Raw genomic sequence first — 210940 nt, 5'->3', positions numbered from 1 at the left:
TAGACATTTATTTCTGCTCAACGCTTATAATTGCAACATGATGAGTATTCACAACACAACAAGGCCTAACTACGGGGCTCGAGCCCATGACACTTGGCACTAGCACTAGCACCAATACCATCCGACCGCCAACATAAATTCAACTTTAACTTTCAGTAAATAGGGTATATTTTACACCAACTTCTCAATTATTTACACTTTTGCCTTACACTTTTAAGAGGGATTTTGAAATAATTTAGTGCACAATTGAGCTATATAAACGTTTAATTTGTTAACATTTTTTGGCGGTCGGTAAGCACCATAATACAATGTTATATTTAGCAATAGTTTTTTCGAGAGTCCACAAAATATTTAAAGGCTATCGATAATAACCATCTCTTTTTCATAAGGATAATTTAAGTGCAAAATACAGCCACACAAGTTTTTATGAACATCACCTTTTTTTATTGACTCTCGATAAAATAAAGGCACAGATAACACCTAGATTATTGTGCGTATCAAATATTTTACTATTTTCCATTTTGTAACATCACATTTTCTAATTAAAAAAAGGAGTAGATATTTACAAAATAATATAAGATGAGCAGCTGTGTACACAGATTTCATTGCACAACGATTTATTTAAAAAAAATCTTTAACAGTCACACAATGGGACAGTGTCCTTATAAATACAAGTATTTAATTTTGTGACCTTATTTTTAATTTAATTTTCTCCTTTAGGCTTCAGCAGTTCAGGCCCGCCATTTTATCTTTATTCCACCAACAATGTTTTTTTTTTTTATAACCACATGCCGGCCTGGGCGAATTAGACATAGTTTCCCATTATGTGACATAATATAAACAACTATATTTAGTAGGAAAGCTTAAAGCGGTGGTAAAAAACACCAAATAGCAGCCAAATCGATATGGGAACACCAGTTTAGGTCGGATAGTGGGTTAATTTTACTTTGATAATTATCATTTTACTTATTTGCCACACTGATAAGTATATTTTTTTTCAGTCACAGAAAATATGTTAAAACACAAGTGACACGTACAATTTGATAAAGTAACTGACACAATAGTTCTTTTCTCGACAATATAAAAACATATGAAATATAGCCGTGATATTTTATAATTACTACTTTTAAAGTTTATAATTACTATCATAACTTTTAAAGTAATTTGGATGAGAGGCGCAGTAATTTTCAAAGTACAATCAACCTAGCTACATTCACTACATGCAGATCATAATTGTACCATGTTAGAGACCGATGGTGGTCCCTTATCGCTCGGCCCTCCACTTACTTAAATGTCAACAGCGGCAAATGTACACGTTATTATCCAAAAGCGACGCAACTCATTTCACCGTTTTCGATCTTATTCGCATTGTATTTAGGTGTTTTATACTTTTTAGAAACAGTGAAAGGTTTAAATGGTAGTTCTATTTCAAGCTTATGAGAGTTATGAAACGGAAATTGAAGTTTATACAAAGTGTTTTATCTAACTTTAGCCATATTCTGCGAGGTGAATGTTTAAGTTTTGATGAACAACTTTTATTATGGGGCGTAACCCGACATCACGAAAAAAATGGTTTTCTATATAAAACATCGATAACAAGATTTCAGCAGTCGAAGTGTTACATACAACAGACAATTTTTTCAAGATTTCGCAATGTAAAGTATGGCTAATCTTGTATAATAGACTAAAGCAGCGGTCGGCAACCTTTTAGCAGCCAAGGGCCACATAGTAGTTAACGAAGATGACGCGGGTCGCACTTTGGTAATATTTGTGACTTTAGCAGACATTGTCGATCGTCAGTACTACATACAAAATAGCCAGGGAGGCTCGCGGGCCGCAAGCGAGAGGTTGGCGTGCCGCATGCGGCCCACGGGCCGCTGGTTGCCGACCGCTGGACTAAAGAATAGACAATATTCGTACAAATTAGTATTATTCGTACTTAAAGATAATCCAATAGTTTCCAATCCAGAGTTGCGTCTCAATTACAGTTAACATCAGTTAATAATCGAAATAAAATTCAATAAATACAAAGCTCCTTACAAAGATGAAATAATTTACACAAATCATCAAATTAAAAAAAAACAAGCATCATACAAATTAAAAAACACATACATTGCCTTGTCATGATCTTCTAAATCCTAAAATATACGCCATCTTAAATTAATAGAAAAAAAGAAAATCATAATACTATTTCGCTATAATACTTTCTGCCGAGTGACAGAATCTGTCAGATGACAGTTGCTTATGACATGACTAGCTGTCAATAAGAACTGTCAGATAGGTATCATTGGAGTGGATCGTGATTGTCCTGGATTGGTCAGTTTGTCTGAAAGAGATCTCTAGGATACATTTTTTAGAAATGTTTACCCTAGTCTGAATAAATACGACAATAATTGTAATGTTGTTATAACGATAACTATTAAAATAGGAAGACATTCGGATAATAAAGAGAGGAATTCGCATATTATTAATATTTTAGATGGAATTTTGACAGCTGATGTAAATGGCTGTACGGCCGCTTCCAGCATGAAGTAACTAGTGCTATCGTTTGACAGTCCAGTCACCACAAAACATATCCTTCGAAGGCCCAAGGTCCTACCTATAGTACTTCTTCAGGTCGATGAAATATAAAACATATTCAATTGGACCAGACTTGCATTTCGTGTGTTTCGCAAAATTTTCAAACAAATCAAAATCAACTCTATTCCCTGCGCTATAGGTTTAGACTTCAGTGGCATATTTTGTGTTTTTTTTTATGGCTGGGCCATAGGAGGACATCTCCGTAAAGCGATCTATTTCAGATCTCAAAATATTTTGGTATACTATGGGTACAGTTGTACCGTTCTTGAGATTTCTCTCTTTTGTATGGGAAATGTTCTATCTCGAGAATATTTCCCATAGTAAGTCGAGAACGTTCTCGAGATCAGCACAACTTATAACTATGGGCGTTTAGTATTCCTTTCCTTAAAAGCGTTTTAGTTTTCCTTTATTCTACGTTTCACTTATTTTTAATTGACTTATTTAGTAATTGAGAATCTTAGTCTATCAGAACCAATCCAGTACATATCAACAAGTAATATGTATCATTGTTAAATCATAATACACCTTATGTTAACAAGAGCGGTTCAGTACTGTCAAAATCACAATATAAATGACTGATTAATTGATTATAACTGTCAAACTAGTAAAAACGGCGGACGCCAGAAGAGTGTTATTAAAACAAACAGCAAACTTAGAATATCTATAAGAATAATAGTATTATAATAGAATAACAAATTAATAATACTCCTAGAAAATGTTATTGTTCAAAGTTAACTTTTTTTAAATATTTAAACTGTCAATCTAATGTAATTTTTTATTCATATCGTTTTTTTTATGGCCTGGTTACGAGAGCTTTAAGCCAAGTCTTTTCGTTTGACTCTTTGAGTGTTGCGACATTTGTGCACAGTTTAAATTTCTAAGAGTATTATTAACATAAAGTAATTAATAATGCATTGAGCCAGCAAATTAGAAGCGTAACGCCTTAGCAATAGGGTTTAGAATACAAGCACCGAGTTACTGGACTCTTAACACTAAATACCGACAAGCGCGGGGTATGACGACTGATAAATTAATGAAATATACAAAAAAAGTTACATCCAAAACGTTTAGTCAATAAAATAAGAAACAACACATAAGTACAGTCGTCGTCAAAGATATGTTTACACTTTGGCACCTTACTCCTTTGTAATAAGGCGGAAAATGTAAACATATCTTTGACTTCGACTGCACATTAAATATGGTCGAAAAAAACAAAAAGTTTAGTATCTGTTTAACTTTACTCCAACGCAGTTCAAATTTAAATAAGACCAGTTATTCCTTGCATAAATAAATTTACATAATAGCCTCTAGCCGCCCAGAGTCCTATAAAAAGGTCTCCTGTTCCATTCTAATTTGAATCTTAGTTTTGACAATTCAAGATTGCATTTTTCTTGGCAAGTTTTGGCGTCTGGGCGGCTATAGTATAATATATTGTAGGTGTTATCGGTAATTAATTACATATACATTTCAAATTATAAGTCATCATACCATACGTCACGACTAATCATAGTAAACGCAATTGCATACAAATCGAATAAATAAACTAATTATTTCAAATACATACTTTGACAATCTCTGATATTGACGACATTGCAATATGAACGTAAATTTTCTTATACTTATCAAAATAAGACAATTGTAACAAAGGTAATTTATAAGCTCATAAGTTTTTTAATAGTATTAATCATTAAGATATTGCAGACTTTTGTCCAAAATACAATAACAAAAATATATAAGAACATATCATAAGATTTATAAGACTTCGTCAAGGCATAAGTTAAGCAAAAACAGCCTTAAACCTAGTCTTTAAAGTCCATAATGCAATGCCGACTTTATTATAAAACTAAATACATGTGAATGATACTGAATTGAATAAAAATATCATAATAACCTTAGATGTGAAACATTTGAAAAGTTAAACTTTTGGGAAATAGAGATTTTTTTAAGAAGTGCCTTAGCGCCAAAAGTGGCGAAATGTAAAACCTACGGAACACTAAATGCAAAAAAATCATCACCAATTTGTTCTTTTTTAAATTTTTGTGACGTCATCAAAATGGCTACTTTGTATAGTGTAAAATAAGGCACATTATTGCGTATCACTCGCTAACCTTAATATTTACAATGTTATTAATAAATAAAATACATACTCGATTCGGTTCAGTATACAAATAATTTTAAAAGGACAAATGGGACCGATAAAAATAAACTCTAAAGCGTTATTATTTGAGGGCAAAACAATGTATTTATGACAGAAATTTGCTATATTATTTATCAAAATAAATCATTGCAAATGATGTGTAACATTTTGGATTGATAATTATCAAAGTAAAATCAACTTATCATAGTAATGGTACCGATTTTTTAATTGTAAAATTATTTAAATACCTAACCGAATTTAGTATCTCTATTGCATATTGGATATTACATCACACATCACACACCTGTCGCCCAATGAGAAAATACATTATTTACTTAAACTTTACTGAATAAAAATGTATATGTAACATTTTTTGCACAGTGAATTTATCAGAGACTGTTTTTTTTAATAAAAAAATACAGAGATACTTATCAATCATATTTCATTGCTATAAATTAAAAACGTTTATTTTAGCACAATAACATTGTGTTTTCTTCAGGACGACAGTCAGGTATGAGATGTTTCCACCAACGCTTAGCATTGCTTCCAAACTAACACCAAAAATACCGTCCTCGTATTTTTTTAGTTATCGAAACAATGTCAAATATAATTTTAGTACAAAAAAACGAACGTTACTTCAAAAAATCAGATATCATACTTACTACCGAAATCCGCGAGATGTCACTAGCATTTGGTAATTATAAAAGAAAGCGAAGCCTGTACCGGACAGGACATCACTTTTTGATACAGCTTTAAATCGTCATAAAAATCTGAACGAATTCGTCAAAAAAATTAATATAAAATTACACATAAAAGTCTCCAGTTAACTTAACTCCCTGTTGTATAGCAATTAAATAGGTTTAGCCAGCGACATCTTTTCTATATTACCACCGCAATACCAATTGGCGACTGAGGTCTTCATGCTATCTTCTTTACCCTCGTTAATATTAAGACAAGAGTGAAAGAAATGTCATTATAATCTCACCCGCCAGTTGGTATTGGTTTATAGCAGACCTCGTTCGTCTCGGCCGCCAAGCCGCGCTCACACCTCGTCGGGCGCCATGTTGTCGGTGTGGTTGGGCTGCGGGGAGGGCTGCGGGGACGGCTGCGGGGAGAGGGGCGGCTTCACGGCGGCCTCCTTCACGGTGGCCTCGAGCGCTCGGATGCGGTTCTCCTGTTTCACTATCACGGATTTCAGTTTCCGGATCTCGTCCATTAGGTCGGAGAGCTGTTTCTCCTGTGGAAACGAGTAGGTTTTTACGTTTGAATAGAATAACTGTTACTAAAAGAAAGGGGTTAAAGCATGGGCGTACGCACCATTTTTAAGGGGTGGGGCAGAAGTAGGGGAGGAGTCTTGGGTACGTTGTAACAGGGTACGGTTGAAACAGAAATTCTTAGCTTATGGTCAGAGACCAGGGTGGGGCAACTGCCCTACCTTGCCCCACCACACTTGTTTCTTAATGAAAGTGATTAATCACGAAGGTATTCAAGCGTGACTTCTTCTTCTTCAGTCGGTCCCTCAATTCTGAGGATCGTGACATCATATCCTTCTGTTGAAGACCAGGTTCCTCCATAGGGTTCTTAATTTTTGTTTACGATTCTATTTCTAAAACCTTTTTAGTTTTGTTCGTATTCACATGCGAAACCGTTTCGTTTCGTTTATTGCTTGATTTACTTTTCTTTGGATTTATGTCACGTCTAAATGTCTTTACACTTTTTTTTATCTCAAATTCCATTTGTGAGAGGACATGGAATCTATCCTTTTCAGTTATTTTCACCTTACAATATTCTAAAATAAACTTACAATGAGTCAGTCAACCGGCAGTCACAGCCAGCGGAGGCGTCGCGCTGGTCTGGCTGGCATTGACTGTCGTCCTTTTTCTACGCAGGTGTCGGCAACCTGTCCTTGTCTCGCTCCTTCTTCGCACCCGCGAGCGCGTCAGCCTTGTGTTTCATACCCAAGTTAATACTTACAATAACAGCAGTGACAGCCGGCGGCGGCGTCGCGCTGGCCGGAGTGACGCACTGACTGTCGTCCCTCTTCTGCGCGGGCGTCGGCGACCTGTCCTTGTCTCGCTCCTTCTTCGCACCCGCGAGCGCGTCAGCCTTGTGTTTCACACCCTAGTTAATACTTACAATAACAGCAGTGACAGCCGGCGGCGGCGTCGCGCTGGCCGGAGTGACGCACTGACTGTCGTCCCTCTTCTGCGCGGGCGTCGGCGACCTGTCCTTGTCTCGCTCCTTCTCCTTCGCACCCGCGAGCGCGTCAGCCTTGTGTTTCATACCCATATACTCACAATAACAGCAGTGACAGCTGGCGGCGGCGTCGCGCTGGCCGGAGTGACGCACTGACTGTCGTCCCTCTTCTGCGCGGGCGTCGGCGACCTGTCCTAGTCTCGCTCCTTCTCCTTCGCACCCGCGAGCGCGTCAGCCTTGTGTTTCATACCCATATACTCACAATAACAGCAGTGACAGCTGGCGGCGGCGTCGCGCTGGCCGGAGTGACGCACTGACTGTCGTCCCTCTTCTGCGCGGGCGTGGGCGACCTGTCCTTGTCTCGCTCCTTCTTCGCACCCGCGAGCGCGTCAGCCTTGTGTTTCACACCCTAGTTAATACTTACAATAACAGCAGTGACAGCCGGCGGCGGCGTCGCGCTGGCCGGAGTGACGCACTGACTGTCGTCCCTCTTCTGCGCGGGCGTCGGCGACCTGTCCTTGTCTCGCTCCTTCTCCTTGGCGCCGGCGAGCGCGTTGGCCTTCTTGGTGACGTGGAGCTGCGTGGCGGCGCGGCCCGACACGTAGCCGCCCTGCACGACAAGCGCACGCTCCTGTAGTTGGTTAGGGGACCCCCTAGCGTTAGCATCTGTCTGGGTTCCGGTTTGTTGGCGGCGGGGGTAATCGTGTGTGTGAGGTACTCAATTTTATTATTTAACTAGGTGACCCGGCGAACATCGTCTTCACCTACCAATTTTTCTACCTATCTATCTATTTTTTATGCATTTATTTTCTTTCATTATGACCTCCTGAGAATAACAAACACAACACGAAAAGTATCAGCGAAATTGGTATAGCCGTGACCAAGGGAAATAGGGATTCATTTTTATATACATAATACACCGGTTCGAATTCGGTCATAAACTCTGGAGGCCTTAGTTGGCTTTAAAAGCAATAAATATGTCGCTTCGGAAATAATGACATCACGAATTTGTATAAACTATTGAACATTTCTACAGAAGATAAAATATCCCGTGTATAAATAAGCATATTATATCACATATTATAACCGTGGTTTAAAAATAACACAAATTGGGAATATCATAAAAAACCAAAGCTTCACAACATACTTTGCATATTTCTCCAAATATTTGTGTCGGGTCTCTTTCCTTTATATACTCAAAAGAAAGAGAGACCGAACCATTTTTGCGCAAAACACCAAAGTCAGTCGCTGGTCTAATGATCTCTCAATATAATTGTTAGTTCAAAGTATTATTATAGTCCATAATTATCACATAAACAGTAAACACACACACACACACACGGGAAAATTAAAAATGTTAGAGGAAGCCAACAGGTTGAAGCCAGACAAATGCTATTATAACAACAACTGTCTCTTTCTTCACGGTTATTGTGTTGAACCAAAGAAAGAGATGGAATCAGTAATGCATTGTTACATAGAGAAGGTCGATAGCTTATGGTCTTATTCCATATGAGTATCAGTTCAGATATAGTGCATAATAATTTTCCTTCGTATTTTCTCGGAAACGTTCGTATTGGTCGTGCTACGTCAGTCAACCTCAGTACTTTTGTACCGAGACCACAGAATAAATAATAGTACTAGGTACAGAAGACTCACTCTCTAACAAAACGCGTCTGTTACGATCAGGACAGATATGGCCGCTAGGTGGCGGCAGCGCCACGCGCGGCTTATGGCAAACCCCAAAATTGGGGTCGAACCGATGTACTTTTAGCTACCTGTAGCAAAGCGACGAAATCGCGGAGTGAGACACGCCTGCCGACTGACTGAAATAGCAAGACACGTTCGTACGTTTCCGTGAAAATACGATGGAAAACAATTATTCACTACATATGTAGCTTGGTTGTATGACAGTTAAAATAAAATAGAACCATTTCTATCAACCTTTTCTATGTAACAATGGAGTAGACAACTAAACACACGTTCGATTAGGTTTAAAAAAAGTCCTATAATCTTCTGAGACCTGGTCTTATTTGAACTAGTGACCCGCCCCGTCTTCGCACGGGTAAACTTGAACAAATTATACACCTAAACCTTCCTCAAGAATCACTTTATTGATAGGAAAACCGTTCAGTAGTTTTTAAGTTTATCGTGAATGTAAAATCTGATAATTATCGAAATCAAATCAGAAGCTGCAAATTTAGATACTTATACTTAACTGACTTGTATTTGATAATTATGAATACTGTGATAATTATTGAGGTAATATTTCAAACGGGGAAAATTTAAATGACTACTATGGGTACTATTCTATTCCACTGAACGATTGTTAATTGTTTAGGGTTCCGTACCCAAAGGGTAAAACGGGACCCTATTACTAAGACTTCGCTGTCCGTCCGTCCGTCCGTCCGTCCGTCCGTCTGTCACCAGGCTGTATCTCACGAACCGTGATAGCTAGACAGTTGAAATTTTCACAGATGATGTATTTCTGTTGCCGCTATAACAACAAATACTAAAAACAGAATAAAATAAAGATTTAAATGGGGCTCCCATACAACAAACGTGATTTTTGACCAATGTTAAGCAACGTCGGGAGTGGTCAGTACTTGGATGGGTGACCGTTTTTTTTTGCTTTTTTTTTGTTTTTTTTTTGCATTATGGTACGGAACCCTTCGTGCGCGAGTCCGACTCGCACTTGCCCGGTTTTTTTCAAAAAGAAAACATTTGCCTTAACCAAATTTAATAAAGTTTGCAAATTATAGTTTTGTTTTTGACTGTTTTTGTCTATAGTAATAGTTATTTAAAAACATAGTTAAATAATATCATATCATACATTAATTAACTGTATTAGAGAATACCCAAATACAAAACTTACCTTCATTAAATGTTAGTTAAAAACCATGCCTACATAGACATACCTTTGGCGATGTTTTGTATTGTAATAATAACAATATACTTAAAACTACAATCTTAAAACAAAAAATAAATGTGTGGTATGACATCGTAGGTCCATAAGCCAATTGATTCCTTAAGGCAGCGGTCGGCAACCTGCGGCCCGCGGGCTGCAGACTGCTCGTGAAACTGTCACTTGCGGCCCGAGTGCCGCCTTGGCTATTTTGTATGTAATAGTGACAAACGACAATGTCTCATAAAGTCATAAATATTAACCAAGTACGGCCCGCGTCACCTCCGTTAACTACTATGTGGCCCGTGGCTGCTAAAAGGTTGCCGACCGCTGCCTTAAGGGAAAGGTAACAAGTAGGATTCGTCTCTTTCTCGACTTCGAGACTTGTATCATGAAGCCCCGTGCACGTCAGCTGCGGTTGCCTCGCTTGCTAGTGGCTCGCGGTTTATGTCGCGTTAATGATAATATTTGTAAGTTTATTTAGGTAGCACCACCCCCACACAGGATGGTTTCCTCAGTTCCTCACGAGTACCCTGAGCGACATGGTATATATGTACAGGGTGGTTTCCCTGGGTACCTTGAGCGACATGGTGTATACAGGGTGGTATCCCTGGGTACCTTGAGCGACATGGTATATACAGGGTGGTTTCCTTGGGTACCCTGAGCGACATAGTGTATATAGGCGGGGTTCTCTACGGTACCCTGAGCCACTTGGTATATACAGGGTGGTATCCCTGGGTACCTTGAGCGACATGGTGCAGGGCTCGGCGTCCTCGCCGCCGGCCCACTCGTCGGCCGTGAGAGAGGCCTCGTCGCTGAGCGTGTCGGGGTATAAGTCCTCCTGGAACAGCTCCGACTTGCGCGGCACCGTCATCGATACCACCTGGAAATTAGGGTTAAAACTAAAATAACTTCTTATCGTTTTGACCGCAATAATAAACCTTATTGGCATGCAAGAAGGTTAATTTTGATGTGACCAACTGAGGCGGTCAAGAGGTTAAAATAAAAACTATGTCCTTTACTGTGAAAAAAAAATGGATACTTCTCGTTTTCAAATAAATGTACGAATTTACCCTTATAATTAAAATAAATTAGTTAGAAAGGGAATGAAAACTGATTTCTCCCCGTCTAGGCAAAAGGCGGTTTTTAAGCATTATAAATAATAAAATTACGACAACTATGTATAACAAAAGATTTTTAATTTGATATTCTTACTTGACACAGGCCAGAGTTGTTCAGCCTGTAGAATTTGGCAATTTCACACGTGGCAACATCGCAACCTCGCTTAGGCATCATGCCGATACCTAAAACAATAATAAACATCATCAGTACTCAGTCCATCGCTTTCACCCAATAATCTAATATTCAAGATTCCATCAACTCTCAATAGTCCTTACACCCTGGCGGGTCCTCTGCGAGCGTCCCATGACCGGGCAATGGCAGCATCCGCTCGGTGTACCCCTTACATTTCATATAAGTGTCAAAATGGACTCTACGTGTTGGCTTCGGCTCCGCGCACGCCTCCCAAAGGTCCGTGTTCCGTGATGGGAAAAACATATCACCTTGCACACTCATTTTTGAATACAATTTACGATCACTATACAGCAGCGGTCGGCAACCTTTTATAGCAGCCAAGGGCCACATAGTAGTTAACGGAGTGACGCGGGCCGTACTTTGTTAATATTTATGACTTTATGAGACATTGTCGTTTGTCACTATTACATACAAAATAGCCAAGGCGGCACTCGGGACGCAAGTGACAGGTTCACGAGCCGCAGGTTGCCGACCGCTGCTATACAGGATGAAAGCACCAGTGATAGACAGAATTTATAAACATTTTATTATTTTAAATAATTTAAGTCAAACTTATGCATTTGTTTGCAACACTAAATTTACATAAGTATCCAATATTCTTTCAAAATACTAGGCATAATCATTGATCCTCTATTTGCATTTTTTAATATTAACAATAACAATGTAGTGTCCATTACTGGTACCTGCCAGTTTAAGGTGTCCAACACTGGTTCCGTTATTTTATTACATATATTTGTAGGACATGAAGAGAAGCGCTGGTGGCCTAGCGGTAAGAGCGTGCGACTTGCAATCCGAAGGTCGCGGGTTCAAACCCCGGTTCGTTGAATGAGTTTTTCGGAACTTATGTACGAATATTTACTAGTCGCTTTTCGGTGAAGGAAAACATCGTGAGGTAACCGGACTAGTTTCCCCTCTGGGATGGAAGGTCAGATGGCAGTCGCTTGCGTAAAAACTAGTGCCTACGTCAAATCATGGAATTAGTTGTCAAGCGGACCCCAGGCTCCTATGTGAGCCGTTGCAAAAATGCCGGGATAACGCGAGGAAGAAGAAGATATTTGTAGGACATATCAAAGTGTCATAAATTTATAATTGACTTTAGCTGTCTAAGGGCCAGTTGCACCAACCACATTTGACAGACTGATCATCGTCAGCCGGCGCGCCCCGGCGCTTTACTATGAAACTATCCATACATGAAAATTTAGCGAACTCTTTAACGATACGAACAGTTTGGTGCAACCGACCCTAAGATTTATAGTTTGTTGATTACGAACCTCTTTGCGGGTCTGGCGTTTGGAAGGTGTTGATGTAGTGCACGAACGGCGGTTCTGGCGTTACCTGTTAAAATAAAGACATGTAAATTAAAATTGCAAGCAGGTACATTTTAATGGAAATGGTTGAATGTGTATGTGAATGTTGAATGTGTCCCGATATTTAAAACACTCCATTGATAACTAAGATTTTTGTAAAGTGGAACTTATGATTATTTTAATAAGCACTGATTTAAACTTTCACTATTATTTAACATTATGAAACTACACAACGGGACTTAATCGCGTATTTAAGTTTTAAGATTTACCTCCGACGTTTCGAGGACGGCGTTGTCCCCTGTTTATTTCCCCTGTTATTTTATTATTTGTTCCCCTGTTTGTTTGTTTGTTGTTGTGTTGTTTGTGTTGTTGTTGTTGTTGTTGACGGTGTTGTTTGTGTGGACGGTGTTGTTGTTGTGTGTTGTGTTGTTGTTGTTGTAAATACGCGATTAAGTCCCGTTGTGTAGTTTCATAATATTTTAATAAGGTCGAAATACATATCGGTTGTCATTTTTGTATTCAAACTTTTTATTACAATTTCTTTGTCCGGATAATCCAGGGTGGTTTCCCTGGGTTCCCTGAGCGACATGGTATATACAGGGTGGTTTCCGTGGGTACCTTGATAATTAATAAGGAGCTGGACCTGATATTTGAGGAAAAAAAACAATTTAGATATCCTTTCAAGTTTCACGGCTCCTTTTCCCTCAGACACTAAACCGTCACCTATTAGGGCTTGAGCACAAATCACGCGACTTTCGAGGGGTTTGGGGGGGGGGGGGGGGATGGCGGCACGACAAAAATCATGACAGATCACGTTGGGGGAGGGGGGTATAAGGAGACCTCACGTGTATTTTTCTACAGTGAATGAAAACTAAGAAAAAATACCTACCACATGCAAAAATACACGTGAGGTTATGTCAGGGAGGTAATTAGTGTAATTACAGTCACCATCAGATATATCGGAGCGGCCAAGGTGCTCACAAATATCTGAGCACGCCTCTATTGTCAAGGCGTTAGAGTGCGTGTTCAGATATTGTGAACACCTTGGACGCTCCGATATATCTGATGGCGACTGTACATGTCCGAATTTGACATCAAGTATGGCGTCAATCGAAGATTGATATATGTAAGGTTATCGTACCTCAAAGTACCGGATGACCGAGTCTCCCTTGCCGCAGAGGTAGATGAGGTTAGTGTCGGAGTCATACAGCGGGAACATGACACCGTTGCTGGTGTCAATCTCCACCGTCACGATGGGCTCGAGCGCGTGCACAGTGGCCCACGGTCTCACAGTGAATCGACGCCATTTTTGTAGTCATGACTTTCTATTGTGTTAACAAGGAGTTCTGAAATGGACAATTCTAGCCAAAATCTCCAAATCCTTTCCAATTTTCACAACTCCTTAACACAATAAAACGTTATAGTCAAAACACAAAACTTGTCTCTTCTGACTTCTGACTACAAGATGGCGTTCATCTAAGTCTAGTATAATGTAAGGTCGTCGTACCTCAAAGTACCGGATGACCGAGTCTCCCTTGCCGCAGAGGTAGATGAGGTTAGTGTCGGGGTCGTACAGCGGGAACATGACACCGTTGCTGGTGTCAATCTCCACCGTCACGATGGGCTCGAGCGCGGGAACAGTGGCCCGCGGTCTCACAGTGGACCGACGTTAGTCTTGTCTAGTATAATGTAAGGTCGTCGTACCTCAAAGTACCGGATGACCGAGTCTCCCTTGCCGCAGAGGTAGATGAGGTTGGTGTCGGGGTCATACAGCGGGAACATGACACCGTTGCTGGTGTCAATCTCCACCGTCACGATGTGCTCGAGCGCGTGAACAGTGGCCCACGGTCTCACAGTGGACCGACGCTAGTCTTGTCTAGTATAATGTAAGGTGATCGTACCTCAAAGTACCGGATGACCGAGTCTCCCTTGCCGCAGAGGTAGATGAGGTTGGTGTCGGGGTCATACAGCGGGAACATGACACCGTTGCTGGTGTCAATCTCCACCGTCACGATGGGCTCGCCGAGCGCGTCCGGGGTGCGCAGCGAGTATTGCCGCTCCGACATGCGACTGAAACTGTTAAAGAAAATAATAATAAAATAATAATAATTTAGCCTATACAGGGTGTCTCAGAATTCGACGTCAAGCCGTAAACGGATGATAGACCAAGTCATAATAACAGTTATCATAAAAGTACAAAAAAAAATCCACACCCTGTAATGGTTCTTTAACTCTTGTTACTACAAATTCCATAATTTATTCTAATTTTTTTATTATTGTGTAATCTTGAATAATTACAGGGTGTGGATTTTTTAGTGAATTTTTAAAGTGACCATAATTTTTAAAGAACATGAGTTGGATTTTTTTTTGTATTTTTATGATAACTGTTATGACTTGGTCTATCATCCGTTTACGGCTTGACGTCGAATTCTGGGACACCCTGTATACGTCCCACTGCTGGGCACAGGCCTCCTCTCAAGCACGAGAGGGTTTGGGCTATAGCCCCCACGCCAGCCCAATGCGGATTGGGGACTTCACATACATCTTTGAATTTCTTCGCAGATGTATGCAGGATTCCTCACGATGTTTGCCTTCACCGAAAAGCTAGTAGTAACTATCAAATGATATTTCGTACATAAGTTCCGAAAAACTCATTGGTACATCATCATTGGTGGTCATTGGTATTGGTGGTATTGGTAAAGAAAATAAAACATGTATAATGGTTTTATTCCACCTGTCCAATGTCATTGCGTCTAGCTCTCTCATTAAGCAAAGTGTGAGACGCAATACATATTGGACAAAGAAATTGGATATGTGGAATAACATCCTAAGGGCCCAGTATTGGACACATCAAGCTGACAAGTGCCAATGATGGACATGCCGTTCTTGATTCAACAAACACTTATAAAAATATACTCAGATAACACTTGCACTGCGCTGCGTATGCTATCAAAATCTTGTGGACTTTTCTTGGTCTAACTTTATTTAGTAGTCCGCTGTAAATTTCAATATTTTCTATCTATAATAGAATTGCAATTTTACAATAGTACATTACGATACAAGTGCGAAAAGTAGGATACTCGCAACGAGTGGCGATAAATTGAAACACGACCGAAGGGAGTGTTTTAAATCGACACGAGTTGCGAATTACCCTTTCGCACGTGTATGTTATATTTACAGTACATATGGCTCTTTAAATATTCGACGTAGGCAGGCGTGGCTACAAGTCCATCCGTTCGACCCCAATTTTGGGGTTTGCCATAAGCCGCGCGTGGCGCTGTCGCCACCTAGCGGCCACATCTGTGCTGATCATGACAGACGCGTTTTGTTAGAGTCAGTCTTCTGTACCTAGTACTATTATTTATTCTGTGACGTAGGCACGTATTTTGCTAGTTACCGCACTAGGACGGTAATAATAAATAAGCACCATATGTACTGTAAAGTGATGTAATGTTACCCGGTTGTAAAGACGAGGCCGTGCTTGAGGAAGATGGCGCGCGAGGCCTTGCTGCCCTCGTGCGCGATCGCCTCCGCCTCCACCTCGCCCTTGCGGGGGTCGATGATGCTGCAACAAACAATACAATACATTTTATACCCCCCATTTTAGGGCACGTACTATAGACTAGGAATCCTCTAGAACGAGTTTAGAGCAATTATTTCATGCAACCGATGATGCCAAAACTGCGGGGGTGCGCGGGATGAGGTGAGCGAAGTCCCGTGCCGTGATTGACGACTAAGACACGGACGTCACACAAAGACACTTTCGACTCGAACATGGAGTAAAATTACCGTATGCGTGGCAGAGGGGGTAACGCGACTATGCTCAGTCTGGAGGATGTTTTGTCTGTGTGTCGACTAAACATCCAACAGGATGCGTCCAAAGTTATTTTTATTTCACTTTTTTTTTTCTAGCCTACTTGGTGTCCCACTGCAGGGCAAAGGCCTCCCCTCGTTTTTTCCACTCGACCCTGTCATCGGAATTTTCCCACCATTTGGGGTAGAATGTGTCCAAGTCGTCCCGCCATCTCCTTTTCGGTCTGCCTAAACTCCGGCCTGCACCGTCTACTGTATTCCGTGGGTCCCACTCAGTAACCATTTTGGCCCACCTTTCTGGGTGCATGCGGCAGACATGTCCGGCCCAGTCCCACTTAAGCTTAGCGGTCTTGACGCCTACATCTACAACTCTAGTTCTGGAGCGTAGTTCCGTGTTTCTGATCCGATCAGTTCTGCGAACACCTAGTATACTACGCTCCATCGCACGCTGGCAAACCTTTTTTTTTAGATTTTAGATTTTATTTCACATTACGTTAACAAAATAGTATACCGTATTTTCTTGTCGCGACACGTGGTGAGCAGTTTGCTGCCTGTCCAGTTCCAACACGCCGAGTAAATGAGGTCGGGGTGGCAATCCAGCGTGATCAGGACCTCGCCGGTACCAACGTTCCATATCGCGATCTGCAAAACATGCCGACAAGTCAGATACGTAATACAGGGTGTCATCGTTAAGTGTAGCCATGCCATAATTCCGTAAATATACAGATATCAGAAAACTACAAATTGATATCGAAAGTGCGTTATCCAATGAGTAAAATTACATTAATAACTTTTTTTTTTATAAAAGCAGAAATATCCCAAACATTAACTTCAATCCCTCCCATACATTTAGTACGACGACTCACCCCTCAAAGAACGTCGGTGTCGTAAAAGATAAAACTGCATGAGATTCATTATTTGCGATCTCTTTGCGATAATAAACTGTAATAAAATAATAAAACTACCGTTTATGTAATAATAAATCTAACATTTCGTGCCATTTCGTGACACTTTATTATTCACTATGTTTTTTCTATGTATGTCTATTGTCAATGTGTTTGCGAATAAAAAACTATTCTATTCCATGTTTTCCTTCCATCAGATCCACAAAGTCAGCTGTTATTCGACAATATTATACCTGATTGTCAGAGCCAGCAGTTAGCAGAACGTTCTGCGCTGTCGGGTGCCACAGAACGAGACCGACTCGCCGCTGGTGGAACACCAGGTCCACCACTGGCTCCGTCAGCGTCCGCGATAGACCGCCATCGGGTATTTGCCAGACCTGAAAACATGAATTAACAACTGTACAAAATTACATTACCATTTAAGAGCCAACAGGAGTGGTCATTTCTCCATACAAACGTACTCGACTGTTTCCTCCGTGGGTTTTGATGCTAGAGCAATGATTTTTTGAACACAGATTAAAATTGACAATATCTGTGTCGGACCGTTTTGCATTTTTTGATATTTTTGTTTTTTAAGGCGCTAGAGCCCTTCAAAAATGGCCAAAATGGCCTCATTAACTATGCCGCAATGAGAGGCGTAGTATTCAATACTAATATCAATAAGGCAAAAAAGCAAAACGGTCCGACACAGATAATTTCATAATCATTTAGATTTCCAAATTTGGTTACGATTGGTTAAGTTTTGGAGGAGGAAACAGTCGAGTACGAAACCTCGATTTTTGAGATTTTTACGCAGGATTTTTAGCCTTGTCCTAATCGCACTGGTTTTAGGAGCCGCTTCCGTTAGCGAGACGGGTATATTTACCTAAAATATTTAAAATTCAGCTCCTGTTTCGTCTTAATGTAAGCAGGATAAGTACGGTAAGTACGATAGGACGCCGCCCGGTCGGCCGACCTAGGTATCGATGGGCGGATGTGGTGGACGCTGATCTGCGCGAGCTCCGGGTTGAGAACTGGCGGGAAACGGCACAGGACCGGGATCAGTGGCGAGCAGTCGTGTTGGAGGCCAAGACACACTTTGGGTCGCTGCGCCAGAGTAGTAGTATTTAATGTAAGCAAACAGCATACACTGAGAGAAAAATCATCACCAGGAATTAAAAAACAGTTCTGTACTGGGGGAAAAAATTAAGTTTTAGTAATAATTATGGACGTTTCACTATTTCTGTAAAGTTTATTTATTTCTACAAACAGCTCAGTAATCCCAAATATAATTTCAACAAACAGATAATAGAAATTGCAAGAACTAATAGACATTACAAAAGTCAATTTGTTCCTATTAGTTAACTCTCCTTGTCCCCGGATTAAGTTTATTTTTGTAATTCTAAGTGTGTTTTTGTTGTACTTTTCTCTCAGTGTACGCATCTGATCCACATAGCTACGTGCAAAACTCTAAAAAAATAATAATATGACATTGCAAATGATGTGATGAGAAATTCAATTCAACGATGATTGAACTAAGCCTTTCTGTCCAGCAGTGGATCTGCTGAGTTGAGATGTGCCCACCACTGGGTCTGCTAAGTGCCCACTACTGGAAGATTGGAACTGTTAGGTTTACCTTGACGACGCAGTCTTCAGAGCCACTGGCGATGACATTGTCGTTGTGGGGGCACCAGGCGATGTCCAATACTGGGCCTTTGTGACCTCCAACCAGTGGGTGGTCTGCTGGGATACGGCCGACCTGAAACAAGTTGATAAACACTTTTATATCACTCTAAATTAATATTAAAGTATTTCTTTCTACGCTAGGACTTAAAAATGATGTTAAAGTAGCAAAAAAAGAATACCTCAATTGACTAGTTTTGTATTCATTTTCATAAAAAATAATAGAATGTTTTATTAAAATCATCACAACAAGTTTGACGTTTAAAATAACACTTGCACTGCGTGTGCTATCAAAATCGTTGCAGACTTTTCTTGGTCTAACTCTATTACGCTGGAAACCAGAATATATGTGCTGGGTTTAGCGTTGGGGGTCTAGAAAAGGAGCATCCGAGTGTCCCTTAAAGCACGTGTGGGTAGACTAACAAGTCAAGTGCTAGACCGGCGCGCGCACATAATTAGCGGCCCGCTAATGAACTTTCGCTGTTTAGCCGAGAAAGTTAATAAACTGGGATCCTGTTTCTGAGATCTGCTGTTTTGAATGATCTTCATCTCATCACCTCTCAGCCATAAGACGTCCACTGCTAAACATAGTCCTCCCCCTTGCATGATGGGGGGTGAATGCCATAATCGCCACGCTTGGCAGGCGGGTTGGCGATCGCAGTCGAGTACACCGAATTTGAGGGACGCTGCTGCCCGTCCACCGGTGGTCTTGGACGTAGTTTAAGGACATACCCGGGTCCATGATCTTATCTTGATCTTTCTGACGCCCACGGATTATTGGCGATATGTTTGTGTTTGTGTGTTTACCCCTTTCTAACCCTAAGCGCCGTAAAATAGAAATAATTGACTAGGCAAGCACGAAGAGTGAGCGATACGTCTACGTCGGGTAAATAAAAATGATTTCGCCTGCCCGTCTCCTTAACAGATCGCAGTTCTCAACCACACACTCGTTTTTTATAATAGCAATAGCGTATAAGCAGGTTCAGCGATGATTTTTCTACACATCCACATTCAAAGAGACGTATAAAAAAATTTAAAAAATGCATTCAAAATTGCAAGTTTTCATACAAACACTTTCTCCCCTGTCCTGGCGATTTTCGCAAAAACTATAGCTATTAGGCAGCTGAACAGACAATAACCAACATAAACGAGCATGGAGATGTCGAGAAAATAATCAGGATAACATTATTACCTTTACTAGTTTTTTGACTACAGAACCGTATATCCATTCCAAGATTCTAAGTGTAGATGTAGACCATTCGTTGGTAATCAGTAATCACACTCTCCAATGTGTCCTAGGTTTTAATAACGAGATGATTTAGGAGACCTAGTTTTGCGTAGGAAATGAAGCAGCGAATTTAAGACATGCCGAGTCATTTAGGTCTTTGTGATATTAGCAGGAACGAGTATAGAAAGTTGGCAGCCGCGTTTTGGGGTCAAACCCAGAATAAGCACAGGTACACTAAATACAAGGATATTTTTAAACTAGGCAAAATATTCACAAGTGGTAGCATTGGTAACCGAGCGGTGAGGCGCGCGGCTTCCAAACCGGACGTTTAGGTTCAAATCGAACCCTCCCTGTACCACAGAAGAAATAATAGTACTACCGTACAGAAAGGACACTTCCTACAAACCCGAAGTTTGACAGCGATTCAGGGTCGAATCATGCTATCCCTTTCTAATATATGGCAGTATCCCTTTCGGCTATTTAGGAGTGTCAAAATTCAAGTGATTATCTTATCTGTGGCCGTGCACGCACAAGGAAGTCAAATGGTGCCAACCCTAATAATTGCTCGGAGCAATGCTGAGCCGACCGGAGCCGAGTTCGACCGAAGTCAGGAGTGTCTCCCCACTGCCTGTACTTCACAAAAATCTGGCCTAGTGCCTATGAAGCCGATGGTCCTGGGTTCGAATCCCGTTATGGGCTTTTATTTGTGTGTTGAACACAGATACTTGTTCCTGAGTCATTGGGTGTTTCACATGAAGGTATATAAATATACTTATGGGTTCCGTACCCACAGGGTAAAAATAGGACTCTATTACTAACTTACTGTCTGACACCAGGCTGTATCTCATGAACCGTGATAGCTAGACAGTTGAAATTTTCAAAGATGATGTATTTCTGTTGCCACTAAAACAACAAACACTAAAAACAGCTTATAATAAATATCTAAGTGGGGCTTCCATACAATAAAGGTGATTTTTTGCCGCTTTTTCCGTAATGGTACGGAGCCCTTCGTGCGCGAGGCCGACTCGCACTTGGCCGGTTTTTTTTATTTGACCGTTTACTAGTGAATACATCGCTAGGAGACCCTTACGTTACGTACATGTCGTACAGTCAGCAGCAGAAGTTGCTAAGCGGGCTACGTGTTCAAAATTATCTTGACGCGACTTCATTGTAGAGAATAAGAGCGTGTCAAGGTAATTTTGAACACCTCGCCAGCCTAGCAACTTCTGCAGCTGACTGTACACATCATAGGCCACAAATATATAGTCGTGTTGTGAAACAGCGCCCACGCGCGCCGAGAAATGTTATGGAAACCTCAGCGCGCGAGTCCGACTCGCACTTTACCGTTTACTAGTGTATACGCCGTGTGGAGACCCTTACGTTATCATATCATAAGCTACAAATAGTCGTGTTGTGAAACGCCACCCACGCGCGCCGAGAAAAGCGGGAAACTGCGCGCTGCACGGTTTCGCGTTACATTCCGATTACACGAGTACACACTTCAATATATAATATAATAATTCAGCCTATATACGTCCCACTGCTGGGCACAGGCCTCCTCTCGAGCGCGAGAGGGCTTGGGCTATAGTCCCCACGCTAGCCCAATGCGGATTGGGGACTTCACATACACCTTTGAATTTCTTCGCAGATGTATGCAGGTTTCCTCACGATGTTTTCCTTCACCGAAAAGCGACTGGTAAATATCAAATGATATTTCGTACATATGTTCCGAAAACCTCATTGTAGTAGTAGTAGTAAACTCTTTATTGTACAAAAAGACATATTAAAAATAACATACAATTAGCAAGAAGTACAAAGGCGAACTTATCCCTTTGAGGGATCTCTTCCAGTTAACCTTTGAGTAGATGAGAGGAGAGAGTGAAAAGAGGGTGACAAATGCAGCAAAATGTACAACAAGGTACCAGAAAGATAAAGGATATAAATACATACAAAATTTATAGGATAAACATACATAAAGCCCGTCCACGAAAAAAAGTGGTCGGTGTTACAACGACAAATTAGAAAAAAAACTAAGAAAAACAATTTCATGGGCTATTTAAATTAAAGTTTTATTAGTGTTCTTTAAAATTAATAAACCTCCTGTTTAACAAATTAACACTGGTAAAATGCCCTGACTTTGCTTCGGACTCCTTCCATCAATCTCTGTACATCACTTTCGGTCACCTTTTTACATGTCGTATCCCACATTCTTTTGAACTGTTGCTCATTTGTAGCAATTTTACCACTATTTTTCAATTTTCTTTTCATTATTGCCCAATAATGCTCTACCGGCCGGAGTTCTGGGCAGTTTGGTGGATTTGCTAATTTCGGTACAAAGGAGATATTATTTTCAGTGTACCATTCTAAAACAGATTTGGCATAATGTGAGGACGCTAAATCAGGCCAGAATATGACAGGCTCGGTGTGGTTTCTTATAAACGGCAATAAACGTTTTTTCAAACACTCTTTCGTGTAAATGGATTGGTTAATCGTACCCGTAGTAACAAACGATTTGCTTTTTTGACCACATGTACAGATGGCTTGCCAGACAAGGAATTTTTTTGCAAATTTATCAAGTTTTTTTGTTGTAAATTTTTTATCGGCATTCCCTCTTTGATTTGCCACATAGAACTGCAAACCTGGTAATTGCTTAAAATCTGCTTTCACGTATGTTTCGTCGTCCATCAAAATACAACCAAACTTCGTCAAATATTTTGTATACAACTTTCGAGCCCGGGGTTTACATAATTTATCCTTTGTAGCATCGCGATTAGGAACTGTAGTTGCCTTGTACGATCGTAAACCTGCACGCTGCTTGATTTTTTGGACATACGATTTCGATACCTTACATTTTCTGGCGACGTCACGGACAGAGAGAGTTGGATTCTTCTTAAAATGCTCGATTACTTTTTTTGCCTTAGTTTTATCAGCAGGACCGCGTTTTCTACCCGAACCACCTTTTCTTGAAACAGACAATCTGGACTGATAATTAGCCAATACCTTTTGCACGGTTGACTTGTCCAGTTGGCTAGACGACATTTTATAAATGTTACGAATTTATAAACTCCAAATAGCCCTAAACGATAGTTTATTCTTCCCGCTATTTAACAATCAAAGTGACAGATGTCAGTTGTCTTTTATTTTATATATTTTTTTTATTAAATGCTGACCACTTTTTATCGGGGACAGACCTTATATTACACAAAAAGGAAAGGGGAAAATACACTAAAAATTGGAAAGAATTAGAACGATATAAAGCAACTATACAATAGAAATATAGACAAATTAATCAGTCAAATCAGATAACCATAGCTTCTTTAACCTCTCCTTGAACGACGCAACCGATTGTGCCTGCCTGAGCGACACAGGCAGCTCATTCCACAGCTTCACTGGACGCACTGCGAAGGACTTGTTGTATCCTCGAGATTTGTGAGGAGGGATGGCAAGTGATAAATTCGCGCTCGAACGCAGACGGTGGCCACTGCCTTCAGCCAGAAATTGAAATTTTTGAGAGAGGTATACCGGAGAAGAAGGTGTAAAAAGAACATTAAAGAGAAGAGAAAGAGTGTGGAGATCTCTACGGCGGCGGATTGGAAGAAAATTGAGTTTTTGACGGTAGTAAGACACATGATCGTACTTCCGTAGTCCGAAAATGAATCTTATACAGACATTCTGTAAGCGCTCTAACTTGTCTAGGAGTTCTTCTGTCATGTCAAGATTTACGACGTCACCGTAGTCTAGTAAAGGCAGTAACAGAGACCGGGCCAGCATGGCTTTGGTATCAAGTGGAAGAAAGTTCTGAAGGCGCCTTAAAGAATGGAGAGAACCAAACAACTTTTTGCTTACTTCAGTGACATGAGGAGCCCAGGAAAGTGTCTGATCCATGGTGACCCCTAGATTTTCCCGGCCGGATTTTTTTTTAGACCCGGCTCGTACATTGGTAGGTACGAGCCGGGGTTTGAACCCGCGACCTCCGGATTGCAAGTGGCACGCTCTTACCGCTAGGCCACCAGCGCTTTTTTACACACACACATCGGTGAAGTGCGCCCTAAGATCGTATAAGTGGTTTCACACATTTGTATACAGTTTTTTTTTCCTTAAAACCGACTCGCGCCTGACCGGTTTCATATTTTCTTGTTACGAATCAAAATGTTCCATGAAAGTTTCTAATGTTTCTATACTGTCTATCTATTATGGACCATAATTTATGGTCCACTATTGTTAGACTTTAACAATAGTATAAGTGGTAAAAAAATGCTGTTTTATAGGTACAGTCACCTGCAATTATATGTTACACAACAAAGGCCGCAAAAATATCTGACACGATCTTATTTGTAGACTCATAACTCATAAGAGCGTGTCACATATTTTTGCTGCCTTTAAAGAGTAACATATTATTGCTGGTGACTGTACCTCTTGCGGTTGATCGGATTTAAATGTTTTCTATGGATCAGCCAACAATTTTCGCGATCAGGTAATATAGCGATTACAGGATTACTTATATTATAATTACGCAGAGAATGACTAGAGTTTCTAATCCATTCATTACTTATAAATAATTAGAATATCCATGCAGTGCTTAGCCAAGGTGCCAATCGTAACCGTACGGAGCAACGTAGCGAACGAAACACAACTGTCACTGTCGCACTAAGCCCCCCCCCCACATCTAGCGTCTTTCGAGCGTCGGCGTCTGTCGGCGTCTGGTCAGCGCTATGGAAAATGACGTCGCTGCGCAGTTGCGTCGACGTTGCGTCGAGCGCGGCCATACAGTTGTAGACGCCGACGCTCGAAAGACGCTAGATGTGGGGGGGGGGGGGGGGGGGGCTAATATGGAAGACTCATAGAGATTAGAGAGACCACCGTATCGTTCGCCACGGAGCGAACAATTGTCATCATGGCTATGCACCCAGATGAACTCACTTCATACAACATATAAGAAAGAAATGCTTATTACATTTATTATTTTGACTCATTCACCACTCACGCCGGCACATGCTTGCATTATTTGTATGTTATATTTTTAAGACAATGATATGCCATATGCCATTGTCATTCTGCCAAGCTACTAATCGATTGGGCATTCTGCATAATAAATATAATGATTCATGCTCGGACGTCGTAGTAGACGAATTTTTACCGACGCAAACGTTTTGCGTTTGTTTGGCTGCTAAGATTAATCTTAACAACTGAAATAAATGTCATATATGTACTAAGAAAACGTGATCAAGGCCTCCAGTGCCAAATTCGACCTATGCCGCTGTGGCCCGGTGGCCGAATGGCACAGGCACCTGTCGCGATAGCAGAGAACGCCGGCAGACGTGGCTCACTCCGCGATTTCGTCGCTTTGCTACAGGTAGCTAAAAGTACATCCGTTCCACCCCAATTTTGGGGAAAGCCATAAGCCGTGCGTGGCGCTGTCGCCACCTAGCGGCCATATCTGTGCTGATCGTAACAGACGCGTTTTGTTAGAGAGTGAGTCTTCTGTACGTAATACTATTATTTACCTAGTATTATTATTTATTCTGTGACGCCGTACATATTTAAAAAAACCCGACAAGCGAGTCAGATTCTAGGCGAATCCGAGGGTTCCGTACTTTTTAGTATTTGTTGTAATAGCGGCATCAGAAATACATAATTTGTGAAAATTTCAACTGTAGCCATCACGGTTTATGAGATACAGCCTGGTGACCGACAGACAGACGGACAGTGGAGTCTTAGTAATAGGGTCCCGTGTTTACCCTTGGGGTACGGAACCCTAATAAATGCCTCCTAAAGAAAATATTGTCTAAAATGAAACCTTGCATCAGAACTGCCGTTCTTGTATTAAACTCTTTCCTTATTTGGTTAAGTGTAAAAACCCGGACCTATAACGTGGTACGCACTATCACTATTATCTAATGTTCCAAATAATCCAAATACTAGTTATCTTACGAGCAAACATGACATCAACAAATACTGTCTTCGTATGACCAACTCTTATTATTAGACTATATGATCACGAGAATATCGTATATTTTTAGATCATAATGCACGCCAACTTAGTAATAGAACTCGATAAAATATATCGTAAATACGCGATAAAAGTAATTGCAACGATTTTATATTGCCCTGAAAGCAATGTACAATAACCTTCAATAATATGTTACTCTTCGATGGCCGCAAAAATATGTAACACGCTCTTCTTCTTCTCCGTCGAATTACTCTTGGCAGAGCAGTCGTGGTAACGTTGAACGACGAAAGATTCTACGCCAGTTCTCCCTGGCAGATGCTTCTCTGGCACATGTGTTAAGTGGGGTGTTGGTAAGGGCTTTTATCTGGTCCGTCCAACGCATTGGGGAACGTCCTCTTGACCTACAGCCATTGACCCGTCCCTGGACAACAAGTCTCTCCATGGCCTGCTCACGACACGCTCTTATGAGCCAACAGGAGTGGTCATTTCTCCATACAAACGTACTCGACTGTTTCCTCTGTGGGTTTTGAAGCTAGAGCAATGATTTTATCAACACAGATTAATATTGTCAATATCTGTATGGGACCGTTTAGATTTTTTTGATATTTTTGTTTTTTATGACGCTAGAGCCCTTCAAAAATGGCCAAAATGGCCTAATTGACTATGCCGCAATGAGAGGCGTGATATTCAAAACTGATATCAATTAGCCAAAAATGCAAAACGGTCCGATACAGATAATTTCATAATCATTTAGATTTCCAAATTTGGTTACGATTGGTTAAGTTTTGGAGGAGGAAACAGTCGAGTACGAAACCTCGATTTTTGAGTTTTTGACGCAGGATTTTTTACCTTGTCCTTATCGCACTAGTTTTAGGAGCCGCTTCCGTTAGCGAGACGGGTATATTTACCTAAAATATTTAAATCTCAGCTCCTGTTTCGTCTTATGGCTCTACAAATAAGATCGTGCCTGATATTTTCTGCCTTCGTTGTGTAACATATTATTGCAGGTAACTGTACATACGGGTTTGTGCCAATCGCAGTGGTGAGTGCGGGATCAACAACGGAAAGAAATATACAGAAGATGAAGTTATACTATAGCAGGCGTGTCTCACTCCGTGATTTCGTCGTTTTGCTACAGGTAGCTAAAAGTACATCCGTTCGACCCCAATTTTGGGGTTTGCCATAAGCCGCGCGTGGCGCTGTCGCCGCCTGGCGGCCATATCTGTGCTGATCGTGACAGACGCGTTTTGTTAGAGAGTGAGTCTTCTGTACCTAGTACTATTAAATTATTTATTCTGTGACAAGAGTAACATATTATTGCAGGTGACTGTACAATTATACATATTATATTATTGTTTAAGTGCAGGTATAGTTGGTCAAGCAGATGTTTTCAGTAGAAAAAGGCGGCAAATTTGAAAAATATAGAGGCGCGAAGGGATATATGTCGTCTCAAAGAAAATTTGAATTACCATCTATATTTTCTACATACATAATACTGAAATTCTAATTAAAAACATTTCTAGCGCATATGACTATTGATTCATTTATTAAAATGATTGCAGCCAAATTTTTTCTTCATACAAAACAATATAATAGATATAATGTCAATAATTAATGGTACAACCGAGCGGTCATCATCATCAATGAACGATAAAATACGTGACTCATAACACCTGCACTTTTGGCATTCTACTCCACTGCAATCAAATCTCAACTTATACGTATTACTATTACAATGTACACACGGTTGGAACTTAGAGAAGTTTGAATTGATCAGCATATTACATACACACAGTCGGCGTTTAGTTTCAATCTGTTCGATATGATACGAAGTACAGTCGCCATCAGATATATCAGAGCGGCTAAAGCGGTCACAAATATCTGAGCACGCATCTATTGTCGATGCGTTAGAGTGCGTGTTCAGATATTGTGAACACCTTGGCCGCTCCGATATATTCTGATGGCGACTGTACTAGGGTGGTATTCCATCTGTCTGTCTCACATTTTGCTTAGTGAGAGAGTGACACGCAATGCACATTGGATAAAGAAATATTGCGGGCATCTTTCTCCTCCATATCACTCTAATTACGCATTAAATAAAAATACAAATTGGCACAGGATAGGCAGTGTTAGGATAGTTCGTTTTTTTTTAGCATTAAAAAATAAGGTAAACAATCTTGATGTGTCTTTTAATTGAAAAGCACATTTTAAAAATAAGTTACGGCAAATACGTAACAATTATGAATCTCATACGATCTTTTATATTCTTCTGCTTGCATAAGTAATAGCTTTTGATTTTTAAAAAGCGTTTTTCAATTAAAAGACATGTCAAGATCGCTTACCTTCTTGCAAGTTCTTGCTAATGCTAAAACTATAGTTTTGTTATGATATATTATATAGGAGTAAGAGGCAAACGAGTAGACGAATTGCCTGATGGTAAGCAATTACCGTCGCCCATGGACACCTGCAATACCAAGGGGAAGCAAGTGCGTTACCGGCCCTTTAAGATGTTTTTGGCACTGGTATTGTCGGTATTACGAACATATAATAGCGTTATTTCATCTGTCCAATATCGAATTGGACAGGTGGAATACCACGCTCACCGGCTTTGGCAATACAAGGTATGGGTTGCTACTAAAGTCTGTATCTTTAGGTATTTAAATAAAAGTTTTTGGCAAAAATTTAATTTTTAGTACAAGCTTTTATCGCTGACTGTACTTTTCTTACGACAGACAACTAATACTCATCGAGACAATTCTAAAAACCCCTAACACAATTAAGTTGCGTTGTTTCATGACAGAGTTCCTATGGCCACCTACTGTCTCCATCATCAGATCAGCTCGATGGTAACATAATTGCATTGTCATCCGATTTATACATGCATGCAAAATTTCAGCTCAATCGGAAACCGGGAAGTGGATCAAATTTAACTTGCAAGATTTGATTACAGACAGACAGACAACGGACAGGTGAAAGTAAATAAAAGCTTGTAAAAAGTAAACAAAATCTACCCTGAAATGGCCCCTTAAGCCAGTTGAGGGTAGACGAAAACATTACATGATCATGACATGACATGATCAAATAATGTAGGATGTAGGTTAAAGTCAGGTCGTTCAGTGACTGATCCAGGCGGGTAACCAATAAATGTTATAACTACCCGAAAATGTACAAATTATTTGTTTTCTTTTATTAAAATACCTATAAAGATACAGAGTATAGTATTTGGTACGTAGGTAAACATCGTACTACGCAGGTATGTATGTACATAATACGAGTCAGAAATAGCCCAAGGCGAGCGCTACCTTAAATGCTTTATATATCCTGTCCAGAAATACGACTTGACGAAATATAAGGGCAGTGTCAAAGGGCCTACGTACGTATATTACGCTTTATTTATTCTTAGAAACAACTACACATTCATATAGGAAAGTGCGAAGGTTTTTATTAGACACGTTATGCGGTTTTCATTATTATTATACGGATATAATTAGGGCCCCATTCGGATTTTGAAATAGACATCTATTAGATATCTTTTAGACATCACCAAGATACGATAGCGATATGTTTAAGATCGAACCTGTCAAATTTGACATTTGCGCGATTCTGGCGATACTCTTGAACGATTTCCACAGGATATGACTTAGAGATCCAATTCACATCTAATAGATATCTTACTCTATGTAACGTAAAAGTGACATTGGTTGCCCGAATTGCGCTGTAAAAGAGAACTAGTTGATATCTAAACTATAACGTATCTATTATCTAGAATGGATCTAGTACGTGTCGTCTCTTGTGAATATCTTGAAGTTCGACTACGGCAGTTAGTTTCATAATAAAAAGGAACCGACATACTTAAGTGTTGACAAACATTGTATACCATCATTTCTTATTATTTTTATGATATGTATATATGAGTCGCTTAACTTCAAACTCGGGTAAATCCATCTGTCATATTATGCGATTTTGGTACTAAGAAAAGGCAATAGAGTAGATTTTTGCTGAGAGGGTCGAATGGATTTACCCGATTTTGAAGTTAAGCGACACATATGTAGGAGGCAAACGAGCAGACAAGACGCCTATTACCGTTTCCCATGGACACCCGCAACACCTGAGGGGTTGTAAGTGCGTTGCCGGCATTTAAGATGGGAGTACACTCTTTATCACGACGATTCTAACGATAAAAAGCCTAAACTGATGATTTTATTGTGTTAAGAAGAATGTAGGGGTAAGAGTAACAATATCAAGAAGCAAACTAACAGACATGCCTAGTCAGTTAAACAAAAACTAAAGCTACTAGGTACTTAATAAGTTTTTGGCAAGAATTTAATTTTTGGTACAAGCTTTTATCGCTGACTGTACTTTTCTTACGACAGACAACTAATACTCATCAAGACAATTCTAAAAACCCCTAACACAATTTGGTTGTGTTGTTTCATCACAGAGTTCATATGGCCACCTCCTGTCTCCATCATTAGATCAGCTCGATGGTACCATAATATTGCATAATATTACAAATTTCAGCTCAATCTGAAACCGGGAAGTGGATCAAATTTAACTTGCAAGATTCCATTACATAGTTACATACAGGTGGACCTAATAAAAGCTTGTTAAAAACAACACTATGTCTGATTTTACTGTATATCCCATAGACACTATCGAAAGCCCAAGTGTAATGTAATGACACTAATGACACAAACAGTGTGTATTACGACACCCCATTGTCAGCCATAATGGTTGCACAATGTTATCACTTTCCCAGTATTGTGCTTTTCTTTAACGGGATTATATGCTTGCCACTATCTAGGTTTAAATCTAGTTAATCTAAGTTTTTCTATCCTATGTACAGTCGCCATCAGATATATCGGAGCGGTCAAGGCGCTCACAAATATCTGAACACGCCTCTTTTGTCAAGGCGTTAAGAGTGCGTGTTCAGATATTGTGAACACCTTGGCCGCTCCGATATATCTGATGGCGACTGTACACCGCAATCCACTACCAATACAGCTCTTACCGAAACAAAGAGCAAACGCCCGCGCGTATCTCTAGCGAGGACCGTTTGACTCAAATCAATTACTCAAATTATACAAAAAAAAAATCCTATGTACAGTGGCATAGCGAGAACTAATCTAGCTGTGGGCGAAATCGCATCTACGAGGCGAGGCCCTTTTGTTTTACTGTGCCCGAGGGCCTATGTTAAAACATATCACTAGTTTTTCAAGTTGATTACCTACCTATTGATCAAGATATTTCACTTTAATTATAAGTCAAGATCTAGAGGCTCACAACTCAAACGATGGGAGGATGAAATAATAGCTACTGTAGGACCATTCTGGACAACACTGGCCAGGCAGAGGAAATACTGGAAAGAGTTGGAGGAGGCCTTTGCCAACAGGCACACTGAACTTCGAGACTTCATATAAAAATCAATCCAAGCAAACAGTAGTTCAGAAGAAGAGGCTATACAAATACAAATAAGTTAAGAATCAAAACATACCTCCCATTATTAAGAAAAACTTGTTATAAAATAAGTGCCTCAATCGAATATAAATAAATAAATAATAATAAATGTATTTCTTCTTGTTCTTAATGTCTAATACTTATCTCAGAGTTTTTTTTTTTTTATTTAAAATAGATATTATCATTTAGCTATGTTTCTTAAACCAAGTTTTACCTTACAACTAATAGAACCGTTATTAAAATAGTTTTGATAGCTCGTATAAAGATATAGTTCTTATCAATATAGAATGCTCAGCGTGGCATTCACCTTCACTGATTACATATTAATGAGCCAAATAAACAGTAGTCACCGTTTCAAGATAACAAATTAGTTTGCCGCACCAAAATATACCTTATAATGTTCAACAGTGGTATCCATGGTGATAGCTGTGCGACCAAATGTTAAGGTTCAAATTTGATTAACAAGTAGGACTGTTGCTTTTCTGGTGACACAAACCGTAAGTAAGTTGACTTGAGGTCCTTTAAAGAATTATATTTTACTTTTTATAACAATGACTGTACATTATTATGTGGATAAACGATTGGGATAAAACAAATGAGCATTTGGTAATACATCACAATTAAGAACTTAGAAGTTATTATTAAATAACTACATAGGGTCATCGCGCTAATTTTGGTCCAGCTTTACTTTTCGTCCACTTGACGAAATTGGAATAGAAACCTTCATTGCTGCACAAATTTGAACTTATTGTAATCCTTAATATCTAAACAATTTATCTATATACATAAAAATTATATTTCGCGTTAGCAAATTATAAATGAAATGTATTATTTGCTAATCCGTCAAGTGGACGGAAACTGACACTGGACAGTAAACTGAAGCAATTACCCTATTTGAAAAAGTTTTAAATAATCCTTGCTTCCAGCTGAGAATGATGTAAGTGAGCATTTGTACTGTAATATGGGAGGATAGATTCAGTACAGTTTTCAGGTGTTACTTTTGTTTGTAAATCATTCACCAGTGCAGACTACATATTTAACTAAATTTGGACTGTGAAGTGATTTATTTAATCTCATAATAAATGTAAATAGCGTCTTAACACCATGTACTGCCCACAACATTAGATTTATTGCTAGATGCATCACAGATTACTATGTTATTTTTAGATTTAAAAATACAGTGAGTGATAAATGAAAGTGTGGACTCACCTTGTTGTGGGGCAGCACGATGAAGGCACCGCCTCCCGCGGACTCCACGATGATCGCCAGGAACTTGGGGTTCACGGCGCAGAACGTAGAGTCCCAAGAACTCTTCGACACCCTAATATTATCGTAACACTGTTCACGCTTAAGGGGTTGCCCGTACACATGGCGAAATTTAGAACTACGCACCACTCTAAACGACATCTGGAAAAGAAACACAGTCCGACTACAGCCAACGAATTTGTTTAAGTAATTTCATCTGTAACATAACCTATATGTATGACCTATATTTTGACACTGTTAACTTGTTAATATATCCAACTCACTTTTATTTGTATATATCTATTATAGTATTTACACTAGAAAATGCAATGAAATCATTTGAATTTAACTCAATATTTAACAGAAAATAAAATTGAGAGCTACTAAGGAACGAAGGGAGGACGGTTGGGAGAACGAGCGAACTCCATATTTGGTAATGCCTACTGCCACAACATTTACTAACTTTATTTTTGCTTTTCTAATATGTTACCAATCTTGAAGGAGGGTTTTTATGGTTGAGTGAGTAGTTTGAAATATACTAATTAAATTTATTTAATATTTTCGACCATATTAGAATAGAAAATCAAGTTTCCTTTTGGGTAAACTTTTCTTTATTTATGAACGCGCCTACTGAATGTCAAATTCAACAAATTAGTGGATGCGTTCATAACTAAACTTTCAAGATACAATCTTTGATCGAAATAAAAATCGAATCAACTCGATATATAATAAAAAAAATTGTGACAGCTTACTTTAGGCACAATTCTCATAGGTGCACTTTTTCGAACTAGATTTTTTTCAGCCTCAGGTGTTTGCGCGTGATAACTTCGACATCGTTCTCTCCCTAATCTCTTTGCAACCGGTGCACGAGAGATATTTGGGCTCGTAAAGCTATTGTGCCTTCGCACTTCCTGAAAATTGTTTGAAAATAAACAAATGTTAAAAATAGTATATTTAGAATTATTAATTTCACTAGAGTCTGTGCAGAAAGAGAAGAGTCGTGGAATGTAAGGAAGCCCATACATTCTGCGACTCTTCTCTTTCCACACAGACTATAAATTAGTAAGACTATAAAAAAAGTAAAAGCATTGCATTGTTAAACAGGCCGTAAACAGGCAATTAAAGAAAATAAAGTACCTAATTATAGTAGGTACTTCAAAGGTATCAATTACACTTTGGGTTAACGTTCGTTTTAAGAAAGCAAAGATCAATCCAATACTCACCCCATCTACTTCCATGTTCATGTTCATTTTAAAAGCTTCAACTTCTCTTACAGTTAATTATATGTAAGCTTAATCCAAATTGAAACACTAAGTATTATAGAAAAGGAATGATATAGCAGAAAATCTTTTATGATCAATCACAGTTACATGAGAATCATAATAAAATGAAACTGTGGGTAGATAGCAAAAATTGACTGAAGTCATTTAAACTGTGTTCAAATCAAAACCAGTGTTATTTTATTTCGTATATAATACATTTTTTAAATAAAACCTTAGTCCCACAAATATACAAAATATTGTTTTACACTTATATTTAGCAATCGAATCTAATTACATGAATGAATCGATTGAATGCGATTCATACATTTACTCATGAACGCATCCTTTACTTTGCAGTTCGCACTTGACACTTGACCAATTGTCAGATTTGACAGCAGCCAGCGACGAAAAAACGCACATTCGGTGAAAAAAATTGAGAAAACATTTTATTAATTTAAACGATTAATCTTAGTGAATTTCTGTGTTTGTGTAAAATGTTATAACTAGATGGTAATCGGATTTGGCATTGATTGAGCTTACGGGATATGGAGGCTACAGTTTCGAAGGTAATTTTATTATTCTCTTGTTTTTACTTTAGTAGGTATATTATGCCTCGCTATTATATTTCATGTTTTGGATGATAAAATAAATATTTAAATAATAACATACTGTGACGTTCAAATGAATTATCAATGGAACGTGTAGGTGATGTTTATTTACAAGCTTTCTTAAAGGTATTCAGCAATATTTATCAAGTTTATATTCCAATAAGTTTATATTTCACATCTAATCCTGCTTAGTTAAAATTGTGGCGTTTAATATAACATTATACTTATCTAATTACGCAAATTTTTAATGGTATGCATGAAAATACATTAATTTTAAAATTTATACCTAACTGGCTACCTACCTACTCAAAGTTAAAAAAACTTCATGAATATTAGTTTCAGTTATTATTTTCAAGGTTGATGTTGATTTGAACATGATATACCTAATGACCTTATTTGTGGCTGACTGTTTAGAAACATTTCATGGCTGCCATTACATGGCATTTAGAATTTTAATGTATCTATGAAACAACATGAGAAGTTTTGTATTATTTATTCACACTAAACGGAAACGGATACCACCAATAGCATGATGATTGAAAAAAAGCAATTACATGTGATGTACTGTTCAAGTTCTTAAATTGATTGTATCAATACTGCTCAGTGCTCTGTAGACTTATAAACCCCCAATTCCAATTGTGTGTAAAAATAGAAACAGACTTAGGGGCTATTCATAAATTACGTCATTTCAAATTAGGGGGGGGGGGTCTGGACATCGGATGACGGTAGCATGCAGTAGGAGGAAACGGGGTCATTTGAAGCATGATTTTTGGATGATTATAGGGGGGGGGGGGGTCAAAAATCGTCAAAAAACGATGACGTAATTTATGGACAGCCCCTTACACATCACACACTTGATATTTTTTGTTGAACATGACATAATATATTATAATGTTATGACTCACACATGTTAATGATATTATGAGGCATATTTTTTACAGTCACGCCAAGTTTGGTGTTTTTTCCCGTTATTTTACAATCTAGAGTTCAAGCCAAACAAGAATTGATCCATAAATACAAAACAACTGTTGAAAAAAATTGTTACCCCCGCCCCACCACAGAGACAAATCTAACAAACACATAAAAAAATCGAAAAACTGTATGGGCTGCAAGGTGTAACACAAAAACTACATACAGACATACACTATAGTCTATATCTACAGTAAACAAACAATTTGTACATTTTCTGGTAGCTACCTATAACATTTATTGGTTAACCAACCAAATACAAAACCGTCTCGATCAGTCACTGAACGACCTGACTTTAACCTACTTTAATTGATCACTGGCATAAGGAGCCATTTGAGGGTAGATTTTGTTTACTTTTATTTAAATACCTAAAGATACAGAGTTATAGAGAAAATAGAACATCAAATTTTATCTGTGATCGAAAGAGCTTCTTACAAACAAACTGCTTGTTGCATTGAGTCATTAGTCTGTCTGATGACGTCATTTACCTTACCGTACGTTTACGTTATCTCATGTTATTAATGTCCATGCTTACTCGACACGTTTTAATGTCCATTCAGGTTGTAATTGTATGAGATTTGTAATTAAACCATACCATCTTAGATAACTAATAAATTAAATGATAATGATCGACTCCATGGTTTACTAAACAAATTAGTGCTGCACTCTGGCGGCAGAACATTGCAGTAATACCCCCTATTATGTGCAGGGGCGGGGAGGCGGGCTGGCGGCGGTCCTCGGCGTGGCCAACGTCGGGTCCCTGCTCGCTGCTCTCAACCTGGTCGCCGACCTGCACCCTTCAGATAAGTAAGTCACTCACGGCATTCTCTACCAGTCAACCATATATGCTATCGCAACGTGCGGGTGCAGCATGGTTCCATTTTTATCGCCTGTCACTATGCCCGTCACTTTCGCACTTACATATTAGAAAAATCACGAAAACATGTCTAATAGTTTTAGTATAAAACAGCTAGTGATATACATAGGGCAATTCGTCATTTACTAGCCACTCTTTAATAAATGGCAATATTTTAATCAGAATTATACTTTCAGAGTTATTAAGGTAAAACGATAGAAGCCACGCAATCTTCCGTCGCAACTTACGAGCGGCGCGCAGTACCTTTTGTTCCTTTCTAATTTTCTCGTTTTACGCCCCCTCTTAACACTAATTAGATCGAATTTTAGGGTTCCGTACGCAAAGGGTAAAAACGGGGCCCTATTACTAATAGTCCGGTGGACGGCTGCATGAAACAAACCCGATAAAAAACCGGGCAAGTGCGAGTCGGACTCGCGCACGAAGGGTTCCGTACCATAAAGCAAAAAAAAAACGGAAAAATGCAAAAAGAAAACGGTCACCCATCCAAGTACTGACCACGCCCGACGTTGCTTAACTTTGGTCAAAAATCACGTTTGCTGTATGGGAGTCCCACTTAAATCTTTATTTTATTCTGTTTTTAGTATTTGTTGTTATAGCGGCAACAGAAATACATCATCTGTGAAAATTTCAACTGTCTAGTTATCACGGTTCGTGAGATACAGCCTGGTGACAGACGGTCGGACGGAAGACGGACGGACGGACGGACAGCGAAGTCTTAGTAATAGGGTCCCGTTTTACCCTTTGGGTACGGAATCCTAAAAAATAGAATATACCTACTCCGTTGTCCGTCTGTCCGTCCATCTGTCTGTCACTAGGCTGTAACTCATGAACCGTGATAGCTAGGCAGTTGAAATTTTCACAGATGATGTATTTCTGTTGTCCCTATAACAACAAATACTAAAAATAAATAAAATAAATATTTTAGTAGGGTTCCCATATAGCAAACGTGATTTTTTTGCCGTTTTTTGCGCAACGGTACGTAACTAACCCTTCGTGCGCGAGTCCTCCGCACTTGGCCGGTTTTTTAAAACCTTCTTTTGCACAATGAGGCATAGATCATTAGTGGAGTTGGTTAGCAAACATTCACATACCTGATATCAACGGCAATCATTGCCCGGGCCACTGAACAATTATCGCGCCGCGCCGCGAGGCCGCTCGAGCGGGTTGGAGATTTGGAAAATTATTCGTAACTAGCTTTTTCCTGTGACATCGTCTGCGTGGAATGTTATTAATGAATTAATGATCAATAATAACTATCTTATGCGCAGAATAAATAATAGTACCAGGTATAGAAGGTTCACTCTAACAAAACGCGTCTATTACGACAGATATGACCGCGAGGTGGCGCAAGCACGAGCACGCGTCCGTTTCGTGCGAGTGCGGCAATTACTACGGCTAGACACCAACATTGGTGTGGGCCGCATGTACTTGTAGCGACGCGACGAAATCGCGGAGTGAGCCACGCCTGTCTTATGTCCTTCCTCGGGCCCCAAACTATCTCCATACCAAATTTCACCTAAATCGGTGCGGCGCGTCATCGCGAACCTTGTCAAAGTGCTCGAATCGATATTTGGCTTAGCCGCGCAATTGAGTTGACATCTTTGGAGGTCAAAGGGATAACAGAGTAGATGAGACAGCAACACTTAACTGTACCTTGGACCTTATGGCTTTTGTAATAAGGTCCACCGATTGACAGTTAAATGTAGGCGATGGTACCTACACTTGGTACTCAATAATAAGAGGCTTGTCTTGTCCACAAGTGTTTGATAACGACCTATTTCTGGATATAAAATGCCTATTGAATGTCATAACATTACAAATTTACTGTTAAAATGCCATTTGATTTTGAACTTTTTTATATGCGCACTAGAGTCTTGTTTCAGTTGTGCGTCTATTCTATATAATTGTTTAGGAATTTCAATTCTAAAACAATAATAGTCTTTTAATATAACAAATGCTATCTATCTTAAGCGCCTCCGTTATCTTACTATCCAATTCTAAAAGAGCGTAATTTACAGAAACTTCAATCGAACATAAATCTTTTCTCAAATAAAGCAATTCACGCGTGTAAACGTTTTTTAAACGCTTCAGTTTTACGAGGCAGAGATAAAGTTTGTTTACATTTCACCTCTTAAATTTTACTTTGATCTACGTATAGAAGTATAAGACGCGTTTTTTTTCTCCATTACAACTTGAGGAACGGAATACGTAATAACTTCATCCTCACGTTATCCCGGCATTTTTCCACGGCTCATGGGAGCCTGGGGTCCGCTTGACAACTAATCCCATGATTTGACGTAGGCACTCGTTTTTACGAAAGCGACTGCCATCTGATGGACCAAACCAGAGAGGAAAGGGGAAACTAGGCCTTATTGGGATTAGTGCGGTTGCCTCACGATGTTTTCCTTCACCGAAAAGCAACTGGTAAATATCAAATGATATTTCGTACATAAGTTCCGAAAAACTCATTGGTACGAGCCGGAGTTTGAACCCGCGACCTCCGGATTGAAAGTCGCACGCTCTTACCGCTAGGCCACCAGCACTTAAACCTATGTAATTGTAATATTATATAGCGCCATATGTAGTGCCCAATTGATAGATGTCCTTTATGTCCCCGTTGACGACCAACTGAAAACAAAAGAGGGGAAATTTCACCTTTACTTCTTAGGTCATAAAATTTTACGGCGACGGCCGAAGGTCGCAGACGACATGTTGAAGATTTACGTTCTGTGGTTTAATTATCTATTACCGTTATTAGCACGCGGCTACGAGTAAGTTGAGAATAATTAATAGATTCCTAGCATATTATCCTGCAATTCCTATACAATAGGTACTTATATTATAAATCTAAATGTTTGTATGAATGTTGTTACACTTTCAAGCAATGAAGAACATCTAAACTGATTTGGATTTGAAATGCAATTTTTAGATATAATTATGTACCAGTCGCTTTTCGATCAAAACATAGAAAAATCCCAATCCCACTAGGCCATACTTTTTCCTCTGATAAGTTTTTTTTATGATATACCTAGGCCGGTTGTAAACGTCCGGTGTTTTCGTCGGTAACCGGACCGTGTTTGTGTATGTGGCTACCTCAGAGCATTTAGTAACTGGCGACGCCAGGGCTGTAATTTTCTGTACAAAACAGGCTGCCGATTTTTGCGGAGGAGGGGCACGTCAAATCTATGGCTATTTCTACATGATTTGTACGTAACGTACAGTCAAGGAATTTAAATTCCGACCCATTTCGTACTTTGTCACAATGACAATCAAAATCAATATGAAAGCCGCTAGAGACCTCATACGGTTGTCACTGTGACAAAGTACGAAATGGGTCGGAATTTAAATTCCTTGACTGTACAAATAGTCATGTCAGATAAACATAAATAACAAACATATACATATGGGGCTAATTTGGCTTACATATTTCCTTTACAATTCTGCTTAAACGTCCAAAAACAGGCAAGCCGGTGGGAATTGGCTTTTATGGACGCGCCGCCACTGTTCTACAGTGAAACATTTAAGAAAAACACTTGTTTACAACTTCGCATATTCATTCAGTTATCTTTTTGAAGATTACGCAATGTATGTTTACTGTTATCCAACATAAGCTATGTGGATGGCGGATTTTAGGTGATAGCGGGTTACGTAACGCGCATATTGTTGCTTAATTTCATCGTTGAATTATGTACATTCTGAGTCAATTAGATGCATGTATGTAATACATGGTAAATTTGCATTAAGTGCCATTAACTACAATATCTGGGTGACCGAGCTTTGCTCGGAAAATCTGTAAAAACTCAAAAATGCGCGTTTTGTTAGAGATAAAACCTAGCTAGATCAATTTTTCGCCCCCGAAAACCCCCATATAGCAAATTTCCGAGCCCTTTCCGAGATCAACGAAATATATTTTGAGCTAAATTTATTTTTTTATACTGTGTACAGCTACAGACTTTAATTGTTGAGCCCTTATTATTCGACGATGTTAGAGTTTCTGCCGTTTTACTGAGTATGATAGATATACATATGACTTAAAATGTATGTTTATTTATTGATATAAGCTCACGCAACAGCGATGTATACATATTAATGTGCCTAAATGAAACATTTTAGGCGGCAAAAGTAGTCAAACATAGGCCCTTAACATCATAAGGTTAAAGAGGTTCATTGCGTAACGACACGGTTTTTTTAATTCTCTCTTTACCATGCTTGTCTGTGTTACTAGGTATTAATTAAATTAATCGAATTAGGAAACTTGCCTCGAACCGTCAGAGTCCTTGTGTCATGGTCAGGTAAAGTTTATAAGTAGGCGTAAGCGTGTAAGTCTAAAAGCGACCCATATTATTATATATCGCTGTATATAGAGCCAATCCACTAGAAGGCCATTTAGGCCATTCTTCTAGTTTTTTTTTTTACATTTCACTCAACTAAAAATAGAAATCTTTGACTTATGTATGTTTATATTTCAGGATCACACCAAGACGAGGCTGCGTGCTGACACTCTTGGGCTTCGTGTATTTCACGACGCTGTTCGAGCTACTAAACACACTTGCACTGTCCACCAGTCTACGACAAAAATACCGGCTTAGTTGTGGAGATGTCCTCGACGTTACCAACAAGTGAGTCATTGGACAGGCGAGGCCTACCTCTGTAGCTTTAGGTATTTAAATAAAAGTAAACAAATAATTTGTAAATTTTCGGGTAGTTATAACATTTATTGGTAAACCAACCAAATACAAAACCGCCTGGATCCGTCACTGAACGACCGGACTTTAAACTACTTTACTTGATCATGTAATGTTTTAATCTACCCTCAACTGGTTTAAGGAGCCATTTGAGGGTAGATTTTGTTAACTCTTATTTAAATATCTAAAGATACAGCATATATAGCTTTCGGCCTCATGTATTTCACGAGGCTGTTCGACCAACTAAACACACTAGCACTATCTACTAGAGAGTGCCGAACGCGCACGGCACTGGAGCGCGCGCAGCGGGTGTGTAATGTTTTTAATAACAACTATTTTCGAATTTTGATTTTGCATAATTCGAATTGCATAATTTTGAATGCAGAAATGATTATTAAGTATAAAAACAAAATGAATAAGAACAAATTACATAATTTCAGAAATAATAAGAATGCAGTTGCATAGTAATGTATTTGCATAACAGGCAATCAGTATAATGATCACTTTGTATACTATTTAATGCTCATAACGTTCTTTTTCCATAAAAACCACGCACGCCTTTCAAAAGTCCGGGACCCCGTGGTCTCGAGAATTTGTAAGAGACAGACAAAATAATAATAACAATACACGTCTATACACGCCCCACTGCTGGGCACAGGCACCCTCTCATGATCGAGAGGGTAATAAAATGTGTACTATGTATTATATAATAAGTCGGTTCTGGCGTTTCGCCGGCCGCTGCCGAGGCACGCTCGCTTCGTTCGCTCGGCTCGCGCGCTGTAGGGTCACAGTTCTACCTAACACTCCTCCTCGCTTCGCTCGTCGTCGTACCTAACGGCGACCTGCCTTAAGGTTAAATATGTAAGTAAGTTGTATTATGTCACCCGATCATTCTTTAAAATATAATTCTACATTTTAATCTTAATACTAATAAACTGTATGTTATAACAAGTAAAATTATTCCTGATGATCGTTATAATTTATAAACAACGTTTTTATGATTATAGAACATTCTGTAATTTAATTATTATAACGAATAATATTATGGATTTTGTTTCTATACATTATGTTTATTATGAGTTTTAAAAGTAGTTAAATGTAATTATGCAAAATGTTTGTATTAAAATGGAACGTCACCCCGCGCAGCACCCCCCGTATTCAATATCGATGCAGACTTATCTTAGAGTGTGTCCACAGACAACAAGAGACATATTAACTCACATTTATAGACGGGGCTAACGTAAATTTTATTCAATTACCTTTATTTACCGACGTTTCGACACAGGTTTCACTGGTCGTGGTCGCGGCTGACCCGTCTATATATGTGTGTGTTCAAAACGCGAAAGTTTAAAATATTATATGTATAACAACAGACTAACTTGGAAATTTCCCACAGACTAGTGTCAGCGGTCCAAGCCGCGTTCTGCTGCATCACGGGCGCCATCGTGTGCCTGTGGTCGTGCACGCGCGACTTCGCGCGCACCTCGCACTTCGTCTCGGAGGCCTACGCGTGGTTCGGGGCCGCTTACTTCTTCTACGACATCTGGTCCATGTACTCGGTGAGTGTAGTGTTGCAGCGACACGGCCCATCGTGTGCCTGTGGTCGTTCACGCGCGACTTCGCGCGCACCTCGCACTTCGTGTCGGAGGCCTACGCGTGGTTCGAGGCCGCTTACTTCTTCTACGACATCTGGTCCATGTACTCGGTGAGTGTAGTGTTGCAGCGACACGGCCCATCCTGTGCCTGTGGTCGTTCACGCGCGACTTCGCGCGCACCTCGCACTTCGTGTCGGAGGCCTACGCGTGGTTCGGGGCCGCTTACTTCTTCTACGACATCTGGTCCATGTACTCGGTGAGTACATCATCTATCTTCCCCTAGCCGTTTTCGGCCACAGTGACTGCTTTTTACCACTAAGAGTGTCGCTGGTGCGCTCTCAGGTGACTGACGTAGCCAATCTTTGCAGCAAATGTGCGGCCACACTCGCTGCAGGTCAGCACCCCTACGATGTAATTATATGTGATAACCACAGGTGGTCTAGCCTTTAGCTCGTCACGTTTAAGAGTCTAGTTCTGTTCTGTCGGTGAGTGCCGTGGTGTTGTAGCGACACAGACTATACCCCGTTCCAGATATTAAACTTTAGATCACAGAATCTAGGAGCAATCACTTACCCCCTTATTCATAAAACTTTACGGGATTGATTTAGTTAAATTTAATTTTGACTCCTTACAACTACAGTCAAAATGACAGATAAGGACAAACGATTATTAGCTAACTGAGGTTTATAGCGCGTTTACGAATAAGGGGGTTAGTATGTATATGAGAAAAACATCGATAATTGAGTTTATCGATGTAGGAACTCCCTTTCGTTTGATTTCGTCCCCAAAAATCGTGTCTGCAAATAACTAATTATTCCCATAGCGGCAAAATCCACTGTCGCGTACAGAGCCAATTCCCTCAAAATGAGCAAAAACGTCAAATTGAATTTAATTCACGTTGTTTTTAGTGTTCCGTGTGGTTCCGTACAAAACTTTGTTCACGGAACACTTATGGGATCACTTCGGTCTTACAAATCAGTTAAATGCGTTTTTCTCAGAGACCGTTTGACTTAGATACCTACCTAAAATTTGGAACAGTTATAGCAATTACCACCACTCATATTGTAAATAAGTCAAAACTGCTTATTTTTTAAAGGTACACGTCCAAATGACGATTGGTGACGCCAAAGGCAAGCGGAAGACCAAGAACGGTTCACTGACCTCTGCGCCTGTCAAACAGGCGCCATCTTTCTTCGCATACTGCAAGTAAGCATATACACGGTGGCCAAAATATAACTAAAGTGTCATTTATGGAACTTGCTAACTATGTAAACAAACCGCCATATTGAATTGTCTCTGAATAATGAATGTACTAGCGACTTTTGTTTACATAGTCACAGAATAAATAATAGTACTTGGTACAGAAGACTCACTCTCTAACAAAACGCGTCTGTTACTATCAGGACAGATATGGCCGCTAGGTGGCAGGAGCGCCACGCGCGGCTTATGGCTAGCCACGTGTTGCAAAGCGACGAAATCGCGGAGTGAACCACGCCTGAAATAGTTAGCAAGTTCCATAGAATAACACTTTACATTCCCCTTGCCAGGGAGGTGTTAGAATTATAGTGAGCAACTTTTACTATGGGACCAACCCCGAAATCGCGAAAATATAATTACCCTCCCATAAAAAATGGAGCCAATATGTATGAAACAGCTAATATTTTTTTCGCGATTTTGTGGTAGGTCCCATAGTAAAAGTTGCTCAGTATAATTCCAACACCTCCCTGGCAACGGGAATGCAGTAATTTTTTAGACGAAAAATCATTTGGTGCGTATAGTTTTAATAGTGTATAATACAATTATATTTTTATTTCAGACATGAGCCCGTGATACTGATGCATCATCTATTCATTGGTGGCTTTGGTTTCCTGACTATTGTGGTGAGTCTTCTTTTCTTACAAATAATCGAAATTGTAATTATAAAATAATATAGGCAAAAGTGTATGGAACCAGATCGCTCATCAAGTAAAATCCGCAGTTGGAAATCGCGATCTGATTGTGCCAGACAGTCTGCCAACAGGGAGAGATGGCGGGAGATCGTGCAAAAAGCTGTGTCCGCCTCTTCTACCGACGCGGACGCCTCAACGTGACCACGACCGCTCTGTCACAGAATAAGTAATAGTATTATCATATAGAACGGCCACGCACCGCCCCACCCCGCCCCGACTCGCATTACCTCACCCCGCGACAGAAATCTAGCGGACTTCTGGCGTACTCTCAGTTCGGTTAACGACGCGATGACGGAACGTTTAAAATGATAAACGACAGAGAAGGATTTTATTATAAAATATCCACATTTTGTGATATGTTTTCACTTTAGCTTATTTATTAGATTAGATTATTCAGCGTGAGCAAAATTAAATTTTGCCTACTAATCGTTGCTTATCATGAACAGTGGTACAACTAAAAATGAAATGCTATTGCATTTAATATTCTATCTTTTACTGGTAAGATTTAAAGTCGAATGGCATTTCATTTTGTTTTGTGTCACTATTCATGATAAGAGTCGTACTGTCTTCGCGCGGCAAAGTAACTTTTTGCACATGTTGTTTTCCACCCGCAGTACTTCCGCGGCGGCCTCGGCGACTGCGTGTTCGGGTTCGTGTACCTCATGGAGCTCTCCACGCCCTTCGTGTCCCTCCGCGGCATCCTCTCAAGGTACACTCGTTCAATATCATCACACTGGCTCTTGAAGGATTCATGGAAAATAACTTAAATTGTTATATTATATGGTGTATGGAAAAAAATATTAATCCTCTCATAAAAAAAAAAATGCATATACTGATTTAAAAAATAGCACACTACATAAGCCATATCAAAACTGTAGGGTTAGAAACGTTAGTGGGCCCATAACAAAAGCCTTATTGAGCTTATTGTGGGGCTAGTTCAATCTATCTGTGTAAGATTGTCCCATAACATTTAATTATTTAAATATTCTCTGTAGGCTCAAAATGAAGTCCACCCGGGTCTACCTGCTGAACGGCATATTGATGTTACTCACGTTCCTGTTCTGCCGAGTGCTCAGTCTGCCGTACGTCTGCCACATGTACAGCAAGGCCGTGGGGATGTCTTACTTACAGGTAACTTATAAGATGAAGTCCGCCCGGGTCTACCTGCTGAACGGCATATTGATGTTACTCACGTTCCTGTTCTGCCGAGTGCTCAGTCTGCCGTACGTCTGCCACATGTACAGCAAGGCCGTGGGGATGTCTTACTTACAGGTAACTAATAAGAGGAAGTCCGCCCGGGTCTACCTGCTGAACGGCATATTGATGTTACTCACGTTCCTGTTCTGCTGAGTGCTCAGTCTGCCGTACGTCTGCCACATGTTCTTTCAGGTAACTTATAAATATGTCAAATATCTCATTTTGAATTATCATCATCTTCCTCGCGTTATCCCGACTTTTTGCCACGGCTCATAGCAGCCTGGGGTCCGCCTGGCAACTGATCCCGAGAATTGACGTAGGCACTAGTTTCATAAAAGCGACTGCCATCTGACCTTCCAACCCAGAGGGGAAACTATAGTCCGAAGAAGAAGAAAAACTTCGCAGAAGTAAGCTTGTGGTTCCAAATCCGGCACTTTTAGCGGTAATAATTTGAAGGAAATTATATGTATTGACCATGCTACATTAGATAATTCAATAATTATTAATAATTAAAGAGCCTGATAAAAACTGCACGCTTGCTTCTGTGGAGTTCTTTCTAATGCTAAAAAAATGAACTATAGGCCTTGTTAGGATTAGTCCGGTTTCCTCACGATGTTTTCCTTCACCGAAGCGACAGGTAAATATCAAATCATACCTCAATACTATTTATAATACATTTGTTTTTCCATCCCCAGGCCGTGCAATCGCTACCAACCGGCTGCAAGGTCTCCATACTGATCCTGCTGCTGCCCCAGCTGTACTGGTTCTACCTGATGTCGGCCGGCGCGCTCAAGGTGTTCCTCGCCAAGCCCGAGGAGAAGCGCAGTTGACCCAAGCGCAAGAGGAGGCGGTAGACACACCAAGAGGAGGCGGTAGACACGACGAGGAGGCGGTAGACACACCACTCACCGGTGCCCGGCCCGTTACTCAGGTGAAGAGTATCGTTCACCCAATGTTTTTAAATCCCCATCTTTGCAGATTTATAATTAAACAATTTACATTAAAGTTAAAAGGACTGCGTCATAATAGTCCATAAACCAACAGAGTTGAGAATTAGGTCATCAAATAGGTATTTCTGTGAACTTAATTTCGTTCTATGGGCGCCAAGCGGAATTCCATTGCAGAACTGAGATATTGGTATTTTAGTCAAAATTTCGCCTCCCTTATTACCTAGCAATAATACCTAACTCTCATTTCTGTTGGTTTTTTGGAACAGGCACTATACAAAGTTCGCATGGTCCTTTCATGTGGCAGACCCATGTTAAAAATATCTAATGATTTTAAAACTTAGTTTATTAAATATCAGTCATTTTTAAGTTGAATATTGGGTGGACTGTATTCAAGTATGGATGCTAAGTAGGAATAATTGCGTACATTGACCATGTTCCTATCTCTGTCACACGCGCATTTATTTTACTGTCGCTTTTACACAGTGGCATTGTGGCACAGTGGCAGCGCCATCATGAGCGGGACAGAAATATAATTACGCGAGTGTGATAGAGATAGGACCAGGCGGGTGAATGTACGAAAATTTTCGTGCTAAGCGTCCTTACTTTATCTTGTTTCTTATAAAAAGTAAGGATTTACTATTGACGCGGAATAGTAAAGTTGGCGTCACACATTTCCTTTCATATGGGTCTGCATATGCTACTCTACATATGCGACTCTACATATGGCTCTACATATTTGACACTACTAGAAACTTTTCACATAGCTGTATGTTACGAATCCGGGCTACCACGTGACAGGCATAGCCTAGTGTGGGGCCACAGGACATTGATAAGTACTTATAAGGTTTTTTTTTATAAATATTCTTTTCTAGCTCTATTTTTACGCGTAATTGTAGTTTACGTTTCAACTCTACATTACTGCTAGAGGCAGAGCCTTCCTTCTATTGTCCTAAACTTATCATTTAATTTTATTTCGTAATTATGTAATTGGAAAGGGAGAGGGGAGGCCTTTGCCCAGCAGTGGGACACACACATAGATAAAAAAACACATTTGTGACGCCAGTTTTACTATCCGGGGTGGAAGTGGAATGAAAATACCGCGATGTACCAAAGATCAACCATTTATTACTCAAGTTCTTCCCGCCCTCTTCCAAATCACCCCTTTACTGTTTCAATTTGGACGGAATTTATGTGACTCTAAAGGGGCCCACAGATTACCAGTTCGCCGGACGATATCAGCCTGTCAGATATTCGGAACTGTCACTTGTTTTGCGATTAACGGACAGGCTGATATCGTTGTGCGAACTGTTAATCTGTGGGCCCCTTAATAGCAATACCGGGTGTGGCTTGTACGAGCCAATAATTAAAAACTTAGATTGTACTCCTCAAACGGTGACACTTTTGTTCAATAAGTTTTAAAAATTATGAAGTCTGACTTCCTTTTTTCATATACATAAATTTAATATTATCTTCAATGTACGCCATTATCATTGTGATTGACGTTGCTTGTCACGCCTTAAAACGTAACAAAATTCGCAATATATTGCGTCTTAGAATAAACTTTAAAGTGTATTAAAAATCAAAATAGTATTTTATGCAACAGTTTTATAAGAGGGGTCAAAAAATGTGAGTGGCGTGGGTAACAATGTGAGCCGAAGGCGAACATTGTTAATAAATACGCCATGAGCATTTTTTGACTACTTATACAACGTTGCATACAATGCTTTTTCTATGAGTAGGCAATATTAAATAAAATACAAAAAAATATAAACAAAATTTTATTTATGAAAATGTCAATGTAAATTTTGGATAGTAGGTATTACTATATGTATGTAGCTCTTGTCTGCGACAAGCACCCATAATACCAAATATTACTGCAACCTGTAACAAGAAAAAGGAGAATTAAATAATATTCAGTTTCAATGCAAAAATATAAAATGTACATAAATATAGCTCGTTGTACTGTGTACCCTAAAAATGTGTATCAAAAATTTTTATAACATATACCAACCTTGCTTAAAAGATAGATCTGATCCGGTGCTTCCAATTAGTCTTTGAAAATACACCAAAGACGTTTTCAGAGAATGACGAAGTTTTGTGCTCCAATCTCCACGCCATGCACTTCTCATAAGATTTGTCGTATAGGTGCTGAGATTTAGTACTTAGGCAACAAATTTTCGGTCGTTGCTTGTGCTGCAGCGGATATTTCTTCAGGTGTAGAAACAATGTAGTCCTCTTTGTCCATTTTCAACACTTTTTATGAACGCAAAACAAATAGTAACGCAAAGTACTCAAAGAACAAGAAATTACCGGGAAAGGCGGGAAACGAGAAACAAACGAGTAATGTCTATGGTTATGTTTTTTTTTAAAGCCGTTACACACTACCGCACCGCACAAGGGTCGTGGTGCTGTAGGGTATAAAAGTATTTTTTATTATGTTGGTAGCAATGAACTCAGTACAAATTTGTTTCTTTTTTAATAAAAACCGTATGCATTCAATCGTTTGTCACGTTGGTAGCAATGTACCGGTATGTGCCACCTGCTACCCTGCACTAGCTTACCGTATCGTAATGTCTCTAAAACGATACAAGTGCTTTTTTGGGCAATAGACTATAGACTTTTAAGGAGTATTAATAATGTACGCCCTTATATGTTCGTTCGTGACTATGTAAATGACAGATAAAAGTACCCGAGTAGAAAAAACAATTTATTTTAAATGTCGCTGTACAAATGTTGGTCAGGAGTATAGCCTACAGTTACATTTTTTGCTCGTGTCACAAGCCACACCCGGTATAATAACCGGTTTTATAAAAAGCGGTCTTGTAACATGTATGTATATCATTGATTTCTAGTTTTAGAAATATACCATATTTGTAATGGTTGTTAACGATTTAAAACACTTTTAGAGTTTTTAGGCATTCTAGTTCAATCTTGTATTAAACATATATTTGTGTAAATGAAATATTAATTATTTACATGTAATTACGATGCACTATACTCCACTCCTATACCATAAGATAGGAAAATTGTAACTTTGTATTTTTTTGTTGATTATTAATATTACAATACAAATAAATAATTCAATCAATAATAGTTGGACTTGGTTGTATCTTAATTTATTTTAATTTTTGTCATTTCTTATTATTAATTGTGATTGTACATATTTACTGAACGCACTAATTTATGATTTCCGCACAAAATGTGCACTTGTGTTATACATAATATATAGAGATTATATATATATGTCTAAATAAATAGATTTATTTGGTCTTTCGTAATTGTAGACATAATTTATAGAAATGTGCTTAAAAGGCAGCTCTATAAGACAAAATATAACTAAAATTTAGCAAAAAACCGAAACATCAGTCTACCAGTTGACGAAATCTTAAACGTGCTTCTACAATAGTAATAAATTAAGTACGTCATATACTTACTAATTTAGATACAGTATACTCAGATACATTAAAGAAATAGTATTTCGTGTAACATTTTAAGATGGCAATAATAATGGGCGAGTCTAAGACACATGACCTAATTGAAAAAAATTCTTTTACATTTTTTATAAATATGGAAAACTAAATTGTTAGAGTTAGATCAATATTGCACACGATTGGAAGTGTTATTTATACGTCATAATTTCATAGAAGTTTGACGTTTAAAATAACACTTGCACCGCATGTGCTCTCAAAATCGTTGCAGACTTATCTTGGTCTAACTCTACCTCTCATTTTTCGGCCTAATATTGGTCATTAAACCTCAACTCTAAGATTTCAAACTAAAACTCCACTTTAGGCTTCCAAAAGAACTGTTTTGTTTATTTTGTAAAGAATTTTAATAATATTGTCCATATAAATCAAGAATAAAGTTACCGTTATTATAGTATAGATAATTAGATAGGCAACAAAGCATGCAATATGTAAAAGTTATATAGCATACTATTGATACTATCCTCCTAAGGGCCAGTCATACAAATGAAAAATCCAAAATTTGCCACTGAAATTTGAACCTATAATGCAGGGAATAGAATTGATTATTTTTTGTTTGAAAATTGAACGAAACAAAACAATTTCAACTCTATTCCAATTTTAATATGGTTTAAATTTCATCGAAATGATTAATGGGATAAGGTAGGACCTTGGGACTTAGGAGGCTATACCTAAAGAGCTAAACACTTTTTGATGGTGCTTATCCAACTGTATATGTAGCTACATAATGTAGCATAGGATAAGCTAGATATAAAGTTTTAAAATAATTACACACATCATGTACTCTCTAGATGCGTTCAAAAACCGCTAAGCACGCCCAGCGAAAAGATAAACTGTTTTTTAGGACGAAATATATATGCTATCTGTAAAAATATTATCATATTACATTCAAATTTCGAACATCTCTGGAAAACAAAGGAATTTGATTTGATCTCATTTTAGTATCAGTCCTGATGATGTTTTATTGAGTGTGTGGTTGAATGTTGCAATGGCGGTCGTAACAACTGTAACAAGCGGTTCCCGAATACATCTAAAAGAGCTTATAATATGTGTGTCGATAAATCAGTTTATATAACTCTAGGCATTAAAACACTCGTGTGATGTTTTCACAAAAACCCACACACGTATTTTAATGCCTCTAATTATGTATCAGTCACATATACTGCTATTAAAATACCTCTTACCCATTAAAATAGGTTATTTGCAGGTATTATATCACGTTAGATTCATGTTATCTTAGGCCCTACCGCGAAAAACGAAAATCGCAATCTCTTTATCTGCCTCTCTATTGCTCGAATATGCAAGGGCGACAGAAAGCAGATAACGAAATTTTGACTTTTTTTCCATTTTCACTTTCGAACTATTTCACTGCGCCCTCTTTGAGATTTGTTTAGAATCAGAACGAGATCTCGTCACTAATTTGAAAAAATCTGGTATCTCGCACTGCTACTCAAAGTTAACCGCAGTAACTGTAGGCATACCATACATAGTTACCACATTTTTATTTTTATTGACAGAACAAGTTATGAGTTTTTTTTAAAGCAGTCATGATCTGTCATCACAGTATTTCCGATTTGCATTTAACTTCGTAAAGTAGGGCATTTTTATGAATTTACGTCTAGAATGCATATTAAGGCACTGCATACTCTGTATAGTCCGACAAGAAATTGTAGAAATTAAATGAAGGCGCCACTTCCTAAGGAACTGTCAAATTTTTCACGTAAAATGCTTAAACATGGCAACAATTTAGTATGGATTAATTTTTAGTTCCGTTTTATTTGATTTCTACTATTTTATGTCGCACTATATATGTATTTAGGTATGCATTTTTTAAACTATGCTGACTATATTAAAATCGCATTGTAATACAAAAAAAAGTCATAGAATAATTTCTGTACCCCCTAGTGTACATTTTATTCGATAGCGTGTCGTGACGTACGCGTTTGCGTTAAGTGGCATTTTCTCATTTTGTATAGGAATTTGAGTTTCCAAAACGTCCCGCTTGGCGCGCTGTTCAAAATCCCATACAAAAATATAGAATTAACGCAAACGCGATCGCACGTGACGCTATCGAATGAAATTTTCACTAGGGTTTATGAAGTATTTGATTTTTTGTATTCAACTAAGGTATTACAAAGACATACAACTGTTACCCAAATGTTCTGGCAACTAAACTGTTTGTGTGTTGTGATTTTTGACAGCTGTCAGAATAAGTTCTGGGTGTATTTACTATTTTGTTGATTTTCTTTTTATTGGTGTTAAAATTCGAATAATATATGGTAATGGATAATCTTTAGAGGATCTGAGTTGAAACTGTTATAAATTTATTATGTTTAGGCGTTTGAAATTTTACTTTAAAAGTTTTAGTTTATAAAACTAAGATTGGTGTTCTAAATTCTAAATTAAATACTTATATAAAAACGGGTCACTCATGTATTACACCACCGCCAATTCGACTCAAGCCTCGACTCGCCGGTCCGCTAACGCGAGCTCCTGATGATACTACTCGGTACGCAGTGAAACTTGTCGACCGATTTTCGACTAGAAATACGTGAGTGACTTATTATGTCGGTGTCACGGAAGTTTTAGTGTTAAATTTTATAAAAAACATGGCGTTGTCAGGCAAAAGGTGCATAAATTTTTTCTGTCATTATTTAAGACAAAAATTTGAGAAAATCTTGTAATGACAGGATCCAAAATTTTTGGTACAAGATACAAAACACAAAACACAAACAACAGTGCACAAAAATGTATCTATTTTACTAAAGTGAAGAAAAGTATACGTACGACTCTGCTTTCATTCAAAATTACAGGGTCAAAAACACTACTTAAAACATCCGTATTTTACCCGACTACGGTGAGGCCTAAAGAAGGGTTATAATTTATGTTACATGTATATTGTATTTTGCCTCTAGACTCTCTAGAGGCTAATACGAGCATCGTGTATTCATTTTATCTCTATTATACACGGTGTAACATGAGTAAACCGAATAATTTGAACAGCGTATTCCTGATGATATTTAGAGACAAAAATGTCCTATAAACTTTTTTTAATAAACGCCTAGTTTCAGAGATAATATTAATTTAAAAATAAACAAGTTTTTGTTGTTACATAATGTAAAATGCCTTTTTGATGGTAATGTTGCTGCTATGGGACGTAGTCTAAATATCCTTATTGATAGATGTCAAAAAGTGACAAGTAACACTTTGCAAAAAGAAGGTTTTACGAAAAAATAATGTAAAATCAATTTTAAGTAACAAGTTTACCAATAACATTTATTTTTTATGTAAAAATACATTCAAAAAATTGAAAAAACAAAACAAAAAAAAAAATTTTTTTTGGCGAATTTGACCTAAACTCATATTACATTTTTTCCTTCTTTTGACCCCAGAAATGCGTGGTTAAAATTATTCGGTTTCCTCATGTTACACCGTGTATTAAAATGTAACTTGAAACTTTCTTCACTATTATTATTCGATTTTCTGCTAATCGATTATTCCGTTTCGATTAATCGATTATTACGAATTCTTCAATTAAAAGTTTTTTTTCAATTCGCTTAATCGATCGAATCGATATAGGACATACCTTCACATGCTATACTTCCATTGAGCCAACTTAGATACTATACTACATATGTAATCAACTAATCACTGTAAGAAACTGAGCTTATGATTTCCATCGTTCCATAGTTTAACGTTTACTATGTAAGTCAAGGTCGATGATACAACGGATCGTGGTATGACCATTACCAAAAGTAGTTTTCAAAACTACAGATAATTTATTTCTTTAAATATTTGTAATAGAGATTTTCATAGCTAACGTTTGAGACGGTTCTAAAGCTCAAAGTAACGTCCTACTCAATCTATAGCAGGGATGACCAATTAGGTCTTCAGGGGTCCGGTTTTTAAAATAAAATAACCATTGGGGTCCGTTTCTACTTGAGTTTATTAAATAAACAAATGTAATATAGACTCGGAAGCCGGTGTTGCTCGAAGTAGTATATTTCTACAAATATTATTTGGTGATTACACTATTAAAATGCATTATGGTTAAAATAGTATTACAAGTTGTTTCCACGATTTGTTGTTCATAGACCACATATAATATATATCTAGCTTTTAATATTTAAAATTTAGGCCTAATGTGTCTGAATCTCTGTATGTGCAAACTGAAGTTATCAAAATAACTTTTCGTGATGACTGTACAATGTACTAACGGTGTTACCAGTGTTATAATAGATGTATAAATTATTCATAGTGTGATTTTCATATGGCAACACAGATTTGTCTATGGATATTTTATGGAGAACTTAAAAAAGTTCGTTTTTTGTTTGTTTTTCAACTGTCAAAACTCGGTTTTTTTTTTCACACACAATAAGTTTATTATATAATAAATAGGCTAAGCATTTCTAATACATACATATACAAACCCCCTTTGTAAAAATATTTTACTAGTCAGCTGCAGAAGTATCTAAGCGGTACAGATGTTCAAAATGATCTAAGCACACTTATTATCACAGCACAGATCATTTTGCACAGTTTCGCTTAGCAACTAATCTAACTTTATTAATAAAAAAGTTACCTAACAGATTTTCCTCGAATAAAGACTCTATTGCATAGGTATACAAGTCATTTTCCCTTAATTTTACCTACTCGTTTAAAATCTGTGTTGCTATGTGAAAAAATAACATTCGTCTCATAATCAAGTTACTACGAATTGGTCCTACATTTGTATTTTTTCTTATGTTTAGGGATATTTTAAACTGTACCACAGAATAAGTAATAGTACTAGGTACAGAAGTTTTACTCTCTAACAAAACGTGTCTATTACTACAGTATGACCGCAAGGTGGCGTAAGCGCGCGCAGGCAGGCGTGGCTCACTCCGCGTTTTCGTTGCTTTGCTACAGGTAGCTATAACTACATCCGTTCCAATTTTGGGGTTTGCCATAAGCTGCGCGTGGCGCTGTCTCCACCTAGCGGCCATATCTGTCCTGATCGTAACAGACGCGTTTTGTTAGAAAGTGAGTCTTCTGTACCTAGTACTATTATTTATTCTGTGGCGCAGGCGACCGTTCCGTAGCGCGGCAAATACTACTGCTAGACACCAAAACTGGTGTGGGCTGCATGTATAACTTATACATATTTATACTTGTCAGAGATGTGACTTATTTGAAATACTTGTGTTTAAAATGCAAATACAAAATGCAAAATACCTATTTTGTATTTAAATACCTTTTGAAGAAAACAATTTTGTATTTTATTTGAAATAGTTTTTGGGACCTATTTACTATTTTCAAAATACAAAATACTTTATACATAGTAGGTAGGTAATGTAGGTAGGAGTTACAATCTCTTCTGATGTTACAATCCTAACAACTCTCTCATTCTTTTAACATAGAACTGTTGAATCTGTTTAGTAACGTCGCACATGACCACAAGCGTAGTGAGTGGTTTAAAAAGTGGAATCTTGAGTGTTGCGAGGGTTTCAAGGCACGAGAGGAGAACAAACTTTTCTGCCCTGGTGAAACACAAACGAGACGTTTTCATCACACTAACGAGAGGCATTATACTAGCTGTAAAACATTACAAATTAATGCTTTAAAAGTTGGCCGTTAAAAACCATCATCCATACCTACATCCTACTATGAGCAAACAACTGGAAATTTGCACTTTAGATAGGAGGATTGATTTCAAAGAATAAAGAGACTCTTTTCAACTGGGAAATTCCGAGTAATACTTTTTAATTCAGACTAGGTTCACTACTTAGAGTACCTTTTATCGCAAAGTATTTGTATTTTTAAAAAGTATTTTGAAAATACCTATTTCGTATTTTGTATTTAAATACAAATTCAAAAACTATTTTGTATTTTGCATTTGAAATAGTATTATCAAGGAACTATTTGTATTTTGTATTTAAATACTTTTTATAAAGTATTTTTCACATCTCTGATACTTGTAGCGACGCATCTAAATGCCACGCCTGACTGTACTACTCATAAAGATTTGTCCAGAAAAGAGTTGAAACTTAAAAAACCAAAGTCTAAGGAACTTACTAACTTAACTTACGAACTTACTTACTAACGGTCCCGGGTTCAAGTCCTGGTTCTTTGCCTTTACCAGTGTATTTCAACTGCTTAGTAAAAAATTGCGTTGTATAAGTGCGAGTTCTACGCACTTTTTGGTTCTTTGCATTTACCAGTACCTACCTATACAGATGTAGTGCATAATTATTTTCCATCGTATTTTCACGGAAATTTACAAACGTGTCCTGTCTATTTCAGTCAGTCTCGGTACCTACAAAAAGTACTGAGGTTGACTGAAGTAAATAGCATGACAAATAAGAACGTTTCCGAGAAAATACGATGGAAACCAATTATGCACTACATCAGGGGCCCATTTCTCGAACGATATTAGTCTAATATTATTAGTGCGTTGTCATGACAACCCATACGGTTTGACAGTTCGTGGACTAATAATCTTCTTCCTTGTCGTATCCTCATGGCTGAGGGACGTGACGAATGTGGACACTTATCACCAGCGCTCTCCAAGGCGCTCTGTCTTGGGCCCAGTGCATGCTAGCCTGCAATGTGGCATTTGTCTCTAATGTAATGTTGTGTTCGTGTGTGTGGACTAATAATATTAGTCTAATATCGTTCGAGAAATGGGCCCCTGTACTTGAACTAGACCAGTAAAATTCGTAGTGGCTTGACGGACGAATGTTACCTAGCTATTGTAACAAATAGATGTGATATGTCATCTGATAGTGATGGCGGGAGTCCGCAATTGTTGCACTGAGTGTTTTATAAATGTATAGACTATTTACACGTGTTTTATTTGTGCTCAACTATCCCTAAATACAGGGTCATTATTGGACCGTTAGCCATATTGTGCGAGGTGATTAGGAAGGTCGTACTGAACAACTTTTTCTATGACGCCAACCCCGAAATCCCAAAAAATAAATTGGCCTTCCCATAGAAAACGTCGACATCCACTCGACCAAAATCTATGAAAGGGCCATACAATTTTTTGTGATATCGGAGTAGGTCCCATAGGAAAAGTTGTTTAGTATGGCCTACCTAATCACCTCGCACAATATGGCTAACGGTCCAAAAATGACCCTGTATACATATTTTTATGGCTTCAAGGAAAAATAGAAAAAAAATATTGATTCGGATAAAATCGAACTCGCGACACCTAAGTAGATACCAGGCCGTCGCTCTATCAACTGACTGAGACTTAGATATTACTTATTAGTTAGGTGCGAAGTGATAGCGCTACGCTTTCTGTATAATGTTTTATACGTAATTTATTATCATAGAAACTATATTATTACCTGTTATTACGTTCATAACAGAAATTTTGCTAATTGATAGCATGCAGGGTGTTGATTTTGTCTATATCAAGTCTGCATTATTGCACTGCACTCGCCTTGACAATTACCTGTCTGGCCCTTAAGTTACTGGTAGAGAATGCCATAAGCCATTAAGTCCGCCCATTGTACTTTTTTAATGTTAATGAAGTTTACATTAGTAATATTAAAATTGAAATAATCAGCCAAGTGCGAATTAGACCCCCGAGATAAATAATTCAACGTCATGCCACCCTGTATTGATCGTCATTAAAAATAGAAAACAAAAGTAAATCAGAATAATCACAGCTATCGTTCATTATCAGGGATTACCCCTGATTTCTGTTATTAGCAGATACTCTTATCATTAATTGATTATTAAACAGATTTAATGGAATTAGCATTTTGGTGATTAGTGGTATCCAAGATGTTCTTCAAAACGGTCTTCTTAATCGTGGGCGTAAGCCAGGTAAGATATTGAAAAGTCAAGTTTATTAATACCTACAAATATTATAAAGAGTGAAAGTAACTGTCTGCTACCTATTCACGCCGAGCGACCCCACACTAGCGTCTCCCGAGCGTCGGCGTCGAGTAACTCTAGTTATGGCTGCTGCTCGACGCTACGTTAACGCAACTGCGCAGCTCAAAATTACCTTAGGGGTCATCCATTAATTACGTCACACGAATTTCTGGGTTTTTTGACCCCTCCCCCCTCCTTGTCACACTTGGTCACATTTGGCAAACCCCTCCCCCCTAGTGTGACGTCACATTTTTTCTACGAAATCGCCAAATCGAATTAAGTAAGTACCTAAGTATTATTAATATTTTATCAAAATATTTTTGACGATATAAATGTTAGTAATTTTATAACCCATACCTGCTTAGGAAAGAAAATTAAACGAATAAAAACGATTATCGTTTTAAAAACTTGTTATTTAAATGTACATTGAATAAAATAATTTAAATAAATTTTCGGTTACTGATGAAGTTAAAGTGACGTCACAAAGTTTGTGTCTCCCCCCTCCCATATAACCATTCCAGTCGCAGAATCATCAAAGTGGTAACTAAATGTCAGATGTGTCGTAACAGAGTCCACACAATGTGTCTAGAATTGTTTCGAAACAAAGTGTCGTCGCCGTGTGTACACTTTTCCGTAACAAGGTGTCGACACATTTGTGTGCACTTTGCGTGCGGTTTGCGACTAAATCTGACAGCAAATTTGTGACAGCAAATGTCAATATAAAATACCTCTTGAAAACCAAGGTTTGTCAAACTACTATTAGTGTCTCGTGTGCTCGTAAGTAATTCTAGTAAGTCATCATGGGCGATGCAAATGATAATAATCGACCAAAACCATATAAACACCCAACACCCGTCAACCTTTTACAGAAAAGTTTTTAAAGAAATGCAATAAGCTACTTAGGTCAGCCAACGAATGCTCAAAAAAGTTGTAGAGGGAAATGCTCGGAACACAATTTTTGACTCTGTAACTTGGTTTGGACAAGTTAGGAGGTGAACATATCAAAAGTCCCCGGCCGTAGCCCTTGAGCGGGGGGAAGAGAGGGGGCTTTGAATGTCCCATTTTCCGGTTTTTCGATTATATCTCGGAAACTATGCATCTTAGCGACATGGCCACTTATACAAAATGAAAGTTAATTTAATTTGTTACAAGTTTATTCAGTCAATTTTTTCGATATGTTGAATAGTTTTTGAGATATCCGCTCTTGAAAGTTTAGTTAGGGCTCTCAATTTTATCTTGATATATCTACATCAGTGAAGGTGCTAGGCCGTGTATGGTATCGTTTTCGTATAAATCTGGGTTGCTGAATCCATTTAACATGGAAACCATTCCACAAAATTAAAAAAATCTTTTTAGGGTTCCGTACCTCAAAAGCATAAAACGGAATCCTTATAGGATCACTCGTGCGTCTGTATGTATGTCTGTCTGAATACACAAAATAGTTCTTTACCTATAGATGACAGGAAAACCTATTAGAAATGTGCAGTCAAGCGCGAGTCGGACTTAATGTACGGAACCCTTAATACGCGAGTCCGACTCGCACTTGGTCGGTTTTTTTAAACTCCTCTTGACGCTTAACCGCTGAACCGATTTCGTTGAAATTTGGTATAGAAATAGTTTGCATCCCGGAACAGGACATAGGATAGATCTTATAACCAAAATCATCTTTTGAAGGTGTGAAAAGTGGCGTGGAAATTTGTACGGGAAATCAATAACCGCTGAACCGATTTATATTAAATTTGGGAAGGTCTACATCTTTGATTTAGTTAAAAATGATAAAAAAAAACATGACTTCAAACCTAAACTTAAACAGTATTAACTTCAAGAAGTCAATTCTGAATTCCCCCCTACACCTCATTTCACACCTTTGAAGGATGATTTTTGAGATAACTTATTATGTCCTGTCTCGGGACTCAAAATATATGTGTACTAAATTTAAATTAAAACTGTTCAGCAGTTTAAGCGTGAAGAGGAGTTTAAGAGAAAGTAAGTTTATATGTTTTTACTTTGGAATGGTGTCAATGTGATACCATAACTAAATTTGGTACTGCGAATTTATACGAAAACGATACCAAACATGGCCTCGTAGCTTTACTGTTGTAGAAGTCAAAATAAAATTGAGAGCCCTAAATTCTTATTACTTGACCAAACTTGTGTAGAAGGAAAAGGAAAAATAAAAGTCTTCGGTAGGATTATAAGACACAAATATAATTTTTTTTTGCGTTACTATTTCAATTATCAAATATAAACATACCTTGATTATATTATTCTAGTGAGATCCTCACAGATAAACAAAACCATTTACTTAAAAAATTACAAGGTCGAAATGTCACGGAACTTGTGAGAGTAATACGTGAAAAATAAAAACTTTTATGACAAATAAATCTGGACACAATTTAAGAAGCATCCAATTGCGTCGAGGAATCATCTGTATGTTTGCTTGTTTCATTACCTCCTCGCTTCTTTTTTTGTCCTTTGTATTCTGTAGCAATTTGTTAGATCTGAAAATAAAGATAACTTGCGTCGTCACGGATGTCGATTTATAGGTTTTAGGGAGTGCAGAATTCGAAAACGATGATCATTTTATAATCCAAGATGGCCGCTACGTATTTTGTCAGAAAAGTCGTCATGAATATCGTTTTATAGGTTTTAGGAAGTGCCGATTTCGAAAATGATGACCAGTTTGGAATCCAAGATGTGTGCCGTGCACTTTGTCATAAAAGTCGTCATGGATATCGTTTTATAGGTTTTAGGGAGTGCAGAATTCGAAAATGATGACCATTTTGGATTCCAAGATGTCTGCCGTGCACTTTGTCATATAAGCCGTCATAGATGTTGATTTATAGGTGTTAGGAAGAGCAGATTTCGATAATGATGACCATGACCAACAAAACGACATCCATGTCGACTTTTAACATAGTGCATGGCCGCCATCTTCGATTCCCAAATAGTTATTATTTTCGAAATCTGCGCTCCCTAAAACCTATAAAACGACAGCCATGACGACTTTAATGACATACTGCATGGCCGCCATTTTGGATTCCAAAATGGTCATCATTTTCGAAATAAGGGCCCCCTAAAACCTATAAAACGACACCCATGACAACTTTTATGACATAGTGCGTGGCCGCAATTTTGGATTCCAAAATGGCCATCATTTTCGAAATCTGCGTCCCCTAAAACCTACAAAACGACATCCATGACGACTTTTATGACATAGTGCATGGCCGCCATCTTGGAATCCAAAATGGTCATCGTTTTCGAAATCTGCGCCCCCTAATACCTATAAAACGACACCCATGACGACTTTTATGACATAGTGCATGGCCGCCATTCTGGATTCCAAAATGGTCATCATTTTCGAAAGCGGGGCCCCCTAAAACCAATAAAACGACATCCATGACGACTTTTATGACATAGTGCATGGCCACCATCTTGGAATCCAAATTGGTCATCGTTTTCGAAATCTGCGCCCCTTAAAACCTATAAAACGACACCCATGACGACTTTTATGACATAGTGCATGGCCGCCATTTTGGATTTCAAAATGGTCATCATTTTCTAAATCGGGGCCCCGTAAAACCTATAAAACGACATCCATGACGACTTTTATGACATAGTGCATGGCCGCCATCTTGGAATCCAAAATGGTCATCATTTTTGAAATCTGCGCCTCCTAAAACCTATAAAACGACACCCCTGACGACTTTTATGGCATAGTGCATGGCCGCCATTTTGGATTCCAAAATGGTCATCATTTTCAAAATTGGGGCCCCCTAAAACGTATAAAACGACATCCATGACGACTTTTATGACACAGTGCATGGCCGCCATTTTGGATTCCAAAATGGTCATCATTTTCGAAATCGGCACTCCCTAAAACCTATAAATAGACACCCATCTCGACTTTTATGACAAAGTGTTTGGCTACCATCTGCATGCAAGACATTTCTATTATTTTTACGTACAAAAATGGCCCCCTCCTGTCAACTTCCAACCGAGATTTAATCGATAATTTATTCGATTAATGTTCAGATTAATTCAATTTCAATCTATGTTAGGTCGACTAAACTAATCGTGATTAAAATTTGAGGATTAACTTTTTTATTCCATTAATTAGTCGAATAAACAGTTAATCTATTAAGTCCCATCTCTGACCACGTCATTTTTACACTTTGAGAATATCTGAAAACAAATGAACACAAGGAGCCATTTTGCACATCCAGTAACTTTGTTATTACTTTTGACAGCGCGTGTCATGTGTCTACACAGAGTCGACACAAAGTCGAAACATTTGCGACTACTTTGTGACTGCAATATTTCTCAGCCTTAAACCATATTTATACATCATAATTAACAAGTTTCGTAATATGTAAAGCGTTATTTCTGTTATTTAAGTATAGTATACGCATCGAAGTACTAAAAATGCATCAAATAATATATTTATGAACACAAGCACTGAGAAGTAAACAATTTCCTTTCCGGCTAAACTAAAACAATGTGGTGGCGCGTTGATTATATTACACTTAGTTTATCAAATCACTCGAGCAGTTTAATTCCCCATAATAATTTAAGTCCTATTGTAATATAAATGCAAACAATATATAATTACGTCTTGTAATCCGTTTTAGAGATGGCGTATTAATGTCACTTATTTTTATTTAACTATTTTTCCATCTGACAGTTTCCATTTGACAGGAACAAAATGAACGAATGAACGAATGATTTTGGCATAAAGTAGTCGCAAACCCGAAACAATGTGTGCACACGGCGACCACACTTTATGTCACTTTGTGTCATGTGTCGACCCTTCCCCATTTCTGGTAACTGTGTCGACACGGCGACGACTCTGCGACTGGAATTGTGACCGAAACAGACGGTGTCGACACAAGATGTGTCTACACCGTGTCGTAACGGCGACTGGAAATGGTTGTATGGGCTCCCCCATGTCACAATATGTCACATTTTCTTGACCCCCTCCCTCCCCCTAAACTTGTGATGTAATTAATGGATGACCCCTTACGTAATATTATCACGGAATATTTTGTTATAGATTCATTTTAAAAACTATAAGAATATTTGGCACTTTCAATCCGGAGGTCCTGCTGTGAACCCGTGTTCACATCCTGACTGTAAAGATGCACGCGAAGAAATTCAAAGGTGTATGTCAAGTCCCAAAACCGCACTATAGTCCAAGCCTTCTGGCACTCGGACGTATTATTGAAACAAGGAATGGTTATTGTTATTAGACAGAAGTACCTACCTATAAAATACTTGTTTATTAGATTCATTCAATTTCGTGTATAGGGAAGGTATCCTACTTGTTTATATTTTGACCACTTTGCTGATGGCAGGTTCTGGCGCTGCCCACGGAGCCGGAGTACACCGAGGTGGACTTCATCGAAAATGTCCTCAAGGTCGAAGCCGGCTCCGAACTTGACGGTGGTAGGTACCAATGCCAACTTCAAAATAGTCCATATTACCTCTGCTGGCTCTGCTTGACCAAGCCAAGCGATGGAAGGTCTCCATTTCAGCTTCGAGAAAAAGCGTTATTATTTCAAACTTTTGTCATTCTAGTGAGTATTTCGATTGTTTTCAAAATGGAGGAGCCATGGAGGTTTGCAAGGTCACAGAGCCACTTAATACCTCGCACTATTTCTGCTTGCTAATGTCAGGGAAATAACTTTTACCTTACCTTTCTCTGACTTATGTAATATCTACACGTAACTTTTAGAGAAGTGATGGCAGGATCGCCATGTCAAGGGTATAGCTTCATTCAGTAGATATATCTGTATAATTTTGATCTGTTTCTAGAAACGTCAATGTCTCGCATCGTATCAGGCTGGCAAGCGTACCCTGGCCAGCATCCTCACCAGATCTACCTCCGTATGGTCAACGCAGCCGGTACCTTGAGCGCCTGTGGAGGCTCCGTGGTGCACAAGAACTGGTTCATTACCGCTGCTCATTGCACGGCACAGTAAGTACACAACATCGATAATCCACCTTATGTTACTTGTGTTAGACTCTGATTTCTCGGAAACATGCATGGAAATTTTGAAGGTGTTTCTTATGTTAGACTCTGAAGCATCGCACTTTAGATTTACCTCCGCATATATTTACCATACGGCACTGATTATAAATAATAAGTATACTACTTTGAATTTGAAATACCTATGCGAGAAAATCAGCCTTACTTATGTTTCTTATGTTACACACCGAAGCAAGTACGAATTTTCGGATGTGTCGCGTTGATGAGCCTGTAAATATGAAATTTCGTATACCTAGTTACATGTTTTTTAGATAATTATTACACTCTGGTCGGAATAACCATTGTTATGTCGACCTCACTTTACGGACGGATGCACTTATAGTAACAGCACCAGTCATGGGACATTTAAGAGGGAATTTGGAGTATTTGTGATATTTCCCTAATACATGTGAATGGTCTACCGCTTAGCGTATTGAAAGATGAAAGTCCTACCCGTCTTTCATGTTTCAGGCGTGTTGTATCAAAGATACTGCAATGAGTTTCCACATACTTAACAAATTAAAACTATGCTATTTTTCTCCAGTCATGGACACCAAAGCTCCAGTAATGGGCCCCCCAGTAATGGACACTGCTCTATCAGTATAAAATATTGAAATAGTTCATCAGATCTGGTCCATGTTATCATAATATTGCATTATCATCCGATTTGCATATTTCATTACGAATACAAAATTTCAACTCAATCGGAAAACGGGAAAGTGGCTCAAACTCGGCTATCAAGATTTGACCCACACTAAAAAACGATATTAATTTATCCGAAGTCCGAGCATACCTCCTGGTTGACATATTTCGTAACTACATTTTACTTCTGTATTGTTTAAACATGAAATGATGGCATGGCAAGCATCATTATGTAAATTTCCCATTATAGGAGGTATGCAGTTTTACAGCTCCTATAATGGGATTGGGCCAAATACCACTATTTTTTTACATGTGTGGACTCACAACATAGTATGTTGTATACCTTATCTCATGGTAAATGCAATTAACAAAACACATTTTAGTTTTCATCAAGTATTAATTAATTAAAATTTAATAAATTAACTCACCTCTCTTAGCGAAGTTGTTAAGAATTCGTAGTGGTATTTTTTTTCAGTGACACGACAACTTTTGGATTGACGCCAATTTCTTAAAAAACAACCAAATTTAATAAAAATTCAAACTGAAACAGCTCTAGGACTCTTATTTATGATAATATACAGGCAGTGTTTATAAACTACTTTTAGACACTTATTTTACAGGATTTGTGGTTTTTTGTCCCATTACTGGTTCCACGCCCATCATAGGGTACACTACTATATTGGACCAACGTAGGCCATCTATAACCTAACGTATTAAGTGTCCCTAGTTGATAGGTCTACGATGGCCTGACATGTGTATCGTGTGCACCGGGATTTTATTTGATCTCTCGCGATAGGTAACTCATTTCGTCCCTATCTCCCCAGACGAGTGCAACTCCTCGTCCGCGCCGGTCTCGTCCACATCTTGCAGCCCCAATACGACTCGGAGACGACAGAGTGGTACAACTTTCCCTCCTTCGTGGACGAGCTAGCGCACATCGTCCAGCCTAATGACATTGCCATCGCACACGTCGACCAGCCCTTCACTTTCAGCCGTAAGTTATCCCTTCGTTCTAACGTCAACCCGGTTGCGGATTACAGTCGTTGCCGCCCTAGGCTCCAGCCCTTTTCTCAGCACCCTTCTGTGCAACATATTGACTACATTTTGAGTTATTTCTTGTCAATGATTTTTATGTCACAATTTTGCCGCTCCTAATATTTCGCCGCTTTAGGCCCGGGCCTAAGTACTAGGCCTTAGGGCTAATCCGCCACTGCGTCAACCTTATCGAAATCAAAATAAACTTTTACTATATTATTCTTTATATAGTTAGTCAATTATCCTTCTCTGCAACTGTTTCGTAATGAGGTGTGCAATTAAGAGTATTATATCTTCCAACTCTATCTCATCATCACGTCTAATTCCCCTCAACTTCGCTGCAAGTTTTTTGTAAAGAGCGCTAATGAGCTCTGGTGTGGCTGAAATTGTATGATAATATTTAGTAAGTAAGTAATCAATTAAAAACAGTGTAACAGGCTATATTGGTGTTTTGGTTTTTTAAGAGCTATGGACTATCAGTGGTACTCAGGGTTCGTGGGTCTGACGCTCTATTGTCACACTACACGTCTGTGATATTCCTAAAAATCTATTTATTAACTAGAATTAATTTTAAACAGGGAGAATGAGAAGTAATGGGCGCCAGCACGCTGTAGAGCGTACAAAATAGGTAAAAATAAGATGAGGAAAAGAAAACTATTGTTTAAGCTCGAGACAATTAAATATAATATCAATGTTTCACACAAAAACAGTTGTACAGTAAGGCAGTACAGAAAATAACCTTATGCTATTATTATACAAAGAACACTATGCTATCGGACTGGTTACGCAGTCTCAGTTAAAGCTTATTATGTCTATACACTAATTATGCACTGAGCACTTGAAGTTTATTAAGAGGCCACTATTGCGTGAAGCTAATTAAAGTCTATTGATTAGTAGCACAGCTAAATCATGTGTCACGCCAGAGGCGCATAGGTGGCAGCCAAAAGCCGCGGTGACACGTGCTGAAACCGTCAGCCACGTGTCCAAGTGACCGCCTATCTACCACGCCAACGTCGTGATGCGCAACAGGAGTCACGAGCTCGAGAGAGCCAATAACAAATTAGATCTGACCACACCTGAGTCACGTGTCCGTAGCAGAAGCCGGTGAAGCCCAGGCTACGCACTGCCCCAGAGGCGCGCAGGGGAACAGCCAAGAGTCGCGGTGACACGCGGTGATACCGTCAGCCACGTGTCCAGGTGGCTGCCTGCCCGCTTCGCCAACGTCGCGCTGAGCAGCACGAAGCTCCAGCCCAAGGCCCTCAGCAACGCCCAGCGCCGACACGTGCCCGAAGAAAAAAAGCCCAGGGTAGGGACCGGCATAAAGGCTAAAGGAAAAAAAAAACACATATTGAAACCCAATATAAAAAAAAGGATTGATTCTCCACTGAAATTAACTGGACAATTACTAAACTAACACACCGATCTGGCATTTACAGGAAAACCTACAAATTGGCCATGCGGTCATCCGACACACATGGGCAAGGACAAAAAAAAGGTTACATTTCCTACAATAAAATCGCAAATGCTTACCCGGATCTCAAGTGAAGCGATTGATGCTACACTGCTGACATTTATAAAAAATATTTCTTTAGGAATTATCCTCCAGGAATTCAATTTAGGACGCCATATTGCTCTGTTTGCTGTAACAAGGAAATGTAAAATCAGTAAAGACGAACGTTATAAAAAACCGGGCTATATTTCTATAAAGATTTGCGCTGTGGCTTACCTCGCTACAAAAAGTGAAGATGTATTTCCATATTTTACAGGGATGGCTCCCGTACAAAGCGACCAGAGAATATCTGCACCAGCTTCTTCACATGGCTGCGGAAATCTCAGTGACTTGATCTCGTTCGACAATCAATTTCCTCTCCTGTCACTTTTTTCAAACAAAAACCCCGCTCAGAGCCAAGGAATTTTGCCAGGCATTGCAAACGATGTCCCAAACAATATTTGAAAATTATAATATTAAAAGACCAACGATACCGAGTACTAATATTTTTGAGGAACTAAACCTAAATATTTCAACCATTAAAGGAAATATTTAATACTAAATAAGAACCATAATGTTTTCTAGACCGACAGCTCGCGACTAAGGGTTCAAGTGTCTCCTTGTGCGGATAGATGGCGCTGAAAACAATCTCGTTCGGCCTGTTTTATTACAATGTCGCTGTGAGTATGGAACTAAAAAAAAAAAATTGCTTTAGTTACGTTTGAAGCGTAACAACAGCAACGGTACAACTGTTATAAAACTTTTAGTATCTATACATACATAGGTACCGAATCTTTCAACATTATAAAATTCTCGGACAATTCAGTAGGTACCGAAAGTTCCCGTAAGTATAGCTTGTCCAATATATCGAAACATGTTTTTTTTTTTTATTAGCCTGTTATAGTGTCCTACTGCTGAGCAAAAGCCTCTCCCCTTGATTTCCACAACTCCCGTTGTAGTGCTTTTTCCGGCAGTTACTGATGAAGGCGTCTAAGTCGTCCCGCCATCTCCGTCTGGGCCTGCCACGTCCGCGCTTCTTTTGCGGCATCCACTTGGTGGCTTATGCTAGTACACCTATGAAAACTGTTATAGTCAAATATTCTGTGTGCAGATCTGCTGCAGCCTATCAAGTTGCAGTCATCAGCTGACGCGTACAGGGACTACTCTAATCAGCAAGTCATCGCTAGCGGCTTTGGACGTGTCTGGACAGGAGGTAAGTAACATTCTTTTAGTCGTACTTACAACTTACTTTTCTCTTAAACAGTACACAATATGGCATAGTATGGCATAACTTTAGAGTAGTCAGTAGAGTAGCGATCAGAAGGCTCTTAGACATTTTAGACACGTGGGTCCTATCAACCACACAAAAAAGCGATATTTTTTGTGGTTAATAGGACCCATCTGTCAAAAAAAAAATTTTTTTTTCAGTTTTTCTGGTTTTCTTAATAAATTCATACTTTACCACCAAGATTGCAGACCTAGCTGCCCCAAACCTCAGTATTAAAAGATAATTATTTTGTTAATATTGGTCATTACTCGCAGGTGTCACCTCCGAGACCCTGAACTGGGTGTACCTGACCGGGGTATCGAACGCGCTCTGCTTCGCCACCTTCGGCACCATCATCACCGACACCACCATCTGCGCGAGGTTCTTCAATGTCACCTCACAATCTACTTGCTCGGTGAGATCTTTGTTGACTCCAGATGTCACTAGGACTTGAACTGGGTGTACCTGACCGGGGTATCGAACGCGCTCTGCTTCGCCACCTTCGGCACCATCATCACCGACACCACCATCTGCGCGAGGTTCTTCAATGTCACCTCACAATCTACTTGCTCGGTGAGATCTTTGTTGACTCCAGATGTCACTAGGACTTGAACTGGGTGTACCTGACGGGGGTATCGAACGCTCTATGCTTCGCCACCTTCGGCACCATCATCACCGACACCACCATCTGCGCGAGGTTCTTCAATGTCACCTCACAGTCTACTTGCTCGGTGAGATCTTTGTTGACCCCACATGTCACTAGGACTTGAACTGGGTGTACCTGACCGGGGTATCGAACGCGCTCTGCTTCGCCACCTTCCGCGCCATCATCACCGACACAACCATCTGCGCGAGGTTGACAATGTCACCTCACTTTCTACTTGCTCGGTGAGATCTTTGTGAAAGCTACTCATGCACTGTTAGGGCTTGAAAATTACCTAAGCTCTCCCAACACATGTCGCCCGAGTGACTAAAAATAAGTTTAACCCCTACTTACTCCTCTGGGCGCAGCGACGAAAGTGTGCCATGGCCTCCAACACGACTATGCTCGCCAGCGCCACTGATCCCGGTCTTGTGCCATTTCTCGCCAGTTTTCAACTCTCGACACCAATACTCATATTAATTATTTCACCGAAGGGTGGTGTTTCGAGGATTCCCGGGAAAGGTGCCTTCTCTTGTTGTCTGATCCAAATTTTTGATTAAAAAAAAAAACCTTTATGATGTCATATATAGTATTTCCGGTACCGTATGATATCATATCGTGTATCTTAATCAACACGTCACGGACTTTAGGTGACCGACTGATAGTCATTATCAGATATCAATGTGTTGTTTAATGAATGTAGGCAGCGAATGTAGGTACAGTCTGTAAAAATATGGGTGTAGCCAACTTATTCAAAAATATGTCTTATAGTTCTTAATTCGCTGACATTAAGAGCTATGGGACATATTTTTGAGATGTGCACCTATATTTTTACAGTTGAGTATACTTATCAACTAATAATTATCATCATAATATCATCATCTCAACCGAAAGACGTCTACTGTTGGACAAAGGCCTCCCCCAAGGATCTGCACAATGAACGGTCATTCACTACTACTAATGACGTACTGTAATTCTATGTATATTTGAGTACCTAACATAGTGTTAATTGTTAGTCAAATATCTGGGAGACCGAGCGAGCGTTGCTCGGAAAACATGTAAAAACCCAAAAATGCGCGTTTACCGAGAGATAAGACCTATATACGTAGCAAATTTCATCGATATCGTTAGAGCCGTTTCCGAGATCCCCGAAATATAAATAAATAAATTGCTCGTTTAAAGGTATTAGATACATTTTAGGTATAGGTACATATCGATTTAGGCCTCCCTTCAACGCCGCCCGTCCCTATAGCACTTCAATAACAATATTTTCTATAATATTTATCGTCCAGGGCGACAGCGGCGGCCCCCTAGTCCATGTGAACGACGACGGAGTCCCAATCCTTATCGGAGTAGCGGCGTTCGTGGCTGGCGGAGACTCGGGCTGCCACGCCGGGCATCCTGCAGGTAAACCTCACGAAACTCACACCTGGTTAATTAATGACTTCACAGACTCAGTATCAAAAGGATCTTGGCCTCCGCCACAAAACCCTACCCTCTCTCCCCTACTCGCCCTACTCTACGCCACTTCACGCCAGTTGGGTATTCCAAAGGCGGACAGGTCTTTTAGGGCTTCGTCATTCCAGCGGTATCTGGGACGCCCAGACGGACGTTTTCCGCCCGGGTGCCCCACATACACTCTTCTCAAAGCACGATCCTCTCCCATCCTCTCTAGGCGACCAAGTCAGCGGAGTCGTGTGGCTTTGATCTCGCCAATTATATTGGGCACCGCAACCATCTGAGGAGCTGGTAATTTTTTTAGAGATGAAGATGGAACTTGGAGTCGTAGGAAGAATAGGGACGTACCTCTAATTATACCTGGTTAATAATGCTCTTTGCCTAGTAGAACCAGCTGTTCTTTTAAGTAATTAAGTAGCAACTGCCAACCGGCTGGCCTCCTTAGATGCCGCTGAAGCGATGCTGCCCTCGACCTGAGGCCTTAGATATATCATCTAACAAAATGGCGCAAAATAGGGGAAAAAGAAGCGTACGGGTTTTTAAAAGACCATGAACACGCCTGCCAGAGTCCAAGGCAATGGCAATGTCCTGGTGATGCCTTACCATCAGAATGAATAATTGTTCGATGTTCCCTAATATTTATTTAAATATATCCAGTAGGTAGTCTTTTTACCTAAAAACATCTCAAATCCCTCTTGTATCTTCACTTTAAAGTGATCATTTCGCAGGTTTCACTCGCGTCGGACCCTTCCACAGCTGGTTAACGGAGAAAACTGGCATTGACTTCGATAACCTAGAAGAAGATACCGAAGCACCGACTGAGCCACCAACTGAAGCACCAACTGAGCCACCAACTGAGGCCCCAACTGAGCCACCAACTGAGGCCCCAACTGAGCCACCAACTGAGGCCCCAACTGAGCCACCAACTGAGGCCCCAACTGAGCCACCAGTGACTGAATCCCCAGATTCCAACGAGTCTGGAGAAGATGAGTCAACGGAAGCACCAGAACCGGAAGAGGACAGTTCAGAGGAGAAGGATTCAGATGAATCTGATGATGATGACTGCGAGTTGTCTGAGTTATTGAAGAAGTTGGAAGTCAAGGTCAACGTTAAAGTCAAGTTGAACAAGTATGGCAGGAAAAACAAAGTTCACGGTAAAAAAATAAAATAATGTAACATTTATTAATACAATTTTTATATTTCCACCATGTACTGTTTGAGTAATGGAGTGTACCATTTTGTACAAAGTCTGCAATTTGTATATTGTACATTTAAATAAATAATTCAGCAAATTAAATCTATATTTTTATTACAATTATATTTTCCTGGTCATGTCCTAAGCATAAAATCTAGTAGAAGAACAGTCATTTTTGTATTTTAGTAGTTAGAATTAGAACCTTGTAATTTTAATAAATGTTAATAATTACACACCTTTTTTATTATTTTAATTTGGTGCATTATAAAATTTATAAAAGCATGTGGTATATAGGAGTTTATACCCGTAAACAACTACTAAATTTTTTATAATAAATTATACAAATAATTTGCCCATATGCTTGTAGCCAAGTATAAAAGCATAATGTACAAGCACACAGAAGTAACTGGTGTATGTGCATGACAAAGGGCTTGTACATGGTTTTTGACCATGTATAACAGTCTACACTGTCCTAGAGTTAAACCAAGAAAAGTCTGCAGCGATTTTGATAGCCTAAGCAATGCAAGTGTTTTTTAATACTTCATAATTTCAGAGAAGTTTGACGTTTAAAATAACACATGCACTGTGTGGGCTATACGTAGAAATCGCTGCAGACTTTTCTAGGTCTAACCTATTTGCTTAATTTACTCTTTGGCATTTTGCCCACTATGCGCCGCATGCAAGTAACATCTTAATAAAAGATCATTGGATTCCAATCGCTGGTCACCCTAACTTGACGTTTGCGTCATTGAAAGTATTCATGGGTGCAGGCAAAGTTACTACAATTTTAAGTTTTTACAATAAATGCTTGTTTTTGAAATGAAATGGAGGGATCGAGTACTAAAGGCAAGTTTTATTAAACAACATTATCATTAAAAAGTTTTCAAAGTATCAAGTTTTGTTAAGTTTTTATGTATATTCACTTAGATGTTTTTGTGTGGGCGAAATTCGTTTGAAGTCGTAAATTATCTTTTGTTTGCTACCTGCCTCACCTTTAAGACGCTATTCTTTGAATATCTTACTAAGTTAATACTCTCGAAGCAGTAACTTAAGTCTAATACTAAGCATGAAAGTACTAAGTACCTTAGTATGTGCGTCGTACTTCCGCGTACTACTGTTTCCAAATGTTGTTGTGAAGGTTCAATGTTTTTGACTCATACCAAGCTTTAGACCTTCATTTGATCGCTGAATTTTCCGTTAGAAGAACTTAAATTCTAAAGATCATATAGAAACTGCCACTATCATGAATATTGTCGCATAAATTAGATATATTATGATGATAACATTTGATTGAATTGCATACTGAATAGTTTCTGTTGTATTGCTCCCAAGTAATCTCAATAAAATATTATTTATGACAATCTAATTAATGTAGTAATAATTTATAATGTTGATAGTATATTCAATATATTCCTACATCAAGTTGTTCAAAACATAATGGCTTTTGTTATCAAATAACAATAAAACACATTCATCAAAACAATCTGACTCAAATTTGAATGCATAAATTGTGCAATAATTTTTGAAAGGTTGGGATTGTTAGCCAGGTTTGTCTGTCTGTTCACAATAGCCTTAGAATTTTTATTTAATAGATTCAGACCAAGGTAATTCTGCATGGAATTTGTTAATGAAATATTTTGTATGCATTTCTCGGCACATTGGTATTTTTACTATAATGCTGTGTAAACATAATTGTATAAAAAAAATATGCGTCAAAATATTGGGAGCTCAAATACTAAGGTAATCACGGTCCATATCCGTCAATATAAGTCTAGTGAACATATTCTTCATAGATCTATGTAAGATTATGGCATTTTTCTTTATTTGGTGCTCTAGAGTCCCTCAACTGTGCCGGGTGCTTGAACAACATCGGAGAAAATGACTATGTGTCCGCACTGGAACAAGAGTGGCATACAGATTGCTTCAGGTAAATTGTTTGCTTATGTATTCGAGCCATAGACTAGGAATCCTCTAGACCGAGATAGAGCAATTATTTCATGTAACCGATGATGCCAAAAATGCGAGGGTGCGCGGAACAAGGTGAGCGAAACCCCTGGCCGTGATTGGTCCGTTCAAAGACACGGACATCACACAAAGACACTTTCGACTCGAACATGGGCTAAAATGACCGTATGCATGGCAGAGGGGGTAGCGCAACTATGCTCAGTCTGGAGGATGTTTTGTCTGTTTTGTTAATAATTGAGATTCTTTGAAATGATATTTTTGGCAGTTAGTGAAATTATGATTAAGTAAAGTACTGGGGATAGAAGAAGAAGCCTTCACTCAACAGTAAGAAGTAAATGGGTTTAGCCGGTCGAAGTATTTAGCAGATGGCGCCAGTGTAGCTTGCCCCGTCAATCCCCAAAATTGTGTCAAAATTTTGTTTTTTTAATGGAATTTTATGCCCTGGATGCCAGCAGCCCTTTAAGCCAAATCTCATAGAAAAAGGGGCAAGCTATGATGGTGCCATCTATGCAACCCTTTGATAGTTGCCAACCCCTTTAACTGATGATGGTGATGGACATTACAAGCAGATTCTGTTACAGGTGCTCAGTATGCGACTGCATGCTATCAACATGGTACCACGAGAAGGGTGGCCTGCTGTTCTGTCAACAGGACTACTGGGCGCGCTTCGGCGAGCCATGTCACCACTGTCAAAAGGTTAACTTACTGTTTCAAGGACTATTCATTTCTGACAAAAAAACGGGTCAAATGCGAGTCGGACTCGCGTTTCAAGGGTTCCGTACATTACCCAATTGTTAACAATGTTTTTTTTATGTGCAACGAGAATGAAATATCTTTAAAAAACCCGTAGGGGTCGGATCAACAGCTAAGTAATTAAGTATATATAAATGTTCCGTTTTTTCCTTTTTAGGTATGGAACCCTAAAAATCAAACCTTTTTATTAGGTAGTGTAAAAATGAAGGGAGTGTCGACGGACGAAGGAGTAGAGGGCGTGCACCCAGTAGATGGTCAGATGTGGTACAAAATATTACCCAGACTTCGCTCCAGGCAACAATGCAGATGGCCGAAGATCGAGAGGCCTGGAGAGCAGTGGTAGGAAGAATAACCCATAGGAGTCACGTCCCTCAGACATGAGGTCACGACCACGAAGAAGAAAAAATGAAGTAAATATCGTGTCCCCGAGGTTGACAGCCGATCTAGATGGCGCTGTATAGTGTCACATGTGACTTTACATCAGAGAAGGGTTCTTATGCTTCATGTACATAAGGACCTTTCTTTCAGTATTTCTGTTGAAATTTCAGATAAAAAGGACCTTATTGCATTTGAAACGTAAGAAGTACTGAATATTGTTTCTTGTTTTGCAGGTGATGACGGGTCCAGTGATGGCGGCCGGTACTCGCCACTACCACCCAGAGTGCTTTGCGTGCAACACGTGCGGAGTCCCCATAGACGACAAGGAGCCCTATGCTGTGCAGCAAGAACGGTTGTATTGGTTAGTATGAAAAAAAAATATGAAAAATATCTTTATTATCTATTACAGACATTATGATACATATTTCCTGGGGCCTCTCTTTAGGCTTACAGGGCCTGTGTTGAGACGTCCCGCCCTTCCACAACCGTAATTACACCATATATACACCATATTCTTAATAACATAAAAAATATAATTTATTTATGGACGATTTGTTTAACGCACGTAATTGCACTGAATATTTAATTTTATTCCTAATTAAACTAGAATTCTTCTTACAAAGCAACACAAACCACGACCAGACCGAACCACATTGAAATCTTTCTAGACCTAGTTGAGGCCTTTGACACAGTATCCAAACCAATTCTTCTTTACGAAGTTGAAATATTAGGATTTCGAAGCATGTCGTTGGACTGGTTTAATAAATGAATAATTTATTCAGAAAAGGAAAATATTTTTTCAAAGTAAATGTAGGCTACATTTAGATTCTGGTCTTTTAAATTTGGAGTACCACAAGGAAGTGTCCTAGGACCAACACTCTTTAAATCTAAAATGATTTTTACGTGCAAGTTATGTCTGGCTTTATAAAACCAATAGTCTGGCAAACCACGAATATAAACTGGTGGTGGTCTGGTGGAGTCACGGGACAGGCTTAGCGTAGTGTGATCCACAAAATTTATATATTATGTAATTGCCAGATTTCAAATATAAAATTTTACTTTACTTTTTTAACCAATTGTCAGTAGATAATAGAGCGAAATTCAAAATTTGTTTGGGAGGTCGATATTTGGCGCCTACATTTTTCAAGCCGTATTATTCTACTAACAGAGTTGGTTTCTCAGACTACACATATGTGTTAAGTACATGTTTTGTGTGTAGCTCGCCGTGCTACGCGCGCTCGGAGGGTGCGCGCGCGCTGCGCGTGGTGCGGGCGCCGGCGCCGGCCGCCAAGCTCAAAGACACCGAGTAAGTTTACTCATATTTTGACTGACTTTAACTCATTAGTAATAATATATATTTACGATACAAGTGCGGAAAAGAGGAAATTCGAAACGAGTAGCGTTAAATTAAAACGCGACCGAAGGGAGTGTTTTAAATCGACACGAGTTGCGAATTACCTATTCGCACACGTGTCGTACAACGTTTTACAGTACATATGGCCCTTTAAACTTTTGACATTCGCACGAAAAGTGCTTGTTTATCGCCACTCGTTTCGAATTTCCTTTTTTCCGCACTTATATCGTAAATAACTTCGTACAAAAGTATTCCTTTAAGGAATTTCTTTTATTGATATTTCTATTCGATTAAAGTGAATCGTTGGATTAGTGACATTACTATTATTTTAGATATGTAACATTACTATTATTTTATTACTAACATTCATTTAAATAGTGTAAGAGTGCGACTGCTAATTTCAGTTGCGATTAGGTTACTTTTATGACTTGAGAATGACCTCTAGTCAGGTAAATAGCAAAAAACATAAAAATAGTACGCTCTCAGTAGCGTAGCAGTCCAGAACGTTTGAACGTCACATATTTACTAACCAATAGTTCACGCTCGAAGTGTAAGGAATTTCAAGCAATAGAAGGGAATAAGGAGAATGAAGGACTCCCTTACGATTCCTTGGACTCCGTGTGTGAACTGTACTACTAACTAACCAAATAAACCACTAACCCCCTTATGGAGCATTCCACGGGCTGTCCCGTAAAAACATTTGACATTCAGATTTTATTCTAGAAATTCTAGACTAGTATTTTTTAATACAATTTTTTTATGTTTGACGATTTTCTGAAATTCTTAGTGTTAAATTTGATCTGTATAATAATCCAATTTTTGCTCTGATAATTAGATTAAGATTAATTACGATTCATAAGAGCTTGTTGCTAGGCCTACACGAATAAAGTATATTTTGAGATTTTTGAGTTTTGAGAAACGCATTTTATTTCCTGTGCTTCGACTTTTATTTCGGCATTTAAAGCGGGCGATTATTTTTCTGTGCATATTTTTGACCACTTGTCATAGAAAAGGAAACTCTTATACCTGCAAATCTTCAGAAAATTCGCGTCTGTACAGGAGAAACGGTAGACGATGCATGGAATGCTCCTTATTCATAAAACTTTACGGGCCCGATTTAGTTAAATTATGTTTTATCCCTTTCTTACAAGTACATAAATCAAAATGACAGATAAAGAAACGATTCATAGCTAATTCGGGCCAGTAACGCGTGGGTCGGTTGCAGCAAACTGTTGGTATCATCGTTAAAGAGTTTGCTAAATTTTTATGTATGGAAAGTTTTATAGTGGCGCGCCGGACGTTGATCAGTCTGTCAAATGTGGTTGGTGCAACTGGCGCTAATAGTAACGATATAACTGTATAGAGGGCGCTGCGCGCACTACGTGTCGGCGGCGGCGCGCGCCGTGCTGCGCGCCGCTCTCGCCGCCTGCATCCAGCTCACCTGCCATAGGTACTAACACAACTAACACACTAACATAACAACCTAATTAAAAATTAAACATATTGCTTAGGATGGTATCCCCTCTGTCCATGTGGGTGGTCTACTGTGTATTTGCGTGCTTAATGTGAGAGTGAGACGCAAGAAATTTTACAGATGGAATACCCTTACATACGTCAGCTGACTAAAGTAGGGCCAAAGAAACAAGATAAAAACGTACCCCTTTGACATATAAAACAGATGGCGCTGTACTGCGCCATATGTTTAGCGGTCACTGAATTTGAATTGTCAAACGTCAACTTTTGACAATCATCGCATAATATATGAAGCTGTACAACGCCATCTCGTTTGTTACCTGTCAAATTCGAAGCACCAAGGTGTCTTAGATTTTACGCATCTTACTCAATCAACGTATCTTTGGCTGAAGCTACAAAACAAGACGATGTCGAGTTTTGTAAAAATAGGTCCGAGAACACCTTTTTGACCGGAGCGTAGCGAAGGTCTACGTTTCGACTGGAGCATTTTGCTTTTGTATGTCCGGGTCCTCTACAGATCGCAATTCTTAACCGAATCTCGTCTACAATTTTTAACTCTTTGCTAAGTTTATTTAGTGTTTCAACATCTACATTAAGGAAATATGAGTCACTTGAAATATTCCTACTCCAAACACTAATTTCCTGGCCGATGTTATCTTAACTGGCCTACGTGACTAAAAGGCCAGAAATATTAGCAATTCGTTATATATGACATCATTCCTATGGGTTATTATTAATATCTAACAGGATAATTTGCTTTTTGTTACGTGATTAATATTTCTAATAGTTTTATGTTTATAAATAATAAATAAATAATTAGTTTCCATTAATAGGTACAGTAGAATCCGTTTATTATGACTCCGCTTACACTGACCAACCGCTTACTATGACGTAATTACTGTGCGAAGTTTGGTTTTCATATAAAATTCTTAGTGACAAATTCGGATAAGATGACTTCGCTTATAGTGACAAATCGCTTACTATGACCGAAAAATCCCATTTTCATGAAATTATGTCCGGTTATACTGACACTTATGCTGGTTTTCGTGGCCGTCACCACGTCTTTCCCTGCGATGACGTTTGGTACGTTCGTGGGGTGTAAGGTATGTTAGTTTTGATCATCAGTGACAAGTTGATATTTGTTACAAGTTTAATAAAACTTATTTCTCACAAAGGAATATGAGATTAATTTGGAAAACATAACAAAAATATTAAGTTGTACAACTATGTTTTATATGACATCCGCTTAGTATGACGTGTTTGTCACTTCCCTTCGATGTCATTATAAGCGGAATCTACTGTACTACTTTTAAAAAAAAATTCGAAATTAAACTTTCGTAAGATATATTTTAAACTGTTTAGACGACAGCGGTTTCACTGACTTGAATTTTTAGTCTCTATTGGCGACCTGTTTCGGACCCGTCGGGGGTCCTTTTTAGGGTTCCGTACCCAAAGGACGGGACCCTATTACTAAGACTCTGCTGTCCGTCCGTCTGTCACCAGGCTGCATCTCACGAACCGTGATACTAGCTATCACAGTTGAAATTTTTACAGATGATGTATTTCTGTTGCCGCTATAACAACAAATACTAAAAACAGAATAAAATATAGATTTAAGTGGGATGGGAGCCATACAACAAACGTGATTTTTGACCGAAGTTAAGCAACGTCGTACTTGGATGGGTGACCGTTATTTTTTGTCTTTTTTTGCATTATGGTACGGAATCCTTCGTGCGCGAAGCCGACTCGCACTTGCCCGGTTTTTTTTAGGCTGTAGTGCTCGCGGCGGCTGCACATTGCATGACGAAGTGCGAGCGCGAGCACTCGAGCCTGAAGAAGGGCCCCCGATGGGCCCAAAGTGAGATATACCGTTGTCGTCTAAACCACTTTTTTGTTTATAAATCTTTTTAGAGTAGTTGCCTTTGCCCCATAGTTGTAATTGTCCCGGCTGACCTGAACCGTATTACGGGGTTATTATAATTAGAGATGCCCCGAATAGTGAATTTGGCCGAATACCGAATATTCGGCCCCCCTCTCGGCCGAATACCGAATATTCGGCATGACATGCGTACATTTTGAGTCACAATTATGAAAACTGTTCGCCAACAAAGCACAACATTTGCTAAAATATATTTTTATGTTGAACAGAATTAACCTCGTGCCGCCCAATGTGCAATACATTGTACAAAGTGACACTCAGCATAACTGCCCAGACTTTAGAAATTAAATTCAGAGCTAAACGCCCAGTGTGCAATACGCTGTACATAAAAGTTTATCAGATGTAAGTTTAAAATTTTCGCGCATAATTGGAATTTACCTAGAGGTCGTGAATGGTCGGTTCAATGGCGACCATTTTGACAGCTGACGTTTGACAGATATTCATAGACAAGTGTTGTACTTCCGCAATTATTCAAAGACGCGCGACACATGGGTATATAATCTTGATTTATTAAATGAATCATGGCTTTTATCGTTTAGAGAGTGACATAAAAATTATCCTAAATGTTTGTTTTATTGAAATATACTGTTATTTTTTTACAAAGGCACAAATAAACATTTTTTTTTCTTAATCGTGAGATTATGTTCATCATATTGCACACTGGGCGCTACTGTTATAAAAATACATAATATAACCTACAACTGAAGGTTCTTTTTTGATAGTTTATTTTAGGTCTGCATGATGATTTACTTGTTGAATACGAGCTGGAAGAGTTTTTGCAATCACACAATAAAATTTGTGATCCTGAACCAACTTTCTGGTGATGAACCAAATATTTACAGTCTTAGTGAAAAATAAAGTTTCGAAGGATGTGATACTGAAACACAGCAAACATACAATAACTTATATATAATTAAAAAGGATATTAAGTTGTATGTTAAGGAAGTTTATGAACTATTTTTCAGACCTTGTTATAAAGCATTTCAGTGTCAAATATGAATGTTAACATACATAAAAAAGTAGCTCAACACTAAAAAAATGTTTTCTAATTATTTTTGACTTACGTGGCTTATTATGTAACTATTTAAGCAGAATAATAGTAGTCAGAGGCTACGATATCGCGATTACGTGCCTTAAAGTTGATTTAAAAAAATATATTTTATTACTTTATAACATCAGTCAAAAACCCAATGTGCATTTAAATGAACAAAAGATACGAAGGTGGAATTCAGTTTACTGTATTCATTTTTATTCACATATACCCAGAAAAAAATAAAAAAAATCCTGCTCGAGTTTTGTGTAAAAAAAAATGTTTGATGTGCGTGGGCAGTTACGACTTCAAAATATTATGGCTCATATATTGCACACTGGGCGTTTAGCTGATCTTGCGTTTTTTTTCTTGGGCGGCACGAGGTTAATGAATGTAGTTAGAGTCAATCAAATCAGACCCATGATAAAAATAAAATATTTTGGAATCAACAAATGCTCAAAAACGTGCCTTCGGATTTAACCATTTTCCGAGACATTTTTTTACATTTTAAATATGAAATATACCTTGGTTTTGGTTATATTTTTGTGAAATTTTTCTTTTTAGGTAGGTGCAACAGATATTCGGTATTCGGCCGAATAGTAGGCAACATTCGGCCGAATACCGAATATTCGGCAAAGAGGCCGAATAGGCCGAATACCGAATAGTTGCCGAATATTCGTGGCATCTCTAGTTATAATGTCATCATTGTTTTAGATAAAGCTGATCTCGCATCTCATTTAAGAATGGTTTTTAGGGTTCCGTGATGACGATGCTCTCCTGACCGATTTCGGCCACAGCGACTGTATACTCTGGAGTAGGCGGGACCCTATTACTAAGACTCGCTATCCGTCTGTCTGTCGGTCTGTCACTAGGCTGAATCTCATGAACCGTGATAGCTAGGCAGTTAGAATTTTCATAGATGATATTTCTGTTGCCGCAACAACAACAAATATTAAAACCAGAATATAATAAATATTAAATTGGGGCCAGGCGTCGCTCACTCCGCGATTTCGTCGGTTTGCTACAGGTAGCTAAAAGTACATCCGTTCGACCCCAATTTTGGGGTTTGCCATGAGCCGCGCGTGGCGCTGTCGCCATATCTGTGCTGATCGTGACAGACGCGTTTTGTTAGAGAATGAGTCTTCTGTACCTAGTACTATTATTTATTCTGTGTTGGGGCTCCCATACAACGAACGTGATTTTTTGCCGTTTTTAGCGTAATGTTACGGAACCCTTAGTGCGCGAGTCCGACTCGCACTTGGCCGATTTTTATTAATTGTCTAATTCAATAAATCCTAATAATACGATGAGCACTAGCAAGCCAGTAGGTATATATTTAACTATACCATTCATTATAGTATTTCATTCATTCATTAATCTATGACTCGCACTGTTACACACTGTATTCTGCACCTTATCTCATTTCAATAAGATTCAAAATGAAATACAGTACCGGTCAAAAGTTTAAGTTCACTCTGTAAATTCGGTTAAATGAAGCTATAACACAATGTACTAATAAAAGTATTTAATAATCTTTTATTACATAATAAATTAAAGGTAATTCTCTAATTTAAAACCACAATTAAATAAAAAAGATCAGTTTTTGCCAACTTTAGACTCTTCAAAATATCCGCCTTTTGCTTTCAATGCTGCCATACACACTTTCGGCATTCGCGTAATTAGTTTTTGCAGTGTTGATGTCGAAATTTTATTCCAACAAATGTATAGGTATTCCCATAGCTGTTCTTTATTAGTTGGCCGCATTTTTCTCACACTCCTGTCCAATTCATCCCATAACAACTCAATCGGATTGAGGTCGGGCGATTGAGGAGGCCAATCCATATATTTTAATTCTTTTTGGTTCTCTTTGGATGAAATGTAGTTTTTGCACAACTTCGACGTATGCTTGGGATCGTTGTCTTGTTGGAAAACAAAACCTCTGCCTACAATCCGTTTTCCAGATGGAAAAGCGTGACGTTGCAAAATGTTATGATACATTTTCTTATCCATTATGCCATTGACTCTCACGAGATCACCAACTTTATCACCCGCAAAGCATCCCCAGACCATAACTGATCCTCCACCGTGCTTCACTGTTGGCATCACGCATTGCTTTATCATTCGTTCGCCTACTTGTCGTCGAACATATTGACGACGTCTCCCTCCAAAAATTTCAAACTTCGATTCGTCAGAAAATAAAACTTTAGACCACTGTTCAGACGTCCAGTTTTTGTGTTTCTGGGCCCATTTCAACCTCTTAACTTTATTCTGACTACGTAACAAGGGTTTTTTGGCAGCAATACGACCTTTTAGACCATAGTTTCGCAGACGCCGTTGCACTGTCGAAACCGATACTCGCTGTTCTCGGGTGGCGTTGAGTTCTTCGCAAATTTCTGGAGCAGTTAGAGTACGTTGGCGTTTGCTCTGCACGCAAATAAATTGGTCTTCGCTTTTAGACGTGACTTTTGGCCTACCTGATCGAGATCGACTGCAATTAAGACCGGTTTTTTGTTTTCGTTTCAAAGTACTCACGACAGCGGTTTGAGAAACCTTCATTTTTTCAGCGATTTTCCGCGTCGTGTAGCCCTCATTTGACAGAGTTACAATAACAGCACGAGTTTCGACACTAAAATCGGCTTTGCGACCCATTTTAAATGATTTCTAACTTCACGAAATCTCATAGGAAATACGGAACAAAAATATTAAATGGATCAAATTTTCCGAATAACATAAAACGATTCCTCCAAGAGGTATTTTTATTGTTATTTGGTAGTCGTGGAAACAATTAAACGTTTGAAATTCAAAACATATTCTATATTTGAACATAATTAAATATGATAACCTTATTTCGCAGAGTGAACTTAAACTTTTGACCGGTACTGTATATTATTTAATCGTGAGACTGTGAGGTGAGGCCTTTTAGGCAGTGTCATTCGGGACTTTCTATAGAACGTACGTGTACTAAAAAGTTATAGTACCTATTATTTTATCCTGTTTATGGAAAAAAAAATCAAATATAATGTGCGAATTTATGATAGTGATGTGTTTCTAAAATACTGTGATTATGGAATGGTGTAAATATAGTGCAAATAATAATAAGTTAGTCATGTTAGGTAAATAAATGTGAGTATTGTTCTTATTGCACATAAGAAACTTTTTGCGAATCAATCTATTTGAGTGAACTGATGCCACAATTTAGTACAGTCGACGTCAAAGATATGTTTACACTCTTTGCCTTATTACAAAGAAGTAAGGTGCAAAAGTGTAAACATATTTTTGACGTCGACTGTACCTTGCGATGTTTTACAATTTTTTTTTAATGTTTTTTTCTAAAAAAAAGATACATTCACAGATTGTTTTATAAGTGTAGGTAAGTATATGCCAAACGCTTGTTAAATCTAGAACTAATAATTGTAATAAGCATCTACCCGCCTTCGTCTGCGTAAGATGATGATGATTGATTATCCTTTGTTCTTCCTGAAAACTATCCTGGCTTCAAATCTCGAAATTTGATCTAAATCGGTGCAGGAGTTTAAGTGTGAAAACGTTGTAAGACATTCTGTACTTACAGACCCGATTTCGGCTCTCTTAAGTGTATCAAAAGTTTAGGCTATTTAATCCATACGTATCAAGCCTTCTGAAATGCACACGTAGAAGGAAAATGGTCAATAAATTCATAGACGCTTACGTTTCCTCAGTAGCTAGGGACATCACCTGACTGTGTGCGACCACAGAATAAATAATAGTACTAGGTATATATACAGAAGACTCACTCTCTAACAAAACGCGTCTGTCACGATCAGCACAGATATGGCCGCCTGGCGGCGACAGCGCCACGCGCGGCTTATGGCAAACCCCAAAATTGGGGTCGAACGGATGTACTTTTAGCTACCTGTAGCAAAACGACGAAATCGCGGAGTGAACCGCGTTTGCTCTTGTATACTATATGTTCATATGGCTCTACAAATAAGATCGTGTCAGATATTTTTGCGGCCTTCGTTGTGCAACATATTAGGTGACTGTATATTATGACATTACAGGGCTATGATTTTATGTCTATAGTATAACTTCATTTTATGGCCGCTAGGTGGCGACAGCGCCACGCGCGGCTGTGGCTAGCCACCAAAATTGGTGTGGAACGGATGTACTTTTAGCTACCTGTAGCAAAGCGACGAAATCGCGGAGTGAGCCACGCCTGGTGCAACTGCAATGAGATTTCACAAGCAAAATCAACCCTATGAACATTAACTTTAGACTCCAATTTCTTTAGCTGTTTTATTATCATAAGGAATTACACGTATAACGTCACATCGGAATTTCGATATGATTTTACAAGTAATAGTTTGTTAATTCGTAATTTAGTAATGTAATGTAGTGTATGTGGTGGTATTGTCCCGACTCGTACCGTGGTATTCCATCTGTTCAATTTATTTGTCCAATGTCAGTGCGTCTCACTCTCTCAGCAAAATATGAGACGCAATACACACTGGACAAAAAAATTGGATAGGTGGAATACCACCCTTAGTTAATTAAAGCATGATTGCTTTTAAAAATCTGAATTTTGCAATGATCGTTGTTACGAGTAATTAATATCTATATTTTTATTAAATTGCACAACGGGACTTAATCGCGTATTTAAGTTTTAAGATTTACCTCCGACGTTTCGTAGACGGCGTTGTCCACGTGGTCTCGGAGTCCCGTTGTGCAATTTAGTAATGTTTAAAAAGCGTGAAAGTTTAAATCAATTACCTATATTATTGCAGGGCTCGGAACCGATATTTTTTAAAAACCCCGAAATAGTCCAATATTTTGAATTATTTTATGCTCTTTACGTAGGACTGAATCATGTATTTGGGTAACAACTTTCTATTATTAGATTGTCCCGTTAAAAATGAAATAATAAACCAAAGAACGAAAGCGAACGTAATAATACCGGTATTTTTGTATGGATCAAATACCGGTTTCCGACCCCTGTATTATTGTGTTTTATCTAAGTTTTCTTAGGACGTGATATCGGGCCAGCAAAAAAATCATATCTTTCTTGTCCCACAGGACAGACTCGTCTTGCGGCCTGTTGACCCTGCACATCGGAGACCGCATACTAGAGATTAACCCGCCTAAGCCCAAGGACGAGCCAGATAAAATACCAGACACTGTTATACAGGTAATGGATAAAACCACCTTTCATAACCTTGTAAGGCCCTATGTGTAGGGTTGCCATACGTCCGCGTCCCGTATATACGGGACTGTCACCGTATTTAAGTATCACGTCCCGTTTTTGTCCCGTATTTTGTCGACCGGTCTGGCCTAGTGGGTAGTAATTAGTGACTTTTGCTGTCACCTGACGAAATTTACCATGCACTTTTACGGCGGATGGTACACACCCTTTCAATTAAATTAGATCCTTTCATAAATAAAGTAGCATTTCTTTTGTTTCATTGCTTTCTTAAACATACTAATTTCAATCCAAATTACTTGAACAACAAAGTTCAACTTAAAAGTACCAAAATTTTGTATGGTCGGCCTTAGGTTAATAAGTAAGTAATTAAAAAACAGGACATGTGCGAGTCGAACTCGCCCACCGAGGGTTCCGTACTTTTTAGTATTTGTTGTTATAGCGGCAACAGAAATACATCTGTGAAAATTTCAACCGTCTAGCTATCACGGTTCGTGAGATACAGCCTGGTGACAGTGGTCCTGGTGACCTCGGACAGTGGAGTCTTAGTAATAGGGTCCCGTTTTTACCCTTTGGGTACGGAACCCTAAAAATTGGTTAGTAAAGTATTTTTTTTTCTAAAATTTATATCAAAATTGTTATATTTCTTTCACAGCTCACCATAGAACCCCCAGAAACCCCTATGTGCAACATACAGACTGAGACGGAGCCCTCGTTAGAGGGGGACGGCAAGAAGGAGCGGCTGTTCAAGAGGAAGGGAGACGGCGCTAACAAGAGAGTCATTAAAAGGAGACAGCCGAGCTCGCCGCTGCTGTGCGACAAGGAGAAGAGTAGTAGCATGTCGAAGCTGCTGGATGCGTGAGTCTATACAATACAATACAATATTTTTCACCACACCAGCTCGGAAAGGCTTACTTTGCACTTCAAAAACTAATAGCAAAGTTGCATTTTATTCACATGTGAGGCAAAGCAATCAAATGCAAATTTTGAGTTGTTGTCTTATATTTGCTGGTAGAATCGACTTTAAAATGATGATTTTGGATGATAAATATTTCATAACATTCATTTGAATTTGATTTTGTTTGATATTTTACATTTAATATTTGCTTTAACCCTCGTGCTTTGAAACCCTCGCAACGCTCAAGATTCCATTTTTCGAACCACTCGCTACGCTCGTCGTTAAATTTTGGAGTCTTTCGGTTGCTCGGGTCAATATTAGCACGAGCGGTTAAACAACAACTTTCTTCTTCCTCGCGTTATCCCGGCATTTCGCCACGGCTCATGAGAGCCTGGGGTCCGCTTGACAACTAATCCCATGATTTGACGTAGGCACAAGTTTTTACGAAAGCGACTGCCATCTGACCTTCCAATCCAGAGGGTAAACTAGGCCTTATTGGGATTAGTCCGGTTTCCTCACGATGTTTTCCTTCACCGAAAAGCGACTGGTAAATATCAAATGATATTTCGTACATAAGTTCCGAAAAACTCATTCGTACGAGCCGGGGTTTGAACCCGCGACCTCTAGATTGCAAGTCGCACGCACTCACCGCTAGGCCACCAGCGCTTCAACAACAACAACTAAACAAACAACAACTTTGCCCCCTTGTAAAACAAATAACTATTATTGCACACCTCACATACACGTAGTTTACAATATATGCACAATAACATAAACAAAGACAATAGAGGTAATAACAGGAGGTTTATCGAGTCTAGTTTGTTAATAGCAAAGAGAATTTTAAATACAGAGTTACTGTCATGGTAAATTATGTAACTAACTACAGTACATTTACTGCCATATTTCGACAGACGATTAAACCCGAGCGCCATTTGACTTTGATCATTATTCTTTCACTTATATGTGTTAATTTGTTAATTATTAATATGAACGCCTTATACTCTTATCAGGGTTCCGTATCTCAAAAGGGAAAACGGAACCCTTATAGGATCACTCGTGCTTCTGTCTGTCTGTCTATCCGTCTGTCACAGCCTATTTTATCGGAAACTTGGTACACATATGTAAATTAGTGACTCAAAGACGGACATGTAAAGTAAATAAATGAATTTTAAACATGGGGGCCACTTTTGGTGGGGTAAATGAGAAAATTAAAAAATAAAGTTTTTCAAACTATATCGTGTTATATGAAAGAGCTCATTTTGAGAATTTCAAATATTTTTTTTTTTGTTATAGTGTTGACGGTGATCCAGAACCGACGGGCGTACTATGCGACCTATCAAGGGCTCGGTCCTTTCGGGCGGAGCCGCGGGATGTGACGCAGCGAGTTTTCCGCGCCTGCGACTTGTTACAGGTTAGTATATAAATATAAATGTACGTATGTCCAGGAGTGGATATCTTTTTAGTAGACGGAAAGAAGACGAATGAAGAGGTCTTGAGAATAATAGGAGAAAAGCGATGCTTGTTAAATGCAATAAGAAATAGGAGAGGCATGATGTTAGGACACCTTATACGGCATGATAACTTTTTCCTAAACATCCTGGAAGGCAGGATTGGAAAGACAAGAGAAGAAGGGAGACCTAGAATCACTTTCTCAGCCAAATAAAAAATAATGCGTTGTATGAGGAAATTAAAAGACTGGCACAAGAAAGAAATGATTGGCGATTACTCCACCGACAAGAGCAAGGCTCTTAAGTGATGATGATGGACAGAGAACCAAAGTTATCGACATAGCTCAAAGAATTAGCAAGCTGAAGTGGCAGTGGGCTGGCCATATGCATATATATAAACGATGCACATCCCTGGTGCGCCGGGTGCGGGCCAGCCCCAACCCTATCCTGTGTGTGATAGCGGACAGACTTGACTGCCCGTATATGAGACACTGCTGCGAAATTCATGTTTCCAGCAGTGTATATATATATATTGTAATAGTTAATTAGGTACTAACATTAGGAACGTAAGTCTACTAACAAATCTGTATGAGTACATAGTTGCTCGAAATAAATATTTTTCATTTCATTTCATATCGCTCGAAGAACCGACAACCGCTGGGGTACGTGTTCTTGAGTGGAGACCGCGACTCGGCAAACGTAGTGGGAGCATTCCATGAAATTGTCTACCGTATGTCCCGTACGAACGCGACTTTCTGAAAATTTGCAGGTGTAAGAGTAAACCTTTTCTATGACAAATGGTCAAAAATATGCGCTGAAAAATAATCGTCTGCTTTGAATGCCGAAAAAATAGTTGCAACACAGGAAATAAAATGCGTTTGTACGGGACAGCCCGTGGAATGCTCCAGTGTAGGACGCCCTCCGACCAGGTGGGATGACGATCTGCGAAAGACTGCAGGCAGATGCTGGATGCGGCAAGCTGTGGACAGGGCGCTATGGCGCTCTTTAGGGGAGGGCTATGTCGAGCAGTGGACTACTATAGCCACAGAATAAATAATACTACTAGGTACAGAAGACTCTCTCTCTAACAAAACGCGTCTGTCACGATCAGCACAGATATGGCCGCTAGGTGGCGACAGCGCCACGCGCGGCTTATGGCAAACCCAAAAATTGGGGTCGAACGGATGGACTTTTAGCTACCTGTAGCAAAGCGACGAAATCGCGGAGTGAGCCACGCCTGCTATAGCCTGATGATGATGAGTGGATATCTTTACTGAAACCACAAAACTAATTTGTAATATCTGTTGACAGGGCGAGCTTCTAGGCTCAGGGTTTTTCGGTGAGGTGTACAAAGTGACTCACCGCGAGACCGGCGAGGTGATGGTGCTCAAGCAGCTGTACAGACTAGACGAGGGCGCGCAGAGGAACTTCCTCAAAGAGGTAAGTTAAATTGTAAACCGTGGCACCATCACCCACACTGTTAACTTGTTCTTCTTCTACCTAGCGTTATCCCGGCCTTTGCCAGGGTCCGCTTTCCTACTTGCTTTCCTCCACTTTGCACGATCCTGGGCGTCGTCCCGTGTGAGCCCTGTCCATTGGTAAACCTCATTACAAAAGGCAATAAGGTAATAAGGTCCAACGATGGGCAGTTAACAGTGTTGCTTTTTGTACACAGATCCACCGCTCTACCGAGATATCTACTGTGTTTTTTAAAGTTTCTAAAACGTATTTAAACGTTTTCGACATTTTACATGAAATCACGTGTGCTAAGCGCTTTCGTGGGATTTTTCCAACAAAAAAAAAGTTTTTTTTATATTAATCCAACTTCATAGCTAAGTATGGTATTCCATCTGTCCAATATCTTAGTCCAATGTGTATTTGCGTCCCACATTTTGCTTAATGAGAGACTGAGACGTAATGTACAATGGACAAACAAATTGGACAGATGGAATACCACCCTACGTTAATAACGTGTGTCAAACCTTTGAGGAGGAGAACGAGGTCACAAATAAAAGGTAATTTACCAATTAATATTAGAGTTCCGTACCCAAAGGGTAAAACGGGACCCTATTACTAAGACTTCGCTGTCCGTCCGTCCGTCCGTCTGTCTGTCACCAGGCTGTATCTCACGAACCGTGATAGACAGTTGAAATTTTCACAGATGATGTATTTCTGTTGCCGCTATAACAACAAATACTAAAAACAGAATAAAATAAAGATTTAAGTGGGGCTCCCATACAACAAACGTGATTTTTGACCAAAGTTAAGCAACATCGGGCGTGGTGAGTACTTGGATGGGTGACCGTTTTCTTTTTGCATTTTTTCCGTTTCTTTTTTGCTTTATGGTACGGAACCCTTCGTGCGCGAGTCCGACTCGCAATTGCCCGGTTTTTTACTTATTAATGTCCTACAGGTGGCGGTACTGCGTTCTCTGTCGCACCCGAACGTTCTTCGTTTCATCGGTGTGTTGTACCGCGACAAAAGACTGCACCTGGTGACCGAATACGTCGCCGGAGGGACTCTATACAATCTCATACAGGTAAGGGTATTCCATCTGTCTAATATCTCGTTCCAATGTCATTGCGTCTCACTCTCTCATTAAACGAAATATGAGATAAAATACACACATAAATTGGACAATTGGAATAAGGTTTTGATTTACAATTTTCAGAATTATGAAAATGTGAAATTTTACCTACCAAATTTAGTTCTGTTCGGCAAAAAATGCTGTTATAAACCTACCCACGTATTTGCTTTTGCGGTATAAATGATATAGATGTAGATGATGTGATGTATATGGTATAGATGTAGTGTTTTGATATGTAGGTATATGATTAAATATAAATAAATTCCGAACACCACGGGAAGAAGTTGATAACTGGCGGGAAAAAATTGAAGAAATTTGAACCTTATGTTATTTTATTTTAAGTTCAAATTTGTTCAATAAAATATCTCGAGTTATCAACTTTTCCCCGCCGTGTACGGTAATAAGGACCACTAGTTTTTTTTTGCGAAATGGAGACAAATTTAGTGACTACGTGTAGAATTTATAAACAAGGCTCACATGTTCTTTATTGTGTACAGGACACCAGTGCAGAGTTATCATGGTCGGAGCGGGTCCGCCTGGCGCGGGATGTGGCGGGGGGAGTGGGGTACTTACATCGCATGAACGTCATACATCGGGACCTCAACTCACACAACTGCCTCGTGCGCGAGGTAAACATATCGCTCTTCATTGTGTACAGGACACCAGTGCAGAGTTATCATGGTCGGAGCGGGTCCGCCTGGCGCGGGATGTGGCGGGGGGAGTGGGGTACTTACATCGCATGAACGTCATACATCGGGACCTCAACTCACACAACTGCCTCGTGCGCGAGGTAAACATATCGCTCTTCATTGTGTACAGGACACCAGTGCAGAGTTATCATGGTCGGAGCGGGTCCGCCTGGCGCGGGATGTGGCGGGGGGAGTGGGGTACTTACATCGCATGAACGTCATACATCGGGACCTCAACTCACACAACTGCCTCGTGCGCGAGGTAAACATATCGCTCTTCATTGTGTACAGGACACCAGTGCAGAGTTATCATGGACGGAGCGGGTCCGCCTGGCGCGGGATGTGGCGGGGGGAGTGGGGTACTTACATCGCATGAACGTCATACATCGGGACCTCAACTCACACAACTGCCTCGTGCGCGAGGTAAACATATCGCTCTTCATTGTGTACAGGACACCAGTGCAGAGTTATCATGGACGGAGCGGGTCCGCCTGGCGCGGGATGTGGCGGGGGGGGGGGGGGGGTACTTACATCGCATGAACGCATCGGGACCTCAACTCACACAACTGCCTCGCGCGGGAGGTAAACATATCGCTCTTCATTGTGTACAGGACACCAGTGCAGAGTTATCATGGACGGAGCGGGTCCGCCTGGCGCGGGATGTGGCGGGGGGAGTGGGGTACTTACATCGCATGAACGCATCGGGACCTCAACTCACACAACTGCCTCGTGCGCGAGGTAAACATATCGCTCTTCATTGTGTACAGGACACCAGTGCAGAGTTATCATGAACGGAGCGGGTCCGCCTGGCGCGGGATGTGGCGGGGGGGGGGGGGGGGGGGGGTACTTACATCGCATGAACGCATCGGGACCTCAACTCACACAACTGCCTCGTGCGCGAGGTACACATATCCCTCTTTCTGGCAATTTTTTCAAAACCACCCGACTTCATTCGTAAATTTTTGAGGGCTTTTTTTACCAAAAATACAGGGTGTGCATTGATGACATTTTATGTCCCATAGCATAAAGGCATAAAGATGTACGACGTACGTGGCATCGTTACATCGCGACTGACTACTCCCGACTATAGGGTACTATACTATTTAAAATAAATTACTTTATAAAGTATCAGAAGATTAATAGAGCCACAATTTCTATTTTAAAACCCGTATAAAACTATAAAGAGTACCTAGGTAGTTTCTACGTGGCGTCACATGCCAGTGTTTCATATAAATTCCATAGTAGCAGAATCGTTTTGACAGTTCGAAAAAGATACTGATTTGATTAATCGTTGGCGTTGGCATTGAATCCCTGAACTCCTAAGGGTCTGAATTAGCCAACCAAAACACGACCTTATTATTTGAACATTAGAATTGAATTTTGACTATATCTTGTTGACCCGATATCGTATTAGAAATCTGTAAAGTACATTCGATTGCAGGACAAGACGGTGATCGTGGCGGACTTCGGGCTGGCTCGCATCGTGCAGCGCACCGCCAGCAGCTCGCTCGAGCGGCATTCCACTTTAAGAAGGAAACGATATACGGTATGTTTGGTTACAAATGATTTAAATACTAGTAGCAAACACAAAAATATATGTATAACTTCGTATAAGATGAATAAAGTCTAAGAAAAAAACGTGCCTCGGAAATCAAGAAAAAGTCATTCTCGGATAGATGCCGCACACACCTTTGGCCTATGCTCGGCTAGATGGCGTGACGACACCGTTTCATATTTAACAATTTTAACACATAGATATCAGGGAATGAACATGAATCAAAATGATATAAAAATAATAAAATAATTTATCCATATATACACATTTTTTTGATAATTGTATACGTGTTTATTTTGAGTTTTAGTCGTGTGTCGATAGATGGCAGTATTTTTACAGTGACTACAAAATTTACTATGACAGGACTCCTCTATACTATCTATTCTCTTTGCTAGTAGTCTATTTGATTGTGCCGTTTTGCCGTAAATTGTGTTTAGATAGTTCTTACACTTCTTACATAGATGTGTCGTGTTTCGGAGGTTCCGGGGCAAACTGCCGAATCCGATACAAGAGCAGCCGACACAACGAAGCCACGCCGTTTTGTCGTCTAAATAGTGTTTTGTTTTAAGTTTATAAAATACATATGTATGTTAGTCTATAAGGTATTTGTAATATGGGCCTTGTTGCCTGAATTAAATATCTAAATAAATAAAAAAATAAATAGATATTAACTTACTATAACAGGGTGGCAAAAAAATAACTGTATTCCCATTGCCAGGGAAGTTTTGGGATTATACTGAGGAACTTTTACTATGGGAACAACACCGAAACCGCGAAAAAAGAATTTGGTTGTTTCATACATTTTGACCGGTCCATTTTCTATGGGAGGGTAATTTTTTTGGCGATTTTGGGGTTGTTCCCATAGTAAAAGTTCCTCCCTGGCAACGGGAATGCAGTTATTTTTTAGCCACCGTATATAGATAGCGCTGTTTTAATTTAGGTGGGTATTTGTATTGTATATTTTGCAGGTTGTGGGCAATCCGTACTGGATGGCGCCGGAGATGATGAACGGGAACGTGTACGATGAGAAAGTGGACGTGTTTTCCTTCGGCATCATATTATGCGAGGTAACTCCACCGTTACGTTGTATATAAAGGTAACTTGTAGCACATTCGGGGCCAAGAACCCGACTGTCGGGTACACTGTTCGTAGCGACTACGCGCTACATACGGCGAAACCGTGGCTACGCGCTACGAGCGTAACCTGTAGCACTTAGTGGCTATGAATGTGGTAAGATTTGGAAATGCAGGTTTGGGGCTGTCCATAAATTACGTCATCGATTTTTGACCTCCTAAAGTCCTCCCCTCTCCCCCCTAAAGTCATCCAAAAATCATGCTTCGAATGACCCCGTTTCCTCCTATCAATCAATCAATCAATCAAAATATACTTTATTCATGTAGGCCTAGCAACAAGCTCTTATGAATCGTAATTAATCTTAATCTAATTATCAGAGCAATTTATTGATGTTAATATTATTCCATAATAAAATTGGATTATTATACATGTCAAATTTAACACTAAGAATTTCACAAAAGGATCGTCAAACATTAAAAAAAAAATTGTATAAAAAATACTAGTCTAGAATTTCTAGAATAAAATCTAAATGTCAAAAAAAGCATAAGTAACAAACAAGTAGATAATATTACATCGGAATATCCATTTCCTCATCAATAATCAAATATACCTAATAAATAAATAATCATTTCGAATAACAATTAATCCCACTTTGTATTATCATTCATGTAGTCCTGTGTGGTATAATAAGCTTTGGAAATAAGTTTACGCTTTACATAATTCTTAAATTTATTAATAGATAATTCAGTAATATGGTTTGGAAGTTTATTATAAAATCTTACACAATTACCCATGAATGATTTTTTAATTTTATGGAGCCGAGTGAAGGGCACTGCGAACTTATGTTTATTTCTAGTATTAATATTATGGATTTCACAATTTTTCCTAAAATTTACAATATTTTTATGTACATACAGAATATTCTCATAAATGTATTGACAGTGCACTGTCTTTATGTCAATTTCCTTAAATTTATCTCTAAGTGAGTCTCTATGGTTCATTTTGTATATTGCTCGAATAGCCCTCTTCTGCAGAACAAAAATGGTATTTATCTCTGAAGCACCGCCCCACAGTAAAATACCATATGCCATAATGCTATGGAAGTAACTAAAATATACTAATCGAGCTGTTTTCACATCAGTTAACTGACGGATTTTGCTCACTGCAAAAGCTGCAGAGCTCAGTCTATTCGAAAGAGTAGCAATATGGGGACCCCACTGGAGTTTAGAATCTAAAGTTATACCAAGAAAAACTGTACTATCAACTAATTCCAATTCCTCATCCTTCACAATGACACTTGCTTGCACATGCCTTACGTTACTACTAGTGACAAACTTAATACATTTAGTTTTTTTCTCATTTAACATTAAATTATTAACATTGAACCAATTTACTACTTTTGAAATAGCATTGTTTACATCATTGTAAGCTTGTTGCTGTCGTTTGACTTTGAAAATAAGTGAGGTGTCGTCTGCAAACAATACTATATCATGGTGGGTCTTAACAAGGAATGGCAAGTCATTTATGTAGATAAGGAACAGGAAAGGCCCCAATATTGACCCCTGTGGTACACCCATAGAGACCAATGACCCAGGTGATCGCTGTCCATTCACATCGACCCTTTGTATTCTACCATTTAAGTAGGACTTAAGTAAATTCAGTGCCGATCCTCTAACGCCGTAATAATGAAGTTTCCTGATTAATGTTTCATGACAAACACAGTCGAAGGCCTTAGATAAATCACAGAAGACACCTAAAGCATCTCGTGACTCCTCCCAGGCATCGAAAATATGCTTAATTAGCTCAACACCAGCATCGGTTGTTGAGCGACCCCGTGTAAAACCAAACTGCTTATTATGTATCAAATTATTAACGTTAAAATGTCGTACTAATTGAGAAAGAACTAATTTTTCAAAAATCTTGCTAAATGTTGGTAGCACAGATATCGGTCTAAAGTTAGTGGGGTCAGAGCTGCTACCAGATTTAAATAAAGGAATTACTTTACTATGTTTCATTAGATCAGGAAACTCGCCGCAATCAACACTGTTGTTAAATATAACTACCAAGTCAGGCGCTACAATTTCTACTAAGGATTTGACAGCATGGACAGAGACTCCCCAGAGGTCACTAGTTTTTTTGACATTAATTGATTTAAACGCCTTTATTACATCTGAGGTACAAACATGTTCAAAATGAAGGTCTCCACAACACTCTGGAGCGTTATCTTTTAATAATGTAACAGCAGATGAGGGTGATGAATTTAAATCCTTAGTTGTAGATACTGGTACCTCGGTGAAAAATTTTTCAAATTCTGTAGCTACTTCTAAATTAGAATCTATAATTTTGTTATCAATGTTTAGTTTAAGTCCTTTAATTGTGTGTTTCGAACGACCAGTCTCCACGTCATGCTACCATCATCCGATGTCCAGACCTCCCCCCCCCCCTAATTTGAAATGATACTCTGTCACAATACTGCAAAATAGCGTAGCTTATTACATAAATGTTTCCTATCTAGATACTTCCGCAGTTTCGCCGTAACACAAACAGGTCATACTGATGGTTTAAAATAAGCACTTAACAAGTAACGAACTATCAAGAAAGTGAGTTATCAAGAGTATCATTAATAGTATTAGAAAGTAGAATAATCATCAAGCATTATTTTCTTTATTTACTATAGAAAACATATTCTCCTCAGATAATTGGACGCGTCTCAGCGGACCCAGACTTCCTCCCTCGGCGGCCGGACTTCGGTCTGAACGAGCCTTTATTTTTAGAGAAGTTCTGCCGCAACTGCCCGCCGCCGCTCTCCCGCGTGGCGCTACTAGCTGCCCATTTACGCCCCGGACACAGGTAACATTCAAATCACACGATAATAATTTAACTATATAATAATATAAATAAAACCGGGCAAGTGCGAGTCGGACTCGCGCACGAAAGGTTCCGTACCATAATACAAAAAAAAAACAAAAAAAAAGAAAAAAATACGGTCACCCATCCAAGTACTGACCACTCCCGACGTTGCTTAACTTTGGTCAAAAATCACGTTTGTTGTATGGGAGCCCCATTTAAATCTTTATTTTATTCTGTTTTTAGTATTTGTTGTTATAGCGGCAACAGAAATACATCATCTGTGAAAATTTCAACTGTCTAGCTATCACGGTTCGTGAGATACAGCCTGGTGACAGACGGACGGAAGGACGGACAGCGAAGTCTTAGTAATAGGGTCCCGTTTTACCCTTTGGGTACGGAACCCTAATTAACTGTGCTTATAGTTCGTTTTTTTTAGCATTAGAAAGAACTTGCAAAAAGGTAAGCGATCTTGACATGTCTTTTAATTGAAAACGCTTTTTAAAAACCAAAAACTATTACTTATAAAAGCAGAAGAATATAAATGATCGTATTACATTCATAATTGTTACATATTTGCCGTAACTTATTTTTAAAATGTGTTTTTCAATTAAAAGACACATCAAGATTGTTTACCTTTTTTCTAATGCTAAAAAAAACGAGGTATAGGGTTTGCACGACGGATCCGGATAATTAATTTCATACATTTCGGATCCGGACTGTGTTTTTAGCGCGGGAATCGAGGGCTTATGTTTAAAATTGTGTTGTACGAACAGCAACACTCTTAACTGTCCATCGGTGGACCTTAACACAAAAGGCATAACGTCTTCCGAAGGACAGTTAAGTTAAGAGTGTGGGCAATGGTACCAACTGATGATAATCCGTTTATTTTGACATTTTTGACACAAACTGCTTTTTAGAAAGAGAGAAAGTTTAACAGAGGTTGGTAAATTTATAAATAAAGGGGTTAAGCTGTAACTTTCTGAAGCTTGGGTTTTGGTCTCGCGAGTGGACGCGCTACTTTTGAACTTCTCGGCTTCGCTAATCGTGTTAAAACTGTAAAAATACTTGGGAGCTTTTTTTGATTGATTCAAAATCAAATTTGGGTTTGGAGCGGGAATGTCTTACACTAGCCAAAAAATAGGTAAAAACTGTAAAACCCGATACTATTTTAACATTTCTAAGATCTTTGGAGCTTATTACCTATTTTTAATTCAAAACATGGTAATTATTTTACAATAAAGTTAAAAATACACGAAACTATTCCCGCACCAAAAACCCCGATATATGTTTACGGCCCATATTGATGTATCGCAGACCCACCTTCGAAGTGATCGAGATCTGGCTAGAGACGCTGCTGATGCACATGCAGAGCCCCTCGGCGCAGGCGCAGGCGCGGCTGCTCGCCGACGTCGCGCAGTACGCGGCCGGCGGCGCGCCGCGCGGGGAGCTGCAGGAGGTGCTCAAGGTGAGCCCCGCTTCTAAATCGACGAAAACAAACGAAGACCATGTGAAACCGCAACAAATGTGACTGAAACTGCAAGATATTAGATTGAAAGCACAAGAAATTAATCGCAGTGCGTTTTTAGCCTTAACACAGCCATATAGCGCCTTTGGAATAGTCTCCCTAACAAAATTAAACAGTGTCCGAACAGGTTTGCTTTTAAGAAATCCTCAAGTAAGCACTTTGCTGGCAGTACTGGAAAATCTTGAGTCTTTCTGTTTTGTAAGTTCATCTGATTTCATATGTATGTATGTATGTATATGTATATGTAAGTGGGTATATGTATTTGTATCAATATTATTTATATATATTATATATATGTATGTTTATGTTAGTGTATTTATTATGAGTGTATTGTGTTCGTACAGGTACAGTCACCTGCAATAATATGTTATTCTTTGAAGGCCGTAAAAATATGTGACACGCTCTTATGGCTCTGCAAATAAGATAGTGTCAGATATTTTTGCGGCCTTCGTTGTGTAATATAGTATTGCCGGTGACTGTACCTAATTGTATCATCTATAGTACATGGTTTTGCACCGCCTACAACTTATCTGCTTTGCCTAAAGGTTGACTGGTAGAGAATGCCTTATGGCATTAAGTTCACCTTTTGTACAGTGTATTTCCTTATGTGCAATAAAGATTAAATAAATAAAATAAAAAATATAGTCTATATACTCTTTGGAACCATTCAGGGTATTTTCACCCCCTTTTAACTTTGTTTTATGATAGTATTCCACCTGTCCAATTTCTATTTTCCGTCTCACATTTTGTTTAGCGAGAGCGTGAGACGCAATGCTCATTGGACCAAGAAATTACACGGGTGGAATACCAACCTTAGATAAAGTTATAAGCACAGAATAAATAATAGTACTAGGTACAGAAGACTCGCTCTCTAACAAAACGCGTCTGTCACGATCAGCACAGATATGGCCGCTCGGTGGCGACAGCGCCACGCGCGGCTTATGGCAAACCCCAAAATTGGGGCCGAACGGATGTACTTTTAGCTACCTGTAGCAAAGCGACGAAATCGCGGAGTGAGCCACTGCTATAAGCTTAAATTTTCAGTCAGGTTACGTTATGTTACTTCGACCATAGGGACAATTCTAACAAGTGACGGCTATTCGGCTAATATTGTTTTTTTTTTCAGTCCCCGTCTAAAGTGACCATCACGTCGACCCCCTCGGCCCCGGGCCGCGCCCTGGGCAAGTGCGTGTCAGCCTCGCACATTGGCGCGCCGCCGCCGCGGGTGGTCACCGTCACCAACCTCAGCCGCAGCCATAATACTCTACACACACCCGGCTACATACTGCGACAGAGACCTGGCAACATCGACATCACCAAGGTACGTTCCTACATCAACAGCTTGAAGAATATAACCAAACGGAGTAGCCATTAACAAGCGATCCCCTCCGTCGTAACTCTATGACCAATGATGTATGGTGTAAACCATACAATGTGTATGTGTACCTATGGTTACACGTTTATCTAACATGGCTATTTTTACGTGACGTATACATTTGACGCGCCTCTCAACAGTCTCAACCGCAAAAATCGGCATACTGTTTTGTACAGAAAATTACAGACAAGGCGTCTCCATTTGGTTATATTCTCCAAGATCAACAGTGACCATAACATCAACCCTGTCGATGATAATGATTGATAAAAAATATTTTATGGAGGACGGGAAAGGTCCCGGGCTTCAAACTAAAGTTAAGCCTAGATAAGTCTACACCTATTTTGATAGCACACGCAGTGCAAGTGTTATTTTAAACGTCAAACTTCTACGAAATTATGACGAAAAATACTATAGAATTTGGTCACTTTTCAGTACTTTCGAGGACAATTTCTCCCAATAGGTTGAGTTTGGGCAGCTAAAAAAAATACGTGTCTGTTATTTTAGACTACTCTGTAACATATATAAAAATAAATCAAATCTGAGCCGGATGTTAGGGTATATTTCTTTGTTAGTCAATTTGTGTTTGTCAATTATATTTATTTATCACGTTTTGTGTCAGGTGGATGACATATCGGAGTGGCTGGACCCGCGGCCCAGCGACTCCCCGACCATGCCGGCCTTCCTCCGCAACCAGTCCGTCGAGGGCCTGGAGACCCGGGCCAAGCGCGACGCCCCGCTGCCCTTCTGCCGCCACCACAGCATCCCGGACCAGTGCCAGGACGACGGGCTGCTCAACGACGACGACTCTGACTCCTCCGACGACGACCTTGAAGATATTACTGACTGGCACAGGTAACTATAGCCAAGCGCGACGCCCCGCTGCCCTTCTGCCGCCACCACAGCATCCCGGACCAGTGCCAGGACGACGGGCCGCTCAACGACGACGACTCTGACTCCTCCGACGACGACCTTGAAGATATTACTGACTGGCACAGGTAACTATAGCCAAGCGCGACGCCCCGCTGCCCTTCTGCCGCCACCACAGCATCCCGGACCAGTGCCAGGACGACGGGCCGCTCAACGACGACGACTCTGACTCCTCCGACGACGACCTTGAAGATATTACTGACTGGCACAGGTAACTATAGCCAAGCGCGACGCCCCGCTGCCCTTCTGCCGCCACCACAGCATCCCGGACCAGTGCCAGGACGACGGGCCGCTCAACGACGACGACTCTGACTCCTCCGACGACGACCTTGAAGATATTACTGACTGGCACAGGTAACTATAGCCAAGCGCGACGCCCCGCTGCCCTTCTGCCGCCACCACAGCATCCCGGACCAGTGCCAGGACGACGGGCCGCTCAACGACGACGACTCTGACTCCTCCGACGACGACCTTGAAGATATTACTGACTGGCACAGGTAACTATAGCCAAGCGCGACGCCCCGCTGCCCTTCTGCCGCCACCACAGCATCCCGGACCAGTGCCGGGATGACGGGCCGCTCAACGACGACGACTCTGACTCCTCGGACGACGATCTTGAAGATATTACTGACTGGCACAGGTACAGTCAAGGAATTTAAATTCCGACCCATTTCGTACTTTGTCACAGTGACAATCAATATGAAAGCCGCTAGAGACCTCATACGGTTGTCACTGTGACAAAGTACGAAATGGGTCGGAATTTAAATTCCTTGACTGTAACTATAACTAGTGGTCAAGCTGAAACACCATTTTGTCTCGTATAAAATTGCAAATCCCAAACGTAGTGTTGTTGACCGCAGAAGTGAAGAAACAGTCTTCAACTTGAGCGGCGGCTTTAACAACATACAAAATGTATGGAAAATTCGAAAACACCAAGGGAATAGGAAGCAGTGGTGGAAGCAGTGGTGGCCGAGTGGATATGACGCCCGACTTTCAATCCGGAGGTCGCGGGTTCAAATCCCGGCTCGTACCAATGAGTTTTTCGGAACTTATGTACGAAATATCATTTGATATTTACCACTAGCTTTTCGGTGAAGGAAAACATCGTGAGGAAACCTGCATACATCTGCGAAGAAATTCAAAGGTGTATGTGAAGTCCCCAATCCGCATTGGGCTAGCGTGGGGACTATAGATATGATAATATGATAATATTTTTAATTGTAATTATTTTATTTTAATATTTTTGTATGGGTATATTTTTTGCCTGAAATAAAATTTGATTGATTGATTGATTGATAGCCCAAGCCCTCTCGCGCATGAGAGGAGGCCTGTGCTCAGCAGTGGGACGTATATAGGCTGAAATGATGATGATGATGAAGTTTCGTAGAACCACTATTTATTTCGTTTTCATAGTTCAATTTCATACCTCATTATTAAAATTACTTATCTATTCAGAAACGTCTCCACCGTCGGCACGTCCTTCAAAAAGCTCGAAAAAATGGAAGTGGACCAACCCAAGAACCTCCTGTCAGGCATCGTGAAGAAAGGCGAGAATCTACTCAAGAAGAACAGCTATGACGTCACCAACGTCACCCTGAGGAACCCGGACGAGAGGAAGATACCTGAAGTGGACTGTAGGAGATTTAATATTGACTATTTGAATAAAAGTCCGGTTATGGCTGTCGCGGTGAAAAACATTCAAAAAGAAGCGAAACCGGTGGAAAAAACTGGATTTTTCACAAAGAAGTTACTCTCGCCGAAGTTTAGTAGGCTCTTCAAACCGAACACGGCGGAGGTGGTGCGGAATAAGACAGAGATGGATGATAAAGAGGAAAAGAGTCGAAGCAAGTTCTTTATACAGCGGCCCGCGTCGCCGAGCAACTTGTATAGAGGGCATCGCGTACGACCCGTTGATGATACCAAGGTGAGGAATTGTGTACTTCTTGATGAAGTGTTTAATTTTACGTAAATAAGTCTTAGGGTGGCATTCCATCTGTCCAATTTCTTTATCTAATGTGTATTTTCGTCTCACATTTTTCTTAATGAGAGAGTGAAACGCAATTACATTGAACAAAGAAATTGGACAGGTGGCCACCTTTAGGCAAAAAATTAACTTTTTTAGTTTAGAGTAAAGTTACAGTGGACCGACGCCTTTGATGTTTGCGTAAATGCCGCGCAAGAACACAGGGTTGTCACAGACTCACACAACTGCCCAAGACTTACACTTGATTTACTATAAGACACGCTAGCTAGACTATAGACACGTAAGTAGTACCGAGCTACTAACAATGGCGATGTACGCAGCTCGGGTGCGCGACCGAACCCTCGCCCCGCGCACCCCGCACGATTGCCCTGCGACGACGGCTTCGTCAAATGACTGTATTGTTTTATACACTGTGTTTACATAATATTGTCTCCTACTTATTATTGTTTTGTTATCTAGGACAAAAAGGAGAACCACATACTGAAAAGCGACCTGAAGTTGGCGAGCCTGGGCAAGCCGATGACGCCGATATTCCGGCGCCACGCGGTCACCGAGCGGCCCGACTTCGCGGACGGCCGGTTCAGCTACCGCGACCGCAAGCCCAGGGACGACAAGTTCATAGGTAACGCTTAACCTTTTAACCGCTAAAGACTTCATATCACGCGCGCGGCGACAGCCCAATATCAACCTTCGTGCATTCCCACAAGGTTCACGATGACGCGCCGCGCACAATACACGCGCGATCAAAAGGTTAAAATATAACTATAATCCTTATACTTCACTCCGAGGGCTGGTAAGATAGCTGTGCCGTTATTTTCTTGTAGTAGCTACGAAGCTTAAGTTGGAACTAAACCCAATTGGAATACTTGATTTTTACTTACGGAATACAACATTCGCACACAACACGCACCCAAACTTTTAAACACGCTGTTCATAAGATTCATAGGAAAAAAATACAGTTTCGGCTTTTTGCTCGTTATAACACTTTAAAATCTCGCGTTTTGTACAGATTTTTAATTACACAAAATCATCATTACCACTGATCACCACCACCACTCATTACCACTTTATGTTGAGGCCAGGCTTTTATTAATTAAACTATGAGAATGCTTTTAATACTGTTTTTATTCAACTCCCATTATCGGTTACAACATTGCGACGTGAACAGTGTATTGTCAGAGGCGCCACACGGCGGAACCTTGATAGTACTAAAAACAACGTTTACAGAGATAGACATTACCTTTTAATTTATACTCCAATACTTTAGTGAAACAAATTTGAAATTCAAATTGAAATACGCACATTTTACGAACTTTTTCTACTCGGGTACTTTTATCTGTCATTTACATAGTCACGAACGAACATATAAGGGCATACATTATTAATACTCCTTAAAAGTCTATAGTCTATTGCCCAAAAAAGCACTTGTGTCGTTTTAGAGACATTACGATACGGTAAGCTAGTGCAGGGTAGCAGGTGCCACATACCGGTACATTGCTACCAACGTGACAAACGATTGAATGAATACGGTTTTTATTAAAAAAGTAACAAATTTGTACTGAGTTCATTGCTACCAACATAATAAAAAATACTTTTATACCCTACAGCACCACGACCCTGGTGCGGTGCGGTAGTGTGTAACGGCTTTAAAAAAAACATAACCATAGACATTATTCGTTTGTTTCTCGTTTCCCGGTAATTTCTTGTTCTTTGAGTACTTTGCGTTACTATTTGTTTTGCGTTCATAAAAAGTGTTGAAAATGGACAAAGAGGACTACATTGTTTCTACACCTGAAGAAATATCCGCTGCAGCACAAGCAGCGACCGAAAATTTGTTGCCTAAGTATTAAATCTCAGCACCTATACGACAAATCTTATGGGAAGTGCATGGCGTGGAGATTGGAGCACAAAACTTCGTCATTCTCTGAAAACGTCTTTGGTGTATGTTCAAAGACTAATTGGAAGCACCGGATCAGATCTATCTTTTAAGCAAGGCTGGTATATGTTATAAAATTTTTTGATACTCACTCATTTTTAGGGTACACAGTACAACGAGCTATATTTATGTACATTTTATATTTTTGCATTGAAACTGAATATTATTTAATTCTCCTTTTTCTTGTTACAGGTTGCAGTATTATTTGGTATTATGGGTGCTTGTCGCAGACAAGAGCTACATACATATAGTAATACCTACTATCCAAAATTTACATTGACATTTTCATAAATAAAATTTTGTTTATAATTTTTTGTATTTTATTTAATATTGCTTAGTCATAGAAAAAGCATTGTATGCAACGTTGTATAAGTAGTCAAAAAATGCTCATGGCGTATTTATTAACAATGTTCGCCTTCGGCTCACATTGTTACCCACGCCACTCACATTTTTTGACCCCTCTTATAAAACTGTTGCATAAAATACTATTGTAAAATCCTTAAGCGGCTTGGGTTTCATTCCTTTCGTTTTTGAAACAAAAAAAGGATTAAAAAAAAAACCTTTGAAAGTTACTTATGCTGGAGCCATCTTAAAAGGGGCCAATGATTAACAGTCCGCCAAACGGTATCGGCCTGTCAGATGTTCGGACTGTCAAAATTTTGTTCTGACAGGCCGATACCGTCCGGCGGACTGTTAATCAGTGGACCCCTTTAAAATACTTTGACCTGCCAACCCCGTTAATGAGGCGCAAATATTCGTAGGTACAGTCAACAACAGAGCTATGAATACAGGCAGTGTCAAAAATATTAATGTACAGGCAATAAAAATACTTTATTGCCTGTCATTAAGGTCGTGTATACATATTTTTGGCACTTTGCCTGTATTCATAGCTCTGTTGTTGACTGTACTATCACATTTGACATTTGTTTGTTAACTAGCATATTAAATATCCATCTATTTCTGTCGCATACAGAACCAATATACAGCTTTAGCACAGAATAAATAATAGTAGGTACTATACCTCGTTTTTTTTAGCATTAGAAAAAAGGTAAACAATCTTGATGTGTCTTTTAATTGAAAAACACATTTTAAGAATAAGTTACGGTAAATATGTAACAATTATGAATCTAATACAATCATTTATATTCTTCTGATTTCATAAGTAATAGTTTTTGGTTTTTGAAAAGCGTTTTCCAATTAAAAGACATGTCAAGATTGCTTACCTTCTTGCAAGTTCTTTCTAATGCTAAAAAAAACGAACTATAGATACAGAAGATTCACTCTCTAACAAAACGCGTCTGTTACGACCAGGACAGATATGACCGCAAGGTGGCGACAGCGCCACGCGCGGCTTATGGCTAGCCACCAAAATTGGTGTGGGACGGATGTACTTGTAGCTACCTGTTGCAAAGCGACGAAATCGCGGAGTGAGCCACGCCTGGCTTTAGTTATAATTAAAAGTAACATTTTGTTACAGAACTGGGCAGGAACAGGATCAAAGCCCCCGCCAAGCCCCTCACCCGCTGCTCGCCCACCAACAACGTGCCTCTAGAAGTAGACAAGCCCGAGAGGAAGCGAGAAGGAATCTCGAGGAGCAACTACGTCAGCCTCGCCAACCTCAAGATCAACAGCAAGAAGGAATTCCAGAAGAAGAGAGAAGACAGCTCGCCGGTCGAACGGGTGATATAGACGGGGTACCGTAGATTTACTATTATTTGATTTTCTACCTTAACAAAATCATGGTAAAGTCGATATTATTGTGCTTGAATGAACGTTTGGATACATTTCATTATACAGGGCTTTTTTTAGCAGTTGCGAAAAGTCGCCAAAAAAATCTTAGTGAAATAAAAATAATGTTTTTGTTTATATTTTTCAATTTGTAGCCACTTTTTGAAATCCGAATATTCAACGTATGCTCGGTCACCCTAAAGTACGCGCGCGGAGGCGGAGCATAGCGTTATCAAGTAGCACGAGACACCCTTATCTGTCTATCTCACTTACCACGTAATAAACATAAGTCAAATTAAAAAGGTGGCTTGACAGTGATTTGTAATATTGACTTTATTAATGTGCGTTAAGGTTGAAAATTGAATAGAACCGTTTAGTGAAACTCAAACTAATTTTGAAATACAGGAACTACACCAGTTGATAAACTCATGTTACAATGAAAAACAAGAATAAGATACGACGTTTTATAAATAATGATAATGTATATGTCGGCGGCCGATCGGAAGATCAGGCAGATCGTAATGTTCCTGTGTAATGTTTTGACGATAGTCACATTAAACCAATATATAGGTAGGATAGGTTCGTTAGGTTGCTTCATATGCCCGAAGGGCAAACTGCCCAGAAATAGGAGCCCCGCGTAGCGGCGCTCCGTCGACTCAGAGAATGAGTCAAAGATTTTCACGTTTCACGATATGCCTAGGAATTTCACGATATGCCTGATCTTACGATCGGCCGCCGACATGTACATATGTATAGAAACAAAGCCATGACGTGTATTAATACGACACTCAAGACAATTACGATTTTAGGATTCCTCGCCTTCGGACCATTCCCAGATTCCCAGTATACTTGCCAATTCGCGGCGTATAATATTATATATTATTGTGGTTTGTTCTTCTGCTTAACCGAGATAGGAACGTTTCTATTAAAGCTTTTGCGTATATCAGGGTGTTTCTGCAATAACTATGATATCAAGCATATAATGCGTACCATCATTCACACAGTGAACTGACCTTACGTCAACCTTAATGCGACGGCATAAGGTATATTATTTGCTAGTAAAATAATGTTATTATATCAATAATGATATGAAATTTTATAGCCGTAGGAGCACCCATAATCAAATATATTATGTACATGTTTATTATGAATTGTAGGAAAATATACTTTGAACAACTGCACACTATAACCTCTTAGGGCCCATCATATGAGAGACCAATAAATTTGCCTATTTTTAATTTGAACCTTGTTGTATTGTGTATTGAGACGAATTTCGTTTGTGTGAGAAAGCAGTGAAATAAAAAATAAATTCTAGGTACTTCGTTTAAAAAAAGGTTCTAATTAGAAGACAAGCGTACATTGTAATGCACATTGGGCCTTACGTGGTTAAAGCATTCGTCCTTCTCTAACATTTAAGTGCGAGAAGGGCGGTTGTTTTATGTGCTAATGTCTTTAACTGCGGCTAAGCCGATTTTCTAGAATGTATACGTCAGATTTTGATGCAGTTTATTCGTGATCGTGAATATGTACGTTATCGTTAGATGTTTGACACTACGTAAATGAATGCGGTCAATTGTTTGTACGCTTTGTTAGTTATTATAATATGCGTGCGTGGTTTCGCTTTGGTACCTCGTGCCAGTGACTGGCACGAGCGAAACATACGATATACGGGATAGACAAAAAATAACTGCGTTCCCGTTGCCAGGGAGGTTTTGGGATTATACTGAGCAACTTTTACCATAGGATCAACCCCGAAATAGCGATAAATATTTGGGTGGTCCATTTTCAATGGGAGGGTTAATTAATTTTTTCGATCCCGGGGTTGGTCCCATTGTAAAAGTTGCTCAGTATAATCCCAAAACCTCGCTGGCAACGGGAATGCAGTTATTTTTTGGCCACCCTCTATAATATGAGTTTTTGCACTAACTGGTTGAACTATTAATTAAATACAGTGGAAAATGTGACTATTGTTCTAAACATATAGGTTCATAAATCTACATATCTGTATCAACCAACCAACAACAATATCAAAAATTACAAACACGTTAACAGATAATGGGGAAACAGGAACTAAATCCTAAAGAAGTTACTACAGATGTAGTGCATAATTCATAATTAAATTTATATTCCGTCACACACTTACAATTACACACAGTCTCAATTATATTCCATCGTATTTTCACGGAAACGTACGAACGTGTCTTGCTATTTCAGTCAGTCTCGGAACAAAAAGTACTGAGGTTGATTGAAGTAGCATGACAAATACGAACGTTTCCGAGAAAATACGATGTATGCACTACCTACATCTGTACCTATTAGGAACGTTTTCAGTGTGTCGATCTAGTACCTAGTGCGTAAACACATTTTGGGAGGCGATTTACGTTGAAAAGGGCTTCGTAGTTAGTTTGTTGTGAGCGGTGCCTTGTTACAAGACTTCCAACTAGCTGGGATTTATTTTATGAGGTACTTGTTACACATGTCTAAAGGATTCAAACTTGATCACACATATTTGACTTCCTTCCTGATATCAATGTCTATGAATAAATTCGGGTGAATACTTAGAGCCACACCGCACTAGCGTCTTCCGTGCGTCGGCGTCTAGTTAACTCTATGGCTGCTGTTCGACGCAACGTTGGCGCAACTGCGCAGCGACGCCATTTTCCATAGCGCTAACTAGACGCCGACGCTCAAAAGACGGTAGTGTGGGGTGGCCTTAATTCCTTTTTCCTGAATATTCTCTAAATGTATATGGCCTAAGGAATCTGATACTGAGATAATATTCTGAGCCCAGATCTATAGGCATTCAGATCGTTAATGTATTTGATCTCCCGGAATTCGATTCTGCAACACTGGTCGAAAGACCTACTGTGTTTATTGTAACTTGTAGCTCTATAAAATAGGGCCCAGATGAGGGCATTTATAGCGTTTGCTCGTGGTATACACACATTATACACGATTTAGGTTTTATACCAATGTTCTATCGTATTGTAACATAGTGTTAAAAGATGTTATACGCGATGTAGTTATTCACCGATTTTTTTTAATGTTGGTCGTTTACTTGACCCTTTTTAAGAGAGACGTAGTTACTATAATAAATATTGACATTACAAAAATAATGGACGCATTGTGAACGTAAATATTAGGTCCACAAAATTGCGTTACTGTACTTATATTGTATGTATATGATTTTTTTGGAGATTATTACATTTTTCTTGCGTTTTATAAGTCCTAAAATATACATGACGTATTAATCTGTATTATTTATGTAACTAGCGACCCGCCCCGCTTCGCACGGGTTAACAAACTACACCTAAACCTTCGTCAAGAATCACTCTATTGATAGGTGAAATCCGCAGGAAAATCTGTTCAGTAGTTTTAGAGTTTATCGCGAACATACAGACAGACGCGGCGGGGGACTTTGTTTTATAAGGTGTAGTGATTAATAGCATTTTATGGATGAAAATCATTTATTTACAAACAATATATATACAGTGGTACAACTAAACGAAATTAATAACTAGCTTAGCATTTTATTAATATTCTTCTGTCCAACTTTTAGAGCAATATTATATATTGGCCTTAATAGCTTTTTATACTAGATATTCAATATTATACAATTAGGTGCGGACTTGCAATAATATTTGTATGTGTTTTTATGTGTTGGCTTTGACAAATATTTATATAATGTGCCATCTTATATCATATCGAATGGATATATCTGACAAATTGAATCTCATTACGTATTCCAATAGTTACTAAATATATTTATAATCTTGCACTTGGAATCTCAAAAAAGTAGTTCTTTATTCAAGTTCATTTATTTTTACACGTTATTTTTGAATTTTACAATTTCGTGGAATAGTCAAATTGTTTAAATTAAATTGAAACTTTCCTACACTAGCGTCACTAGCGGCAGTAATGTACATGTTAAATACCTTGGAAAATCTCGAAAAATACTCTCGTAGACATCTCTATATAACATATATACCTATGTTTTTACCTTTATATTCTTGTCATCAAAGGAATACAACAAGGTATAAGAAAATATTTTTGTAAAACGACACAAAGATACATTATTTGCTGGAACTATTCAGGCTCTATTATGACATTTGTTTGCATTGATCCATCACTTTTTAATAAAATTTTGTATTTATCCGTCTGGTTTCAACTGGCATATCAAATATGGAAAAACAAGTCACTTACACTTTTCTGCGTTGGTCAGCCAACGAGACCCGGTTTAATATGTTTGAAATCAGAGTCTCACGGAAGTTTTGTTATAAGTATAAAATTGGTCCGACTGTACCATGGTACCTAAACTGTATGGTACCATCACCCACACTGTAAACTGATAATCGACCATATTGCAAAGGCATAAAGTCCACAGATGACAATAGTTCAGAAAACGAAACGTTATTATCTCTCTAACACTTCCATATCAGTGTGATAGAGACAGGATAGCGTTTCGTATCTTTGCGAAAGGTTGTCATCTTGGCTAGGCACTCAGTTAAGTGTTCCGGTTAGTACCGTAATTAGAGCTAGTATTAGAGTATGACAATACATTAACTATATTAATTTATTAACATTAGTAGCCTAAGTTTTAATGTTTGAAGTCTGAAGATTATTTTGAAACAGGGTGCCATTTTGTATTTTTCCTAATAATGCTTTGATCGAAATTTGAAAATTCCCGAAAAGAGAACTCCCATTGCAAATGCCGACAACGCACTTGCTACCCCTGTGGTGTTTCAGGCGTCCATGGGCGACGTCAATTGCTTATCATGAGGCGATTCGTTTGCTTCCTATATCATGAAAATAATACTCTGTTCGCTTGGTAAAATCACCTTTGTTTTTAGAGCTCCGTACAAAACTTTGTTCACGGAGCTCTTATCTAATGGGATCACTTCGGTCTTGCAAATGGGTTATATTTTGAGGATATTTTTAATGAAATTTCCTTTTTAGGGTTCCGTACGCAAAGGGTAAAACGGGACCCTATTACTAAGACTTCGCTGTCCGTCCGTCCGTCCGTCCGTCTGTCACCAGGCTGTATCTCACGAACTGTGATAGCTAGACAGTTGAAATTTTCGCAGGTGATGTATTTCTGTTGCCGCTATAACAACAATAAAATACTAAAAACAGAATAAAATAAAGATTTAAATGGGGCTCCCATACAACAAACGTGATTTTTGACCAAAGTTAAGCAACGTCGGGAGTGGTCAGTACTTGGATGGGTGACCGTTTTTTTTTTTTGCTTTTTGTTTTTGTTTTTTGTATTATGGTACGGAACCCTTCGTGCGCGAGTCCGACTCGCACTTGCCCGGTTTTTTCAATAATTTCGATGAGAGCATTGTTTATGTATATTAGTGTAGAGTGCTCACGTATATTTTATCTGTGATACATTTTGTTTGTAAAATGTTGCAATAACGAGTAGGTATTATAGGTGTCTAGTTTATGGCCATAGTTACTTTAAAGTTGTGGTTACGTTGGCGCTAGCTTTCATACAAACAAAAAAAAATTAATAGAATTAGACTAAGAAAAGTCTGCAGCGACTTTGATAGCCCACGCAGTGCTAGTGTTATTTTAAACGCTTCTATGATTTTATGACGTATAAATAACACTTGCGTGGGCTATTAAAATCGCTGCAGTCTTTTCTTGGTCTAACTCTAACGCTAAGAGGCGCTAATGTAGTATAAAAGTTGTAGCGGCAATTTTGACAGCTGAAGTAAATAGCGCAGTACCGTGCCTAGGTTGTCAAGTGATACAAGTGCCTTTGTGGCCTATTTGCTGAATAAATGTTGAAGTTTGAAGTTTACGTTTGACAATTAATTACCAAAAACATATGGTTCCAGTGGTCAGCTGGTATTACGATTTAAACATATTTCACTGTGTTCCGTCTTGATAAATATAAATAAGCACGTTTTGGTAATATTGTGACGGTCTTGCCAAATATTTTAGGTCCGGTGTATATTTGATTTCTGTTTGTATGAAAACTAGGTACTGGTACTAATTCCTTCCTACGAATATTTTAACACATTAACAGTGTAACAACGACTATTTCCGTCTCCTGCATTCCAGATTTTATTGTATTTAGTATCGTTTAAGTACAAATCAATAAAGGATTATATACGATGTGTTGTTTTCTTGATATAAACACCCTACCCCTTTCTCGTTTCTGTAAATGCGAAAGTAACACGGCTACACTTTGGAAAACTAGTGGACTAATTATAAAAAATTATAATATCCTTTAGACGCCCTTGCGTCAAACCTTGCCAAGCAAAATGAAATTTTATATTGTCAACACAAAGTTCAAATTATAATGGGACAGGAGACCTCTTTATAGGTCTGTGGGTGGCTAGAGAAAGTTCCCTTTGAACGCCAAGAACCCTAAAAGGCGTAAGCGTTGTATTAGGGTGTGAATAAAAACAATAAAAAAATCATAAAATATATCTTTATTCAAAAACAAATACAATCGGGTCAACCGAGGGGGCACGACTCAACTATTCATCTAAATTACCAAATAATTATACTAAAAACACAGTGTCAACACAATTATTGAAGTATTCGTTAGAAATCTATGCGTAAATAGGATACAGAGTGCATATTGTCTTATTTGGACATTTAGATTCGATCATTAGGCCTCTATAGACGACCAAATGTAAACACACAATGATGTTCAAAACGCCTGTGTGGTTAACTGATGATAAGCTCAGATTGTAGTCTATGGGCGCATTTAGAGGTGTCACTTGCGCGTCGACCTTTTGTAGAGTTCCTCTAAGCTAACTTTGCTCCAACTTGAGTAGAATACTTAGAGCATTTAGTAACTGGAGACGCCTTGTCTGTCCATTTTCTGTACAAAACAATCTGCCGATTTTTGCGGGGCAGGGGCACGTCAAATGTACGTAACGTACAAATAGCTGTCAAATAAACGTCAGTCCATACAAAAGTATGCAAAATTGTGCAAGGTTTTTATCAGAGGGGCTCTTAAAGGCGACTCCGGTTATTAAATATCTCGAAGATAGAACAAAGTGAGCCAGTGTTATAAACGCCATATTTTCATATAAATTTGACATTAATGCTGACATTGCCACACTTTGTCGTTGCAAATGCCATGCAGTTAGCTAAGTCCGTCTCTAGGACCTTTCAAGTTATACTTGCAAATCTCCTACTTGCACATCATTGCACAATAAAATTGACCGTCTGCGGAGCACCTCGCCTTAAACTAATGATACAAGTAAATGCTGGCTGTAAATGGAGTAGATGAGTGTAAAATTGACTCTGAAATAAATAACTCTGTGTTCAGTTTTGTAAAACTACTTCGAAAGCATTCTAAAAATAACTTTGCAATCAAAAATCTAAATATAGTTCATTCTACTGGTCTGTGTGTATAGTAAAATAAATAATAATAAGTTATAGTAAATAGAAGCCTGTTTACATAATATATAGAGCAAGAAGAATACAAAAGTGCTGGACGTGCTGATATTAAAGTTATATCAATGACAAAAACATTGATGTATTATGTATTTAACGTTTAGTAGTATAATTACCCAACTCTAAGGTCGTCTGAAAGAAATCGCTCTTTAGCGATAAGACCACCGGTTATCTCTCTCGATATTTAATCAATTGTTTTTCTTAAACATCTCTTATTAAGGTGTGCCAATAAAGAGTTTAACGTCTTAACACTCTTGCCATGTTTCTATTTAGCCTTTTTAGAGCGCCGTACAAAACTTTGTTCACGGTGCTCTTATGGGATCACTTCGGTCTTGCAAATCGGTTAAATGCGTTTGTCTCCAAGACCGTTTGATGTAGGTATTTATAGAGAGACCCCGCACTAGCGCCTTTTGAGCGCCGGCACAGAATAAAAGGGTCAATTTTCAAATAGGCATTTTTTGCTGTCCCACGGCTAAAACTCGAAGTCCATAGGACTAAAAGACTGGGTATGTATATATTTTCATTCAGTGTATTATAAGCTTTAAAAATCATGCACAACTGTACCAAAAATATTATTTGGTCCTGACAAAATCGCATTTGAAGTTCCAAAAACGGCGAAATTTGCCGTTTTTCGCGTGTCCCAGTGGCGGCATCGCGCAATAAAAAAAATCATAACTTTGGATGTACGCAACGTATTATAAACAACTTTGCATTTCTATAAAGAGCATTTTCTAGAGAATTGATTTAATCATATTGATAAATTAATGCGTTATTTAATAAAACAAGGGAAGCCTTTTTATCGCTGTCCCGCGTGGCACCTGTTTTGTTATGACTTAAATATACCCCCTATAATCTTCTTTGTCTATTGAATAACGGTTAGATTAAATTTACAACGCAATAGTGCGGTTAGTCGGGCATCGATTGACATCAAATGTAAACCCGGAAACAGTTTAATTTATTTAAAAACAGATAAAAATCTCTTTCGATATATTTTGGTACGACTATAACGACATTTGTATGGACGCTGAATACGTTGGTACCTAGTTGGAATAAAAATGTTTCTTTTATAGTAATAGTTGCAAATATAGTTTTAAAATATATAGTAAAATAAATAAGTGAATCTGTTGTATTGTGTAGGAAATATCGCAAAAAAATATTATTGGCGACATGTCGCGACATTTGTATGGCGACATTTATACGGCTATTTTGACCGTATAAATGTCGATTGTGGCATACAAATGTCGACATAGTGCCATACAGATGTCGAGAAGGTATTATACATATGTCGTCAGGGTCTTATAAATGCAACAAAAATAATAAATAGTGGCATATACATGTTGATACTGCCATATAATGTCGAAAAAATGCCGTATACATGTCAAAAACGCCTTACAAATGGCTAAATAGTGTCATACAAATGTCGATCTTTAAACGTCCATATCTAGCTAACTATAAAAAGTACAGAGGTGCCTCCTACAGTATATTTTTTGTTGTTAAGAACCCTTTCTAAAACGAAGATTATAAATCAGATATTTCAAAAATAAAAAATTGCCATACAAATGTCGAAAAAACACCCTCTTCAAAAATTGACCCAAAAAATAATAGTACTAGGTACAGAAGACTCACTCCCTAACAAAACGGGTTGGTTACGATCAGCACAGATATGGCCGCTAGGTGGCGACAGCGCCACGCGTGGCTTATGGCAAACCCCAAAACTGGGGCCGAACGGATGTACTTTTAGCTACCTGTACTGTAGCAAACCGACGAAATCGCGGAGTGAGCCACGCCTGGCGCCGGTGTCTAGTGCGCTATGGAAAATGGCGTCACTGTGCAGTTGCGCCAAAGGTGCGTCGAGCAGCAGCCATAGAGTTAACTAGACGCCGACGCTCTGGAGACGCTAGAGTGGGTCTCTTAAGCGTCTTCTAGTTTAGTACATAATAAATCAATGAGAAATATTTCCGAATTACGATCGTATTTTGAAAAGTTTCGAATGATTTAGTGTAGTGTTAATAAGCGTAATATTAGTAAATATACTAAGGACAATGTCCTCTAACCAGTGGCGGATTTACAGTCATTGCCGCCCTAGGCCCCAGGCCCTGTAGCCGCCCCTTTCACAGCACCCATCATACTCGTATTGACTACATTTTGAGTTATTAATTGTTATCATCAGCGAATTTTTTGTCACAATTTGCCGCCCCTAATATCTTGCCGCCCTAGGCCCGGGCCTACTTGGCCTTATGGCAAATCCGCCACTGCCTCTAACTATGCTAATATTCGACTTTTATAGTTTAAATCTAAATTTAATATTCATTATGTTTGTATTATAGCTTTGTTTAAACTTCGATGGTTGTTATCAATCGTCCATCGGTCCATGTATGCTTACAGTCAGCAGCAGAAGTTGCTAAGCGGGCCAGGTGTTCAAAATGATCTTACGCGACTTTATTGTTAAGAGAATAAGAGCGTGTCAAAGTAATTTTGAACACCTCGCCCGCTTAGCAACTTTTGCATCTGTACATACTGTATGAGCGCTTTAACTCCGTGGTGTCACATGCACCTTGTCGATCCATTTCAGAATCTCTTTAAACTCTTTCGCCAAACATGTCAACTAACGCGCACGGCTTCAGTCTAAAATCAACCTTAGTGCCTTACGACAAGGTTTACGATCACGCGCCGCGCAATATAGGGGTGGCGTTTAAAAGTTAAAAAGATATTTCGCTATAATACAAACATTATATAATATAATGTAATTAATATAGGTACCGTTTGGAACTTGTAAAACACATCAAAAATCATATAGGTGCTACGTCCTAGTCCTAGGCTATAAACAATAATTTAGATTAGACCTTACCTTACACATAGTATCAGACATGTAGTTTCCTTAAACTCTACTAGATTTAAGTCGTTATATGAGTACTTTAAGCAGTGCATTGTTTGTTAAATACTAAACTCCCGGGAGATGAATACATATTAAATATACAGTGTGAAAAGATAAGTCGGGACCTGGAGGGAATCTACCTTAAATCCTTAAGCTGGCACATTTTACTTAAAGGAGACATTCCTTTATTTTTTAAAAGAAACAAAACTGCATTTAAAGATATTTCTTTTTTTCTTCAATTTGGCTTGTCTAAAAAAATCTTTAATGCTAAATATTCGATTTTATGGATATTTTATACGACAGACGAGTGTAAGACCTAATGTTTTTTGGAGAAATGTTATCAGTAACATTAACTGTATCGACTAGTAGAATAAAATTGCGAGTGTTTATTTTTTGGAATTTTTAGTCGGTTCGAGTCCCGGGCGAGGCAAGCGAATTTAAAAAAAAACTTTGAATGCAGCTTTGTTTCTTTTTAAAAATAAAGGAATGTCTCCTTTAAGTAAAATGAGCCAGCTTAAGGATTTAAGGTAGTTTCCCTCCAGGGCCCGACTTATCTTTCCACACTGTATATATTGTTAGAACCAGTCACTTTATTACACGAAAATATTCCGACACGCTTCGTTTTGTAATGAGGAACTTTATCTAGAGCCGAGTGACTAGTTTCAATATACATATGTATATGTGACTATCCACTGAAAAAGGTACCTTATGGCGGCTGGCGCTTACGTCGCATAGCGCCGCAATAATATTGGAGCGGCGTTAATAATAGCGTAAGCGCCAACCGCCATAAGGTACCTTTACCCGTGGGACGTCACATATTTAATTGTACATGTATATTGGCATATTAGTCATGTTACACTTATTAGCAGAGACAAATGAAGCCAGGTAGACACGGTAGGTACAGTCGCGATCAGATAGGTATACCGGAGCGGCCAAGGTGTTCACAATATCTGAACACGCACTCTAATGTCCTGACAGTAGAGGCGTATTCAGATACATATATGTGAGCGCCTTAGCCGCTCCGATATATCTGATGGCGACTGTACACCTACCTATTTTATAGTATTTGGTGGTTTGGTATTTGGTATGTTCTGATGGTTTATTTTAATTTGCGCATTTTTGGTATCAATAAACTGCTTAAAGATAATTCATTGCAAATTGGATATCGAATAGGCAAATTTTAAGTAGTATCTGCAACATTGAAATAATATTAAAAATTATGGGTGGCTAATAAAATCGCGAACAAAGATAAATGAAAAAAAACCAAATTATTTATTAATTTGCGTTGTAATAAAACTATAACTAAAACTGACTAAGAGTAAGTTAAACTATAAAAAATATTTGAATATTTTTTGCCTTATTCGATATCGATTAAAAATATGTAATAATATAATCATGCAGTGCGTGATATGTGCATTAAGATAAATGAGACAAAATTATTGCTATCTTTGATATAATTCCTCTACATATATCTATCTACAAATAATAAATGCTAGTAAATGCAACGTTTTTGGTAACGTCATAATAAAAACAAAAGCTATAACATAAATTACATATAATATAAAATCATGCATATACAATGTTATAATTTATTTGCACTACTTGTAGATATCGCCTTCGGCTCATATCATAAATATCTGCAAGCCGAAGCAATCAGTAACTCACAGTCCTATCTGGAACCCATAACATGTATTATCTGGCATTCCAATATTAAATTTTTACATTACATCGATATTTGTAATAAAATGCCCGACTTTCACAAATAATTATCCTATAGCACGCTATGTTAAATTCGATCCAACACATTCACAAATTGACTACAGTCAGAGAGGAGATTTACTCAATTTAGTCACGTAGCAAAAGACAAAATCATTCTATTATTGAGGGTTTTAATCGTACTAAATTTTACAGCGCACTTTTAACAAAGTCTTGCAACTCATCCTTTCTTAATTGTGTATGGGAGAAAAGCTTAACCCTTTTCTAGGCAAAGTACGATTTATCGACCACATACGCCACATGCGCCACTAGAATTTCAACTTTAGCATTCTGACTTAAGATTCAAATTAGATTGCACTTTCGGGAAATGTTACTCGTCTTCAAATGAATTATCAAAGCTGGATTAATTGGGATTTTTTGGGAAAACCTTGTAAATTGGTGCGGCCTGGAAAAGGGTTAATTAGTAATTATAGATACTTTTTTGTCTTTATCTGACTTCAGTATAATTTATTAATTATTCTCTCTCTCTGCTACAAAGACAGACATTCACAGCAATAAGTTATTGGAACTTCATTTTACATCGATTTTGTAGTCTAATAGAATTAGGCTGGCCTAAACACTTAAAAAAATCATTATGTGAAAAAACTCACGTATATCAAAGTTTGGGTACATGGGGGCAATCTCGAACGGTGAATGATCAACTGAACGAGAGGTACCTACTTCATATTACAGTAACACTTCCCAAGACTCCTTGATAAGGGTTAATACGGCGTAAATGCTGCCAAAACATGAAGTGCGTCCACTTTCTATGATATTTATGATTTACGAAATTATTCCTTTGTCGACATTACCCCAACATACCTACGTGCACAGTTACATATATTAAATTTCATTATCAATATAATACAACACAATACTATATAAACAAAGTACATTTAAATATTGCAAAATATTAGTAATCTGGGTATGACTTTGGTTTGACATACAACGAAGCTACATTGCACACCACACATGATAACCCAATTTAGATTGAGCAATTATTCATCAATAGCACAACTTTCTCTCTTTGAACAACTAACATTTTAACTCAAAAAAGTTTTTTTAAGTCACTGGTATGAAAAGTGTCGTGCGTACTTAATTTTATCTATGTATAGGGGTCATCCATTAATTACGTCACACCAATTTCTAGGTTTTTTGACCCCTCCCCCCCCCCCCTTGTCACACTTGGTCACATTTGGCAAACCCCTCCCCCCCTAGTGTGACGTCACATTTTTTCTACGAAATCGCCAAATCGAATTAAGTAAGTACCTAAGTATTATTAATATTTTATCAAAATATTTTTGACGATATAAATATTAGTAATTTTATAACCCAAAACTGCTCAGGAAAGAAAATTAAACGATTAAAAACTATTTTCGTTTTAAAAACTTGTTATTTAAATGTACAGCGAACTAAATAATTTAAATAAATTTTCGGTTACTGATGAAGTTAAAGTGACGTCACAAAGTTTGTGTCTCCCCCCTCCCCCATGTCACAATATGTCACATTTTCTTGACCCCCTCCCTCCCCCTAAACGTGTGACGTAATTAATGGATGATCCCATATGAGTATTTGCATCAGCGGGCATAACAACAGCTAACGAGTAAATATTGTTTCATTAATATTGTATACAGTAGTGACGTAATGAAGCTTTTCAATCTTGTACCTACTGACCACTCAGCAACTGAAAAGCTCTCCATCATATTGTATAAAATACAATTGCGGAGATCATGAGAGTTTCAATATATGATCAAAAAAGGAAAGTTTCACATTGATCCCCTACATTATTTAAACATAATACACATCAGTCATTTCACTCACTCGTTTGAGATCACCTAGTTAATCTAAACTCATGATACCTACTCAATCAGGTCTACAATGTGAGCTCTAAGTCTTATCACGTAAGGTACAATTTCGATTGGGGCTGTTTAGGGCCACTTGCGCCATCCCACTAACCAGGGGTTAACCGGTTAAACCTGGAGTTACCACGGTTACCAGTACAATTTGACACTGGGTTAACGGTTTAACCGGTTAACCCCGGGTTATTGGTATGGTGCAAGGGGGTCATCCATTAATTACGTCACACCAATTTCTAGGTTTTTTGACCCCTCCCCCCCCCTTGTCACACTTGGTCACATTTGGCAAACCCCTCCCCCCCTAGTGTGACGTCACATTTTTTCTACGAAATCGCCAAATCGAATTAAGTAAGTACCTAAGTATTATTAATATTTTATCAAAATATTTTTGACGATATAAATATTAGTAATTTTATAACCCAAAACAGCTTACGAAAGAAAATTAAACGATTAAAAACTATTTTCGTTTTAAGAACTTGTTATTTAAATGTACAGCGAACTAAATAATTTAAATAAATTTTCGGTTACTGATGAAGTTAAAGTGACGTCACAAAGTTTGTGTCTCCCCCCTCCCCCATGTCACAAAGTGTCACATTTTCTTGACACCCTCCCTCCCCCTAAACGTGTGACGTAATTAATGGATGACCCCAAGTGGCGCTTAATATAGTAATAAAGTGCAGATGCCCATGTGTGAATATTTTAAGTATCATAATAATTATATCGTCGTATTATTAATTCGCTATTTTAAGTGTGTTCTACACAGTTGTGTATTAGGAAATGGTTGCTAAATTATTAAAGTTTATAGTTCGTTTTTTTTTAGCATTAGGAAGAATTATTGAATTATCTAATGTAGCATGGTCAATACATATAATTTACATCAAATTGTTACCGCTAAAAGTGCCAGATTTAGAACCACAAGCGAATTTCTGCGAAGTTCTTTCTAATGCTAAAAAAAAAGGACTATAAGTAAGGCCTGAGATACAATGATGAATTGAACAGTAACATTATGAGTAGGTACGGTACATGTAAACTATAGTTTTTTATACTAATATATCTCAGGCCTAATAAGATATATTTTTCTACAACCGTGCTTGATACTCTAAAACTAAGTTATTGGCACATAGTTCGATTACATAATAAAGATCAATTTATTGTTCTTAGTTAAAATCTGTGATGCTTTGACTAGTAATAAGTTCATAAGGGTACCCTAGTGGGTCTAGTGTGGTACTCACCAGTATAAGACCGTGGCGGGAGTACGTTGGATGTGCAAGGGAACTATTTTGGCACTTCTTGAAGAGGCATTATGTGAGATAGGATCTATAGAAGCTTGAGAGAACCTGTGCCTCTTGTATAATTCCTGTTTAGTAGATCCTTTATACCGTGACATGACCACGACCACTCTGTCAAGAGTGCACGACTAAGAAGAAGATCCTTTAGACCAGGAGTCTTCAAATTATGGCCCGAGTGCCCTTACTTTTGGCCCCATACCTTCTTTTAAAAAGAAAGTCCTAGAGTCGGGGACCTCGCCTTCGGAAAAAAAAGCTGGGAGACTTTTACTACTTTTGTGTACTGTTTGAAACTTGTACTAGTCTCCTGTCTATCGTTGATGTGCCTGCATGTGTTGGTCAGCGACCGCGAGCCTCTGCCGTAGTTTAGCAAACTTGCCATGCACCAGCCTCAGCTGAGCCCGCAGCCGCGCGGACAGCTCCCTCTGTAGTTGCTGCACCTCGACCAGCTCGCGGCGGAGCGCCGTGTAGTCCGACCGCACCTACGAGAACTCGCTGTGAGCTCGGGCGGGGAAGGGGGGATAGATGCTCTTATGTACTGATTAAAAATAACTCTCTGATACAAGAGTTGCAGTTACCAACTTGAAATACAAAAAAAAAAAGTGATATAAAGAATTTCACCAGCTGCGCTTATGAATGCTGCTTTCTTTATTTTTCTAAGGCCCACTTGCACCATTCCACAAACGCGGGGTTAACCGGTTAAACCTGGAGTTATCATGGTTACCAGTACAATTTGACACTGGTTTGACGGTTTAACCGCTTAACCCTGGGTTAGTAGGATGGTGCAAGTGGGCCTAAGAATGCTATGACGCTGAGTTACTCTTAACTCTGTTGTAAGCCAAGCATTTTGAGAAGTATTAAAAAGAAGCGTTAAGTAAGCGACCCTGGTGGAATGCTCGTAAATATACTATTTTAGTGGTTTTCTGAAAGTGAAAACTTCTAATTTAAGTGGTTCAATACTTGCCAACACTTGTTATACATAGAATTATTTTTAGAATAGCATCCTAGAGTAGTGACATGCTTAATGCTACACAAAAATATTGCCAGGAAGATTGCAGACCCTGGGCCAAATTAAAATGGAATTTAGAAATCGGTATTAACAATAAAATGCTATCATTGCATACACTTTGGCCAAAGCATGCCACTGCTCTGAAATAAAAGCATCTTTCCTCGGCGTTTGATTTAGATTGAATACATGACACAGATGGCGCCCTCACTGAAGTATAGTGGGCATGAGAACCAAATACATAAAGCTGTCGTAGCTGGATTTCAAGATATGGAAAATAAGTTCACCGAAAATATTTTAGGTATGAGGCCATTGTTATAAATATAATTCCTTAGATTATAAAGCTTGACAGGCCACGCTGTCATAATGTTTGTAATGTTAAACGTTTATTAAATACACCTTTAAGTTTCGATCGTTAGTTTGGTTCTTTATCAGTTGACTTATTTTCCACTTCTATTCAAAAGTCAGATATATTACCAAGATCAAACCTGATTTAGGTTCTTAAAGTATCCTTTAGGTAAATTTTGATCCCTTGACGAAAAGATAGATGATACCTATAATTATTCCACACTGACTTTTGAACATTTGCGTTTAAACGATGACATTATGCTAAAATAAAGTGCATAACACCATCGGTACTCAAGTTAACAGCTCTAGAGGCTCAGACGTCCGAAAATGTACTGCATATTCAATGAACACACCTTTTTTTAATCAACTGGTTTTATCATTTACCCATGTATCTATATTGCACAGATAAATATGTAGGTACTGTAAAATAATAATCGTAAGGAACCTATTGCTCTCCACGCCCCAGCTTGCTTGATAGAAGAACAAAGATGTAGAATCTACATTGTAGATACGGATCTACAATGTAGATTAACACTGTAGAAGAACACGGGTTCGTGTCTGTTTTACTGGAGATACGTGAGATACGACATTATATTTACACATTTATAGAACTCCATTAAGTGAAATTGTTAAAAGCCCTCATTTCCGATGTCCACTTAAGTGGTCATCAATGAGGTTATTGAGCAGACGCAGTGCTACTGCTCGCATGGATGCGCTCGATCGAATATGCAGTACACCTTGACGTGCAATACAGTACACTGCCTAGGTCGAATGGCTTGGTAATACTCGTATTTATATCTATCAACTTAGTTGTTGTTTTCGTAGTAAACTGTTGAGTTAGTAAATTAATCACTTAGTAGTAGTAGTAGTAGTAAAATACTTTATTGTACAAAAATAAACATAAAACATGAAAGAGCACACATCATTAGTACAAAGGCGTACTTATCCCTTTCAGGGATCTCATCCAGTTAACCCTAATAATAACTTAGCTAATTTAGCTTAAAGTTTTTTGGTTAGGGACTAAAAATCAGCTGTCTCTCTGAGTCTCATCTATTTTGCTTTACAAATTGTAAATTGTACCTACATTGTATTTATTTTGTACCTATTGTAAACAGTGCACTGTATCGCTGCCTCGAAGACGCCCTAGCCATAATAATAAGTAAACGTGTGTGCCGACCGAAACGGCCGGTGGTCGTGAGGCGGGCCCGTCTGCGGGCTTTGCCGGCCAACTGTAGCGTTGAGCCGGGGCTAATACCGACAAGCATGAACCTTGCGGCTTGGGACCTCTTGTTACAATCGTAGGTATTACAAATACAAGTTTCTCTATCTGCGCCGTGAGCATAAACAAAGACATATATAACTTCGTATAAGATGAATAAAGTCTAAGGAAAAAACGTGCCTCGGAAATCAAGAAATAGTCATTCTCGCATAGATGGCGCACACACCTTTGGCCTATGCTCAGCTAGATGGCGTGACGACATCGTTTCATATTTCACAATTTTAACACATAGATATCAGTGAATGAGCATGGGTCAAAACAATATAAAAATAATAAAATCATTTATCCATATATATATAATTTTTTTTGATAATTTTATACGTGTTAATTTTGAGTTTTAGTCGTGTGTCGATAGATGGCAGTAAATTTACAGTGACTACAAAATTTACTATGACAGTACCCCTCTATACTATCTATTCTCTTTGGCATAAATAATGGACTGATAGTGGACCGATATGATACAGATCCTTCATTATCAAAAGTGACGTTTTTGGTTGAAGAAAGGTCACGTGATACTGACAGATCAGGGCTATAACCGCGAAAATCGAAGTTCGCAAATTGCGGGTATTTTTCTCTGTCGCTCTAATTACGCCTTCATTGGAGTAAAGAGAAAGATCCCCGCAATTTGCGAATTTCGGTTTTGGCGGTAGCCCCTCTGTAACGTAGTGATTGAATACTCTTTAAGTATAATATTGGAAACAGATAGAATAACTCGAATTGGTCTGTAAGTGGCGCAGTTGGTAGGATCGACACATCGACACCATTACGCTTTCATGAACATTTGTAAAAAATCTGTCCTATAATGTAATAAAAATGAAGACCGAAACCGACGCAGTTGATAAGTAAACGATTGAGAGACAACTTGACGTGTTTCATGCTTCTTCTTATTTTCGTGTCGAGGTATACGTTACGTATACGTTTTTATACGATGGATGCTCAGTAGGCTGTGGTGTTGACAGCAATGAGAGCCCTGGCTGTCTTGTTGATTGTTGAGAGAGAATACTGCTCAAGAGCCATATGATAAAGAAAGGGAGACCTTTGGCCAACAGTGGAAGCTCTAAGTTCTTAAATCATAAATACATAAAAAAAACTGTTTGCACTGGTATGGAAAAATAATGGAATGGACAAACTTTGTTTGTAATATTACAATTGGGATAATATTAGGGGAATGTTATTTTAAGATGGTAACAGAGATCCCAAGCCACAGCAGAGACAGAACGCTAGTATTCTTCTGACCTTCTGTCAGCGTAAACGCAACTGGCTGAAAACAAATTAGTAGGTTGCTTAGTTATTATATTAGTAGGCCTTACTACAAGTACACTCTGTGAAGATACTTCTATGTAAATATTGATTAATATATATAGACATATTATATTAGGTATATTTGTTAGCAAATAGTTAAATATTTCATACACAAATACATTTTTATTAGAATTTATTTTAACTAACAGCAGTAACAGCTTAGTTATTTTAATACATTTAGGGTTAGAATAAGGAAAGTTAGTGTTAGGTGCAATTTAATACAATTCAAATGTTAGACCTTAGACCATTCTTTAGGTTTTCAAAAGATTGAAAATATATACAAAATATTTCATACAAAATGTTGATATGCTTGGCAGAAATATAAGCATGATTTTTTTCTACTCTATAACAACCAGTTCCTGGTTATATAACCTGTTACACCTAATACATCAAAATACAAGAAAGGAATAGATTACTTCTCAATTTTTCTAAATGCCAGGAAATATTTGGGATGTCACTGTTTACAGTGTTTACTGCATACATCATAATACAAAAGCTACAAACCTCCGAGACTGACTTGAGCAGAGTCATGACGCACATGTCCTGGCTGTCCACGGGCACGGCCAGGTCCTTGTCGCCCTCCATCTTCCACGCCAGCAGGTCTAGCTGCTCCTCGGTTTGTTGGGCCTGTGTTCATACAGTGTAAAGGTTCCGTCACACTGGCGCGTTTTCCGGGCGGGGCGTGAGTGTGGCGTGAGCATTTTATATGTAAAAGCGGCGCGCCCTGCTCACGCGCCGCCATCAAAACGCGCCTGTGTGACAGAGCCTTAAGAAAACTTCTAAATTGGACTGATATCCTGTCTGACCTCACCACCTTTTTTCACTAGGTGGACTGAGTTTAGGCTGTATACTCAAGGAATTCATACAAATTAGTACCGACCATGTGGGATTGGAAGGGTTAAGGCAAATGTATATGCCCTAGGCTTGGATAGACAGGGCAGGTAATTTAGAGTACAGTAGCATCTATCTATTACAAAATATATGAGACCATGCCCAATGAATTTGATACAATACAATAATAGCATAGTTATGCATAGTTACCAATGTACAAATATTTGGCAGCATTTCATGACTAATTGGCGTGTTTACTATCGCACTCTTGAATGAATCATACATTAAACCTGTACAATTTGGACTGTGATCTACGCAGTTAATATCGGAGACGTAAATTGAATTTAATAAAACAATTCGGCACTATAATTCTATACGTAAAGAGGAAAAGTACAGAAAATATTTTCATGTCATGTCGAAAGATGGTCCGAAGTATAAAACCAATCGGCACGGCGTTGCAGCTTTTCTTGAAATAAAACTTATAAGTGACATTTTAAACTGAAATATGTGTACAGAAAGCAGCACATAAAAGTAACCAATATCCCAGTACCAGTCGCCTTTGCCCTTTCGGCATCCTAACATTTATAGGCATGTACCTGCGGCTCTGTGACCTACTTTTATAATACCGCTACAAACAAACGTAACAAAAAAGAATAAGGCCAACTACTCACCGTTTCTTCCAAGTCTTCCATCGTAATTTCTTTATCACTCATATTTAAGCCGTAATTTCGAATTTTTCAGTCAATTCATTAGAAAAAAAACATAAGCCAGAAAAAGCGAGGCGACCATTTTCAGGAAACTGACGTTTATTATGGACTAATTTCCAAGCTGCTGATGCAAAACGCATTTAACATTGCTGAAAATACCGTAATAAGATTTGCGGATTGCTACTTTAGCGAGATAGCAATAGGGTCGAATTATGCTTATTATAAACTCAGATACGTTTGTAATTAGTAGAATAAATTTGACCCATAGCAAACGCATCACCCATCATATTGCGAAATCGAAACGTCAAATCAAATAATGCGCAGTGTTGCCAACTCGGATTTTGAAAAAATGCTAGACCAATGTCTAGGTTATGCCAAAATTATGCCAACGATTTTTTAAATATGCTAAAAAAAATGATAAAATGTCACTTCAAATTAGACACTTAAAACATACATACATTTTTTAAATTTTCTACTGACAAGATCTGCTTGACCTACTTTATATAGACCGTCGACATCCATCCGTCCACAAAAGTCAAAATGCATATGAAAATATAAACTCCATAAGGCGATGGCGCATATTGTTGCTGCTAAGTTGGTGCAAACTTGGCTTAGACTAAATTATGCTAAAAAATATGCCAGATGCTAAATGGAAAATTTTGGTGCCAAAGTGAGTGAAAATATGCCAGATCTGGCATCATTTATGCCAAGTTGGCAACACTGGTAATGCGTTTAGTTATTGAAATTATTGAGTATACGCATGGTATACGCAACAATACGCATTAGCTTACGTTAATAAAATTTAAGTTTAATGCATAAATAAAATTGACCACTCAAAAAGGCACATTGCAATTTCACTTTTATGTGTACAGTAAAGGGCCAAAAAGAATGCACATCGAGCTTTAGAAAGAGGCAATCGGCTAATTTCGACTTCGTATAGCGATATCTGTGTCGCACACACCATGACGTTTGTTTTGTCAGTCATGGTTCAAATGCGAGAGAGTGCAGTCGCCTATCTAAGTCAATATATATATAGAGCTGCTAAAACCCCTATACAATTAAATTTGTACTATGGCATCTATAGGGAAAAAAGGTAAGCCGTTACTCTACCAGTCACGCGAAATTATCCACAATGTTTATAAATATTTTTTATCTGAAGCCAACCAATTTAAAAAAACATGAGGATGTTAATGTAAGTAATTATTTTAAGAAGGTTCAACAGAGATTTGTCATTACAATATTACACTTTTTGTCGATCTTATATAAAATATATATTTATGAAGATTATTTTTCCCTAACAAGAATATAGCAATAATTAAAAATTGTTACATCGTGTTTTACAGCTCTATATATTTCACGTGAAATCAAAACAAAACAACAATAACAATAAAGTACTTAGTTCTAATTTCAAATTCTGATAAACGACTAACCTAATAATTGATGTACATGGAAATGAGCATTCGTTTGTATTCGGAAATGCGATGATTGCCGATGTGCATTCTTTTTGGCCCTTTACTGTACATATAGTGTATAATTAGATTTTTTGGCAACATGATATATGTATACAATTTTTGCAGTACCGAAACGCTTTACGCGGGAATTACAAAAAATAAAACACTTTTCAATTACTTCTTTGTGTTTGTATTGAGTTACTTTTATTTACTGTAAAAAACCGAGGCCACGTATTTTTCATTTTCGCGCTGGATGTGAAGGAAGTGTTTATTATTATACATATTTCGCTTGTTAGTAATTTATTCTGAATAAAGGATCAATCAAATTATTATCCTAACAACTGAGAAGTGGCGATTTCTTTTTATTTATACCGGAATACCGGTAAAGATCACAAGTTCCTGCACTTCGGCGGTAAGTAGGGACTGCTATTATTTAAAATAGTGTCTAATACGGTAAATAAAAAAACCAAATCGTATTTATATACATTTATTTGTCTTTATTCATGAAGACAGACGAGATTTAAAGTGCCATGACTTGAGTACTTTAGTTTAGGCGCAGAGTAGGGACAAATACAGATAACTACACAAATCACAAAATTTTTACTTCAATCCAAATGGTCCTCCGGGCGTATCCGGTTTAATCCCTACTCTGTGAGCGGATATTGTAATATTTTACATTATTCCTGTATTACCCGCAATCAGTGCGAGAGACTAACCTCGTAAAAAAACCGCAATGAATTCAACAATTCCAACTAATAGATGCGTGTTGCAGATTTATATAGCAATTTTATGTAGGTATGGCAAGAAGTGTTTAAAATCGTAAATAATTTCGAATCGCATTAAAAAATATTCCGTTTAAATTATGATTAAAATGCCTATTTCATGTGTTTGTACAGTCAGCAGCAGTAGTTGCTAAGCGGGCCAGGTGTTCAAAATGATCTTGACACGACTTTATTATATAACACCTGACCTGCTTAGCAACTTCTGCTGCTGTACGTATCATATACATATAGCATAGAAATGAAATGATTAAATTCCTACAATACATTAACTATGTAAATCCGCAGCACACCTAGTGATATAATCACATGATCAGATATCGCAGTATTACAGACAGCTAACAACAATAATCATTACCATTAGTCGCTGGCGTTAGGGCCATTTTTATAAAAAAAAACACTTGGCCTTACCTAGCATGTGCTCTTACTATCAAATATTTGGTTAATTCGATTCGATATCACTAATCATTATTATATTCGAAATACACGCGATTTAATCAGGTTTGGTAAAATTAAATAAAATTTTACTTAAATTTTACTTTAAAGAGTCACCATTTAGGGTAATTTGCCAGTACTGGCCACCGACCAATAACTGGCCACCCTAAACCTAAACTAAAAATTACTTACCTTACCTATAAACAGAATTCATCTTAGTATTTTAGTATAAGGTTTCAATAACTAGCCAGCCTTCAATAACTAGCCACCACTAAAATTATTTCTGTTCATAAATAGAATAGAATTCATTTTTAGTTTAGGGTGGCTAATTACTAACTGGTGGCCAGTTACTGGCGAACTGCCCTAATGGGCTAAAGTGATACACACAAATATTTTCATTCACTCATTCCATTCGTGCCAGCTCTTGTGAATAAAACCTGTTTCCTACTGTTGCACAGTGTTGGTCCACAAAACTTAACTGCAGTGTGGATGCACCTTTTGGCTGTGTCATTCTCAAGGGACCAAGACATTTCATCTAAGTTTAAATTGTAAAGGACATGTTAAAACTTAATATATAATTTCGTGTATTTCGAATATAAGTTTTATATAATTGGCCCTAAGCCAACTCGTATGTCACTAATCTAAATACAAAATATACTTCTCATTAAGTCCACGCCGATGGGATACCTACCTTATCACCGCTCAATAGAGTTCATTTTCGTATTGCACGCGCTATATATAATGTATTCTATACAATTTACGTAGTTATAGGCTATATGCCGCGTCCAAATAATACGATTAAACAATAAGGAAACAATTCATTTAAAAATACTAATAGGAGCTTATTTCTTTTAGGCTACTTTTAATATAGACTTTAGAGTTTTATACATAACGTTTAATTTAGAAACCGAGCCGGAAATAAGCACTATTGTATGTTCTCGGAAGTATTCTAATAATCAATTTAAAAAGACTAGATTAAACCAGTGTTAGCCAGAGTTGGAACTAGATATCCAGACAATCAACGTATACTGATTTATTATTAGGCTAATGGAACTCTGTCAGAAACAAATCGCGTTGATTGGAGTAGGGTAATTCGCCAGTAACTGGCCACTTTTAGTATATAACTGGCCACCCCAAACCAAAAATGAATTCTATTCACCTATAAATAGATGATATATTTAGAGATATATTTATAGGTGAATAGAATTCATTTTCAGTTAGGCCGGCCAGTTACTGGCGAATTACCCTATGTTGATTACCAGAATACTTTAATAAAATAAGATTAATAATATGATTAAAACAATAACTTGCTACGTTTTGTACAAATTAAACATACATTTCAGTTCTTAGAGACGCCGCCGGTTGAACTCTACTACTTGGCGTCACAATTTGTTAGATCCTATATAAAATTGTCAAAAAACCCTACACATCAAGTTGATGTCTATTGGTGCGTCCACACCGGCATATTAAAACCGAACAATAATTATTCCACACAAATAAAAAAAACTGTTTTGGCAAGTAAAGTACGCATGAAGAATTTCGTATATAGACCCGCCTGTTCCTATCTCTCGCGCACGCGCATAATTGTATTGCTGTCTCGCTCGTACAGTGTCATTGACCGGTTCATCGACGGGACAAAAATATAATTATGCGCGTGAGATAGAGATAGGAACAGTCGGGTCAATATATGAAATTCTACTTGATTATCGTCTTTACTTTATGTCGAACATCGTTTTTCTACGCCGATATGGACGCGCCATTACAAATCTATAAATAATTAAAATTATATAAAACTAATAATCGATGCATACGCATGACATACACTAACAATTAATTATATTATAGGAAACTGAATGCCAGTTACCGCGACTACACCCTGCCCACCGTGGCCGTTGGAAAACGGCCCCTAATACTTGGAAATAAGATACAATGAACAGGGTTTAGTAAGTCATTTATAAATATAATAGGTACTAACGCCGATCGGCAGCTACATAAATAATATCATGTTTCTATCAAATCTGAAATTAATTAATCAATATTGGGTATATTAGTCAGCTTAGGAATAAAGCGAATGCCACGTATTGACGCCGAAAATGTATAAAAATATTGACAATTTACGACCATTCGCGTGCCAATATACGTTGTCTCTTTTCTACACAAATGTGACATTCCACGGATAAAGGTACCTTATGGCGGTTGGCGCTTACGTCGCATAGTACCGTATTAGTATTGTAGCGTCGTTAATAAGAGCGTAAGCGCCGACCGCCATAAGGTACCTTTATTCGTATAACGTCATACATATTTTAGTAGTAAGTAGTGAGAGGGCATTACTATAACAGCTTTATTATTAGGCATAATTGTAATCCCAAAGCTCGCTAGTAGATAGTAATCGAAAAGCGAAATTTGGCTTCGATAGCGGAAACGCGGTCTAGCATAAGTTGCGTCCATACTTGCGCGCGCTCGATTTATGGAGTTGCGCGCGAGAACGCAACTCGTGCTATACCGACTGAGGACACACTTGACCATATTTGCCAAATTTTCCTTGTCAATGTCACCCTATATAAAAGTTATACAAATCTACAGATGTACGGCACAATTGTTTCCTATCGTATTTTCTCGGAAACGTTCGTATTTATCATACAACTTCAGTCGACCTCATTACTTTTTGTACCGAGACTGACTGAAATAACAAGACACTCGTACGTTTCCGTGAAAATACGATGGAATATAATTATGCTCTACAGTAACATCTTCCTAAGTAGGGTAAAAGCACACATTTATTGACATATTGTTTTCATATCTGTGGAATATACTTGCAGTTATCTTTATACTGGCACTCTCAAATCTAAGAACATTTTATTTGCGAAATTATAATGTTTGATATTCGCAATACACGTTTCTATTTCAGACGTCCCTAAAGTAGTCAGGCATAGGGATAGAGAAATAAATAAGTTTAGAATGCTAAGTTGCTAACTCCAAACACGGATTTCCTTACATAATAAGTTGTGTGGGAGATTAAACTTATGATTAATAAGTTTTAAACTTGCTTAAAACAATACTTCTTAAGTTTGAGTCTTATCACTACACCTTACAAAACAAAGTTCCCCGCCGCGTCTGTCCGTTTGCGTGTACCTATGTATGCTCGCGATAAACTTAAAAACTACCGAACGGATTTTCATGCGGTTTTCACCTATCAATAAAGTGATTCTTGAAGAAGGTTTAGGTGTATAATTAGCAGAGCTCGGCGGGGGTGAGCTGTTTTCAGAGTTTGCACAACATGGACATGCCTTGTCATTCGATGGTATATGTGGTGTAATTTAATAACTAAAGAAATTATTTTATTTAGGCTGCCTTTCCGCTACGATCTTTACGTCAAGCTTTTTTAGTAAACCTCTTCAAATAATATGTATATCCATCCATATGCTATTATTAAAGTTCATTTGTACATAAGGCATTGTCATTTTAGTTTAATTATAATTAATAAAGTTTTATTTTAATATTTCTTTCTAAGGTGTATCTATATTAATATCTACACTTGACATAAGTGATGTCAAAATGGCTCACCCCTGCCGAGCTCTGATAATTAGTTAAGATTTTGTGTAATCCGTGCGAAGCCGGGGAGGGTCGCTTATAAATCAGTCAAGTTATAAATAAGAATGAAACTTATTATAAATGGGTTTTGAACTATGTTTGGAGTGAACACTATAAGCTTACTCGTTTCTCCATGCCCTTGGTAACAGCCAACAATGACACCAATCTGCAGCTTTTATTCTTCATTTAACGTCAATAATATGAGCATTTGTGTGCCAATATACATCGTGAGGAAACCGGACTAATCCCAATAAGGCCTAGTTTATCCTCTGGGTTGGAAGGTCAGATGGCAGTCGCTTTCGTAAAAACTAGTGCCTAATATGTCAAATCATGGGATTAGTTGCCAAGCGGACCCCAGGCTCTCATGAGCCGTGGCGAAATGCCGGGATAACGCGAGGAAGAAGAAGAAGAATATGAGCATTTGTGGCTTTCCATCAAAGGAGAGTCCTTAAGCTTCATGTGCAATAAAGTACCTTTCTATTGGAGTTTCTTTAGCACTTGAAGGATCAGGACCCTTCTGTGATGAAAAGCCACATTTAGCCTACCTAGGCCCTACTTGTAGTCCGACAAGAAATTGTAGAAAATTATTGAGGGCGCCACTTCCTACGTAACTGTCACATTTGCAGGAAGTTTCCTTTCTGTACGGTAGTACTATTATTTATTTTGTTTTAGCATGGAATATGTTTGGTTCCATTCTATTTAATTTCTACTATTTTCTGTCGCACTGTACTTTATCTCTTGGCCTTGACAAGCCTTGGCATATAAAGTCAAGCGTTCGCATAATTTGAACACAACGGGAGGCTGAACGAGAAACGGACCAAAGAATCCATAATTGACTACCAGAGCCGAAGCCGACGGCAAGGCCTATCACATCCGACCATGGCCCATCGTCCTATCCATGGTCCACGGTCCCGAACCCAGCGAGGTCTGGGGAATGATTCTGTCATAATGCATGGAGCATTGCCAAGTACCATTATTTGTGACGTGCTCATGCAAAATGTACCACATTGTCGCTTACCATAAGGATGAAATTTGCTCGTAATTAATCATCTGCCTAACGAGTTAAAAAGTCTCGAAGGAAATACTTTTAAAAGATGTTTAAAAAACTTTAAATAGACAAAACCTTTTATAATTTAAAAGATTTGTATAACTCCGTAAACCTAAATGGGTATTTAAATTTAGTTTAAGATAAAATAAATTGTACAGTCAACAACAGAGCTATGAATACAGGCAAAGTGTCAAAAATATGTATACAGTACTTTATTGTCTGTACATTAAGGTCGTGTATACATATTTTTGGCACTTTGCCTGTATTCATAGCTCTGTTGTTGACTGTATGCCCGAAAAGAGTAAAACTGTAGATACTCATCAAAAAATGTAACCAATTATACTTCTTGTACCCACACAGTTTATACAATAAATATTTCTGATTCGTATCTTTATACGAATAACCTGTCAGAGCGTCCTTAAGGCAAGCGACAATGTGGTACCTTTTGCTTGAGAACGTCACATTTTAACCTGTTACAACCTTAACTACATTGTTGTTATTTGTGAGCCTTTTTGCAAAGGCGGTCCCACTGATGGTCATGTGGTCTATTGGTATATGAACATAATAATCTATGGTCCAATCATACAAATGAAAAATCCAAATTTTGTTACTGACATTTGAACCTACAGTGTAGGGAATAGAGTTGATTTTGTTTTGTTTAAAAATTTAACAAAACAGTACAAATATGCACCTTGGGCCTTATGAGGATAGGACTGTATATAAAGTATATATTCCTATTTTCCTTCACTTATATATAGATAGTTGCGGTAGTATACTGAGTTGGAATATTAAAGAGGCGTTAATTTTAATTCGCCAAACATTCCCATCAGACCCATGGAACAAAACGCGAAATTTAAATTATGTAATGTACGCACATTTTTTTAGCGTCATCGCTGTACTGTCAGATTAGAATAAAATTATTCCTCGATCTATATCCAGAGCAAATATTAAAACTGTCAATTTTCACAGTACACATACATGAGCAGTGAAACAGTGGTACTCCTCAATCTATATAAGTCTAAAACTGTTGGTTTCCGTGTTACGATGACGTACGCGTATACAATTTAACAATGGTAACACATCGTATATAGCCAGTTTGAAAATGGTACCACATCGTTTATAGCCTGTTTAACAATGTTACCACATCGTATATAACCAGTTTAACAATGGTACCACATCGTATATAGCCAGTTTAACAATGGTACCACATCGTATATGTCCAGTTTAACAATGGTACCACATCGTATATGACCAGTTTAACAGTAGGTACTATGTATGACGACAACAATTTGAGTGTGCGTGGTACAGGGAATTAGTGATCAATTTAACAGTAACAAATTCAAAGGTGTATGTGAAGTCCCCAACACGCATTGGGCCAGCGTGGGGACTATAGTCCAAACCCTCTCGTGCTTGAGAGGCCTGTGCCCAGCAGTGGGACGTTTACGGGCATTTTCATTTAACTTTTACTTTAAAGCGCGACTTAACTCGTGTTTCAGTAGCGTCTAACCGTTACATTCCTGACAAAAGGTATGGGATTTGATTGCTAACCGGCCGTTAAAGGTGCACAGTTAAATGAAAATGCCCTTACAGGCTAAATTGTTGTTGTTAACAACGTATATGTCCAGTTGAACAGTGGTACATGAACGACAAGTGCATGTTCACCCTGCAGCCCTCGCGCCGCGGACTCCGCGCCCTCACTTGAGGTCGGTCTGCTCGAACGACTGCTCCGACACGTTGACGGCGTCCGACGAGAGCGTCTCCTTCAGCGGGTCCACGCAGTTCTTTGGGATCACCGTGCCTGGGAAAAAATATATTAAATAAATAAGTTTTAGGCACAGAAATCATTTTTTGTACAAGCTTTTATCGCTGACTGTACTTTTCTTTCGACAAACAACTAATACTCATCGAGACAATTCTAATAACCTCAAAACACAATTATGTAGGTTGCTTTATCACAGGGTTCCAATGACCACCTCCTGTCTTTATCATCAGATCAGTCCTATGTCATGATAATATTGCATTGTCACCCAACTTACATATGTATGCAAATTTTCTGCTTCATTGGAAACCGGGTAGTGGGTCAAATTTAACTTGCAAGATTTGATTACAGATAGACAGACAGACAGACAATGGAACAGGTGAAACAAAGTAAAAGCTTGTAAACAGCTGTGAATTTGTTTTTTTGACCATTATAAGATTGCGTGGAGGACTGCGTTGAGGCTAACTGACATAATGGTGTATTCTATCAAACTGTCGCTTTATTATGGGAATAAAACCAGTTTCTAGTTTAAGTATAGATGTTCGTATTTGTCATGCTACTTCAGTCAACCTCAGTACTTTTTGTACCAAGACTGACTGAAATAGGAGGACACGTTCGTACGTTCCCGTTAAAACACGATGGTTAACAATTATGCACTACATCTGTACAGAGTAACGTGAATAGCCAGCGATGTAGAGGTGTATTATTCCACGTCTACATTAGGTATCCGCTCACCGACAATCTTGAGTCCCTGGTCGGTCTTGATGCGCACGACCTGCATCTTGTTGAGCTGCGAGCGCTGCGCCAGCACCGCCTCCACGCGCGCCCACACCGCCAGCACCGACCCCGACAGCACGTGGTACGTGCGCCGCCGCAGACCCACCTGCCCAACATTATTACATTTTATACCCGTGTCATGAGGCACGTATAGTGCTAATTACCCCACTAGGCCGATAAATTAGCACCATATGTACTGTAAAAAAAAAATTAAGAAATATCAAAATCATTTAAGCCGAGAATAAATTAACCTCGCAGCGACGCCGCGTGCCTGCGCCCGCCACGACGTCTCGGCGTCCTCGGCCGCCACCCGCTTGTATTAAGGTGGGACTACACTAACCTCACAGCTAGCCGCGTTCCTGCAGGAGGCGCGCCAGTAGGCGTGGCTGCACACCCGCAGCGACGCCGCGTGCTGCGCCCGCCACGACGTCTCGGCGTCCTCGGCCGCCACCCGCTTGTATTAAGGTGGGACTACACTAACCTCGCAGCTGGCCGCGTTCCTGCAGGAGGCGCGCCAGTAGGCGTGGCTGCACACCCGCAGCGACGCCGCGTGCCTGCGCCCGCCACGACGTCTCGGCGTCCTCGGCCGCCACCCGCTTGTATTAAGGTGGGACTACACTAACCTCACAGCTAGCCGCGTTCCTGCAGGAGGCGCGCCAGTAGGCGTGGCTGCACACCCGCAGCGACGCCGCGTGCTGCGCCCGCCACGACGTCTCGGCGTCCTCGGCCGCCACCCGCTTGTATTAAGGTGGGACTACACTAACCTCACAGCTAGCCGCGTTCCTGCAGGAGGCGCGCCAGTAGGCGTGGCTGCACACCCGCAGCGACGCCGCGTGCTGCGCCCGCCACGACGTCTCGGCGTCCTCGGCCGCCACCCGCTTGTATTTCTTCTCGATCTCCGCGAGGGACTCCAGGCGTAGCTGGAGACCGGTGTTAGGCCTGCGGGAACACATTGTTATTTTATACTCAATCATTCATTGCACATTACTTACTCCCTTACACTTACTCCCCAAAAGTCGAAAAAATTCGATCCATGCACTATTTTTGAGTTTATCCACTCCGAACATCGTAAAAAATAACATCTGCACGAAGATTTTCACAAGTAAATCAGTTGAAGATGAAACAAAGAATACTAAGACTATGCGTAATTTTTTTTTATCAAGTCTTTTGTAGTGTGCGTTTCTGCCACACTTATAGACTCCAAGTAGAACCCTATGTCATCATTTCAATCATATAAGACTGAATAGAACACATCAAAGACTCGATCTAAGTTGTTTCTCTCTGCATCACATGACGACCCTGCCAAAAAATCAACTTCATTTGACTCTCCGCTTTTAATAGCTAAAGATGAAAACGGTCCCCTGTTCTCGCATCCCACTCACCTGTATATCTAATACATCTGGCCCCTGTTTCACCAACGTGACAGGTGCGACGAATTGTAAAATCAATGTTGCTGACGTCACAGGCAGAAACTTCGCAGGAGAAATATCTGTTTTTTTCCGATATAATAAAGTTTTTTTAAATAATACAATGATGGTGGCAAGCAGGAATACGGCCCGCCCGATGGTAAGTGGTAATCGTAGCCCATGGATGCCTGTGACGTCAGCAATAGTGATTTTACAATTCGTCGCACCTAACACCGATGTGAAATTGGGGCCTGCTCTTTCTTACTGAGCTTGGTCTGAACCTTCGCGTGCTGCCATACATAATACAGCAGTATATTTGCCGTTGCGTTGCGGTACCAGTAGAAGTGTTCCATCTCTCTCACTCACCTGTATATCTGATACATCTGCTCCTTCTTGCTGAGCTTGGTCTGCGTTCTCGCGTGCTGGTTCCCTACGGCGATACATAACACGGCGGTATATTTGCCGTTGCGTTGCGCTACCGATAGATAAAAGCCTTCTTTAGGCCCGTCGTGTTGTGAATGCTTTTCGAGCGCCTCCGTCCAGTCCATGCCGCGCTGGGGGACAAATATTTAGTTAAATTGAGATCTTATTGAATTTTAATGGGTAAGAAATGGGTGAATGGGTTTGTCATAAATTATGTAACATTCTCCGACCGTCCTTAGTCTGGGACCGGTCTGAAAACCAGCGCCGGGCATCTAGGCCTGGCACACGCTGAGACTGGAACCCTTTGCCTAATACAAAAATCTTCTCACCTTTTGCTCTGTATAATTTGATAATTTAACGGTTGTATTTTATTATGTAAGTAATTCTATGTCTATGTTATTTTCATGTATGTGGCAATAAACCATTCTTATTCTTATTCTTAAGAAATTTAAGTTATGTATTTTCAATATTTTATACAATTTAATAGTTCGAGTACGAATGTCGTAATCTTCACACTCACCAATATGAAGACAATTTGTAAACTGGACAAACTGGTTAAGGGAGATGCACCATGAAACCTTATGAACGTCAGCTGCCACTCCGTTGGTTGAATGAGAAACAGTAGTTTCCGAGAAACATGTAGTATCTACCTCGGAATGCACGGTATGTAGTTCGACAGGCGCGGTCCCGGTCGCATGTCGCCGCAAGAAGCGCACGCAGCGCACGCGCCGCACGCACTCGCCAGCGCTACCCAGGTCCAGGATGCCGAGGTCGAACCTCCCGCTGCGTTTCGCTGCAAACACATACGATTGTAAAGACTGCTGACATTCACTAAGCAGCCGGCTTTTTGCTTTAAGGCCAGTGAAAACGCTGCGCACAGAACAACAAAACGACGAAATACTGTTTTTTGGTGCTAATTAAAGTACGTCCCAGTTGCGTAACCTTGGAATTAAAAACACTGCGTCATAATGGCGGCTGTGAATGAAAATACATTTGTTATCTTTCGATTGTCACGTCTACACGACAATCCTGTAAAAAGTTCAAGCCAGCGAGTCCAGAGGATATAGTATTTTCCACGTAGCACCTCCTCCCGATTTTTACTTTAGTGTTCTTAATTGATGCTTTCACTGATTTAAAACCTCTGACCATGATAGTTCTAGTCCGGGAGCCGGCTGCATGAAACAAACCTCATCAAAAAATAGAATATACCTACCCTGTAGAGGTACCTGACATTTAGTAGATTCCAACGCACTTGGTCGGCCTAGGCTTAAGGTGGTTCGCTTTTCATACAAAATTCAATCAAAGCTCATTAAGTAACTACACACTATTAGTACACAAATATTTCCGCATTTATCTTCTTTCGAATATTCGTTTGCGCGAAATTAACAGGAAAACAATGTTTCATACAGAAATCATGCAAAAATCATAGTTAACTTTTCATCAATTTTACGTATGTATGTGTCACAAATGTCGTGTACAGATACATTTGCGACGTTGCCATACCATTTCCGACGTTGCCGGGCTGACCACGGCTCGAATTTGGAGTGCCGTCATGTTTAGTGCAATTTTGTTGACACTGATATTTGACAGGTAGTTAATTGACCTAAGCGAGAAGTTCGTCAGCTTAGCTAAGAACTATCATGGCGTGTTATGCAAACAGTCGCTTTTTTGCTTGCAAACGGAAGATTCCCGGTTCGATCCCCAGTCATTGTATGCTGGAACATAACTTTTTGTATTTTTGTTACACCTAAATTTGGTATTGTTTTTTTTTTTATTTAATTTTTCTTATTATCATAAATAGATTATTAAGTATGGGCTACACGTATTCTTTTATTTTTACAAAGATAATTAGAAATTATACTCTTCCTAATCTCTCTGATTTTTACAATCAGGACTTCCTCACTGCAATTAAACCGAGCAAGTGCGAGTCGGACTCGCGCACGAAGGGTTCCGTGCCATAATGCAAAAAAAAAAACAAAAAAAAGCAAAAAAAACGGTCACCCATCCAAGTACTGACCACTCCCGACGTTGCTTAACTTTGGTCAAAAATCACGTTTGTTGTATGGGAGCCCCATTCAAATCTTTATTTTATTCTGTTTTTAGTATTTGTTAATTGTTATAGCGGCAACAGAAATACATCATCTGTGAAAATTTCAATTGTCTAGCTATTACGGTTCGTGAGATACAGCCTGGTGACAGACGGACGGACGGACGGACGGACAGCGAAGTCTTAGTAATAGGGTCCCGTTTTACCCTTTGGGTACGGAACCCTAAAAAGAAGTGTATAAAATTTCCTGTGGTTAAAAATAATGGATTTTGTCTATGAATGAAAAACACAATTATTACTATAGTTTGTTTTTTTTAAGCATTAGAAATAAGGTAAACAATCTTGACGTGTCTTTTAATTGAAAAACACATTTTAAAAATAAGTTACGGCAAATATGTAACAATTATAAATCTAATACGATCATTTATATTCTTCTGCTTTCATAAGTAATCGTTTTTAGGGTTCCGTACCCAAAGTGTAAAACGGGACCCTATTACTAAGACTTCGCTGTCCGTCCGTCCGTCCGTCTGTCACCAGGCTGTATCTCACGAACCGTGCTTAGACAGTTGAAATTTTCACAGATGATGTATTTCTGTTGCCGCTATAACAACAAATACTAAAAACAGAATAAAATAAATATCTAAATGGGGCTCCCATACAACAAACGTGATTTTTGACCAAAGTTAAGCAACGTCGGGAGGGGTCAGTACTTGGATGGGTGACCGTTTTCTTTTTGCTTTTTTTTGTTGTTTTTTTTGCATTATGGTACGGAACCCTTCGTGCGCGAGTCCGACTCGCACTTGCCCGGTTTTTGATTTTTAAAAAACCTGATAACACTGAGTATGTGGGGGAAGCGCTGCTGGCCTAGCGGAAAGCAATTCGGAGGTCGCGGGTTCTAACCCCGGCTTGTACCAATGATTTTTCGAACTTTTGTACGAAATAGCATTTGATACCTACCTATTTATACACCGATACCTATTTTTCGGTGAAAGAAAACAATGTGAGGAAACCGGACTAATCCAAATAAGTTTACTCTCTGGGTTGGAAGGTGAGGGCAGTCGATTTCGTAAAAATTAGTGCGCATGCCAATTCTGGGATTAGTTGCCAAGCGGAGATTAAATATCTGGGAGACCGACCAAAGCTTACAAAACATAAAAACTCAAAAATGCGCGTTTTCTCATAGACCTAGCTAAGAGATCAAACCCCTTATAGCAAATTTCATCGAAATCGTTAGAGCCGTTTCTGATACCATCCAAATATATAAATAAATAATTATATATCTAATAATTGCTCGTTTAAAGGTAAGATAACACAAAGGAGAAACAAAAAGAAATTACCTACTCGCACCAGTCTTGAACCCCAATCCTCTTGCACGTATTTCCACGAACATACCGTTACGCTATTGCAACATACTTACGTTGTGTGAAATTGTCTACTACAAGGATCACGGAAACACTGTTTGCATGTGTGAGTAATAGTAGGAAAAAGCGTGACAGCAACACTCCGTCGAATTAAAAAGGTGGTTTTTGCACAATGAAGTATTCAATGTTTATTTTAATAGTTCAATATTTACTTAAAGAGTGCGCGAAACATACTTTTAAGTATACAAATACCAAGACCATTTCACAAAAAAATAAAATCTGAAATTTTGCAAAAGTGGTGCCATCTAGCGAGAGTTAAGTTTTGAGTAACCTAGGCGAACCACCTTAACCTGGCAGATTTTGTACAAATGGCAAAAACGTTGGACAAAAATTCATCAAAAAAAACCTCATCGAAAAATAGAATGAAACTTGTATGGTAGGATACCTGACCTTGAGGACAGTAAAAAAAAAGTGGTCGGCCTCACCTTAGCCTGGCAGTTTTTGCAGTCCGACCAGATTTATTGGGTCACGTGAGAGCTACAATTTACCTCATCGAAAAATAGAATGAAACAAACGGATTATAATAGCTAAAATAAGCCTGTCGACGTATGTCTTGGTCGGCCTCACCTTAACCTGGCAGTTTTTGCAGTCCGACCAGATTTATAAAAAAATCATCAAAAATTTTTTATCGAAAAATCGTATGAAACTTGTATGGTACGATAGCTGCCTTTGAGAACAGTAAAAAAAAAAGTGGTCGGCCAAATCCTGTGTTGGCAGGTTCCTGTGTCCGACCAATTTTGTGGTACCACGTAAGAGCTACAATTTACCTCATCGAAAAATAGAATGAAACAAACGGATTATAATAGCTAAAATAAGCCTGTTGACGTATGTCTTGGTCGGCCTCACCTTAACCTGGCAGTTTTTGCAGTCCGACCAAATTTATAAAAAAAACATCAAAATTTTTTTATCGAAAAATCGTATGAAACTTGTATGGTAAGATAGCTGCCTTTGAGGACAGTAAAAAAAAGTGGTCGGCCAAATCCTTTGTTGGCAGGTTCCTGTGTCCGACCAATTTTGTGGTAACACGTGAGAGCTACAATTTACCTCAACGAAAAATAGAATGAAACAAACGGATAATAATAGCTAAAATAAGCCTGTTGACGTAGGTCTTGGTCGGCCTCACCTTAACCTGGCAGTTTTTGCAGTCCGACCAAATTTATAAAAAAAACATCAAATTTTTTTTATCGAAAAATCGTATGAAACTTGTATGGTACGATAGCTGCCTTTGAGGACAGTAAAAAAAAAGTGGTCGGCCAAATCCTGTGTTGGCAGGTTCCTCTGTCCGACCAATTTTGTGGTACCACGTGAGAGCTACAATTTACCTCATCGAAAAATAGAATGAAACAAACGGATTATAATAGCTAAAATAAGCCTGTCGACGTATGTCTTGGTCGGCCTCACCTTAACCTGGCAGTTTTTGCAGTCCGACCAGATTTATAAAAAAATCATCAATAATTTTTTATCGAAAAATCGTATGAAACTTGTATGGTACGATAGCTGCCTTTGAGAACAGTAAAAAAAAAAGTGGTCGGCCAAATCCTGTGTTGGCAGGTTCCTGTGTCCGACCAATTTTGTGGTACCACGTAAGAGCTACAATTTACCTCATCGAAAAATAGAATGAAACAAACGGATTATAATAGCTAAAATAAGCCTGTTGACGTATGTCTTGGTCGGCCTCACCTTAACCTGGCAGTTTTTGCAGTCCGACCAAATTTATAAAAAAAACATCAAAAAATTTTTATCGAAAAATCGTATGAAACTTGTATGGTAAGATAGCTGCCTTTGAGGACAGTAAAAAAAAAGTGGTCGGCCAAATCCTTTGTTGGCAGGTTCCTGTGTCCAACCAATTTTGTGGTACCACGTGAGAGCTACAATTTACCTCAACGAAAAATAGAATGAAACAAACGGATAATAGCTAAAATAAGCCTGTTGACGTAGGTCTTGGTCGGCCTCACCTTAACCTGGCAGTTTTTGCAGTCCGACCAAACTTATAAAAAAATCATCAAAATTTTTTTATCGAAAAATCGTATGAAACTTGTATGGTACGATAGCTGCCTTTGAGGACAGTAAAAAAAAAGTGGTCGGCCAAATCCTGTGTTGGCAGGTTCCTCTGTCCGACCAATTTTGTGGTACCACGTGAGAGCTACAATTTACCTCATCGAAAAATAGAATGAAACAAACGGATTATAATAGCTAAAATAAGCCTGTTGACGTATGTCTTGGTCGGCCTCACCTTAACCTGGCAGTTTTTGCAGTCCGACCAAATTTATGAAAAAAACATCAAAATTTTTTTATAGAAAAATCGTATGAAACTTGTATGGTACGATAGCTGCCTTTGAGGACAGTAAATAAAAATGGTCGGCCAAATCCTGTGTTTGCAGGTTCCTGTGTCCGACCAATTTTGTGGTACCACGTGAGAGCTACAATTTACCTCATCGAAAAATAGAATGAAACAAACGGATTATAATAGCTTAAATAAGCCTGTTGACGTATGTCTTGGTCGGCCTCACCTTAACCTGGCAGTTTTTGCAGTCCGGCCAAATTTATAAAAAAATCATCAAAAAAATTTTATCGAAAAATAGAATGAAACAAACGGATTATAATACCTAAAATAAACCTGTTGACGTATGGCTTGGTCGGCCTCACCGTAGCCTGGCAGTTTTTGCAGTCCGACCAAATTTGTGATACCACGTGACAGCTAGAATAGGACCACACATGCTGTATTCCATACGCATCATGACTTTGTGTACCTATCTGATGGGCGGGCGTATATGAAACGCCTTCTTGTACGTGCAGGTGATCCAGGTATACACCAAAGCTTAGTTTTCAATCGAACACTTGTAATATAAGAGGAAAAACTGCACGTGATCCTTCCAAAATTTAAATAAATGGTAAAATGTTCCTCCACGATGTTCTCAACGGGCATCTAGACTGCGTTGGATTGCTGTCACAGTTAGGGCTCCGCGCTCCCACGCGCCGAACTCGTCACACCACACTATTCCATATTCCCTGTCATCGTACCAATTATGGCCAAAATTCTATTCTATTAAATTCTGAGTAGAATCGCACGTACCTATAATAAATCGTTCCAAAACATTGACCCTTTCTTCTCCTCCAGACGTGTTTTCAAATCACAAATTGCAAAGCAACTTTCCTGGTAGTCACGCACTATCACACCCACTTACACACATACACCCACCCACCCACACAAACACACACACACACACACACACGAACACATAAATTCCAATAAATGCATACAAACTAATAGATTCGCTCGTTTATGTAGGTACTGTATGTATTTTTATTTTACTATTTTTTATTTATTGTTTACGCAAAATTAGAGCTATACCTACTATTTTAGGATTTTTTTCCAGGTTACAGTTATAATTAATTTTTTCTCTTTTTCCTTGTACCTTAAAGACTTACAAATTAAGTTATATTTACGATTCTTGTACAGCACAAGTTACAAGTCTACCCACAGATGATTTTTTATTATGTATAAATTACAGGAAGTTCTGTTATTGGCTATGCTATAAGTTCTCATGTTTTTTGTATATTATTTAATGTAAACGCTATTGAACTTCTCAATAAATATAAATAAATAAAAATACACAAGATAACCTCACATATATTAAGTGATTATCTTATTGTTATTTCTTCGACTCGCAAAGGCGTTATGTGTCCTTCAAACCATTTGATCTTATACATTTCATCTCTTAATGTCCAGCCACAATGTGTTGCATCAAATTTGATGCAAGTGGATTCTGCCGCACACTGCCACATTGAATTTATGAAAGCCGCCCGTAACAAGCCATACGTCAACAGGGTTATTTTAGCTATTATAATCCGTTTGTTTCATTCTATTTTTCGATGTGGTAAATTGTAACTCTCACGTGGTACCACAAAATTGGTCGGAGACAGGAACCTGCCAACACAGGATTTGGCCGACCATTTTTTTTTACTGTCCTCAAAGGCAGCTATCGTACCATACAAGTTTCATACGATTTTTCGATATAAATTTTTTGATTATTTTTTCATAAATTTGGTCGGACTGCAAAAACTGCCAGGTTAAGGTAAGGCCGACCAAGACATACGTCAACAGGCTTATTTTAGCTATTATAATCCGTTTGTTTCATTCTATTTTTCGATGAGGTAAATTGTAGCTCTTACGTGGTACCACAAAATTGGTCGGACACAGGAACCTGCCAACACAGGATTTGGCCGACCACTTTTTTTTTACTGTCCTCAAAGGCAGCTATCGTACCATACAAGTTTCATACGATTTTTCGATAAAAAAAATTTGATGATTTTTTCATAGATTTGGTCGGACTGCAAAAACTGCCAGGTTAAGGTGAGGCCGACCAAGACATACGTCAACAGGCTTATTTAAGCTATTATAATCCGTTTGTTTCATTCTATTTTTCGATGAGGTAAATTGTAGCTCTCACGTGGTACCACAAAATTGGTCGGACACAGGAACCTGCCAACACAGGATTTGGCCGACCATTTTTAGGGTTCCGTACCTCAAAAGGAAAAAACGGAACCCTTATAGGATCACTCGTGCGTCTGTCTGTCCGTCTGTCCGTCTGTCACAGCCAATTTGCTCCGAAACTACCGGACCAATTAAGTTGAAATTTGGTACACGTATGTAAGTCTGTGACCCAAAGACGGATATGTAACGACAACAAATGAATTTTAAACATAGGGGCTACTTTTGGGGGGTAAACGACAAAATTAAAAAACAACGTTTTGAAAACTATATCGTGTTACATATCAAACGAAAGAGCTCATTTTGAGAATCTCAAATATATTTTTCTTATAAATTTACGATAATAAGTTTAGAAGTTATTCAAGAAAATAGACATAAAATGACCATTCCCCCCCCCTCTATCTACGAAACTACTGGGTTAAAAATTCTGAAAAAAATACACATAATAGTCCTTTACCTAAAGATGACAGGAAAACCTATTAGAAATCTAGAGTCAAGCGTGAGTCGGATTTAAGAACAAAAATGCGGTTAACGTTATTTTAGGGACACAGCCGCAGTGGTTTAAGTGAAACGTGATGTAGACAACTATTGCGAAGGCCCTAGGCCGATATCCGCATAAGGCCGAAGGCCACAAGCGTCCAAAAGAGGCGTGCCTTTAGCTTCAAGCGTGAGTCGGACTGAAGACAAAAAATGCGACTAGGCTGTATTTGGCACATAGCCGCAATGGTGCTTGTAGTACAGTCAACAGCAGAAGTTGCTAAGCGGGCGAGGTGATCAAAATTACCTTCACATGCTCTTATTGTCTTAACTATAAAGTCGCGTCCATATCATTTTAAACCAGTCGCCCGCTTAGCAACTTCTGCTGCTGACTGTACTGATTGATTAGGTTACTTATTGTTACGTGTATTAAAAAGCACTAGGTATACAGGTTGGCTAAAAAATAAACTAAGCGTATTTCCGTTGCCAACGTGCAACTCTGAAATCACGAAGAAAAATTTGGCTGTTTCATACATTTTGGCTGGTCTGTTTTCTATGGGAGGATACTTCTTTTTTCGCGATTTCGGGGTTGGTCCCGTACTAAAAGTTGCTCAGTATAATCCCAAAACCTCCCTAGCTACGGAAATACTTACACTTATTTTTTGACCTTCCTGTAGGTATTATCTCTCGTCGGCCTTCGCTTTTAAAACACTGTAGGGCATTTAATCTTCAGAGATGTAGAGATATAAGCCACCACGCCAGAAAACTTCATGTTACATCTGGTTTTTGATTGACCCATTCGGGTTTTTCAAGACGTTTCACGACTCACGTACAAAAAAAATGTTGAAAATTATGTGATGTACGGAACCCTTGAAACGCGAGTCCGACTCGCACTTGACCAGTTTTTTTTTTTTACTGTCCTCAAAGGCAGCTATCGTACCATACAAGTTTCATACGATTTTCGATAAAAAAAAATTGATTTTTTTTTTATATATTTGGTCGGACCGCAAAAACTGCCAGGTTAAGGTGAGGCCGACCAAGACATACGTCAACAGGCTTATTTTAGCTATTATAATCCGTTTGTTTCATTCTATTTTTCGATGAGGTAAATTGTAGCTCTCACGTGGTACCACAAAATTGGTCGGACACAGGAACCTGCCAACACAGGATTTGGCCGACCACTTTTTTTTACTGTCCTCAAAGGCAGCTATCGTACCATACAAGTTTCATACGATTTTTCGATAAAAAATTTTTGATGATTTTTTTATAAATCTGGCCGGACTGCAAAAACTGCCAGGTTAAGGTGAGGCCGACCAAGACATACGTCAACAGGCTTATTATAGCTATTATAATCCGTTTGTTTCATTCTATTTTTCGATGAGGTAAATTGTAGCTCTCACGTGGTACCACAAAATTGGTCGGACACAGGAACCTGCAAACACAGGATTTGGCCGACCATTTTTTTATTACTGTCCTCAAAGGCAGCTATCGTACCATACAAGTTTCATACGATTTTTCGATAAAAAAAATTTGATGATTTTTTCATAAATTTGGTCGGACTGCAAAAACTGCCAGGTTAAGGTGAGGCCGACCAAGACATACGTCAACAGGCTTATTTTAGCTATTATAATCCGTTTGTTTCATTCTATTTTTCGATGAGGTAAATTGTAGCTCTCACGTAGTACCACAAAATTGGTCGGACACAGGAACCTGCAAACACAGGATTTGGCCGACCATTTTTTTTTTACTGTCCTCAAAGGCAGCTATCGTACCATACAAGTTTCATACGATTTATCGATAAAAATTTTTTGATGATTTTTTTATAAATCTGGTCGGACTGCAAAAACTGCCAGGTTAAGGTGAGGCCGACCAAGACATACGTCAACAGGCTTATTTTAGCTATTATAATCCGTTTGTTTCATTCTATTTTTCGATGAGGTAAATTGTAGCTCTCACGTGGTACCACAAAATTGGTCGGACACAGGAACCTGCAAACACAGGATTTGGCCGACCATTTTTTTATTACTGTCCTCAAAGGCAGCTATCGTACCATACAAGTTTCACACGATTTTTCGATAAAAATTTTTTGATGATTTTTTTATAAATTTGGCCGGACTGCAAAATCTGCCAGGTTAAGGTGAGGCCGACCAAGACATACGTCAACAGGCTTATTATAGCTATTATAATCCGTTTGTTTCATTCTATTTTTCGATGAGGTAAATTGTAGCTCTCACGTGGTACCACAAAATTGGTCGGACACAGGAACCTGCAAACACAGGATTTGGCCGACCATTTTTTTATTACTGTCCTCAAAGGCAGCTATCGTACCATACAAGTTTCATACGATTTTTCGATAAAAAAAATTTGATGATTTTTTCATAAATTTGGTCGGACTGCAAAAACTGCCAGGTTAAGGTGAGGCCGACCAAGACATACGTCAACAGGCTTATTTTAGCTATTATAATCCGTTTGTTTCATTCTATTTTTCGATGAGGTAAATTGTAGCTCTCACGTAGTACCACAAAATTGGTCGGACACAGGAACCTGCAAACACAGGATTTGGCCGACCATTTTTTTTTTACTGTCCTCAAAGGCAGCTATCGTACCATACAAGTTTCATACGATTTATCGATAAAAATTTTTTGATGATTTTTTTATAAATCTGGTCGGACTGCAAAAACTGCCAGGTTAAGGTGAGGCCGACCAAGACATACGTCAACAGGCTTATTTTAGCTATTATAATCCGTTTGTTTCATTCTATTTTTCGATGAGGTAAATTGTAGCTCTCACGTGGTACCACAAAATTGGTCGGACACAGGAACCTGCAAACACAGGATTTGGCCGACCATTTTTTTATTACTGTCCTCAAAGGCAGCTATCGTACCATACAAGTTTCACACGATTTTTCGATAAAAATTTTTTGATGATTTTTTTATAAATTTGGCCGGACTGCAAAATCTGCCAGGTTAAGGTGAGGCCGACCAAGACATACGTCAACAGGCTTATTATAGCTATTATAATCCGTTTGTTTCATTCTATTTTTCGATGAGGTAAATTGTAGCTCTCACGTGGTACCACAAAATTGGTCGGACACAGGAACCTGCAAACACAGGATTTGGCCGACCATTTTTTTATTACTGTCCTCAAAGGCAGCTATCGTACCATACAAGTTTCATACGATTTTTCGATAAAAAAAATTTGATGATTTTTTCATAAATTTGGTCGGACTGCAAAAACTGCCAGGTTAAGGTGAGGCCGACCAAGACATACGTCAACAGGCTTATTTTAGCTATTATAATCCGTTTGTTTCATTCTATTTTTCGATGAGGTAAATTGTAGCTCTCACGTAGTACCACAAAATTGGTCGGACACAGGAACCTGCAAACACAGGATTTGGCCGACCATTTTTTTTTTACTGTCCTCAAAGGCAGCTATCGTACCATACAAGTTTCATACGATTTATCGATAAAAATTTTTTGATGATTTTTTTATAAATCTGGTCGGACTGCAAAAACTGCCAGGTTAAGGTGAGGCCGACCAAGACATACGTCAACAGGCTTATTTTAGCTATTATAATCCGTTTGTTTCATTCTATTTTTCGATGAGGTAAATTGTAGCTCTCACGTGGTACCACAAAATTGGTCGGACACAGGAACCTGCAAACACAGGATTTGGCCGACCATTTTTTTATTACTGTCCTCAAAGGCAGCTATCGTACCATACAAGTTTCACACGATTTTTCGATAAAAATTTTTTGATGATTTTTTTATAAATTTGGCCGGACTGCAAAATCTGCCAGGTTAAGGTGAGGCCGACCAAGACATACGTCAACAGGCTTATTTAAGCTATTATAATCCGTTTGTTTCATTCTATTTTTCGATGAGGTAAATTGTAGCTCTCACGTGGTACCACAAAATTGGTCGGACACAGGAACCTGCAAACACAGGATTTGGCCGACCATTTTTTTATTACTGTCCTCAAAGGCAGCTATCGTACCATACAAGTTTCATACGATTTTTCGATAAAAAAAATTTGATGATTTTTTCATAAATTTGGTCGGACTGCAAAAACTGCCAGGTTAAGGTGAGGCCGACCAAGACATACGTCAACAGGCTTATTTTAGCTATTATAATCCGTTTGTTTCATTCTATTTTTCGATGAGGTAAATTGTAGCTCTCACGTGGTACCACAAAATTGGTCGGACACAGGAACCTGCAAACACAGGATTTGGCCGACCATTTTTTTTTTACTGTCCTCAAAGGCAGCTATCGTACCATACAAGTTTCATACGATTTATCGATAAAAAATTTTTGATGATTTTTTTATAAATCTGGTCGGACTGCAAAAACTGCCAGGTTAAGGTGAGGCCGACCAAGACATACGTCAACAGGCTTATTTTAGCTATTATAATCCGTTTGTTTCATTCTATTTTTCGATGAGGTAAATTGTAGCTCTCACGTGGTACCACAAAATTGGTCGGACACAGGAACCTGCAAACACAGGATTTGGCCGACCATTTTTTTATTACTGTCCTCAAAGGCAGCTATCGTACCATACAAGTTTCACACGATTTTTCGATAAAATTTTTTTGATGATTTTTTTATAAATTTGGCCGGACTGCAAAATCTGCCAGGTTAAGGTGAGGCCGACCAAGACATACGTCAACAGGCTTATTTAAGCTATTATAATCCGTTTGTTTCATTCTATTTTTCGATGAGGTAAATTGTAGCTCTCACGTGGTACCACAAAATTGGTCGGACACAGGAACCTGCAAACACAGGATTTGGCCGACCATTTTTTTTTACTGTCCTCAAAGGCAGCTATCGTACCATACAAGTTTCATACGATTTATCGATAAAAATTTTTTGATGATTTTTTTATAAATCTGGTCGGACTGCAAAAACTGCCAGGTTAAGGTGAGGCCGACCAAGACATACGTCAACAGGCTTATTTTAGCTATTATAATCCGTTTGTTTCATTCTATTTTTCGATGAGGTAAATTGTAGCTCTCACGTGACCCAATAAATCTGGTCGGACTGCAAAAACTGCCAGGCTAAGGTGAGGCCGACCACTTTTTTTTTACTGTCCTCAAGGTCAGGTATCCTACCATACAAGTTTCATTCTATTTTTCGATGAGGTTTTTTTTGATGAATTTTTGTCCAACGTTTTTGCCATTTGTACAAAATCTGCCAGGTTAAGCCTAGGCCGACCAAGTGCGTTGGAATCTACTAAATGTCAGGTACCTCTACAGGGTAGGTATATTCTATTTTTTGATGAGGTTTGTTTCATGCAGCCGGCTCCCGGACTATTCGTTTTATTTGCATTAGGAAAAAGGTAAACAATGTTGATGTGTATTTTAATTGAAAAACACGTTTTAAAATTAATTCACGGCAAATATGTAACAATTATGAACCTAATACGATCATTTATATTCTTCTGCTATGATAAGTAATAGTTACTGATTAAAAAAAAACCATTTTTCAATTAAAAGACACGTCAAGATCGCTTACCTTCTTTCTAATGCTAAAAAAACCGAACTATAGCTTAAATAATTTAAATTAATTCTTATATTCATTATATATGTAATAGTAATGAATGAATGAATGGTTCCCTGGCTCGTACCAATGAGTTTTTCGGAACTTATGTACGAAATATTATTTGATATTTGCCAGTCGTTTTTCGGTGAAGGAAAACATCGTGAGGAAAGCGGACTAATCCAATAAGGCCTAGTTTCCCCTCTGGGTTGGAAGGTCAGATGGCAGTCGCTTTCGTAAAAACTAGTGCCTACGTCAAATCATGGGATTAGTTGTCAAGCGGACCCCAGGCTCTCATGAGCCGTGGCAAAATGCCGGGATAACGCGAGGAAGAAGAGAGAGTAATGAATGAATGGTACCTTGCTCCATGACAGCGTTGAGCGTGTCCGTGAAGTATTTGAAGAGCCGGTTCTGCAGCTCCACCGGCATGCCCAGTATCCGGTTGAGGAACTTCGACATGTTGTTGTAGTCCTGCAAAAAAGAAATAACTTGATAGCATAAGCTTTACAATTTAAAAATTCTTGCAATTTACGATTTCGACCTGCGAATGGCTCAATACAGAGGGCGCTTTGGGGAATTGTTTTCAACTGACAGCTAGTAGTAGTAGTAGTGTAGTAGTGCTCCTAGTTTATGGTTTATTTTTCCTGCTATGTGTCGCATTTCGTCATCAAATATGTTTTATATATTTTATACAGCAGCGATAACAACTTCATACAGGTAAACTCGAATTTCAAAGTTTAGTATCCATAAGCATGAACTTGATCTTTTTTATTTGCAACCTAAAATACCAAATCTCACTGTCACTATTGGAACCTTTTCGTTACAGCGCCATCTGCGTTAAGATTTGCGCATTTAATCTGGCTTCGTAAAGTGATACAATGAATACCGGCTACGATTAATAAGTTCCCACCTTCACATGGCGACCCTGCCAAGATGTAAATGTGAGTCAAGCCAAGTGCAGACGTACCTTGTCAAGCGTGAGCACCCCAGGCGCAGATTCGCTGTTGGTTATTAGTCCTACTCCGACTAGCGCGCTGGCGATATCCTGTCATACAAACAGAACGTTGTACAAATTAATATTCATTGTGAGCGTTTTTTTTTTATTTTTTGCCTTTTTTATAGGGTCATTTTTGGACGATTAGCCATATTGTGCGAGGTGATTAGGTAGGCCAACCGCGCAATCCCATAAAAAATGTGGCCTTCCCATAGAAAACGTCGACATCCACTCGACCAAAATGTGTGAAACGGCCAAAAAACTTTTTGTGATTTCGGAGTTGGTTTCATAGAAAAAGTTGTTCAGTATAGCCTACCTATTCACCTCGTACAATATCGCTAACGGTCCAAAAATTACCCTGTATATTGTGAACTTCTTTACCACTTTTGTGTTATTTCTACACAGAATCACGAGCTCTTTCGATCCTAATGGGATAAAAAAATGTCCCAGAGTTTTTTCCTAGTGTTACCATTGCCCCATATACTTTGCATGGCGGTAACAAAAAGGAAAGTATGAAAAATGTATGGAAATTATAGGACACTTACTTCTCCTATAAGGATGAAAAGGGCTCGCGATGCTGACTAGAAATAACACAAAAGTGGCAAAAAAGGTCACAATATATGAAAAAGGCAAAAAGTAAAAGAAACGCTCTTGTCAAAAAACTTTATACTCGGGACGAACCCGAAAGAATAATTACTTCATCTTCCAATATGTCATTTTAAGGTGTACCCGTTTATTAGATAAGTTACCTGGAAGAAATCTCCGTTGTAATCTCTCGGCGGGGGCACTAGCGGCGTTTCGTACTTCATGATAGCCTTCATCACAGCTTCAAGCGCCGTCCGACCTGGTCATCAAATTGCGGTTATCATAATTATCAGTTTGTATTTTTTTTTGTATCCTACCTTAATATCTGTTTAATTAGTCTCTGCCAATACTTTTGGGGTAAAAATGCCAATTAAATAAATAAATAAATAATAAATATATTATAGGACATTTTAACACGAATTGACTAAACCCCACGGTAAGCTCAAGAAGGCTTGTGTTGCGGGTACTCAGACAACGATATATATAATATATAAATACTTAAATATATAGAAAACAACCATGACTCAGGAACAAATATCTGTATCTTCATACAAATAAATGCCCTTACCAGGATTCGAACCCGGGACCATCGGCTTCATAGGCAGGGTCACTACCCACTAGGCCAGACCGGTCGTCAATTAAAGCAAACCATTTTCAAATTATTATATCACATCTCTCTCTCGACCTCTCCTCGGCCTTATCTTCTATGCAATTAGAGTAAGATATGCTGATACAGATTTAGCGCATAGGTAATTGTTTTCCATCGCATTTTCTCGGAAACGTTCGTATTTGTCATGCTACTTCAGTCAACCTTAGTACTTTTTTATACCGAGATTTACTGAAATAGCAAGGCACGTTCGTACGTTTCCGTGAAAATACGATGGAAAATAATTATCCACTACATCTGTATTGTGATTCTATGATCAGACTTTCAGCTCGAGTTGCTCACCGTATTTGTTGTCGATGTTGAACTGGCTGAGGTCCCTGGTCTCGGTGGCCCTCCTGTCTCCGTGTGTCAGGGCGCCGAGGGACTCGAGCCGCTTGGCGACGGTGGAGGCGAAGCGCCGCTCGCCGGCCAGGTCAGAGATTAGGAAGATGTATTCCGGGGCGTTCACTTGGTTGGATCGATGTGTGCGACCTGGATAATCAATGAAATGAAGTTAAAAGTCATAGACGACTATTACATAGCTAATTGTCATAGCATAAAATTGCTGTTTAGGGCGTCAAAAGAGCTACAGTGTGTATTATGATTATTATGAAATTAGTAAGGTCGCAGTGAAATTGAATTTTCAAATTTAATATACAACTTGCCGGGTTATAACCACAATTTTTATGGACATAAAAGAAGGAGATACATCACTATGTTTTGCCTTAAGATGGTAGGTTATGGCCATGGCAGGGCACAGAATAAATAATAGTACAGAAGATTCACTCTCTAACAAAACGCGTCTGTTACGATTAGGACAGATATGACCGCTAGGTGGCGACAGCGCCACGCGCAGCTTATAGCTAGCCACCAGAATTGGTGTGAGTCGGATGTACTTGTGCTACCTGTTGCAAAGCGACGAAATCGCGGATTGACCCACGCCTGGTTATGGCATTAAATATATGCGGTTTCTCTGTTATTGTAGATTGTATTACATAAAAATGTAATATAATTATGAAAAACTCACCAAACTGCTGTATAGCCCTGTCGGCCGACCACGGCAGCTCCAGGGTGATGTGTACGCGCCGCCTTTGGTTCCGCGCCCTACACAACACGATTTAAACAATCACAAGGGATGCATTGCATTAAAATTGCACACATATCAGATTAATAGGTCTCAGGTGGTTTGTAAAGAAATTGCGAGGTGATTTTTTTAGTAGAAGGTAGTTAAATTTTGAGACTAAAACTAGTTTGTATATAATTTTTTTTAATTAGTTAATATAATAAGATCCAGAATGTAGCCAAGCCTTCAACCAGTTGGTAGCTGACCAAAATCACTTCTAACCACCCGCCTCAGTTAAACAGTAAACCTATAGTAAGCACATCAACAAAATAATGACTCTTTTATAAATGCTTGTTGCTAGGCCTACTCAATCAAAAAATACTTTAAATGTGACTTCTTACCTCCTGTCACTTTGTAGGGAAATACCACTAGATGCCGCTTCAGAAATGATAGCTACATCCTTCTCGCCGTCCATGAATCGCTGTTTCTCCGTTAGATTGAGCGTCTCGAGAGGCACGTCGGCTTCGGATCTGCTCTCGTAGAGGATCTGACCGTCTTCCGTCTGTACGACGCGCCCTTTGCGGCCTGTCATCTGTGGGTAAAGCAAAGTATTAAAATCTATGGATTTAGACGGTTTAGTTATGTGCAATTTGAATCCGTCTGAGCTATCTCAGCATCGACTTCGGGGTCGTCCATTAATTGCATAACACAAAATTTCAATTTTTAGACGTCTCCCTCCCTACTCGTCACATTAATACCACCCTAACGAACATTCTCAGGTCAGAATTATCAGCGTGGTCAAAAAGCGGTAACAACTATTGTATGTTATACCTGGAATAGGCAGACACTCATATTGGCACGTCTGTGCATATTGAGTAGAGTACATTTAATGTAGATCTTGCGTCTCCACTCGAAAAGGGATTTCCTCTTCTAGTCACGTAAAATAATTATATATGCCGGAGCGTGACTCCAGAAGGAAGTATTGCAGTATATTTGGCTACGGATTTTTGGTTCTAACGAAATTAATAAAGTTGAGAGTAACGCCATCTATTGGCGAAGATGACAGCTTTGGAACGTCACAAGTGGTTTAACTTGGGTGAAGTTCGGTACGAGGTGGCATTTTTGTCGTTATGTTGGTAGACTGGTCAAGCAGGTTAGCCAACTTGATGTTGTGGCGGGAGCAGTGAGGCTCCGCCGCTGGGGATTCTTCTTGATCGGACCGTGCTAGAGATCGGCACTAGTGGAATATAGTATAGTTAACGCTAGTATGTTTAACGAGTCCGAATGTTAGCATACTAATTTAGCTGTGAAGTCAATACATCGAGGTACTACGCCCATGCGCCCACCGCCATTAGGACCATATCTGCGACATATACTCGTATAAAGTTAGAATAGCAAGTATTGTGAGGATTAGAGAGTACCAGCTTGGATATCCGGCGCTCCACCTATTACATACCTCGGCCACGTTCTCTGTGCCGCCAAGCTCGTCCACGAGCTGGTCGAGCGTGTTGGGCGGCAGGCGCTTGGCGAGCCGCTCGACGGCGGCCAGCAGCTCCTCCTTCATGCTGCACGCGCGCTCGATGGCCGAGCGCGGCGGCGGCTGGTTGTTGCGTGCTGGACCTGTTATATCACAAGAGGTTAAGAGCGTACTTTTTCTCTGCAGCTGACTGTACAGTCGGTTCCCTCACATAAATCCACTTTTCTATGCAATTAGTATGGCAACGTGGGTACTTAAGTTGGAGCACTGACCGTACAGTCAGCAAAACTATTATTTTATGAAATAAAATTTGAGTACGTGACTTACCCAAATAGAGTCCATTGGTTCCGACGGGCGTCCCTGTGAGCATGCCGCCGGGCGCCGCGACGGTGACCGTCGGCGCGGTGGTGCTGGTCTTCCTGGAGAACATATTCTCGATCTTGTCCTGTGTGGTCGACGGCTTCTTCTTGGGGGACGCCGCTTTCTTCTTCTTGAGGGGCTTCTTCTTTCTCATCCAGGGTTCTGGGGAAATAATTATCAGATTAAAACATAGTTACATACAAATGAATGTATTCGTATAGGATAACATTTGGAAAATTGTTTAATCACTGCCAGAGTCAATGAATCCGGCGTGGAACGGATTGGGCGAGAGTCGGATTTCTTTCGCTCGTCCCCCGACTCTGCCTTTGCTTCATTCCCTGACCCGCGGATCAATATCTGTCAACTATCCGAGTACCCAAATCCGTGCCCTGACTCCTCCTCTGCTTCGGAATATGATTCTCGGATCAGTAAATCCTACTCACCAGTATCCGAGTCCGTGCCGGACCCGGCCGGGAACGGATTCGAGTCGCTCTAAGAGTCAGCTCGCCGGCGCTCGTCACCCGACTCCCCTTCTCCTTCGTCGTCGGATTCACGGATGAACTCGTCCGAAGACGAACCGCCGCGAGCACGCTTAGCCGCTATGTTGGTTTGTTGCTGCGAGCATTGATCTATAGACGTGGGAAGTAGATCTAATCCTCACCAGTGTCCGAGTCCGTGCCGGAACCGGCGCGGAATGGATTAGAGTCGCTCTCAGAGTCGGACCGCCTGCGTTCGTCACCCGACTCCGCTTCTCCTTCGTCGTCGGATCCACGAATGAATTCGTCCGAAGACGAACCGCCGCGAGCTCGCTTTGCCGCTATGTTGGCTTGTTGTCGTGATGTTACTGGAAAGATAATTAAATTAAGGGATGGTTCTAATGACACAGTAATACTAATAAGAAGAGAAGAGATAAGGAGAGAGAAGAGAGAGAGTTTAATAAGATGTAAACATAAGTTCCATCTTTACGCTGATGATATTCAAATCTACATCTCATTTAATCCAAATAACACAGGACACGCCGTTGCGAAACTAAATGAAGATTTAGAAATTATTACAGCCTGGTCAGAGTCTAACTGCTTGGTGTTAAATCCCAGTAAATCTAAAGTTATGGTATTTGGCTCTAAAAATCAAATCAAGCGGATCGAACACCATAAACCAGCAGTTATTATCTCGGGAGAAGAAGTAGAACGTGTATCGGAGGCACGCAATCTGGGATTACTAATGGATGAGTCATTACGTTTCGAGGGGCATATTGCGGAAATTACAAGAACCGCATTTTATAGACTCAAAATACTCTATCGAATTCGGAATTTCCTCAGCGTCGATCTGCGAATCAAACTTTGTAATTCATTAGTATAGATAAAATTTTTTGAACTGAGCTTGTTCACTTACCTGTACTAACAATGGCATTGTTTTATTACAATCCTATTATCTGCTTTTGTTCTCGTAGGCGCCAACCAATTTACTTACAAAATAAGTTAGAAGTACATTGCATGTACATTGAATTTTAAACCTTATTTCTTATTGAATGGGGTTAAAATGGTCTAAAAAGATAATATCATATTCAATCTTTTGGAAAGAGTGCATTCTTCTTAAGGGTCGATAGTCGTTAAATGCAAAAAAAGTTAGGTTAGCCATTATTTAGTTAGTGTATTTTGTAGTCTATTGTTTAAAGAAATAGAGTCGTTAATCTATACTAACATTTCAAGGCGGTTATAATCTGCTTTTACTACGAGGTGATTATCCTAATTTATGGTTTACCACTCAATGGTATTGTATTCTTGAGACTCTTTGAGTAAACTAGCTCAGATCGTTTGATTTACACTATACTTTCTAAATTTGACTATGCGGACGTAGTATATGGCCCACGTTTACTAGCTCGCACTGACCGTATAGTACAGAGAGTGCAGAATGCATGTGCTCGTTATTGTTTCGGAATTCCGCCACGAGAGCATGTGACACCTTATTTAAACTCAGCAGGTATTCTCAAAATGACATTTCGTAGAGAGCTGCACCTATCATCTTTGTTGTTTGGAGTCTTTAAAATCTCAGAGCCAGAGTATCTGTTCGAAAAGTTCAAATGGCGCGCAAGTAGGTCGAGCTTGTATGGCATCAGATCGGTTTGTAACGAATTGGTATTACCACGTCACCGTACTGCTGCATTTCGAGGTAGCTTCAAATATACAGCAACGAAATGCTGGAATAATATACCTCCACCTCTCAAAAACTTAAACACAGTAAGTAGTTTTAAATTGCAGATTAAACAACGTCTTATAGCAATACAAAACACGCTACCTCCTGGTACTAGAGCCACGCCGTCATATCTAAAATAATGATATATTTATGCACCATATGTCTTATGTCTTTATTTATTTATTTATTTATACCTTTATTAATTATATTTACACTCATAATCTATCTTATAAGATCATATAATTCCTTCCATATTATTATTCTTTATTTTCTATTCAATTCTACTTACACCATAGGTACTAGCAATTTTTCTGTCCAAATTCTAATACTTGTCGTTTACTTACACTCATAGGTACATATTTAACATAACTTTAAGCCATTTAGTTTCCGACTAACAGAAGCAAGTGATAATGTATCAAGGGTCTGCCTGAAAACCAGCGTTGTAGTTAATACGCTGCAATATTATGCTGAGGCAAGCTCCTATTTAACACTCATGAATATTTCTCCCTTAGATGTGCAACTCAATTTCTTAGTTTTTAAGTGTAAATTTAAGATTTATCTGTAAAATGTGTTACATTATTTGTTAACTCTGTCATATCATGTGATGTTGAATAAAATTGTTCTATGTCTATGTCTATGTCTATGTCTATAACTATTTACAATAGCGTGAATCTGATATATCAAAGAACACAATAGGTTTTTGTGAAAACTTAACTCGAGGCCTAAAATGCCGATTGGTTGGTTAATTTTGATACATACATTTCCTCTTACTGGACTCCCCGGTCAATGCTGTTACAGTCAATGCTGTAGGGGTGCGGCCGTTGGGTGTGGGCGCTGGAAGAGCCTTCTTAGGCCCCTCGAGGCCTAGAAGCCGATTGATGCGCTCGCGGTCCGGTGCGGGGAAGTGCTTCTCCACCAGAGATTGGAACACGCCCCTAGAGAAAAACAAAACATTCTTCAAAAAAATATAATATTTAACATGTTGTCATCGTTATATTAAATACGATAAATAAATTCAAAAATTATTAGGTACAAATTGATGGAAATTTAACTAACTAAGGGCGACTTGCACCATTCACTAACGCGGGGTTAACCGGTTAAACCTGGGGTTGCCATAGTTACCAGTACAATTAGACACTGGGTTAACGGTTTAATCGGTTAACCTCGGGTTAGTAGGATGGTAACACTGTCTGAAAATGAAATGGCAATGGGCAGGCCATATAGCGAGAATGAGTGACCAAAAATGGACCAAACGTGTGACACTTTGGAAAGGGCCACAAGGAAAAAGAAAACCTGGCAGACCAATCACAAGATGGGTCGATGACGTCACCGACACCATACCGCACAAATGGCAAGAGGTAGCGCAGGACCGCTCAGAATGGCGGAGGCTGGGGGAGGCCTTTACTCGCGAAGAGGTCCACCAATCATAGTAATTAAGTTTTTCATTTTAATATCAATAATTTTAATTAGGTATGTTAGCTATATTGTTATTTTTTAAGTTATTTGTTCATATTGTGTGGAATTAAAGGCTTTTTTTTTTTTTTAGTAGGATGGTGCAAGTGGGCCTTATATGGCTTAGTGCCCAAAGAGGGTCTTGGCCTTCGAAATGAGGGCACGCCACTTTTCCCGATCCTGCGTTCAACTATTATAGGTACTAAAATTATTTTCACAGGATTTTGCCGCTAAATCAGTATAAGTAATATTTGTAGAAACACACGCCATACATTTTTTCCATTTAAAAATGGTACTACACTTAAATTACTTAACTTTTTAAAGTTAAAAAGATAAAAAAGAACGGCGGAGGTTTAAATTTTCGCGCCGCGGGGCTGCGCGCTACTAATCCCTCGCAACAAACCGTACCGCATTGCGCGCGGTCGTTCGCCCCCGACCTTGACTTGCGCGGAACGGAACGCATTGATCGCGCGTCAATCGACTAGGGTTTGTAGCGTGTAATGTAATGCTATGAGACTTTAGTAATACGCGTTATTTACATTTTTTCAAAGATATATTGTTTTGTATTTAGTTTATTTAGTAATTCTGAGTGATGTTTGGCATATATATTTGAATTAAAGACAGTAAAAAGGATGAAATATTGACATTGCAATGTGTGAATACAAATATTATTCATTTACATGAAAAATAATTACTTTTACAAGTAGAAACAAGTTGAATAATTGATCGATTAACGTGTTTTTGTTACAAGTACATTGACTAAACGGTTATTATAACAAGGTAAGTTTAAGAAAAATTTAAATATTTGTAGCATTTGTACTATGAAGTGAAACATAAACATAACCTCAAAATTGTTTACCTGTTATTAAACAAAAACAGTCATTCAAACATGATAATATACAGGGTGATCAATCCAAATGGGTCAGTAGGGAGAAGTCAGAAACTATGAGAGATAGCGATATCTGTTCTTAGGAACCATGGCTTCGATTTTAGATTTAATAATAATGACATTCAAACTTTTTTTTAACTCTCATACATAACCGGGAATCGAACCTGGTTAATATTCTTTATGTAATCGCGTGTAGTATTTGTTTGCATGGCAACTTTTAAACGATGCGTGATAGGTGGGGGGTGCTTGACCAAATATCATAGAGAGCCCCGAGACAAAACAAACTACATTAAATTAAAATAATTCAAAATGGCCGACTTTTTTTTTAATTTTCAAGTTGGTCCGAGCGCGCTGAGATTTACCATGTCAAAAAATTTTTTGGAAAAATCCAAAATGGCGGCGGACACGGGCAAAGTCATTTCCAAGTAGGTTAAGCGAGCCCGAAGGGCGAGCTTCAGGCAGGGAGGTCGAAGGTCAACCCCGGCGGAAGGTCGAAAGCCTGGAGCCTCCACCCCGACTCCCAAAACGCGAGGCCGAAGGTCGAGCTGCGTGAATGCGGTGCTTCCAAGCGTTCTACCAAGTCAACTGTCTTGATGCGCAAAGCCGGCGGACCGAATGCCCGACGGCGAAGCGTTGAGGCTTGCGAAGGCCGAAGGCCTAAAGCGTCACACGAGAGGGGGAAATTGGAACTTAAACACGACTTAACACTTTTCCTATTGGGAGTCGGGGTGGAGGCTCCGGGTCTTCGGCCCTCCGCCGGGGTCGGCCTTCGGCCTTCCGACCTGAAGCTCGCTCTTCGGGCTCGCTTAACCTACTTGGAAATTTGACTTTGCCCGTGTCCGCCGGTATTTTGTATTTTTTAAAAAAAAATTTTTGACATGGTAATCTTGGGCCCCCAGGCTCGCCGTATGCCAAATCTCAGCGCGCTTGGACCAACTTGAAAAAATTAAAAAGAAAGTCGGCCATTTTGAATTTTTTTTAATGTAGTTTGTTTTATCTCGGGGCCCTCTATGATATTTGGTCGAGCACCCCCTACCTATCACGCATCGTTTAAAAGTTGCCATACAAACAAATACTACACGCGATTACATAAAGAATATTGACCAGGTTCGATTCCCGGTTATGTATGAGAGTTAAAAAAAAAGTTTGAATGTCATTATTATTAAATCTAAAATCGAAGCCATGGTTCCTAAGAACAGATATCGCTATCTCTCATAGTTTCTGACTTCTCCCTACTGACCCATTTGGATTGATCACCCTGTATACAAACAGCAACACTTAACACATGTACATCGATGGACCTTATTACAAAAGGCATAAGGTCCATCAATGGGCAATTAACATTGTGGGAGATGGTACGTGTAGCCATCATTAATTTAAGGCATCATTAAGAATGTTTTAATTGTTTTACCTTCAAAAGAGAATGATTAAGAATATTAGTCAACTTTTGGAATGAAATTTCAGGAATTTTTCTCCTATAAGTACCATTTTTTTTTGACTAAAGCAATTAGTTTTAATTTTTAATATTTTTCAGAAAGATGTCCACAAAAAGGGAATTAAAAATTTTTTTAGAAAAGATATCAGCCGGAGCAAAATTCAACAGATTCAACTATACATCAGCGGAAATATTCACCGTCCTCTTAAAATGTAAGATAGTAGAGGGTGACACGGAGCACTACAACAACTATACTAAAGAATGGATAAGAAAATTCTCCGGATTCACCAATACCACGTGGATTGTACACAACTGTTTCCCAAATATGAAACGGCTGGTGTACAGAAAATCATTCTGGTGCCATCGGTCCAATCAAAACAAGTCTAAAACCTCCGAACGAACAAAGAATCTCAACTGCAGAGCCAAAGTCGACTTCAAAATAAAGATTATGAACAAAAATACTATGAGGAAAGATTTAGATTTGAGGATGGGTCTGAATATGAATATTAGCATCGATTTTAACCATAGTCACTTGATACGCGCCCCGGAGTGTCTGAGCCAGTTAAAAACTTCTAGTCAAGCTGATTCAGCTTTCTACGAATATTTTAATGATGGCTACACGCCTTCGATGGCTAAATGTTACCATGAACTGCTTCTGATAGAGCGAAATGGACCAGATGGTGGAGTTATCGAGAATGCAAGCGTGAATCCTACTCTACGACACATCATATACATATTTCAAAAGAAATGGACATGTAAAACTATAGATACTAATGAAGTTATTAATAGAAAGATTGAAAGTTTACAGCAGAGTGGTCACATGGTTAAATACTGTACGAACAATCAGTTTGCGGTTATTATTACCCCGCTCATGGGGCGCGTTGTGACAGAATTCAGTATTGAAAGTGTATTAATAGATGTAACACCGATACATTCTGGGCCTTTTGTAATGATGGTTTACGTGCCTACGCCACTCGGTTCGCTGCCTATTGCATGTGTTATATTCAATGACAGAAATATAGGTATATATGAGCAGATATTTTTGGCTATATCATCAGCTATAGAGAGAGGTTTTGATAAAAGCTTTGAGCCTAAATTAGTTTCCTTTGGAAATACATTAATAAAGGAAGCTTTAACTTCGATGTTTCCAAAAATAGTGGTAAAACCGGACAGGTTTGAGATTTGTAGAGAATTTTGGGAATTTATTTGCGATGATGACAATAAAGTAGAAAAAAGCAAACGGCATGAAATTATGCAATTGTTCAAGTCTTTAATTTATGCTGATAATATAGAAGAAGCTATTACAATCCATTATAGTTTAGTAAACAATGATATAATGCAACCATTTTTGCAAAAAATGGAATCCGTCTGGCAAGATTGGGAGCAATGGATGGGGGTAAAAGACTTCAATGGAAAACATATTGAAGCGCCTATAATATTTATAAAAGAGTTCTTTATACAGAAATGTAAGTCGTTTAATTTCTGTGTAATGATGGACGTTATCACTAAAATTCTAGAAAGTCATTTTCAGAAAATGATAATTGCTTATATAAACAATGATGTTGTAGGTTTGCATACAAAGTTCCTATTAAAAACTGAGCTTTCTTCAGAATCTATACACAAAGTCGGACCTAATGATTATAAAGTGACTGGCGATGGAAAGAACACTTATCATTTGAATACAGATTCAATTTGTTGTGATTGTAAAGTAGGTGTGAAAGGACGAATATGTGAACATTTAACATTCGTACTGAATACTATCAACTACAAATACAATGGCATTACCGATGCCATAGATACTGACGTCGTTTATAAAATAGCAGGTGAGGTTAATAAAGTAAAAGTTGAAAATGATAATAGAGAAGAAACGGAAGATTGTGAGACGCCCTTTGACACAACCGATAGACCTATGTCAGCTTCATCAAATGAAAGTGATATTTCTACCGAAGTAAAACAAGAAATAGATCCACTAGAGGCAAATTACTGCATAGAAAATGTGGTAACATTAGATTTAAAGGTACAGTATGAAGCAACGATGAAGGAATTGAATGACGAGTTTAGAAGACTGAATAGATTGTTTAGAGATAACCCGAATAAAGCTAATGTGGAGACGATGGCGCGGCTAGCTAAGGAATTGGCTAAAATAAGACCAGTGGAAAAGACGAATTTTTCCAATATGTTTGTCCAAATGAACTGAATATGTTTAGTTCGTAGGGTTTGTTGTTATCAATATTATAGCTAAATAAACAGTATTAATGACTGATTAAGTTTTATTTTCTTTTCAGCTGTACAGTTTAATTAAATTCAAATCATTCTATTACGCGGTGTTGTTTAAAACATCGACTTTATTAAATTTGCGGCAACTAAGGAAGTAAGTAAAATTTATTTTAATATTATTTACAAACAATTCAGAAATCATATCCCTTCATCAATATAGTTACATTCAACTGAAAATACAAAATGCAACAGTGTACATATATAACAAATTAGACCAATGTTGGTCCGGACTCTATCTCGTTGCAATACGGTTTACGAATGACGCCTTATCGCACTTGACCGCTCCCGCTGTCATTAGTGTATGGATCCGACGACAGACATCGCTAACCAAACATCAAGTACTCCATTTCAGCTTAGGCTAAAATGCTTTAAATTTAATTTAATTTATTTAAAACCAACAAGGGATCAATTTCGTTAGTGACGCATTTTAATCTTACAACTAATGTTAGTAGGTACACACAAACTTATTAACTAACTACATATTTATTCATTTATTTAAGCACATGAGAGTGCACCACAATGGTTCAGGTAGGCGCCAGCTAACATATTTTTTCATATGTCCAGCTGATCTCTGCAGTTGAATTTCTCAACCGGTTCTCGTGATAATTGGTGAGCTACAGCTCACAGAGCCATTAGTATATGTACTCACTTGGCGGTGGAGACGAAGTCGCTGAGCTCTCCGTCGTCTCGCTCCAGCTGGTCCAGGGTTCGAGCCTCGCCCGTGCTCTGCAACCCGATCACGACGCATTTGCCGCATTTCACCGCTTCTCGCGCTGTTACTACTGCGTGATGCACCTATGGACAATATCATATCATTAATAAAGAGTATTCTAAGTTATTTAATCGTATGGCAAGATTCGAGTCGCTTAAAATATTAGAAAGTACATAATAAAGAGTTAAAGAACTATATCCAATGAATTGGTCCAAAGGGCTGCGTCTTCAATAGGAGCGAACAAGTCTTCATGGTTGCCCATAAACTTTCTCTTAGGGCATTCGACTGTTATATTGGATATTCTGCTTTGGAGCTCCGCAGTCACTCTCTGGCGAGTCTCACCACCCGCACTTGAACATATAATCGGCACAGCGTCCATGCTCAGTTAGAAGTCGGTTTATCTGGCCACCATTCCTTTCTTGGAGCCGAAAGACATCCTGGCTTTTTGTATGGTCGAAGTTCGATAGTACTCTAATAAACCTAGCTTTCATAAGCTAGTGGGCTAAGCGCAAATAATCTAGGAGCATAGAATAATATTAGTAGACCAAAAAGTACCAACAATCAAACTTTTTTAAAGACTCAAAAACGTATGAAACGTAGCGGATTGTAAAATGATGAAATACTGGGATTTACGATATTGTATTTAACCGGCGAGCGTGTATGAGGAATGTTATGAATGTGAAGGAAGCGAAAGAGGTATGTCAGGATCGTAGCAAGTGGAAATCCGTGGTCTCTGCCTACCCCTCCGGGAAATAGGCGTGATTATATTGTATGTATGTATGTATTTAGTTATGATGATGATGATATCCTGTTATCCCTCATCTCCTGTATTTAGTTATATCAAATGAAAACCTGAAGTTACCTTAGCGGCGATACACAGGTACTTGAAGAACCGTTGATGCGCCGACCAGAACTGTCCCCACATGGTCTTCTTCATGCGAGCTTCCGCGTCGATCAGCTCCGCGGCCTCCGTGAACCGCTGCATGGCTTCCACCCACTACGACAATAGTTATCTGTTTTACAAGGGGGCAAAGTTGTTGTTTAACCGCTCGTGCTAATATTGATGGATTACTAATATGTTGCATAAAATTTATTGTCATATTTTACTTTCGCATAGCAACCCTTGGCAGAATCATCATTTCGCAGAATTACTTTTTGCATAAGTTTCAAGGCATACTGTTGTTTCGCACAATTTTGTAAAGCAGAATAATGCAATGGCATAATCTCAATTTGAAGAATAATACTATAATCGAATAATTGTTTTGCCGAAAATTGCGTCGCATAATATGTACTTGGCATACTGTCTTTTCGCACAATTTCCTTAGGCAGAATAATTCATTGGCATACTGTTGATGAGAATAATATTTTGATGGATAGTTAGTTTCTCGCCGAAATAGGTATCGCATACAGATATAAAATCGAATAAAACAATTATATTACATTTATGTGTTCGGAGTTTCTATTTTTTTTAATTTTCCGTACCCTACTACACCAATGAATACCTACTCCAACAGTACCTATTGAGCAGGGGTCGCAGTTCTAACCTAACCTAACCTACACTTCTGGAAGCAGTTTCTTTTGAGTAGGGGTCGCAGTTCTAACCTAACCTAACCTACAGTTCTGGAAGCAGTTTCTTTTGAGTAGGGGTCGCAGTTCTAACCTAACCTAACCTACAGTTCTGGAAGCAGTTTCTTTTGAGGGGTGTGTAATGATCCGTATAACAATTTTTGATATATTTTCAAAATATATAACAACTTTTGATATAATTTCATGGTGTATAATCACTTAAGCGGTATAATGAACTTTTGATATAACAACAAAATAACTATTTTCATGGGATATAATGTTTAATCGATATAAAAGCTATTCGATATAACGTTTACTGGATATAATGAATATTTGTTATAAGTATTTATGGTATAATGTATTCAAATGTATAATAATAAGTTGAGGTTATAATAAAAAAAGTCGGTTCTGGCGCTTCGCCGGCCGCTACCGCGGCACGCTCGCTTCGCTCGCTCGGCTCGCGCGCTGTAGGGTCGCAGTTCTACCTAACACTCCTCCTCGCTTCGCTCGTCGTCGTACCTAACTGAGACCTGCCTTAAGTTCGAATACGTAGGTTGTTATAATAGTAGTAAATATTACAAATTATACCAGTACTATAGTTCGTTTTTTTTAGCATTAGAAAGAACTCCACAGAAGCAAGCGTGCAGTTTTTATCAGGCTCTTTAATTGTTAATAATAATTGAATTATCTAATGTAGCATGGTCAATACATATAATTTACTTCAAATTATTACCGCTAAAAGTGCCGGATTTGGAACCACAAGCTTACTTCTGCGAAGTTCTTTCTAATGCTAAAAAAAACGGACTATACATTATGCCAACTGAGCGTTATATCGAACTTAATTATATACGCTGTTAATGTTAGATTAGAAGTAGTTATATTACAAGTTCATTATACTTGACGATAGTTAGACTCTTTAAGAATATACCATGTATTGTTATAGCAAAAGTGCATTATGTCCCTCAATCGTTATATCGACTAAAAATATATCAAAAGTTGTTATATGGACCGTTACGCACCCTCTTTTGAGTAGGGGTCGCAGTTCTAACCTAACCTAACCTACAGTTCTGGCAACAATTTCTTTTGTGTAGGGGTCGCAATTGTAACCTAACCTAACCTATAGTTCTGGCAGCAATTCCTTTTATGTAGGGGTCGCAGTTCTAACCTAACTTAACCTGTAGTTCTGGCAGCAATTCCTTTTGTGTAGGTTCAGTCAGCGACATGAGTATTATGCGGTAACAATTTCGGCAGAACTTTTATTCTGCTGCATAACATTCTGCGAAATTCAAGTCTACAATATGAGCAATATGCCATAAGAAATTCGGTGGAATGTAATTTATGCTACATACAATTCTGCGTATGTAAAATCGACGATAGTAGTATTCTGCTATTCAAAATTCTGCCAAATGAATGTTATGCGACATGACAGTTATGCTAATTATACAATTATGCAAAAGTATCATTCGGTTAAAAATGTTTCTGCGAAACCTGCTATGCGAAGTGTATTTCGGACAATCGATATTATGCAAGATAAAGGGAAGCCGAATGGTTGACTCCACGAAATTAAGTTAATTCGCGTATAACATTAAGGCGCGGTGTGTAGTAAAATGCGCTTTTTTGTAACCATATTTACAGACTTTTACAAGGATTTCATGCATTATTTTCTAGTATGTATAACTTTAGTCCTTGAACTACGTTATTGCTTGTCAGAAACACAACGGCTCATTATTTTCTCGATAGAATCTTAAGTTGAAAACATGCTTAAAGCTGTCTTTTGATCCATATTTTAGAAGTACTACGACGAAAATGGATATGAAACTTACCTCATTCGATAGCTTTTAAGTAAATCTTCGTTTTTGCTGGTCCTTTTATCGATACGTTAATCTTTTCATTCATAATTTTATGAATTCAACTTTTGCCTACTAAATTACACCCTACGCGGCAAACCTTGCGCCTATTCCCCGCGCCAGTACGCCCGTGGCCACTGCCAGCGTCGGACCTATGCTAGTTTAGTGGACGTTTCATAAAATGGGTAACCACTGTATAAATATGCAAATATGTTATACACACAATGTTTTTCAACATTCTTACGAAGAAAAGCAAAATAATTCTTAATTACTGTGACATTTCAGACATTCGCCCGTCATATTGTCAATTTATAACAAGTTGGGAAGCAAAGGCACACACCCGTCTAACCAATCCGGAATTCAGTCACGATTGATAAATTGTGTAAACAAATTTTATTAAAGGCTATTTCAAATTGAATCATTTTTAAACATATGTGTACGGGATTCAAATACCTATGTGGGAGTGTTTAGTGTATGGTGGTACCCTTCGAGCAACACCGGCTTCCGAGTGGTACCTAACCATTTCACCGCTTTTAGTTTCCGAGTTACCTACATGCGTTTTAAGGGAAGTGGTCGAAAAATGCCTAAAATGGTTTTGTGTTTAATATTAGGTAAGGTAGAAGTACTAGTGCTCGACGCTGCACTAGTATTCGACATGGGTATAGTGTGTAGCTTTCAAATAGAGCTCGACGGCTAATCCTTTTTTTTATTATGAATGGGCTTACTCATGGCCACAGACTCCTATTGTCTATTGTTAAGTAAAACCGCTCATGCCACGTGCCACAACCACCTGCATAAAAAATACGTACTCCGGTTACTGAGTGCGGCGAGTCGAACGCTACAGAACCAGTCTAAAATGTGTCATCGAGATGACACAAAGGCGCGTTATCGGAGAGCGCACCTACACTGGTTTTTTGAGCGTTGGCCTAGCCGGCGCTCAGGTGCCAAATAAAATAATTAAGACCCTTTTTTGCACGTAAGTAGCACGTGCGGTTTTACTTAACAATAGACAATAGGATTAGCCGTTGAGCTCTATTTGAAAGCTACACACTATACTTTATGTCAAAGTAATATAGGTTAAATTTGAACGGCGACGATCTTTCTGTATTCAAATTTAATTCTTGTCACTTTGACATAAAGTGCCCGTGTCGAATACTAGTGCAGCGTTGTGCACTAGTACTTCTACCTTATTTCCGCCAAGTCCGTACCGTGCTATATGGAAATTTATTCCAAAAAATGCTGTTTTTATATACCACACTGGTGGCAAGCCAGCATACGACCCGCATTCACCATAGCCTATGGACGCCTGCAGCTACGGGGATATGACACATCATGCCAAATGTTGATTGATTTTATATAAAATAAAAGTCCTAATATATAAAATAAGCTTTCATAAGTAATAGTTACTGATTTTTAAAAAGCGCCATTCAATTAAAAGACATGTCTAGATCGCTTACCTTCTTTCAAGTACTTTCTAATGCTAAAAAAAACCAACTACAGTATTCCTCCTTATTTTCAATACCTACTTGCCCGAAATTGACTTCTAGAATTAGACCAAGTCTGCGAAGATTTTGATTACACACGCAGTGCAAGTGTTAATCATAATTTCATGAAGGTTTGTCGTTCAAAATAACACTTGCACTGCGTGTGCATTCTAAATCGTTGCAGAATTTTCTTGGTCTAACTCTATTATATTTTTAAGGTAAGTACTTAAGTACTAATTTCTGTCTCATAGTAATTGGGTATAATTTTATTAGGTTCTTAGTTTGTCGGGGTATACTCTCATATTGTATATAATTTCATTAAGTACTCATTAAATTACGAATTTGCTAATAAACCTTATTCGATATTATTTGCCGGAAAAAATCCCGGAACTGACAAATCAGAATATTCAGAATACCGATGGCGCCAGAATAAGGATGTAGACGTGCTGCGCGGGAATGGTGCGGCGGGGTGCGCGGGGCGCCCGCCCGCCTGTTCTACCACTCGTCTGCTTCACCCCCTCGGAAACGTAAAACTCAACTATAAGAGCGCCTTAAGCGTTTTTATCCGTAGCCAAAGCATTATTAAACCTATTTATTTTTCTTCCGGAACCCCCAATCTATCTTAAAATATAGGTGGTATTCCACCTATCCAATTTCTTTGTCCAATGTGTATTGCGTCTCACATTTTGCTTAATGAGAGAGTGAGACACAATGACATTGGACAAAGAAATTGGACAGGTGGAATACTGCCCTCCTAACCTAAGCCGAATAGCGCTATCTCAAAAACAAATGGAACTATCAACTATAGAAAGTAAAGTATAAGTTAGCAATTAATTATCTTTTGAGATAACGCTATTTGGCTTAGTGCCACTTGCACCATCCCACTAGCCCGGGGTTAACAATTTACAATATTTACAATTTGACACTGGGTTAACGGTTTAATCGGTTAACCCCGGGTTAGTGGGATTGTGCAAGTGGCACTTAGTAGGGCAGAATACCACGCTTTAGATAAATAATAAGTGTGTCAGAGGCCAAGATCCATTTTGGGTTACGGATCCAGTGAAGCAAATAAAATAATTAATAAAACTCACCAAGGCAACAGACTTGTCGTAAGTCTCACGAAACGCGTCCGATAGCGGCACCTCCTCTATCTTGAACGAGACGCCGTGGAACGAGAGCTGGCGGGCGATGTACATGCCTCGGAGCTTCATGTCCATGGCTACGATCTCCATGGCGCCGACACCTCTGTACGAACAATCACATGGATTATATCTCGAAATCAAAATATCAAAAGTTATTTGGATGTGCTCACTAAGGTTAACCGGTTAAACCTGGAGTTACCATGGTCACCAGTACCATTTGACACTGAGTCAACGGTTTAACCGGTTAACTCCGGGTTAGTGGGATAGTGCAAATCGCACTAAGAATCTCATATCTTTTTCATAATGTTGATAAAGTTGTTATATGCCAAAGTGTTACTTTTCAGGTGTTCAAGGACGAAAAGATCCAGTTTAATGGTACACAAAGTTTCCCATTCATACCTCATGAATGTAAGTCAAGCAACTTCGATAAGGTGAGTACTCACCTCTTTTCTACAGCGTTGATAAAGTCCATAAACGTAGGGAAGGGTGTTCCCTCGCCCCATATACCAAGCCGCACCATATACGCCATCTTCCTTGGTTCAGAAGTGCCCGTGGCCGAAACGTATACTACGCGAGTCTTGGGGAGTTTGTTTTAGAGTTTTGAACCTAGTGTGTATTCTTACAGAGTTAAATTTGCTTTGTTTCTACGGTATAAGGGTCTTACCTCTTTTCTACCGCGTTGATAAAGTCCATAAACGTAGGGAAGGGTGTTCCCTCGCCCCATATACCAAGCCGGACCATATAGGCCATGTTCCTTGGTTCAGACGCACCCGTGGCCGAAGCGTATACTACGCGAGCCTTGGGGAGTTTGTTTTGTAGCTCTAGGGCGGTAAGGCCGGTCTTTGTGGCCTTGCCTGAGCCGACGGGGCAGAGGTTCTTCGCTTTGTGGCATTCGTCGAATACGATCTGATTTGATGGTGTAAGTAGGTTTTATGGAAAGATGCAAGGAAATAATTTGAAATTAATTCTTTATCGCGTTTTTCCTATGACATTTTAAAAGTCTTTTTTTTTATGAGTTACCTACAACTACATTACAACAGACTGCTCATTTTCTAACCATCCGACTGTATTTTAATAATAACAAAACTTCAGTGAGACACAGACATATTCAATATATTAAGAACGGGTCACTCACAAGTCACTTACAAGTCGTAAAAGTCTGCACCGGTCCGTCACCGTCAACACAAGCTCCTGATGACACTCCTCGGTACGAAGTGAAATATGTCGATTTTTCGACTTAAAATACGTGACCGACCCGTTCTTAATATATTAAATATATCTAACTGTATTATATTATACTCGATCTATTTTCTAAAAGCGAGCGCTTGAGGGAAAACCGATAGGACGCCGCCCGGTCGGTCGACCTAGGTATCGATGGGCGGATGTGGTGGACGCTGATCTGCGCGAGCTCCGGGTTGAGAACTGGCGAGAAACGGCACAGGACCGGGATCAGTGGCGAGCAGTCGTGTTGGAGGCCAAGACACACTTTGGGTCGCTGCGCCAGAGGAGTAAGTATAGTAGTAAGTATTTTGTAAAAGGATACGCATCCGTCGAAGTCCTCCCCGCACCACTGCAGCAGCTGCTTGAGCCTCGTCCTGTACTTGGTGGTGTTCGACTGCGTCTCGCCGATCAGCGCCGAGTATGTACAGAATACGACGCCTTTCTTAACGTTCCCGTTCACCGCCGATGAGATCTTTGCGTATTTGAACTGGGTACAAAAAAGGATCTCTTGAATTAAAAAGTTACGAATGAAACAAAAAGTTTTTCTATCTGTTAGATCAGCGGTCGGCAACCAGCGGCCCGCGGCCCGCGAACCTCTCACTTGTGGCCCGCGAGCCTCCCAGGCTATTTTGTATGTATTATTGACAAATAGCAATATCTGATAAAGTCATAAATAATAACAAAGTGCGGCCCGCGACCACTTCGTTAGCTGCTATGTGGCCCTTGGCTGCTAAAAGGTATGAATATTAATACATTACAAATGTGCGAAATTTAAAAGTAGTAAACTCGCAACGACTTACGATAAATTGAAACACGACCGAAGGGAGAGCTTTAAACCGACACGAGCTGCGAATTACCTTTTCGCACGTGTACTGTACAACGTTTTACAGTACATATGGCCCTTAAAATGTTCCACATTCGCACGTACTGCTAGTGGGACATTCCACGATACTGTCGCTTACATAACGCAATTCTTCTAATACTTCTGGAAATGCTGAGTAAGCGATATTGGGTCAGGTATTTTGCAAAGGCAAATTCATGACTTGGCTAACAAATTGGCAGTATATTCTCGAGATTCACGTATTTTATTGAGGTAGTTGCCATACAAGGCAAAAGCGTTATGTAAGCGACAGTCTCGTGGAATGCCCCTAGTACTGCTAGTTACCGCATTAGGGCGGTAAAGTAGCACCATACTGTAAAAATGATTTTATATATACACGTTGGTAAATAAGCAGACGACCCGCCTGATGGTAATGGATGGTTGATGGTTACCAATGTTACCATCAAGGAATATTCAATGCGCATTGCAGACTCTATTAAAAACTTTATGGAAAAAGTAATCATGTTTAAATTTTTACTTAAAAGACCGCTTAATGTCATACTTACGTGTAAAATAAACTTATTTCATAATTCTTCAATCTTTTCTTTAGATTTTTGCCAGCATCTATTTTTTCGCGACAATGATACGGTTACTCGGATCACTCTATATCTAATTGATTTTTTGTGATTGTTAAGTCTCAAAATTGATTTTACGGTGACATCTTTCTTTAAATGAAATATCGGTTACGGAAAATCAGTTAAATTTCCAGAACTATTTCAGTTCAGTTCAGTTCAGAACTATTTGCTACTAAATAAGTAGGTAAGAGACACGCTTTGACGTTTCAGCATCCTGTAATTAATTTTACTTATTTGCTGCCAAAGTGTGTACGTTACCTTATTTAGAGGGTGAACTTCAATCTTCCCCGCCCCGATGTCCCTCAGGTCTCTCTCCGCGTCGTACTTCAAGTCGTTGGAGACTGACACCCAGATGGCGCGCTTGCGGCCCTTCAGGTAGTTCTCGAAGATTATGCCGGCGATGGTTCGGCCTTTGCCCACACCAGCGCCGTCACCTGACAACACATTTCATTAACTTTTAATTTTAAGCTTTTTAATTTTGACGACCGGTCTGGCCTAGTGAGTAGTGACCCTGCCTGCGAAGCCGATGGTCTTGGGTTCGAATCCCAGTAAGGGCATTTATTTGTATGATGATACAGATATTTGTTCCTGAGTCATGGGTGTTTTCTATGTATTTAAGTATTTGTGTATTATATATATCGTTGTCTGAGTACCCACAACACAAGCCTTCTTGAGCTTACTGTGGGACTTAGTCAATCTGTGTAAGAATGTCCTATAATATTTATTTTATTTATTTATTTATTCATTTTAATACTACAGAAAAATTAAAGCCTCCGTTGGACAAGGCTGGATTTGAACCAGCGTCTTCAGGTTTCCCCTACCTTGTGCCCACCCTAAGGGGTGGTATTCCACCTGTCCAATTTCTTAGTTCAATGTTATAGCGTCTCACTCTCTCATTAAGCAAAATGTAAGACACAATACACCATGGACAAAGAAATTAAACAGGTGGAATACCACCCTTATACACGTAGAGACCGTTTTAAGCTAATTTTTCACCGGCTTGAATATAATGAAGTGAGCGAGTGTCATTATAAACGTCATATCCTCATAGAAATTTGACATTAATGATGACATAACCACTCTTGGTCATTGCAAATGGCATGCAGAATTAAGCTCGGCCCGAGTAGACTCGGGTTGGAAACCTCATATCCAAAAATAATGAAAAACTTTCAGTAGTATATCACTTTTGGAGCCCACTCGGGCACTCAAACTGAGACATTGATTTGAAACATAATCGAATTCTAATTTTTCTACATCTGAGACCAGACGAATTGATTAAACTTTTCCGGCTAGGTGCTGTATATGCCAGCCCGACCAATATTTCGAATCCAAAGTTAGTATTTAATACAACATATATATGACTGGTTCTTACCTATAAGGAACCCGGCCCTCGTGCCGTCCGGCAGCGTGTGCTCGTGCGCCTGCGCTGTGTACACGACGGCTTCCAACTGCAGAGCGGATAACAACCCGTTCCTAATGAGGTGATAGCTATTGATTAATTCAATTACGTATTTGGAATCGTCTGAAAAGAGATTACATTTAAAATAAGAAGATAACGGCTCAGCCACTACCACAGAATAAATAATAGTACTAGGTACAGAAGACTCACTCACTAACAAAACGCGTCTGTTACGATCAGCACAGATATGGCCGCTAGGTGGCGACTGCGCCACGCGCGGCTTATGGCTTTCCCCAAAATTGGGGTCGAACGGATGTACTTTTAGCTTCCTGTAGCAAAGCGACGACATCGCGGAGTGAGCCACGCCTGCCACTACATCACGTATACATTGCGGCCGCACTGAGCGGCGAATCATCATCATCCTCGCGTTGTCCCGGCAACTAATCCCCGGAATTGACGTGGTACTAGTTTATACGAAAGCGCCTGCCATCTGACCTTCCAACCCAGGAGGTAACGTAGACCTTATTGGGATTAGTCCGGTTTCCTCACGATGTTTAACTTCACTGAAAAGCGACTGGTAAATATCAAATGATATTTTGTTCATTAAGTTCGGAAAAACTCATTGATACGAGCCAGGGTTTGAATTGAACCCGCGATCTCCGGACTGCAAGTCGCACGCTCTTACCGTTAGGCCACCAGCGAGCGGCGAATGTTGTGTAATAATGTGAAGATGTCTTCAGCTAACTAGTTACTAGTTCGTAAGATTTCAGTTTTTCACTGTCCAGTCGCCATCAGATATATCGGAGCGGTCAAGGTGTTCACAAATATCTGAACACGCCTCTATTCTCAATGCGTTAGAGTGCGTGTTCAGATATTGTGAACACCTTGGCCGCTCCGATATATCTGATGGCGACTGTCCATGGATGAAAATAATGAAATGTTGTAAATACCGTATCGTCTCGTCGGGTAAGCTGAGGCTGTAGTGCACGTCGATGGGCTCCACGGAGGAGAGCGAGGCTGTCTCTACGACAGGGTCGGGGTGCTTGCGGCCGAGTTTCACTGGGGATAAACATAAAGTAAACTTGGGTAAGAAGTGGAAATTTCAAAGCGCTATTCTGTATTTTCCTATACTAAACTATAGCGCTTTAAAGTTTAAACAATAATAAAGTTCGTCTACGCTAAGTCTGCAATAAGTCAGCTAGTGACGATGTAAGCTCACGACATAGTAAACGCTTTGCGTGCAGAGATAATGCCGATGGACTCTAAACAACTTACGTTTCGTAGGCATGTAGTCGGCGTACGTCTCTGCCACGCCCATCTCTTCGTCGTCCACCTCCTCCTCGTCGCCAGGCATCTGCGTAAACAAAAAACATACGATTCACATCAACTGTGTTATGAGACTCGTACGTTATTTTGGCATAAATGAGAATTAAGAACGGAAACATAAGAATTTTAATCTTTTGACCGCCAAGGACATTAACTGATTAACCAACCAGCGATAACACGCTGCACACGATATGGGTGGCATTTAAAGGGTTAATTAAAAGAATATCCAAGATCCTGGTCACGGCACCAATTTATAAAGCATCAACCTACCCTCAACCGGTCTGTCTTGTTTGCGAACCTAGCGCTCCACTCGAATTGTGGTAGAACAAGGTGAGGGGTCAACATAAAACCGCTCTTAGAGCATGAAAATAAGGTCAGAAACACGTGAAACGGGTATGAGTGCATGCCCAGGACGCCTGCCATTTTCCTCGACTTTCTACCAAGACGAATAATATGGTTTTGTCTCAAAGAGTGCAGCGTGTTGCCCGCCGAGCGGCTTTTAAATCGAACAGGTACTTTGGAATATAAACACTTACCTTGTCTTGCGGAAAGAGGCCAGCTTTAGGCCCCCAATTAGGCGTGGTGAGCTGTGCAAACTGTCCAAGCATGCCTGCCAATGGCCCACCCATGCCCGACGCCAATATCTGATTCAGGTTCTGAAGCAGGTACGAGTTCATGCCCGGTATGCCCGCCATTTCCACTGCAAGTGAAATTATAGTTAGTTGTATGAATGGATTACTGGTTGGGGATTGTACAAGGACCAAAAAGTGATGTTCTACCATCTTAGATTTGTAACGCTCGACGCATTCAGCTGTTTGAGCAGTTTACAAAAGGAATGGATGCTTTTCTAATTTAAAAATTCCATATTTATATTCCATATTCAGCTTTAATTCCATCAATAAATAACTGCCTTACGATAAAAATCTACTTATACATTTTATTCTTATATTTAATATCCAGCTAAGCATTCTTATAAATACAAGGGAAGTATTCACTCAGATGCAGTGGATGGAGAGCGAAAAACTAAATATTTGGTCCATGTAACGTCCCATAAAGTAATACATAGTCACAAGCATATCACAAGGCATAACATAAGGAAGATAAACTAAATACTACACATATCACTGCTAAAGAAACTAAATACATAAAACTACAAAAATTAACACATCCAATCCGAAGATAGAAAACAAAAATATTAAAATTACCTACATTCAATGCAATAAAAAAAAAACAGTTCTTGCAGCGTTTTAGTTGCTTTCATGTTCCTGTAGATTTTATGGCTTTATCGGTTATTTGGTATTTGATCAATGACTTCTACCAAATTGAAATAACTTTAATATTATATTTTAAACTTTCGCGTTTTGAACACATATTAACTCACATTATAGACGGGTCTAACGCGAATTTAATTCAATTACCTTGATTTACCGACGTTTCGACACAGGTTTCACAGGTCGTGGTCGTGAACTTTAATATTGATACAAAAAGCTAACAGGAAAATAAAAGCGGTTAAAACACTAAAATAACTACCCAGGTACTTCAAACAATCACATTCGAAGATAATAGTAGTTAATTCAAGTAAAAGAGTCCATGCTTTTCCGAATAAGGTTTTCGAATTATCAGTTAAGGTCATTGTAGGGAAGACTGTCTTTAAGAGAAGACCGTCTACAAGCTTTCGTCGCTTTTAACTCTTGTGTTAACACATACCGCACTTACGGAAAGTCGGTAGACCAGGAGGGAAGCTCTCCCTTTCTGACTGTGTCTGAGACGTCATCACCATCATAACTTAAGAGCTTTACTCTTGTCGGTGGAGTAATCGCGAATCATTTCTTTCTTGTGCCAGTCTTTTAATTTCCTCATACGACGCATTATATTTTATTTGGCTGAGATAAGTAATTCTAAGTCTTCCTTCTTCTCTTGTCTTTTCAATTCTGACTTCCAGGATGTATAGGAAAAAGTTGTCATGCCGTATAAGGTGTCTTACCATCATGCCTCTCTAATTTCTTATTGCATTTAACAAGCTGAAAGACGTACGTATACAAATACGAGTTCTGGCCCTATGTCGGTCTTCCCTCCAATAAATTCACCAATGCCTTAGATCTAACAGCACCGGAAAAGGTTATAAAACAGAAAGATAGTCTTCCGTCTAATATTCAAAATCTTATACTCTGGCGAAATGAATTAAAACAAAACGTTAAAAAGACACGCGGTCATCCTATTGCAAAACAACTTTATAACGAAGCTAAGGCACAAGTGAGAACATCATTGGAATTGCACAGGGAAAATGGCTGGAAGAAAATTATTGCTATAGTCAAAAATTCTATAATCTCAGAAACTGATTCTGGAGTTGAAATAACAACCCCATTTCAACCATTGGAAGAAGCATCACCAGAAGAGGTTAAAAAGGCTATATTCAGTTTTAAAAATAAAAAAGCGCCAGGTCCCGATCGAATTAAAGTGGACGCTATTAAATTAGCCGGCCCAGCATTCTGGAAAGGACTAGGAAAAGCTATCAACTACGTACTGTCTACAGGATACTATCCAAACAAATGGAAACTTGGCGAGTGCATATTCTTGCATAAATCAGGAAAAAACCACAAAGACCCTAAGTCATACCGACCTATCACATTAATAAATATAATGGGCAAAATCTGTGAACGAATTATGTACAAAAGAATAATGGATGTATGTAGTGTACTAATTCCCAATTTCCAACACGGATTTATGAGCGGTAAAGGAACCAGCACCCAGATCCTAAGGACATCCAAGTTCATCTGTGACGCACTGGCTGAGGGTCACAGTGTGGCCATGATATCAACCGACCTAAGCAAAGCTTTTGACTCTATTAACCATAAAGGACTCACACGTAAACTCCAAGATGCTGACATACCAAATAACGTCATCAAGCTTATTGAAAACTATCTTGCCAATCGAAAAATAAGAGGCAAATACAGAACGGTTACAGGAGAAGAAAAAATTGTGCCCAACGGTGTACCCCAACGGATATTCAATCTCTATGTGCACGACCTACCGAATACAAAAATCGCGGGACAAATGCTCTCCCAATACGCGGACGATCTTTGCATATTAAACACATCTGAAACACCTGACCATGCTACGACAAGGGCTACATGGGCGGCTGAAGAAATTATAGACTACTATGAACGATGGGGTCTACAGTGCAATGTGGATAAAACCGAGTGTATAATGTTTACAAGGAAACAATCCAGAAGCACTTCGAGAAAAGGCTACAAACCGACTGTGAAGCTTAAAGGGTCAGTACTAGAATATAAGGAAAGCGTAAGATATTTGGGCGTGATACTGGATAAGAGACTTAGTATGAACGAACATGTTAAGAAGGTAATTGCTAGAGCTAAAAGTGTGAGGGGAATGCTTTCTCCAATAATTGGATGGTATTCTAAAGTAAATATAGAAACAAAATTAACCGTGATTCAAGCATGCCTACTACCTATTATCGATTACGGTATAGTACAACTACTTCCTAGAATTAGCAAGACGAACCTTCAATCAATTGAGCGTCAGTACAGAATGGCATTAAAGTCGGCTGGCAACTTCCCTAGATCACTTCCAACATCTACCCTATGGGAAATGCTTGATGAAGACCCATGGCACATAAGAGTACATGACCTACACCATGATATGATACGGAGACTGGATAAACTGTGCATTTAAGGGTTAGATACTCCAGGTCCAACGTACACAAGATACGGTCAATTCAACCCAATGTTGCTCAGCACAAGAATCGGGGAAGTGCCATATATAGATAAGCTAGGGAGGGGTAACCGCGTCAGCAAGCGTAATATTCCTCCTAGGGCTCCTTTGTTATGAATGAATTCTGAATTCCTCCATAACCTAATATGTAAAATATACACATAGATTAAATTACTAGATCTTTAAGACATATGTAATTTTACCCACACCCGCTAAGCGGACATAATTTGTAACAAAAAGATATACAATAAATATGTTTCTATTCTATTCCTCCAATAAATTGTATATGCCAGTCTTCCCCAGATTGACCTTAACTGAATGGAATTTATAGCCCAATGTATTGATTAATAAGGGTATTCATATAGTCAAAGTTGACGGGAACTGGACGGTTTCATTCAAAACGAAGCGTCAAAGCATTGTTAAGAGATAAACCATTTTTAAACTCAATTTGTTACTTTTTAATATTATATTATCTTTCCATAAGATATGGGGGTAGAGTTAAAATTTACGATATACAATATACATATTTGTCACACTGGCATCATGTATGACATGTATGCAGTATGTAATCTTCAAAATAATGCTAAATACTTAATAGTCTCTAACAATTAACTACTTAATAATCCGCCACAAGATTTCCACGAAGATATTATTCAAATCGTGTTATTTTATAAATCACGTCTCTATTTCAGTGTGCGCAATCGAAACAAGACGGTTACCCCGAATACAATATACGTTCTAACAGCACAATATAAAATTTTCTAAGTTCCGTGTTTGTGGTAACTCTTCAAATCAGTAAAAAATACGTAAAAACTATAAGAGAAAGGATTAACTCTAAGGGCTAATATAAAAAAATTCATTCGAAGGTTTGATTACTTTATACTTACATATCCGGGGATCAAATCCGGACAAGTCTTTGTAAAACGATAGAATCCCAGGTTATTACGGCAATGTGAATGTCAATAAGGGCGGTTTCTAATTCATTCTTTATAGCAGTAGTGCCTTACTGACAACCGAAAATAAGTACGCTTCTGGTTAAAAAGGTCCTCTTTAATTCATAATTTTGTTTAAGTAGATGAAAGCCCAGATTGGCCCAGTACAATAACTGGTATAAGGTACCTAGCAGGTACCTACCAGAAATAGTGGAAATCTTATGGTGGTAGTCAATGTCATAAACATCTGCACAATGTAAGGGTAATACAGGGTTATTTCGTGTAATATGTTAAAAACGTTTGAAGATAAAAAAATATCGCCGCAATTGGGGAAACTTCGATACTAGATCAGTTGGTGAAGAATTAGTCCTGAATCAGCATAGTTTATTGGCGCAGATTGGGGCAAAAGTCGAGCACGGATTGGACGGGTGAAAGGAACGTTGATCGCACTGCTCCCCGCACCTCCATCCGCGGCCTAACTGCGTCCAAATTTGCTGCTAATGCACCATTCACAAAAAAATTGGTAAGAATCGCTAAGTGCTCGCTGCAAACGGTCCTTGATTTATCAAATTTGGGCGCACCTTATATAGAAAACAACCACGAAGCCCCGCACGCGGGCCCTCTCAACCAATGACAAGTCACACGGCGGCAAATGTGCAGATGCATGACGTTGACAGTACTAGTGATACTCACTCTGCGCGAGCAGCGAGGCGGCGCTGTACGCGGCCGACGAACCCGCCGCGAAGGGCGACGGCGCGGCAGCTATCCGCAACCAATCATCATTTTAGACCTCGGGTCTCTGGTAGACTTAGGTACTAACACGTGCAGATGGAAAGTTTACAAGATACCAATATTTGTAAAGCCTATTTTTAGGGTTCCGTACCCAAAGGGTAAAACGGGACCCTATTACTAAGACTTCGCTGTCCGTCCGTCCGTCCGTCTGTCACCAGGCTGTATCTCACGAACCGTGATATCTAGACAGTTGAAATTTTCACAGATGATGTATTTCTGTTGGCGCTATAACAACAAATACTAAAAACAAAATAAAATAAAGATTTAAATGGGGCTCCCATACAACAAACGTGATTTTTGACCAAAGTTAAGCAACGTCGGGAGTGGTCAGTACTTGGATGGGTGACCGTTTTTTTTTTGCTTTTTTTTTGCATTATGGTACGGAACCCTTCGTGCGCGAGTCCGACTCGCACTTGCCCGGTTTTTAATTTTTTATTATACAAAGGCGTTGGAGTCAGACCTAGAGAAGTCTGCAGCGATTTTGACAGCTCACGCAGAGCAAATGTTATTTATACGTCAGAATTTGATAGAAGTTTGACGTTTAAAATAACACTTTCACTGCGTGGGCTATCAAAATCGCTGCAGACTTTTCTTGTTATAGCTATACATTTAGGCTTTATTTACTATTTTCTAATTAACCGCGTTGCAGTCAGAATCAAGACTAAGTATTTACACAAAGATGTAATTAGTGTATGAAAACAAGAATTTTATTAAGGTGATCGGTGCTTCTCCCCTAGGTATTTATTTTTACTATTACATATACATTTCTTAGCCTTTCAATTGTAACCTGTCAAAGTGGACAGTCAAATTATTTACAATTTCATAAACACGCCGTAAACCTACAAGATAATTACAGTGGAAACTGGATAAGTGGAACCTGGCTTAGTGGAAAACCTCTTTAAGTGGACCCAAGTTCACGGTTCCAGTCCCTTGGCAACGAATTACCTCTATAATTGGAATTTTGGGACCTCTATAAGCGGAATCCATTTTTTTGAAAATTTCTTATTTTTACCTCTGTAACTGGAAGCAGGTTTCTCCGAAACCTCTATGAGTGAAATAGCTCGGCGTTATAAAATTTGTTTTTTTAATAAACCGTCACAAGGAGGGTAGTTTGTTTCGTTAACATTATGGTTCGTGTTTTAACTACGTATTTTGTATGAGATCACACATCGTTCAGTTTGGTTCTTTTAGCCGTGGTGCGGTGCCGTGCTGTTAGATAAGCAATGCCTAAGCGCAAAATCAAGTGTTTATCTCTTCGGGATAAATTAAAAATTATAACAGACTATGAAAGTGGGAAGTCGCGTGAATATATCAGTGTCCAGTCTAGTGTGCCACAGTCCACGCTTTGTAGAATAATTACAATCTCAGTGTAATTATTTAAGTCTTGATCTTTTATTTGACCATACTACCTATACGTGACCTCTATAAGCGACATTACTAGCATCCACAACCTCTGTTAGCGAGAGCCTCTGTAAGTGAGAAAACATTTTATTTTAACCTGGTTAAGTGGAAAACTGGATAAATGGAAAACCTGGATAAGCGGAATTAAACAGCCGGTCCCTTGCGATTCCACTTATCCAGTTTCCACTGTATATCGAGGTCACACGGAGAAATTAAAAAAAACATTGGGAACCCCAACTCATAAAATCGGCTACAAATGCACAGTAAAAACAACTATGATAAAACAAATAGTTGAGGTAGATTTTCCTTTAATTTTGACGTTTTTGTTGACTCGTTCCGTTTGGCATATCACTGGAAATGCGATGGATCAATGAAAGAGATAATATGACATCATAATGAATTTCGGACTGCGTATTCAAAATCGTGACCTACGCAATCATAGGTACAGTTGCCATCAGATATATCGGAGCGGTCAAAGTGATCACAATATCTGAACACGCGCTCTAACGCCTTGATGAATAGATATTTGTGAGCGCCTTGACCGCTCCGATAGGTTGATTCATGAAAGCTGGCACGAATGAAATGAACGAAACTTTGATGAGCGACAGATGTATCCATATACAATCAGAGCGACGATTTTATTGATAAATGTGATACCTACACACAGATATTTTCATTCGGTCATTCATTCCATTCGTGCCAGGTCTTGTGAATCAACCTGTATTTAAAGACAGGAATAGTCTTTCTCTTATTTAGTTCATAAAATGCTATTGGATACAAAATAAAGTCATATTGTCAATTTCTACTATTGACTAGTAACTAATATTGAGACCTTAATTTTGACAGATGAATTAGACGATGCTCAATGGCGTCATAGTTTTTTTTGTAATTGGATTGTCAAATTTGAACACTAGGTCCAATATTTTTCTTTACACTATTCGACTTGGTTTTCCTTTCTTCCTTTATTTATGCTCTAAAGTTATGTTTAACAATTCAATCGTATTTAAGCTGTTGTGAGACATACTATTAACATTGAATAATTTTACGGTTTAGACTCACTTGTGACCTAAGCTCACTTGTATCGCTACAAGTGTTAGGTGACCCAAGCCCAAACACCACTATGCCCGCCTACAATAACAGCGGAAGACCTCCCCCAACCCGTTTTCTCGGCGCGCGCGCAGCGTGCGACGCGGCGAGCTGCAGTACGCGATAAACGGCCGTCGTGAACGCTGCTCGCACTGTTAGTGCTTGAGAAAGGAGACCTAGGCTCTCCAAAACATGTCGCGCGAGTGACTAAAAACAAGTGAGTCTAAACCGTAAAATTATTCAATGTTAACAATTCAACTTTGCATGTAATGAGGGAACTTACCACCACCGCGAGGCAAGGCGCCGAGATTGATAGGTTTGGACAAGGAACTGGCAGATATCTTGATTGGCTTCACTTGGTTGGCCACCTGACCGAACGCTACTCCTGATGCAGCTGTCGACAAATACATGTCTAAGGCCCATAGTCTAATAAAACATGGTCTTCTCTTCCCAGAGTGACACAAGCCTACGTCACAATAACATAGCCGCTATATATAGCGCTATCGCATATTATCATATAGCGCTGTCTCATGATGACGTAGGCTTGTGTCAGTTAGGTGACCTAGAAAAGACGGGAAGAGAGTACCAGGCGGAGTATATTATTATACCATGTCTAAGGCCCACTTGAACCTTTCCACTAACCCGGTTAACCAGTTAAACCTGGAGTTGCCATGGTTACCAGTACAATTTGACAGTAGGTTCACGATTTAACCGCTTAACCCCGGGTTAGTGGGATGGTGCAAGTGAGCCTAAGAGTGTGATGATAATTGGTAACTTTTGGACTTGGTAATATGTTCTGCTTAATAAATATTTTGAATATATTCGTAACTAGTTTTGTAAAGATAAATGTTATTCATAAACAAGTTACTGGCCATAGCTATGAATTGTTTGTCTTTATCTGTCATTTTGACAAATGTATTAGTAAGAAAAGGATAAAACATAATTTAAAGTAAATCAAGCCCGTAAACTTTTATGAATAAGGGAAAGAAACAATCAAGTATTAGTAATCGTTTGTTCTCATTTAAACATTTGTGTTTGTAAGAAAAACTAAATTTAGCAGAGGTTTAAGAAGTTTCAAGTAGTATTTCGACAGATTAAAGTTTAAAGGCTCCGTCACACAGGCGCGGTTTGCGGACGGCGCGTGAGCGGGGCGCGTCACTTTTAGATAAAAAACGCTCACGCCTCGCCCGGAAATCGCGCCTGTATGACGGAACTTTAATTCTGATGCTCATTCAGTTAAAAGTGTTACAGTTAGTATAACTCACCAGCTAACGGATTTGTAGTAGCTCTGACTGTGACGGGCATCGGTGCCGCTGAGCCTTTGGGCTTGTTCCCCAGTTGAGCTGCGGCTGCCAGTGTTTTTCCACCGCCTGCAGAACAATATATTAGAGTTAAAATACTAATTATAAGAATATGTAGAAACTTCATGGCATGTAAGAAAAAAGTTATCCATTTTGTTAGATTCTACTTCTTCAGTCGGTCCCTCAATACTGAGGATCGTGACATCATATCCTTCTGTTGAAGACCAGGTTCCTCCATAGGGTTCTATTCCCTGCCATGCGCATGGCCTTGTGCAGTTTTAATTGCATAGGTGCCGTAATTTGAGCACACCATCTAGCAGGAGGAGGGCCCTGAGGTCTCGTGCCTTCAACTTTGCCCATCATTATTACTCTTTCCAGGCTATCCGGAGAGCGACATGAGAGGTGTCCGAAGTATGAAAGCATTTGGTCCTGGCATATCGTTGACAACCGGCGTTTTATGCGTAGCTCCTCCAATATGGACTGATTGGTACGCATTGCCGTCCACGGAATTCGGAATTTGTTAGATTAAGATACCAAAAAATACTAAAGTACAAACAGCAGCACTCCTAACTACACATCGGTGGACCTTATTACAAAAGGCATAAGGTCCACCAATATACAGTTAACAGTGTGGGTGATGGACTGATGGTGCCAAACATAACTTCAATAATATAAACAAATAATACTAAGAAAGCCAACCAAATAAAACGTAACAATGTTAAAGATAAGCAAAGCTTTAAATTACAAAATCTTGACCATACAATACTCTTTATTGCACACCTCAATAAATGAAGACAATACAAAAGAAAACAGAAATACAAGCAGCGGTAAACAACAGGCGGTCTTATCGGTAAAAAGCGATCTCTTCCAGACAACCTTTGGGTAGCGGAAATTAACCACCTGGTGGTGGTTGCATAATGATTGTTTCCTGTTATTTGTGCAGTCAGCGGCAAAAGTTGCTAAGCGGGCGAGGTGTTCAAAATTACCTTGACACGCTCTTATTCTCTTAACAATAAAGTCGTGTCGAGATCATTTTGAACACCTCGCCTGGTTAGCAACTTCTGCTGCTGACTGTGCAATATGATCAACACAGACACATAGTAAAGTAACCACACAAAGATATCCTAAGTAAACAAGTTACACAGGATAAACAAGTTTACAAGAGTAGAAAAAAAAACATATGAACCAACATTTAGGAACTTTATTTCATAAGAAGCATGCTGCTGTTGGATCTGTTATTTTATGTACCAAAAAATTAATGTTTACCTCCCCATACAAATTATAAACATGTTTAAACATTCACACACATAAAAATCTATTGATTTTTTCTGTGTATGAACTACCGAAATGCTCATTAGCTGAAAAACCAATAAAGGATTGACTTTTCCTGCAATAATAAAAGTGAAAAATATGACCAAGTTAAATATTTTAAAAAGTCCTATTAGAATTTTCATAACCCACTGACCACAGACACAATAGTCACATTTAAATTTTAAAACTTATACATACTTAAATTTAATATGAAATGAATCTCACCTGGGACTTCCAAGTTATCTGGGTCTTCATCATCATCAAAATCTGAGTCATCAGACGGTGTGGGTGGATTGTCCTCATCATCCCCATATGCTGCCCGTTTAGACTAAAAAGAAAACAACAGAATTATTTTCATTTTCAATAGCATGCTCAACATTGTGCAATGAGACCATGGTCCCTTTTAAAAAAAAAACAATTAAAAAATCTCTGGCCATGGGAATGACAGGTATGACAAAGAAACCAAAACATTCATTTTTCTATTTCTGGCTTCATTTAATACTGTAGTTTGATTGCATAACCGATAAGAATTGTTTACACCGCAATTTTATAGGTTTTATGCGTTTTCATCACAATTTTATGTTGCAAATTTGACATCAATCTCTTACATGCTTTTTAGTGACATTGCAAGAAAACATGTTTCTTAAAATTCACATGCACAGTATTTTGGTAGTCTGCTGCACTTAATAATCAAAAATATCTGGTCTTTATTAATAATTGATGAACTACTGAGCACCAAACATCGATCCCGCACGCTCTAACCGCATTGTTCGACTATCCTCTGCATAGGCTAAGTGCAGCTAACAAGACCTATTCTAACGCTATACCTAGAACCTTCCAAGAAAATCAATACAGCCACACCCAAGCTTGCATAATTAAGATCCCAAATCTCCTAAGATATCCCAGGAGTTGGTCAAAAACATCCGAGAACGAGAAACATGTGATATGGTCTTCACCTGATGACAGTTTTTTTGGTTAGAATGTTGAAAACAAAGAAAAAAAAGGCAAAAAATACACTTTTTGCGCTAGTTTAATAAAAAAATGTCATTAAACTATCCATGTTTATCATTAAAACTGGCAAATTTTGATTGATAATGACTGTAAACACATTTTTCAAGAGACTCAACTTCGTAAAAAAGTATCAAAACAAAAAACTATCATTACCATTTTTATAGAAGACCCAGCTTTTTCAGCGCACTGTTAAAATAATTATTTGTTGAAAAATAACACACAAGCTTCTAATGTTCACTTTTGTATCACATACACGCGAAATTATTGAGATAAAGCGATTCGTAACTGAATAATGAAAAAATCAGACGTCCCGTCGGCGGTCAATGCTTCCGCCATATTAAATAAAAGAAGAAAAAAAAGTAAGCAGAAAAAATTATGTTCGGATACTATTATGAAGGTAACGCAGCAGTTAATGATATGACAATTTGATTCCAAAAAATTATTCTGTATTCCAAGTAATACTAACTAACAGATATTTAATAAAAATGATAAAATGCAAATTTAATTGAGTTAAATTATAATTTTTATTCTTATCGAATATTGTTTAACTTAACCTGACATTAAAGGTGGTATTAGTATTCGAACGTAATGTTTCGTTCTACGCAGTATAAAAAAAGAAAACAAGCAGCGCATGCGTAATGAGATATTTCGATCCATTGCGGTATTTGATCGATCCTTTGAATTTGTAACACGTTAGTAGCCAGCAATGCATAACATTGAAAATTGGTCACAGTAGTTGCGCTCATGTTGCGTTGCGACCACCTTGCGACCACGGTAAACTGCTGGGGCTAGGTGAGTACCTAGTAATTAAATGAAATCGCATATGATTGTGTATGCATTGCGGCTTTTTATTGTTGGTTGAATTCATTTCACCTACTTGGTCGGCAATGTATCAAATTTCGCTAATATTTTGTTGCAAGGTCTGTGGAGCCTTACACTAAAATGGCTAAAATTCATCAGGCCGTACGATGCTTGGCCGTTCATTAAAAAAAACCTACGAATGCGCCGCTATCCGCCATATTGATATCCCATACCATCCCATACCATATTGCACTAAAATTTCCGACATTTCGGTAGTGCGTTTGTTAATTTATATTATTGACTGTCTGAATAATCTATTCTGAGCTGAAAGTTTGTTACACCTTAGAGTAATCTTAAGAGCCATGGATTCTCTAGTAGGCTACGGGAGTGACGATGAGCACGAAAACGATCGCTATGGTGGTCATCACTCATCGGTAAGTTTCTACCATTTGATTTTAATTTTTCTCTGTCTATTACCTAAACAATGGGCGCATCTTTATTTTAAAGAAACATGGTCTATTCTTTTTAATCGAGATTTCATAATAGCCATGTTACAAATTGACTAAGCTACTGTAACTACTACATATTATTGTAAACAATTACCAAATCTGAAATAGTAAAATCTAGATTTGAAATTATGAGTAACCTTGACTAATCTTAAGTTTTTTCTGTCCCCTTGTATGAAATCACCAGGTAATAAAAAAGGGCCACATGTTAATGCCACTGCTGTTACAAAAGCACTTGAAAATAATTGTATGTGCTTAATTTTCAATGTCACTGAAAGGCCTTGCTTACTAAAGAAATTACTTTTAAACTGGTTGCCAGCTTCCAACATGTTAGACTATCATATTAAGTGAAAATTGAGATATAGTTATTAATCAGCCTTCTCTTGACAATAGAATGACTTTGTAGGGCGTGGGGCGGCGGCGCGAGGACGACACCAACTACGAAGAAGTGAACATGGACATGAGCGAGGTAACTACCTTCATATTGCCCTTCCATTTACTCCTCCGTCATCTTAGCCTACCCTGGTTGCATTCTCAGCTACGGCTTTTGAGCTCAGTGTCTGCAGTACTTCCATTCTTATGGTGGTGTTCCAAACATCTTTACAAGCCAATATCCAAAACTATATTTACACACCTCTAATTCACTGAAAAGTTGTGTAAATATCTTTTTGGAATGTTGGCTTGTTTGTGTTTTGTTGTTGTGATGTTTGTGTTCTCAAGTGCACTCGCAATTCTTGTGATTCTGTTGCAAATAGCAGACCCTTGGCTCTGAGATGCAATTAGGAAAGAAATAAGATGATATTGCTCTTCTAGTTATGCTGTGTGTTGTCAAGAGTGTCTCAGGTTGAGACGTAAGAGGTTAAACTTAAAAAAAATTAGCTAAAGTTAAGATTTTAATACAATAACTAGTTGATCTATAGATCAATTAACATCATTGACTGAGTCGTTGGTGTGTTAAACAATTATAGATATATTTTTTCAAATATACAACAGCTGTCAAAATTTGTAATGTTTCCTACTAAAGTAAATGTAATTTTAAAACTGTGAAAGTACAAACAGAGTACATCACTCTTAACTGTCCATTGGTGGACCTTATGCCTTTTGCAATAAGGTTTACGAACTGTCAGTTAACAGTGTGGGCTATGGTACAAAGCTATAATTATAAATCTAACTAGAAATATTGAAACGAGTTGCATTTCAATTTGGTTCCAATTTTTTTTCCAAAGAATAGACTTTGATGTTGACTACCAATATGTACTTAATTGGAACTCAACCAGAGACCTCATCCATACCCAGCCATTAAGTATAAACTATCACAAGTAATCTTCACTATAGTATACTCTATATATCAGATGTTTTCAAAGATGATATTAACACTTTTATTTTATATGGTTACCCATTTGTAAATTGACACAAAACCAAAGTCAAATCCCGGTGAGGCTTCGCACGGACTGAGGGCTTCTCGCTGCTACGGTTCACGTAAGTACTTAGAATAGACATTCTGAGACAGAAAGACATAAAGTTAACATGAAAACCCTAAGAGTTAATGGTATTTTAATGTGAGTATGAATATAAGAATTTAGCAGTTTTTATTGTAAGGATACTATGTTTGGGCTTATTCTTGAACAAAACTTATAACTTACAATCTTTGATATTATTCTATGAAAATATATCTTATTAAATGGTGGTAGTAAAACCCTTGCTGTTGGTGGGCAAAAATGGAGACTGTATATATTATATTTGTATCATATCATAGTTTAATATTTCTCCAAAATTATAAACCACAGTTTAATCATGTTTCTTTGATCTTTGGCTACATAACTGAAGAGCATTATTAATTATAATTATATATTGACTGTTGAGTATTGTTTAGCTAGACCCATACATAACATGGTATGTGGTACATGGACGAGTGGAGGTCCAAGGGGGAGGCCTATGTTCAGCAGTGGACGTCTTATGGCTGAGATGATGATGATGATGATACATAACATATATATATATTATATATTTAAATACTTGTGTTTCAAGGCCTCGGTCCTTCCTAAAACTGACAACAATATACTATTTTCTGTTGTTTTAAATAATTTAGTTTAATATTATTATAATTATTTGTTTCAAAATAATAAAAGGTGATGGTCTATCTTATAAAAATATTTAAGATAATTTCCAGGTTCTTTTGGAAGGATAATAGAATCATCAGAAACCCAAATGAAGTCTTCGTTATTTTTATTAGGCCATAGGAGCTTTATATTCTTAGCCCTAACCTTTGTAGCTTAGCAGGCTTGTGTCTGCAACTCAAAAGAAAACAATCATATCAATTTAAAAGGAGGCTCTAGGTTTTATGCACACCTACAACTCAGAAAAGTCTAAATTGAAACTACGCGTGTCTATTTTATCGCCACGGACGATAAATAAAACATGGTTAGTGTTATCGCTTCGAGTTGGCTACCATTTATTGCGAATACACCGCGTATACAAGCGTAGCACGCTGTGTGGGTGCGGTATGATCGATTTATTACGTGGGTTGCATGTTTTATACGAGGTTTTTTGATAGGTATGTTTATTATGTGATGTAGGGATTAATTGTTGTTCGACGCTTAAAATATGTATATTCTGAAACATGTCATTCCGCATACTATGCGTCAAAGACGGTCTTTGGACGCAAGATGTATTCAAAATTTCCTAACCGGGGAAAGGGTCCATGCACATCGAAGTTAACTTTTATGGAGCAACTGTAGAGCAACACTGTGGCAACAATAAGTTACCTAATGTTATCGTGTTGTTCCACAAAAGTTAACTGCGGTGTGGACGCGTGAACGACGGCGTGAACAAGTACAGCGGGCTTCAAAATTACATGGACACATTATGCATTAATACTATTAATTCATTCATAAAGTGACCATGCAATTTTGCTGCTGAGAACATTAATTTTTCGTCGTCAAACCGCATAATCGGTAAAAATTCCCCATTATCTGTTATAGTGGCACGATGTAGCGTATTGTTTATTGTCGCAGGACTCGCAGCAGGAGTCGGAGCCCGAGCTGCCGCAGGCGGAGCGCCCGAACGACCGGGGCTCCGGTAAGGGTAATATATTATGTACTTAGAATCCTTTGTTACAAGCTTTTATTTAACTTGCAATGTACCTATGTAAATATGTAACTATGTTTGTACGGGTCAAATCTTGCAAGCTAAATTTGACCCATTTTCCGACTTCCAATGAAGCTGAAAATTTGCATACATATGTAAGTCGGGTGACAATGAAATATTATGGTACCATCGAGCTGATCTGATGATGGAGCCAGGAGGAGGCCCTAAGAACTCTGTGATAAAACAACGAAACCTAATTGTATTTGGGGTTGTTAGAATGGTCTCGATGAGTATTAGTTGTCTGAGGAAAGAACGTACAGTAAGTACAGTCAGTGATAAAAGCTTGTACCAAAAATGGATTTTTTGCCTAAAACTTATTATACTTTGCATGTACAGTTTTTTTACTGTAACTCTACTTGTGACACTAATTGTGTATAGTTAAAACAAGTTAAATCAGAATGTTATAATCAAAGATAAACATATTTACGGCATCTAGCACATTGTTGCGACCTTTCGAAATATTATTTTTTGTTTTGCTTTTTATTGTTATTTGTTTTTTAGCAAAAATTAACGAAAATAATTCAGATCCGCTGTAAGTTTGTTTCAAATGTTTTAACAGTTTATATATTTGTTGAACAGCCGACAGTCGTGATCGCGAAAGATCACGTGGCAGCTCGCGTGACCGCCGAGATCGCCGGCGCGAGTCCCCGCGGCGTGACCGCGAGCGTGACCGCCGGTCACCCCGGCGTGACGACAGATCAAACAGGTAACTATAGTCTGTCAAGCCAGATGTGTCAGTACAGTAGAAATGTAAAGCAAACTAAAGTATAGTATCCCTAGGAAACGAACAAAAACCAGCAATGTACACTGGCGTTCAAAAGTTCATGTTCAAGTACATGTTTCAACCGTAATATTAAGGCATTTCGGTCGACATCTGTCCATGCACTTTTGAACGCCACTACATCGAAGAACGACGTAAAAAAACAGTTCCACATATAAGTTATAAATGCCACGCGATTTTCGAACAATTCAAACGTAGTGTTGCTAACCTGTGATTTTTCTAATTTGCCGCCTTTTCTACTGATAAGATTTGCTTCACCAAGTATATTCGCCCCGTGCGTGACTGTGACGACGCCCTGTTAATATCAAATCAAATATCGTCTCAAGCCTCAGCGTCATTCAATGCGAAAAACTTGAATAAAAAAACCTGACTTGGCGCCTCTCATATTGGCGATTTGGCGAAAAAAATCACCTTGTAAATAATATCTGATGTAAACTTTCACGATTATTAAACATTATCAAACTGCACAACGGGACTAATCGGCTCAAGTTGACATCAACATCTTCTAGCCGCGCGAGTTTTTCGAACTACCCGCACTTGGTCTTGTTTATCAGTTTGAACGTTTTGCGCACTAGGGATGTCACTCTCTCGACACACAACACTACCGATATTCGATTTATCGACTGTCGATATTCGTTTCCGCTTACATTTACTAATGACTGGATTCCATGTGGATGAGATCTTAAAACCCTCGTCCCGATTAAAATTGCAATGTTTTTTGATTTCCATGGCTTTACGCACTTTTCTACTGTAGAAATGGCGATCCGTGGAAAGGATTTTAGCAATTTAAATCGGGACGAGGGTTTTAAGATCTCATCCACATGGAATCCAGTCATTAGTAAATGTAAGCGGAAACGAATATCGACAGTCGATAAATCGAATATCGGTAGTGTTGTGTGTCGAGAGAGTGACATCCCTAGTGCGCAAAACGTTCAAACTGATAAACAAGATCAAGTGCGGGTAGTTCGAAAAACTCGCGCGGCTAGAAGATGTTGATGTCAACTTGAGCCAGTCTTCTCCGAGACCACGGGGACAACGCCGTCCTCGAAACGTCGGAGGTAAATCTTAAAACTTAAATACGCGATTAAGTCCCGTTGTGCAGTTTGATAACATCTGATGTGCCTAAAACACAAGATTTCTTAACTAATCATATGTAGCTTTTCATATTAAATATCTTATGCAGGTATAGTTTGTAGATTTCTAACAGGCGCCGACGGCTAATCCTTTGTCTATTGTCTTAACAATACTACGCCAACGGTACGCTACGGTTTACTTATAAACCCGCTCGTGCTACCACCTGCATAAAAAATCGTTTAATTATATCATAAGGTACCTTTTGACAAAAAAAGTGACACATGATATTATTTTAGCAGGTTTATAAACAATAATTTAAAAACTTGATATAAACTTGTTACAGAGCGGACAGACCAGAGCGCAGCCGCTACGAAGGCTCACGTCGCGGGCTGCTTGGCGACAGACCCGATGACAGGCCGGACAAGGTATTTTTTATAGCCTATATTGTGTCCCACTGCTGGGCAAAGGCCTCCCCTATCTTTCGCCACTGATCACGGCTTTGTGCATGCTCCCGCCAGTCGCCACAGATTGAGTGGACTATTTTTTAATTTCGATCGCTCGATTTCGTCACTCGAAAATCGGTGAAAAATGGCGAAATGCTAATTTTTGAAATACGAGCGATAGAAATTTGGAAACTAGGGTATCCAATATTACAGGGTTCTATGTTACATTTTTAAGATAGTTGAAATTCGACTTAAAATGTCACTATGACAATGTTCAAATTTCAGTTCGATAGAAGTGAAACATTGAACCCTGTAATATTGGGCCAGCGAAGTGTCAGATGAAGGACCACGAACCTAATGTATGGAAAATGTGGTTTCAGTTAAATATCTTGAGATTTTGATATGTAAAAGCTAACGGAACATACTATGCATGCATAAGTGGTAATGTAATGTTGTATGCGCAGCCGCCGGCGCTCATGGACCTGAAGTTCGGCGACGGAGCCCCGGCGCCGCGCTCGCTGGACGCCCGAGACGCCGTGTCGCCCAGGTAACTATTCATTTGATATCTAATCAGTTATCAACTTAAGTACCTATAGTTCGTTTTTTTTAGCATTAGAAAGAACTCCACAGAAGCAAGCGTGCAGTTTTTATCAGGCTCTTTAATTGTTAATAATTATTGAATTATCTAATGTAGCATGGTCAATACATATAATTTACTTCAAATTATTACCGCTAAAAGTGCCGAATTTGGAACCACAAGCTTACTTCTGCGAAGTTCTTTCTAATGCTAAAAAAAACGGACTATAATAATGAATACAGTGGATATACATATTTGCCATTCTCAGATTATGATTAACTTGGATAGTTTACTTGTAGTTATAACTCTTTTATATCAACAGTAAATAAAAACCGGACAAGTGCGAGTCGGACTCGCCCACCGAGGATTCCGTACTTTTTAGTATTTGTTATAGCGGCAACAGAAATACGTCAGCTGTGAAAATTTCAACTGTCTAGCTATCACGGTTTATAAGATACACACACACCCTGGTGACAGTGGTGACAGACAGACAGACAGACGGACGGACAGTGGAGTGTTAGTAATAGGCTCCCGTTTTTACCCTTTGGGTACGGAACCCTAAAAACAAAGCAATAAAGCCAATAAACAATGAAATAGATTGTTTCTTTATTTTATAGATTTGTTGATCGCGATCGTCGCGACCGAGACAGAGGATCGCGAGAGCGCGAGCGTGACAGAGACAACAGAGAGGGTCGCTACAGAGACCGTCGTGATGAGGACAGAAGGTAAGGCTGACTGATGCTTAGTTAATTATAGGTAACCACTAGAGATGCCCCGAATAGTGAATTTGGCCGAATACCGAATACCTAATATTCGGGCCCCCCTCTCGGCCGAATACCGAATATTCGGCATGACATGCGAACATTTTGAGTCACAATTATTACGAAAACTGTTCACCAACAAAGCACAATGTTTGCTAAGATATATTTTTATGATGAACAGAATTAATGAATGTAGTTAGAGTCAATCAAGTCAGACCCATGATAAAAATAAAATATTTTGGAATCAACAAATGCTCAAAAAGTGCCTTCGTATTTAAACACTTTCCAAGAGTACATTTTAACCTTTTAACCGCCAGGAATTTTTGAGCGAGCGTGCTCGTGTCGCCACCGGCAGTAATTGTACCACGCAAAGTAAGGTTGGCATAGTTACGGGAGTTATAAATGGGCTGTAAAAACCAAATCAGATCTTTGTCTTATTTATCAGACTGTGGCGAAATGAGCTGGATATGTAATGTCTTATATATCAGACTCTGGCGGTTAAAGGGTTAAATATTAAATATACCTAGTTCTTGGTTCTTTTGTTGTGTAATTTTTCTTTTTATGTATACCTTAGGGAATGCAATCCCGCATGAGGAACTCAATCCCGGTATTCCGCGGGATTGCCATTTTAAGTCCCGCGGGATCCCGGTATTTGCGGGATCCCGCAAGTTAGTATACAATTTTACGAATAAGTACTAAATTTGATGGTTGAAAACAAAAAGTAAACTAAAATTAGAAATAGTACATTTTGTATTAAAAGAATACGGTATAATGACAGTAATCAAGAATTTAAGAACGAGTGTAAAGGCTTAATTAACGCGATTTCGTAAGTCCTGTACCACTCGTGGCACATGCAATGTTTTTCATCACACCTGTGAGGAAAAAAGAGGGAAAACAATAAAAAATCTGCCTAATCTCGGACGTACCTACATAACAAAATTCCCTGGGTACAAATTTAAGATTTACGGACCGCGTCGCCTACGTAAAATAACACCTTTTACGAGAAAGTGTGATGAAATAAATAGACAAATTCGGGCAAAATGCTCTTCCGTGTCATTACCCCTTTCCTCCATAGATGCATTTAGGCTCCGTGAAGAATTTTCGCCAGTAGGCACGTGCCCGAGCCTGTGTTCCTTGTAGTAACACGTAAGAACCACGTCGCTCTTCGATCCCGCAAATCCCGCGGGATCCCGCTTAATTTACGAGCGGGATTAATCCCGCAAATTGCATGCGGGATCCTGGTATCCCGGTATTGCACTCCCTAGTATACCTCGTTTTTTTTAGCATTAGAAAAAAGGTAAACAATCTTGATGTGTCTTTTTATTGAAAAACACATTTTAAAAATAAGGTATAGTTTTTGGTTTTTAAAAAGCGTTTTTCAATTAAAAGACATGTCAAGATCGCTTACCTTCTTGCAAGTTCTTTCTAATGCTAAAAAAAACGAACTATAGGTGCAACAGATATTCGGTATTCGACCGAATAGTAGGCAACATTCGGCCGAATACCGAATATTCGGCAAAGTGGCCGAATAGGCCGAATACCGAATACTTGCCGAATATTCGTGGCATCTCTAGTAACCACAGTTTATATATCTACTAGCGACCCGCCCCGGGTTACACAAAACCTTAACAAATTGTTCCTCAAGGATCACTATATTGATTGGTGAAAACCGCATGAAAATTCGTTCAGCAGTTTTTGAGTTTATCGGGAACATACAGACAGACGCGGCGGGATTTTGTTTTAAAAATAAATGTATTCTTTCTAATGCTAAAAAAAACGAACTATAGTTACATGTCAGCTTTCTTTGTATGTATAACACAGCATAGGAGACATTGTCGTTACAACTGTGATTTGGGAACTAGACATATTCTTGTGATTTTTTTGCAAATTTACACACAGGATTCATGTTTAGTAATGACTAATGTGTAATGTAAAATTTGTTAGTCTGACTGCTCTAGATCGTCCGCCATGTTGTACCTCACTGTTAACTGTACATCGGTGGACCTTATGCCTTTTGTAACAAGGTCCACCGATGGACGGTTAACAGTGTTGCTGTTTGTACATGATATATTGCGCAGCCTTATATAGCCGGGTATGCTACGTTGTGAATGCTCTTTTGTAGTACACCATTAGTCTACTTGTGGCATAGACTACGTAAAACAATCTACGTAATTCGGTCGGGTTATTTGTTGCCCATCATAAACCAGACTAAATTTTTGGTGGGGAACAAACAAATAGTGAGATTGTGACAAAGACATTCTCTGCTACTCCAGAAATTTCCATAAGTGCATTTCGTTTGGTTGTTTGGCCCCTTGTGGTCTACCTACGAATTGTTTCATATAATACCTAAATGTTTTTTGTGGTAGGTCCCGCGAGCCCCGCGAGGCGCGCGACGCCCGCGAGCGCCACGACGAGCGGCCGCGGCCGCGCCCCGGGGCCGCCTTCCCCCCGCCGCCGCAACATGTAGCCGGGTAACTACGCACATACCTCTACTACACGTAGATGCCATTTATATTGATATTTAACAGTTCAGTGACAACACATCAGTGAAAGGATAAGGATCAAAGTCAAATGGCGTTCTAACAATTTTAATCCTGTCGAAAGATGGCAGTAAATTTACATTGGCTACATAATTTACTTTGACAATCCTCCTCTATACACTCTGTTTTCTTTGCTATGGCTTGGATTGGCGCCATCTATGCAAACCTTTGACAGTTGCCAACGCCATTGCAACTTCTCTTCCTTGCGTCGGTTTCCTCACCACTGCGTAAATAATTACATATTACAATTAATCTAGTTAAGTATCGAAGGGAGAAGGGGCATTTTATAACATAATAAAAATTCTTCATTGATAAATTTCACGGTTTAGACTCGCTTGTTTTTAGTCACTCGCGCGACATGTTTCGGAGAGCCTAGGTCTCCTTTCTCAAGCACTAACAGTGCGAGCAGCGTTCACGACGGCCGTGTATCGTGTACTGAAAACAAGTGAGTCTAACCGTAAAATTATTCAATGTTAGTATGTCTCACAACAATTGAATTTAATCCTTTATAAGGCATAAGGGTGTCAGGAATTATGCAAAATTGAATCCTATCGCTATGAAATAAAGTTCAAAACCGGGTGGGAAATATATGCGACGTCCCACGGGTACAGGTGCCTTATGGCGGTTGGCGCTTACGCTATTACTAACGCCGCTCCAATATTATTGCGGCGCTATGCGACGTAAGCGCCATCCGCATAAGGTACTTTTTGCCGTGGAACGTCACATATTCCCTCTGCCTTATAAAGGCTTAAATTCGAAAATTCATCATTATACAGGAGCTCCGGGTACAGCGAGCGTCGCGGCGACGGCGACTACAAACCTTCTTCGTTCAAGGTCAACAGGAAACTGGAGGTTATGGAGAAAATGGGTAAGTTTGACCCACAAGCAATAGGGGCTCCACACAGAACAAGCCGCCTCAGTCAAACAGGTCGGACTGAAAAGACTTGCCTCGCTTGAGGCATTGTGGAACGTGTGTGCGTGTGTCCAAGTGGTTCAGGCGAGGCAAGTCTTTAAAATACGGAACCCTAAAAACCGGTCATGTGCGAGTCAGACTCGCGTTTCTAGGGTTCCGTACATAAGTCCAGCTCACGCTTGACTGCACATTTCTAATAGGTTTTCCTGTCATCTATAGGTAAAGAACTATTTTGTGTATTTTTTTCAAAATTTTAGACCAAGTAGTTTCGGAAATAAAGGGGGGGGGGGGAATGGTCATTTATGTATGTATGTATTTTAAAATTACATATATAAAAATATGTCCATCTTTGGGTCACTAATTTACATAGGTGTACCAAATTTCAACTTCATTGGTCCAGTAGTTTCCGAGAAAATAGTCTGTGACAGACAGACAGACGCACGAGTGATCCTATAAGGGTTCCGTTTTTTCCTTTTGAGGTACAGAACCCTAAAAACAGGGTCGCGCGGCTATATTCTCGTGAGGCAACTCGTTTTATGAACTTACCTATTAGTTATACTCGTCCATTATAAAAAAAATTGTAAGGTTTCGTCGATTGACGAAAAAATTATTAGCCATTATTTATTGCACAATAAACGTGCGATGTAGATCCTATACGTATAAAAGAGAAGCATAATATTAATCATTGATCGCTAACTTTTTTTTAATTGAAAACTTCTCTTGTATGATCGCCACCGGTCATATAACTACTGTGAAAATAAAGAAACCCCACTGTAATCTCTTCATCATATATTGGAGTAATCAAGAACAGAAGAGCTCCCGAACGAGGTAGTTGTGCGGAGCGTCCTGTACACGGAACGTATCAGGACTCTTGTCCTGGACACTGCATAGTCGCTCTGTGTACAGGCCGGTCCGCGGGACTACCTTATACTCTGCATTATCCGGGCAAGAAACTGCAAGATGCCTCGTAAAATTATGTATTGAAATTATTAAAAATGTGTAATACTAGTATTGTGTAGTTATTATGTTACTGTTTTGTTTGTTAGTGTGTTTATGCCATTCAACGTGAAACTGACATATTTAGAACTTTATTGACTTTGTTAGTTACGCGGTATTGCATTATCCCCGACGATATGTTGTGTATTTGTTTTATATGTTACTTCGTGTTTAACTTTAAAAGTAATCCATTTTTGTGATATACTTTTTGTATCATTATTGGATATTTTCAGACTCGGATCTAATTGCCGTTCTTCATCATAGGTTCTCATTATAGTCATTATTATATGATTTTATTACAAATAAGTGAATGTATAATAAATGTATGTGTGGAGTCCACGGACTAGCAAGCGCAGCGTAGGACGTCCGCCCACAAGATGGACAGACGACCCTGTTAAGGTCGCCGTAAGACGCTGGATGCGTGTCGCTTCCAACCGGCACGTATGGAGGTCCAAGGGGGAGGCCTATGTTCAGTAGTGGACGTCTTAGGGCCCCCCCACATCTAGCGTCTTTCGAGCTTCGGCGTCTGTCGGCGTCTGGTCAGCGCTATGGAAAATGACGTCGCTGCGCAGTTGCGTCGACGCTGCGTCGACGTTGCGTCGAGCCCGCTCGAGAGACGCCAGATGTGGGGGGGCCCTTATGGCTGAGATGATGATGATGGTGATGAAATGCTACCTGTTAAATGTGACGTGACGTTCCGGCAGGGCTGCAGATCAAGACCCCGGACGGGTCGATGGCGACGGCGCAGCAGCTGCGCGCGGCCGCGCACGAGCCCGGCGCGCCCGCGCCGCTGCCCTCCTACTACAACCCGCAGGCGCCCTCCAACAAGATCCTCGACCAGGTATAGTGTGTAGCAAGACCCCGGACGGGTCGATGGCGACGGCGCAGCAGCTGCGCGCGGCCGCGCACGAGCCCGGCGCGCCCGCGCCGCTGCCCTCCTACTACAACCCGCAGGCGCCCTCCAACAAGATCCTCGACCAGGTATAGTGTGTAGCAAGACCCCGGACGGGTCGATGGCGACGGCGCAGCAGCTGCGCGCGGCCGCGCACGAGCCCGGCGCGCCCGCGCCGCTGCCCTCCTACTACAACCCGCAGGCGCCCTCCAACAAGATCCTCGACCAGGTATAGTGTGTAGCAAGACCCCGGACGGGTCGATGGCGACGGCGCAGCAGCTGCGCGCGGCCGCGCACGAGCCCGGCGCGCCCGCGCCGCTGCCCTCCTACTACAACCCGCAGGCGCCCTCCAACAAGATCCTCGACCAGGTATAGTGTGTAGCAAGACCCCGGACGGGTCGATGGCGACGGCGCAGCAGCTGCGCGCGGCCGCGCACGAGCCCGGCGCGCCCGCGCCGCTGCCCTCCTACTACAACCCGCAGGCGCCCTCCAACAAGATCCTCGACCAGGTATAGTGTGTAGCAAGACCCCGGACGGGTCGATGGCGACGGCGCAGCAGCTGCGCGCGGCCGCGCACGAGCCCGGCGCGCCCGCGCCGCTGCCCTCCTACTACAACCCGCAGGCGCCCTCCAACAAGATCCTTGATCAGGTAACATGAACGCTTCTGGGTAGACCGTAGAACCTCTTCCTCGCGTTATCCCGCCATATTGCTACGGCTCATGGGAGCCCGAGAACAAATATCTGTATCATCATACAAATAAATGCCCTTACTGGGATTCGAACCCGGGACCGTCGGCTTCATAAGCAGGGTCGCTACCCACTAGACCAGACCGGTCGTCAAACGAACACTCACTTATGAATGAATGAAAGCATGAATGAAGTCATTCGCTTACAACTTCGATCACTAAGTATCTCTCTCTTCAGGTGGCGAAACGCAAGCTGCTATGGGCACACAAGAAAGAAGAAAAGTCTGAAGCCGAGAAGGCGGCGCCCTGGACCGGCACCCGCTTCGCGGCCGACCAGGACGGCAAGCAGGCCTCCAAGTTCATGCGGCTCATGGGCATCAGAGACCCCGGTGAGTTACTTCGTAGTTGGAAATGGGGTTGCCCCGTCGAAGTTATTTTATAGATGGCGCCAGCATAGTAACGTCTTACCTGCAAATCCTGCGAATAGTGTCAGTTTAATCGTAATAATCTCATAGAACAAAACGAGAGATAGGTAAAACCTGTAATGGCGGCATCTATATAAACCCATGACAGTTGCCAACCCCAATAAATGCCCGGGCACCAAAACCGCGGGGGGGTAGGTGCGCTGCGGCAGGGGTGGCCGGACACCTTAAGGTTAAGATAAATTGATATAAAATGTTTGCTTTACTAGATCCTTTCAAAATCTGAACACTAGATTGAATAATTTTACGGTTTAGACTCACTTGTTTTTAGTCACTCGCGCGACATGTTTCGGAGAGCCTAGGTCTCCTTTCTCAAGCACTAACAGTGCGAGCGGCCGTCGTGAACTAGCTAGGCTCTCCGAAACATGTCGCGCGAGTGACTAAAAACAAGTGAGTCTAAACCGTAAAATTAATCAATGTTAGTATCTCTCACAACAGTTTAAAAAGTTTAAATTAAATAAAAACTTTTGTAAGTTTTTAAGCAATTTTTTTATTGTACATAACTAACATTTTATGAGCCACGAGCTTGAAATAAACGTATTTAATTTAGTACAAGGTTCTATATACATACGTAAAAACTCACGTCGATGGGTTCCGCATTCATAATATTAGTGCGGAGTTTAAAATAAGTGTTGTAAACAAAATAATACACATTGAATTTATTGAACTAGTCGAAAAGAATCGTAACTATTTGCGTGCGGGCGCTCCGCCAAGTGCTGACGTTCGCTATGATTAATGACGGGGACGTCAGCACGTCACGTCGAGCATGCTTCCGTGACGATTAGTCGGCCTGTCTGGCTTCTAAACACCGTTTACTAGGTCTAACAGTTTAAGCAGCTTTTCATGTCAAATTTGATGGTTTCTTTTCTGATAATAAACAATATTTTGCCTTTTTCTTAAGTCCCATTTTAACCCCTAACGCAAAAAATGGATATTATCAGTTTAATGTATGTGTGTTTAAAGGATATTTAATACACCAATAATGACGACCGGTCTGGCCTAGTGGGTAATGACCCTGCCTGCGAAGCCGATGGTCCTGGGTTCGAATCCCAGTAAGGGCATTTATTTGTATGATGATACAGATATTTGTTCCTGAGTCATGGGTGTTTTCTATGTATTTAAGTATTTGTATATTATATATATCGTTGTCTGAGTACCCACAACACAAGCCTTCTTGAGCTTACTGTGGGACTTAGTCAATCTGTGTAAGAATGTCCTATAATATTTAATTTAATTTATTTTTAAAATGTTTATAATATAGATTTTAATTCACTAGATATATGGAACTGTGGAACTGTTATAATTTTAAATTTACAGTAATAGATTATTATATCAGTTTTAGACTATTAGCATTTTTTATTTTCTCTACCCGAGTATGAGTATGACTTGAGTTTTTCGTATTGACATTGCCAATTTTTTCACAAATTCTTAAGCCTAATTAATTCCCACAGACGCGGTCAAACAAGAGGTCCCAGAGAAGACAGCGGACCCCATCAAAAAGCAAGAGGAATTGTTCCAAGCCATGCAAGCGCAGTACGAGGTGGCGCGCGCCACCACGCACACGATGCGGGGCGTAGGGCTCGGCTTCCAGCGCGGACAGTACTAGTGCTAGTGCCTCGGGTGAAGGACAATCTAATGTGATGAGTTTGTTAGGATCATAGGGCTTGTTCTACGGCAGGAATGAACTGCCAATCTTCCCTCCAATTCTCTAACACGGCGGTGAAAAAGGAGGCCCCAGATACAGCGAAAACCATCAAAAAACAGGAACTTTTTCAAGCCATGCAAGCGCAGTACGAGGTCGCGCGCGCCACCACGCACACGATGCGGGGCGTAGGGCTCGGCTTCCAGCGCGGACAGTACTAGTGCTAGTGCCTCGGGTGAAGGACTGAATCTTCTGTGATGAGTAAGCGTTTTAGGATCATAGGGCTTGTTCCACGGCAGGAATGAACTGCCAATCTTCCCTCCAATTCTCAAACAAACACAGCAGTCAAACGGGAAGCCCCGGATACAGCGAACACCATCAAAAAGCAAAGAATAGCTGATGCAAGCACAGTACGAGGCAGCGCGCGCGGCCACGCACAAGATGCGGGAAGTACTAGTGCCTCGGATAAGTGAAGGACTGGATCTAAAGCTTGAGGTGAATGAGTGTTTAATTTGCGGTCATAGATAAATGAATGAGTGATGCAAAATATTGTGGCTTCAAATTCGCACATAGCCAATACATCCCTATGCCGTCACTAGTTTTTCAAGCTGTAATTTGACTATCCGGCTACCACAAAATGGCGCCGCTAAGCGTCATCTACTTAGCTGATACTTTTGCGGCCACAATGTTTTGCACCACTTTACGCGTCTTTGCATCTTTTTTGTCTATGGTTGTGCTGAGTGAATGTATATTTGAACGCTTGGACTGAAATCACAGACAATTTTATTAATTGTGCTTATAGACTAGAAATGCAAGCAGTTGTTTGCTAATGAAAGTATCTGGTTTTCTAAAACAGCAGGTGAGTTCATCCACTGTGATTTATAATTATAAACTGGAAGCATGAGAAGAATGATAATCTAAAATCGAAATGTCTTCCCTCTAGTCCCATTTTGAGGTTTGTAATATAATCTAAAAATCACCCTCGCATACCTAATGAGTATTATTCCCTGGTTGACAATTCAAGTTAGCAACTTCATTTGATCCATACAAATATTACCATCCTCAGACAGATTTTATATTATAGTGATCTATATTGTATTAAAAATATTATGATTACATTATATTATAATATTTGATAACAGATCAGGCTGACGATACAATTGTTTTCAAAGCTATTATAAACTGGTTTGTGTACTGAACAGGCTTCAAACAGCCCAATTCCTATTTCATTCTAAAATTTGTAAAAATATTGTCTCATTATATGTCTATTTTTAAGAAATAGATGTTTGTATATAATACTCAACATTTTTGGATGTATAATTTTCTTTACCAATACAGACATATGGCACTAATATTTTTTCTTTGCACACATTACAAAAGTCTGTGTCAAAGTAAAAGTATGGTAGAGTGTAAAATATGTGAATTTGATAGGGCTCTGTGGAAGTTGTACAGGTCTGTATGTAAAATTATTGTTTTAATACAATTTGTGTTATGTGTTACTATAAGTGATAATAGACAATTGATTACGATTCTTTTTGATCCATACTATTATTTTTAATAAAAAGTTATGTATGTTTCGTTAAATAGCAGAGCATTTTCTACTTAACACTAAGTTGTCTCTTTCTAAGTAGAAAGGGACAACTGAGTATTAAGTAGAAAATGCTAGACTATACACTAGGTAGTCTATTACGCTTAGAGCATTTAATAACTGAAGTGGCCATTGAGAGCTTACCCCTCTGCCGAAAAACTTGCACAATTGTGCAAACTTTTGTATGGACTGACACGGCTATTTTTACGTTACGTAAAAATCATGTAGAAATAGGAATACATTTGACTTCCCCTCCCCCGCAAGAATTGGCGGACTGCTTCGTAAAGAAAATGACAGTGATTACATCTCCAGAGGGCCTACCCCGAACCACGTTCGACGTGTTGCCTCTCTGTCACACTTACGAACGTATTTACAAGTGCGACAGAGAGGCAAGACGTCGAACGTGGTTCGCGGTAGGCCCTCTGTTACTAAATGCTCTAAGCCAGCGGTCGGCAACCTTTTAGCAGCCAAGGGCCACATAGCAGCTAACGAAGTGGATGCAGGCCGCACTTTGTTAATATTTATGACTTTATTAGACGTTGTCATTTGTCAACATTACATACAAAATAGCCAGGGAGGATCGCGGGCCGCTGGTTGCCGACCGCTGCTCTAAGCTATTACGAAATGGACACAAAAAGTATTAAGGGAAACAAACTGGTGTGTACTGATTTTTTTTTATATATAGGACTATAGGTGTGTTAGGTTTTACCCGTGTCACTAAAGGACACTTATCACTAACATCAGTATCCAAAAGAAACCACAATGACCAGGCCCCTGTTTCACCAACGTGACAGGTGCGACGAATTGTAAAATCACTGTTGCTGACGTCACAGGCATCCATGAACTACGGTTACCGCTTACCATCGGGCGGGCCGTATTCCTGTTTGCCACCATCATTGTATTATTTAAAGAAACTTTATGATATCGGAAAAAAATAGATATTTCTCTTGCTAAGTTTATGACAATTGTCACAAGAAACACTACAATTGTCACGAAATTCCGACATATAACTCATTACCTGTCAAGAATTACCTACAATTCTTCTAAATCTTTGACAATTGTCAGAAACTTCGCAGGAGAAATATCTGTTTTTTTCCGATATAATAAAGTTTTTTTAAATAATACAATGATGGTGGCAAACAGGAATACGGCCCGCCCGATGGTAAGTGGTAATCGTAGCCCATGGATGTCTGTGACGTCAGCAATAGTGATTTTACAATTCGTCGCACCTGTCACCGATGTGAAATTGGGGCCAGGTCATTCCACCAATAAGTGCATTTTGTATTTAATTTGGTCATTGGTTGAACGCCAAACGAACGACAGTCTTGATGTTGGTCGCCATTCTTTCAAGTTCCGTGATGTAATGGCTCCTCTACACGATGGGCCAACGCCGGCCACTCCAAGGGACGCATTTATGCGTTAGAGGGAGCAAGTGGTATTGCTATCTCATTCTACCGCATGGCTGCGTCCCTTGGAGTGGCCGGCGCTGGCCCATCGTGTAGAGGAGCCATAATATAGGGACATTGCGCGCTGGAGTGTCTGCCTACATTGTCAAAGCAAGTGCTACCATCTACCGTTCTCGTCGGTACGTTTCCTTGTGCATAGTAGGTTCTGCCATCTTGTGGGCTACATAGGAAGCATAAACGACACATTTACGCCTCGCACCAGAAGACTGACGGGTCCTATGCTGCCCCTTATAGTTCATGCACGGGGCTAACTTGAATAAAATGCATATTTTTTCTGCCTAAAGAAAGCCTTTCTTGTGCTATTGGTCCGACACCTAATTTCTTTAAATTAAACTATGGTTTGTTATGAACTATAGTTCGTTTTTTTTAGCATTAGAAAGAACTTCGCAGAAGTAAGCTTGTGGTTCCAAATCCGGTACTTTTAGCGGTAATAATTTGAAGTAAATTATATGTTTTGACCGTGCTACATTAGATAATTCAATAATTATTAACAATTAAAGAGCCTGATAAAAACTGTACGCTTACTTCTGTAGTGTTCTTTCTAATGCTAAAAAAAACCAACTATACGTCTGATAATCTAATGATAATGCTAGTGTAGATACTACCTGCTATTTGTGTGATAAACTATATTCTAGTGAGAAATAATTATTGTGTGGTCACAGATCTTCCTGTAATTAATGCTAATAGTTTTGTAATTCCTAGTAGACATAGGGAACGGTAGTCATAGTCCATGCAATGATTATTATTTTTAATTTATATGTAAGGTAATAAATGTTATTATTAATTTATATTTGGTTTTATTTTACATATCACAACATTTACAAACGAATTACAATTAAATTAAAAACTACTGTTTTCTGAATGATTAGCACAACACAAATTCGACACATGACGTGACGCGCGAGTATACCAATACAGGGTGGAAAGATAAGTCGGGCCCTGGAGGGAAACTACCTTAAATCCTTAAGCTGGCTCATTTTACTGAAAGGAGACATTCCTTTGTTTTTAAAAAGAAACAAAACTGCATTCAAAGTATTTTTCTTTTTTTCTTGCAATTTGGCTGGTCTAAAAAAATCTTAAGTTACTGAATATTAGATTTTATGGATATTTTGTACGACATACGAGTGTAAGATCTAAATGTTTCTTGGAGAAATGTTATCATTAACATTAAGTGCCACTTGCACCATCCCACTAACTCGGGGTTAACCGGTTGAACCTGGAGTTACCATGGTTACCAGTACAATTGAGTTATCGGTTTAACCAGTTAACCCCGGGTTAGCGGGATGGTACAATTGGCCCTAACTGTATCAACTAGTAGAATAAACTTGCGAGTTTTTATTTTTTGGAATTTTTAGTCGGTTGGAGTCCCGGGCGAGGAGGCGAGTTAGAAAAATCTTTGAATGCAGTTTTGTTTCTTTTTAAAAATAAAGGAATGTCTCTAAGTAAAATGAGCCAGCTTAAGGTTTTGGTAGTTTCCCTCCAGGGCCCGACTTATCTTTCCACCCTGTATATTATACTTTAAAGTTTAAACTTTGTTTATTGTCTTCACTTTGAATTTCGCGCCTTATTCTACTAGCTAGAGTATTCGGAGAAATGAGCAGTGGGGAGACCAAGGGGAGACACTTCGTGCAAACTGCTCCATTCGGCCCAGCAGTGCTTGCGTGCATAACCATTGATAAGATAATTCACAGAAGTGGTATACGCGT

The 210940-nt window shown here is 39.2% G+C and overlaps 6 protein-coding genes across 6 annotated transcripts; 3 read left to right on the top strand and 3 right to left on the bottom strand.

Annotated features, from left to right (window-relative positions):
• Positions 1–4267: 4267 nt before the first annotated feature.
• Positions 4268–34048, bottom strand: LOC134674701 (coronin-1C-A). Its single transcript, XM_063532826.1, has 13 exons — positions 33920–34048; positions 33449–33607; positions 32661–32858; positions 18770–18892; positions 17388–17531; positions 16761–16891; positions 15894–16001; positions 14338–14512; positions 12401–12464; positions 11031–11119; positions 10558–10698; positions 7338–7544; positions 4268–5954 (listed from the first exon to the last, which is right to left on the bottom strand). The coding sequence occupies exons 1-13, from the start codon at positions 33944–33946 to the stop codon at positions 5760–5762; spliced, it is 1761 nt and encodes a 586-aa protein (XP_063388896.1). The 5' UTR covers positions 33947–34048; the 3' UTR covers positions 4268–5759.
• Positions 34049–34345: 297 nt separating this feature from the next.
• On the top strand, positions 34346–72001 carry LOC134674832 (uncharacterized). The gene is made up of 18 exons (XM_063532984.1): positions 34346–34524; positions 36245–36342; positions 40882–41031; positions 42494–42656; positions 42808–42948; positions 43789–43898; positions 44509–44572; positions 45256–45350; positions 45637–45913; positions 46534–46665; positions 58035–58091; positions 63497–63587; positions 63957–64119; positions 65637–65806; positions 68448–68549; positions 68879–69018; positions 70539–70653; positions 71433–72001. Exons 1-18 carry the CDS (start codon positions 34504–34506, stop codon positions 71873–71875), a joined length of 2532 nt encoding a protein of 843 aa, XP_063389054.1. The 5' UTR covers positions 34346–34503; the 3' UTR covers positions 71876–72001.
• A 647-nt stretch (positions 72002–72648) lies between these two features.
• LOC134674831 (uncharacterized) lies at positions 72649–112666 on the top strand. Its single transcript, XM_063532983.1, has 24 exons — positions 72649–72745; positions 73736–73826; positions 74446–74560; positions 75229–75356; positions 76215–76301; positions 85844–85955; positions 86623–86825; positions 88159–88276; positions 89625–89753; positions 90727–90852; positions 91398–91529; positions 93031–93135; positions 94113–94211; positions 96914–97068; positions 98383–98533; positions 99720–99914; positions 100588–100820; positions 100871–100963; positions 101014–101106; positions 101170–101249; positions 101403–101535; positions 102351–102819; positions 103339–103501; positions 106293–112666. Exons 1-24 carry the CDS (start codon positions 72724–72726, stop codon positions 106502–106504), a joined length of 3444 nt encoding a protein of 1147 aa, XP_063389053.1. The 5' UTR covers positions 72649–72723; the 3' UTR covers positions 106505–112666.
• Positions 112667–121089: 8423 nt separating this feature from the next.
• Positions 121090–127461, bottom strand: LOC134674588 (uncharacterized). The gene is made up of 3 exons (XM_063532701.1): positions 127175–127461; positions 126177–126299; positions 121090–122219 (listed from the first exon to the last, which is right to left on the bottom strand). The coding sequence occupies exons 1-3, from the start codon at positions 127214–127216 to the stop codon at positions 122049–122051; spliced, it is 336 nt and encodes a 111-aa protein (XP_063388771.1). The 5' UTR covers positions 127217–127461; the 3' UTR covers positions 121090–122048.
• Positions 127462–129132: 1671 nt separating this feature from the next.
• LOC134674700 (protein strawberry notch) lies at positions 129133–190306 on the bottom strand. The gene is made up of 30 exons (XM_063532825.1): positions 190093–190306; positions 189154–189256; positions 187582–187686; positions 186600–186710; positions 183731–183799; positions 178910–179073; positions 178323–178401; positions 177998–178106; positions 177021–177121; positions 175907–176082; positions 174516–174680; positions 173637–173878; positions 172922–173075; positions 167796–167930; positions 166871–167016; positions 160928–161103; positions 158637–158819; positions 157943–158137; positions 157595–157758; positions 156540–156730; positions 156103–156179; positions 155379–155567; positions 154594–154688; positions 153818–153895; positions 153210–153321; positions 139530–139672; positions 138823–139010; positions 137815–137989; positions 137009–137156; positions 129133–136312 (listed from the first exon to the last, which is right to left on the bottom strand). Exons 1-30 carry the CDS (start codon positions 190093–190095, stop codon positions 136209–136211), a joined length of 4080 nt encoding a protein of 1359 aa, XP_063388895.1. The 5' UTR covers positions 190096–190306; the 3' UTR covers positions 129133–136208.
• Positions 190307–190969: 663 nt separating this feature from the next.
• Positions 190970–206238, top strand: LOC134674906 (arginine/serine-rich coiled-coil protein 2-like). The gene is made up of 15 exons (XM_063533063.1): positions 190970–191174; positions 191653–191715; positions 194261–194330; positions 194973–195099; positions 196592–196673; positions 197156–197238; positions 197886–197993; positions 200396–200500; positions 201346–201437; positions 203183–203319; positions 203367–203459; positions 203507–203599; positions 203757–203879; positions 204295–204445; positions 205990–206238. The coding sequence occupies exons 1-15, from the start codon at positions 191103–191105 to the stop codon at positions 206142–206144; spliced, it is 1554 nt and encodes a 517-aa protein (XP_063389133.1). The 5' UTR covers positions 190970–191102; the 3' UTR covers positions 206145–206238.
• The last annotated feature ends 4702 nt before the right edge of the window (positions 206239–210940 follow it).

Source organism: Cydia fagiglandana, chromosome 20 (genome assembly GCF_963556715.1).
Source record: "Cydia fagiglandana chromosome 20, ilCydFagi1.1, whole genome shotgun sequence".
NCBI lineage: Eukaryota > Metazoa > Arthropoda > Insecta > Lepidoptera > Tortricidae > Cydia > Cydia fagiglandana.
Note: the sequence above shows the minus strand (reverse complement) of the source record. Positions and strands in the feature narration are given on the sequence as shown.

Excerpts from the sequence above, each read along its gene's own strand:
- LOC134674701 (XM_063532826.1), bottom strand. The coding sequence starts at position 33,946 with ATGAACATGAACATGGAAGTAGATGGG. Across the intron at positions 14,513-15,893 it reads GGCCTCGTCTTTACAACCGG|TTTCAGTCGCATGTCGGAGC; the intron begins GTAACATTACAT and ends TTTCTTTAACAG. Across the intron at positions 7,545-10,557 it reads CCTGCACCATGTCGCTCAAG|GAGCGTGCGCTTGTCGTGCA; the intron begins GTACCCAGGGAT and ends AACCAACTACAG.
- LOC134674832 (XM_063532984.1), top strand. The coding sequence starts at position 34,504 with ATGGAGGCTACAGTTTCGAAG. Across the intron at positions 42,657-42,807 it reads ACATCTGGTCCATGTACTCG|TGTAGTGTTGCAGCGACACG; the intron begins GTGAGTGTAGTG and ends GTACTCGGTGAG. Across the intron at positions 70,654-71,432 it reads CCACGCCGGGCATCCTGCAG|GTTTCACTCGCGTCGGACCC; the intron begins GTAAACCTCACG and ends ATCATTTCGCAG.
- LOC134674831 (XM_063532983.1), top strand. The coding sequence starts at position 72,724 with ATGGAGGGATCGAGTACTAAAG. Across the intron at positions 73,827-74,445 it reads TGGCATACAGATTGCTTCAG|GTGCTCAGTATGCGACTGCA; the intron begins GTAAATTGTTTG and ends ATTCTGTTACAG. Across the intron at positions 102,820-103,338 it reads GACCCGTTGATGATACCAAG|GACAAAAAGGAGAACCACAT; the intron begins GTGAGGAATTGT and ends TTTGTTATCTAG.
- LOC134674588 (XM_063532701.1), bottom strand. The coding sequence starts at position 127,216 with ATGAGTGATAAAGAAATTACGATGGAAGACTTGGAAGAAACG. Across the intron at positions 126,300-127,174 it reads TGGAAGACTTGGAAGAAACG|GCCCAACAAACCGAGGAGCA; the intron begins GTGAGTAGTTGG and ends GTATGAACACAG. Across the intron at positions 122,220-126,176 it reads TGCTCAAGTCAGTCTCGGAG|GTGCGGTCGGACTACACGGC; the intron begins GTTTGTAGCTTT and ends GAGTTCTCGTAG.
- LOC134674700 (XM_063532825.1), bottom strand. Across the intron at positions 139,673-153,209 it reads CAACGCTGTCATGGAGCAAG|CGAAACGCAGCGGGAGGTTC; the intron begins GTACCATTCATT and ends ATGTGTTTGCAG. Across the intron at positions 139,011-139,529 it reads TACATACCGTGCATTCCGAG|CGCGGCATGGACTGGACGGA; the intron begins GTAGATACTACA and ends TTTGTCCCCCAG.
- LOC134674906 (XM_063533063.1), top strand. The coding sequence starts at position 191,103 with ATGGATTCTCTAGTAGGCTACGGGAGTGACGATGAGCACGAAAACGAT. Across the intron at positions 197,239-197,885 it reads CGAGACGCCGTGTCGCCCAG|ATTTGTTGATCGCGATCGTC; the intron begins GTAACTATTCAT and ends TTTATTTTATAG. Across the intron at positions 203,460-203,506 it reads CCAACAAGATCCTCGACCAG|CAGCTGCGCGCGGCCGCGCA; the intron begins GTATAGTGTGTA and ends GCGACGGCGCAG.